Source organism: Ammospiza caudacuta, chromosome 3 (genome assembly GCF_027887145.1).
Source record: "Ammospiza caudacuta isolate bAmmCau1 chromosome 3, bAmmCau1.pri, whole genome shotgun sequence".
Lineage (NCBI taxonomy): Eukaryota > Metazoa > Chordata > Aves > Passeriformes > Passerellidae > Ammospiza > Ammospiza caudacuta.
In genome coordinates, this window is record NC_080595.1 from 34,306,891 (window position 1) to 34,549,430 (window position 242,540).

Consider the following 242,540-nt stretch of genomic DNA (forward strand, 5'->3'; position numbering starts at 1 on the left):
TCTTAGAGAAGGCTGGATACTGGGAATTCAGCATTTCCCCTTTGATTGATCGCCTCTGCGTCTTGGGAGATTAGAATTTGGCATTTTGAGTCACTCATGACAAGTCTAAAAGTAACAAAAATGCACCCGTGACATAAAATCAGACCTAAGATAACTTATCCTTTCCTTCCCTGGCTTCATAAATGTGCCTTTTTCATTTGCATTGCTGTTTACTTATGTAAGGCAGACAGGGATTGTGGCATTTCTCATCACAGAGCATTTGATAAAGTACTTTACAAGAGGTAATGCAGCGGTTGCCCAGGATGGACAGTGTGCCCAGGACTACAAAACTTCCATTAACAGACACTGCCTTCCAATGACTCCACTGACAATGATTTTGTATTCTTTCTGCCACACAAAATATTTTTAGATTGGTATTAACCTCTCTGTGCTTGTGTGGGTGGATGCATATGTGTGTGTATATTATTACCCTTGGTATTAACAACTGCAAAATGTACCTGCTCATTTTGCTTTATAAACAAGCAGAATGCACTGAACATCAGTGAGCTCTGTGCTGAACGCAGGACAGGCTCTGTACCTATGAGGAAAGAGGAATCCCAGCTATGAGAGATGTGTAGTCATGCATTCATGTTACTGCTTTTAAAATGTAAGAATGGGGTTACAATCTGTTTCTCTTTTAAAGGCCATTTCAGTTCCTCTACAATTTTGTCTTGTGAAATGTGTTTGGCTTGAAAAAGACCAGGCTGGCTCTGAAAGCAAGCGAGAATATTTGTGCAAAATCTGAAGGAGAGCTTATCAAACAATATTGGAAGAGTAGTTTATTAAAGATTTAACCCCTTTGACATTTTCATTTTTGTTTACTGTTTATTCACATCCTGCTAGCTCAAGGATATACTGTTTATTGTCCTTCAGATTTTCCGTATCATTAATTCTGGCTGGAGGCTCCAGCAACCGCTGTATTTGAAGAAACTAGATTATAATTGAGAGAAATTATTAATGATTGTGTTGATGCCCTCTTACTTTCTTATTGATTTCACTGGAAATCATCATCTTGATAGTATTCCCATGGAGCTCAAATGGAAAGGGGTCGTGTGTGTGACTGTCATGGTCTCCTGGAGTTTGGCTGTGTGTGCCAAGGGCACACAAGTCCTCTCCTGCTCGGGGTGAGCAAGCCACCCCCAATTCCCAAGACTCCCCTTTCCACCCTGGCACAGTGAGATCCCATCATGTGTGCTGACTGCTGTTTATAGGGCAGCAGAACTTGTTTTCTACTGGATAGCCCAATTATCTGCATCCTTGCATTGAAGTGGGAGGCTCCATTTGAGCTACAAGATAATGATTCCAGACTCAGCTCTGCAGATACGAGTTTCTCTACCTTATTACAGACAAGGCTGGTTTACAAGCATGGGCAGAGCTCTTGGCTGCCACAGGCAGGAGCCTGCCAGGGGCTACCAGCAGCCGCCTTTGCTTGGCTGGAAGAGCTGGGGATGGCTGTGGCTGCAGCAGGCGTGACCACACTGTCCAGCCCTTCCCCTCCAAGCTGCGTGCTATAAAGAGGATAGAGAAGAAGAAGCATGTCTAGGGAGGGACCAACTCTGCTGCTGCCACAGAGCTGACTTGCTTGCCCAAGGGTGAAGTGAAAATCTTTGGGCTGCAAAATTAAATTTTACCTACCCTGCTGATAAGCCTTGAGCCAACTCTGACTAGAGGTGTCTTCACCTTCTTCTATTTTGACTACAATGAGAGGCTTATTGAAAGCTTGATTTTGATCCCTGTTAAGGAAAAAAAGTAAAGGAGAAAGACAACAAAATTCTTGCCCCAAGACTTTAGAGTTAAGTCTAACTGATAATACAATACATTTTGAAAGTGTTACTGGAGGAGAAATATTTTGAATCTAAAATAATTTATATAACCTCCACTGCAATATGTTCAGCACTTTTTTGTGAGCCTCTCTGAGTCCAACATAAACACATTATCCTGCAAAATCTTAAATAAAGGTAGGTTAGACATTGTTTCTGCAAGAGGCAATTTGCTAAATCAGGGATGATAAATGTAGAACTGCGGTTTGAAAATGAAATGTGATCCTCTAGCCAAACAAACAAGGGGGGGGAAAGTGCTCATATGAGAAATTTTTATTGGTAATTCCTTGATTAACCAATGCTTATTTTCCAGAGAGAAAGGCATCTATTGGTTCCTGTAAAATATTTTTTCTCAGGCATCTTTTATCAATATGTCTGCTATTTTCAGGGACTCAGAGGTACATGAGGAATGCAGAAGAGTATTTAAGGTGAGACATCTCACACAGGATGTTTGGAGCAGGGATGAGCTCATCCCCTGTCAGCTGCAATGACCCAACTCCATGTTACTCCCAAGACTAGGTGTGCCCAGGACACCTGGATTGGATCTTAAGGCACAAGGAAACACTTCTTACCTTATTCTTTCCTGATTCCCCCTTCATATCAGCCCTTCCTACCCCACTAGCTTCATTGCAAAGGCAGGACTGTAAGGGAATTAAGGCAGGGTGTGAGGGAAGTGAGGGGGTGCACAAAGATGGAAGGGAGAGAAATAAGGGCTAGCTGGGCAGAAAGGAGGGGCAGAGCTGCCAGGTCCTGGGGACCCTGCCCAGCCTCCCCCCAACAAGCCTCTCCTTGCCAAACCTGTGGCCCAGGACCACATTTCAGCCCAACCAGTCCCTGCCCCAGGAAGCAGTGCCTTCTTCATTCCAGCTTTCCCCAAGCTTCAGTTGTGTACTTGCTCCCAGAATCTTTCCAGCAGTCCTTGTTTCCCCTTCCATGCTTCAAGCTGCACCAGTGCCCCTCTTTCACCTCTCCCCCAGGCCATGTTCCAGCCCCTCCTTTGTCTTTCCACACCATTAACTCCCGAGTCAGTGCTGCCTGACTTCCCACCAGCTCCTCCCTCTCACCTGGATTTTGCTGGTTCCTCCAGTCCTCCCTGAAGCTGGGTGGAGTGCGGCACCTGTCTCACTCATTCTTCACACCAAAGACCAGGAAAAATCAGAGTGGGAAAGTCAGAGACATCAATTCCTCAGTGCCAGCTTCACATGCCATGAAACCTTCCAGCAAGTCAGATACTGTGGTCTTCCTGCAAATCTGAGGGCTGCTGAAGAGCTGTAAATCTGATTCCAAATGGGTTTTGTTCCTTCAGAATACTGGTTTGTGCACCCTGATGGAATATGGCATTGCTCTGTGTGAAATAGAAATGAATGGTTTATTATTGGCTTATCAGAAATCAGTACTGGAGGTTGTTCCTCACAATGCACTTTGATTAGAACAGGAGATCAGACCAGCAGTGTTTCCTTCTGTCTGTAATCGAAATGATTTGGTCCATCTGAAAAATATGCAATTTCCCACTAATTTTACTGATTGACACAGCTAATAGGGAAGTTGGTTGCTGCTGCTCAAAGCCCTCGACTGCTCTGCCTGGGGAAGTTGGGATGCAGGGCTTGGTTCAGCACGGAGGAGCTCCTCACCCTTCAGTGGAGGGCAGCCACCTGGGGAGCTGCATGGACAGACCACTTTGGGAACCCACAGGGTGAGGGTGCAACACTTCAGACATGAACTGATATGCCTTAAAACACTGCAGTGACTGGTTGGCCCCTAGAGGGAGGTTGCAACAGAGGGGATTAAGTTTTTAAGCTTTAGGGAAAGGTCACCTAAACAATAGGTAAATCAAGCCCTGTCTTGGTTCCAGTGGCCCTGTATTTGCCATTACCTCAGGCTGACACTCCATACCATAGTCCTCCCCATCTGTGAGGTTCCAAGCAGTGGTGTGTGGTAAGGTTGGTTGCTCCCAACATCTTTGAGGCTTGGTACAAGATCACCCGTGGGCCCAGCACATCACTCTGGAAGCAGCAGTAGCAACAGCCATCAAAGTCCCTGACTTTAGTGTCAGGCTAGCATGATTAGCTCTTTTTCTCTTTCTTCTGAGGACTAGATGTAACCGAGAAATCAATTAAACTTCAACCTCTGACAGCCTATGAAGGGTGGAGAAGGTGGAGGTTCCCAGCAGGTTGTATGATCTGGCATTTCTCTGGTCTGAAAGGCAGGAAGAGGAGAAATGTCTTTGTTCCACATCCCCAATAACTTTCTTGACATAATGAGCCAGCCAGCTAATAGGCAAGTAATTATACATTGGAATACACAGTTCAGTGGCAATGCTGTCTGTCTGCAGCCATGCTGAGAAATGAGGCAAGCAAGCACTCTGCTCCAGCTCTGCTCATCTCTCTGCCTGGCTGTCTGAGCTTGGTGAGTCACACCTCAGCTCTGTGTCTCAGCCCCCTCCTCACACAGGCCAGTGCTCCTTCATGCTCGCCTTTGATCAGAGTTGCAGCTCCTGGCAGAGACAGCCATGCCAGCAGAAGCCCTCTGTGGGAGTGCAAGTCGTGCTGATTGGAAGCAGGGAGGAGATGGAGATGGGTGACCCTGGCAAGAGCAGCTCTGCTGGTAAGCTGCCTCCCCAGGAGCAGCGTTTCAGTGCTGCACACAACTCACACACCTGTCTGGTGTCCCCAGGTAGCTCCAGCCCCAGCTCCTCTAAAATTATCAGAGCAACTCCAATGAAAAATATGTTGGTAAATGGGGTTGGTTTTTTCTGTAATTTGCTCTCAGTAGGGTTTTTCTCTTAATTTCTTGCATGTAGCATCTAGTGTTACTTAGTTTTACAGTAATGGTTCTTCTAACTCTGAATCGCTGTACAATTGTATCATAAACATGTGAAGTTTAAAGAGGGTATTTCACCATGGATCTACTAAAATGAATCCATTTACATGGGGAAAACAAGGATGCTGCTGTGCCTTAAGGATTTGAGAATATTTAAGCATAGAGGCAACATGGAATTTTGTTTCAGACTCATCCCAAAGATAAAGAGGGAGCAGCAATCCTTGGTGCATGTGTATGTGAGTGTGTGTGTATTTGTGTGTGTGTTGTGTTTTACATCCTTTCAACAGTTCTGAATATTTTCTCTTCTTTCAACATTTCTTTTGCAACTTCTGGATTTGTGCAATGAATTTTAAAGATATTTTCACTTCAACAGGCAGTTTGTTAAAAATGTAGCTGTAACATATCACTGGACAGAAGGGGAAAGGGCGTGTGTGTGTGTGTGGGCGTGTGTGTGTGTGTGTGTGTGTGTGTGTGTGTGTGTGTGTACATAGAAGCTAACACAAAAGAAAAGAAAAAAAAGTCACTGGGTCCTTGAGTCAAGTACTGCAGCAGTGGCAAACAACACCTGAAAATGAAGAGGCAATAGCAACATTTAAGGGTAGCTCATGGACTGTATGTAATATCCAACAAGGAAGCTACTTCTGCACAAGGTAACTGTAGGGACTTTATTCTCAAACTCACTCAAAGCAGCTGAGCCTTGTGTGCTGCTTTTGCACCATGAGCTAAATTTGGGTCATGAGAAGGGAATGGCTTTTAGATTAAGTCAGAAGGGCCAACTAGCCATGACTTTCTTTGTGTTCTCAAAGCACTTGGACTTCAGGCATCCAAGTTTTCCTAATTCCTTCAGGATCAAAACACTGAGATGAAATAATGTTTTTATACAAGTGGTGTATGCACAGAGACTGCTGAGGAGCACAAATGAGAGCTGGGAGACCCTGTCCTCACAGATGAGCTCAGAGCATCCTCCCCGATGGAAGTAAGATTTGCAGCCCTCTGTCCCTCCAGACGTCATCAGCTCACAGAGCCAGAGCAAAGAAGTTCAGTGGCACTGGGACATGCATTGCCCAGTAAGGCAGCTCTTTGCATTCTCTCCTTAAGCCTGGAAACCCTCTGATGCATTCACCTGCCACCCTGAGCTACGGGTACGAGCAGAGCAAGGAATGACAGAGAAACTGGCCATATAAGTCATTTTGAATTAAAACACAAGTGTCCACATCCATCTTTGGGTGCCTCTGGAAGAGATAGGTACACAGAGACCATTATATTTCCTACAAGAACTCTGGCCTCAGGATTTCCAAAACTCAGGTCAAAGCCATGTTTATTGATAGCACTCCTGGAAGGAGTTTGGGCAGTGGGAAGATGGGTCAGCCTTGGCAAGTGGATTTGTGATAGTGAAGGAAAATAGCAATGGGCTGGAGAGCTGCCAAGAAAAGAGTAGGAGGAAGCCTCCACCAGGCACTGGGCTGACTCAGGTGTCTCCAGTCAAAACAGCCAGGTGAGCTGGGGACTGCACAGCCATTCTCCTGGGTGGAACAAAGCCCATCCCAGCCTAGGTCTGACTGCCCAGGCTGTTCAGACTCTGGCAGTGCACATTGCCTTTGGCAGCTACAGATTTCCATTTTATTTCATTGTTGTGCAGTGAGAGGCTGGTGGAGAGCTGCACCTCTGAACAGCCGGGTATAGTCTCCCAGGAAGCAGTGGGGCTCCTTCAGGCATTGAATGGGATGTTCTTCTCTGCAGCCAGCCTGGCACGCTGTTGGATCTTTCTGCAACCAGCTCTGCTAGCTCTTGTGGTCTGGGATGGATAATGAAAAGGGATTGTGGCAGAAAAATCGTTTACTCTGCAGTTACTTTTTAATATCCAAAAGACAAATGCTCAATTCTTGAAGTGAGGGTGGCTCTGTCTAAGGACAAAAAGGGACTGAGGAACTTCTTGTGTGTTATTTTAAATCACTGTGTGCTGATAGTACCATCTTCCCAAAAATGAGTGTGGCCACTGGGCAACTGAAGTGAGAACACCAGCTGGAGTGTTTTCTCACCAACTGGAGGTGTCAGGACACGCGAGCCACAGCCTCACCTGAGTGCTTCCACAGAAATGACTCTGCAGGATGGCTTCCTCCTCTCACCAGGGAGACATGATGTGCCAAAGGCTGCCTCCACCAAAGCCTGAACAGGAAGGTCCCATGAGTTTATTGGTTCATATTGTATGACCAATAAACCCTCCCCGTGCTGTGAGTGGTGTTTAAAACCCCTCAAGGGAAGTTCAAGCAGCACATTCTCCTGGGAATGCTGACAACTGGCTCAAACAGAGCCCTCTGAATGGAGGCATCTACTTCAGGAGTAGCTCCTTTGCTGTCACCTGCCCCACCACCTCCACCTCAGGGCAGGGATCGCACGTTTTGGATCAGCTGCCTGGCCCTGACAAAAGCTGCAATCGATGCACCTTTTGCCTGTAGTGGCAGAGGGCAGAAACAGGGGAGAATCATGCTTGAACACTTTGTCTCTGCTCTTTGTGGAAAAGTATCCCTCTCCAGCACAGTCTGGGAGATGTGGACTAGGAGAGGGCACCGCGGCAATAAAAGGAAGTGGAAGAAAGGAAGAACAGGTTCCTTTGACCAGCACCAGCTTGACATTTTCTCAACTTCCTTTTTACACATGAAAGGGAGGGTGGAAAAGAAGAAGAAAGCATGAATGTAGAAGGAGAAGCAGGCAGAAGAGAAAAAAGATCAAAGAAAAGGTGAAACAAAAAAAGATGTTCCCAGTGATGCTGAGACACTTGTCTGCGCCCCTATACCAGCCCAAATCTGTCCTAAAGCATAAGAGAAAAAAACCCCAACCCAGCAGGATCTCTGTCAAACTAGATACATAGGCTAAAAAGCATAGAGATTGGTAGGAAATGATGTGTTAAAAGCCTCTGGGTTTAGTGCACAAGCAGGGAAGGGGGAAGCGGGGAGGGCGCGGGGTGAGCACTTGAGCTAGGGAGAGTGGCCACACATTGAGATCACAGGGGCAAGGGATTGCAATGGCTTTCAAATAAGCTTTAACCAGGAAACAGAAGTGTGTCAAAGTATAGCTGGGTGAAGGAGGAGGCAGGAATCTCATACAATAGCACCCAGCTGTCAGAAATCCCAGCACAGCCCCATGACTAACAGTGTCTGGGAAGTGCAGGGAGGAAGGGTCGTAACGCTCAGGTAGGATGAATACCTTGGGTGAAGAACAGAGATGGACTCCCCTCTCCATCACTCCTTTCAGTACCAAGCACTATCTGTGATGACAAGAGATAATCAAAAATGCAGAGAATACACAAGAGGCTCAGAGGCACCACTAGTGGTGTAAAATGCATCTGGGAAGAAAGTGAGCACAGCATAGGTCTGTTCCCTGGAGTGCAGATGAGGAGAACTGAGCACAGCAAAGCAGAACCCTTGGGATTTATAGCCCTATCTTGGCATGCTTCATGCTGAAAGCAGGAGATACCCAGGAGAATCTAGGACTGCAACAGCACCAGCTTGGTGTTATGAATAATGGGAAACACTGCTCTAGGCCAGGGAAATTTTTTTGCACAGAGATTCTGATTCCAGCACTTCAGAATGGCAAACTAGGATTTTTTAATGTATTTTTTTACAGTTTTCCTGGGAAGACCAATTAAACAGAAAGAAAAGGGACAGCAGACTGTTCAGCTGCATCCTGTCATTGTAGCTTTGCCCAGCTTCTCATCTTCCAGGAGTTTGTGTGTTGCAGAGTTCCTGATGCTGTTGTGGCTGGTTTGTTTGCAGCAGTTTGAGAGGGCTCCCCTTCCTCACACACACTGGCTTTCCCTTGTCTTTCCCAGTTCCCGCTCTTTGGCTCCTTTGCTGCCCAATTTCTCTGCCTCATGTCAGCTGGTGCCCTGTTCCACCCTGCTGCAGAACCTGCTCCAGCTCAGAAGCAGCACAGGAACAACTCTGTGTGCTCAGCTCCTTGATGCAGACGTATGATGCAGTTAGAATTCCCTTGTTTTCCCCTCTCCCTGCCAACATCTCTGCTGCAGTGCTACAGAGTCCTCCAGCTTTCCCCTTCCCAACTCTCATCTCTCCTGCAGCATTTGGAGTCACCCTGGCTTTGCCCATTGCCTCTAAGGTGCTCCATTATGTTCCTTTTCTATTCCTGCTTTCTATTTCTACTCCCTTTCAGTAGGCACAGCGAGAGTGATGTTGCAGTAAAGCTTCCATATATGTGTGGAAGAAGGGAGGGGAGGAAGAGATCAAACTTCATAGATCCTGGAGGCATTCTTGGATGGGTTGCTGAGAAGAAAATGAACAGGAAAGAGGTGATAGAAATGTCAGGCCACAAGCTGAAGAGATCACCGGGGCCCAGAGACAGTTGCATCATTCCAGGAAAGAATGAAATGACAGACTGCACCAGAGTACAGCATGAAAACATTGACACAGAGATAATTAATGTTCGTGCAACTGGACCTTGGCCTCACACAGCTCCTCAATCGCTTCCTGCCTGGTGTCATGCTTTGGATGATTTGCTCTCTTTGAACACAGCAGCTGTCCCAGACTGTCTACCTCTTAACAGAGCTGTGAAATATAGGTGATGGAGTATGTATAAATATTTCAGAGACAGGACTCATTTGACAAGTGGGGTCTTGAGAAGTGACCGGAGACACTGACTCCCAGATGGAAAGATGGGACAAATATGTTCTGTGGAAGCAGTCAGGGGGAGGAAAGGCATCCTTCATCTTTGCTTTTTGACAAGTAGAATCACTACAGGGTATGGTTTCCCTACAATAAGTAGCTTGCTTAGCAAGTGTGCATGGGAGTGCTGCCTTGCTGTCACCCACTGGAAACTCCATAATTATGAATGCTATGATTTATTAGGCCTCAAGCAATAATTATTAATTACCTTACTTAGCAAATGCAGTTATGTTCTTGTGTTTTGGCAGTATCTTTTCCTACTCGGAATATACTTTGGCAGTTTATTTTGAAATTCATCTTTCATAAGCATTTGTGCCAGTGAAACATGAGTGTGTGCATTGAATACTAACACAAAAAGGGGTGTGAAGCATACATTTTTTGAAAATTTTTTTACTCATTAGCCAGATACGTAATTCATACTCATTCAAACACCGAGGCACTAGTCCATAATTTAATGAGAATCCCTGGAAGAAAATAATGGAAGGGCTACAAAATCCCACATAAATATCCTTATTTCAAAATTATGCATAGAAAAGAACAAGACTCATGTCTCCACGGTTTTTTTTCATCACCATGAAGCTTCCTGGATCTGCAAACATCTCTTCATCTTGTTTTCCTTGGGTTGCCTTCAGCCTGCTTTGTGGAGATGTAGACAATTTTATTCTGTCTCATTATCATCAGCTCCTGCTTCTCCTCACGCTGTGGCAAAGAAGTTGATCCACCTGTCCTCCTGGTGCTGGCTGCCTCCTTCTACCTCTGCACCCTTTATTAACATTGCAACCACCCAGTGCAGGAAGGATTAAATACTTCTCAGATAAGGGTTTATTGTATTAAAGAATAAATTTGCTCATATCAGGTGCTTTCACAGGTGCCCTGCTCTATGCTATCAGCTTTGGAAAAGGCATCTTAAGAGTGTGAAAAACACAGTTTGTCGGCAATTTTTCCCTTAGTTATAGCAAAAAAAAAAAAAAAAAAAAAAGAATAGCAAAAAAAAAAAATAAATACAAAGGAAAAAAACCCCTAAATTACCACAAAAACAAACAAAGCAGTTTTGTACTGGTGGTATCCTGATAAGTGATAGAATAGAGTCCAGTGGAAAATTGCTTCCCACGTGCATGGATGCCGGGCGCTGCGGGGACCCAGGGCTCTGGGTGATGCTGTCCTGTCTGTGTCGCTGCTCTCTTCCTGGGGCAAGCTTCTGCTTCTCTTTCTGACTGAGCGCCGTTTACAACAGGAATAACTACTTGCTAATTAGGGGCTATATCTATTAATTGCCTGTTTGTTAGAGCACGACTGAGCAGCCAGCCGCTCTTTGGGCCATAGTTTTTGATTATTTTTTTAAAATTACATTTTTATCCAGGGAGTGACCTGTTCACACGACAGCTCAGTGCCTGCCGGGTCCCGCACCCCTCCCTGGCCAGCTGTGGATGGGAGCCCGCGGGGCAGCGCGCCGAGCCCACGCGTGGCCGCGGCGGGGGCGCGCAGGGGCCAGCCCCGAGGAAAGCCGGAGAGGAGTCGCTGCCGCTAAGGGACACCCGCACCAGCCCGGCCCGGGAGCCCCAGCTGAGCCAGCGCTGGGCTGGAGGCGAGCCGGAGCCCGGCTCCCGGGAGCAGAACGCGCCGCTAAGAGGGATTTCCACGGCGCTGGCTCATCGCTACGGACCCGGGACAGGCACGGGTGGGCTCGCCAGCTGGGGGGCGAGCAGGTCTGGGCTTCCCAGAAGCAGCGTTTTATCTCCCTAGCAAAGCAGACGGAGATAGAGATGCTAAAGCAGGGCCCCGCGTAGCCCGCGCTGCCGGTGGTGATGCTCGGGGTCGCTCAGCATCCTCCTCCTCCTCCTTCCTCTCTCCCGGGCCCTACGCGGGGGCACAGGAGCGGGGCATGCACAGATTCCCCGCGGCCCGGGCCGGCAGCCACGCACCGGGCTGGCCCCACACAGCCCCCGCGCCCCCCAGCAGCATGCACCAGGCAGCCCCGCCAGCTGCAACCTACCTGGGGGACCCCAAAAACTCTGCTGGCACCAGCGAGCACCAGCACGGGAGGCACCACGGAAACCTGCGCTGTCCCCCAGCCCTTGCCACCTCACTCAGGCGCCAGCCGGGAGAAGCCGACCTTGCCGCGAGGGTCCTGAGGATGAGAGAGAGCACCCCGGACTGACAATCGGGCTCCCGCCCGAAGCAAGTCCCTCTTTCTCCCATCCCTGCGGGCTTGTCCATAATTGGGCCGGGGCGAGGCGCGGGGAAGCTCGCGGAATTGGGCAGGAGGCAGGGCTCTCCCAGTACGCCCGCTTTTTTTTTTTTTTTTTTTTTTTTTTAAGTAAAGGGTAATGAAATGGTGAAGAGGGTGGGGGGAAAACCTGGAAAGCCAACAGAGTAGAAAATCAGGCGCGGCTGGCAGAGCCACAGGCAGGAGGGAGGGAGGGAGGCGGCCTCGGGCCAGCCCCGCCGGCGGGCGCGGGAAGCCCGGGACGCCCCGTCGGGGCCGCCTGGGGAGCGGCGGCGATCCCGGCAACTTCTGCGGGAGATTTTGGCGCTTCAGGAAACAGCGGTGGGGCAGAGACCTCCCAGGCGGTTTCCAGCTGGCAGGAGTAGCTCAACTTTGTCCGTCTTCTTGTCCCTCATTGCCGGCTACCTTCCAGTTGCAGCCCGTTAGTTCCCACTAGGAGCTCCGGCAGCCGTCGAAGGAGCCCCTGTGCAGCTGCAAATCCTCTGCGAGGCGGGCGGAGCAGGCAAGCACGGAGGCGACGCACCCACACGAGGCTGGCACAAAACATCAGGGAAAGTTTTGAAGGGCGAAGGACCTGGCAGGCTGGGGAGGAGGCGAGGAGTGCCGGGCTGAGCTGCAGGCGCTGCGAGGGTGCGTGGTCTGTCTGCTCCTCGGCTGCTTCTCCCTTCAGGCTGGTTGGGGCGGTGCAGTGCAGCTGGGCGAGCTCTTGGGAGCCGCTTTAAAAAAAAAAAAAAAAAAAAAAGAAATCCTTCCTGGATTTGATTAATTACAACAATCCCCTCCTCAGAAGATCTGGAAAAGAGGAGCGAGAATCACCTATCCCTTCCTCCGCCTTTCAGCAGCTGGCTCCTACCCCCCACCCTCGCTTCCCCCCTTTTTCTCCACCTCCTTCTCCTTCTCCCCGTCCGCTCCGGGGGCTGCGGCCAGAGCCTCGTCAGGAGGAGGGAGGGTGAGGACTCACTCAAGTTGGCCCCAGTTGGCAGCACTTGGGGCAGCGCGGGACCGGGGCAGCGCTCGGCAGCTCCCTCAGAACAAAGGAGCCCGGGCTGGCCCGGGTCCCGCTCCCGCCCTGCCCGGTGCCGGCCCGGTGCCCCCGGGCTGGCCTTTCCCCGTACCCCGAGTGCGGGTGCGGCCGCCTGTTCGCCTGGAGATCCTCGAGCAACCTGGAGAGGGGAAGCGGGAAGTGGTACTCCGCGTTTCTGCCCTCCTGCCTCCTTCTCTCGCTCTCTCCCTCCCTTCTTTCTTTAATTCTTTCTTTTTTTTTTTTTTTTTTTTTTTCCCTATCTCCTAAATTTTAAATTTTACCCCCAGGTGGCCCCTGTGTGGGGGGTCCCTTGCTCCGCCCGAGGGGCGCCGGTGCCCGGCGCGGAGCGGGGCGCATGGGGCGGCGTTTCGGGAGGCTTTCGGCTGCTCCTCGCTCCCCCGCCGGATGCTGCCTGAGCTGTTTTGGCTGTTTTTCTTCGCCGGCGATGAAGGCTCTGCCTTGAAGATGGACATGATCTGTTTTTTATTCCTGTCTCTGGTGCCGGTGTACAGCAGGGGACAAGGGGTGTACGGTAAGAGACGCTGTCGCTGTTTGCGAGGGAGGGGTGGGGGGCGAGGGCGCAGACGGCGGCGGTGGGATCAAAGTTAAAAAGCACCTGCAGGAGAAAGTAAATGATGCCGCCGAACCTCGCCTCAGCCTGAGCGGAGAGACTGACGCAGCAATAGGGCTTCCAGCGCCTGCAGCTACTTCATAATTTCTCGCCGTAACCTCTGGCCGCCTCCCATGTACGAGTGGCCGCGATGGCACGGAGGGAGCGCCGGTGGGACCGCCGCGGGGAGCGGCTGCCGGAGCCCCGGCCCTGCCTCCCCGTCCCTCCCGCCGCGCCGGGGGACGCCGCGCTGCTCCGGCGGGGGCGGCCCTGGGAGCGCCTCGAGTTGCCTTGTCTTTGGGGCAGGGGGAGCACGGAGGGTCCCTTCTCGGCGATGCGCTCGCAGGTTCCTTTCTCTCAGGAGCACGGGAAGCAGGGAGAAGGGCGTGCGGGCTGCCCGCTCTCGTTCCCGGCCTGCCGGGGGCTGCCCTCTCCCGCCGCCGGCACGGCTCCGCCCGGCTCGGCTCGCCACGGCCGGGCTGCCCGGGGGGGCGAGGCGAGGCCGGTTTTGCACCCTGTGGAACTTCGCGGCTGATTTTCTTCTGAAGGTGATGGAGATGGGTGGGTGGTGGTCTGTGGCAGGGATGATGCCGAGCTGCTTGATTTTTTTTTCCCCCTTTTTTACTATTATTATTTTTGCATTTACGGAGCTTACTTCCTCTCCGTGTTTGCAGGCAGGGTGGCGAATGGCGAGCTCGGGTGGTCTCCTCGGGAGAGGTTTGGCTCCCGCAGCCCCTCAGTGCGAGGGCAGAGGCGGGGGATGACGCCCGTGCCGCCGAGCACAAGCCCCGGGCTGAGGGAACAGCCCGGGTTTACTTTAGCCAGACGCGCAGCCCCCCTTTCCCTCTCCCAGCCCCCTCTGAATTCTTGCTTTACAAGATCTGCATTTCCAATACACTGGGAAAAAATAAATAAAAGCAACCCACAAGACTTGTCTCTCATAACAAGCCGGCTTTATCTTGGCTTACAACTCAGTTGTGCGTTGCTGTTAAGTCCTCCTGGAAGGCATGCCACTGCCTCTAACAAGCCAAGCTCTCTGAGCTCTGAAGAGAGACCCCAGTGAGAGAGTCCAGCCCCCCCGCTCCCTCTTTTTTAACAGCACGCAGCCAGTCTCTTGTGTGAGCTCTGGCAAAGATCAGTTCAGTCTCACTGACTATGGGTAAGTCTTTGTAGGTCACTTTTTAATGATGTATTTCTTTAATGGAAACAATTCCTCCTTTCTCCTTGAAGACTGGGATGTTAATTTGAGTTTGGGTCTGTTTTGTAAAATAACCATTTTAAATAGAGAGTGTTCAGCTTCCTTTATTTTTTTTCTTTCTTCTTCTCAGTATTTGTGTTTTGTTCTCCCAGTCTGTATATCCAGACAAAAATTCTATGACCCTTGAAACGCTGGAAAGATGAGGAATAGAATGAGTTTGTGGTACAGAAACCTGGTCAGGGCATATAATTTTATCTTTTAAAACAGGTAATCTGCTTCTAGCTGAACTTTTATTATTTCACATCAGTGTTTTTGCTGTCAGCTGCTGTAGAATGGACTCACTGCCTAGGATTGTAGCAAAAGGGACAGAGCTTAAAACCAGGTTTGCTTGAATGTGCTTTAGAGGGTTGCCTGTTGTATTTTTTCATACACTTCAGTGAACTTGCATTTGACAGAGTTGCTACTATTAGATCTCCAGAATAACTTACTGATGTTTTTGTTTTTTTTTTTTTTTTCTCTCAGAGAGAGATTGAAGAAGCTGTGTACAAAAGAAAGCACAGATGCACACATACACTGAGATGAAGGCATCCTTTTAAGCCAAAATGGTCCACTATTTCTAGCTGTTCTCTTACTTAACTCCACAAAGGGGAAATCTAGTGTCTCCCTTCCTCTTCCCACCCCTGCCTCTTCAAACTGTGGAACAACAGGAGCGTTAATGTGCAGTTGTTGCGGAGTGCAGCCCAGAGCAGTGTCTTGTGGAATCAGCACGCTGCAAACTTGGACGGTGACTAATAGTTCTCATATTGTCCTCACCAATTCTGCCTTCAGTCCACTACCCTGGGCCGATTCCATGCCTTCTGCAGCCAGCACTGTTTCTTTGGATGTGAGGTTGCTGTTGCTGATGGCTCAAGCAGAGCTGCATTAATATTGTTATATGTGCAAGGATAAATAAAAAGCAGGATTAGAAATTAGTCCCACTGCCCCCCCTCTACTTGGATTTTTCCTCTGTATTGGTCTCTTGCCATAGCTTTAAGCTGTACTTCAGCATTCTGTGTTGTGAATGTCAATCTCATGTGGCACCTAATGTAAAAATTATGGGAACTCGTGTGTCACGGTTCAGATCTCTTTTCCTGCCTTTGCCTATTGGCAGTGGAGAATGGGGGAGGCATCTATATGGGTCTATAAATATATTTTACTTTAGCAAATCTCCTGAGATTAAATCAGATTAAACAAGATAAAGTATCCATGTGATGTACCCTTTAAATAATACACCCACATGGATGCACACAAAAGACCTCTGTCTGGGAAAGCAGAGTCGTTGGAGAGGTTTATTGAGATGAATGGTATAAATAAAATGTGGATAAGGGGGGTTCTGGGAAAGAAGCATTTGCAATTGAGGTGCAATTTAATTAGGAGTCAAGGTGCTTTTTGCCTGCTACCTGAAGAGGCTTGTTATATAAATTGGCATTTGTTGTAATGACTGAAGTGTGTCTGAAACCCTCTTCTCATTAGCTGATCCCATTCTTTCAGCCTTGTTTGTTGCAGTGAGACAAGGCTGGCCTGATGGGGAAGGCAATTCAGCAGGCTGCCAAGAGGCAACTTTTATCAGCCTTTTGTGGTAGCCTATTTCCCAGACTGCATGTGCTTTTCAGTCCTGGTGTGTTAATGCTGCTGGTCAGGATGAGAAGCCAACTGTAATAGATCCCTAGAAAATGTCAAAATTGAGGAGGAGGAGGAGGAGGAGGAAGAGGTAAAGAGACCGGGGACTTGGCTTTCAAGGCTTGTAGTTATCAACACTTAAAGACTGTAAGTTAGACTGAGAGGGGAGGATTGGGGCGTGGTGGTGGCATTCAGAGGGAAAAGCCTGCCTCTTGCCTCCCACTCTGCTTTCTAGGTTCCAGGACTTGGGTAGCTCTGGTTTGGTGTGCAGTGCTGCTGCTGTGCTTGCTCCATGTGCTGTGTATAATTAGCGTTTCTGGATTGTCTTGCAATTGGCACAGTCCCACTGATCAGCAGCAGCCTTTCAGGCAGAATTAGAAAGTGGGATGTTTTGCCCCCTGCCTCTCCTAATTCACCTGCAGAAAAGACATTGCAGGAATGGGCATCGCTGTGTGTGGTGAGGGGCTACATACAGCAAGGTGATGGAAAGGGAATGAAAGGAAATGTTTAGGTTGGGCAGCAAGGAAAGCTGCCTGGCACCATGATCACAGGGACTGGATGGGCTGCACTTGAAACTGGTGGGATAGTCCTGCCCTTGCCTTTGGAGATGGGGAATAAATGACCTGTTAAGGCTCTTTGTTTTAAGAGACACCATCACATTGAATAATCCCTGAGATGCCACTTCAGACAGCAAAAAACCCCAAAGTAGTGGAAGACTGTTTTCTTGTGTCTGTGATGGAGGAGTGTCATAGTAAAACATATCTGGTGTTTAGGCTATAAACATCCACACTTTTTCATTTCATGTACACATGACATGATTTGTTTCCTGCTCCTTTTACCTGTTTTTTTTTTTTTTTTTTTTGTTTGTTTGTTTGTTTTTTTTTTTTGTTTTTTTTTTTGTTTTTTTTTTTTAAGTAAAAACATTTTTCCTAGAGCTTTTTTTTTAACATAGACTGCCTCACACCCTCTTGCAACCTATATGCACCCATATCTTCTGCTGACAGGGACACAGGCACTCTAATGTCACCGGGAGCCTGCTGATCTGAATCCATCCCTCTCAGGTTCCTATGCCTAGAGCTATTTTGCCAGCAGTAACAGGGGGCCAAGAAATGGAGCTCCTCAAGTACCTTGCTATCATCTCAGTGCACCCTGTGTCTTCAGAAATGGCTGAAGAGATTGCTGGCTAAAGGGATGATGGAGCTGGCTACTGTGAGCCACTTCCTGGCTGTTGGGAAAATGCAATGCTTGAGCACAGTGGCCCTCCAAACTAAATGTGTGTGTGTGTGTTTGTGTGTACACACACACATATATATATATATGGATGTACACACATCCTTTTTGCTCAATCATTTCTCTTTGCTGTCCGGCTCTTAAATCTGTGTTGGCCTAGGCTGTACAGTCTTTTGAGGAATGAGTTCTCTAACTGCAGTGCCATAGGAGTAGTTTCACCAATGGACTGGGTTGGTCCAAGGTTTGCATAGTTCTTGATCAGCTCTTATAGGTCAAGGCATTAAATCTGTCCAGCCTCAGAATACCTTGCTGTTCTTTAGTTGTAATGTGTCAGATTTACTATTCTGTGACACTAGAGCCTCTGGTTTTAGGTCAGGTCAGTAGCTTCGCACACCAGATAAGCCCTCAATTGACTTTAATATGCAGTTCTAGAAAACTGACATTATCCTCTTGACAGGTTGTTTGCAACTTGCTGGATGAAGTCAAAATATTTCACTATAGGTGTCATCAGAAACCACCATCCTATGCTAATTTTTGTGGGAACATGAAGACAGATGTTGAATAATTTGACATGAGCAGCACAGCTTTTAAAATTATCACCCTGTCAGGTTCACACTGGAGTTTCTGATATATATATATATATATATATATATATATATATATATATATATATATATATATATATGATTTCAGATGAGTTTGAAAGAGGGGGGGAGGTGGGTGTAGTAAGTGACTCCCAGTAAGTGGAAGATGCAGCAGAAGATGGCCCTGGAGGTTCAAGACAGTAATTCAGCAGTGGCAGTAAGGGGTGCTGTGCTGCTGAGGCTGCTGTTCTTATTTTGAAGTAAATATAAAAATGATTTCCATCCTGGTTACTCAGGGATCTTGTGACACTTCCCATCAACCAGAAGCCTTACAGTTTTGCCTGTGTTTTGATGAGTTACTGCCATTCTGCTTGCTTGAATAGTGTGGTTTCAGGCTTCCAGTCCCTCCCTCCATACACACTGTGCTCTCTTGGTTCATTAAGCATAGTCTATTAGCATTAAGCTAAGAACCATGCCTGCATGGCTATGGCTTCTTATCAGGAGGGCAGAGGGGGGTGGGGGAAAATTGCCTTCTGCCCAGTGCCAGTGTGCTGATAAAAGCAATAGAGAGAGATGCATTTCTACTTGTGGAAGACAGCTTGGGGTGGAAGGTGTTTCTCACTCTGTTCATGGAAATGTCCCAAACCCTAACTGCAGAAGGCTTCTTTAGGTATAAGGTAAGCCCACAGGCAACTGGATTGTGTGTGAGCTCTGCAGAGACAGTTCATAGGTAAAATTCTCATCAGGTGAGATGTTGGTGGTTTTTGTGCAGAGGAGTTACTGTGTTGTGTTGTCAGAAGGGGCTGTGCTTTGCTGTGGGGAAGATGAGCCCTCTAGACAAGAGACAGTGGATAATGATGGTTTGTTCTTGGAAAGGCTGTGGGTGCCCACATCTGGTGATACAGTATGTGTTTCTTTAGGCCATCCCTGGTAGCCCAGAACTTAGGTATGCTGAAACTGTTAAGAGAACTTTGAGACCATTTCTGCTTTCAAGCAGTCAAGGTGAACACACCACGTGCCTGTGTTCCTGACACTTTCTGCTGATCATCATCCCCTGGTGTGGGACAGGTTTAAATTCAAAAGGGTAAAATGTGCCAGTGTCCCCTGGGCTTGTGGAGGAAAGGGGAGAGCCATGGCATTGACACCACCCAGCAGAATGCTGATCTGGGGAGGCCTTCAGGATCTACCAGAGAGAGTGATGTGTTGAGAAGTGGAAAAGGAGAATTTGTGCATTTTATGTCTCTGTGCCCATGTTACACTGCTGAGATCTCTACTCTGGTAGGATCCATAGTACTTCAATTTGAAAAGAAAAAGGGCTCTCATCTGTCCCTAATTTGGGGAAGATGACTGAAGAAACAACAAAAGTTTGTTTCTTATAGCTAAGCACTTTGTCTACTGTTTAAAAGAAGAAATTAAATGTGTGACAATCCATGCAGCTGAGACTCAGAAGTGCTGCATTAAAGAGCTAGGAAAGAGCTCGAGAAGTGGAGGAGAAACGGAGATCCGGGGCTACAGCTGATCTGGTCCCAACGAAATTCAAGCGTGAGAAGGCTGTTACCACCAGGTTAGCTGGCAGAGCACATGATGGGAGGCCGGGAGCCTTTGTGCCCGGTGTCAGGCGTTTCTCGGAACGAAGGTTTAGACTCCCGCTTATTTTCTGTGACTTCTGCCCACGCAGAAAGCGCCGCCGCAGGCGGTTCCCGCTTCCCCTCCCACCCGAGGAAGAGGCTGCCCGTCCTTCCCCGCGCTGCCGGCGCTCCCCTCCAGCTGTGGCTGCGGAGCACATCTGGCGGCGGGACGCGCCTCCAGCGCTGCCCGGCAGAGGGAGGCGGAGCGCGGCCCCGCCGGGCTGCCCGCCCAGCGCCCTTTTCCCGGGAGAGCGGCCGGGATTGCCCGGGACACGCTCCCCGTGGGGCGGCACCGGTGCCGAGGGGCGCCCGCAGGCGGCTCTGCTTCCCGGCGCCCTTCCCTCCGGGCGGGACCCCGCTGTCCTTCCGTCCTTCTGTCCTTCTATCCTGCTTCCCGGGGCCACCTCCGGGCGGGACCCCGCTGTCCTTCTGCCCTTCTGCCCTTTTGTCCTTCTGTCCTTCTGTCCTTCTTTCTGTCCTGCTTCCCGGGGCCACCTCCGGGCGGGACCCCGCTATCCTTCCGTCCTTCCGTCCTTCTGTCCTGCTTCCCGGCGCCTTCCCGGAGCCTGTGGGAGCGAGCGCCCGGGACGGAGCTGCCGCGTCCGGGTTTGGCGCTGGCTGCCTGCGTGTGGCCTTGCGTCTGTCCCGGGTTTATTTGGGATCTGGAGCCCTGTCAAACTGTACCCAAGCGCTACATAACCACCCCACCCCCCGGGTATCTTTTTACCATTTCCTCTTTTTTGTTTATTTTCCTCTCTCTCGTTCCATTTTCTCCTGGATTATGAATGTGCTATTCTTCCACTCCTTCTTGCCCATTTCCAAAGAAAGATGTTTCAAAAAAGTGCGTGCAGGCCTCTTAAATCCTTCATTAGGTTTTCCCTCATTTTTTTCTTTTCTTTCTTTTCTTATTTTTATTTTTTTTTTCCTTAACATATCTGTGGAGTTGTGGTTTGGGGACTTACGTTTTGTTGTTGTTTTTTTTTTTTTTTTTTTTTTTTTTTAGGCTTTTATTTGGTTGGTTTTTGTTCTCAAAAAGGTAGGATTAAAGCAATCTGAATGGATATGAGGGAAGAGGGGTACTCATGCATGGCCTTGCTCTGGGAGAGGAAGAAAAGACAGCAAGGTGATGTCTGACTGTTGGGCTTTATAAACCTCTGTTGAGATCATTAGTGCTGTGAAATATCTATAGCCCTGATTCTGTGATGCAGCAGAGCTGAGTGGCCCACACAGAGGAATTGATGATGGTTCTTTGGCCCTTGGAAAACATGGTTTACAGGGGCCCTAGCCTAGAGCAATGGCATCTTCTGAGCATTGTGGCTGCCTGCAGGGAGTTCTTTGCACCACTGTATTTGCCACACTCTATCCAAGGTCAGCTTCTGACTACTAAAGTTTTCATTTTAATGCCCAAATACTATGGCCCATGGCTGGCAAAAGGAGACACTCAAAGTTAACCAGGGAAGTAGAGAGGCAGCTGAATATAAATAATCAGTTCTTTTAATTTTCCATTTGTTCTTCTAGACTAGGCAGTGTGGTTACTCCAGTGTGTGCTTGTGACTGTATTTCCAAAGTGAAGAGAGAGCTTTATGGTTCTAGTAATGCTTGAACTCCTCTGAGAAGGATGCTCCTTCTGCAGAGCGCTCAGTGTCCTCAGCATTGTGCTAGCAAGGAACAGCTGTGTAGACACAGTTCTGCATTTCAGTGGTTGTGAACAGAGCAGGACAGCCCACTGGGGACAGCTGTGGTGCTGGAGTGGCCTGGTGATGAGAAGTCACCAGTGCTGCTGTGTGAGCAGGTCACGGCTCTGTGCTGGGCTGCAGGCCTCCAGGGAGAGGGTGCATCGAGGCGGCAAGCAGGACCTCGAGCAGCTTTCATTGCTTTCATTGCTCCAGCCAGCCTCCTGCTTCCTTGTGGCTCCTCTTTCACTCCTGCTGCAAATCACTCATGGCTGTTACCCTTTGCTTTAGCTTGCATAAGGGAGACACCACCAGTGTAACTGAAAATCCTCCTGGCTGTCATCTGCTGGCTTGTGGTTTGTCTCCACTGTGAGCTGTAACATAGGACAAATGGCATCCACATACTTTTGCTGGGTTCCTGTAAATGGAAATGGCAGGGTGAGGATAGCAATTGACAGAGGTGCAGTAAGGACGGCAGTTTCTGAAGACAAATAAGCAAATGTTGCCTAAAGAAGAACTGACAAAACATTGAAAGCTGAAGTCAAGCTGTGAGAAAAGCTTTAGGATGTCTGCAGGTGGACATTTAATACAAGAGTAACTGCTTGCTATTGCTGCTCCTGTTTCAGAAGGAAATGGTCCTTCCCTAATTAGCGTAAATTGTTTTAAAATAAATGTGGATGGGAATCTTGTGCCTCTCTTGTGTGCCTTTGTGATGATATAAAAAGGAAAAACAAAGATGTGATTCAGACAGATGTTTGAGAAACGTGTCAAAATGGGTTTTGCTTACAAATACTGTTTCACCTTCTGGTGCTTGTTGCATGCCTTGCATAGCAGAAAAAGACATCTGTAGATTTAGAGTGAAGAATGAGTGTCTTTTCCTAAGTTTAATAAATGGATTATTCTGACTTGGAGCATTCCTCAAAATAGCAGAGCAGTGAGAACTTGAGGCTCATAAAAGTAACCTGAGCAGCAAGAGCCAGCTGGTGATGGGATGCTGAATTCCCCTGCCAGTCATGTGAATACAGCTGGGGTGTTAAGAATATTTAACTGGTAGGGGCATCTGCAGTTGATAGACCTGAAAATCCCTCTCACAGTGTACATGTAGGATTCCTTGTGGGCTTATGTGTCTCCCATCCCTTTAATATCTATGAGTTCCACCTTTACAATGCTTCTGCTGCCTGGTTATTCCACCCTGCGTGTGGGGAAATGAGATGGAGATAAAGTGATTTGCCAATGGCAGAATGGAGAATCGAACGTCAGCCAAGTTTTAACCATCCTTTTCTCTCTGGTGAAGTGCAGTTGGTATTAAGTGCAATCCCTGTGCCTGATAGATCCAATGTAAATACATCCTAAAAAAGAGGGCATTGAAAATAGGCTCTTATCCAGTTATCACTAAATCAAGTTTTTTTAGTAAGAAAACAAAACCATGTTTTGTCATTCGCTACCAATTCAGCTCATCTTTGGCATGGCTTAGAATTTATTTTAGGACACCCTTTGGAGGTCTTCTAGAAGTTGAGCACCAGAGAGACAGAAATGTTTCATTTGTGGGTACACACATGGCTTTGCTGTGCTTGGATCTGCAGAAGGATCAGTTTTGGAAACTGTTGACTCACTGCAACAATTTAAATTATTTTGCACTTGATCAAAGAAGCACTGTTTCTTGCTATGGAAAACTTCTGTCATGGATGGAGGAGGTTAAACAACTATTGATGGTATCTAGTGGAAAGACAGAAAGGCTGTGTTTGTCATGAAGGAGCCAAGATTTGGGATGGGAAGAAAAGCAGGTACATGATTAGGGACAGTGCCTAGAAAAAAGGAGGAGTTGTGATATCAAGTGTTATGACTCTAAAATATGGTTGGGTGCCAGAGCAGAGCTCAGCTTTTGAAGAAGCAAAAGGGATATATGAATATTCCAACACATTTTGTCATTTTAGGTATGTACTAAACCATATTGTTAGTTTTCTTACAAGTATGAAGACTGAGACAAATTTCTAGTGTTTGTTTCCCAAATGGTAATGAAGACCAAAAGGACTTGGTGTCAGTGGTATTTGTTTGACAATTTGACTTACAGTGCACACACACTAACGCCTACGGAGAAGTAGGGCTGCGACTTGTGGGTGCACTCCTGAGCTAGCTTTAAATTCACAGTTTTGGTTGCTGATGGCAGTGCAGCAGCAGCAGCTTGGAGCTCAGCCTGGCCTGTGCTCCAGCCCCTCCTGCAGCACCCTGAGTGAGCCCCAAGGTGTGTGCTGAGCCCCTGTGCCTGAGGGCAGCGACGTGCTGTCCTTGACCCTTGATAAATAAATCTGGGGCACCTGCACCAGGTCCATGCTTCCTCTGGGTTGCAGTGAGAACAAGCAGAGTCGACTCAACTCCTGCTTGTTCCACTGCATGAGAATCCTGTAAATCCAACTAGCTGGCGTGTTGTGGGGTGCAGTTGGAAGTTTGATGGCTGCAGCGGTTTAGCTGCTGCAATCCCACAGCTGCAAACTCCAGCAAGACAAATGCCAGGGTTCTTCTTGATCTGGGGTGTCTTTCAAGCAAGCAGAGATGCAGGAGTGTAAACTGGCTTAATGCAGTTTGCCGCATTAAGTGGTGAAAGAGAACCTCTGAACAGCAGGTCTGGAATTAATCTTTAATTTTGAAAAGCTATTTCTGAGTAACTCCTTGCATAGACAAGCCCTGCATTTAGCTGTGATTAAGTTTCTAAATTGTTTTTTCAAAATAGGATAGTCAAGCTCCTGTACTGTGTCGCTGCATATGAAGATGTTACCCATAGAAACTAAGCCCCAGCTTTGGTTAAAATAGCACAATAATAGTTTGTGTTCTGGCTGGTCAAACGATAAGCAGCTCAGCACTTTCATCCTTATTTCAGCAGAAAAATGCAATTGACAGTAGAGAATGACTGTTTACTATGATGTGCATGATTAATACCATAAATCTTTCATGTTGGGATGTTGGGTGAGAGGCATGAATATCACCACAACAAATTGAAAGAAGCAATTTGTTATGTATTTGTGGTTGGTAATCAGGCTTGGAACTCCATGTAGAAATTAGCCAGAGTGGATGTTAGTTACTGAAACCAGAAACCACTCTGGCATTTGCTAAGCCTTGGCAAAGATGCCATGCTGATTTTTGCAGATCACAATGAGCATATGTACCTACTTGTGGCTGATGGTTATTCCAAGTGGCCAGCAGTAGTGTGTGTGCTACTTGACAAACAGTTCTGCTTCTTGAATTATCATGGAGACATTTCAGAGTATGTTTGCAGCATATGGCTTGCTGAAGGAGATGGTTTTAGATAGGAGACGTTGGGTAAAAGACGGTAGATCAGCTGCTTCTCACTCAGCTTCACTTGGGTCAGCAGGGCATTTTGTGCAGACACTTAAAAAGCAGCAGAGAAATATGAGGAAGCAGCCCCACGTCACAGCATTGCAAACTTTGTTTCCTTGCACAGAACAGTGTGCTGTAAAGCTCCAGCAGAACTGGTACTAAGAGACAGAGGTTAATTCAAAAATTACATTTGATTGTCTCAAAGCAAGTCTAGAGGAAGCAGAGAGTGAGGATGTTGGGGGAAGGAAACCATGCTTATGAGATTTCTGTCTGCTCTAAATCAAAACTTTGCAGAAGGAGGAAACGGTAAAATGCCAAAAAGTACAAGATCTGTGATGTCCTTGGTGAGGTGGACAGGGAAATGAGAAGGAAATGTTTCTAGCTATTGCTGGATTTAAAAAAAAAGGAAAGGAAAGGAAAGGAAAGGAAAGGAAAGGAAAGGAAAGGAAAGGAAAGGAAAGGAAAGGAAAGGAAAGGAAAGGAAAGGAAAGGAAAGGAAAGGAAAGGAAAGGAAAGGAAAGGAAAGGAAAGGAAAGGAAAGGAAAGGAAAGGAAAGGAAAGGAAAGGAAAGGAAAGGAAGAGGAAAGAAGAGAAGAAAGAAAGAAAGAAAGAAAGAAAGAAAGAAAGAAAGAAAGAAAGAAAGAAAGAAAGAAAGAAAGAAAGAAAGAAAGAAAGAAAGAAAGAAAGAAAGAAAGAAAGAAAGAAAGAAAGAAAGAAAGAAAGAAAGAAAGAAAGAAAGAAAGAGAAAGAAAGAGAAAAAGAAATAAATGGATGCTGTTGATGGTGTGTAAGTTTGAGGAATGAGAATATTTCTTTCTTTCATTGATCTCACGATAATACCCATGGCATTGTTGCTGTTGAAAATGAAGGATTAGAAGAGCAAGTGGGAACTGCCATCCCCATCAGGCAGAAGCCTTCCCTGAACAGGATTGCATATCTGGCAGAAAGCAACAGCTGTAAGTTCAGGGTCACGTAAAAGGGGTTTTATCTTAGCACATCCATTGCAAGAAAAAGGGGGATAAATGCAGCATTTGTGTATGTAATTCTAGACACGGTTTTTAGGGTCCCAGGTGCTCTGGGAGCAGTGCTGCTGTCTGTGGGTAAGCACACATAGGTGACACCAAGGCTGGAGCCCAAATCCCAGGGTGGTGTCAAATGGGTGATAGTTTGTAATTAAGGGGATCAATGGCTGAACTAACTGATTTTTCCTGCAGTGTTTTTCTCCCTCTTTGTCTGATCCAGTGAGTCATTGTAGTTAGTTTTGGAGGCATGTTTGGCTGATTGGATTTTTGCGGATATCTTAGCTCTCATATGTGCTTTGTCACACCTGCTCACCTTGATGACACGGATGACTTTTTGTTTGTTAGCCCAGGAGTGATGCTGCTGTGGGGGTGTGAGCAGGCAGCCCTTGTGCCTGTGGTCTGCCAGCAAAAGCTGCTGGCCAAACTCTGACTCAGGCTTCTGCTACTGCCTGACCAGGAGAAATGCTTGAGTTTCCTCAGATCCTCAGGGAAAAAAGAAGTTAGAAAAAAGAAGCAGGGTGGAGGAAATCTTAGAGGATTCACTTTCCTGGATATAGTTTTTGGCTTTGCTGTGCTACTCTTGTAGATAGCATTTTAACTCTAAGACAAGGGAGTTAAATCCAACTGAGCTGTTGCTCTCATAAAAATGCTGGCCTGAAATGCTGCACATAATGACTTAGATCCTGTTGCTGTCAGTCTTTCTTTATGACATTTTTATTTTAAATACTTCAGTGTAAGCCAAGTAGAAGAAAACCCCAAAACATAACAACAAGCAGAAACAAATAAAGTCACTTTAAATCACCAAAAAAAAGTTTAAATCTGTTTGTTTCTTCAGCCCTTCTGCTTCTGTGAATGGAAGGTGGTGTGCCATTTGTCTGCCTCAGAGGTTTTGGAGATGAAGTTGGTGATTTCAGTGAGGTGATTTCATCAGGATGTGACGGGAGGAGGCATAGACAGGGCAACCACAAATTTTTTATGGTGTCCTGCCTTAGTAGTTTACAGTTTTCATGACATCTGATTTTTTTCCCCCCACCCAATCATCATTAAATTTTTGCTGAAGACATTTTTAAACTTCAGTACAGTTTCCACTTGGCTGGTGTTTCCATTGGTGAGCATTGCTTCATCACTGTCTGGTTGCTGTGGTCGCTGCTGTGCTGTCACTCAGGCACTCCCTGAGCTGCTGCTGGAGAACCTGACCACAGATGTGGCATCAGAGCTCAGCACATCCTGCAGTGTGATCCCCCTTCAGAGAGTGTGCTGCCTTTGGCTCACCAGAGCACAGTGCCTCGAGGCTTGGCTTGCCAGGAACGTGCTGCCAGAGAGCCCAAGCACTGGCATCACCCATTTTTGGATCTGCTTTCTGAGATGGTCATTTCTGCAGGGGGATTTCTTGTTTCTCTTGGCTTGAAAAGTGTCTGGGCACTTGGATTTCAAACACCACTGCTCTGGAGGACTTGGATTGTGCTTGTGATTATTCCAGAATGGGATATATCTTATAATTGAAATACAGAGGTTAACTCTCTGCAGGTCATGCCCCCACTGCCATTGGCCAGTCGGGAATAATGGGAAAAGCAATCTTTCCTACCCCAAGAGTTTTTTGGCTCTTTTATCTGATATGTGATGCCACTCAAATATCCTTTTCTAGTTATTGCAAGCCTGTCTCTCCTTGATGTTTTGAAGTGAATTGGAAGTCGCTGGCGAGAGTTATTTTGGATTTCCTTTTTGTTTTCTCCATCCTTTGCTTTCCCACAGGATTTTTATGCCAGAATAAGAGGAAATTTTCCTTTCTATTGATTGATTGCACCACAGTTGTTGAAGTTTTTTTCTCCTTGTCTTTGTCACCTGTGTTTGTTCCCTAACTTTTCTGGTGTCCTTAAACAGTGTAGCTAGAAGGAAGGGACATAAATAGAGCTGGTGTTCAGGATCTCACTTTGTTTTTGAGATAAGGGCCTGCTGGGGGGGAATCTTTGTCCCATTGTCAGTGCTGTCTTCCCATCTGCCTTCTCTCTTTCCTCAGTTCCTGTTGTTTCACCTTTGGAATTCTTCCTGAATTCACTGTGCTTAAAATAATACTTGTTTGAACAATAAAAACTGTAATAAAGGGGTACATTATTTTAAATACACATATTGGATTTGTGAGAGAGGGGTTTGCAAAGGAGGGGACTGTATGCTTTTGCACATAAAATGAGTATGTCAACAAAATCCTGTAAGAGGTCTGCAACAGAAGAAAACCCTTTTCCCCTGCTTCCTGCATGCTAATTCCAGATACAATGGAAATTCCTACAGCTGAAGCAGCAGCAAAGAAAACCCAAGTGATACCTTTATATTGAGTTGCAACACTGAAGGCAAACAGCAGCTGGAAGCTTGGTTTGATCTTTCTGTATGAATAAGATTAAATAGCAGGCACAGTGCTCATGAAGGGTATTTCCCTGACCCTCTTCCACAAAGCTTTTGAACACTTGTGGAGAAGCACAGAGTGTCTTCAGCACCTACTAAAGGAATGGTGACTGGAAAGCTCAGCACAGCAGAGGAACAGCTGAGAAAGACCCAGGAATAATGAGTTTAGATTGCCCTGCTGACCAGAGTGGATGGACTTCTCTGCTGTGTCCATGCCTCTCCTTTCCTTTCTGTTAATGTTTTTGTATTTATTTGAACACTTTTGACATTAAATGTCTCATCTCACTGGGGTGAGAACCTGACCCTGCGGTCATGAGGGAGCTGGGGGTCTGGGCTTGAGGGCTCTGGGTCTCTTGGGGACTGTGTGTGAGATCAGATGTGATCTGAGGCCGGGCTGAATTCTTCCAAGGCTGCTTCTGTAGCCACAGCAGCAATCTCTGCTGTAGTGTTTGCTGGTGTGAGCTTTTGTCACTGCTTCCATTTTAGAGCAAGAATGAGGGAGCAAACTTACTGTCAGCTGCTTTGGTTTGGTTTTTTTTTTCTGTCAAATAGCTTTTCAGATTCCCAGTGCTCTCTTATTCTGCCTTCCTTCCCAGAGACTTCTTCTCAGCTTCAGCTCCTTCCTTGTCCAACTAAATGTGTTGATTTACATGCACAAATTCATGTGAAGTTCATGATATTCCTAACACAGGCATTATTGCTGCTGTTGCCTTTATTTTATTTTTAAAAATGTTTTTGTTACCTCTTTCTTGGGCAGATACATTCCCAGGTCACTTGTCCATCATCTCATCACCCTCCAAGAGGAAGTGTGGGCTCTAGGTCGGTGAGTGCTCCTGGAGCTGGTGTGTCTCCTGTAGCCCTGCCCTGCCTGGAGGGGCTCAGCTGGGCCAGGATACCCCTCAGCCCAGTGCTGATGCTGGAACAAAGCCAAAACTCAACTTCCACATGTTCCAGGACAGCTAATGTTCACTGCAGCTAGATCAGTGTGCAGTTGTTTCTTGGGTAACCAGTGAGCAGTCCATCCAGATCTGCAGTTCTGCTGCAGCAGCTGGGGCTGCTTGGGTTGGGTAGCAATAAGCGCAGTCCTTTTCGCTGGAGAAAAGAGTTGCATGAGGCTCTCACCTACTTAAATCACAGAATGACCTTCTTTTTTTATCTTCCAGGAGCCTCAGGAATGTGACTTTTCCCCTTTTCTAGCTGCTCTGCTCTTCCTCCCCAGTGTTTGGAGGCTCTCCCCCAGGGATTGTGCAGCCCCTTGGATAGGAGCAGCCAGGTGCCTTGGATGAGCAGTGCAGCTGCAGGGACTGCAGCAAAGGCATCACTCATCCATTTGGGAATAACTGCTTTTGTCTCTGATAATCTGCTAGATTTCTCTAGAATCCCTGCCTGGGGAAAGCTGTGACATTTTGTGTTGTGTTGGGAGCTCTGTGGCCACCTTCCCAGAAGCTCTTTCTGCGTTTTATGGTCCTCAAGGAGGGATATGGTAGAGTAACTTCCTACTGGGGAAAATCAACACTGTAAACAGAGCAGGGAGGGAAATATATGTTTGTTTTTAAAAGAAAAAAAAAGTTCTGTTTCTTTGTGACTCAGCTTGCAGCTAGTTAATGGTAATTTTCCATTCCTCTTCAGTTTTTCTGGGAGATAGCAAGGTCCAGAGATTTAAATTTGTGGAGATTTAAATCTCCACCAAAGTAATGGTAATTGAGGCCTCAGTCTGGATCTCAGTGTAAAGGACTGACAAAAATTCCTACTGCCTGGATTGCAGCTTGGTTTAGAGGCCCTAAACCATAAAAAACCTTGTTAATTTCTGATAACATCTGCAATAATGGAACAAATCTTAAAAATCAACCAAACCAAACCAAGTAAGTCAGAAGAAAAATATATGCTAACAAGTCTAATGTCCATGGTAATCCTCTTCTGTGGTTTTGGTGTTTACCTTTTTTGATACATGACCGAGTTTACAGCTATTTTGTGTGTGGTTACTTCATGGAACGATTAGGTTGGAAGGGACCTCTGAAAGTCACGTGGTCCAGCCCTCTGCTCAAAGCTGCGCTATTTTGATGTTTGAAGCTAAGACAGGATGTTAAATACCTCATCCAGCTGAACTGATCTTCCCCGAGGAGGGAGGGTCCACACACTTTCTGGGCCCCCTGCTGGTGTTTGACCAACTGCATGGTGAAATAGATTCTCTTTAGAAATGCAAATTTCCTGTGTTGTGTCTGGTGGGTTTTGCCCTTCTTTTACCATGCACCAATGAGGAGAGTCTGTCTCTGTGTCCATCTTACCTCCACCCACCCCTTCCCAGTTAAGCAATACCTGTAAGTTTTGCCTTGTCTTTTTTAAGACTTAGGAAAAAAACCAAACCAGCCAACCACAGAAACCCACCTACATTTTTCTCAGCTTTTCTTCATGCACTACATGCTCCACCTGCCTGGCCATTTTGGTGGTCCTTCACTGGACTTGATCCAGTATCACATACTGTAAGTGCTGCTTTCTGAAAAAATGTCTTTTCTATTTTCTTTCATTGAGATTGTCTTTGCTACTTGGTATTTATGGCCTATCCTCCTCTTTAGAGTTCCTTGATTAACATGCTGTAATTAGCAAACTCCTGCTGTAGTCTGCTACAGACAAAGAGGGAAACTGAAGATGTAGACATTTGTACATATTCCATTATGTGCAGCATAATGTGTGGTGACGGTTACACTTAGTAGTCTTTTGTGAGCATAACATAAAGATTAAACAAAATATGGGGTTAGAGACAGTGGGGAGGGGTATTAAACCCCTTGACCACATATCATAGGGAGTAAAATAGCTCTGTGTGTATGTATCAATGTCCTTACATGTGTATTTGCCTGTATATATAATATATATATATTTACTTATTTGACACACCAGTGATTTTGCAGTTTTGCCCTTGGGATACCCAGTCTGTTTCCTTGAACAGAAAGCAGGGAGTGTTCAGCAGGTGCTCTGTGCTGTGTGCCAAGTGAAAAGGAGAGGGTCCAGTCCCCAGTGGGTAGGAGTAAGTGCCTGGGTAGGAAGAAAGACATGCAGTTTCTCAGGGAAGCATTATAAAGAGGATGGTGTGAGGTTCTGCTCAAACTGTTTAGTTGGAAGCCCCTTGTGGTGTGTTAATGTAACAGGGGGACCTCAGCTCACGTTGAATGCTCTGGGGTTTCTTTGCACTTGGAGTTCTCCATGGGTGCCCGGCTGGTGGCTTTGCTTCACAGCGTGGTGTGCAGGAGCAGGAAGCTGAAGATTGAGTCGTGCTTTCTCTCGTCATTTGACACAATTGTAGGTGGCATGGAGAGTGGGATGCTGGGGTAGGAAGTAGAAGGAATTATTTTACTCCCACTGAATTTTATCTGGGCAGCATGCCCCATCTGAACAGTTGGTTTGGCTGCTTTTTTTCTTTAATGTGCTTAGTATCTGTGATCTATTTCTCTGTCTCTCCCTTTCTTGTAGGGCCATTCCCAGATTAAAATGAAATAGGCTCTAAACCAGCAAGAAAGGATTAGGAAGTTGGGGTGGTTCGTGTGTTCAGCTGTCAGAAGCACAGCACTGAGTCTCTGTGAAAGGCAGCATTTTACTTGTCCCTTTGCTGGTGAAGTCTTTCAAAGAACAGGATGACTTCTGGTGTCTGTGTAGCTCTCTCTGCATCTGAAATATTGCCCAGGTGTGGTTACACATCCCTGTTGCTACCAACACCGAATGAAAGGACTGAGCTGTTGTTGTTGTTGTTGTTGTTACTATTATTATGTTAAATTCCTGGCACTGAAACCTGGCTACTGACCTCTTGAATTTGCTGAGAGGGAGTGTGCAGCTGAGTCTCCATCCTACTTTGAAGATTTTTTTTTTTAATTGTTTGCATATGGCTTTTTTGAGGGGGATGTATAGAAATCTCGCTGTTGCTCCTGAACTGTTCTCCTCTGAGGGAACGGTAGCGCTGCAGTGTCACTAGAAAATATTAATGCATGTAAACATTCTTCAAAAGGCATTACATCTTCCTGCACGTACTTTATTATATTCCCACAAATCTGACTAGATTTGATAGATAGGTAACCAGGGAGCAAGGATGGGGGAAGCATGCTAGAGAGGGAAGGAGGGAAGAGGGAGTGAAATAAACACAAACCTGCTGTAATTCAAAACAAGGTAAAATCAGATTGTGTGCTTTGGCTAATTTTCTTATTCAGGTATTGATCCAGTGGCTGCTCCAGAGTCTATTAGCAGTCAGCCAGTGAAAATATTTCCCATCGGGGGCTCTGACCTGAGACGGGGGTGAATCTATAGCAATTTGTTCAAACAGAGGAAAGCTTTTTCCTCTGATTTGTATTCCAATTTGCACAGCCTACAGAGGGGGGCCCCGTTGTGGGGGTGTGCTAGGTGGTGTTTCTCAAGTGGGAATCAAGCTTGAGCCAGGTAACTGGCTGAAAAAAAAGCCTGGATAAATTCTGGGCTGGGCACCCCCCGTGTGCCTCCCTGGCTGTGTGGGTGCTGTGCAGGCTTGGCTGGGAGGGCAGGGGGGCAGCTTGCTGCATCCCCTCTGCATGGGGAACACAGGCCTGGGAGGGCAGGGGGGCAGCTTGCTGCATCCCCTCTGCATGGGGGACACAGGCCTGGCACGTCCACGCTGCCCTGGAAAGCAGAAGGCTGCCCTCCCTGCAGCCTTTTAAAGAGTGGGGACAGAGGGCAAAAGTGGTTTCTGCCTCGTGCCCATCCTTCCCTCCACGTGTGGCCAGGAACAGGTTTCCTGTGAGGGGGCTGGATGGCTCTCTCCACAGCTGGGTGTCAGCCTGGTTCAGCTCTGCTCTGTAACTGGTTTGACCCCAATTTGCTCCTGCGGGAGAGGGCCAGTGTGAATGGTGCTTCTCAAGTTAAGAGCCTGCTGCAGGCGTTGCTGGATCCCCAATGCTTTCTTGGAGTCTGACAGAAGCCGCCAGATAACAAGAAGCTTGAGGTCCCAGCATTCACCCAAAGCTGTGCTGAAGGTGCCATAGAGTCATGGAACTCCCCTTCTGACTCTTCCCTGTTGGCTGCCTGTTCCATGGTTGCTTTGGGAGTAATCCAGAAAAGGAAACGCAGTCTCAGTGTCCCTTAAATTCCAGAAATCTCGGTGGTGAAAAAGCTGACGAGGTTAGCAAGACTCACGGCTTCCCCTGCCTTTTGGGTCTGATGCCACCTGCTTCCTGCCAGCTCATGCCAGCTTGGATATCTCCAGGCTTGGTTTAGCCTATCTGTTGTGGCATCAAGGCAGTTGTAGAGCTGTGGTTGGAGGGATGTGCAAATGTTTTGGAAAGACCTTTATGTGCGTACAAGCATCCACTCTGCCTCTGAGAAGGCCTGAAGCAACAGGGTTGTGTCTTGAAATACATAAGAAGTGTTTTTCACTTCTAAACTTAGCTTCCTGACCAAGCTCCTGGTCCTTAAGTCTGTATTGGGCTTCCACATTAATGTGTGACACCATGCTGCCTGTTTTCCATTAATTGCCCAAATGTGGGAGCATGAGCTGGAAAATCTGTTTAGTAAAGGTGGGAAGAGGGGGAAACCATCCTTTGTACAAAACACAAGGATTAGAGTAGGAGGGAGTAATGGGGTAGGAGAGATATTGCTTTTAGCTTTCCAAATTAGCTGGAATTCTCCTCAGCCTTGTTTATACTTGCTTTAATTTAGTGTTGGTCACAGAAACACTTAGAGGGAGGAAGGAGGCAGGAAGGCAGAAATAAATAATGACTTTAAATCTTAAATCTGTGCGATTTTTAACCCGCAAATTTATTTTTGACTTGGCCATAACTTTCAGGGAACAAGCCTGAGTACCAGGGAGAGCAGTAACTCCAGCTTTGAGAAAGAGTGGGAAAGTTTATGAGATTTTAAAGCAGTCAGGAAGAGATCCCTGCAGTTGATGGCATGAGGGGAATGTGCATGGGGACAATGACAGCAGCATTTTGTAATATTTAGGAGAGTATTTAACAGTGCTGGGGCTGTGGAATGAGCTGATGCTGCTTAGCAGAAGGCTTGTTATGGTGCTGGAGGGGAGGGTTGGCAGAGAACAGGCTCCTCTGCCCAGCTGGCAGGGGTGCTGGCTGCTGCAGGAGGGCTGCCAGTCACATTCCCAGGGGAAGGAGAGCCCCATTCCTCCAGCTTGTATCATGGCTTTCTGGACAACAGGCAGAGCAACTGCTGTGCCAGGCTTTCTGAGCAGGCTACAGGGAGACAATTAAAATCCAAGGTACCACTTGCTTGACATGCACCAGTGATTGGCTCCCATTAGGTGCTGGATTTTAAGCCTTTCATGCCAGCTAATTGGTCCAGTGCCTGCCCTAAGCATGACCAGTGCCCGGGGCTTCAGCAGAAAGGGGAATGACTCATGAAACAGAGCTGTCAAGCTGCAGGTCCTTGGCCTTGCTTTCAATGTGCTGCCCTTTCATTCCAGTGTCTCCTTCCTCCTGGGCTGTGGCACAGGCTGTAGGAGGGAACTGAACTGTCTCTATTAATTTTGCAGTTTTGGTTCCTGTAGCAAAGCAAGCAAGCAAGCTGTGCTTTGGTAGTGTGCTGAGGAGATGGAACTCAGCTGGTATCAGGTTATCTGTTGCTTCCATGGGGGAATGTGGCAGCATCCCAAGCACCCAGCAGCAGCCTGGCAGGAGAGGACTGCTGGGACAGCACCAGGCAGGAAGGTACTTGGGGACTGCTTTGGTTGTAGGGACAAAATGCTGGGAGTGATCCTTGCTGAAGAAAGGGGGGTAGGGAGGGATAGTGCTCACAAGTTATCAAAACGACTTAGGGAAACTGTTTTCTCCAATTAACATTTGAAATTTTGTTGCATATATTGTGGAGTATGGCTTGGAATGACTACTGGGAAAGTAATATGGGGTGTGTACAGGAGCCAAGTGTGTCCCTGGGATTCACAGCACAGTTTGTGACAGGCCCCCAGAGGAACACCCTCTTGGTGTTCCTCCTGCTGTGCAAGACAGATTCATCATATTTCTCCTAGAAAGGGCATCAGGCTCTGTCTGGTTCAGGACTACAGCAAACAGCACCTGCTTCCTCCACCACCCCTGCAGATGTCTATTCATGTGTCCCTTTTAATGTCTTGCACGGTGTATTTCTTTTTTATGAGGTGACACCACTGGCAGGGTTATTTCCCCAGGAATATGAGAGGAAGTCTTCCTTACAGGCTCCACTCACATCTGCCTATTTATGTGCTTGCCTGCCCACATTGCTGGGCGTGTGGTGTGACTCAGGGGGAGGGCACTGCTCCACTCAAAGTCTCTTCCAGCTCTGAGTCTCATGCTGCCCAATATGTGTATGCACATGTGGGGCTGCCTCTCCTCCTTGCCTGGGTCTGATGCCATGGCACCAGAGTGATCAACTCCCTTCAGTGCCCTTGCTCCTGACCCTGTGCCATGGTTTAACCCAGCCAGCAACTAAGCACCACAAAGCCACTCACTCACTCTCACTGTGTAGGGAGGCGGGGAGACCTGGAAGAACAAAGAGGAGGAAACTTATGGATTGAGTTAAAGGCAGTTTAATAGGGACAGTAAAAACTGTGCATGCAAGCAAAGGAAAACAAGGAATTCATTCACTCCTTCCCACGGGCAGGCAGGTGCTCAGCCATCCCCAGGAAAGCAGGCTCCACCGTGCATAATGGTGCCTTGGGAAGGTAAAACACAGCAACTCTAAATGTCCCCAATTCCTCCTTCTTCCCCCAGCTTTACATACTGAGCACGATGCTGGATGGTGTGGAATGTTCCTTTGGTCACTTGGGATCAGCTGTCCTGGTTATGTCCCTGTCCAACTCCATTGCTGGTGATGAACAGGAAGAACCTTGATGTTGTGCACTGATAAGCAATGAAGAAAACATCCCTGTGTTATCAACATGTTTCCAGCACAAACCCGAACCAGGTCATACCAGCTATTATGAAGATAATGAACTCTATCCCAGCCAAACCCAGCACATTCTTCATCCCTTAAAGATACTGTTTGTCATGCTCAGGTCCCATACCATCTATTGCACCCCCCTTCCTACCCTTTGGTATAATTCACAGTTACCATTCCCATAGCTGATGGACCAGTCCCATGAAAGGTCTGCAGAACGCCCATAAATGTCTACACATTGTCCATTGAGTTCATTCAGTCCATGACTCCTGGCTCCAGCTGTTACAGTGGTCGCTTGGGACAGGAGATGTGCTGTGTTCCATGGACTTACTGGGCACCAAAGCCAGCTCAGGTCATGGCACTGCTTCATTTGCCCTGTTCCTTGAAAGGCTTGTCTTCCATTGGTTCAGGTAGTAATTCCTGCTGTAGTGATTCCTCTGACATGCAGCTAGAATCATGTTACCTTTAAATCGTTGTAGCCCATTGTATTTCCATTAGAATCTCAATCAGAGCTTTTTGCTCCCGGCTTGGATGCTTGCTGCTTCTTCACCAGCCTTGTATCTGCAGAAGAGACATGATTTAGTTGTGGAAGGGATTGTGGGCATGGAGGGAAGAAAAAGGTTTGAGAAATGTAATCCAAAGAAACTTAAGGCAATTCTCATGCTACAGGATGAAACTTGCTCTTTATACTACATTTATTCTTGTCTTAGATACAGAGCACAGAACTGAGTTTTAACTATTCTCTTGTCTTTCAACAAAATATCATCCCCCTAGTGAGCAGAGACCTGCTTTTCCCCAGGCGGGTCTGATGCTGCTCCCTGTTGTTCTCTCTCTGAAAGTAACCTTAATTCTCTCCAAACAACTGAAGCAGGCTATTCCTTTTTTTTTTTTTTTCACTACTCTTTGCTGAAACTACCCACTCAATTTCCAGCCTCATTTGGGCTTGGCAGCCAGCAGCATTAGGCAGGAAGGTATTGGAAGGAAAGCAGCATGTTTGCCTTCAGCCAGATGAACCTGGAATTTCTACTTATCATGGTGCCCTGAGAGATCTATTTACAGACCTGGCTGCTTCAGTGGCCTCCTGAGGTGAGTCCTTCCCAGAGCACTCACACACCCCAGGAGAATGAACAGCTTAGGATGGGGCTGTGTCTGGGCTGAAATTCCCCATTGCTTCCCACCCTCCTCAACCCCTGGCACCAGCCATCCCTTAAAGCTACTGAAAATGTGCCTTCCCTGGGTCTGTAACTCAGGCCTTTTATAAAGGAACTGGTGTCAGGTACCTGCCCAGCAGCAGCACTGCCGTGGCTGCATAGGTGAGGGCACTCCAAGCCTTGAGCCATTAGCTACCAGGTTGGTTTTTCCACCCTTTCTTTTTTCAGCTGTAAGAAACCCATAGCTGAAAAAATTGTGTGGGACACCTCGTGTTTTCCCTGGTGAAGGATCCAGCCTACTGTAATGAGTGTTATAAGGTTACTGGGAGGGCAGTGCTCATGTTTGCTGTGGGCATGGCAGTCCCAGCAAGTTCTCATCGCTGGGCTGACCATGTGTCTAGGTAGGGTAGGGTAGGTAGCTCCTGCATCTCCAGCTGCCCTTTCCCCTTGAGTCCTTCCTCCCTGCCCCTGGGTGTTTCAGGCAGTGCAGCCCTTCCTGGCAGGCAGCATGGCCTGCAGAGCTGTGGGGATGTGAGACAGGGCTCAAGGAGACTGAGATGCTCCATGAGTTTGGGCAATTTGGAAGTGAAAGACCTGCAGCCACGTGGGCTCCCACCTGGCATTCCTGTGGGAATCAGGTGTTTGCACCAAGAGTGCTGGTTTCTGCCTCAAGGCAGTGCTTTGCTGCTTAAATGCCACCACTGCTGAGGAGGTGACTAGCAGACACTATTTTAATAAACACCAAGAAGGCTTTCTGTCTCAGTCTCCTACTGCCTGCTCATCACTTCTCTCCCTTGTGTTATTCCTCAGGGGCTGGATTTCTCCAGCAGCAAATCAGGTTGCTTATGAGTGGAGTAACCCCCCCCCCCCAATCTCGTAGCACCTCTTTTTCTAGGCCCTTGGGGTGCTGTGGGGTGTGAACTGTTACCATAGGAATGCACCAGGCAGCCTTTGCTAACCTGTGCTGGATAGCAAACAGAAAACAGACCCTGGGGGCCCTGTTGTTTCCTATACTGTGATTCCCTTTGTGGAAGGCTGGTAAACGTGTGACTGGGCTGTTGGACTGGAAATTGCAAGGATGAGCACCAAAGTGTCTGTTCCACGCTGTTTGCTGCTGAAGACTGCCGTAGCCATGGGAGCAAATTAATACAGTGAGCTCCTGGACTGAACAGCTGACTCCCTGAATATCCCATCACAATCCTTAATCTCTCTGTGCCCAGTTCCTTTACTCATGCAGCTGCTGACCAGCCTGCCAGGAGGGCATGAGCATCTGTCCCTTTCCAAAGGACAAGGGACATCTGTCCCTTTCCAAAGCCTGTAAAAGGCTGAGAGGAAAGGCAGTGATCTGAATCCCTCCAGTCTAAGCACTTGCCCTCCAGAGAGGAGAGGTGATGTGTTTGTTTCCCTTTTCTCCCACCTCCCTTTCTCCAAGTGTGATGCAGGCTCCCCCCAGGTGCCACAGTACCTCTTTCAGCTGTCTGCTTTTGGAGAGAAGCAGTAGGTTGGGAGCAGGATTTTCTCCCTGGAAGCTGCATCCTCTCTTGTCCCAGTGGGCCACCATCACTGTGGCCCAGAGCCAACAAAATAATGCACAATGGTGCAGTTTGTGGCCAGTGTGCTGCTAAACAGTGTCATTTCTGTACAGCAGGAACAATGTCACACATGGTCCATAGGGTCCCCTGGGGAGGAGTTACTGCAAATGGACATGGGATGCTGAACTGAACAGAGTTAACACTCCCTGAATGCTCTGAAGGGAGGAGGAGACAGAGGCTGTGTTCTTTGAGGGAACAGGGATTGCCAGCCAAAGTCTTGCTTGAACACTCTTAATTCATCTTTAGGACTCTAGGACAGCCTTTGGGTCTGGAACAGGCATTGCCATGGGATTGCACTGCTAAGTGAGCCCCACTGAGCTCCCAGGCTGTTGGCCAGTGTGGCTCCAGTTTCAGCTCCCCACTGGTGCTGTGGGGATGCCTCGTGCTCTTCCAGCATGTTGAGTCTTTCCATGACACAGAAAAGAGTAAGTATTTCAGGAGAAAATGTGTACATGCTTCTCCTCATGCCTCAGTTTTTTTCTGCTCTCTCTGTTGAACTCCCTCAGCTGCCAGGCACCCGCTGGCTCCAGGAGCAGCAGCCTCTTGCCTTTGACTCGTGCTCAGAGGCTCAGCAAGTGGACTGTGAATAGAACACAAACGGGAGCAAAGCTGAGGAGTCTTCCTGTTTCCCAAGAGTACTTTGATCAAGGTGCCAGGATCAAGTAGTGAAGTGTATCTCTATGACCTTTTGCAGTCCCTGTCAGGCACTTCACAGCCCTCAGTGTGGCACTGGCTAAGCTGCCGAGCCGTGTCTCAGCAGGTGACAGCTGCTCCTGCTGCTGTCTCACTCCTTCTGTCTGTCTGTAACGGGATCTCCTGCTACACATCGGTGCCTTTTCACTGTGACGAGCAGAGCTTGCAGCATAAAGTCAAGCAGCTTGATGTGAAGCTTGGGCTCAGCTCTTAGGTGGAAATTGTAGCTCTGTGTGCACATAATGCCTTTTGCATTTTGCCCAGGAGCAATACAGTAGCGATAAAAACATCCCTTAGGTGGCAATTCTCATGACGTTAGTCCCTAACCTGCCTGGAAACATCCTGATCTGCAATGCTTCTGGCCCAAGGTAATTTAGCAGAAGCTTGTGATTGCACTGAGCTCCAAGCACATCCGAGCTTTGCTCAGTGAAGCAGTGTTTGTGGAATCTCAAACTTCATTATCTTGGGGTTTGCTGGATTTTTATCTGAAGTTATGTGGGCTGGAAATCTTGCAGGTCCGGGCATGTGGGATCACAAAATCAATTTGTCTGTCTATTAAATAGGTGTAATTCCCATCAACTGCAGTGACAGTTGCCATTCTCCAGCAGAAGGTGGAATTGTATCCATGCATATTTGACACAGAAAACCCATCCTGGGCTTCCACTGGGCTTTTTTCCAAGGTCAGTGCACTTTCCAAGTGTCTGTGACTCAGTCTGCAGTGGACAGTGTCTCCCACCACCCTGCTTTACCATTAAGTGTGGCAAGGTGGAAAGCAAAGGCTACATCCAATAAATTTTTTTCCTTTGTTTGTACATGGGTTTTTAGTGTTAAGTATTTTAGTTTCTGACAGTTTCCATTCTGTGAAGGCTTTTTTGAGGTTTTATGGATTTTTTTATATTATATTAAGCATTAAAACTGTTGAAATTATTTCCTCCTGGCAGACCTCTCTATGCCCCGCAAGCTAGCTCCAATCCCACCAGAGATGTCATCAAAGCTTTGTGACTGCTACTGAATAGCAGAGATGGTGGTGGTGTGCTGCCTGTCCCCTTGTAATCCTCCTAGTAGAGGACTAATCTTCAAGCCCACATTGGCATGGCCCTTGCAGTGCCTGTAGCTTGTGACATCCACTTATTTCCATGGGCTTAAACACTTGGTGCTGGTTTGTCTGTGTGTGCACACCTTGCTGTAGTAAAGCATGGGCATGAATTTCTTTGCAGATTAATCAGCCTAAATGCTCAATCAGCCCAGCATTAGCTCTGTCCTTGCTCTTTAAGAGTGGGACAAGGCTGACATTAAGGAGTGGATGGAACAGGCACTTGGCCAGGACAGGTAGGGATGATGAGGGCTGTGGCCTTGGTGCTCTCTTTGTGCCTGTCAAAGCTCTCAAAGTTAGGGCTGGCAGTGGGAAGACCTTCTTCAGGGGAACAGGAGAAGTGGGCTTTGCTCTCCATGGTCTTCTGTGCTCTCCAGCTTGTTCCTGCCATGTCTGCAAGGGAAGCAGCGAAGGCTTCATCAGAGCTGCATTTCTGGGTAGGCTGAAGCAGAAGGGGACCAGCCTTGTCTTTACTTGTTCACAGATACTTGTAATGCTCGAGGTGGAAAAGGAGCAGTCTGGCACTGCTGACAGCTTTTCCCAAGCACTGTTTTAACTATGACCTGTCCCATATGTGGACTTCATGTGAGCTGCAGGCAGCTGTGCAATGTTTCAGACCTGTGTGGGAGTCTGCTCTTTAAAACAGACCGGGTTTGGCTTGGATCCTTCTCACAATCTGTAACATACCAGGAAAGCTTCAAAGTAGCCATGTGCCAGAGCTAATGAGAGTGAAATCTTTCCTGCCTTGGTAATGCACACTTCTCTGGTCTCCTCTCACTGTGCCTCAGGACTGCTGGGACCTGTACCAACATTGCTTTGGGGATTTGGGCTTTGAGCAAGCCTTTTGCCACCAAGACCTCAGCCAGGGCACAAGCCCAGGCCAGTGCCACTGTCCTGTGCCATGGATCCAGAGCTGTGCAGCTGGCACCTGGCCTTAGGAAACCTGCTGTTCTTGCATGGGTGCTTTGTGAAAAGTCTTGTGGTGGCAGATACAGAATATTCTGAAAAGCATTTGGCTGCAGTTGGTTGTTAATGTGTATTTGATTTATTGAAGATTTGGTGGAGGATTTCAGAAATAGTGAAGTTCAAGGACTGAAAATCTGCCCATTCCCAAAGCTGAGGTCAGCTGTGCAATGTGTGACATGGTGTCCTCTGTAGCATAGTGTCACAACGTAATCAACAGCTACTTTTGGTGTAAAGCCAGTGCATTTTTCCTAACCTCAAAGCTGCTTCTTAAAGAGCATTGCTAGTGTGAACAAAATTAAATGTATGCCTGCACCACTCTGGAAAGGAATGGAACACCAAGTTGCAATTTGTTTGTGTTCATGAAAAACCAGAATCACTTTTTTTTTCCTATTTCCCATGAGTCATGGCCAAATTCCAACTTAGGTTATTATATTCTGTTCCCTAATTCCCTCTGAAGCTTCAAATCAGTTTAGATTGCTTTTCCCTTTCTAGCCTGAGCAATTAGATAATGTTCCTGAGCCCTGTTAACCAGCTGTGCTCCACCTCAGAGGAAGCTGTGCTCTGTTTCTCATGAGAGCAGCCCCTCTTCCCCAATCTGTGTACATATGAAGTCTTTTTGATATGACAAATTATAGGAAAATATGAGGCAAAGTGACCACTTCTCACAGCTGGGGTGTCAGGCATCTCCACAAGCTGCAGAGGGTGCTGAATTCTCTCATGGCTCTGCAGCCTGCACCAGCTGCCCTGGATGGTTTTGATCACAGTAACTGGGAAAGTGGGGGATGTTTCTGGGGTGGAAATGGTAATTTGGGGTGACAGAGGAGGTGCAGAGGAGACAAGAGTTAAAAGCAGCATTGAAGGGGAGTGCAGTGCTCATGACATGGGGAATGATGAGCTGCAATATGGGGAGGGGGAGGTGCTTGAGGCAGTTCTTCCTAATGGCTCCACACTGCATATATGCATCTCATTTTCCTTGTTGCACGTTCCAGCAGAGCAGCTGGTGATGCTAATCCTTTGCCCTTATTGCTCATGTGTAGCAAGGATTAGGAGAGCTTCCTGCAATGAAGCATGCCCCCTCCAACTTCTCCCCTGTAAAACCAAAGATGGTGAAGGGACATTTGGCTGGATCCTTTGCATGGGGCAGGGAGAGGAGGTGTGTTACACTGCTCTGAAGCACCACATGGTTTGGATTCCTTTTGAGCCTCAAGTGAGTCAGTGTAAGTGGCTTCTCAGGATTTAAAAGGGAGTAATGAGGGAAGTCCCACAGGTGAAGAGAGGTGTTTGTTTAGTTTCTCATGCTCCCATCCCATCCCAGGGACTCCTGTGTGGCTGTTGTCATTCTTGCTGTGGTGCAGTTTGCTTCCCATCACCGCTTGGTGGGAAGAAAAGGGATGTGTGTCTTGCTTGCTGTGGTGGTGTATCAGGCACCACCGCGGTTATTGGTAATCATACCTATTACTCTAATACCTGATGTGAGCTCAGATCCCTTGCTGTGTGCCTTCAGGTGGCAATCAGAAAAGATGTCAAGTCTCCTATAGACAGGGCTTTGGGTGCTGTTGTTCCAGCCTCCCTTGGTAGGGACAACTGGGGCTGAATGCAAGAACAAGGTCCTGATGCAAACGTGAAAGCAGCTGTGGAGATGTTTCTCTGGGGATATTTTAGAGCTTGGTTGGGCTGATCACTGTGGAGCAGCCTGTAGGGAAGGCTTGCAGATGACCTGGCAGTATGCTGGGGCTCTGTCTGAGATGTGTGTGGTTCCTTGAACTCTTTCTGTAGCTTCTCTGAGTTTTACTGTTGGCTTGGAAAGTGTTGACATATCTCTATACACATATTCAGGGGAAAACCAGTATTGCTTTCATCCCTTTGGCATTAACCAAAGAGAATTGGCACCAGAAGCCCGTGGCATGTGGGCAAATGCAGTAAATAAGACTGAAGCCTGATGAACAGTTGCACAAAAAATGTCTGCAGTGCTTGGACATCCTGTTGATTTTGGAGTCTGCCAGGGAGCTACTGTTGCAAGCTGTGTGTGTAAAGGCAGGATAGCCCATATCATTTTATACAGTATACAAATAGGTACTATTTATATCCTGTACATGTACTATCTCCTCCCAAATACAGGGATGTGTGATGTGAACTCAGTCACATGAAACATCTGGAGGGCTGTTTGCATGTATGGACACACTGGAGGGAGGTGCCCTGGCTGCATCTGCTGTGCTGGGGGAGAAAGCTGGTACTTAAGGAGTTAAAGCAATTGCCAGCAATTTTCCTTCTCTGGTGGTAATTGTTCTTCAAGAGACTTTCCAGACGCTTCTCCATCTATGTGCACTTGGGAGTAGCTGTACTGCAGAGCACTTCAGCAGACACCTTTCCCATGCTGAAGAAATTTGAAGCTGGTATGTATTTTTGCAGAGCCACTGAGCTGGTGGCACTTGATGCATAGGACTGTTAGCTGCTGGTGCTGCAGGGGCTTGAATCCTGCACAGCCTCAGGAGGGAAATTTCTCTACACCTCCAAGCTAGTGACTGGAGATCAGAAATTTGGGTGTATGGGAGTGGGACCCTGTGGCTTTACAGCTTTCTTTCAGCTCTCTCCTAGGTCTCTGAGCATATCTCTGAGCATATCTCATCTCTGGTTGCTGTCTACCCCAGCAACAGTTCCTCTGTAAAAGTTGTGGGGTCAGAGCTGTGCTGCTTTAGATGTGTTTGGTATTTCTCACTGCATTGAAAGTGTTTCTGCGGTGCTCAAGAGTTCTGGTTACCCAAAATCAGCCTGAAATTGAATGATTATCACCAGACGCAAGAAAATACTTGGCAGTGTTTTGGAGACAGATGATTTTGGGCTTAATTAATGGAGAGCATTCTGTCCCCACATGCATCTGTCTCTGCTTCCTCATCCTTTCTATTGGTATCAGCTTAGGTTTGTTTTTAATTATTTTTTAAAGTGTTGCACAGAGCAGTAAAACCCACATCAGATTACTGAGGATATTAATCCTTCACACTTCTCTAGCACATTACATTTCATCCGATAACAGAGATTTGCTTTACAAACATTAATTACAAAGCTTCATAACCCCCTTGTGAGGAAGGTAATAACCACAATAAGACTTAGCATTTATATGATTTTTGCATCTTCAAAAAGTTGCATAAACACAAAGCCTTAAAGTACCCTGCATTACACGGTAGTGCAATCATTCAAATAATGCGTGGTGAGACAAAGATGCGCCAAAAAGGGGAGAAGCTGCTTGCCCAGGGTCACACACCAAGGCAATTACTAAGTACTCATTGTAGATTATTCTTGGTTTTGGGGTTGTTTTCTCTCTGTCTTCCCTGGTGTCATGTCTGAGCAGGGGTATATGAAGGTGGTAGAGGGTAAAGACCATAATCTGAAGACCATTAGGTCTGTGGCAATGAACAAAAATAGTGGATGCCATGTCTCCTGGATGGAGTTGGGGTAGTTTGAGATTAATAGGGTCCTGAAGAGTTCACATCAGTGCTTGATGGTGACTGCTGGTTTGGAACATTGCTGCTGCAAATGAAATCTTTGAAGGGCATTGAGCAGCTCCCCAGCTTCCTCGGATGACTTTTTGCCTCCTCTGTGGCAGGCATCAACACAGAAAGCACGTAGCTGATAACAGCCTGTTGTTCCCCACGTGTTCTAGGATATGATCAAACAGGGAGTGAAGTCTGGAGGCATGGTGGTTGTAAGATACGACAACAAGCCACGAGAGTGGCTCATTTTTGGGTGTTCAGCAGCATGCGTGCTTGTTGGCCTGTGGAAGGAGCAGAAGTCCTTGTTGTACCCTCTGCAGGAGCAAGACATGACCTCTTTTTTTCTGCCCTAGTCAGTTTCCTGAATTTGTCCAGGCTAACTTCTGTCCCTCCAGATGAGGATTAGCAAAAGTGGTTTGCAAGACTCAAAATGGTTCTTGGTCATTTCCCCAAAATTTGTACCAAGCAAACTTTCATCACGTTGAGTTTCGAAGGGCCCCAAGATAGGTGTGCAGCCCATCTCAGTGATACCATCTGGTGGTGCCTTGCTGGTTGGTGACATGTCCTGTGGGACAAACTCTGGGATTAGCTTCATAGTCCCTGTCAGCCATGTGGGCTGCTGGAGAGCTGTGCTCCTCTGGGGCATAACCAGATCCAGAGTCTTTACCCTCAGTGTAAAATTGGAGTAGACTGATACTGGGGCCAAAACTAGAGTTTAGAAAGTAAACCAATTCTTTGCCTGATGGGCAGCACCCAAAAAAGGATTTGCTCATCTAGAGGATGGAAATTCCAGTAAATTCACATTGTCAGAAGCTGTGCATCCTTCCCTCTGCAGACATTTAGTCTTTTAAATGGGAAGCCCACTCCCTAGTTTTGTGTTCATTTGTCCCAGGGTGTTCTGCAGTAGGCTGGGTTGGTTGAGGTCTTCTAAGAAAGGAGGCTGGTTGCAAGACTTTGTTCTCTGTGTGGGTTTGCTTTTCCCCTTCAGAGACCAAGGGGTCCATTTCATTCTCCAAGGGATGGACTGCTCTCTGTCCACATGCAGCTGAAGGGCCAGAAGTGTTTTAAATAAGGTGAAATTTCTTACTAATATCAAGAGAACATCAAATGGAGCTGAAGATAAGTGATTTCAAAATATACTGAGGTCTTAGCCTGCCCTTGGCCTCGCCTAAGTAGGCCAAAGCTTTTTCCCTTGCAGAAGAGAGCTTGAGAACAAAAGTCTGTAAAGAGCTTTCCTCTTCAGGGATGCTTCAGCTTTGAGGCTGGTGCCTGTCAGCATTTTAGTCTCTCATAGCTTTATTTCCTTCGTGTCAAAGATCATCTTACTTCCCTTGCAGAGCTGTCAGCCAGACCCTGCCTGCTTTGATATGGCTGCATTAGTCCCCGAGTCCCCTGTTGAACAAGCTGCTCGACAATGTTTGCACAAATGCATGATCTTGGGTAGAGAATTAATCCCTGTTCTTACCCCCTGTGCAGTCAGCCAGCTGAGAAATTATTTTAAACATTATCCCATGTGGATTAGTGCTTTCCCAATTTCCTCTGCAAGTCGCTGGTGTTTCAGACGATCTTTTGACTCTGCACAGATGCCGAGTAATAAATTCATAACCTTGCTTTGTGGAACTTTTGCTCCTAAGTTCATTGCTGTTGGTCTCTCACTGGGGAACAGCCAAGCCTTCATCAGCCTGCCTGTATTTCAGCTGTAATCAGATTTTTTTTTCTTTTGCAAAACTCTTTGCTAATCTGTTTTCATTTTTCCTTTTTTCCCCCTCTTCTTCCCCCAGTGTGATTGTCTGAGCTGCTGCAGCTGTTTGTCAGAATGAATTCCATCAATATAGCCAGGATGTGGCATTGCCAGAGTTACCCTTATTTTGCAGGGTTTGGGGGATGTTCCAGAGGCCAACATCTGGCATTTGTGGTTGAGGAGAGCTCTTTATAGTCACAACCCAAAGTTCATCCCATTTGAGATGAACTTCCAGTAGTGTGTTAGTTAATCACAGTAGTTCCAGTTAATTAGTCACCTGTACATCCAGAGTGTGGCCCCATCTCACTGGGAATAGCTGCAGGTGGAAGGGAGACTACTGTTATGATCCCACTTCTCACATGAAAATAGTGCTATGATACACCAAAATAATGTTAACTTCTGATTATTAAAAGATGCCTCTGCCCAAATTAAGTTGCAAATGAGACTATATGCCAAAGTCAATAGTACAAATTTTATTTAACAGTAAATGTGAGGTAGAGAGAGATATAGGAAGGGGCAGAGGGAGGGAGGGTGTTAGAGTGATATAGACACAGTGTAGTCACCACCACAGGAGTTCCTGCTGGTCTCTTCTGTGGTGGGAGTCCCCAGGTTCTGGATGTACCACTTCTGTGCAGTCCAGGTCACAGATATCCAAGAGCTGTATGTGCCACTCCCACAACTGGGGAGTAAGTCTGTAAGCAGCTGCTTCCTTTTCTCACAGTTTGCCATGAAGGGAATTTTTGTCTGGACAGGCTACCCAGATCCACCTTACCAGGCCTGGCATCTTCCTGTGTTGCCATCTGCACTTTCACCCCAGTGTGCATGGTGGAATTTCATTCATTGTGCCAATTCCAAACCTTTCACATCCATGGGGGCCTGAAATTAGCACCCTCCTGTTTCCTGTTAGCCAGTTGTGGTGGTTTATCCTAAGGAAACTTCCTTCTTTGACAGTGCTCTGAGTCAAGTTAACTGCGTTCTTTGAGTCCTGACAAGTACACAGGGCCAGAAGTGGCAGCTCAGAAGTGAAGAGGCTGCAAGTGAACTTGGGTTTTATCGCCTCTGAAAACGCCTGGAAATGCCACTTGTCCACTGGGCATTTGCTCCCTTATCACCTCCTAAGCCTCCTGAGCAACAATAAATGGAAAATTGGAGCAAGGAGTGCCTGCCCTGGAGAGGCAGTGAGCCAGATGTGCTGCACAGCTGGAGAGGAGTAGATGGATATTCTGTTAAAGGGAAACAATGCAAACTGTTGTTACGGTGTCAAGAGTATTTCAGTGCACGAGCTGCATGTGGCGGATGTGGGGTGACGGAAAATGCTCCCTGTGCAGAGCCTTACAGAGCCAAGGGGTGGCTCCCCATGTTCTGCCAAAGCGATGGGCAGGGGGTAACCAGAGCCCAAGAGGGCTGTAAAAGATCTTCTTCTAGATTTGTGTGTGCAAGGGGAGATAAAGTAGCAGTTCCTGCAGCTGAATTTCACCACCTTGAAGTCAGTGCTAAAAGCATGATGGGCTGGGTCTCAGATGTGCAGCGCTGCCCTCTCCTGTGTGCAGGGGGATGCTGGGTGTGAGCAAGGCTCTGTGTGTCTTGCACACCCCTGTCACTTCTGGACAGAAGGACCAGTGCTCTGCCCTTTCCCGTGGTCCTGAAGTCCTTGGGTGCCTTGGCATGTGAGGACACCCTTTGACATGATGTCCTGCCTGGCAGCTTCAGAACAGTGGCTCAGTGTTTTGTGGAAATGCCCCTAGCAGATCTGGTAGTAAGGATAAACTCAATTTTGCACATAAACTGTGAATTTGATATTTTTGTTATGTGTGAAAAATGCAGCTTTCCCTCTACAGATTTACAATGCATAGTCCTCTGTCAAAGAATGAGTTTGCACAGAATTTGCAAGTCAATATATTAATTGACTTGAATTAAGATTAATTTTTTTAAGTATCCTCAGTAAGGAATTTAGTGTTTGTCAGTCTGTTTCTTTGGCTGGAATTAATAATGTAATAACACAGGCTCTTCAAACATGGCATATAATTAGAATTCATTGAAATCTTATGTCTAGGCTAAATTTGAAGAAAATAGGTTGTAATTAAACTAAGTTATTAACAGTTTCTATATCTAATTATTGTGACTATGTGGTTCTCCTCTGGGTTAGGTGGGAAATCATTATCCCAAACTCAAACCAATTCAGGACTTCAAGTGAGCGCTAATTCAGAGAGGAGGTATGCACAGTTAAAACATTCCAAATAATAACAAGTCTTTTCAGTGATGGTGATTCACACCAGCAACATTATGACTAAGATGTATTACTGCCATCGGCTCCAGCTGAGATGGAACTGAGGTTTAAAGATACCATGTATTTTCCCTCTTATTCTGAACCTTTGGCATAATGAGCAGAAGAGAAATGAGTGCTCCCTTGCCCTGCTATATATGGGAATTTTTTTTTTACCAGAGTAATATTCAATTAATTTTCTGAATAAGCTATTCCTGCCCCAGGGAATAATTGCAAGATTTCTGTGCTGTTTGTAACTCTTCAAATAGCTTTGTGCACTGCTACCTTTTAGCTCTGTTTTCACCTGGATACAGGTCTTGCAATAATGTATCAGAAGGCTTCTGCATCCGCATCTGCAACATTTCACATGGGTCCTGGCACTTCTTATGGGGAAGGATTTTCATTCTACCCTCTGCCCCTCCTTCCACTCCCCTCTGTCTTTACTGGGAGAAGAGGAGAAGGCAGAGAAAACAAAGAGTTGACAGAGATGAATATGCCCTATGAATCAAAGCTTCTGGAAATGGTTCTGTGGGTTATTTACCTTCCTGGTGAGAGTAGGAGACTTGTACAAAATTTCTGTTGAACTATTCTTTTCCATCCCTAGAAAAATGCCAAGGAACTTGGACAAGAGTATTTTAAATGGTGTCTATCTAGCACTCCTTTGTTGCCTATTTTGTTACAGCTAATTAAAAGAGAAAAGCCTTTTAATATTTAAGCACCATTAACTCGGCTGAATTATTAAATGTCAATTTGCATTATGTGCATAAAAGGATCAATAAACAAAGAGAATAAAGGAATGGAGGTGGCTGGGGCTAGAGAGATGTCAGCTCCTCTTATCGGAACCAGAGGGAATCGCTCGCCTGTCTGCCAGTTTTTGGTTGTTAATTATTGGTTCTCCAGAGGGGAAGTACCAGGGACTTTCTAGGGCTCTGCTCACGAAAAGCACTGCAGGGATGTAGAAGATGCTGTCAAGATAAAAAATTACTTGGCTTGATTTCCAGGGGTGTCACTCAGACTCTGTTGCCTCGGTTCTGTTGACAATTTGCTGGCATTTGCTTTTGATGCTCTCTCCCTTCCTTTCGGGTGGAGCTTGGCCTTTGCATTGTAGACTGGAATTAGGTATGGATTGATCCCTGGCTGTGCTTTAGGCTCCTGTCCAAGGATGGCAGAGGGCAATAGCAGCCCTTCCCCACTTAACAGCACTGCCTGGGGGATAAAAGCTTGGGTGTTTTGTGAGAGCCTGCACTGGAACTCCTTCAAGCACACAGGCTTCTCCCCACGGAGGGGCTGTGTCACAAGCAGCCTCCATGCATCATCAGCAGCCTCTCCAATCCTTGATCTTGCTGGGAGCAGATGGGTACCCAGCAGAGGGGTGCCAAGTCTCTGTGGTGCCCGTGGTGCTGGGCATCTCTGCCAGGTTTGCCAGTGAGTGGCTGTGCTGGGGTCGGTGCCATGGCTGCCTGTCCTGTCCCACCAAGTGGCTTGGAGCTGAGAGCTGATCTTGTGATTTGATCCCCTGGGAGGTGACTTTGCTGCAGGGAACCTGGGGTGTATGTGGGATGGGCACCACTGTTCCTAGAGCTTTGGAGAGAGACAAGTCCCTGCTTCCCACCATTTTTCAGTAGTAAAATTGGGCTTTAGGCAGTGGATTTAAGGGGGTAGCGTTTGTACTTCCATCTCTTTCTATGTTTTGTTTTAAAATGGCTTTCAGTGGAATTTTCTTCCAGTGGCTTTTTCTTGTGCCTCTTGCCACTCTCTCCTGCTCTCATTCCTCTCTCCCCCCCTCCTACCCTCTGTTTCACAGTTAAAATAGCCTTTTGCTTTCCATGGAAGATGGGGGTAGCAGAAGGTAAACAAGGACATCTGTTGAATCTTTCCTCTCCTGTGTGAAGGGAATGTTTGCACTGCCATCATGGTGTGATTGCCCTCACATCCCCAGCTCTCTCTGAGACGTATGGATGGGGCTATGGCAGCAGTGGAGCTGTGACAGGTGAGGATTTAGCATTGATTCAGTGCTTGAGTATTTACCCAGCTTCACAAAGCCGGGCTTTGTGGTCTGCACAGAGCTCTGTGCCTCTGCAGAAACTCTCCTGGCAGTGGTGGGTCTGCTTTGGTCACGTACAAAGGGAGGTCTTTGGGAGAGTTGGGGCACCAGGTAGTCAGTGCCTTGCTTTGCTGCCCCGTGTCCGCCCCTCTCTGGGGTGAGCAGCCCTGAGCGTACATCATCCCCTTTGCTCTCCACATAGAGAGAAGTTCTCTCCTCTGAGACCTCTTCTCTGCCAGTCCTCCTCCTGCCCACCAGCCTCCAGTTTCCACCTCAGCACTGAGGAATTTGCACCTCAGGGTTTAGCATTTTGAACAGCATCAGCTGGTGTTGCGTGGAAATGATCCTATTCTTACACAATTTCTGATAGTGTACTTTGATTCCATACTGGTTTGGTTTTTCTTCTATTTCTTCTGTTATGTTTGGGGTCTTTTTAGTATACCTGGAGCTTGAATTTGTTTCTCTTCCTGTGTTTCCAGAGTGGGTTTTAGGATGAGGGTGTGACTCTGGCAGAGTCATCGCCAGCAGAGTCTGGAGCATTCTCCCTGTGTCCAACTAGCTGGGGAATGCAGTTTGAAGCCACTACCTCTGCTTTGCCTTATTTTTCATGATTCAGGAACAACAGCTGTCATCTGATTTTTTTTCTGGTTTTGATATGAAAAGGATCCTGTAGTTATTCATTGATTTGAGTTCATGCACCTTTGCTTCTAATCTAGTTGACAGATGATTAGCAAATTGACTTTTTTTCCCTGTTTTGAAGGACTGTCTGTGTTGTGCTCTCCTTTTATGTCCTATGTCAAATGGTCCAGCCATGAAACAACAGATGAGTTTCAAAGTACTCTGGTTTAAAGATCTGTGCACATGGACCTCTTTGTTGAAGAGTTTTGTTGTACCAAAGGGGTTCAAAGTATAAAAAGGGAGAAAAAGCAGAAGAAGCAGCACCATTGGTGCTTCAGAAATGAGCTGATCTTGAATTCAGGGAAGAGAGGGTAAAGCCCTTGGGACCATTCAAACAAAGCCCATTTGCCTGCACGAGTTATTAGCAGCAGATGGTGGGGACATCATCTGCTGGACTTTGCTACCAGTGCTGGCAAGCTGCAGCCTGGCTCTGAAAGGAGTTTTTCCTGTCTGAGTGGGGATATGCACTCTCAGTGGCTCCTGTGTGCTGTGACAGAGAGGCAGAAAAGGGGGAACAGAAGAGAGAGTTGCATCTCCATCTGAGCTAACCTTGGCTCTCTGGTGAGCCAGCTACTTGGAAGCCCCTGGGGATGGGTGCAGTGAAAGCTAAAACCAAAGGCCAGAGGGTCTGCATTCCTTCTGGATGCCTGTAGTATTCATTGCCCTTCAGAGGGTGATGGGTACATGGAGCAGCTGGAGATTGGCTCAGGGGACTGGAGATCTAGTGTGAGCTCACATAAAGGAGACAAATGATCGACCTACCAAGGAGTCTGGTGCTCAGCTGTCCTGCAGTACTCACCTGTTCCTGCAGCACAGGGGTCAGATAAACAAGTGTCTGTGCTACCCATGTCCAGTTGAGTTCCTCGCTTTGTAGCCCTTTTTTCTCTGACTGGACTGTTTCATTTTTGGGTATTTTACCAGCTGACAAACAAGTGATTCTGTTAGTGGTCTACATCTCCTAGATTAGAGGATTTCTCCCCCAGGCTGCTTGCCTGAGTTGTATTTTCCCCTAAAATGAATGCTCAGGAGATTTAAGTGGCAACCAGAAGAGAAATGCACAATATTTTGAGCAATTAGCTTGGCAGCATCGCCTCACCCAGTGTGGCTTTATGGCTCATTGGGTTTTGCACCAGGATTGAGAGATACACGTCAGGCTCTGTAGCTGGCACAGCAGGAAGTGGGTTGGGAGAGATGATAAACTCTCTTTTAGGGCCATTATGAGACAGGCATGCTTTTTTCATTTCCCAACCAAAGCTGGAATCTTCCAGGACAGTGTTGCTGAGGTGCAGGCTCTGACTGTCACTATTTGGAGCCCCTAAATATTTGAAGACAAGCTACTTCATATTGCTGGCATTGAATTGTCTTCAGAAATTCCACTCAGGCATAAGAGTTGGGCAGCAATGTAGAGTTTATGCCACCATAATGCTCTGTGTGTGTAATCTCTGTCACTTGGTTCTTATCAAACAAAGCTGCTGATCAGTTTTGCTCTTCTACTTAGCACTCTTGCAGTTAGGTGGACCTATATTTTAGAATACAAGGAAAATAAGAATATTTTGGGAACATGTAGGAAAGCTAGTGAGCTGCTGCAGGCAGTGGAGTTGGGGGTTGAGGTGATCAGTGATGATCTGGTAACCGATACTTTAGTAAAGCCCATAATCCAGTTTAAAGTTGAACAATGGTCTCAGGAACAGGTGTTGCAGTCGCTGGGGGGTGTACCTGCTATTCATGACATCTCACATGATTTTGTTGCTGGCATTTTTCTAAAATAAAATTATAGAGATGCTTCAAGGAAGTGACATTCATTAAGCAAAAAGTTATTTTAAGGCTGTGGAAATCATCTAGCTGAGCTTTACAAAAAGAAACTTGGTTTCTGGAGATGCAATCAGACAGAGATGTGAAGACGTAGTCTTGGCCTCTTCCAAGTGAAAAAAATCCCATGCTATTTCAAGTAGCCAAGTTTCGTGTTCTGTGATTACTTTCCACACTTCTGTCATTTCTCTGTGCACTTCTCATTGAATTTTTTTTTTTCTTCTTGCTCAAGAGTAGCTGTGAAGTGTTGTGTGGGGTTAGACATGGTTCTTTGCATATCTTGTGAGTGGATGTGGGTTTTTTGTGGATGAATTTATGTTTTTTGTCATGATCAGTGTACAAACACCAAAGGAGTCAGTCGCATTTTGCTACTGAAATATGATGTGTTTCCTGTGGCAAGTTTAGGCTGGGTGTACAGTAAGCAGATTTTTCTTCTTTTTTTGAGCATATTGTGGTTTGGGCTGCGGTGAAAACACTGGGGTGTGAGAGGCAAGGAGCTTCAGTGGAGATCTGCCTTGTCTGGGGTTGTACCCCTTAGTGTCAGTAGGCAGGGAGGGCTTCCTGATGTCTTTTGGTTTAGGACAGTGCTGTGGTAGCACAGAGCTGCCCAGGCAGCACATGATGTTGGAAGAGTCAACAGGAGGGGCTTGGACAAGACAGAAGTCCAGGGAGTGTGAGGAGACCCAAGACTGTGGATATGCTTTGATCCTCTGCTGTCCCTGGGCCTTCTGCATTGCCTCTCTCTGTGCTCAGGACCAGCCTGCCCTTGTGTTAAAAACTGGGGTTTAATCAGACTGAACTGCACAAAGCTTCCCGTGGAGAAAGTTCCCTCAGGGACTGGGCTCCCTTTGCACTTCACTGGGCAAAGAGGCTGTGAGGAGCTGGGGTGAGGAGAAGGAGGCCCCTGAGGAAGTGCCAGGGAATGTGTTTGGAAGATGGTGGTGGCCCTTGGTTTGGAAAGTGGGCTCCCCTGGGCAGGCTGCACAAAGACATCCAACGCTGAGCTCGATTACACCCACCCACTGCTGCCTCCTCTCCCTCTGCTCTTGTGCTGGTCCTAACTGCTGACTGATGGCTATGGCTGGTTTTTCTTCAGCCATTAATACAATATTGATCCACAGCCCTGCTGACAGTGTTAATGGACACTGATTGTGTATTATTATTTCCATAATTGTCCTCAAGCAGGAGTGAATTCTCCTTTTCAAATGGCCCATCGATATCATGCCCTGCATTGTGGGCTGGATCTGGCCTGGTTAATTTGTTTTGTCTAAAGTTTCAGCAAAGCCTGTGGTCTTCATCCCTAGTGGAGCAATCAATGAGACCAGCAAAGCAGTGCTGGGGCACACCTCAAGGCAGTTTCCATCCCCTCCTGGAGCAGGGTGTTTGGTTTGGCTGTCAGGATGCTGCCCCTGCAGACCCTTCCCATTGTATGAGACCTTCCTTGCTGCCGCCAAGTGTTGCCAGCTCATCTCTTCCCTTTAGGCATGTGCTGGCTTTCCTTTGTGCTCTGCTGAGGGGACACGACCCCTTCCTCGTAGCTCTCCATGTCTGTGTGCCCCTGCTCTCCAGGCAGATCCGGGCATTGCTGAGCAGAAGGGATCAAACACTGCCTCCAGCAGCGACTTCCAGGCCTGAGCTGCCCCCATGGTGCTGTGCCGTGGTCTGTAACTGACAGTGCTGCAGGGCAGTTCCTGGAGAGGCAGTCACTGACAGTGTCTCTTCAGCAAGAACTTCCACATGTGGATTTCCTTAGAGAAATGCTTATTCAACCCCACCGTGGTCTATAAACACCGTGTGTTTTCCCATTTCTGGGAACTCCCTTCATGCATCTGTTACATGCCACTTGCTCAGGATGGGAAAGGTGAGGAAAGGAGACAGACAGGCTCTTGAGAGGTTTAAGGTGCAGATTAGCAGCTGATGCCCCCCTCTTTTCAGTCTAACCAAGCAGTGTGATTCTGGGCAGCTTGTGAACAGGAAAGGGAAGGACCTTGGCTTCTTTGCCTAGGCTCTGTGCAGGAGAGGCTGAATGATGTCTGCACCAGATGCATGGAAGATCATTTCTTGCCTTGCAAAGCAGGGTGGTAGGTTCAGGCTGAGGAAGAGGAAAGCTCTGGGTGCAGCTTCCCTCTGTCCCCAGCCTGGAGGAGGATGGCAGCAGAGGTGGGTGGATTCAGTGCCCCTGTGTTTGGTACTGGCCCAGCAGCTTTGGAGATAAATGCTCTCCATCCTTGAGGCGGTCACAGGACGTGCAGGTGGCAGGGGTAGTGGTGGGACAGAGTCAAGCATGGTGGCTGCTGTTGGAGTGCTGGGAAGGCAGCAGGGAAGTGCAGTAGGTGCTGTGCTGGAAAACAGGGGAGCAGCTGCCCCTGTGGGTGCTGACAGTGACTGAGGGAGTGTCAGTGCAGTATCTGTCACTCACCATCCTTTCTGTGAAGGAGCCCTCATCATTGTCATTTTACTGATGAGATCTGAGGTTCAATAAGATGGATGGATAGATCTGTAAACCAAATACAGATGACTCAGTCCTCTCCAAAAGACCATTTCTCTCTCCTTTTCTACATTTTCATGGTATTAGCAACCTCTAAGCACCAAGAGTCTCATAAAATTTCGAGGTTATGGTAATAATAACATTGTACAGTACACTGCACTGGGAATAAAGTTATTTTATCCACTTCAATTTCCTTTTGTTTTAATGTGTAAATATATCAAGTGAAAGCATAGTAGGAAATCTAGATGCAGAGGGCAAATGCATTACAGGTCAGCCATTCTCTGAGCAAGGCCCTAATGCTGCATGTTCACAGTCTGATTTTTTTCTCCCTTCTAAAGCATCTGACACTCAATATGTGGCTGGCCTGGTTTCTCTAGAGGACTTTGTATTGAAAACCTTCTCTAAGTTGATCTCTTACCTGGAAGTTGAATAAAAGTGATGATACCTCTGTCCCACAAAATTTCTGGGAACAATCTGTCCCTTCTTCCCCCATAGAGGCCATCAGAGGTCTTCCTTGGACCTCTTCTTTGGGGTTGGCTGGCCTGAGGTGAAGGATTCTCTCCCAGAAGGACTCCACAGGGGAGGTTGTCTCTGTTGAAGAGAATGGCTGTGGTTACTCCTTCATCTCCAGCCTTTCTTTGCCTTCCTAAGGGCCTCCTGTGGAACTGTTCCTCTGACAGGCATGGTCCTGCCATCCTGTTGTGCTGGCAGTGGGCAAGCTGTCTGCATGCTGGAATCCTCCAGGAGACATGGGAAGATGTCACACAATAATGTATTCTTTCTGTTCAAGCACATTGAAAGTGCAATTAATCCTTGCAGTGTCTCTGCCCATCTGTAAGACAGCATGAGGTGACTTTCCCTGCCTTTGTATGCTGTGGCAGGCCGAGCTTGGAACAGAGACCTTCCCAAGTCCCATCTTAATGCAGTCCCCAAAGAGCTGGGTTCATTAATTGCTCAGCCCCTACCTACTACTGTCAGGTTATGACCAAACCAGAGGCAGTGTCTCAGGCTCCTGTGCCATCTACCTGAGTGCTTTTCTTTCCAAGACAGCCCCAAGCTTTCTGAGTTCCCTTTTGAGAGATGTGGGTTCACATGGGGTTTAAGACATTACAAAATGGTGATTGTTCTGCTGAGGACCTGGTGCTGTTATTGCCAGAGAAATGTTACAGCTGAAGCAGTGGAGGTTCCCTTGATGACCCTTTCCAATGATTTAGCTGAAAGGTGTTAGGAATGGTGACACAAGGAAGTTCAGACACCTGCAAACAAAGCCAGGTGTGTATAGCCTTGCTTGTCAGCTTCATTACAGCTCAGTGTGTCCAGGGAGAATTTGGGAGCAGAGGACCAAATGACGACCCATGGCTTATCCCCAGGGCTGTTGTTTTGTTGTAGTCTAGTGCCTTACAAGGATTAGTTTAAATAATGTTCCTCTCAAACTCAGGGATATGCCAGCAAATCACACCAAGGTATATTGGCACCAGAATAGTTGCACAAAAGCCTTCTAATCCTGTTCCACTCTACCTAATGATTTTGTTGTGGAAGTTCCCCATGTGGAAGTGCCTCTGGACAAGTGGTAGAAAAGGGTTACACAACACAGTGAAATAATGGAAGTGGAATAGACAAAGGGAAGAGTGAAAGTTGCAATGGAATCCCGTGTGGGATACAGCAGAGCAACTTAAGAGCAACATTTAAATGGGAGATAGAACTGCAGATAAATATTCTGATTGTCCATGGGGTGTCTGGAAATTAGTTTTTATAGCAAAGTCCTGTTTGCAAAGGGAGAATAGAGCCATCAGCTGGCAAATGCAGCCCAGAGACTGGCAAGAGAGGCTACCAGAGTTTTGCTGCTTCAGGGTGCCAGGACCCTGCTGAAATGCAGGCAGCACAGTTTGGGGACTGGGGGGAATGCGGCACAGGATGGGAAGGGACAGAGTCTCTCTTTTAATCAGCAGAGATCAGTCAGCATCACAGCCTGTGTCTCAGCCCTGTAAGGAGTCCTCTGCAGTAAACTGGGGCTAAAGATGTTATGGCAGATCTGCAGAAAACTGATCTGAGGGCTCAAACAGCTCAAGAGGCTGTCGTTTGGATTAAGGTGTATTAGCAAAGGTTATGTAGGCTTCTGAATTTCTCCCCTGTGACTGTTGTCTTGAGAAGTATTCATGATGTCTTTTCCTGATAAACCCCTATTTTAATTAATGTATTTACATATCTGCATGCATATCCACACATATTTGAGTGTGAGCACATATACAGGTTTGTGCTTTCCTCTGGATTCAACAGGACTCTCTGCCATCCAGGCAGGGGAAGGTCACTCACCTGCTCAGTTGTATCAGTGAAGTTTTATCAGTCAGTTTTGGCATTCCATGATGCCTGAGTGATGGCAGGCATCTTGGGAGGCCTGCAGAAGGAGAAGACAGTAGAGGCTGAGGGATTTTTCCATGTTTGTGCCATTGTATTCTTCAAATGGACATGTTGCTTCTGTTTGTCAGCAATTTGGAGAGTAATAATAATTTTTAAAAAGTGCCACCATGCTGGAAAGATGGAAGAGATGGAAAATGAGAGATGAGCTTGCTGTATGTGCAGTGCTGCAGCCTGGATGTTGGGTGGCCATGGCAGGCAGTAAAGCCCCAGCAGCAAGGGCAGTTTCCCACTAGCCCTGTGTCCACTCTTGTGTCCCTGCAGCTTGGTCAGTGCATTGTGGTGACACCAGTTTATAAAGGCTGATCTCAAAGGCAGATCTTTTCCACTGCCTGAACCCAGCCTGTCCTGCTGCCTGTACTGCTGGTGGATTAAACCAGTAAAAACCTGAGTGCTTCTCCTGCCCAGGTGATTTGGCCTAGAGCATTTTGGTCATGCCAAGGGAGTGAAAAAAACGGCAGTCTTTGAAGCTCAACTAATCTTCAGGAAAAAGTGGGTGCTTGGTTTGGCTTTAACAGGTTGTGCAAAATTCATTCTTGCTTAGGAAGGCTCTCTAAGGCTCATTGCTTTAAGCACGTTGATCATCTCCTCTGTGGTTTGTTCGTTTTTGTTGTATTTCACTAATGGGTGCTAGAGCTGTGACTCCAGAGTCACCTGAAAGCATTCTTGCGAGCTGGGTAAGTATCCCAGGGGACTGTCAGGGAGACACCAGCTCTTAGACATGTTTGTGGGTTTCTCTGTACCTTGAAATGCAACTGGAGTTTCCCCTACAAACAAGTGCAGGTGTGCAGCTGGGCTGTGCAGTCACCTTCAGTGCAGCTCAGCCACTTCTCTGATCACACAAACGCTTGTGAGTAGGGAGCCAAAGGCTGTTTGCACAGAGTTTCAGAGCTGAGGCTTTTTTCTTTATAAAATCCTGTTCTACTAGAGCTCATTTCTTTCTGCTTCTCATGAGGGTTGTTGGGGGATGTAGGTGCTGTTTGGAGTCGTTGGGCATTTTATAACTTTGTTTTGGGAACTTTCTGTCTGTGTACTTTTCCACTGCACTGGTCTTCACCCATTTTCCTGGCTGGACTGGCAGTAATTGGTCTCCATTAGCAGCCGTAGGTGGAGAAATCTCTACAGATTATGGGGTCCTCTGGCCCTGCAGAGGCTGTTTCCTCTGGCTCAGGGCTGAGACAGGCTGCTATTTAATATGGGAAAGACTTGTTTTTCCTGCAGTGTTTGCTATGCCTGTTCTAGGGATATGTGCTAATAGCTGTACAGAGCTTCAGGGCCCTTTCTTACTCTGCTCAGTAGTTATCCCAGCCCCCTGCAAGGTAAATCATAGTAATCAGCCTTATTTTAGACAGGTGTGGAGCAGTTGTGATTTGACCAGGTCCCTGCTATAGCTGCTTGCACATACTCCTTTCCAGGAGAGATGACAGCAGGAAATTTTTAGTCCTCAACCTATGCAGGAGGGTCCGCCCCAAAAAAGTGCCATATTCTGCTTTTCAGTGTCTAGAAAAGCTCATCCCTACAGAACCAATGGTTTTTAAGTAGTAGTTGATATCAGTCACTCAGGAAATGGGGAAAATTGCTTAATAGTATATCTCCTAAGAGCTCCATGATTCATTCCCAGAACTTCCTAGCTCTTCCCCTCTGTGGCTTATGAGGTGGGGGAAGCCACCCTGGGCAGTGGGCATCAGGAAATGGGCTCTGTTCATTTCCATCTTTACCTCTTCTTTCCTTTCTACAGCTCCTGCTCAGGCCCAAATCATCCATGCTGGGCAAGCATGCGTGGTGAAGGAAGACAACATCAGTGAACGTGTTTACACAATTCGGGAGGGGGACACGCTGGTCCTGCAGTGCCTGGTCACAGGACACCCCCGGCCACAGGTAAGCCTTCAGTCTTACCTTCAGCCATGCCACCCCATGGTACTTGTTTGTAGTCTCCACAGAGAGGAGAACTGTGGGCAGTGAGGTGTCCAGCTTCCTCCGACACATTGGACTTGGGAAGGGATGCTCCATTTTGCAAGCACTTAGCTTGTTTAGCTGTGAAGCATTTAAGCTTGCTTTCATGAAAACAGTCCACAAAGCTTGGCAGAAGCTTACAAAAACCTTCTACTTGTCTTCAGTATGTGAAGTCTCTCCAAAAACCTAAAGCCCAAACTGAAATCTCAAATCTTTAACCCTCTTACTACAAAGTAGGAACATCCTGGAAGACGCTTCCCATATGTGCTTACCTTAGGAGTTGGTCCTTCATGGTCTGTCCATTTCTCAGCTTCCCTGGATGTACAGCCAAGGGGATGCTGCTTCAGGAAGCTGTTGGTAGTGCACCTCACTGAGCCCCACACAGAACCTGCTGTTCATTGCTTTGAGACCACCAAGCAGAGGCAGAGCCAGACCTGCAGCACAGGACTCATCCATGCTGTGGTCAGAGACACAGCCCAGTGGGGAGGCACAAAGCTGAGCTTGGCTGATGATTGCAGTCCTTACTTGGGTGCCCAGAGGTTTGCACAGCCTCGGGCCCGTGCAGCCACCTCAGCACCCTTCAGATACTCCAGCTGGGCAGTTCAGAGTTGTTGTGGAGGTGTCTGTAGAGGTGCTGGCCTAGAGCATGGGTCTGCCAGCTCTGGGACAGAGTGCTAGGAGTGGCAGCTGGTGCACACTGCGAGGCTGGATGTGCCAGAATACCCTCAGGGGAGCCACGTGTGATAGCTGCCTTGGCCCCATTCCTCAGTCCTGCCAAAGACACTTGTGGCAAGAAGCCATGCATCTTCTCATGCCAGTTAATGCCTCCGTAGGCCTGCTTGTGAGGACCTACTTGGCAATGAGGTGATGACAAAGGCAAGGATTTGAAATGGTTTTTCCATGAAAATATCCTGGAAACAATAAAAAGAAAATTACCTGAGCCAAATCAGCAAAAACAACCAGCCTAGGCTTGTGACAGTGATGGATAAATGATACCTGTGTGCATTAGAAATGGGGAATTTGGTAGCAGTGTCCCTGCCTAAGGTTGTTGAATGCATGGAAAAGTCTTGGCACGTTGCAGGGATTTGAGCCTGAGTATCTAGAGAGATTTCTGGAGAAGAGCCTGTTGCAGAGAGCATGATGGTGATCAACACTCTGGCTTGTCATTGCCAGACCTGCACAGGGAGCACCAGAGCCTAGAACCAGGCATGACCAGGGAGACTAGACCCTGCACATATAAAATGTGTCATGTGTCCCATTTCTGCCTTCCCTCCTAATGGATTGATTTTTTCCCTAGCTAAGCTCTTATCCTAACCTGTGTTTAATCTTCTCTTTCCCTTTCTATCAACCAGTCATTAAAGCATGAAAATGTGGCCAAAATACTAAAATGAGATGGTGATTGAGAAGATTAAAGAGCTGGCTGAAGTGTCTTTCAAAGCAGGAGACTCCAAGAGTCTTGGAGCCCTCAGACAATTTCATAAGCCTACAAAGGCTGAATAAATCCATGGTCAATAGCTCCAAAAATCTGCTCAGCCTGGTGCTCTGGGATGGGATGTAGACACTCCTGTTCGTTCTAGAGCATCAGCACCAATCAGGTGATGGCAGTGAGCTTTAGTCAAAATCTGAAGAGTGGTGAAGGTATTTGGTCTGTGGTCATTGCTGAATGAAAGTCTCTCTTCTTTCCGCTGGCTGATCTTGCTGGATCTCAGTTCCAGAGTCCAAATTATCCCAGAGTAGGAGGCCAGCAGTCCCCAGCCTTTAGAAGGGAGGTTGCTGATATGGAAAACCAATGGACTGAGAAAAGCTGTCTCTCTCTTTCATTGTGTGGAGTGCACAAAACAAGGGGGAAGGTTGTATTGTTACTGCAAGGGCTGTACCTCATTCCAGACAAAAGAGAAACCCTTCAGTCTTTGGGATTGCTGTCTTCTTGCCACCACTCACCATGAACTATCATGCAGCTCTCTTGCCCCTTCCAGCCAGGATTTTGAGACATGTAACATAAGGAAAAACAAATAAAAAGATGGCTTGAAATCTGAAGGGATTTTTTTTTTCTGTATCTTTAAAAATGGAGGAAAATCATGTGTGCTGTGAAAGGATGACTTAGAAAAATAAAATACACAGGGGTTCCCAGTGGGAAAGGGGAAAGAGTCAGATAGCAACTGCCTTTTCTCACTCATGGAAAAGCAAAAAGTAGAAATAGCCGTGCTGTCCAGAAAAAGATGAGTGTGGACTGCAGCAAAAGCTCTGTAGCTGTGAGCTGATGTCTGCTGTAGTGTCCTGGCCTACCAGCCACGTGGGGTCTCAAGGCTGAACACTGAAAGTCCTGTGCTGTGCAAATGGTGGCATAAAACTGAGCAAGCTGCTGGGTTTGCAGGATCAGAGCAGGAGTGGCAAACATGCAGTGTGTGTCTGGGTGAACTGAGGGGTTCCCCTGGACACTTGGATATGGGGATTGGCAGTGAACCAGAATCAGTGGCTGGGCTACTGAGGCATAGTGAGATCAGTAGTGAGCTTTGGCAAGTCTGGCGGTGCTGTAGGACCTCTTTATGGGAGTAGCTAGGGAAGAGCAACAAAGGGAGCTCTGCTGAATCTTGGGATCTCTGTTTTCTGTCCCTGATTTCATTTCTCTTGTTCTTCCCACGCAGGTGAGATGGACCAAAACTGCTGGCAGCGCGTCGGACAAATTCCAAGAGACGTCAGTGCTTAACGAGACCCTTCGGATTGAGAAGATCCAAAGGCTGCAGGGGGGCCGCTATTACTGTAAAGCAGAAAATGGGGTTGGGGTCCCTGCCATCAAGTCCATTCGAGTAGATGTGCAGTGTAAGTCGTTTAGCGGCAACCCAGACCTTCCCACAGTTCTACTGCGTGTCTCTGCCTCACTGCGGGGCCAGCAGGGAGCTGCATTGCCCTAGGACCACCTGCACGTGACTCAGGAGCAGAGGGACTGCCATCCGTGCTCTCCCAAGGGTCTTTCTTGCCTAGGAGGTTAGATCCATCCCTGCAGCATACAGCTCTGCTGTTCCTGTGATTCATTCTTACCTGGGTGTTGTGATGTCCGTCACTGACAGGGTTCCCTAGCACGTGTCCAGGATGTAGCATTGGGCGTGGCTTCTGCTTTCTTTGTCTTCCTTTTGAAGCTGGCAGAGCTTGAAGCAAGCAATGTTTCTTGAAGTTGGTAGTACCCCGCATACTGGGGACATTTCTGAAACCAATGTCCTGTGCCCAACATTGCTTCTTCTGTAGCATGCTGGAAACAGAGCTGAAAACTCTGGAATGCAGCTGAGGAGGCTGAGCTGTTATAGGGTGAATATGAAGGTGACTCAACATTGCCCTGGTTTGTCATAGTGCCCATAATGTGAAGGTGATTCAACATTTCTCTGGCTGGTACCCATCCTTCTTGAGTCCTGGAGATGCTGCTAGTGGTTTTCCAGCTTGGGCTTCAAGTTTTGAGGGCTTCTCTTAATGTTTGCTTCTTGGACTTTAGTATTTATTCTTGGGTTGCTGTGATCAAAAGGGAGGGAAACTAAACTTACTCTGTAAGGCCCAAATGGGAGAAATTCAAGATTTAATATATAGGCAACTTGTTTTGCTCTCTTGGAGAAGGCATTACATTGTCCTTGACTATCCACTATTCCAATTTTCTCCAGCCCAGTTAACACCAAATCCCTCTCCTCACTCATATTATTTGAGAAGGCAAGAGGTTGATGCTAAAAAGTTGTAAAGTATGATAAAGCAGCTGAACCTGTCATGAGCTGTTCTACACTCCTTCTGGTTTTTCTCCTTCCTTCTGAGCTTAAGGGCACTGTGGTCATCTGTCAGTGGTACAACCTCCAAGATTCAAAACCTCAGTACACACCTGGAGTCTGGGCAGACCTTTTTGCTGCCAGCAGCTGCTGCCTGACTGCTTCCTTTTAGTCCTGCTGTCCAGCCCAGGTGTGATGTGACTTTCACAAAATGTGCCACAGACTTGGGCATCCTTAGCTTTTGGTAGGTTCATGATCCACTGTCCTACTATATGGCTGGAGTAGCTCCCATCTGTTCCTGCCTTGCCCTACCCTTTACTGGAGTAGTGTAGTGTGGGCACTATCCTGTCTAGGCTGTGGAAGTGGATTGCTTCAACAGCAGTCACTGTGGATAGCATGAGTGTGTCCTCATTGGCATTGCATCACTTTGTTTAGAGAAGTTCTGGCACCCTCCCTAGATCTGCTTGGCTTCTCTGCCTGTTTCTTCTCTTCCATTTAGTGGAGGCATGTGATAAATCTCCATTGCAAAGGATACTTGGTTTTCCCAAGGCTTAGTGTGATACCTTGCCAGGACCTGGGTCTCTAGGAACAGGACTGTGCCATGAATCTCTTCATGCCATGAGGGTGCTCCCACGGTGCAGGCTGGAGCTAGAGTGATGTAGCATCCCGTGGTCCCTCATGCAGCTCTGACCTGTAGAACTGTGGGGCTAATGGGGTGGCCAAGGGCTTTCTCATACTAACATCTACTCTGCAGATGGACTTGGTACTGCACCTCTGTTCTGCTCACTTGGTTTTTGGGGAGGAGAGACTATTTTCTGCCAGTATTTGCAGTAGGTACAAGGGAACACATGGGAAAAGCCACGGTTTTTTTGAACACTCACCCAGGCAACCCTCAGCTGAATGAACCAGAATTTGAAAACAAACCCCTTCTTTTCCTGCATCCCATTTTGTAGTTAGAGGTAAGTAATCACTCTCATGTGTACCTTGGTGTCCTTGACAGATGCTGCTAGTCCTCAGTCATACTTTTACTGCTTGGCAGTGAGGTTGCGCAGAGAGCACCGTTGGTGCCAAGAGGATATTAAACTGAGAACACTAACCCATGTAGCATAATATTCCTCTGCCCCAAGTGGGCATCAGTGAGGCTTAAAAGTGTTGGTTGGATACTGGCAGAGAGGCGGCTGCTCTTCTGAGTATTTCCATGTGGGAGAGAGAGAAGGTAAGGAAAAGAAAAGAATGAATGTTTACAAGCTTTTATTGTGCATGAAACGTCCCATGTGATCATCTCCATGAACTGCCTTGGGCCAAATTTATCATTGGAGCAGCTCACTGACATCAGTGGCATTACATGTACATCAAGGACATACATATTGTTGTAGGACTTATTTTAGCTTTTCTCAGAAGGGCTAGACCTAGAGCTGACTTCTGCAGAAGAGCGCTGAAGAATTCAAAGGAGGAAAGTTTTAGAAACCAAAAAGAAGATGTTGTTTTCTGTGTGGGGAGTAGCTGGGAGCTAGGAGACTGGAATGGTGAGCTGCTTCTTCAGTTAGTAAGGCAAGTGTTTACCGAGAAACAATCTCAGAAGGATGGTAGCTACAGAGTCACTCATGTGAAGTTTGAACAAATAAAGTAAGGTTAAAGACAAGGAAGGAGGAAAAGAGGAGAGATTGTGCTCAAGGTCCTGGTCCAAAAGAATTTGATGTTCAGTCATCCTGTGGCCACATGAAGACAGCACTGTATGGAGAGGAGCCTTTTTTTTCCCCATCTGCATATGTTTTTCTTCAGCCGTGGGTGTTTTTTGGTGGGTGGAGTTTTTTTATGGGATATATTTTGTGTCTTGTCATTATTCATTAATGGCTCTACTCATATCTCTGCACTATGGTCAAGCAGACAAATTTCAGGTCACATAACAATTGCTGTTTGCCGAGCATACTGCTCATTAAAAGAAGCAAACCCACAAGTTGACACTTGTGATTCAGCAGAGAGCATACGTTGTTTGGATGGCATGTTAGCAGAAACTCATCCCTGCTTCCCTCTTCCTTTCTGAAAGTCAGATCTCCAAACTTACAAATCTGTAAAATAAAATATTGTGAAAATTAGGTGGCATGGCAGGGCAGGAGGCGATGAGCCTGTGAAGCATGTGCAGAGAGGATTGTGCTGGCAGCACAGGAGGACACAGGGTACAAGTGCCTCAGTTTCCTTGCAGCTGAAGATGGTGTCATAATGCTCCTGAAAATATAGAATTGCTTCAACTTGAGCTCAAAAGGTGCCTTGTAGACATACTTAAAGACACAGGGACTGATTCCCATTTTAGAGAGCCAATTCTTGTTGAAAGGGATATTTACATTTAACCTCAGTCTCAAAGTGCTTTCGTGAGGAGAAAGATCCACTGCCTCTGAAGTGTCCCTCATGCTACCTTGATGTTCAAATATTGATATCTGCTGCAACTTCTGAGAAAATCATCCCTTTTTAGCAGGTGAGCAACTGTAGTGGGGCAGTATGCTCTGTGTGGATGGAGAAAATCCTCTTTCTGTAGGATTATTGCTTCTGTCCTTGAAAATATAGCCACTGATAACCATTGATGCAGTCATGGTGGCTGTGTGTCTGGTGCAAGTACAATAAGGGAATTGAAAGGAACATCTTCTGTAAAGAAAGAGAACAAAGAAATCTGATCAGTTTAGGGAGAGGTAATAGTGTTGCAGTAACTAGAAGTTGCCAAAGACAGTTGACACAGACTTTGAAGAAAATACACAGAGGATATTTAATAGGAAGAGAGAAAAATTATGCATACCTATTACAGTGTTTTGCATCGCACATTACCGTGATTCCTCACAAGATTTGCTCTGTCTAGATGACTTTCCAACTCAGCTCCTTCATTTTGTCCTGATTTTTTACTTTCATTCCTTGTCTTGAAGGTTTGTCATGTCATTTGTATGGACATCTTACAGTCCTGGGCTTAGCCCCATGATTTCAGGAGAGATTTGGGAGCTAGAAGATGGAGAAATGATGGAACAGAGTTTCCTGGGATCCTCTCAATGAAGTAGAAAGTAGTGATTTTCTGTAGGGGGGTGCCATTGAGGAATATGAAGCAGCCCACTGCTCTGAGACACATGTGGCAGGCAGGTGGGTTTTTTTGAGGATTGCATGGGGCTCTGCAAACCAGAGACTGCTTTCTATTCCCTGAAGGTTTGTGTGGTGAGTGGGAGAATTCTGGCTTCTCCTGTGTGTTCCCTTTATATATTGGTTGTACTACCTGCCCTCAGGTAGTAAAACTGCTCTTAAATCAGCAGCTGTCATCAGCCAGGTGTGTGGGACCTTCCCCTCTCCTCGGTGGTACCTGGAGCACCATCTGCCCTGCAGGCTGTGCACGCAGACCAGGCTTTGCTAACAGCGGCTGCGACCCTCCTTGCCTCCCTTGCAGATCTGGATGAGCCTGTTCTCACCGTTCACCAGACCATCAGTGATGTGCGGGGCAGCTTCTACCAGGAGAAGACCGTCTTCCTGCGCTGCACGGTCAACTCCAACCCGCCCGCTCGCTTCATCTGGAAACGGGGAGCTGAGACACTTTCTCACAGTCAGGACAATGGGGTGGACATCTACGAGCCCCTTTACACACAGGTGAAAATAAGCAAACCTCTGCCAGCTTGTCTTGAGTGTCTTGCTGATGCAGGGCACTGTGGTGGGTGGTGTTTCCTTCCCTGCATGGATTGTGATGCCGGGGAGAAGGTGCAGGCTGTCTCCAGAAGGGCAGGTAGACCTTCCTTCTGCATGCAAATTCCGAGGGTGCAAGAGGAGCAGAGAAGTAGGAGGGAGTGTGGCCTAGGAGGACCTTTCCCTTTTTATCACTGTCCCTGAGAGCAGTGACACAGTTCCTCTACTAAGGCTATGCAGCTGTTGGATGACTGAGACTAATATCCAAAAAATCCCAAGACTGGATTTCCTCTATCTCCTATCGCTAATTTTTTTTTTTTTCTTAATTGAGTGCCCAGGCTCCATATATCAGGGAAAGGCTTCCTGTTCAGCAGTGTGAGCAAATGGCAGGCATCGCTGTGGGATCCATGAGTTTTTCTAATGGCCACAATAATGGGGAGCCCAACGCCTGGGCACTTGCTGATTTGTCCTAGGACAAGGTGTCCATGTCTTTTCTCCTTCTCCTCCCTGCCTGTGTTGGACTTGCCCTGCACATCCAGGTTTCCCCTGTAAACACCACTTTCTTCACAGTAATTAGTCAGCCTATGCAATGGGAGATGGAAGGGAACTTTTCTTTTGCCAGGGCACTCTGAGCATGTTACCCTGAGCTGAGCTCAGGAGCTGAATGTACTTTAGACACTAATCAGCCCCAGTACTGCCAGCAAGGCTGCTGGGGAGCACATGGCAGGGATGAGTGGGAAGGGCTGAAAGGGCAGCTCTCCAGGGCTCCTGTTTCATCCCAAGCACCTTCCTGCATTCCCAAAGCTGGGCCCAGAGCACATTCTGGCTGAGTTTGATTTCTGAGCAATGCTCCAGGCAACCTTTAAGTTAATGTAGTCATGTTCATATTTTATTGAAACACGCCATCTCTGTAGGCCGTGAAAATGGGCATCCAAATGGAAATATTCAGGGGGATGAGGAGGGAGGAGAGAGCTGCAGGTTAGTGGCAGATTTGCAGAAACACTGTAGGTCAGAGCTGCTGTTTGGCCCTGAAGACAGCTTTGTCTGTGTGCTGTGTGCCTCCCAACTAGGACATCCCTGGCCTTGGAGGAAGCCACTATGGGCTCTTCCAGTTTTCACTAGGGTCAGTGTCATTAACAGGAGATGTTGCCTAATGAGAGGATATCTTAGGACTTGGGATATTTTCTCTAGCTAAATAAGGCATCTGGCAAAAATTCACCATGTTGCAGCATTAATGTTTAAATGGCCCAGCGTGCTGCAGCTCCTGTCAGGCAATGCTGCTGACATGATGGGTCATTCCCAGCTCTGACAGAGGGTGTTGGGACTGCTGTGCTCAGACAGGCGTGCCCTTGCGGTCCTCTCCTTAACACCAGCATAAGCCTGTAAGTTTGGGTTGGTAAGAGTTGAAGTTAACAAAAACACACCTCTGCAGCACTGTTGGAAGGGGAAATCTGGCCGGAATGTTTAACAAAGTACCCTTCACTGGAGTTTGCAGTGTTGTCTTAAAGATGATCCTCTATCAGTGTCATGTTTGAATAGGCTTTTACATTAAAAATGAGGTGGAGATTTCACTGCTTAAGCTTTTTAAAACTTACTTACACTGAGGGCTTATACCCATGCACCTAAATTCACTAATCAATAAACAGGAAATACATATGACCCTGTCAGTATGTAGATGACACACATATTGTAAATGCCATCATTTGTGTGGCATAGCAACAATTATCAGGGGACAGGACTCTCTTGGGTTACTGGTGCCCTGGGTTTTCTCATTCTTATTTACTCACCCCACGTCCTTGTTCTCTGCATATTAGCATTCCTGAGCTCATTGTCCAGTCCCTTGAGGTTGTTCTCTGGAGGATTTGTCATGCTGACACCTCCTCACACTTGCGGGTGGTTATGGAATGGTTTCTCCAAAAGAGATTTAGACAAACTCAAGGAGAACAACAGCAACAAGCTGTCAGCAGAAGACATACGAGTTGCAGGGTGTGCAGACCATAGGATGATTCTCAGAGCTTTCTTCATTCCATAAATAAAAGTCTACAGAACACGTCTGTCGTTAATGTAACAACTTGGTTCTGTTTCTATAACAAGCCAGTAACTAATGGAGTGCAGGCAGTGATTTTATTTGTTACCTTAGAATGAGAAAAGGCTATCAAACTCTCTGCAGTCACTCTGGATTTACATCAGCATAAATGAGATTAGAATCTGGAGAAGAGGCATCAGAAAGTTTTGGAAGTTCTCTGAGTATTTCTCTGAATTTTTTTTTCCTCCTGTACTGCAGATTTCTAGAGCACAACTGTTGAATTTGTCATATTTAGGCCAGTATTAGTGCCTCAATCTTCTCTGATATACTTTGGTATGGCAATGTTGAGTCCTCAGTGACTTCCTTTGGGTTCCTACTGACATATCGGAGTTAGATCTCAGGGTCTGTTCTGGGTGGTTAAGGTTTGTCATGTTCTACAAGATGTTTCTGGCAGTAGTTAATGAGAAATTATGCCCAGACCTGTTTGGCAGTGCTCTCAGGTCATGTCAGTCAGTTGCTGAGTGTTTTGTGAAACCCTGGAGGTGAAATGACCACTGCAAACATTTTGTGTCTCCTTTACATAGAGCTATGGGGGGCTTGAAATCTGCACAGTTCCCTAAGGTTTTCATGGGAGCTGCTGGTAATCTGTAAACTTTGGGACAGGATATAGGCTTGGACTGATGATCTGTGCTTTGGACACCTGTGTCTTTTCTTGCCCCTATTTTTCCCAAATCCCAGGGTGAAACCAAAGTCCTGAAGCTGAAGAACCTTCGACCTCAGGATTATGCCAGCTACACGTGCCAGGTGTCTGTCCGCAATGTCTGCAGTATTCCTGACAAATCCATCACCTTCCAGCTCACAAACACCACAGGTAAGAGGGGACAGGAAGGGGCCCTGCAGCCCTCTGACCCTTCACCTCCTCAACAGCCATTACTCCTCCAGGAGGATAACCCAGCACTCTGTCCAGGGCCTGCAGCACCCCGACCTCATTGACATGGTTTATGGGATTACAGATCCTTCCCATGGAAGTCTTGTGGCCAGTGCTGCTCTAGTTTCTTGTAGCACTGCATGTGGCCAGGCCTGCCATGAGATCATTAAAACAGACTACGTGTAGGTGTTGAGGCACTATGTAGCTTCTAATTCATACACTGTTTTATTTATTTATAATTCTAAGTGACTTTAAAAATAGATTTGATACAGCCTAGAGTGGGGCAGTGCTGCAGGAGTTCTTACAAATAATTCATCCATGTGTGACTCCAGCCTGGTTTGCCAGGCTGTGCTCTAGGCACCTCCCAGGTAACGAACTCCGCTGGTGCCAGTGTTTGTGAAAAGAATACCTATCCAGTGCCTTCCTAATAAATACGTTTTACACTTATATTTGTACTGGCAGTGCTTGAGGGTATCTCCAGTTGTGAGCAGATTCACTTTGGTGCCTCTTGCTTGACGTGCAATAAGTGAACAGTAACTGAGTGTCATGTAGCAAATACTGGCAAGGACTGGATTGGAACCTGTCCATTAAAAAAACCCAAACCAAAACTACACACAATAAAAAAATCCCCACCCATAAAGCCCTCATGTGTGTTGAATATTTGCAAATAATAAGTAAATGTCAGGAAATTGCTTCCAGCCCTGGAGTATTCCATGATCAGAGAGAAAGGCATTGTAACTGTTTGAATTATTCACCTCTTTAATGTAACACAAAGCATTTTCATCCCTTGTGTCATCTTTGTGCAGTGGAAACAAGAACTTTTTTTGATGTTGTTAACTGTTGACAGGATACTGTGGATATTTTTTAAATTATGTTTATTGATCTGAGTTGAGTTCCAAGGTGCTGAACAATAGTTTCCTCATTTTATGTAGGAAGAAGAAAAATAATGAGCTTAAGAAAGCAAATTATAGCTAATGTCAGAAAAAAAGTATTCTCTTTGTAGCAAGATTTCTAAACATGTCTTGAACAACTCACCCTATTATCTGAATTTCTCTCAGGATGAGAGTGTAGCAAATGTTGAAATATTCCCTCTAAAAACTTATCTTCTGTTCATGATGAAAAAAGGGATCTTATACAGCTCTTCTTCTCTGTGTACCTTTACCTTTGAAGAGTTAGAAAATCAAATTTCTCTTTATGTCCACTCCCCCTGCCAGCCCAAGCACAGGGAAACTACTCCTTATTTCAATCCATCCCCTGTCATGGGGAAAATTTCTTTTCAGGTTGTACTTGATGACAAGTCAGCGATATGGCTCAATTTACACCAGTTTCTTAAGCACATCTATCTAGAATTTTTTTCTCCTGTTTTTAATTATAAATGCATATTTATACATAGTTACAGTGGAGCTCTACAAGCTCAAAGGGGCCATGGAAAATGTGTTCTTAGCAAATTGTATTAAAAGTTGGCAGTGAAAATGAAGCTGGCATTGCGGTGGGAGCAGGGTTTATGTTAAATAGCATGGCTATATTTAACATGAAATATTATATGGGTTACTTGCCCTGTAGGTAGTATTGTGCATAGGTGAGGAAATATTTAAATGGAATTCTTTAATTCTCTCCTATTTTGCCTAGGTCTTTCCTCTTCCCCTTGCGCTTGTGCTTTCACAGTTTCTCTAGACCTGGCTGTGCCCAGAATCCTGAACAGCTTCACTCAGGATGCCTTTGCCTTTATAACTGAGAAGGGCCCAAAGGATGCTGAAATGCTTGGAAATTTCTCTCTCTTAAATATTTATAGTCCAGGCACTACAGGCCTTGAGGTGAATTGGTGGGTCAGGTCAGGCCAGGCCAGGGGAATCTCCTCAGCTCATTTGCTGTTCCTCAGCTGGCTCCTCAGTGTCCTTTGGGAAGATCATAGTCTGTGGTAAGGAGATGGACTTCTCCTAAGCTCTGCTCAGCAACTTGAGCCTTGCAGCAGGGAATGGGTTGTTTGTCTGCAACCTTAGTGGGAAGGAGATGTCCCTGCTCCCTCTCTGTTCAGCTGCTGTTGCCTGGCTCCAGAGCAGCAGGTTGGGTCCACAGAGCCACAGGACCAGCTCAGCAACAGGCTGCCATCACCCGCTACAGCAGGGGCAGCCTGACTTTTCCCCCTTCCTCAATTTCTGCAATATTAACCAGCCCAGCTGGTTAATTCTTCTGGAGTTTTACTGCAGCAAATTGGACTTCAAAGGGAATTGAAAGCGATTCTTTGTTTTTAATGGTCCCTCGCTGCTCGGCAGACTCCGCCAGCAGGTTTTCTGAGCCAAGAACAAAAGGAATTGCCACAGGTTACAAATAAATGAGAATCATCTCCTGCATAACAATGTCTGCAGTCTGTTAACCTCTGTCTGCTGTCGGGAGTGGGAGTGGGGAGTGGCAGCCCACGCAGGCTGCCACAGCCAAGGCTCCATTCTGGGGCACGTTGTGGGAGCTTGCTTCCTGCAGATTTGCAGTGTCCCTGCCTTGTTCATGCATGCACACACAGCCTGCCTTCATGCAGTGCTTGCATGTCACCTTTTTAACATGTTGCCTTGCCCAGAGCTGGGCAAGATGAGTGTGGGTCAGATATTTGCATATCCAATCTCAAACCTGCAAGAGCCCTAAATCTTAACCAGAGCCTGCAGGACCTCTGCTTTGTGCTCCCCAACTCTGACACCTTCTCTCTGGACATGGGCTGGTCTCAGGCTTTCTCTGTCTCTGACAGGGATGGATGGAGATTCCCAGGCAAGATGCTGCATCTGCCAGTTTGTCTGTGCACTGTGAACCTGAGACCAGTTCAATGTCCAGGGGCAAAAACAGCTATTTGGTGTCAGCTACACTGAGTTAGTGACAGGAATGTGTCCTGCCCAACCATGGTGAGTTGAGCTATTGTGTTTATGGGCTTCATACTATCTCATGAAACCATCTGGAGCTTGGTGAGGATGTACAAATCCTTCCTTTGCCATTTAATAAGCATTAACCCTTGCACACTATTTACAAGACTCCTGCAAAGAGACCTGACAAAGTCTGTTTGAGTGCAGGCTGTGGCCTCCTGAAATTCAAAGGCTCCAAACACTGGCCTCAAAATGGCCAGTGGAGGTAGCAGAAGAGCCACCTTGTTCCTTAGGCATGGCTGGCCATCTCTGACACAAATAGTATGTGCAGTGGCCAGGGAGGACTTCATATTCAGTACACCAAAGCATATCCCAGCATGGCAGTAGTTGTGCCACTAAATTATGGCACCGGTGCTGAGGAGAGGAGAGTCCTCCTTGCCTTGTTTGTATGGGCTGTAATTCAGAGATCCAACACAAATCCAGCACAGCTCATTAACACAGGGTCCAGGGAGAGAAGAGGCAGAAATAATGATGCTGTTAAATCAGGCTTCATGAATATGGAACAATGTCTTATTTTGCATTATTATGGCCGTTACTTAAAACATACTCCCAGCTTTTTTGCTGGGGACTGCTACTTTCTCAGCTCTGTCTGGATGGAGCCAGTGATAGTGCTCATAGAGGCTTTGAAAGACTTTTCATGGAATGAAATGGAGAATACAAAGGGAAGGATTTTGGATCAGTTCCTAGAGGAGGCTGTAGTGAGAAATAAAATAAAACCAAAAAAACAGGCGCGAAGGCATTCAAAGGAGAGGTTGTGTAGACACTTTGAATCAGTCTCAACTCATCTGAATGTGAAGGAGAATTGCTCTGGTTGTGATGGCCCCCAGGTGTACAGAAAAGCATATTAAACACCTGAGGAGGTAAAGGAGATTAAGAACTGGGTAGAGCTGCTGTTAATCGTCTGTTAGGGTGCAGACAGGTCCTGGTCCTCCATATCGGTCTCCGAGCTGCAAAGACTATCTGCTTGGCAAAGCCTTTGCCTCTCAAAGATGTCCAGTTGGGTGTGAGAGATAGAGAGTTGTGTCATGGGATAGCTGAGAAAGCTTTTTTTAATGATAGACCTTCCCTAAAGCTCACTCCTTGGGATGGAAATTCTGAATCAGAGGAGTGGTTTAATGCCAGCTGTCCTTGAGCACAAGCAGTGGTTGGGTTCAAGCAGGCTCCTTTGAGGCTATCCTTTCTCCTTCTCCTCTCCATCAAGGCTACAAAGGTTTCCATTGCCCTTAGGCCTAGCTGCAGTTGTTCAGTGGCCTGAAACTTCAGGCCTTGGGTTTTTCACTGCCAAATGTTGACTCTTTGCCACCCCTTTATGTGTAGAATGGGTTTATTTGGCTTCTCTTCTGACCTGCATCCTAAAGCCATAGAGAACCTGAACTGAGCACTGATAAAATGTCATAGCTGCTTTGTGCTCCAGTCCTAAGCACTACTGGTAGAGTGTTTTCTGGGGCAGTGTGAGGTCCTGCCTGCTCTGTTTCCTAGCCATAAAAGAGCAGAGTGTTCTTATTCAAAGATGTGATAATGATCATACATTAGATTCACAAACACTTCATATTTGTAATCAATTCATAGATCTTTCCAGCTGTCCCTACTCAAACCAGCCATCAACAAGAACAAATCATTAAAAGTATGAAGCTGTGCACACACAGGTGGGTGGGTCTTTCTCAAGCCCTGAAGTGTCCCTCTTTGTGCTTTTCCAGCCCCACCTGCTCTGAAGCTGTCTGTCAATGAGACGCTGGTGGTCAACCCTGGTGACAACATCACCATGCAGTGCTCTCTGACGGGCGGTGACCCACAGCCAGAAGTGCTTTGGTCCCACTCTCCTGGCCCCATGCCTCCCAACAGCCTCGTGCAAGGAGGAAACCTCACCATCTGGAGGATCCGTGTGGAGGACTCGGGCTACTACAACTGCACGGCCATCAACAACGTGGGCAACCCGGCAAAGAAGATTGTGAACCTGCTGGTGCGGTGTAAGCTGCTGCTTCTCTCTGAGCGTGTGTTTTCAGGGATGGGGGGATTGCATTCCTCCTGGCTGTTCTTGTTCAGCTGAGGGCGAATCTGATATTAGTAGTAATTAATATTCTGGAGAAGTGCCTGTGCAAGTTTCTCTGCTCCCAGACCAACTGTGGCTGTGCAAGCGCTGCTTGCAGCTTCATCCTGGGCTGTAGCATTATCCTGAATTGGATGAGCCCAGAGGGCCAGTGGGAGGCCCTTGGGACATTTTGTGGGAACATAAGTGGGAGAGGTCTTTGGGCAGATTTTGCATGGAAATATTGCCTTCCTGAGGAGCAAAGAACTGTTTTCCTGTCCCATGCAGGATACTTTGATGTCCCTAACCAGTTTTGCACTTCTGTTCATCTCAGCCATGAAGAATGCCACATTCCAAATCACGCCTGATGTGATCAAAGAGAGCGAGACCATCCAGTTAGGCCAGGACTTGAAGCTCTCATGCCATGTAGATGCTGTGCCCCAGGAGAAGGTTGTCTATTCGTGGTACAAGAATGGAAAACCAGCCAGGTTCTCAGACCGGCTGCTCATCACCCGCAATGACCCCGAGCTCCCACCCGTGACATGCAGCTTGGAGATTATTGACCTGAGATTCAGTGACTATGGCACCTACCTGTGCGTGGCTACCTTCCAGGGAGCACCCATTCCTGACCTCAGTGTGGAGGTGAACATCTCCTCAGAGACAGGTGAGCCTCTCTCCGGCAGGGGGGGACCCCAGAGGAGTGTTTGGCATCACTGGCTGCCCCACAGCCCCTGCCTCTGGCTTTTTTGAAGAACTTCACATGCATGTCTTGAATGCTAGTGGAGAAAGGTCTTACATCCTCAGGAAAGCACTTGGCTCAGATTGGAGATGGGTAATAGTTACAACTTCTCTGTCAGATGTATTATGTACCGAGTAGATCTTCCTTTATGTTTTCTCCCTATGAAAAGTCCAAAGTGCACTCCAGCTACAGAGGCAGCTTTACAGTGTGATTGTTCAAACAAACCTCCACACTGTGAAGGAAGGAAGAAGTGGTGGTATTTCAGCAATTTTCGAGTGTCCCTTTGCTTAGAAGTGAGTAAAAGAGAAAAAAAGCTGCTCTTTCTTTTCTTTGGCATTGTTTCCAGGATACAGTTTCTGTGAAGACTTTTAATGTTTGCTGGATGGCAAATGCAGTCTGCCTTGGGCCCTCTCTGGAGGAGTGTCAGTGTCATAAATGCCTCCCCCCTAAAATCAGGGTCAGAGCTTCACCCCGTGGCCCAGTGAGGACTGGACAAATATGTCAGTGTTTGTCAGTCATGCTGGGGACTAAAATATAGAGTCTCAGGGCTGTCTTTCTTTTTCTGTAGAAGTGGTGGGTCCAGCTGTGCTCTCCATTTCATCCATGTCATTGTGCTGCCTTTCCAGGACCATGAGGGCACAGCACAAAGAAGCACTGTGTTAGTAATCTGATGGAAGACTCCTCAGGGGAGTCAGCTGCCCACAGATTTTGACCTGCACCTTCACAGAATGTTACTTCTCACTCCCTGGTTGTGCTGGATCCACAGGCCAGGCTGATCTCACTCTTTATTCTGGATGCTGCTCACTTCAGCTCCCCAGAAAAAAGTGCTGCAACTACTCTTGGTGCTTTGGGAAGCCCTTGTCTCCCATTAGAAATTTTGGGGGCAGCCTGCTCCTGGTAGGATTGCATCCAGCCCTTGTTGGCAGCCTGGAGACTGAGCCCTGGCTGTGCCATAGATCGACTCAAGACTGAAGAATGATCCTTCCTTTCTGAGGACAGCCATGGAAGGCAGGACCTCTCCATGCCAGCCAACACCAACCCTGTTACACCAACAGGGAACAAAACTGGGGCAACTCACCAATCCTGGTGCAAAATTGGCTTTCCCAAACTTGTATGGCTGATACCACCTGGAACAGTTCTTTTTGCCCAAGATCACTAGATGGCAGAGTGCAGTTGTGTTTAACGCTGCAAGGGTGGGAGGCTGTGAAGAGCTGGGACACCCGGGATGATTCCACCAAGAGGCTTGGCAGTGTCTGACAGTGCAGGTGTTGGTCCAAGCACCAGCCAGTTGCTGTCTTAAAGAAGTGTCTGAGGTGATGGGTTGCCCTGTGCGTGTCTGGAGGAGAGTGAGTCCCATATGCCCATGTGGATGCTGCCAATGAGGAAGGGAAGGAGGGTGGCCTGGGGCATTTTGAAGCCTCTCTTTGGCAGTCTGGGCCAGCAGGACTGCTTTGTGTCCCAGGGAATGAAAACAGCCATCCCTGCTGGAGCAGCCCTCCATGCAGCAGCCAGGGCTGTCCAACATGCAACATCCCCATAATCAGCAACAAGCCACCTCCAGCATGTGATTCCCAATATGTGATTCCCACATAAAACACCTTGCTCCACAAGATGAGCAAGAGGACAGCAGCAGTGGCTCCATGTTTCCCCACTGAGCAAAGCCTGAGCTCATCAAAGTGGCTGCCTCCACCGAGCAGCTCCAAGGTGATAGTTTTAATTAAAAAAAAATCTTCAAATGCAATTTACAACTTTACCTGTGGAGAAAATTGCTGCTCACCAGGTGAGCAGCTGCTGGCAGCGTTAGCTCTGAGAGTGCTGCTGTCCTTTCACACCGTACAGGACAGGGTGTGATGAGATTCCCCAGCCCACGGGAGACCTGCAAATTGAAAATGTGCCCTCCGTGTTGCATAGGGAGGTCATTGCAGAGGGAGATTAGGCTGGATCCATCCTAAATTTGTTCATAAAGAGCTGCAGGCTGCAACATGTACAATTACCATAGCACACTCTCCTTTGCTGGAGCTGAATTGAGCTAATGTTGGTCAGACCAGCTTGTTACAGCTTCTGTAGTCCTGTACTTTGATTTAAATGGAAACGAAGTACATGGCCCTTGCAGTTATGGAAGTGTCAATCCAAATGTTGCCACTGTCAGCAGGAAGGGCTGAAAAAGGAGCTTTCAGAAAAGATTGTGACCATATTTACCTCAGCTGAACTGTTGACTCTGAAGTCTAGCTCAAATAAATTGTCAATATTACGTGTGGTTTAGCACAAAAAACCCCTTCCTGGGTTCTTGGTGGAATTGGGGATGTGAACAGCCAACCTCCTCCCACTGACATCTCTGTACCCTGTATTCAATGGATTTCTTTTAAGCTTTGTTTATCAGCAAAGTTTTGGTTGTCAGTTGATGGCTGGATATTTCTTTTGAGTGTTACTGTGCCTCCAACTCTAGCCTCAGCTCGGCAGCAATTCTGCTGGGTGAGCTCTTCCCAACCTCGAAAGGATGCCAGGAGTGATTGTTGCTGGGACACATCTCTCCCTCAGATGAACCAGAGGTCTATTGGTGTGAGAATTTCACAGTGCATTCACCAATAAAAACAAAATAAATAATAAAAGTAAAATATGCAATAAAAGTAAAATAAGCAAAGACGCTTGAAAAGAGCTGATTCCTTGCTATGGTTTAGGAACAAACAGGGATCTTGGACCTCTGAGAAGGCTGGAGATGGGATCTACAAGTACTTATCCCTAAAGTCTTGGTTTTGGTCTGACCTGGATAAGGTGTCTAGATACCTTGGCAGATATGACTTCTATTTTTGGCCAAAAGACTGCAGTTCCACTTGAGAAATTCACTGACCAGAAATTGAGAAATGGATCAAAGAGGCTTTTGCCTTTGTGTTCCTTGATGCTATCCCTGCAGCTGGATAGCATTTTGCAAATGGAGGGATGGGAGCCTGGAGTCTGCCCCAATACAACTGGCCCTTGGCAGTGATATTGGGGGACACTGCTGGAAAGGCTGAATCCTCCTTGGTGCCCTGAAGCTCCAGACCCTGCAGGATAACTTGCATGGACAGTGTGTTCATAGAAGGGCTGCAGTGTGTCGAGCGGAAACCTTTGGGATTCAAGGCTGTTGCTGTGATTTCATCAGAAGCATCTCAAGACTATTCCTTCCTTGCTGAAGATGCAGTGTAAAATGATTCCCTTCTTGTCTCTCTTAGTGCCACCAACAATAAGTGTCCCCAAGGGTCAGTCTGCCGTCACTGTGCGGGAAGGCTCCAGGGCCGAGCTGCAGTGCGAGGTTCGAGGAAAGCCCAAGCCACCCATCCTCTGGTCCCGGGTGGACAAGGAAACCCCCATGCCTTCAGGGACAATGACAATGGAGACCTACGATGGGAAGCTGCACCTGGAGAGCGTGAGCCGAGAAATGAGCGGGACCTATAAGTGTCAGACAGCCAGGTACAATGGATTTAACATCAGACCCCGGGAAGCCCTGGTGCAGCTCAACGTGCAGTGTGAGTACAGCCATGCAGCGCCGGAGTGCCTGCCTGAATGCCTGTGTACACAAAAGCCTGGGGGCTAGACAGGGTTGACCTTTCTTACTGGGCTGAGCAGACACATCTCTTTTGTCTGGGGACCTTTGAACAGTTTATATTTAATTGGTCAGGCTACGTGAGGCTAAGGGCAGGGTGCCATATGGCAAGCATGTTGCAAGTGGAAGGGAGAGGTGTTGTGTGTATTTGTGTACAAGGGTTTCTATTTCCATGTCAGGGGATGAGTGCATCTTTACCAGGTGTGTTTATGTGCATTAAATGTGTGTAAAATACCTTCAGGATATGTTAGTAAGTTTGTAAAGTCAAGAACTCAAAAGGTGGAAAATGAATGTTATTTAGATCATTTCCACACCACAACGCTTTCTTCAACTTAGTTACCCCTGGATATGCCTGAATCATTTTGCCTGAAAAGCAGGGATAGGTGACAGGGAATCTGTACTCCCAAATGGTTTTCATACAGCCAGGCTGTGAGTAACAGGAAGCTGATACTTAGCAGGTGTGGGGGGTGATTTTGGCTATGGGTGGTTCTCCCAGTCCCACTTAAATGCAGTATCTGTACACAGAGGTGAACATGGAGGGCGGCACACTGCATTGGGTGACATCTCCATCCTTTCCCTGCAGTGGATTCTCCCTCCAGAGAAGTGAGAGCCTGCTCAGCTCCCTCAGCTGTTGAGGTGTGTTTTGACATGCAGCAGTCTGTGCTCTCTCTCTTACAAGACTTGAAATTAGACTGGGGGAAGGCAGCCAGATAAAATGCCTTGGCTCTCCCTGCAGATCTTGTCCCATTAGTGCAGTGTGATTGCTGAGCACTGGCAGAGTGCTGTGAGCAGCACAGATCTGGCAGGTGTGGGGCGGGCGGGGAACAGGTTAATTTACACCTGGGCATGCTGCCTGTGAGCTGTGAGTGACAAGCCTCCAGACACAGCACAGCAGCACTCATTAGACATGCTGCCACACTTCTCCCAGCTTCGCTCCCCAGGAATAAGAGAAGTGAGACCGGAGCAGACAACCTGGCTGAAGCCAACCAGACAAACTGCTCACAGATATGAGCTGCTGGGAGCACAGCAATATCAGAGGTGTGTGAAATCCTGCAAGCACTTTGGGTATTTGAAGAGCCCCTTTCAAAATTATCTCTGTCTATTCAGGAGCCTTGCAGGTTTAGATTACAGGATGAGATAGGGAAATGCGTGAATGCTGGTAAGTACATGTGGAGAAGCTTCCCTTGAGCAGGGTGAAAATGGGAGTCTTGGTTTGAGCTGCTGAGGAAGACAGCCTGGTTCAATCATACGGGACTTGGAAGGACATGGCAGGGAAGGTGACTCTTGGTCACACCAAGAGACAGTGACAGATACAGCAAAATTTCACTTGGGAGCCAAGAACCATCAGACTGGCTGGTGTCCCTGATTTGGTGTTGCTGTTTGAAAGCTGTGTGGACCTCGCTTGACCCTCCCTGCCCCTGCAGAGGGAGCAGCAGTGCTGAGCTTGGGATGAATTCACTCATACTGGGTGGTCTGGAGGGGGATCACAGACCTGAATCTTGGGCTGAAGGGACAGGACATGATTCCCCAGATGAGAAAGATGGTAGGTGCAAGCCAGAAGCTATCTGGGGTGGGGACTATGATGTGACCCTCAAGAAAGCAAAGATGCAATGAACTTCTGTGTAAAAGGTAGCTGAACACGCTTTTCCTATACCTCATCCCATGGCCAAGCAACACTTTATTGTGATTTTGTCCCAGTAATGGTCATATAGTCCACATGCCAGCCCACTCAAACAGCCCCCTTCCCTTGTCAATCTGTTATGTGTACCTTAGTGGAAGCTGGGTGCATACTGAGTGTTTGTACACCTGAGCTATCTCCTCCTGCCTGGAAAACATGGAAAGACTTCATGTTGGCACCACTTGTTCTGTGCCTCAGCAGGCAGCTTTGGTTTCAGTGCTGTCGATTGCTCCTTGCATTAGTATGAAAATGGAAGAAACCAAGAAAATAGGGCAAGAATTGCCCTCATCCCTTTTACACCTCCTCCCTTTCCCTTCACGCATAAAGCAGACCCAGAAAAAACACAGTCCCTGTTTATCCCTGTCCTCCTTGTCCATGCTGCTGGAGGATGTGGGTGCAGCAGGGGCTGCTGTGCTTAATTGAAACACAGCTTTCCAGCGTGGGCAGCTCATTAGTTCGGCGGCTGGCTCTGGAATTCTCATCTTGCTGGAAATGGGGATCGTGTGGCTCCGGCCGCCTCGGTGATGAGCGCTTCTCCCGCCCGGCGCCGGCGGCGCATCCCTGCGGAGGGGCGCGCCCCGCGGGGCCGCGCGTGTGCGCGCATCAGCCCGCGCGTGTGCGCGCATCAGCCCGCGCGTGTGCGCGCATCAGCCCGCCCGTGTGCGCGCATCAGCCCGCGCGTGTGCGCGCATCAGCCCGCCCGTGTGCGCGGCCGCGGGAGCGCGCGGGGAGCCGCGCGGGAGTCGGGCTGCTCCTCTGATCTGCTCCAGAGCCAAAGTTGCAAAATCAATACAGCAGATCTGATTAGATGTCAGAACCGGTTTCTGTGTTTCCCTTCTCCCTTGGTTTTCTCCCTTCATCCTCATGCATATGGTGCTCTGTTGTAACAAGCTAGTGCAGAAATAGGTTCTCCCGACTGCACTGCAATTGTGGAAGGAGAATAAGAAGACAAAAAGAAAAAGTCAGCTGTCAAAAAAAGGTGTTTGGACTTTTTAGTATTTTGTTTTGTATTTAGAAAGCAGAAAAAGTTGCTTTTCTTTTTGTACTTAGAAAGCAGAAGAAATTGCTTTTCTGTTAGCTTATGAGCTGAAATTGTCTATCATCAGCTCTCTGACAGGATGGATGATCTGTTCCCTGGAATTCTTGGTCCGTAGTGTAGAGCTTTGAAAGATTAATAAGTTTATGAAAGTCTGTGCAGCTGTATATGTCTGTGTTTAAGATGAAGAAATGTTGTATAATGGTTATAGTGAGAGACTGAGCTTGTCAGAACTCCTGGGAATCTACACTTGGATTGGCAATGTCTTGTCATTTTTTCCTGTACCTTCAAAACAGGAATAAAATTGACCCATCTAATCAAAGATTTGTGGAACAAATAATAAACATAGCACTTCAAAGTCTTGAAATAAAAATATTAATGGAGTGGGGGAGTGCTGTTAATAATATCAATGCTATCATTGATACTGTTATCAAGGGGTTTTTTCAGGACCAGGTACTTGCAGAGAATCCCATCAGAAAAATTAATCCTCTGCAGAGGTGTGTTTAAAATCTGGGCTGGGCCACCCTGTGTGGGGGAACTAGTCCAAGGCTGTGAAACACACACTGGGCTTGAAAATGTGCAGCAGTCTGGGTTTTGGAACTCAGTAGTGTCATTTGAGCTGCTGTGTATGAGAAGAGGAAAGAAAGCAGGCATGTGTGGATCAGTGTAAAGGATGCTACTTAGATATTAATTTAGCAAGTATGTAACGAAAAACTGGAAGATGTGTATTAGCCGTGTAACCTAAAAGGCTGCTCAAAGCAGTATTTGCAGGAATTACAAAGGTTGGCAGTGACTTTAAGCTCTGACTGTTGCTAGAGGCAGCCCTTGAGATGACTGTCTTACAAATGGTGAATATGACATTTGCTCTGTTAAGAGTCTCATAAAACAGTATGGTGAAAATTGCAATCTTACTACATTTTCCTGCTCGAGTAATATCATGTCATCTCTGATGCTTTGCCAGTCCTGGACAACATCTCATAAACCACTGCACAGCTCCATCCAAGTCCAGCTCAGCCCTGCACTCCTCATCCCACCTGATCCTCAATACATCTATTCCCATATTTTCCTGCAGATGAGTTTATTCTCCTTCACAGCACTCACTACGTGCTGTCTCAGGGCCACACTTGACATCTGAATGGCTTCTCCCTCTTTAGATAACCATCAAAGCCTGGCAGAGGAGCACCTGTGTCCTCTGTTGAGTTGTTAATTACTTCACCAAGTTCTGAAGATGAGATGAGCAGATTTTTGCTGCTGCCATTTTTGTCTTTTGCAGAGATCTTGGTGTCTCTGAGTGTCCAATGAAAGAATAGTAGGAGGAAAGGGCAATAGTTATATGGGACTGACTTTGTTTTTAGTAGTCAAGCCTGAAAGTTGGCCCTGTTTCCCATGTTGGGATCACACAGCAGGTGAAATCTTCGCAGGAAGAAAGACTAGAAAAGGAATTCACCTGAGTAGTTCCTTCTCTGCAATAACATGGCCTGTGAATTTACCTCTTCTGGATCTAAAGTAATAGCCCACAGTCATCTGTGACTGATCTCCAAAGGATTACACTTACTGCCATTTAGATAAAGTTCTGCCACATTAGGCAGCAGGTGGGTTATTGTGCTTTATCTTCAAAGCATAGTGAATGTTAGGTGTAATCAGGAGAGCGGATTGGCATTCCCTTTGGAGGGACGGGTATGAGGACTTCAGGATCCATTTACAGTCCTAGACACAGGCACTGCTATAGGGCTGGTGGCTGGCAGGTCTGGCTCTGCCCTGACCTGGAGGACTGCCAGAACACGTCCTGCTGGGGCATCTGTTGCCACTGTCACTTTAACTAATGTTCGGGTGGGCACAGATATGTTTTCCTATTCAAGCTCACACACTGGCAAATGTTATTCCTGGTCACACACTGTTGACTCATTTCTCTTTAAAATCCTGCTGAAGCCATCGGCTGTACATCAGGCAGGCGATAGTCAGCATCAATTCCCCGTGTTATCTGTGTAGCAAACACAGGAGTGGGGAGCAGGGGAGGGGGGATACTGTAAATAAGTAAGAAACATTGCTGGCTCCATGCAACTGGAAATGGAAATGCATTAAACTGTTTCGATCAGCTGTTGGAGCCATAGCTCAATGTCAGTGCTTCTTGCTGGGCCCCTGCCCCCTCCTGAAATATAAGCTTGGATATTAACTGCTCTCTTAAAAGTGCTCTTGAGACGTGTTTTGAGCATGGAGATGTTTTTGCAGAGTGGCTAAGACAGAGCTTTTGGCTGCTAAGAGCTCCCTGCAGCTCTCCCTGCTATGAAGGGAGTCTAAGAGAAATGAGGCTGTCAGGGGCCAGAGCTGACCCCTCCATCTGTGGCTGAGCTGGCTTATCTGTCCTGCTGCTTGGCCATGTGAGCTGCACTGTGGAGCCATCTGCTAAGAATTTTAGACCTGGTTGGTTTAATTTCTGAGTGTATTTATTTATAGTGATGGCTTTGTTTTTCTTTATTGTTTTCATTAGTGAAATTCATCCTGATACCCTGCCCCAAGACAAGGAGCACAGTTCAGGAGCTAACTTGGGGGGCAGAAGATGCTTTTTCTGCTCTTATAGAGAGTGGAGCTTTCCTGCTCTTTCATTCATGTTTCATTATTGCCGTTCTCCATGGTACACGTGTTGCTGGCAAGAGAGGGGAACCTCAGGCTCTCCTGCCAGCTACACCTCTGGTGTGTTCTGGATCATTTTACACCATCAAAGGCTTAAGAATGAACTGATGCTCTGGGGCAAGTGTGTCTGTATTCAATGGCAAAGGAAAGCTGTGCCTTCTGCAAGTTCAGTGTTTGCAACCTTAGAGACTTTAATTGGTAGAAAGAATAAAATAACTCATAGCAATGGGCATGATATTGAACCACCAGTCTGAACAAAGCCTGACCTGGTAGTTAGGTTTCACTTTGATGGAAATCTTCCCCACTTTTCCCCAAATAAGAGGTTTATGTGACTGAACTGAAAGTACACATGTAATTTCTGCATTTCTCTCAATACACAGCACCCCTCTGCTCCCCTTTTTAAGAGCAGAGGATTTCATTCCTGATTGTCAACACACTTTTTTCCTGCAGTGTCTTGTTTGGGATTAAGCTCCTTAGAGCTCGTGTTGGTGCACGCAGCCCTGTCCTGGGTGATATGGCATTAGGATTGCTCTCTCTGCTTCCCAGTGCCCAGGCTGCTAACAACTAGAGTTGTCAGTCTCAGGACAGGCTGAAGTTTTACTCTGTCATGACTGTAAACCCAAATGGCCACAGTTCAGAACAAAGTAATAATCACAGACACTTACAGCTGGCCTCAGATTTGTCATAACAATTACCATGTATTGGTCCTGGGGCCTGATAGATGGAGTCTGTGACAGTCCTCACATCAGTTTAGGACTGGGTCCTCACATGGGGTTGTACCAAAAGTTACTGTGAGGGACTTATTGGTCCTGCCCTCCTGCCAGCCTTGTGGCTTTAAGTCTGGCAGGCTAAGGATGCTTAGCTAAAGCCTTCTTCTTTGCAACACCTTTATGTTCATACAGCAAAGCCCCAGGACTCCCAGTGCTGGGGTTTTTTTTGTAGCATTTGTTATATCCAGCTTAAAAAAAACCTAACAACAAACAACCCATATTTCACAGGGTAAAGCAGTTGTATGAGTTTTGGCTGGTCTGAATTTTTGTCATCAGTGTTTAACAGTTGGGTCTTACCCTGCAAGAGCTGTGGTCTCTTCTCTGCTTGCTGCCTTGTGGGGATGGTTCCCATGTGCTGCCACTCACTCGGATTTCTTGGGAAGGGAAACCTCTCTTGTGCCCTGAGAGCTTTCCTGATTTACCTCTTTGATTGAAATTGGTCTGACAGGGCATGTCTGCACCCTGTGGTGGCCAGGAGATACAAGAGACTTGAGACATAAAGCAAACAGCCCAGATGGCAGGGGGATTTCGGAGGCCGTGGAGCAGATTTTGCAAAGCTGGCATGTCCAGTCTGTGGCACCACACATCAGATGCAATGTGCAGTGAGGCCTCCTCGCTGTGCCCTGCGTAAAACACCATGAAAGGAGAGAGGAAAATCCCCAGATATGCACGTCAGGAAGGTGAGAGCCTGCCTTAAAGCTGGAACCTGGGTCTGCTGTGTGAGACTGCAGCCCACCTGCGCTGCCATTCAGCTTCTGTGCAGCTCATTGCTCATTTCTCAGCACCTCTGTGGTTGCAATAATAGGCTGAATAAAAGCTTGTGTGAGAGCTCGTTGCCTAGAGAGATGAATTTGTTTGTTCAGAAGAGAACTGGTTTAAATCGGTTAATCCATTTCTCAGATATTGTTGGGAGAAACAAATACAGTTCCATAATCTGCCATTATCCTGGGTTTTGGCCAGACTCTGCAGGAAGAGCAACTTTATTGAGAGAGACACATTCACACTGTACAGTTTTGTCAGGAAGGGAGAGACAAGAGCTGTATAGACGCAGTGGATGGCAGACAGTCTTGGTCATCTCTCTGTAAATGTTTGCTCACCTGTGGCCCTCTCAGGGCTGGATACCAAATCTCATACTGTTCTAATGCAGACATTCCTTCTAAGGTTTTCCTGCCATGGCAGCTATTTTCCCTGTAGGACCTAGGTATATATCAACTTGTTGGGATAAGAAACAGCTCCAGAATCCTCTCAAATGCTTTGTGCTGAGCATCCTGCATGTTTGGGCTGTGCATGTGATTCTCTTTAAGTCACAGGAGCATACTGCTGCCAGAGGACTGTCAGACACTTTCCCAGTGCCTCCCATCTTGCCATTCTGAGGAAACTGCTTTGCTTTTGAGTCCTGTTGCTGTCTAGGCTTAGACCATGGGTAAAACCACCTGTATCAAAGTTCTCCAAAGTGCAATACAGCTGATGATTCCCAGATTGCATCAAGATAGCCTAGCTGGAGGGAGAGGTTGTCCTGGCTCTGCTTCTGTTTGCACAGAGATGTAACAAACACTGTGAGTATTTTTGCCATATGCTTATCTCCAGTCACTAGGTCAGACACAGTGAGTCTGACACTGCAGCTCTGTTGTTTTCTCTTTGGGCCCATGCAGCACCACTAAAGGTCCAGGAGACATGGGAACTTGTCCAAGGCAGAGAAAGCTTTGTGGATCCTGGAATGTGGGGTTATGGGATGTTCTCTGCTAAGGATGATAAATAGGACTGGTATCTGAGTTCGTGGGGAATCTCTTATGGATGGAAGGAAGATCCAAAACCAAAAAAGGTAAAACATGTGGATTGAGGTAGGAAAAATTTAGTGATTGAAATAAAGTATTATATTAGTAGTAATGATAGTAATGTAAAGGGGAGAGAGATGGAAAAAAAAAAGTAGTAAAGCTCAAGAAAAATAAGTGAAACACAGTACAGTTACTTACAGCTCACTGACCAATGCCCAGCCCATCCCCAAGCAACAATTGGTGCCTCTCAGCCATCTCCCCCCAGCTTATATACTGGCCATGACATTCCTTTGGAACATTCCTTTGGTTTGTTCAGGTCAGCTGTCCTGGCCATACTCCCTCCCAGCTCCTGATGCACCTGCTCACTGGCAGAGCATGAGACAATGAAAAGTACACGAGTTAAAGTGCTGCTTACCAACAACCAAGACATCAGTGCATAATCAAAATTATTCTCGTCCTAAGTACATCACTGTACCTAAATCAAAACCAGAGCACCATACCAGCTACTATGAAGAAAATTAACTCTGTGCCAGCTGAAACAAGGATGCACTGGCTTTCAGCAGTCATGGGGCAAGGGAAGTGGAAGATGGAGCAAATTAGAAACCTGCTGTCAGCTCTCATGTTTTGAGCCAGGGGTCACAGGACAGGAAAAGAGGAAATGGCTTGTCCCTATCAAATTCTGCCTCTTGGTGGTGGAAAGAGAAAGAAGTCATGGACCAGAACTCATTAGGAGAACCAGGAAGTCACCAAGCAAACAAAAATTGTGATTCATTTTCTCATGAAATGAAGCTCTCAGCCTCTGCACAAGGGCCTGAGGCACAGAGAAGTGAAAACAGCTGTCCACACCTGCATAGCAGCATGGGCCATCAGACCTGACACAGGAGCTGTGCCAGGGGAGCAGAGGTCCTTTTCCTCCAGCCTCTTTTCCAGAGAGAGCTATGTGGTGCTATGGCATTGTGCCTGTGCCTTTCCTTGCCTATCAGGATTTTTGGGCTGTAAATGTAGCATGTAGCACCCATGACCGTGCAGGAGCACAATCCCAAGCTACTTTTCACCTGCTCTCTGGGTTCTGGCATTGGAACAGAGCTATTTCCTCAAGCCCAGGAGGACTAGAGGATTGTGGCAGGCATGTGGAAGTAATGAACAGAATAATGGTGCCACTTTTGAGAGGATTTATGCAGGGAAGCCCCTGAGACATTCCTGATATAAACAAAAGCCCCAGTAGAAAGCTGTACATCCTGGATGTGTTCTGAATTAGCTGTGACCATCCTGACCCCAAGCTCTGAAACAGCACTAATTACATTCACCCCATAGGGAAACTGTTTAAATGAGAATTAAATTTCAGAGATGCTCAGGCATCTCTACATCCCAGTGAGTCTCCCTGTTTCCAGTTCTGTGCTAGGTTGCTTTACAGGGAGGCTGAGGGCTCTGTTTCTAGCAAGGTCAGAGAATTTTTTGGAGCTTTCTGTGGAGCTGCTCAGTGACCAGTTTTGGGCTTTTCTATTTGGGCCAGTTTCTGAGCAAGAAACTGTTTTTCTTTGAAGCCAGGAAATAGTGTTTTCTCAATGAGCAGAAATCATATTTCCAACATTCACCCCTTTCACCCTATTTCACTTCATATAGTTCCTGATTTCCATTCTCCCCTGCATCTCTATTGCAAACACAAATAAGCACAAGTGTGCACACACTCCTTCCCTTTGTCAGCTATTACTTCTGATTCAAATATAATTGGCCTCCATTACTGGGGGTAGAACAGTTGGTTTTCTTTCATGACCCCAGTTGGTTTTCTTTCATGAACAGTTGGTTTTCTTTCATGAACCTGCAAATCCATCATTGGTCCCAGGAATTGACAGACATGCCTACATTTCCTATTTGAATGCCTACCTGTTGCATTTTGTTTCATTTTGTAGTCCTTGTTTCTAGGGTCACATGTGGTCACAGGACACCGTGGAAATTTTTGTTGCTGTTTGATTGGGAGGAAGCTGACTTCTGAGACTGCTCACTTAGAATCATAAGATTGGAAAAGACCTTCAAGATCACCTCTGGGCTAATACCACCATGGCCACTAAACCATATCACAAAGTGCCACATCCACTTATTTCTGGACTACTTTTAGGGATGGTGAATCCACCACTTCTTTGGGTAGCCTATTCCAATCTTGACCACCCTTTAGGTGAAAAATTTTTTCCTAATACACAACCCAAACCTCCCCTGACACAACTTGAGGCTGTTTCATCTTCTTGCTGTTTCTGTCACTTCATGCCTGGAAGAAAAGACTGGCCCTCATCTTGCCACAGCCTCCTTTCAGATAATTGTAGGGCAATAGGATCTCCCCTGAGCCTTCTTTTATTCAGATGGGACAACCACAGCTCCCTCAGTCACTCCTTGTGGGATTTATGTTCTGGACCTTTCACTAGCTCTGTTGCCCTTTTTGGGCACACTCAATGTCTTTCCTGTAGTGAGGGGCCCAGACCTGAGACTGGATTCAAGGTGAGGCCTCACCAGTGCCGAGTTCAGGGGGACAATCCCTGCCCTGGTCCTGCTGGCCACACCACTGCTGGTACAGGCCAGGATGCCACCGGCCTCCTTGGCCCCCTGGGCACACTCTGGCCCATGTTCAGCTGCTGTAAACCAGCACTCCCAGGTCCTTTTCTGCTGGGCAGCTTCGCAGCCACTCTGCCCCAGCCTGCAGTGCTGCAAGGGGCTGCTGTGACCCAAGGGCAGGACCCGGAATTCACTTTGTTGACCCTCCTACAGTTGGTCTCAGCCCATTGATCCAGGCTGTCCAGATCCCTCTGCAGGGCTTTCCTATGCTCCAGCAGATTGATACCCCAACCCAAACTGGTGTGTCTGCAAACTGACTGCAATCTGACAATTTCAGATAATTGATAAAGATTAAACAGAGCTGTCTTTGATGCTGAGCACTGGGGAGCACCACTTGTGACTGGGATTTTTTGATTCCTGGAAATGCAGGGTTTCCAGCCCCAGTATCCCTGGACCTGTAGGCATTTTTTTTCCCTGAACCCTACCACTAATTGCAGCTTTGGACAGAGCCTGAGGCCCCCAGTACCATGGGTGGCACAGATTAAGAAAGATGTGGAGAGATCAATGTTGGTGCAGTGTTGTGGTGTACTTGGCATGCCTTTTCCAGTCCCAGTACCCCTGCAGCTGTAGCCTTCACAGCTCCCTGTACTCTAAACCTACTGCTAGACTGAAATGGCAATTTGGGATTGAGATTGAGATTGAGATCTCAAATTCTACAGGTAGTCCAGATTGAAAGGAGGTGGAAAGAAAAATAAGATCCTTGATCTATTGTGACCTGCTCTCACAGGCGATGAAACCAGTGCTGCAAATCTCATGCAAATATGCTACAACTTTGGGGCAAATTCAGCCAAGCATTTCTCAGGAGGAATTGTTGGGAGTGCCAGAACCAATAGAGGTTCCCAGCAGTGGCTGTGCTTGAGGTCAAGAGAACAATGAGTGACAGTAGCATTTGCACTGAACAGGGATTTTCCTTAGGAAGTGCTGATTGCAAGGAGATACTCTGCTGTCCTAATCACAAGCTAGAACACAGTATCTAATAACTGAATGCAATATAGATGAGCTTAATAGCACTGAGTCTGCTGGGATTTTCTGAGCAGTTCATTATTTATGCATAATACAGGCCCTTCAGCCAACATTCTGGCATGCTGTAAAACAGAGAAATGGGGCTTGAGGGAAAGTGAGCAGCCCTCCATCTAAGGTGGTTGCTGGAGAGACTGTAGTAGATCTAAAGGGACAAGAAAATGGCAGCAGTTGGCTCAACCAGAGGAAAACAGAGCAACTCAAAATAGGGTTTTGTGATTTGGAAATCTTTCTTTTCCCCTTTGGCTGCTAGTAATGAGGCTCTGCAAAAGTCCAAACTTATGCATGGAAGTAGGTAAGTTTTCATACTGATTCACTTTCTAGGAACCATCTTACACATATAAATGAAAAAATGCAAATGAAACTATTTTAAAGAAAGGAAGAAAAAGTTGGGTTTTGTGTTGGGATTTTTTTTGTTTATTTTTTTTTAAAACCCTTTAGGGAAACTTATGTTCTCCAATCTGCTTATCCAAAAAGCCGTGACTCCAGCTTCCCAATCACTATGAGAAAACAAGAGCTCTTTGAATCTCTTTCTTACCATTTTGTGCTGTTTGTCTGGACAGGAGACTTATTTATATGCCAAGCAAAGTCCCTATCACTGATGGAGCTGAGGAACAAGGAGAGTTTACCTTTGTGCATCTAAACTTGGATTATTTGTACATTTTCAGTGCAACATCTCCTCACACCCTGAAGTGACAGAGAATTCAGTGTGTTGCTCAGTAAGTTGTTACAGTGTTTTTTTACTCTTGTGGCTCTGTTGTCATCGCTTAATCTAAGCTTGTCTCATTTCAGTTTCCAGCTACAAGCTCTTTTTATGCCTTTGTCTTCTCACATAACAAGCTATTTGTTATCAGCAGTCTCTTCCTCATGTAGTCTCAGACACCAGAACAAGTAATCTCTTAGTCTTTTCAGTATGCAATCCAGAAAGAATCTCTTTAGCTATTCACCACAAGGCATGTTTTCCAGCCTTATATTTATTTTTATAGCCCTCTTCTCATTTTTTCTCAACATCATTCCGTCAGCATGGCCACATGTATTAAACAGGCTTTCAGAAATTATCTCACCAGTGCAGATGTGATGCCCATCTCACAATATATTTAGTGAGCTTTGGCTTAATCATCCAAGGATTTGGACATCTTTGGACCACAGAATTAAGCTGAAAGCTGATGTTAATGGGTTACGTTAACTCAGGCTCCTCTGAGTTCTTTCCTTGCAAGAGTGACACATTCTTTCCTCAACAGTTTTCTTTCAAGAACCTTTACATTATGACCTTTAAAGGTCCCTACCACCCCAAATATTCTATGGTTCTGCCAATATCCAGGACAAATCGAATGAAGTTCCCAAAAGACTACTCCATCAGGCAAGCCAAGTTGTCCTGTAAGAGGTACTTCTTTATCTTTTACTGCTACGTGTTTTGTATCTTGTAGAAATGTTGGTTCTTGTATTGACACAGGAGCTTAGGGATGGTGATTGTCACTTATCGCTGCCTTTGTGTGGGAGGGAAGGAAGCACAGCCCAAGCCACATGCCACAAATGTGCCAAAGTGTGCACCCAGCCACACCAGCTGCTAACAGATGTGAGGTCATTCAAAAACTAAAGGTGGTCATGTCTGATGTTGGCTACACAACCTGAACAGGGTTCTTTATAATTGATAATACTTTAGCTTTGCCAAGCTGCTCTCTGGATCTCTGACCTTGATGGAGATGTGAAACAGCATCAGTTTAAGAGGTTTGTGTGGGTTCTTTCTAGACATGTCTTCCTAGAATAGGCGTTCCCTCTCACTAGAGAGATCCCAGTGGTGCATGTAGCCATTTAAAATTTCTTTTTGAACTCTTCCAGTTAATGTGTTTTTAATCTGCTTAATGTGGGCTGCATTTGAGTAGTATTACATCTTCAATTAGTCTGTCATGTGGAAGCAAGCCAGGTTCTTTCCAAAGCCTGAGGATGTTATGACAAGATAGTTACTTTTCTTGTTGCTTTCTCAAACACTACCCGGTTTGTCTGCCAAGGACCCATAAAACCATATTAATCATCATTCATTTTTAGCTCGGAAGGTTGCATCCCACATTCATCTTCCATGAGTTTTTTTATGGAATCAGTGAGGAATAAAAAGGTTTATTGCTGTTTGTTCTGAGGTTTCGTCTGCTTAGGTTGACCCAATGATTTGGTCCACTCCATAGACAGTGCTTGCATGGAGGGTACAGAATAATTTTATCTCCTCTGGTGTTCACAAGGTGCTGTCACAAACTTCCCCTCAATGGTCCAGCTGGACAAAATTTTCCCTTTTCTGCAGAAAAGATCCCTTTTCTACCGAAAGTACATCTTTTACTACTTTCTGTGTCATTTTTAAGATTTTTATGATCCTTTGTTAGTCTACCATTTTTGTACTGATGAATTCAGATCAGGGTACATAGACCTAGCCAGAGTCTTAAAAACAGACTTAGGCTGTCTTTCCTACTTCTCTGGCTTGTATCACAGATTTAGCCACAAGTATTTCCAGATTTAAGTCCACGCATGTTCTTTCCAAAACTGTATGCAGAATTATATTTAAGTCCTGCCTACTACAGTGGGATGTCTCAGCAAATGTTGCTGAAGCTGGTTTAAAATGTCCTTTTTACCTGGGATAGCTGATTCTGGGAGGCATTATTATTTATTACAGAGAGGGTAGAAGGAGCAGGATGCTGTGCTGCAGTGTGTGCTGGTGCAACCCCTCAGAATGATGATTGCTGGTGGATTGACTCAGGCCAGGATCCACTTTCAGATCTTGATGCAGTGAGTCAGAATGAGGAAGGTAACAGCCTTAACTTTTGTGTCTCAAGAGTCTTGAGAATGAGAATAATGAAAACTAATGGAACCTATTTCAGATCTTTATGTGTTGGACCAAAATCCAAGAATTGGAAGAAGAAATAGGTTGTCCTTCCCACTCGTCCTGTATTTCACCTTGGCTGGAGCTGAAGCTCTCCTTGGCCAACACAAAGAAGTGAATGTAGGAGATAGGCCTACATTCCAGGGATGCTGCTCATCCAAAGAGTTCTGCTGTACTGGCCCAGTTTGAGGTCAGCCATAGAAAATCAAATGTCAGATCAGATTTATCCTGTGAATGAGACTGTTAATAAACTTTGCTCTCCTGATCCAAGTCCAGAGGAGATGGGACAGAGCCGATAGCCAGATGGGGAGGTTGAGGAGCAGGCTGCTGTCCTTGAATGGTTGCCAGCTCTCTCACTGGCCTCCTTTCTGTGCCTTCTGCTGCAGAAGAGACCCCAAGCCCTGAAAAGGGATTCCTGGGAGCCCACAGCACCTGTGAGTTCAGAAGTGAAAGTGGTCTCCCTCATGCAGGGACAGACAGGGGCTACAGGGCTGCACCTGCTTCAGCAGCAGGGCTGGTGTGCCTTGGGAAACATGGAGCCAGCATCAAGAGCAAACAGAGAGTTCCCAATGCAGGAGTAAGTCCTTTACAGCTTGAGTCCATATAGTTCTCTGAGGTGGGTGATATTACCCATTCCTGAAGAAATGGGACTGCCAGATCCTCTGCTGCCTCCAAAGGCAGGTAGCATCTTTTGGAATAAAGTACAGGGAGATGACTCTCTGTAACCAACAATCTGTTGAAGGTATATTCATGAAAAACTATGATAGTACTAATAGGACAGATAAAGTATTTTTTTAGTAATTAATTAATAGAGGAGGAGTTGGGCAAAGGTCCTTATGGATGTCACACCTTTTAAATGTGTGCAGGTGATGGTGTGAAGGATGGAGGGGAAAAACAGGATGTACAGATGGCAGAGATTGTGTCGGTTTGGCAGCTGGCTTTTTGAAGTCAGTCACCATTCTGAAAGACCTCAGCCATTTCATCTGAAGACCTCCTGAACCCATCCTCATTTTTCCATCCTTTGCCCGTGATTGATTTTATCTACCTTGATTCATCCGAAAATGATGATGACAATGATGAAGCGGTAACCATCCAGAGAATGACAGTAAAAATGCTTACAGTAAAAAACGTTCTTGCCTCTCCTTTCTCTTTGCTATATATACTGATCCCCTGTTTTTAAATTGCATGCATTTCTTGAGTTCCTGTATGCACTGCCCCCCTTGTTACATTAATTCTTATGGGAAAAATTGCTTTGATATCTGTTGACCTCAGCTGTTTCATCTATGAGCCTGAGTGTTTGCCATAAATCTTTTAGTTTGAGCATCCTTTCAGCCTCTTTCTGAACAGTTACGTTTTAATTGTCGTCATCTTCCTCAGATGAATCAAGACCAATCAAGGGTGAAGGATGGAAAGGTGGGGTAATGATGGCAGTTTGTAGAGCAGGATATTAAACAACTGGCAGCAGAACTCTGAGGTAGCAGATAGAGAAGTGATGGAGAACTGAGCATTGCTCTACACAGAATTCTTCATCCTTGGTCCAAATTCCCCACTAGGCCTGAAGGAGAAGCTGAGGAACAGCCTGTTTTGTGTGGGGAAGCTTGTCTTCTTTCCACTCTGTAGATAAATGGTGAACCCCTGTATTAAGTCTTCCTGGTCCTTTTTGTTTATTACTGTGAACAAAGATTTCAAAGTAAACATATTAAGGAGTGCTGGTTAGTATTTGATTATGTTAATTGCTTTGGATGGCCTTCCTTCCCCTACTAGGCTCTTTCTGACTTGGATCTCTTCCCTTTCTAGCTCTGGTCCCACCTCACCAACATTAAAGTAGGTCTGATTTCTTAATGAATGTTTCTGATTCTGACTGTGCTGCCTCTCACTTTGCCTGCCTGTTTGGAAAGCAGCTGTGGAGGGATTGTCTTGTGGTCTCAATTTAAGTTTTCAAACTGAAAACAGAAGGTGAGGTAATGCTGTGGTCCAGCTGTGAGCAGAAGACTCTCATGCCCTGCAGCCCTGACAATAACTGCATTTCTAAGGCAGGGGCTCTTCTCTATTTTGACAGGATTGCAGTCCTCAGAGGTACTTTTCTCCTGCAGCCTCCCTGCTTTTAAATTTCAGTTCTTTTATTAAAGGGGTATAAATATATGGAAGTAATTGAATTGTTATGGCAGCTGGCAATGGAACAGGAGCTATTGGATTGATGCTTGGAGTCAGCAGTCACCTCTGCCCAGTTGCTGCTCTGGTTGGGGGTGCTCTCGCCTCCAGGAGACAAGGGGGAATTCGGACAATTCCTTGTAGGAGGCAGCTGCATTCTCTGGACAGGAGCCCCAGTGGTGGCACTAATTGGACGTTTCCTGGAGTCCAGAGATTTCTCAGTGTGTTTGCTATGGGGAATGTGCAGGCTGGTGCCTGTTTTCCTGCCCAGGTGAGCTCTGCTGTGACACGCAGCACTTGGAGCACAGGAGGTGTCTCCTGTCAAAGAGCAGGATACACTGCCTGGGTTTCAGGTATGTGTTAGACTCAGCTTACTGATCAGCTTGTCAAACAAGGGGCACTGGGAGTTTGTGAGAGGTTCATGGGGAAGGGGGGCACTGGCCACATCAATGCATTTCCTTCACTCTGCATTCATCGCACCTAGCAGAGCTGGGAGGGCTGGCATCACCTTAAGCTCCCTGTGCATGTGCAGGACAGAGGCTCGTATGCCAGCTAGGAATTCCTGCCATCTGAGTCATCCTCTGGAGATGTCACTCTCACTTAACAGCCTTGGAAGAAGGTAGCATTCCTAAGATGAGTGTTTCAATGAATTAAAATGTGATAAATTTGGGCTTTAAAGTCCTGCTTCAGCTAGCACCAGCTTTGCTGTCAAACTTGGGGAGGGGAGGTTATCAGTCCTTTCCCAGTTGTTCCAAATCTTTCTCAGGAATGTGGAGGGCCTGTACTAGGATGATGAACTTCATAGATTAGCTGTTTTCCCTCTGTTTTCCCTTCTTTACACCCTGGGGATAGTACAGAGTTGATTACTAGGACATGAAAACATCTATGGGGAGGACTTGCAGTAGGCTTAAACTGCAGCAAGGGAATTAGGTTACATGGTAAGAAAAATTACTGATAAACTCTGAAGTAAGAGGAAAGATGTGGATTCTTTGCTTTGGAAAAATCTCATTTATTCTTTTTTGTGGGGTTGGTTTTGGGTTTTTATTCTTTTCCTTAGTTTGCACTGGCAATGAGTTGCTTTATTCCCAGAACTGCCCAGCTGAGTAGCTCACCTATGAATTATTGAATAGTAAGATAACTGTTTCTCTGCCAAAAGTTAATGCATATAGGATGCTTTTGGGCAAAGAATATCATTGGTTGGCTGTTAGTGAATGTTTGCATCTAAACTATTTATACACTGTTGGGAGTGGCGTGTCACTGCCAGCCCGATTTGTTAAACAGAGGCATTTAATAACAGATGCATGGGTATGAGGTGACACCTTGTTATCTTGTGGAAGACTTGCAGAACCTGAGTGAAGCATTGGTGGTCTGGCACTGCTACACATGGGAGGGCTCTCCTCTTGTGGGTATGTGTGCGGGCAGGAGAATGAAGGCTGGGCAGATCCACACTGGCTGTCATGTTGCTTCACCATGTTATAATTATCAAACTTGGTTGTGAGCTAGAGAAAATATTTTCATGGTAATCTGTGGAAAAAAAAAAAAATCTAAGTTTGGGGTTATGCCATTGGTCTAGCAGTACTTTGGGGTATTAGTTTTGAAATGTTCACTCTCATCCTCTGTATTTCTCCAGTGAACAGCTTGGCTGGTTGGGTGGTGTATGGGTGGGGGAAGGCTTAGCAGCATGCAGTTCTCATATAAATGTGCATGTGTTTTCTGTCCATGCAGCATCTTTTTCTACTTATCTTTTTCAGTTAGGGAAGTGCACTGTTTTACAATGAGACACTGGAAGGTAAGTGAGGCATGGGAATGGGGTGGCTTTACACTGCAGAAGAATACTTGTCTTTGTAGCATCTTGTTAGTGTGAATTAATTGGGCAGTGAGTCTGCGTGGCATTCCAGCATGTCTGGGACAGATCTTTTTTTGAGGAGGCCTATCTGTGAGGCTAAAGGTCTGGAAATTCCCACCCAGGATGGACTTTCTTCAAAGCACTCTGTAAAGCAAGCAAGGGGTCTCATGTATTAACCAGCATAGTTCATCAAGCAGAAGAGGAAATCCTTTAGTAAATCCCTCTTTATTAATAGGTGAAGACTATTTGAGCTAATTGGATTGGAAAGTTCAGGGAAGAGGAAAGCAGAAAAGCTGGTAGTGAATACATTTCATTTGCTCTTTTAAGAGCAGTCAACTAGCACAGAACTAAGCATTCTCTGAGCCCTGCCTCTTCAGACCCTGCACTCACTTGTCTAGCAGAAAATTCACTCAAACAAATTTGTTTTCTTTGAAATAACAATATTTGCAACTTGGCTTTCAAGCACTATGCAAAATCCACATGTTTTATCTCTTCATGCATGGAGAGACTGAAGTGCAAAGGCAAAAGCCATATAAGATAAAAGAATGAGATTTGGCTTTTAGCTGAAACAGGTTGAGCAAGCCTTCCTGTATCTCCCTTCTTCTAACTACTCAATTATATATTAAACAAGCATATGAGACTGGGCTTGTAAATATGGGTTGGATATTTGTCTCCACATGGAAAACTGTTGGTGCCTAATGTGTGTTCCTAGGGTATGGGGTGTAGGTGCAGTTGCAAGGAACAGAATTGCTCAGTTGTGATTTCCCAGCCCTGTGACAATAAAAGAGCTTCCCTTTTGTTCAAGTAGAGAGTTCTGGTCTCTCCTAGAGTTGAAACCATGGAATTTTCTTCCTGCTGGGAGAAAAGGGTTGCAGCATCTTTGCTGTCTGTGATATCTTTCTTGCCCCAGGTTATGGATTGGGGGTTGGAAAAGGGAAGCATCCTTTGCTGAGGTTGCTTTGGTTGCCTAGAGAAGATTAAGGAAGACTGCATCCAGCAGTCTGCAAAAGGATACGTATAAGAAATTAAATGGATGCTGGATAGACTCATATAGGTCTCAAAAGGTCCAAATAGCTGCCTGTGCTGATTTGCTGTCCAGAGAAAAACGACTCCCTGTTGTCATTAGCTTCTTCAGATAACGAGACACAGCTAAGAACTGTAACTAACCACTCTGTGCAGTCTTTCATGCCAGGTTATCTGTGTGTTGTTTGCAATGTTAGTCCTACAAATGGGTGGTCAGTTGGGTCTCACCAAGGGACATGGTGCAGACCAAAGTGAGGAGTCCCACTGGTGCTGTGATGCACGGCTAAGCTTTGAGGTAGTCAGTGGGTAGGGTGGGATGAGAGCTGCTGAAATTAAGCAGCTTTCTAATCCAGCATAGCCTGCTATTTTCATCACTCATGTCACATACTGCACTGTCTAGATTTAAATAAAAAATTAAAGACTGGTTCTGGAGGATAGAGGAGAGGGTGTTTCTCACAGACAGGGAAGACTGGGCTAAGAGTGGAAGGACCAGGATATGGGTCCCAATATACAAGGTATAATGAAAGTAAGGATGAAGGACTCCTGCGCTGCTTTTGTCTGATCTGTGTGTGTGTGACCTTGATTAGGACATCTTTCTCTTTATGCCTCTCCTTTTCCCCATGACATTGCTGTGCTGTGGTGGTCTCTGCAGCAGAGGAGGTGTTGTGGGAAGTAAATTCCTGTCCCAAAATAAGAATGTAGCAGCCCAAGGCAGCTGCAGACACTGGTGGTACAATGCTGGCAGCTCACCACCCACAGAGATGGCTGTTGTCAGCTGTACATGGCTACATGGGGGACAGGGCTGCTTGTGAGTCAGAAAGCAGATTATGAGAGAGCTGCCTAGCTCTGACAACCTTTCCAAAACAAACCAGCATTTGAGATTTGGTCAGGTTATGCTCTTCACTGTCACCAAAATGCAGTGGGGAAGCAGAATTTGCATGTGTCTTGCATAGTAGTGTTGTCCTGTGATGTCTGGGATGTTCAACCTTCTCAACTATTGCCTGAACAGTTTGTGTGATGTTCGTTCACTCAGTGCTCCCCTGTTCTGCAGATCCTGGTTTGTCTTTAAGCTTGTCACTGATTTCTATGCATAAGTCCTTTTCAACAGGAGCCTTTCTTTGCTTTTCATCCATACTGGATTGAGCAGCCTCATGACAACATTGCCAGTTTCTAATTTAAGGGAATTTTTTTTCTCTCTATTTACCCCACGAGTAAAAAACTTCAAAGTGCATCTCTGCTATCCTGGGATGCTCTGACTTCATCACTGGGGAAAGAAACATCCCTGCCTTCTGGGGGCATCTGAATTTGATGGGAACCTGCAGCAATCTGAAAGCATTGCAAAGGCCAAGTATCCCTTGCTGAGCTATGCCCAAGCAGGACAGCACAGTGACAGTGAAAGGAGACACTGAGGTCTCTCCATTGAGCTCTTGTAAGAAAAATCCCCAGTTCAGTTTTACCTTTTCTCAAGGCTAAAACTAAAACAGACTTAAACCAAGCAGCTATAACTATAAACTGTGAGAAGACACTTCTGACTCACCTAGCAGGATCAGCATTTCTGTTTTGGTTATTTGCAGTAAAGCTAAGAAAATAAGAGGCTATTGGGACACAAAACAGCACTCCTTGGTGCTTGACATCTCGCTGTTGTACTTCCCTCTCCGCTGCCCTTCCTCACTGTGAGCCACGTTAGCTCACCAGCCCTTCGGTGCAGAGCATCTGCTCTGGCTCACAGGAGGAGCTGCCTGCAGCCAGCTTTGCTTTAGGGTGCCTGGAGTAGGTTGCCTGTGTTTGGCTCACTGGAATTGCTCCTAACCAGCTAATTCTGCTGCAAAGACAAAGCACCCTGCCTTGTGTTCTGCAGCAGCAGCATCTCAACAAGGCTGGTGAAGGACCCTCACTTCAACACTGCCTCTTTACCCCTTTCATCACTGCTGTTGCCAGCAAGCTCTTCTAGAGTTAAGCTGTGTGCTGAGAGAGAACAGTAATTGTCTATAATTGTTTGCTGTGTTTCTTGCCAAGCTATCCTGAAGTTCTCTATGTGCACAGAGGGTTTTTTTACCTTCTGGAAGCCTAGCAACTTGCTGCCTGCCATGTGGAAGCTACTTAAAAGTGCACTTCTGATACCGGTGCTGGATTTCAAGGGAGATACAGGAAGGAATTTGAGAAGTCTCTGGATGAGGACTCACCTTTGGAACTGGGCTAAAAACTTAAAGAGCATCATAGCAGCTTAGCAAGCCAGAATAGCCAAATACAACTTCCTTATAGCCAGCAGAAATCTGCTTCCCTGTGAGTGTAAGAAGCACCTTGAAAATCGCTATCCTTTTTGCAGCTCCCTAAAGGTGTCTGTGCAGGGCTGATGTCACAGGTCTCTCCTCCAAGACAGCCCCCCATGTCAGGGGTACTGCAGCTGTTCAGTTCCCAGTTCTGGGGAGTAGCAGCACCAGCTCATTTAAACAAGCTTTCCTTTGCCTTTAAGCTAGAGAAAAAGAGCAGAAACAGAAAAGGCTGTGTTGTTAGCAGTCAGGTTTTATGGACTGAATCCCTGCCTTTGTGGTGAGTCTGCCTTTTGTGTTTAACCTCCTTGAACAAGTGTGAGCTCCCCAGTAGGCATTGGAGGCCAGAGCTGATGTCTGGCTCTGTAATTGCTGTTGACCTTCCTTTGTTTTCATATCCATTGGGAACCTTGGGGAATAACTGACCCCTGGTGTAGTTCTCCATACTTTGTAGTGATGGGATAACCTGCTTCAGCTCTCTCTCCAGAAAACCCAGGAGCTCCAGGACTACCTGGAAAGTTAATATTCATTGCGTGTTTTCTAGTGCAAGAGACAAGAGGAGAAAATATAATCAATTTTTAATTGATAGACACTCTTTGCAAGATGGTAACAAAGTCCTGGAGCCTGTCCCAGTGCAAATCAAGTAAATCCCATTTTCCAGCTGAAGAAAACTAAATATCTTCTGCATCCTTGGCTGCCCTGGTGTTCCAGTGACCTAAGGAAGCCTCTGGAGCATCCCAGCCCTGTTTCTCTGTGACCCTTTACCAGCCCAGACACTCCCACAGTGAGGCCCAGGAAGGCACTTTCCTTGCAGCATGTCCTTGCAGGTGGCACATTGTCCAGTTTCAGACCTTTTCCTCTGTCCCAGCCCCATACCTGGCACAGTTAGATTCAGTGAGGGAAGCTGCTTTCCAACCCCTCTTTCTCCTCCTCAGGAGACAGACTGCTCTGAGTACATCTGAAGTGGCTGTGCCATTTTTTTGAGTCTTCTTTTTCCTCTTCTCTCCCCTTTTTCTCTTTCTTTTCCCTATATCACCAGCTGGCCTAGATTATAATGTGAGACCCCACTGGCTTCAATTAAGGATCAGATGTGACTGAAGAAATGGGATAGCAGCTAGGGATGGAGATGATACATGCACGGCACTAGGTCTAATCAAACAACTTCTCACATAATTCTCACTGTGAGGTGGGAGACGTGCGAGCCAAAGGCAAGTCAGCACTCGCAGCACTGGCAGAGACACATCCCCAGGAAAGCCATCCCTAATGAGCTGACCGTGCCGCTCAGCACGGCAGCCCCAGCTCAGGCAGGGCTGCTTTTAATCCACCTAAGCACAGCAAAGGGCCCAAAGACAGAGCTGAGAACAGGGTACCTGGAAGGCAATCAGCACATCAAACAAAGGCTGCCAGGTGGAGGGGATGATGGGGATGGTTGTACACGGGATACCCACAGATGCATTTGTGCCCCCTGGAGATGGGACACTGCGTGCCCACGTGTGGGACAGTGCATGCAGCACCTTCATCTGTGGTGAAGATAGAGATGTCACTGGTGTTACAGAGCTGTTGGGTCTTGCTGGGGTCAGGCTATGGGAGGAGACTCTTTTGAGGGCAGCAGGGATGCAGAGGGACCCATGGTTGTTGGTGCACCCGTGTCTGGGGCACTGCAGATGCTGGGTGTTGCATGTTTTTGGGCCGGGCTGTGCTTGGCAACTCTGTGGGCCTTTAGAGGAGGCAGGTGCTCTGTGGATCTCTAGGGCGTAGAAACTGTGGAAGAGCACTTGCTTTGAACCTGGAGAAGGTCAGCAGTGATTGTGCTGAAACTGCTATAAATCAGTTCTCCCTCTTACATTCAGGCTAACAGCTGTTTTGTGTTCAGGACACTTTTCTCATTTTAGATGGAGAGCTTCTGTTTATCCCCACACTTTAATGTTTTAACGAAGAGTTTATTGCAAGTGAAACATGTCTATCAGAGACAGTGGGGATTTAAGTCCTCTCTCATTGCATTAAATAAGGAATAACCCAAACAGTACCAATCCGACTTTCTCCTTGCTGTGCCTCAACCATGCCCAAATCATGAGATTCCCATAAATTTTTACAAGTGCTAAAAAACTGCAAAAGACATAGTAGTCTCCCTTTGCTGAGGAGGTGAGCACACATCACCATTCCCATTCTCACACTACTGGCAGAGAAGCTGACATGGATAGATGTGACTCACCTCCCAACATCAGGGAATTGTTGCTAGAGATAAAAATAGGACCCAGAGTCCCTGTAGCCAGTCTGTGATGTGTTGTATCGATGTGTTTGGGAGGGGCCCTCCAAAACCTTTTCAGGTCTGTGGGGAGAGCCGGTGCAGATCCCTCCATCTAAACACAGTGTCCTTGATAACCCTGCCAAATATTGACAAGAAGAAATGACTGCTTGGGAACTTACCTGCCTGCTCAGGGAGTGCATTTTGTGCTGTATTACAGGACCAGTCGTTCTGGTTAGATCTGAGGATTCAATCCAAGCTGTGATGCAGCTGCTGGTGCTGCAGTTCTCACCTGAGAGAGCAGAGCTTGGAAACTCCTCCAAGCAGTGCTCAATGTGGGATGAGTGCTTGCTGCTAAAGGTTACCCCTGCCTTATAAGTGGGAGAGAGGTAGAATGTGGCCCCAGCCCAGTCAGAAGGGAATGTCAGACAACTTTTGCTTTTGGTGTGATGGATCCTGGCTCCAGCCCCTTGGAAATCATGGGTACCTGTCTTGTCAGAGGTGCTCAGGGTGGCCATGCTGGGTGAGGCAGCTGCTCCCTGATGCATCCCTGTTGCTCTGTTGGGTCTCCAGTCCCGCCCGTGGTGGAGCCAGCCTTCCAGGACGTGCGGCAGGGCATGGGGCACGGCGTCACCCTGCGCTGCACCATGCTCAAGGGCAGCCCCATGAAGGTGGCCACCTCCGTCTGGCGCTTCAACGGGAGCCTCCTGGCGCAGCCCCTGGCAGAGCAGCAGGACTACTCGGAGCTCAGGGTGGACAGCGTCAGCCGGGAGACCAGTGGGAACTACGAGTGCAGCATCTCCAACGACGTGGGGGTCTCCACCTGCCTCTTCCAGGTGTCTGGTAAGTCACAGGATGCACATCAGAGCAAGCTGTTGGATGGGGTCATGTATTGATGCAGGGGACACCCAGCCAGGGAATAATGTGCTCTGGCTCCATGATTCAGGAGGCCGAACAATTGCTTTATTAAGCTATATTATATTACACTAATACTATACTATAACTATGCTAAAGAGATTCTCAACAAAACCCCGTGACTGTCTAGAGATACCCACAACACAGCTTTGACCTAATTGGCCAATCAATCCAAACCATCACCTTCAGGAAACAATCTCCATAACACATTCCACATGTGCCAAACAACAGGAGCAGCAAGTAGGATAAGAATTGTTTTCTCTTATTCTCTGAGCTTCTCACTGCCTTTCCCATGAAAAATCCTGGGAGACAGAATTATGTCTCTTTCTGTTCAGAGAATGTGAATACCACAGTCATGGGAAGCTTGCTCTTCATAAACTGGTGCCACTACAATGCCTTTATTGCTTCCTGTGTGCCCCGCATTCTGTTCAAGAGGAATAATTTTCCATAAGCCAGCAGGGAGATCTGTCTCCATCATTCAGGCAGATGGACCTGGAGCAACTAAGTGCTCACCCCTGTTAGATTTTAGCAGCGTTTGATCACTTACAGGACTTAAACTCAAGGCCACAATCAACTTTGAAGCTTGGACAACCTCTATCATCGATAAGTATTGACCAAGGGGAAGTGAAAAGCTCTGTACATCCCTCCAAGAGGCTTCAAACCATCTGATTTCCTCTTTAAAAGCAAGGAAAGAAACAAAAAGAAAGAAACAAAACCTGTATTATGTATTCCCGTGCCTTCCCTATGACTCCTGTCTGTTTGTATCATACAGTGCTTTCTAGAAAAACGTGAGCTGGGAATGGTCAGTAGTACACAGTAGATTTGCTGCTCACAGTTTTCTTTGAATCAATCATCCCCTGTAACAGAGCTCTTCTGCAGCACCTGCATCTGCACCGAGGGATGGCAGACTTATAGCATCTAAAACTGCACATCTGACCTGGCCTCTCCAGCCGATCATTAAATCTGCTTTTCCCATGACCCCACAACTGACTTGGGCACAATTTTCTAGAAGAACTCTCCCATGAAGTTGCCTTAATAAGCAATAAATTCAGTCCAAATACTCAGGTTTGAGTCCAGGGCCAATTTATAATACTTTTCAAGCCTGGGTTGAAAAAAAATGAGAATGAGTGACATCCAAAGAGGCCTGATTTTGAAGCAGGCCTTTCCTAGGGTTTGGGAAAACTCAGGTATGCTGTAACTCTGGGATGCTTACAGAAACGAGGGAACCCAAACTACTTCTACTATTTGGGTCCCTTTTCAGGATCTTGCTCTCACTCCTTAAGATTTCCTGGCATTTGTATTGCAGTGAGTTTTGCTTGAAAGCTTTGGCCCCTTCCCTCTCTACCCTTTTCATATGCTTGTAACTCTCACATCACTAAGTGACAGCAAACCAAATCCCTCTATGAGCCATCACAGAAAACCGCATCCCTGTCAAGCCTGAGAATGCTCCCAGGAATTTCTTGCTGGTGGCAGCAACACATACTCATTGGCACCCCGTGTGCCATGCTGTGCCTCAGATAAGATCCCCTCAGCAGAAAGCAGGATTCACGCCTAGAGACACTGATCAGGAAAGCAGCAAGCCTTTATTTTTCCTGCATCCCTTCTCCTTTTCCAAGACGTTGATATCTGATTGTAGCTGTTCAACTCCAGACATCTCTGCCTGTGTCCTGGACAGTTACAAATTAATTAGGCCTTCTGAGCCTGTAGGGCAACCTGAAAAATATTCCAGTGACTAGACTGCTCTACTTGGACTCAGGATTGCTGGAGTTTTAATTCCCATCAGCCACAGCCTTCCTATTTGAGCAGAGAAAGTGGCATGGTCTCTTTTTGGTTTTGTTTCTTCTCTGTGGAAAAAAATACTAAAACCTTCCTATGTGACATAAAGTGACTAATTTTTACTGTGGGGTGTTCAGGTGCACTGAAAATACAGTACATGTATGACCAGGATAGGATTATTTTATTCTATGGATGAGTTATTAGCTTTCCAAAATGTTTTGGAAGGATAGTGAAACATCCAACCCATTCCTCTTGAGGAAGTTATCAGGGTAGCCCCTGCTGTTCATGATCTGCTCCCTCACTGGCCACAAGCACAGAAGAGCCTCAAAGAGAGACATGGATAATCTTCAGCTTTTCCCATCAGCTGTAAGCAAAAGACAAAAGTTTCCAGCAGTAGTAAAAGCTTCCAGAAGGAAGTTCTGTAAGTATTTTGATATGCGCAATTCTATCAAAAAGCACCTGTTTTTTCTAACTTCTATTTCTATCTTGTAATCAATTAATAATGAATTAATATCATGCAAGATGATGATTATCATCAGTTCTGATTTTATTCTGAAATCCATTATAAAGCTTGACTTCCATAGTCAATACAAGTTGAATAAGCAGCAATTAGTCTCTGAGGTGGTTCTGAACTTGTTGCTTGCGCAAAAATTCAAGTCAATAAAAATAATAAGAGAAAAAGGACTTGGAAATAAATATCAATATTATACATCTGAGTTCATAAAAAATAAACATCGAATCCTGTCGAGCCTAATTATAACCACACAGAATGGCAGGGCCGGTGATTCAAGTGGAAGGGTGCAGCAGACCTCCTGAGGAGGTGGTGTTTATTCCTGTTCTGCTCTCCAGCATCCCTTGCTAACCAGACATCTTTCTGGTCTCTGCTGGTTCAGAGCTGAACCCAGAAACTTGTCTTTCATTCAGGTCCAACTCCTTCCTGGCTCAGGACGGGACCTGGCAAAAATTGAAGTTCACTGGGTGAAATGATTGTGATTTCAAATAGGGCAAAACCAGTTGTGGGTAAGACCTGTGCTCCCTGTGCATTAGTCCTCCAGCTGCTGGGCAAATGACAGGTACTCCCTTCTTCTCTGAACTGCTCGTTTTCTCTCTGGTACTTCTTTCCTTCTGTGTTTCCCTTCTCCAGCTGCACTTTTTTTTTAAGGAGAGACGTGGGTTTGAAAAAGACATCTCCGCCCCTGCCAAAGCTCCCACTGCTTTTACCCAGGCTGAGGTCAGTGTCCTCTTTGCTGCCAAGTTGACTGTTGTGTTACAAAGAGGCTGGAGCACTGTGTTGCCAAGGCAGGGGAGATGCAAAAGGAGCAAGGTCTCCTTTTTAATGCCATGGTCTCTGTGTGATAAATAACACTTTTCCTATGACCTACTGGCCAAATGATCTTTCCTCGGGGTTTGTTAGCAGGAGTCTCTGTAAAGCAGCAGATGAAACGGGAGAAATGCCAGTTTAAAGCTGTTACTTCAATCTAAACTACAAAGCAAGACAGAAAAGATTAGAGCTGGAGAACTGGAGTTGTTCCCACCTTCTCAGGTGCTGGTCATGTCCCACTGGTGTGGCAGGGCTGCTAATCCTCCCAGCAGTTTAGGCTCTGAAAGCAGTAGTGATTCACAGAAAACAGTGGCACATTTGTGCAAAGTAAAGGTGTCCATTGTGTTAGAGGCAGGTCGATAAGCTGGGTGAGTGGAGCTCTTCCACTCTCACCACGTCTCTTTGTAATTTCTGTTCCCCTTGATCCCACTCTTTTACTTTCCTCCCTCTTTTTTCTTTTTTTCCCCTCCAGCAAAAGCTTATAGCCCAGAGTTTTACTATGACACTCCCAACCCCACCTTGAGCCAGAGGCAATCCAAGAATTACTCTTACGTCTTGCAGTGGACCCAGAAGGAGCCTGATGCTGTGGATCCCATCCTCAAGTACCGCCTGGAAGTCCGTCAGGTAAGGTCTGCTCTCCTGCAGCCCCAGCATATGGCCTTTCAGGAGGCAATTAAACCAATGTTTTCTTGCTGATTAAGAGCTGAAAGTGATGAAATTGGCAGATCCTGATGGTCTTGCACCATCCCCACTGAAAGGAAGAGACAGGCCAAGTGCACAGCTCAGTGTTCACTTTTACCTCTGGGGCTAGGTACAGTTGAGGTCTTTCAAAGCCCTGTGGCCCCAGCTGGGCTGTTAATGCTCAATGTTTTGAATGAGATTTTAGTGGGAACAATGCCTTATAGTCATTAGTTGGTGGTGTAGATTTTGTAGGCCAAAGATTCAAACGAGTGGAATTCCATCCTCCTCACTCATATGGAAAAAAGGGAATAAGCTGAAGAGCTCTCCAGGCAGGAACTGCAGGAAAAAGTCAATGGCTGTTTGTGTTGTAGAAGGGCTTTCATCCTGTCACACTAACTAAGCTATTTGGACTGTATGAACTCTGCAGGGGAAGAGAAGTGGGTTTCAAGGTTTCTGAGTTTGAAGGAAAATCATACTGGGGGTTGGGGGCTGGGGTAGAGAACTGAGTGAAATATGAAGACATCACTGGTTGGAGAAGGTTAGGGGAAAGAGTTTGATGTTTTTAAGGAGCACATTATCTTAGCAGGATTGCCAGGTGCTTTCATCCACGTCCAGCAAAGCGCCCACATTCAACATTTTTGAGAAATGGGGACACGTGAAATTGGTAGTTCGTACCATTCACTGGTAGCTGAGAAGCAAATGCATTTTGCAAGGAAAATTTTGTTTACTGTAGATAGAAAACAAAATAATTAAAAAGATTCAAGTGTCTCTTTCCTCCAGTTCTGCACAGTAGGCTCCAGTTTTATGTCTCCATTTGATTGTGAGCTCTCTGGGGTGGGACAGCCTTTGTTTGTTACTCACACCGTACGGAGCACGTTGTCAGTACTTAATAATAATACAGGACCCGGGGGAGCCTCTAATAATGAAGGCAGTTTGTCATAGTAGATCTTCCCTCTGAGCCAAGTTTTGCTATTATCAGCACTGCAACTCAATGAACAAATTTGTGGGTTTTATCCTTCTCCAGTAAGTTGAGGTTTTTTTCCTTTTTGCACAGTGTCTAAAAGTAATCTTGGTTCTATCCTTCTTTGAGCTCCTACTAAAAGGGATCAAGAGAAGGGAAAATCACTCTTCTGCTTTAAGTTACAACATGGAGGGAGCTGAGCGCCATGCAAATATAAACACACACATCCAGTTTGGTTCATATCCCACTGGTTACTGCTGTTACTGTTTTGCAGCATCACGATGTAGCCGTGACCGCTGAGTGTTGTGTTTTAGAGGAGCATGATACTGAGGCCCTGCTGTAGCCCAGTCGTGTATGGGAAAGCTCTTGGAAATGGCTACAGGTGTCATCCTGGTGTTCTGGGACTGAATAAGGAAAGGCAGAGAGAGGAGGAGAGAGGGAAGCTTTGATCCCACTTCCACCAGGCACAAGAAGGAAACACTTTGTTGTGAGACTGCTGTAAAAAATGAACCCTTCCCTGGCTGAAACTAAGACACATTGGAAAAGGTTTTCCTGGTAATGCCTCCTCCTGGCTTTTCTCCAATGAAAACACTTGCATTTCATGGTGAGGTGTCCACCTCCATGAGCCATACTGAGGTCTTATGGAGTCCTTTTCATTTCCTTGTCCCAGAGGATCACATCCCCTCTCACATCCAGCCTGCTGCTTCCCTCTGTTCATGTGCTGCCTTCCTGGTGTTTTCACTGTGGCATCTCACTTGGGCTCCAAGCAGCCTTGTGCCACCTTCTGACCTTTCACTCCTTCCCTTGCTCCATCACCCTCTCCCATGTCCTGCAGATTCTGCTGCTTTATCACATCTTCCTCTCTGTGCTGGGGCCCCTGGACTAAGTAATCCACCCTTCTGTTTCATTGTTGGACTGCAAAACGTAGTGGCCTTAGTGAATATAACTGAAAAGCCCAAAAGCCTAAAAGTGTTACTGACTGGAGAGCTCTTAAGAAAGGGGATTTGTCTGCCTGAGTGGGGAGCTGCTGTTTGCCCGTGCACACTCCTCACTGGACAGGCTGACTTTCCAGGCACCAGCTGTGGTGGCACAAAAATCCTCCTAGAGAGCTCGGATTGGAGTGGAATATTCTCCTTAGGTGAAACAGGACTTACACGTGGCCAGACACAAATTATTTATTGCCAGCATCAAGCTGGGGAAAGCTCACCCAGCCAGCCCAGCCCACTTTCTCCCCCAGTCCCTGGAGTTCTGCAGCCCCAGTGGTCATGGCAAGGGCTCTTCAGGATGAATGAACGTGGCAGCCTGCAGTCTTGGGTTAGTAAGGGGCTGTCAGGGGGAAGAGGGGATGAAAAGATGAGAATTAACTCTTGCTGAGCTAGAATCCAAAAGGCAACCTGCTGGGATGCCCACTGGTTGCAATTTAGTTTGCTGGTTTTCATTTCACACTCCCTGGCTTGCTCAATGAGCTCTTGGCATATGTAATGTGAAGATGCCCAAGTAGCAGGATGCTTTGCAAGGCACCTGGGAATGCTTGAATTAAATTTGCTTGCTGCAGCTGCTGAAATTGGGGCTGGGTGAGAGTCAGAGTGCTGCTTATTAATTGGCTGGCACCATGCCTCCTCCAATTCTTCCTCTTCAGAAGCTTCCTAGGGCATTACTGGGGGGATTGCAAGCAGTCTAGGGGAATTTGGTTTCCTAAGCAATGTGTGGGGGCTCCCAGCAAGATGGGCAGATGCCCTTCCACCAGAGCTGATTGTTCCCAGTGCTGCAGAGCAGGCTGAGTGGCACAACAGACGCCCCAGTGCCAGCAGAATAAGAATTAACTTTTGATTAAAACCATATAAGCAGCTTGACAGCTTGGCACCACTCACCCAGGAAAGTGCATATGATAGCAACTTGGAGCAAGCTTCTTGTGAAGCCTCTACTCTATGTCCCAGCAAAGAGGCTGTAATTTCCTGGAGGGTACAGTTCAGGTGGGCTTAGGCAGTGGCATTGCTGACGACAATTCAGAGGGGAAAACGTGCCCAGTGAAGAACAGCAGGGCCCTCACAGCCGTCTGTCCTGACAGCTTGGGTGGCTTTTCCTTCTTGCTGCAAGGCAACTGATCCAAATGCCAACCAACTTGCTCCACCTTACCCAGTGACCTCGATGAGGTCACAGCCTTGGGTGCTTTGGTTGTGGGCAGATGCCACAAGGCTTTAGGGCTATTTATTTGGTCAACTTTTTTTTCTTCCATGTATTCTCGCAGTGTAGAAAAGGCTCTGAAGTACTGCCTTCCAACTGAAAATTATTTTCATTTCTTGGGGATTCAAAGCAGCCTCCCGAAACCAGATCTTTGCTTAAAAAATAAAAAGCCTTTTAAGTTGCTTGTTTCTCTCTATGTATTTTATACCCGTCCCAGGGCTCTGCTCTAACATTAAAGAGAAATGAAAAGCCATCTAATACTGCAAGCAGGTTGCGTCATGGAGGAAAGATCTTAGTTGGGCTGGTGGTTATGGTTTTGGGGGATTTTTGTGGCAGAATAACTGTGCACTTAATGAGCTGGAACCCATCTGTGACCTGAGGCTGCAAGAGAAAGAGAAAGGAGAAGCTCTTGGTGCAGCAGGAAAGTTTAATCTTCATTGTTCCCCTCAAGGCGACCTGAGGCTGCTGTCTCCTCTGTACCTTCTCATGCACAGGCTCAGGCCAGAACTGGGCCAGCTTTATATATTCCTGGCTTTCCCCTCCTCAGAGCAGGCTGAGTCTACATGCCAGACAAATTTCAGGGGTGTCCCTGAAATTTGCACTGGGCCAGGCCCCGGACCTATTTGCTAAATTGCTCCCTGGGTTGTCACTTCAGATTAATTCCTGTCAGGGAGACCATCTAATGAGACTGGCCCTGTGCAATGCCTGAGTAATTGTATGGTCCCTCTTTGTTTGTACTTACATCCCCTCCATGTTGGATAAACATTCCCTGCTGTCTACAAAACTCATCTAGGCTTGGGAGCCGGCTGCCACTTGCCTCATCAGCCAGCCAGAGCAGCATTAATGAGAGCTGCAGCCGTGGGGAGCCTGCATACCATGTGGGGAGGTGACAGATAACAGAGCTGTTGGGACAGACACGGGACAGGGGCGTTAGCAGGAATTTAATGACTGTGATTAGAGTGGAAGGTTAAGTCTGCTGACCGCCATCCCAACACAGCGGGAGAGGTTTTATGCCGAGGTCCAAGGACTGTGGATCTGTATCACTTCATTTCTGCCTCTGAGTTGCTCTTTTTCTCTCCCCTGAGCCCATTTGGGCAGTGTCTGTCTGCTGCAGCCTGTCTTTGGCTTCATGGGCTCCCGGAGGCGGCCAGCCCTCGGAGGGCAGGGGGGTCTCTCCCTCTGAGCACTGAGCAGGGGTGGTACTGCACCACAGGGAGGGTGAACAGCAGTGCACCTGCCCACACTTTCCCATGAACGTCTGCTTAGAATGCCTTTGGGTCCCAGGTTAGAAATGCTGTGGCTGCAGAAAGGTGATGTACTTGAGCAGTGGTGGCTCTTGCAGCAGCCCAGCCGCGTATCCTGGGAGGTGAACAAAATTCCTTTTCTTGAACAAGATTCCTTTTCTCCTGCACATGCAGCCATGGCTTCAGGCAAGGATGGGAAAACGAGCAGCTGGTGCCTTAGGGGGTGCCCGGGGGCTGCACCTCAGAGCAAGGGAGGGGAGGACGGGACACCAAAGGCTCGGTGAGGAGGCAGCTCTGCACAAGGCAGAGCCCAGTGTGGCAGAACTCGCTTTACAGAGGCTCTGACATTTTGCTGGCTCCACAGCACAGTGCTGCCATTGCCAAGGCAACCACTGCAGACCAGGTTGGGTCCACAGCCCTCATCCCAAGGCTCTCTGGTGCATTGTGACCCCACGGGCCCCATCCTGTGCATTCCCACAGTACTATTGCAGGGAGGTTTTCAGCTGGGGGATGCTGCAAGAGCTAAGGAGGTGATATCTGCTTTAGGACTTAACTAAAAAGCAGTCAGGGCTATCCTAGTTTTCATACTAGAAGATGAAAAGCTTAAAGAAGAGTTGCAGCTTGTGAGCTAGGGAGGTATCCATCCTGCTCTGGATAAAATATGCTGTGTGGTGCACTGGCCTGGTGTTACCTGGAAAAAGGGAATGTGGTGCCACATCCACCAAAAAATCCTCCAGCTGACAGGCTGCTTAATTGGACAGGCCAGTTTGATGTCCAGGGTAGGACACAGACTGGGCACATGGAACAGGGATGTGTGAGTCCCTTTACCCAGAGCACCACAGTCACACCTGGCTGCAACCAGGAAGGGAGTGTGGCTTTTCCTGAAGCTGCACATGGTGCTCATCATTGCACTTGATACAGGCTCTGCTGGTCCTCTCTCACTGGTGTTAGGACTGGGGGCTCCAGTGACTTGGCTTCACAGTGTTTGCCCAGCACTGAATCTCAAAGCAGACCTTCTGTTACAGGATGGTTCATAAGTCATATCTGTCAGAAAGCTTCTCTGGTCCTCTCTTCTTCTTTTGCCTCCCTTGTCTGCCAGTTTGATGTTTGATCACAGGCTGCTGTCATATTGGATATCAAATCAACACAATTCCATCTACCTGCAGAATCATCCTCTGTAGTGGAAAAGGTATTTTATCGTATCTCCCTACTGATGCTCTTTTTTTTATTTCGACTTTTGTTCAGGCAGTGAGAATAGGCAGATTATATCTGTGCTCTCAAGACAATTGCATTCAGTTGTGCTAGTGGCCTACGTGATGCTGGGCAGGATTCATCCCTTAGGAAGAGGTGGAAAAGGATGGAGAAATAAGCCAGTGCCAGTGGGAGGTATGCTTGGTGGATGGTTTGAACAGTTACCATGATGCAAAGCCAGGGAAAGCAAGAGGGGGGAGAGGAGGCTCTGCCTTTCTAGGCTGCAGAGGAGGAGGGGTTTGGGACCGAGTGTCCGCTGCATGCCCCTGGAAGGAGAGCTGGCTGGTCAATAACAAATGGTGGACAAGCAGTCCTTGAAGCTTAATAAGATTGCTGTGCAGGACCTGGAAGTGAAGCAGTGACTTTGCCACGGGCATGTGGGAGTGAAGACAGCAGGATCTTACCTCAGCTGTGCTCTCTCTGCCTGGAAATGGGACACACCATCAGTCACTGCAGCTGATAGCACATTGAGCCATCTCGCTTTTCATCCCTAGCAATCTGTCACAGAAGGTGCTGCTAGAACAAGGTCTTCTCCACCTCTGTTATAAGGGAAGATCCCAGGATAGCTGAATGTTTGGTGGGGGTGGAAACAAGGAGCTTTTTCCATGTTTCATGTTTGTACTCTATGTTGGCTAAGTCGACAGCAGCAGAGCTTCCACCAGCACAAAGGAAGGGAGTTTTCCCCGAGCCATTCCCACTCACTGCAGGTGGAGATGTCTGCCTGGCCGTGGCTGCTGTTGGCCCTGTCAGCCAGAGGATCAGAGTGTTTTCTACAGGGATGGCCAGGAAAGCTTGGCACAGGCCTGACCACCACTGATGGGTCAGGTATGATCTCAGTGGAAATGATTGGTAGCCATGGAATAAGGTTTCCCCCTTTGGTAGCCTGACAGTTTCCAGTGCCACAACTGGGACTTCTTCCCTTTGCCCGTGAGAGCTTAGCAAATGATGCTTAACTACTGAATTAGTTTGATTAATTCTGTCTTTTTGCATTCACAAATTGCTCTTCAGTATGATATGTGGTTTTTCTGAGCTGGTTTTCCCTAGTCCACAGGTCATTTGTAATCAGTTAGTTGGAAAAATTAGTAATATGAGCAGGGGCAGATCAATTATGCTTCAGTCTTAAGGTATCATTTCCCTTCTGTGATTATCCACAGTAAGTGAAGTGTAGTTGGTTGACCTTGGCTGGATGCCAGTTGCCCACCAAACTACTCTATCCTCAGCAGTACAGGGGGAGAGAAAATAAGATTGAAAAAGCCATGTGAGTCAAGATAAAGTCAGTTTAATAACCAACTTCTAAGGCCATGCGCAGAATCAAAGGAAAACAATTGATTCTCTACTTCCCAGCAGCAAGCAATCCCTTCGTGGGAAGCAGGTCCTCAGTACAGGCAGCAGTTGCTCTGGAAGACAAACATCACAGTCATACTTTCATATCCCTTTGGCCAATTTGAGTCCTGGATATGACCCCTCTCAAGATCTTGCCCACCCCCAGCCTGCTGGGGAGGGGAGAGTGTGGAGAGGCAGCACTGGTGCTGTGGGAGCTCTGCTTAGCAGGAGCCAAACCACTGGTGTGTTACCAAGTTCTTTCTAGCCACCCACACAAAGCACAGCATTGTGAGGGCTCCTGTTGGGAAAATTACCTCTGTCCCAGCCAGATCCAAAGCCCAAGGTAACCTGCCCAAAACAGGGTAGGTGACAGTGTTCAAGGTGTCTGGCCATTCATCAGGTGCCTGGCAGAGAGATTTTGTCTTTGCATTAATTTTTTTAAGGACTGCTCCTAATGCCATTCAAGAACTTAACTGGGCAAGAGGGAAAGCAGGATATTGTTTAGCTTTCCTAGTACGAGGGAATATTTCAAGCAAATGTCCCAGTTTTAGCTGTGTTCAGAACAGTTACAGCGACTGAGAAGAGCAATTCAAATAATCTTGCTGGAAAGGCTCATATGACCTTAAAACACATCTAGAAGGGAAATCTCATGTCTTTCTAGCTCCTAACACCACTGTTCTGTGTTCATTTTGGGTAAGAAAAATGTGAGAGAGGAGGTAATCAGATTCCCCAAACCAATAGACTCCTCATAGCAGCTTTGCAGGATACAGAAGTTGTTTCCACATCACTGTGCTTGTTTGTGTCCAGCAGGCTCTTGGCTTGTATTTTACAGAGCTGAGTACAGAATGAAAGATGCTTGCCCAGTATCAAAGTCAGTCCTTTTTGTGCATTTCTTATCCACACTCCTTCGGTGGCTTCAAGGGGTACATGCTTGAGTATTGAGTCTTTCTGAAAGTCCCTGTTGATAGGCTGTGATGTGGCTTCCTCCTGTTTGCTCATCTGTTCTTTTCTACAGTCAGTCTGTGTTCCTCCTGCTGCTTCACCATCTTTTCTTTATGGACCTTTGTGCTTTCTTCTGCTCCCCTTCCTATATTCTACCTCTTCTTTCTTTTGTTTCTGTTTCCTTTTTCTGGGTTTGTTCTGGTTTTTGTTTCTTTTTTCCCTTGGCTCTCACTTCCTAGAACACATTGGAGATAAGAGATAAGAGTGTGTGAAGGGGAAGGGTTTGGAAGAGAGATGTAGTCTCTCTCATAGCTAGTCACTAATGGAAGGAGTAGGCACTAGATGGATGTTTTGGCTGTGTATCATAAAGAAATGAAGTGGCCAGCATGGAGCAATGTGAAGGGCTTTATGGGTCTCCCTGCATGTCTTGTGCTGCCTCTGCCTCTTCTTTATAGACAGCCTAGAGGCTCTGGAGTGATACTTACCTACAAACCTTCATTACAGGTACCAGACTGGAAAGTTCAGAGTCACACAAAAAGGTTGTTTCTGCTCCAGGAAGCATCAGCCCCATCCTTTATTAGTTGTTTGCAAGGGTGAAGGGGCCCTAACAGAGGGCTCTGCCAGGGTCTGTGGGGAAGAAATGAAGCTTTTGTTGGTGGAGTATGTCCTGCTTGCAAGTTACACCCATATTATAGGCAAAGTGGCTCAGAGCTCAGCCTAACTGCAGCTGGGCAGACTTGGGCTGTGCAGAGCCAAATTGCTTTTTTTTTTTCTTGGAGTCAGAAGTGCTGACAGAACAGTGCACAGACACATGCACGGGTATGGCTGTAAGCAGCCAGTGTGTCCAGTGCAAGGAAATTGGTGGAAGAGGAGACTGTGCTTACTGACGTAGGGATGGGTATAAAGTTGGATCAGTAAGGCACCAAGCAGTGCTGATTTTCAGCTGTGAGGCTCAAAAGAGTCTGGAACCATTGCTCTCTGCAAGAGGGGCATGTGGAGGAGCATGAGAGATGGTGTCTCTTACCCAGCTCGTGCCCATACAACACAGAAGTGATCACAGGCTCTGCTGTGCAGTCAAGAGTCAGTACAGGCAGGAACTTGCAGCTAGAGAAGCTTCCGGTCTGAAACAGAAGGACTGCACATATCCTCAGGGTTGAAAATAAGGCTGTGAGACAGTAGGAGAGAGGCTCAGCTAAGGCTTGTGCTTGACTGCCTCTCTGACAGAGTGAAGGCTAGGTCTGCTCTTCCTTAGACCAGGGAACATACGCTAATAAAATACATATTGCTTTCTGATCAGATCCTAATGAAAGACATTATTGAAGAGTGTGGAACAAGCACTTACAGTAATTCATGACAGCACCAATTTGGCTTCTCTAGGAAGCCATAAACTGCTGCTCTTGGCACCTAATGAGGATGGGCAGCTGATTGCCTGTGCAAGAGGAAGAGAGAGAGAGACTGCCTCCCAGCCTTGATGGCTCCAGCTGTCCTCAGAAGCCACTGAAGGTTGCAGTTGCTTCTCTCTCTGGAGCTGGGAATGTTTCAGCCAAGAAACTGGGCCTCCTGATAAAGGACAATTCAGTACAAAAAGCTTTCAGGACTCCTCATTTAGACTGAATAATGGGTTTGGGTTGGGCATCCATCCTTGCTTAATCCCAGGATCTGAACCTGTGTGCTTGGCTGATGAAAAACATAGGCATGAATTTCAGTTCACTGATGTGCTTGTCTGGGAAATGCCAGCTTTGTGCTTGCAATGTGGTTATTTGTTCTGGAAACCCCTTAGGAGTTATGGCTATCAAGCAAAGAAAATGCAATAAATCCAGCTTTAAACTTACCTTAACCCTTTAATTGATGAGGTTAATGCTTGACATCATTTCTATCCAAGATAGTGATTAAGTACTAACCAAAGAAAATATTTTAATTCAATGTGACAGGCAGAGAAAGTTTGATGAGAGATTATAAAGAAGCATCACAATGACTATCTTCATATCCAAACCAAATGTCTTCCCAAAACTTACCCAAATAGTTTTTCCAGAGTAGGTAGGCATCCTCCCTGCAGCTGATACCAGCCAGAGTTCAGAATCCCCTATTAGGATTGTGCTCTTGAAATTTTGTGCAGCTGACAGCAGGCTGGGAGACAATGCCACCTTGGTGAAGGGTTAGGAAAGATTGGAAGAAAGATCTGAAAGATGGAAAACCATTTGAGTGGTTCTGGTGTGTGGGATCTCAGCACCTCAGGACGGAGGTGCAGAGTGGCCGAGACCACCCTTGGGGGGCTCGGGAGTCCTGGAATGTTGCCAGAAGTGTCTGGTGGCTGGACTTTGATCCTACACAGGAGACGACACCTGTATGAGGATGGGAGGATTTCACTGGGGTAAAAGGTGAAGGGATAAGTTAATTAGAGTGTAAGACACAGGGTTTAGGATTTCTGTACAGGGGGGTCTAAAGAAGTAAGATGGAGGAATTGGGGCATGTCCTGTCCTTCTTCTTCTTCTTCTTGGCCTCCATCTTCTGTGGTGATGTTGGCACTTTGGGATTGGTTATTACTAGAAGTGCACCGGTTAATAAGGGTAAAAGGTATTGGGGAAAAATAATAAATATTGTGTATGTAACTTGGAGTATAAAGATAGGTGACCGCCCCGGGGGCTCTCAGTGTGCTCATGGCTGGCTTGCTGTGCAGACCTCTGTTGGGCCGAAAGAAAATCTTTTAGATAAACAATTAATAAACACCGAGACCGAGAAAAGATCTGAAGTCTCTTCTCGTCCTTTGAAGCGTCGGCTCTTCAAGGCCATCCCTGGGCCTTTCCAGGCCACCTAAACAGCCGAGAAAGCGACACTGGTGGGATGAAATGCAGTGATACAAAGGCAGGGTCATTGATGCAGAAGGTGCTGCAGGCTGGAAGCTCATCTTTGGAAAATGAGTGCAGTGCTCAACTGAGTTGACTTCAAGGAGCTGCTGATGAGATGCAGGTGTGAGAAAGGGCAAATGTACTCCTAGATGAAACTAGAGGTACTTCTGGGCAAGGTGGAGAAGTGCCACTACATCCTGTATGCAGGCCAGACACTGATCCAGCAAATGGGATGGTGCAGAAAAACACTGTAGAGTCAATCCTGGAAAGTGAGAGTCTGTGTTACAAGAGCAGTCACAGAATCTTAGCCCAGCAAAGCAGAGGCTGAGAGGTGGTGAGATTTCTGTCTGTAAAACATCAGGGGGTCAAGCAGCAGCGAGGGAAAAGAGCCACTGAAGCTAAAGGACACTGCTGGCACAGGATAAGTGGGTGCAAGCTGCATGTGAATAAATTCAGTCTGGAAATGAGAACATTAGGGCAGTCAGGCTCTGGAACAGATGTCCAAGGGGAGGAGCAGGCCCAAAAGGAACAAACCACTTTTAAGATAAGATGTGATACATACATAAAATTAATAAGCAGAGGCAGCCCCTCGGGTGACAGGGGACTAGCCCCTGTCAGGCAGCAGCGTGCATCCCTTGCTGTGTCCCAGATTGTAGCCATGTTTTGCTCTTCTCTGAACTCTGGGATTTTATCCCTCTGCCAAAATACAGAGATCAAGCATCCAATTCATAGTGTTCAAAAGGAATGTCAAAGACATCTTCCTCTGCTCTGCCCTGTGGTGCCAAGGTGACATCAAGGATCACAATCTCAATCCACTGCTGTGTGTCAGAGTGAATAGGAAGAAGGGGAAAGGAAGGCCAGATTTATGGCACATTTTTCCAGCTGTGTGGAACATATTGGAGCCTCACGTTCAAGAGAGTTCCCTAAAATTTCCTATCCCCACCTCCCTCCTGACCCTGTTTCTGAGCATTTTCATTCCACTTTCCCAAAAAACTCCTTCTACCCATGGAACTTACATGCTGAGCTCTCATTCTACAGCAATGGAGAACTGAATAATTTTCTTTCAATCTTTGGTACTATAAACTCCAAGACGCATAAATTCTGTTATCATATTTCCTTTTTTTTTTAAACTTTAAGAAGTCCATGGCTTCTAAACTCTTTGAGGTTGCCTCTCTGCCGCATATCCTGTGCCTTTGGAGGCACAGTTGGGGCAGGAATTGAGGACAGGGAATGTCTGATGAGGTAGCAGGAGGTTTGGCATTGCAGAGCCCCTGTTCATCCCAGGAGCTGTTACCAGTGCCATAAACAAGCTTCAGTACCTTGGGAGATCTGTCCTGGCTGTCCCATCACAGTGAGGGCAGTGGTGTGATTGTTTCTGGTGCTTGTGAGCAACACTCCCTCAGGAAGGGAGCAGCTGTATCTTAGCTGGGCTTTGTTGGGATGAGGTCATTGCAGCCGAAGCCACTGGGGAAATCTGATAAGAGATGATGCCTGCAGCACTCTGGGACAAAGCTGTGTAAGGAAGCCAAGATTCTGTGCAAACAGGCTGAAATGGTACAAGTGGGAGGCTCTGTCACACCCTGGTTGGTATTGCCTGTCAGGAGAGAAGTGCCGTTCTGCTACTCTCACTTCTCCTGACCCCCTGCTAAACAGGGATATCCATGTGTGCTGAGAAACTGGGCAGCTTGGCACTGAGCTTTGAAGACCACCTTGATTGCTGGTTGCTTGAAGAGTACAGCCCACCAGCTGCACAGGCAGTTGAAGATTACTTTGTCCAGATTATTGCCCCATGCTTCTTTTCAGACCTTTGTGAGATACCTGTGCTTCCTGCACCACCAGGCTCTCCACAGCACCTAGTCTGGTGGATGTCTGCTGTCCAGAGTGTCCTCACACTCACAGACTGGGGGGGAGAGACTGGGGGAGGTTACGACACCCTGCCTTGCACACAAGCCAGAGGCAGCATTTGTCTGGTGTGCAGAGCTGCACAGGGAGCAAGGAAGAGCCTGTCAGAGGGATGGAGCCTGAGTGCGAGGCTGCTGTGCCACACCAGCCTGCCTTTATCTGCTGCCTCCTCTGCCTGCAGAGGCTGGAGAGGCTGCAGAAAGAGCTGGGAGCTGTCTCCCTGCAGCCCATATCTGCAGTTAGGGAGGTTGGAGAGGGAATGCAGACAGCCATCCCTGTCTCTTTTGTGCTGCAGGAAGGAGCAGCCAGGGGAATTTGAATGAGGCTGAGAAAAAAGAGTGAAAGAGCGAGCGTGTGTGGAAAGGATTTGAATGGAGATATTGGAAAGCAGAGCTGGTGCTTGTGCCCTGAGCTGAGAAGTTGCTGAAGAAGCGGGACAAGTAAAGAGAGAGCATCAGGAGTGAATTGCAATGCTGGGAAGCTGGATGCCTGCAAAACAGTCACAGTGTCTTTGCTCCATTCAGTTTGTTGGGGGGTCTAACTGATTTTAATGTTCTTTTTTCTAGCTGTTGTTTGTTAAAAATACCTGGGGACTTGGTGATGAAACAGATTTTCTGTCTAATTTCTTCTTTCAAACAAGCATTAATATGCAGTTGTGAGACCACATGCATGGTCTCAGCACAGGTAGATTGTTGTGGTGGTGTAGAGCAGAACCACAACAGTAACTCTTGACAGATGTGTTTATTAATATCCTTCAGCTTTATCAAGGCTTCTAGCTGGTACATATCTGCAATAAACATCATTCAGTCTAAAAACATCATCTTGGATTTTTCCTTTAATAGCCTGTATAAACAGAAAATGAGGATGTGGCAGTGTCATACCTTGGGCCCTCTGCTATGACAATGCCCCAGCTGGGAATGGAAGCAGGGACAGGGGTACTGTGGCATCCTGCTTTTGTCTCTGAGACTCTTGGTGTGTGTTCCTGGTCCGTGGGCCATCTTGGCTGGCTACAGTGGGACAAGCACCTGCAAGCATCACAAGCTGGCTCAAATGACATGACAGAGGAAAGGACAGACAGTGCCCACCAACAGGGCAGGTGAGGGTGAGGAATGAGGAAGGGCAGCCCCAGTTTGCAACTCCCAGAGGTTTGGTGGCTGAGTGCATGTGAGTTCTCCCCTGGTGGCTAATACTGTTTACAGTGACAGGGAAAGGGACAGGGACAGGGACAGGGACAGGGAAAGGGATAGGTTGCTTACACTGCACGTGAATACACACAAACCACACGGGGCTGACTTTGTCCTTTGTAAGGTGTTTCTAGAGAGCCGATTCTACAAGAACATTCTCACCTCTGCCTCCTGTGTAATATTCACAGCCAGCTGGTAGGAACTGTGGATTTGTTTGTGGTTTTCCCTTTCCCATCCCCTTGCTCAGATTATTGGGAATGGAAGGAGGGGAAGGCAGAGGCGAGTGTGTGCTTTGCGCAGTGCTCTTGTTCTGGCCCCTGGGCCAGCCTGCTGAGCCTGGTGATGAATGAGCTTGTAGCATGAGCTCCTCCACTGAGGCTTCAGCGTCTCTAATAAGGTGGCCAGTGTTTCCCTGTCCTCTGAGCCAGCCTCTGCTTTATTAACTGCACTGCAGCAATATTAAACTGGAGCACGGGGTCAGCGTGATCCGAGGAGAGATGCTGAGAAGGGGGTGGAAGGGAGAAGATACCAGGATAGCACAGAACACATGGAGCAGGAGACAGGGAAACAGCTGGCAATTGAAGTGGATTGAAAAATGGGTTCCTGTTGGACTGATGCACACAGCTCTGTACGGACTTGCTGCTGGCAGCCAGGGACAGAGAGCATGTTCAAGGAGGGGGATGCAGAGGCAGACTTTGGCCTTTGTGTCTCTGTCTGCTGGACCTGTGCTAGTGACTGTAAGCCAGCACCTGCTCCACATGCACACAGCAAGCAGCTGGCTGCAGCTGCCCCCTTCTCTCCCTGGCACTAATTTCATGCCCTTTAAGCTGTGCTGGCAGCACACCTGGCTCTTTCTACTGACAGCTGCAGCTAGCTCAGGGCCCATGCTGCTTTTCACAGAGAAGCCAATCTTTCAAAGACATCCAGGGCCAGTTCTGTTGTGATGCCAGGACTGTAGAGAGTGTAGTAAAGATGTGCAGAGGGCAGTCTTGCTGGCAGCCAGTTTCTGTGTCAGTCCAAGCTGCATATTGGATAGAGACAGGACATACGCTGGGAGAAGATACAGCTACAAAATATTTGGTGGAGGGAAAAGACCTCTTAAAACTTTACCTCTGAGCACCAGGAGGAGATACATGCTGAGCCTTGGCTGTGCCTTTCCCATTACCTAGGGATTCAGGTCTCTTCTAGAAAGCAGGGAGGTTGCAACCCATAGGAAGCATATGTGCCTTTAATTATTTCTGTTTTGCAGCCAAACCTGGGTGGCAGCCTGTTATTTATTTGGTTACACAAGTCCCTGAGGATAGACTCGACTAGGAGATACAGAGCTTTGCAGTGCAGACTGGAGGCTGATCTCTCATTTTGTCCTGGATTAGATGATGTGGGAGAGTATGTGATTTGACCTTGCTCCCAGAAGCTTTAGATACCCAAATTCCACCTAACTCCCAGCTGAGGTGGAATTTGCACTGGCTGAGTCTCACCCTCAAGCTTCTCTCTGACTCTCCATTTTCTTTTCTCTTCTAAAGGTTATGTCTAGACAAGGGAAATGGCTCCTGACCTCCTCCTATTTGCTGGCTGCCTTCCCAACACCCCAGCAAATGGCAGCCTGTGGGGAGGAGCTGCTGCCAGCCCTCCCAGTCACACTCTGCTCCCCAAAAAGTCCCAGGCTAGGAACTGTACCACTCCAGCCTTCTGCTTCTGCCTTCTGACTGCTCCTCTTCTCCCAGATAATTGGGTGTCTGGTGCTAATGAGCCCAGCTTAAGTCCCTGTCCCAGGGAGCCAGCTCTGCCACTGCTTGGCCAGAGCAATGGTGTGCAGGGCTGGCAGATGGAGCAATAGGAACACCAGCTGGGTCAGAACCCAGCTGGCATGTGTGCAGGTAGGGCCTTGTTGATATGAACAGATCCTGGCAGCATCCTGGTGCCTCTGGGAGCCTCTGCCCTGGTCCTGCCCGCTAGGACTGCTCCCTAGGGCAGCACCAAGCTGGGGGAAGGCACCAGGACAGCTCCCAGCTCTCTGCTCCAGCTTGCCTGGGGAGGAGGAGGAGAGTGCAGCAAGCAGTTCCTCAAGCAACTTACACCCTGATGTGTGCAGGTACAAAAGTCTGGTTTCCTTTAGGTGCAATCTGTAAGGCAGGTGCAGAATTGTTTTTCACTGTGAGAACCACATGCAGCCACAGATTCCCAGGGACCAGTGCCTGCCCCTTCACTTGGGACCAGCATCCAAACTGTGGGCAGATCAAAGAGGTGAGTCAGAGAATCCTGACTGTGTTGGAAATGAATGGGGCTTTGGCACAGAAAGCTCTACAGTGGCGGCCATTTCTTCTGGGTTTGAACTTAGAGTTACATATGTGAGAGCTGGAGGCAGGCAGAGCAGGGATCGCATACACTTGTTTTTGAAAGCACCACATCAGCATTGCCCCCTGCCCTGCTTTGATAGTGGCCTTCACTTCTGCTGTGCCCTCATTCCATCTTCTTGGCCCACTGACACATTTGTTGTAAACCTTCCTCCATGCATCCCAATTCCAGTAATCCTGCAACTTCAGAGTTAATGATGAACACTGAGACTGCTGGGCAGAAGAACTGCTTTTGCTGTGGAAACTTCAGCCTAGAGGACATATCAGAGGCAAGGGAGAGCTTAGTTAACACTGGACTATGGAAAGTGCTGCCAATGGTCTTTTTCCCATCACCAGCATCCCCAGTAATGTGTCTTGCCACAAGGATCCAGGCACTGCACAGCGACAGGCAGGAAATTGTATCTTCACAATGCAATCCTCGTTCTTGTTCTTTCCCAGCCAAGCAAGCATGACCATGGCAGGGAAGCCTCACTGACATGTAATTCATCATTTTTAGTGGTGGTGATTTTGATAACGATATTTTCCCTGTTGTTTTCTTGAAACTTCCCTGCTGCCTTAGCAAACTGAATAGTGTTTAGCTGGTATGGTTCAGCTAACATCATTCAGCCCCTTCCCATGGGAAACAGAGAAGGAGGGAGCCTGTGAGTGACCCCAGAGAGCCATCAACTTGAAATAGACCCCTTGCTCTGGTCTGTGGAGTTTCTCCAAGGATGGACCCTGTGGAAGGTTTCTGAGGCAGTGTGGTAGTAGATTGCTTGGCAGCAGTGAGACACCAAATGAAGTGCCACATGGCCCAGGCAGCAAATGAATGAATTCTGCAGCAGTGATTGTGAACTGAAGGGTGTCTTGGTGCAATGCCATACTGTGTTTGCACAGAACCTGAGTGCACTAACAGGGGTGAATTGGGTTCATTTTCTCCCTCCTGAAACCATTGCTTCTGACACAAAGTTGGTTCAGGACCCGTAGTTCAAATTGTCCCTACAGTCCCTCCCTTGGAGGACACCAAGGCTTCCCTTCAGGGAGAACTCAGGCTCCTGATCTCTGTTCTGTACCAGGGATGGCAATTTTCAAACCAATACTGCATGATGATCTCATGGGACAACTGGGTGTGTATCTGTGTAGAAAGAGGAGGAATAGGGTGTTAGATGATGGATACAATTGCTCAGGTTTTCAGTTTCAGGTTTTTCATAACACTATGGGTTCGTTTTCTGTGCAGCTGTCTCAGAGAAACACCATCCAGACCTTCATTCCTGTGAAGAAAATGGAGAAAGGCCTGCTGCTGGAGCACATCTTGCCCAACCTGAAAGTGCCTCAGAGCTATGAAGTTCGCCTGACGCCCATCACCAGCTTTGGGGCTGGAGACATGGCCGCCCGCATCATCCGGTACATGGAACGTAGGTGTCTCCTCCTCTGTCCTGCCTACAAGGGCAGGCCCAGCCTCAGGGGATGTGGGCATGCAGAGAGGTGCTCTTCTGTCACCCTTGGGTGGGGCTTTGTGCTCTGAGGAGTTCTGATGGCACAGAGCGATCGCATTCCACTGTATTGTGGATGCTGCCATCAATGCAGAGCACTAGAGATCTCTGAAGGTCAGTCTCCACTCATCCTTCACTCAGCAGCTCTGACTCGCACTCTGCACCCTGTGGGCAGGAAATGCCCAAAACCCCAGTCAGGCCATGCTGCAGCTCCCTGTGGTACAGTGGCTTATAATACAAGATAGCCACTGGATGCTGTGTGTTAGCCACACTCCCATAAAAGTAAGAGAATTTCAGAAGAGTTGTTATTTCCATAGCTGAATGTATGATTCTTGTCCTAACTAGTCACTCATAAAGCTGTAGCTCTGTCCAGTACCTTGAATCCCAGATTATCTCATTGGTATGCATTGACCATACTTCTCTTCCCATCATCCCAACTGCTCACAACTCTCTCTATTCCCACAACTCTATGACTCCTTTACTCTCCAACAGGAGTTTGGACCCTCTATTTCAGCAGAAAGTACAGATCCTTCTCCTGTTATGTTTGCTTGATTTCACACATCCCTCCTGTCCCATGGACTGACAGCATGTCTGGTGTCCCCAGCATACCTGTCCTGTCACTCTTCCACAGTGCATCAAACAGCTTTGATGTCCCCCTTAGATACCAAGCTTTGGTATCTAAGTAGGTGCTATCCCACTGGGTGCTTCAGAAGGAAACTGTTTGGGTTGCAGAAGGGTTTTCCTATGATCCCAAGATCACCCCTTTGGTGGGATTGTCTCAAGGTCTCTTGCTGCTTGAATCAGAGCATCCACATCTTTTTCCATCACCAAAACAGGCACCAGGCATTGCTTTCTCACAGGGATGCTGCCACGAGACTTGTGTATTTGTGACCTTTCTTGATGTGTTTATTTTATTTTCAGACTTTGATTATGATCTGTGCTTTTGTTTTGACTTGTTTTTCTATTTCTTTTTCCAGCAATCAACTATCCCAATCCAACAGGTAAGCAACAAGACCTTTGTGTTGATGCTTTGAATGTAATGTACTTTAGTCAAGTGCTCCAGCAGATCAGGCAAGACAAGCAGCTGGAATACATAGCTGACTCTGTCAAATCTTTTTTCCCCAAAAGAGCAAAAATTGTAACACTGAAGCTTCCAGTAAATATTGCCATTTGTTGTACCTTGAGTTATTGCCAGGAGATTTATGCCAGGGATATGCCTCTCACTCACACCTGATGTCTTTGTGATGGGGCAGACTGTGATCTTGAACACCCACTCCCATGCCCCAGCACAAGCAATCTACTTCCATAAGCAGGTTACTAAATGTTCCCCAAAATATGTGTGTTTAGGAGTATTCCCTATCCTCTTCTGACCAGGAATGATACCACTTGGTATCTCTGCAGGCTTGTATGGAGCAGTTTCCAGCTCAGATATCTGTTCTTGCAAACTCTTTGAAAACAGTCCCTTTCTTCCTCCCCGTCATTGTCATCACTGGTAACTTGCTTTTTTACCTTCTGGTTATTCCTGGCAAGATGCAGGTCCCTCTCTATTGAGCATCCAGGGTTCCCATTGATTTTAAAAGCTGAATACACAATGTCTAAGAACGATGTTCTTTAACACCAAGATGACAGTGCCCATTGAGCATAAAAGAGGAATTCTACCTTGCTCTGAGACCCCCAAAGTCTTCACTTTGATTATAGAATGCAAGCCCAGGCAAAGCTCTTGGGCAGAGATGGGCAGACTACTTGCTAGTGCTCCATGGAGAGCATGGGGCTGTTCCTCCATTTCCAGCTGCTGAGTCAGTATTCAGTGGTTTTATGTATTACTCTGGGTGTAGGTAAGTGCTGTTGCTGCACTGCAGGGTACCAGTAGAGAGGAGAAGCCAGGATTAGTGATGGCAGAATAGGGAGTTCTCTTGTTAAGGCAGCCACAAAGAGTTAATTCTTGCACGTTCACACTCTGAGGATGGTTTGATGAACCATACTCTGCCTGAGAGCTGGAGTTTCTTACAGAGTCAGAGGGATTTTGTGCCTCTAATTCCTGATTCCATTTGTTTTCTTATCCTCACTTCCTGATTTACTTTAAATATTCTCCATAGAAGACTCACTGGGATACACAGAGCATATTGCCAGGGACCTACTCTAGAATGTTTCTCTCAGTACTTGCAGGAGGAGGTAAGTATCCCAGCCCACAGGTGGAAGTGACAAAGTCTGGCCTTTTGCCACTTGCTTTTACACTGCATAAATCACTGGGAAACCCAGAGCAACTTCAGTCCTAATTGTGTCAGTCTCTTGGGGTCTTTGTAAATTGAGCCTTCAGATTGCCTGCCTGGGGTACCTTTGGCAGCCTTATTGAGTCCAGAACAGCTGCAGGAGATTTGCCTGTGGTGGAACACAACTCAGCCACTCATGTTTTTCATGCAGTAAACCCAACAGTTAGGATTTGTTCTTGATATAGATTGCCCAGCCTCTGGTGGCTCTTGGGACCTCTGGGCCACCTCTTGCCTGTGTGTTCACACCTCGAGACTGACTGCCTAAAATCAGACCTACCACACTTGCTCTCAGATATGCCCTTTCCTTTCAGACCTGCTGCCAGTGAAATATGAGCTCAAAAGCTTTTTGCTCTTTCTTTGGACCACAGCTGAGTTCCCCAACTCTTCATCCCAAAAACATGGAAATCCCTCCTGCTACCTCTTCTTTTCATACTTCCCCTGCTACGGTCACCCCCAGGGAAAAGTTCACAGTAGGCTGCTGAGCCAAATTCTGGGAGCAAACATTGAAAGCTCTGGAGTGAAAGGCAAAGATTAGATGATTAATGCCTCTGGCAGCCTGATCCAAGGGCATGCACAATGGTGATTAATTTACAAACTCTGAGAGTCACTTAATACAATTACTTCTTCATGCATTTTCTCTCTCAGCCTAATAAGATGTTAATAACATTGGGGCAGGCATGCATATGGCATGGCTACAGAGCCAGGTATTGGGTTAGAAAGGAAAAGCAAAGGAAGAACAGAGGAAGTGAACAAAAGACATTGGGAATTTCAAATATTTAGAGATTACCAGTAAGACTGGCTCTTAAAAATCAGCAAATCTGGTTCTAAAAAGCAGAATTTGTATTTTAAAAACTGCCTAAGAATTATCTGAATTCTAAGATATTACCTTAAGTTTCTCTTAGAATAAATGATTGGTTTAATTCCAGTGCTGGGGAATCTGCTCTGCCCTTACCTCCTCTGTAATTTTTTTGGATATAGCGTTTGCTTTCTTTGGAGTGTTGCCCCACAAGCCATTCCAGCTCCTCCTCCCTGGAGTGTTTTGGTTTCCCTTGTTTTGTCAGATGCAACCTTATAACCTTGGTGATGATGTCATTAAGAAATATATGGGATTGCTGGTTTAATATTTGGTTGGCCAGCCTGTCTTGCCCTTTCAGAGCAGCAACACTGTTTCTCACATACCTGCAATCTGGTTTAGCTGTGTGTGGTGCTAAACCCATGATTTTGGGACCATGGACAGGTACAGTGGGTGGTGATCCATGGCAGATATTGGCTGTTGCAGATTAGCCTGGCTTGTTGCTTGCCATCTATTGCTGGTGTCTGGTCTCTGATAATGCTCAGAGTCCAGAGGAATCCAAGTTTGTTCAGGTGAGAACATGTGGGAATGAGATGTCAGCCTGTGTTTAGAGTTGGATTACTCGAGTTTGTGCCCATTCTTCAAGAATGTTTTGTAATGCAAAGGTTTAAAGAGGTGACAGTTTGTTGTGTCTTGGTGGTGGCAAATAGGATGACTTAACCAGTTACAGCATTGTGAAGCTTTCTCCCATTATTGGTTATAGAATCCCTAGAAAATTGCAATGGGAGAGACTGTTAAATATTCTTTCTTAGATCATGACATACTTTGAGGTCTCAATATAGTTCTCATTGTCTTCAATTTCTAGATGGGGAAACTGATGTCCAAAAAATGATAGCCTGTGGGTCACACAGCAGGTCTGCAACAGAGCTGGGGCTCAGACCATGGTCCTTTATGCCCCAAGCCAGTGCCAGTTGTCACACCACAGCTAAATGATGAAGGCAATTTTATTCAAGTGCACTCCAACTGCTATTCACCCATAGTCTGCTGCTAGAATAGGAGTATTATTTTTTGCATTCATCTGGCAGCCAGAATTTCAGAACCAGGGATGGCTTTCCCTTAAGGACTTGAAAGGAAAACCTCCAATATGTTTCTCAAGAAGGCAAAGCAACAAGAAATGCTAATAGCCACAGCAGAGGGTCTCTCCCCTGGGAATGCATGAAGGTATCTGTAACTGAGAGCAAACATCTCTGCACTCTGAGCTGCCATCACTGCAAAGCCTGCCAAGGAAATCTGTGTGGTGAAGACAGCACTAAATCCAGATTTTGAGGAGCCAGCTCCCCTGCCACCTCCACCTTAGTTGTTACAATCCAGATAGCAACTTTTGTGTTCAGTATTTAAATCCACTGCTTAAATTTTAAACAGGAAGCTTCATTTACTCCTTGAGGATGAATCAGGATCCCTGGCAAATGGCAAAAGTCTTCAAGAAGGCTTGCATCACACAGTCAAGGTCAAAAGTCAGATCACCTCTGTGGTCTCTGAGGTACAGCAAGTGATATAAAGATTTTTTTCTTGGCTGGATCTGCCAGGTTTGTCCTTGTGAACCTTGTTGATAACCACCAAGAGGTGACATGCTGACAGTGTCCCAAACCACACTGAACACTTCCTAGTTATTCATGGCACCTCCATTGTAGCTCAGAGAAACCACAGAGCTTTGCTTTCCTGTGGCTTGTTTTATACCAAAGGACCAGGAGTCAGAGCACTTGGATTCTGTTTCCAGCTTAGGCACTGCCTGCTGTGACCTTAAATGTGTCTCCCTATACTTTGTGCATCTATTTCCCCCATGTAATGCAGAAGTTACATAGAAAGAGGTATTACTATGCCACAGAGAAATTAAGAAGCGTTGTTCATTGGTTGTTCAAAGTGCCTTAGCTCCCAAGCTAAGCAGAGGCGATGTGCTGGAGGTTCAAACTCCTGCACAGCAAGTGGTGTTGCACATTAGATGGATCATGTTGTTGATTAAGCATTGCTTGATCTGTGGGGCTCGGGTCTCTTCTCTATTTTATGTGCTCTGCTAGGAGCATTGCCTTCTGGAAGGACCTGCATTGGAGTGAGAAGATAAAATGCACTCAGGGCCCTATTTGGATGTTAGAAGAGCTGTCTATAGACTTTTGAGTCAACTTCTCTGAGCAGTCTCATCCCACGTGTGTGGCTTCTTAAAAATGAAGGCACAGGAGTCCACCACAGTCCACAGGCTGGCACAACCAGGCCTTGGGGCTAAAATTGGAATGCTGTCCTCAGGTCCTCTTGTCTTGCAGAGCTCTCTCTGATACCCACCTGAGCTTGTGCTTTCTCCTTAATCTGCCTTTCCTTTGATTTCTGTGCCTCCTCATTTGTGGTTTGTTCCCTCTCAATCTGTTGCCTGGCTGACCTCTGTGTTACAGCTTCCAACTCTGCTTTCCACCTGATATTCCCTGTTAAGGTAATTCTGTGTTGGAGAACGATGTCATCTTTCTTTGGAAGTCTGTGTTCTCAGCAGGGTCAGAGGTGCAAACCGCCCTGGAGCTTTTGCAAAAGGACAGTCATTGTGGATCCTGCTGTGTGAGATAATGCCATTCTGAGAGAAAATGTGTCTCTTGTAACTGCAACTGGCAACCCAGGAACTGGAGTCATGCAGATGTTTTTGGTGCAGTGGAGAGAACCCGAGGGTATTACACCACCCAGCAACATCAGCAAGCTTGTGGGCTCCAGCATCTCAGCCAAAACAGCTGAGGAAGACCCCTAGGAGCTGCCTTCTGACTCTTTTCTCCTTCCATCTCTTTGTTCTGGGAATAAAGGAGGCCCCCACATGGTTAGCCTGTCTCAGACCCAGCAAGCATCTGCCCTGTCCTCTGCTCCCTCTCCTCCAGCTCCAGATGCCATTCGGCCCCCTGTCTTAGGCACTGCAGAGCAGTGGCTAATTTGGATTTGGATGCTAATTAGAAATGAGCAGATTGAGTGGAAAGCATTTAGCCAGGGTTAATCAGCAGTTAAGTGGCCAGCCCAGACAAGCTCCCGATGGCTGTGCTCAGCCCAGAGGAATGGGCATGCAGCGTTTCCTGCTGAGTTTACTGAAAACCCAGCTGCCCTGGTCTGTGAAACAGCCCCTTGGCTTGCCTCACATTGTCCAGCCTGTGCTGGCAAAGACATTTCTGCAGGTTAACTCAGGGGGCTGCATCCTCTTTTCTCACTGCTTGGATGGGATGCTGGAAAGAGACGGGCAGGAAGGGGAACCCAGTTCCCTACCACAGGGGTGTGCAGACCTTTGATGTCCATTTGGATTACAGTCATTTTCATTTCCAAATGGGAGGGGATGGGGAGGGTGCTAGCCACCAGAAGGTGCAGCATCTCATAGTCAAGATTCTGTTCATTTCATGAGTAGTCTCTTCTCTGGTACAAGAGAACAGATTTTGTTGTGTATGGTAGATGTGTGAAGCTCCTGCCATCACATTGTGCTGCTTCTGGAGTTTTTGGCCCTGGTATTGCAGAAAACTTCCCTGTGTGTCCCATCCTTGGCACTCAGCCCATAGGTTAAGGACCCTGCTCTGTCCTACATGTCCTGCCAGAGCCATGCATGCTAGGAGAAAAAGCCTCCTGCCCAGGAACCAGAGCAAGGCACCACTGAAGATATAAGAATGAAGGAGCCCCCAGAGGCATTTGGGCTTCTCTTCATCTAGGCATGATAAATGATAGCAGGAGGTAAACCCCCAGAAGTTGAGTCTTGCACCAGCATGCCATGGATGTGGTTCCTAGCACATTCCAAGCCCTCATGGAGAGCCTTGTTTTCCTTTGTGTATGTGTTCTTTCATGGCTTTATCTTTCAGTTTCATAGCACACCTTCTTGCTCTTACTTAAAAGCAGCAATTAAAAATATCTGTGATTGCTGTATCTACATCACTCACAAGGTCCAAGATCCCACTTCCAGTTCATTCTCCAGCTTTGGTTTCTGCCCTTTCAAAACACACAGCAGTTTTCACATTGGTTCTTGGACCTGTTTTCTCTTTTTTTTTTTTGCCTGTTTTATCCATCCCTCTCCTATTGTGTCAGCAGTGTAAGCAGGTTCTTGACCTTTGCATTTGTGACACAAAACTACCTTTTTAACACAAAGGTTACAATCTTCAGCCTGGTCATGTCCAATTCATTCCAATCTCTGCAAGTCCATATTGGGTTATGTCTATGCACGAGATTTTTCATCTGTCTTACAATATTGCTGTAGGGTGTAAAAGTCTTGTGGCAGCAATAAAAGTGAGCCCTATTGCACATATGGTTGATCCTACATAAAAATCTTTTACCTACGTGTTTTATTTTGTTAGGGGAACCAGCATAAGCTGCAAAATCAAATGTGCTTTTTAGCTGGTATAAATTAGATGTACTCTGGCTAAATGACACGTTTGTCATGCTGAGCTGACCTCTTCTCAACAGCTGATTTTTTTTCATGTGTGTCATAGTTTAGTTAAATATATAGCCTGAAGGGAGGTCATCTGCTGCTACTTTTTCTTCTCTCCTGGGGAAATTATTCTACCATCAAGTTGTTCTGATATAAAAGCCCTTGTAGCCAGTTTGCCTTTCGTGATCTTTTTACCTTCCTCTACATTTGCCCCTTCGGATCTCTCAGAGAATCTCTTTAGCCATAATAGCTTTTTTCCATTTTGTCAGACCATCACATTTATCAGGCTGGATTAACACTTCTGTAGTAACACTGATCACTGGTGTATTATGGGCAGTAATAGGAAAAGGGGGAACATTTTTAAATAAAAGAGGGGACATTTAGATTAGATTTTAAAAGTAAATTCCTTACTTAGAGAATGATGAGGCACTGGAACAGGCTGCCCAGAGATGTTATGGGTGCCTCATCTGTAGAAGTGTTCTAGGTCAGGTTGAATGGGGCCCTGGGAAACCTGATCTAGTGAACGGCATCCCTGCCCATGGCAATGGGTTGGGAACTGAATGGACTTTGAGGCTGCTTCCAACTCAACCCATTCTGTGATTTCTGTGATTTCTATGATGCCTTCCTTTTCAGCCTCCTCCTGAGGCCAGGGGCTGCCCATCTGCCCTGGCTTGACACAGAGCCTCAGTGGCGGCACAGCGCTGCTGTGAGCACCCAGGCAGCCTGGGGAGGGTGTTGGAAAAGCAGCAGCTGAGCAGCCCTTCCCTTCCCATCCCTGCAGATAACACCTGCCGCTTTGAGGACGAGAAGATCTGCGGCTTCGTGCAGGACAAGATGGACAACTTTGACTGGACACGGCAGAACGCGCTGACGCAGAACCCCAAGCGCACCGTCAACACGGGGCCCCCCACGGACATCAGCGGCACGCCCGAGGGTCGGCACACGGCTGGGCTTCCTTTGGCTTGGCAGGGAGGGGAGGTGCACACCATCTCCTGTCAGGAGCCTCCCAGCTCTGGGAGAAAGCTGATCTGCTTTCTGCTTCACATGGGGTGCAGGGAGCAGGCAGTTAATTTGCATGTTGCTGATTGGAATTAAACACCCAATTAAAACACCCACAACTTTGTTGAAGGGAATAGTGTGAGCATTAGTTCTTGTTGTCAGCTAATTGCCTGATGCCTAATGCTCTTGCACTGTTTGATGCTTGTTTTGAAGAAAAACATCGATAAACAACTAGGAGAATATCTCTAACACCTAGAAATGGCCCTGTAGGTTTTAGCGAGCTGTTTCCTTGAAGAAATTTTCAGGGATGCAAACAGATCTCCTTAGTACCAAGTACAGAAGCATTGAGAGCCCAGACAGGAGCTGCCTATGGGGCAGGAGGAAGCTTCACCTATAGCTGGAGGAGACTGGTGTTATGTATTGCTCACCTTAGCTGTGTGTGGAGCATATGCTCCCCATTTAAGTGGATACCACGTCCCTCTTTCTGTAATAAGAAAAGTAAATTTGTATGCAAACACCTGTCTTTGAACCCAGAAAAAAAATGGGAAACATCCAATGGCCTGCTAAGGAAATGGTTTCTCCCATTAGTGTTCAGTACACCCAACCTGACTGAGCATTGAAAATGCTGTTAACAAATTAAATGGCTAATCTCTTCCTCCCTGGGCTGTTAACAATTGCTTTGGTATTGTTCTCTTTAGACAACAATATTGTTCAGGCTAGACGTACCAAACCCTCTCTCCCTCTACTTGAGGCAGAGAAATTAGTCTGGAATGGTTTCTCTTTCTGGTGTTCTCCTTGCACAGTGCAGCCAGCTCTGGGGCTCTTTGTCCACCCAGACAGATGTGCAGGGGTTCACCTGCTACGTGTGCCCACAGCAGGTCTGCAGATGCCTGTCTCTCCCATGCTTCCCTAAATACTGTCAGGGCAGGGAGGCACTGGGGGTATCCTGCAAGTGTCCCTGGCTGGGACCACAGTGGGTGCAGAGCAGGTGGGCACAGCAAGGCCGTGTCTCCCAGAGGAGGGGTGGTCTCCCAGCCACATTGGCATCCCATCATTTGGAGGAAGGGACACCCAGTGCCTGCTGCCTTTGCCCACCTTTCCCTCTCATTCTGCAGGTTATTACATGTTCATCGAGGCGTCCCGGCCCCGGGTGACAGGAGACAAAGCCCGGCTCATCAGCCCCCTGTACAACATCACTGCCAAGTATTACTGCGTCTCCTTCTACTACCACATGTACGGGAAGCACATTGGTGAGTCCCCTCTGGGCAAGGGTCAGCTGAGCCTCATGTGGGCTCTTGGGGAACATCTCCAGCCTCTTGCTCCAGCAGCTGTGCCTGTGACTAGCAATTCCAGAGGGTGGGAGTCCTACTCCAGTGCTCCAAGCAGCAGGGTGGGCTGCTGCGCTCAAATATTGTCCCATAGCCCAGCAGTGTCAGGGCTGTGAGGCTGTCACAGCCTGTCCTTGGGGCAGCACCTTACAGTCAGTCTGTCCATTGGACAGGAGAAGAAGGTGAAGGGGCTTTGTGAACCAGAGAGCTCTGGGGTGGCCACAGCTACCCCGGGTTGTGCAGGATGTGTGTTCCCCTAGCCGGGTCAGGGGCTGCCTGCTCTGCCTGGCTCCTGCAGGCCTCAAGTGCAGCGAGCACCACAGAAACGCCTGGCACACTAATGAGTTTCCATATCCAGTCAAGGAGCAACTGCTAATTCGTCACCTCTTGATTATAATTTCATTAATTTGAATAATAGATGCACTCTTCGCACAGCACACAGGGTTATTAATCACCTGCTGGACTAGAGCCTGACTGCAAAATCAGGGCCCATGCAGGAATGTGTCCACCCTTCAATAAGCGGGGTTAATTAACCTCTCTCTGCTCAGCACTGCAGATGTCTTTGGGAGGGAACATGCTGCTGAGTCTGGCCACATCTCTGTGCACATGTGGCACAGCTGAGAGGTTAAACTGCAAAATCTGGGCAAGGCTGGAACCTTGACACCATGAGTGTCGGGGCTAGGAGCTGGGCTGCAGTTCACTAAGCAGGTCTCCATCTGTGTCTGTGTTTTGAGGGCTCATATCTGCTCTCTGCACTTGGAATTGGGCTAGGTCAGAGGTGTTTTCACACACCTGGATTCCCCCTGGAGACAGGCTGCTCCATGTTGTAGTCATGCCATCAGTGGCAGCTTGCTCAGGCAGAGCACTGTCAGTGTTGGCTCACACCAGATTTTCCTGGAGCTGCTGGTCCTGCTTGGCTGACAGAGTCCAGCTGCTAATGCTGGCTGGCAAACTCAAGTGTTCCCTGCAGCTGGACCTTATGGCAAGTCAGCTCTGCTGCCTAATTCCTGCTTGTCTTCTCCTGGAGCCTGGGAAAGGGGTCTCATTCTTTGATGAAGAGTGGCCCAGACTGGTGGGAGATTGGCAAAAAAAAAAGATGTGGGGAGAGGAGGCCTCTCTTGCTTTTTTTCTTGTGTCAGATTTCCACATTCATTTCACAGGTGAAGTAAAAGGTCATCAACATTTTCTTGATTTTGGAAAAGAGCTTGATTTAACAGTTCTTTTGTGGTGGTCTGTCTGGAGATGGGGTGGACTGGACTTACTAATTTGCTCTACCCACAAATTACCCAAAAGTGATGGTGACTCCTGAGACCTAAGAAAGCCTCTAAGTGCCATTTTCTGTTCCTCAGCTTCAGACACCTTTTATATCTTTTGGTTTTTCCCTTCATACCCAATGATATAGGCCCTGTTTGATCCCTGTTTTTCCTCTTGTTGTACAAAGGCTGATAAATTTCTGTGAGGTGGATAGACTCCTTAATGCCATATGATTTCCATGGTGGGTGCTGCTGAGCTGAGAGCAAATTTTAAAATCAGACTGACTGATTAGACAGAGATTGAAAGAGAATGAAATGAGAAAAAAAGTTCTTTTTCTCTGTGAAATATATGACTTGGTCCAGCAAACCCACCATCTATCTGCCTGCCAATTGAAGCTCAGTGCCTTGATACCAGGCTTGATGCCCTTATTGGCTGATGCCTTATTGGCTGAGAGAACTCTTAGGGCAAAACAAGTTTATTCAGCTCTTCTTCTTCAGCCCTGGGTTAGAGGGGGGTATAGGACTCAGTAGGACCTCCCCTGTCCTAGGAGGGGGAGAGGAGACAGACCCTGCCCTCCCATCCATCTCACATGTGCAACAATGTGAAGGCACAGGTGGGGTTGCTACAGTCCTGAGCCATGTCTTGCTTCCCATAGACCCGGCTGTCCCTTGTGCAGTCACAGCCACAGCCCCTGGCTCACTAGTGCCAGCACAGTCCTGCCAAGCCAGGTGCCAGCAAGAGTGTATCAGATTGCTCCTGTCAGCAGAGAATGCCAGGAAGAGGGTGTCTCCCATCCCAAGCCTCTTCCAGCAGCTCCGGCTCCATCGTGGAGCAAACTGAAGCTCTGTCGCTACAAAAAGTAGCCGTATAAAATCTCGACATTTATTTATTTTTTTTAATAACTCTTTTATTACCTTTTTTTCCCCCCACTACAGAACTTGAAAGCTGCTTTACTCTCACAATTTGACTATAAAATATCCGTAGCCATCTAGGCAAATGTTCCCTGGGAGAGTTCCCAGACACTACTCGTTTATAATAGATATGACGAAAGAGAGAAACAGAATACAAATGCACCGGTTGTAGCCATGATATAAAATATTCAGTGACTCGCAGAGTAGGATGCTGTAGAATATCTCTCAGCTGATGAGAGAGCAGGATGAAGGGGAGCTCCCTGGAGGCAGTCCCCGTTCTTCTGAAGTTATTTGGTCATCTGTTTTTCTTCCTCTGGCCTCCTCTGTAGCAAGCATTCACATTGCCCTATGATCCTGCCAGCACCAACACAAAAATCAGGGAGAGGAGAAGAAAAGAAATCCCATTTCCACCAGGCATTCAAGAGCAAGAGTGTCTTACTTGCAGCTGGTGTGGAAATGTCAAATGAGGCTCAGTTGGTTGGAGCCTGGTGCTAATGATGCCATAGTCGTGGCATCAATCCCTGTGTGGGCAATTCATTTAGGAGTTGGGCTTAATGATCTTTGTGGGTCTCTTCCCACTCAGAATGTTCTGTGTTCTGTGTTTCTGAGGAATTGCTTGCTTTCTTCAGGAGAGGAAACTAGCCATGGCAGCTAGCAAGTATTTGCCAAGTTCAAAAATCCTCTTTGTCAGGTTGGCTGGAAGCAAATCCTCAAGTCCTTGCTTCAGCCATCAGACTCCTCTTCCTCCCTTCCCGGGGGCTGCCTCAGAGGGGGATGCTTTAATAGGACAGTTTTCCTGACAGACTAGTTCCACCACAGTCCCCTGCCACCTTTCTTTCATGCCTCCTAACTCAGTGATAGCCAGGTTATGATCTGTGCAGCCTCCTGCTCACTGATGGATGCTGCTGCAAGCAAGAGGTGTCTTCATGGTCAGCTCACAGTGTGAAGGTTGCTGAGAAAGACATGGAAATTTCAGCCACTGAATGGAGAGTTAAGGGTGTGATTGTTCCAGTGCTGACACAGACCTTACCTAACCACCCCAGCTAAGTCTGGTCTGTGTATAATCTGGATGGGAACCTTCCAATAAAATTATAAAGTTCTCATTGCTTTCTACAGCTTCTTGAGGAAGGAAAGGAGGTGAAAAGTGCCAGTCTGTGAATGCCATGACAGGATGCATGGGAATGGTTCAAAGCTGCATCAGGGGAAGATCAAATTTATTTTTTGAAAGGGTCGTGAGACACTGTAATGGGCTTCCTAGAGAGGTGATCCAAGTGGTCAGGTGGTTGTAGGTCCTTTTCAATTTTTCTTTCTTTTCATTTCCCTTTTCTTTTTTTTCTCTTCTACTCTATTCTAAGATCCCATGAGGAACAGTGCTGGGGACTGATTGAGAAGGATTTTGATTCTGAATCACTGGAAACAATGAGACCTGATCAGATTGCTTGCTGCAGCATCTGAGCTCAAGAAAGCCGTGGCTGTTTCACAGAGGGAATTGTGTTGTGGGCGGGCCACTTACACAGGCAGTGCCACCACTGAAGCCCTCCTGCTGAGGAGGAATCACAGGTCTGGAAGGCCTGCCAAACTGAATTGCTTCTTTACTTCTTCAGCTCAGATCAGACAATCAGTGCAAAGTGTGTCTAATAGGCCGTGGTGGATGATCACACGTAGGAGCCAGTGGGTGCCATGTGGCTTGTTTCTGACAAGTCATGTTAGCCAGAGCTGTCAGGTCACACAGATTGAGAGGTACCAGTTCTGTCATTGAAAAAGCAGCTTGAACCACAAAGGCATCATTTTTGTGAGATTCACCACCATAGGTCCCACGTTCCTACCCAAACTTTGTTTATAAACACAGCACCCTGTCACTGCACAGTAATGCAGGTGGCACTCTGGAGGCAGCTGTGTTCTTTTGGATACATGAAGTTTGCCTTACATAGAAATATAGAAATATAGAAGTTTGCCTTATATAGAAATGTGTCATTCATTAAATCCATGCCATTATCTCAATACAATTACTCTACACAATAGGGATTATATCACTGGATTGATTGAGGAGAGGCTGATTTTCCTCACGAGTATGATTCACTTCCCTCTAGGCTCTTGAAAACAAGTTGCAGTTAGAGTTAAGTGAAGAGTTTGTAATGAAAAAGTGCATTCAGTTTTTTTAATGCTCATCCTTTTTCCACTTACTCAGATGTGGTTTTGGCCATTGATAAATTCCTATTTGACTAATGATCTATAAGAGATCCAGCACCTTCCTGTGGGCTGTGGTATGGACACTTTGGAAGGATTGTGGTCTCTTTTAGTAGTATTTGCATGGGTTTTTTGGGAGGTTACTCAAATACCATGATCATGAGCAAGGATTGTAAATACCCAGCAAGAAGACCATGTATTTGTAAAGTGTCATTCAGCCTCTGTAAGTTCAATGCAGTGACTCTGAAGCGAAGACAGATGAAGTCATTGTTTCTCTAAAGAATTCTGTGAATTTTGGATTAAAGGCATGGATTTAAAGATTATTGAGACCCAATAGCACTGATACATCATCTAATCAAACTTCCTGCATAACCAAGGCCAGAGAATTCTCTTCACTTACTTTTGCTGGAGCCCAGTAAATACTATGTGTCTATACCTTCAGTAGATGTTTACTTACAAAGAGCACCAATATTTGATATGTAGGATTGGATCATCCCTAAGCCAAAGAGTTTAACATCTAAAGAAGAAGACATGGAGGTGAAGGAAAGGTGTTCAGATGTGGATTGGCTACATGTAATTTTCATTCCACAAACATTGTGTCTTCATGTTGATGCAGGCATTCTGTTTAGTACCTTGAATGTGGGTTCACTGATCCCTGCCTTTCCTTGTCCCTCACTAAAAGGGTATCACTGAATCAAGTTCCCAGCGCAGAGAGGCACTGAAATGTTACTTTCTTCAAAAACCCTCCTCTGTCTTACCAGTTGAATGTCTGACTACTTTCCTGCTGCAGACTTTGTTGGGAAGGTTGCTGGAGCACAGATTGCTGGCACCCATTCATTTGCAGCTGCCCTGAATCCCCACAGATTTTCTTTGCCCCTGATCACCTGATTGGAGACAGTTATTCCTCTGATGCACATTTGCTGTGATCCCCCTTCTCTTCATTCAGCAGAACATCTTTCCATTCAGACTTCAATCACAGCAGCAGCCTTGTGCAAAGCTGAGGAGCTGTAAGGATACACTGCAACCTGATCATCTCCTGAGACATCAGGTGTTGCATCAATTATTCAGACTCTGAAATTGATATATACAAAACTTAACACACCCTGAAGAGGAAACAGGAGCTCTCAGAGCATATCCAGCTACTTCTTCAGCACTCCCTTGTCACTCTTCTATTCTCTCCACAGACCATTATTATTTCACTGTTGGTCATTGCAGGTGCACATCTGGACACTCCCCTGGGTGTTCTGACAGGAGAAAGGCTATGGGGACAGAGTGCAAACCATGATACCCTACTTGTGCATCCATCCCTATCTGTACTTGAACTTCAGCCAGATGTGATTTTGTAATGTATGGAAATGCAGCCCAGAAAATCAAAGAAATGCTCAACAAGTGTCAGTCATCACCATCACTTCTAGGAGTGACTTTGTCTCCCAAAGAGAGCTCTGCAAGGATGACAGGCACCCCAACACTTGAAGGAGTTTGCAGTTGCAGGTTTGGAGTCTCACTGTCTCAGCTAGTTGCCTTGGAGTTTTGTGGTGCAAAACCACAGGGCATGAAGTGGGGAAAGTCTCTTGCTACAATGCATCCTATAATGCATCCCAGCTCAAAGCTGGGAGCTCAAAGCTGGGAGCGCAGCCTGTTCTAACAAACAGCCTTCCTGCAGCAAATCACTTTCAAGGCCTGAACCATTCATCCTCTCACATCTCCCTGGGTCAGGCAGAGGATGAGACCAGAGAACAGCTTTTGAGTGGTGTCCTCAGTTCAGCAGGAAGAAATGTGATCTCAGCTGCTCCTTCCTGCTGTCTCACTGGCTTCAGCATTGCAGTAAAACAGCCCGTCTGCTCCAAGCCCTGCAGCCCTGCAGCTGCTGTGCTTGGCTCCCAAGACTGAGACAGCACAGACAGGGTGATGATGGGGAAATAGGGAAATTGTTAATAGGGATAGAGAGGAGACAGGCAAAATTTTCCTCAGCATAAGTACATCAGTGTCTGCAGGGGTTTTGTCAGCAGCCCTTTCACACACATCTTTTGTATTTTGGGCGTTTGGGAGGCTCCCTCCTTTCTTGCTGAGGTCTTTGCAAAGCCTGTCCTCAGAAGGGAGACAGGCAGAGTCCCCTGTCTGGCTGTTGTGCTCTTTTAAACCTGGCAGTGTCTATGAAGCAGACTTTGTTTCAGCTCGTTGGAGAGTGTTGAGCACAGTGCGTGCTCTCAGCCTGAGAGCTGAGCGCATGAATTCCGCAAAGGACCCAGCTGTCTCTGGTCCCAAAGATCAAAGGGCCCCTTATCAAAGCTGGGAGGAGAGAGAGCATTGCCTGAAGGCATCTGGGCATGTAATGAAACAGAGGGTGAACAAGGAGCAAACAGACCTCACAAATGCACTATGGTTCACTCTGTTTTTTGAGTCTACAAAATTGGTGGGAAAAGTTGCCTATACATGAACTCCTTCTTGCTAGGTTTATCTGTCTTGGTTTGAAAAGGCAGATGTCTGCCAAGGAAGGCAGGAGCTCTCTTGAATTGGAAAATGTAAACCCCCTCCCTCCTAATTATTACAATTTTGAACTTAAGGAGCTGTCAGGCAAAGATATGGGAGTAGGAATAACAGTTCTTTGTTAGGAAAAATAATAAAGGAGAAAACAAATGAAAATGCAGTAATGCCGAACAACAATGACAGAGCCAGAATATGACCTGACACTGTTGGTCAGGATGTTGGTAGCAGTCCGATTACATGGTGGCTGCAGTCCTCCTGGAGTGGCAGATGTGGTTCTGTTGGAGCAATGATCCTGTGGAAGGGTGGAGTTTTCCTCTGAAGGGCCAATGGTGGTGCAGAGAGGCCTGGTCTTCCTCTGGGAATCCAGGGGGAAAAGGCTGCTCTCATGTTCCAAATCTCAGATTATATCTGGGTAGTAATGCTTGGCTCCTCCCCTGGGTGGAGCATCTCACAAGGGGATGATATAATTTTATCAGTCATGCAGTGAGACTCAGTGGCCCATTAACAGAAAATATCTCCCCAGAGGGAGGATTGGTCTGGAAGAGATAAAGAAAACTGCCCTACCTGTTTTTAACAGCTGGCCCAATTAACAGAAGATGACTGCCCCACCTCCAACAGATGGCAATAGAATACACCCCCCCCCCCCCCCCCCCCGGCCACATCATGCATTTGTAACCTAAGACATTATCAAACTCTTATTTTTAATGGTTGGACTTGATATTGAGGGTCTTTTCCAATGTAAACAATTCTATGATTTTCTCCCAGGCTGGCCTCTCCTCTGTAAGGCAGCACTTCTGGGAACCAGCAGCCACAGCAGGAAAGAGGGAAGGAGCTGCTCCCATCAGCGTCTTCCCATCCTGCTTGCCAGCAGCTGCACAGAGAAATGAATGAGAGCATCCATTTCCCTGCCCAGCACCTGGGTCAGCAGCAGCACTGGGCTCCTACACAGCCCCAACAAGTGACCAGCTCTGAACTTACCACTGAGTCACCCTCCCTGTGTCCTCCCTCTGCTTTGTTCTAGCTGCATATCAGATGGGCCTTTGTTCTTCTGAGATAGCATAAATTTAACATGATGGAGTGGATGGAGTGTGGAGATCTTTTTTCTCCCTCTTTTGAATTTCTTAAACCACATCCTGTTGCCCACACATAGAAAGTCTGTTACTGGTCACAGTTTCTCAGGGAATTTTCCATGAAAAGGGGTGCCAGGATTTTGTTCTATAAACACAGTATCAAAGATGGAAGCCTTGTATCATTCATCTCACTATGCTAACAGTTTCTCTAATTAGACTGGTAGATCAAATGAGCAAAGGAGCTCAAGCATAGCTCCATTGTGAGTCTGCTCCTGCCATATCACCATCTGCTCTCTATGTACACAGACAGGTGGGGATATGCTGGAGAGAAGGAGCTATAGCTGTAGCTTCCCTGCCTTCCTCCCATTATTCCCTATCATGAGACAGCCACGACAATACCACTGCACTTACCCCACTGTCTGCAGGGCCCAGGTCTCCCCTGCCCAGTGTGTCTCCCCAGGAGCCCAGCCATATGTCTGCTTTGCCTTTTTAGAGTGTTGTTGCTTCTCTGCTGGCACATTCCCTCTGTCCCGAAGTTCCCGTACATGCCAGACTGGTCAGATAGATAGTGATGGATCATAGATCAATCTGTGCAATTGGCTTTGCCATGTCAGGGAATATTGCTTCAAGCCCAGCCTCATTTGATGATGGTTTAGGAGGTCAGAGGTGGAAATGTGTTTGTTTCTATGGGTTTTTGAAATCCACAGTTAACTCCAAAGAAAATTCCCTGTAGCCATATATAAGTAATTTTCGCAGGTTTGCTGTAGGGGAAACATTGCCAATCAAAACTTACTTTATTGCTGTTTATATCCCCAGAAAGTCCTAGATACAACAGGAAACAGGAGGCTTTGATTCCCCTGATTCCTTTCTCCACAGCCTCCCTGCTGTACCAGAGCACTGAGTGTCCCACAGCAATCAGCTGGCAGCACAGGCTGAATGTTCTCCATGCCCCAATGCAGATGCCTTGGGAGTAGAGGTGGGATCATGGAGCTTTCCAAACTCTGACCAGGATGAGCTCTCTGAACCCTCCTGCTCTGAAGTTAGCTAAGCAGTGGCTGCAGAAACAGGTCTGTGTAGTGAGCCTAGGACTGGACAGAGGGGGCCCTGCACACCAAGCTGAGAACAGTGACATACATGTAGAAATAAAAGTTCTCTGCAGTCAGAAGTGGAAAGCAGCCCAGAGGCTTTAATTGTCTTACTCCTCATATGGTAATTTGTGAAGCATCCTGAGAGACTGTGAATGAGTAAATACATCCTACCATGGCGAAAAGACAACTTACATTCCTAGAAATTATGAGTCAGTACCACTTGGTATTATTTCTGCATCTCTATCTGTGCTACAATTGTTTTTCTACCCTCTGCTCTCTAGCTCTCAGAGCAATAACTTTCCCCCCAGCTCCTAACCAGCCTGATGCTGACTGCTATTCATTAGCATCCATTTAAATGAGAGGGAGAGAGACCTGTGTTTGTTGTGGAGATTATAAACAGTAATAGGTTCTTTCTGGAGACTGTCACTGACTCCTGGTATTTGCCTGCACTGAGCTTTGGGCTTTTAGTTTCTGATCAGTGGCATTAACATTAAACACTCAAAGAAGTTCTCAGAGCCCCTGTTAGAAAATGTAAGAGCTCTTTTCTCCCTGGATTGGTTTTAACCCTCATTTTGGGTCTACAGATGACTCTGCTAAGCTATGCAAGGTCTAAGTCCTCTCCACACTGTGAATCTCTTTCTAGCTACTGGATGTCTCTTGCAATCAGTCAGCTTCTTGCCTCAATCTGTCTGGCCTGGACTGGAAATGCCATGGGAATTTCCATGGGGGCTTTCAGCCCTGAGTTCCCAGTTGGGTGCCAAATCTAAACTGGAGCTGCAGCTGGGAATTCTCATCCATAGCTGATCTCCTGAGACTGCCCCATACTGGAGCAAGGATCTTACAGGAGTGCAGCAGGCAGATGCAGTGAGACCAGGCTGTGTGCCAGCTCCAGGCTGTGACTCCAACAGCCTTCCCTACCCATCCCATAGAGCTCTGCTGCACTTGGCATGGCACCCCATCTCTCAGTGCGTGGTGGCATGCTCCCTTTGCTTCCTGACTGCTCCAGCTGCCTGCCTTCCATCTGAGCCATGTAAACTGAGCTGTTCCTTAGCCTTTTCCCCACCTTTCCCCCTGCATTAACTCCCCAAGAGAGCTCCTGAGGAACCCTCTACCTTCTCTGCCATCCCACACCGACTGCGCTGATGGCCCTGCCCCTGCAGGCCCTGCATCCCTCCCAGAGCTCCCGGACCAGCTCTTCTGGAGCTACTCTGCAATTCAGCATGACAGTCAAGTCCCCCTCCTGTGGAAACTGAGTGAATACTTTTTTTTGTTGTGAGAAGGTAACATTTAAAGGCATCCCTTGGGTTATTCTATCTGGCAGCACAGCTGGTCTTTTGTGTGAGTGCCAGTTTTTTGAAATGCCAGCTCTGGTCTTCAAGGCAGCCAGCAGAAGGTACAGCTGGCTCTGCCTGTAATTAATTCCTCATCACTCATCACTTGCCTTTATTCTCCCTTTTGACTGGGAAGAAAGAATAATACAGATTACAAGACAAATGCAAAGATTGCCGTGTATGGGAAGAGGTAACAACAGTATTCTTGGTGTCCTGGGATTTCCCTTTTGTTTGTCTTTCTCTGGTTGGCTGGAGAAATATAGCAGCAGATAGATGGTCTAACTTGGTCTAACTTTTTGTGTGCCTCACCAGCAGGTGCCCTTAGAAAGTGCCAGGCAGGGGAGATGGAGATGGGGCAGCAAGGAGAGAAATAGGGAACAAAACTGTCCAGCTGGCTTTGGACTCTGATAGAGGAAACCAGGCATGGCTGCAGTGTGAAACCAGGCAAAAAAGGTGACTGCACCAACTGGCACTGATGGGTCTTTCTCACCTCCACTGATGAGGAGTTGGAGAGCAGGTCACAGTTCTGTTTGTAGGCACTGGAAAGGAAGATGACTTGGAGATTCCCATAGTCCAAGTCTGCAATGTTTCATGGCTCTGCCTAGAGTGCAGATCTGGAGGTTCATTTATAGGTACCTCCATCACAGGCTATGTGCCCTTAAATTTACTGGCAACTGGTGGCAGACTGACAGGTGGTAGAAGGGTGTAAAGTAGAAGAGCTGCACAAATTTAACAACTACAACACTGTGGACTCAGTTCAGATGGGATAGAGGTTTCATCACTGTTTCACATCCAGAAGCCTCTTCCATGCCTCCCAGAGTTACTGGAAAATGGAGGTATTGTAGTTCCTTCCCAGTCTCAGGAAACCTCTGTAACTTAGCAGGGATTGCAGGTAGGGCTGTGAGAGCTGGCTGCCCTTCACAACTCTGACTGACTTCTAAGACAGCCATGGGATTGCTGCTCCTCTGTTTTGACCTTCAGTTTTCCATGTGTAGATAGTAGTGAAACGCTGCATGTTGTGAGTAGATAAGGGAGATTCCTTTCCAATTGTAAACCATTTGAAGAATGCCTGCTCATATTCAGTATTGTTGTATTAGGGAATTCGGGGGCCAAAAGGTTGTTTTTCCTGATGCTGCAAGGACACAGAGCTGTCAGCCAGGATGTGCTCAGGCTTGGTTTGGGTTTAGGCCAGGCATTCACAGCCAGTGCTTTGGAGGCACTAATTTGCATTCCAGATGCTTCTCTGGGTTTCTTTCTATCTCGCCTTTGCTTTTTTCCTAGGGCATCAAAGTTCGTTTGCTGCGTGATTTGTCCCAGTGCTGACTACTCAGCCAGGCTATTGTGCAGCAAATACTAGCTACAAGTCCCCAAATGAGGATAGAATAGACAATGGTTGTTTTTAATCCTTGCTTGCTAGCAGCTCCATATTAATTCTTCATTTGCTCTCAATCCCTCACCTCACGGGCCCTGGTGCCTGTAATTAGCTGCTCTGAACACACTCCTGTTGACATTGATCTATGGGGTTATGCAGTTCCTGCCTGAGCTGTCAGTTTGGACAAGGGGCTCCATGAGGGCTGGGTATCCTTAGAGAGACTTTCCTTCATAGGAAGCTGCTGAGGGCATGGAAGATGCCAAGAAATCAGCAGCTCAAAGCTGGTTTTGCCAGAGATTCCTATAGTGACTTCTCTTATCTGTGGCAATGGGTTTCCAGGAGGGAGGTCTCACTGGCTTGGATTCTCCGAGGTTGTGCAGTGCCAGCTGGTCAAGAGAGAGAGAGAAAGAAGCTATTTTTATCCTTGCCCTAGGGTATGGTGTGCATCCCAAACTGAGTACCACCAGGGAGGGGGATTGGGTATGCTGTCTATGTCCTGTCAGGACTTCATCTAGTCTTCTCACCTTGCCTTTCAGTTAGTGCTTTTGAATATTTCCAGAAAATAATGTGTTTTCTATACTCATTTCACTAAATTATATACATATTTCATTTTTTTAACCTTTCCTTGCAAGTCATTCACTAAGAATCTAAACATTTCATCATCTTTATCATGACCTGAACTCCCTGCAATGTATCTCTCAGTTTTTGACAGCCAGGTGCTTGATGGGAGTGTTTCCAGGTGCCTGTCCTTCACACAGTGCCCCTAGGGTGGATGTGCCAAGAATGAAGGATTTGGGGGAATCGTATAGGAGGGAGGTTATACAGGAAAGTCTGTTTCCCTGTCTCTTCCTCTGACCTCATTCTGCTGCTTTTCCAAAGGGGAGAGCCATGTGGGAAGGCAGCATCCCAAGTGCAGATAGACTACAGATGGATAAGTAAGGGTTACTATTTCCTACATACTCTCAGGTGTAATATAGCTGTGTATGGAGACTAGAAACCCTGATGAGCAACAGCATGACTAGACTTGTGATTGATTGATTTCTTGAGAAAAAAAAAAAGTGTTTCAGGTCAACCCTGACTGAATGTTTAACTCTGAATGTTTTTCACTGAAGCAAAAAAGGAAAATAAGTAATCTGAGGGCATGCTAACAAAATGTTTCAGTAAGACAAACTGAGATGGTTTTGTGAGTGGGTGTAGGGTAGGAAGCTGTGACACTGTTTTCAAAGTGAGAACTGGAAATGCTTTGAGATTTGTTGGCTTTGATTTTGGTTTAATGATAGACAAAACCTTTTGGGAATTGTTGTTTTTTTTGAAAGAACTTGAAATCGGCATTGATTTGCAGGATCTTTGTGAACCTCTGAAAACATTGGGCTGGGATGGTACCAGGTGGTGTGGAACAGGCAACACTGTCTGGTGCTTCAAGGAACAGCTGCTCACTTCAAGGCTGCTCCCAGGGCAAGTGGTGAATGGGGACGCTGGTTATATTTCCATAGCTGATGGCCAGGGAAAGAGCAGGGAGAGCCCTGTTAGCTGCACTGCATATTTCAGGTGTCAGTGGTGAACAGGGGGAGGCAAATACATGTTCTGGGCTCCCCATTTCAAGTGGAATGTGGAGAAATTGGTGAGGCCCAGCACAAGGGCAGCAGGATGGTCAAGGGCCAGGAGCAGAAGTCCTTAGGAAGAGAAGTTAAGGGACATGCTCAGTCTGGCAAAGAGGAGGTTGCTGTCGGCCATTGGCCCCCAGCTGTTTCAAGGGAAAATTCAAAGATAATGGAACCAAAATCTTTTCATAGTATTAGATTATATGATAAGGAACATCATATAGTTGCTCCATAGTGCTGGAGGTTCATACTGGACAGTAGAAGAACTTGCTTTCCTCAGGGAAGTTCAAGATTGGCCAGGCAAAACCATGCTGCCTTCATGGAGAGCAGGAGACAGCTTCCAGCAGGAGGTCCCTGGCAGCTAGCATTTCTGCCAGCCCCTTCTCATGCCACCCCAGCCATGCTGCACACTGCTTCTTCCTCATCCTGACCCTCTTTGTCTGAATCTGTGCTTCCCTAGGAAAGGCCAGGTGGATGAAACATTGCCAGTGGCACTTACCCATGGACACAGGAGAAAGCTGGCTCCCCTCAGAGATGGCCACTGCGGCTCTGCAGGCTGTCCCTGGGCCAGCTGGGGCTTACAGCCATGGATTGGGGCTGAGCCCAGAGCTGTGCCAGGAGCCAGCCCAGCAGGCAGGCTTGGCTGCCTGCCCCAGCATGCCAAGAGGGCTGTTTCTCTCCTACAGGCTCCCTGAACCTGCTGGTTCGCGTGCGGAACAAGCGAGCCATCGACACCCAGGTCTGGTCCCTCAGTGGCAATCGGGGAAACGTGTGGCAGCAAGCACATGTGCCCATCAACCCCCCTGGGCCCTTCCAGGTAAGCCAAGCCCACAGTCAAGGAGCCACCTGCCCTGTCTGTGGGCCATTCATGTAGATTTCCTGGCAGACGTCTTCCTCTGAAGCACAGGGGCTGGTGGGGCACAAGGGAGGGCACTGGGAGCTCTTATGAAAATGAGCTGGGCACTCTGCATGTGCTCATTAAATTGTTTATATGTACCCAGACAGTGGGCTGCTTTTATGGCTGAGGTTTTTACCCAACAGGCTACTTTGCTGTTGTAGAGTTGTTTGTGAGAGCTGCCCTGCACAGGCTGGTTAAGTTGTGGCACTGTGGCAAAATGCCCAGTGTGCTTTTGGACACTTCAAAATAGTAAATAAGAATGTAGTTACTCTTGAAAGTTCTGTTCAGTATTGGTTGGCTTGTTAGAGCAGGACATGTAATAAATCAGAGCTCTAATGCTCATTTATTACTGCACAGACGCTCAGTACAAAGAGGTTGGTCCCATAAACAGTGGGATCTGGCTTTCCAGAGCCTATGAATGTTGGAGAAACGAGAAGGAAATAATTCTCTTAGGGGCCTGATAAGATCTGCTCTGTGTCCTGCTGACTTCTGCGAAGCCCTGCAGTGCATGAGGGGCCCTCCACACCTGCAGCCTCACGCTGGGCTCTCTCCCATGCTCTGCTTGTAGATCATCTTTGAAGGTGTCCGGGGCACCAGCTACGAGGGGGACATTGCCATCGATGACGTCACTCTGAAAAAGGGAGACTGCCCAAGGAAGGCAATTGGACCGAATAAGGGTGAGACTGTGCCTGCCTCAGAGGCAAACAAGCTGGTAGGAGTGCATTCACACACTGCACAGCTGATTTCAGAGCACGCTGATGTGTTGGTGGGACTCAATGGGGTGGTTGACCCCACCAGCAGGAGTCACCAGAGGGGCTATCAGACTCTTGGGCTTGTTCTATGCAGTCGAGAGTTAGCAAGAGTCAAAGGAACAACCACAACCAGGAGGTGTCATCCCCAATAAGAGAAGGACTTCTCCAATACCTCAGTTCCTGGAAACTTTAGTTGGGGAAGCTTTGAAAGGAGAGGGACCTTCTGCAGTCTTTAATGGCCTTTGTAGTGTTAAGTCAGTCCTACTCTAAGAAAAAAAACAATCTGCTCTTTGGAACAAGGGATGACTCTGCTGCTTTCTATTGCTATCTGAGCAGAGCGGCACAGCCAGGCTAAATTCCACCAGCCCCTTTCCAGTCCACCACATAAAGTGATGCCAGTGCTGCAGTGATGGAGATAACTCCACTGTTGGGTGCACCATGCATTGCAGCCACGGCGAGGTGTGTGTAAGCAGTACGTAGGCATGGGGTGGGAATTCCTGGTGTGCCTTCTGCCCTAGTCCTGCCTGTGCCCTTGATAGTATGCCCCAGTTGGGCCAGAGAGCAGATGTTCAGGGTATGCAAACCAGAGCCAGACTGGCACCTGAGAACAAGCTTCAGTTTGGTTTATTTATTTTTGAAGCAAGAAAAACTTCAAAGAGTCACTTCTAGCAATTTTCTTAACTCCAGAGGTGAAGAGGGAAACAAAAGTCAGAACACTGTAAAATTTTCAAAATTTTAGGTGCAATTAAAGTTTTATTTTAGCCTAGGATATAACCATAACACAATGAGAGTCTTTTGTTTGACTCAGATTGAAAGCTCTGGGGAAGAAAGGATTGGACTGCAAAAGAGTCTAAGACTCAACCTTTTTTCCAAAGTTAGTTTTGGGGAACGTTGAAAATGTCCAGGAAAGTCTCAAAGCATCTTCCAAAAGATCAGGGAACTCTCTGTCCTTCAGGCTTGTAGAAGACCTAGATGTGTGCTGACTTGTGTGATGAGGTCTGTATCTGTCCCATCACTAATTCTCTTTCTCCCTTCTCGGCTGGCAGCTGTTGCTCTTCCAGGAAGCGGTGTCCCAGCCCTGCACAGCCCTTGGCTTTGTGGCCCATTGACTTTCTTCCTTTACGTGCTGCTCAGATGATGGCAAGCGAGCGCTCCTGTCTTCGGACCAAGACATTCCTGCTCCTTTCCTACTCAGCCACCTCTGCTCCTTCCTCCCCTCCTCACTGGCACACCAAAGTGTCCATATGTTACCAAAGACTGACAGGCATGACCATGCAAAGGGATCTGGTTCAGAACTGGAGCACTCCTTGAGAAAGTCATAATGTCTAGAACAAAATTTAAAAATAAAGACAAAACTTTTTTTAAAAAGCACGTGCACGAGAGAGAGTGAGAGAGAGAGAGAGAGGAAGGAAAGAAACACACACGGAGAAAAGAAGGAACGAAACACAAAAAATTGGGAATGAAGAAATGTGAAGAGCAAATGAAAGAAGAAAAAAAACACACCCATGTTTCCTTGGGAATGTCGGACAGGGCTTCCTCAGGGAAGTGAGAACTTGTTTTAAACAAACAAACAAAAATATATTAAAGCACAAATTTCTACCAGAACAGTTACCTTCTTTGCTGCAGAGCCCACAGCTTAGTGGATGATATCCTGCAGTACTCCCCTTGTCTCCTCATGCTTTCCCACTGGCTGGGGCTGCCCCGCTCCGGCTGCAGCACCGGCCCCGTCTGTGGGGCAGCAGCTGCCCCGCGTGCCGGCGGCCGGAGCGCCTTTCTTCGCACCGCATGTGCTTCAGTGTCTCCATCCATCCACATCTCCCAGGCTCTCATGTACTTAGTTGCCCCCAGTGTGGTTTGCTTTGGCCTTTCCCCACCGCTCTGTGCTTCTCCTCATCCCCCAGCCTGAAGAAGATGGAGCAAGGAAGGGACCGATGGCATGGACCACGCTGAGTGGGGAAGTCCTGTCTGGATCCAGCTGCAACAGGGGCCTCCAAGAGCCTCTGTCTGTCTCTCAGCACTCTTGCTGGATAGGGATCAGGTCTGAGCTGCAGACAGAAAATCTGGTCTCTCTGGGGCTGAGGGATGGGATGTGACAGGATGGGACTGGAAGGGTGGAGCAGTTGCACATTGGCTTCCCCCTGTGAATATTGGGATGGCAAATGCCTCAGCCCCAAACCCACAATTGCTTCTCTGCCTGTATTTTGTTACCTATTTATTTTGGTTTTTATTCCATTATTTCCTCCACCTCAAGTTTTCTGGATTATGGGAAGATTCAGGCATTTAAATGTTCTTTAGCCAGGCAGCAAGTCCTGTGCTCATGACCCAACCCCTGGGCTGGCAGTTCAGGCAGCTCCAATGCTGCCCTCTCATCTCCCAAGGCCTTTTACATGCACAGTGCATTCACTGCAGGGTGGGCAAAAGGTGGCAACAGCATCACTGCTCAGGGCTGAGGTTGCTGAATTTTGTCAGCGCAAGAAACGGCTCCAAGAAGGATTCAGGCAGGAAGTTGGCCCAAAAGAGAGGCTTGTGCTGAGCTGTGGTGCTGTTTGCCACTGAGGAACAAGGGAGCAGGGATGGGGGAAATTCACCTTTTTCTTGATGGCATCATGAGTGGGTAAAGGTGGTATTTCTCCTTGCTGCAGACCTGCAGCAGATTTGGCCCAGCATCCTCAAGGTGGAGGCAAATGAACCTCCAGGAGAAGGATTTGCCCTGCACCAGCCAAACAGGAGCTGTGATAGCCTTGTTGCATCTGGTGGCAGCTCTGGGCATGACTTACCTCCCTGCACAGGGCAGAGTTAGCCCCACAAGGCTGTGAACTAGCCCACACTCGCAATTAATTAAGTGTGACTCTTCCTCCTAAGGGATACCCCATCCAAAATCCCTATCTGGAGCACCACAGATAAGATAGCTGTTTCACTGCAGTACTCATGGCACCTTAGCCATTTCTGATTAAATATCAGCTTCTCTAAGACAGCCACGTTTGTCTGAAATCACCTGAATGTATTAACTGCCTCCTGCATTGCTCAGTGTCCAGCCATGGCTGGGGCCTCATTGCCTTCACTGATGGAGGGGGAAAGCTCTTCCTTAACTCCCAGGAAATCCAGCCACCATCAGAGAGAGAAAGACATCAGCTCTGAGGGACAAGGGGACCTTCTTCGCAGGAGGCCTTGCAAGACAGGGGGAGGGCATGATACAGGTCTCCCCAGCTCATTCTGCTTTTCTCCATTTCCAAGAATTGGGACTGTGTCTTTTCTGTCTCCACTCCTCCCTCCCGAGCCCAGGCCTCAATCACAGTGCACATTTGACCAGGAAAGCCATGGCTGTTGCCCAGGGCCAGGCAGTGTCATGGGGTGCGGAGGGTGCCAACAGCAATTCTGTGTCTTGCTGCCTGTTGCCATTTTCATGGGCAGCCAGGGCTGCCTTTTTAGGCTGAGCTCTTTCAGCCCTGTGCTCTTCTTTTCCTCTGTGCTTGTTGGAGGTCAGAAGTCATCACCCCACTCCTGGCAGGAGTCCACTTTCACTCCTAGGAGAGAGACGTGCTTTCCAGTGGCGCTTGGGTGCTTCACAATGGCTCCTGATCTGCCAGCAGCAAAACATTTGTGTTGCATTGCTGGTTGCAGGAGGCTTCTGCTGGGCAGAAGGTGGAGACAGGAGTGCTTCCCCATCAGTAAGAGATAGCCCAGGGCAACCATCTCACCTTCTGAGCTCTGAGGCAGAGGCCTTGTGAGTTTGCTTCTACAGACTGCTCAGCCCAGCTTGCACAAGCACCCAGGTTTTGCTGGTGTTTAGTGGGCATCAGAGGTGCTGTGGGGCTGGGGAGGTGCAGCCTGAAGGTTCAGGATGATGGAAAAAGCATTACCTGTGAGGCAAGTGTCAGCAAAAGGGCACCACACAGGGGTGCCTGCAGGGAGGGAGTCCATGCCCTGTTGCCAGCCCCTGTGAGGAAAGCTGTAAGAGCCTCACCACACCAAGCCGTGGCACAGGGGGCAAGAAGCCCTTTGGTGGCTGTAGGTGCCGGGCAGAGCAAGGAGGTTGTCCCAGCCAGAGATGAAGCCTTCTCCTGCTGTCAGGTGTCCTTCAGCTTCAGTAAAAGTCTCAGGAAGCCCCTTTCCACTTTGACCTCTGCTCTTTTATCTCTGGCTAGAAAGCAGCTGGCAGTGAGTTTGGGTTAAAGTCATTAACAGAAGTGCCCCTACTTTTCAGAAGTACTGAGGACAACAGGAGAGACTTCATTTCCCTGGCAGATGTGCTGAGAGATGGCATGAGGGGAAAGAGGCACTTCAGCAGCAGGGATGGGAAGATGTGCAGTGATAGGGTGGAGGGGAGGCAGGGTCCCTCTTCTTTGTGGTTTTCTACCCCATGCTTGAGAGGCAAGTCTCCTTGTGGAGGTAATGCGTCCCAGGTGAGATGTAAAGCCATGCTCCTTACCCCTTCCAATTAAAGATCCCTTCACATTTTTCACACTGTTCTGGCTAAATTACAGTCCTTAAACTTAATTACTGTCTGTCTTCTTAAATATCTGCTGCAGTCCCAATGTTATGTTTCTCTTCCTGATGTTTTATGTTGCTCTGTGCCTATGAAGTAGCTGCTTTATTCCACTCCAGAAGTGGCTGCATTTCAGCAACGGTGGATATTATTCCTGTATATAGTATGAAAGTCCCTGCAGAAGAAAAGTGCAATATAAATTTAAGAGACTGCTTTTATTTACAAGGAGACCTCTGCTTGGTAGTTGTAGAAATACATTAGGAAGAATGCTGTGTGGGTGTTAGCCGATATATACTCAATTTCATTTTTTTTCAGGGTGTAGAACAGGAAATATGTGAGTGTACAGGCTCCTGGGTATAAGTTGTAGATATTAGAAGTAGTGAATGCTACTGTGTAGTTACAAGTGGGGCTTACAAAGAAACTTTACATTTGAAATCTCTTTTTGTAGTTGTTCATCGTATTCTGAAAAATATACTTTTTAATTTTCATTTTCTACAGTTCCGTGCAAGTCCAAATAGCAGGTCATCAACAGAACTTTAATCCATGGCTTTTAACAATCTGAACATCAATTCCTGCTGCTTGCCCCAAAATGCAGTTCCTGGCTGGTAATAATAATAGACTATTTTTCTTCCACAAAGATCAGCCACTGGAAAGTGATGGACATAATATGTTCCATTTGATCTGGAGTTAAGTGATTAGGAGCACATGAGTGCAACTCTTCCCAGCTGTATGAGAGTGAAAAATTGTTTCATGTATATGAAAAACTTTGCATAGTGCACAAATGGTTTGGGAACTGCTCATGGGTCCCTTTCAGCTCAGCAAATTCTGGGATTCTGTGATTGACAGGCACACAGAGCTGCTCCAGCAGAGCTGCACAGTGTGCTGCCTGGAGAACGGCTGTAGCAACAGTGATAGGGAGCCCTTCTTCTGGGAACTGGTTTTTTTCTGGAAAGAAATATGGGAGCAATCAGGGAAAAATTGCTGGGTGGGGGGGGCTTCAGATATTTAGGCTGGTAATTTTTTTGCAAAAATAATTTAGAGATATGAGAATGAGCTTAGTAAACATGATACAAATCGTATCTTATTCCCTATTGCTATCCAAAGTATTGAAGTTTAATTTCTATCTATACAAAATCCTGTGGGTGCACTACTCCAGAATTACAAAAACATTGCTTTACTCCCAAAGGGAGAGCAGAGTCTGGATTCCTCCTCCTCAGCCTGTCCCTATCACTCTGTGCCAGGGAGGGCCCAGCTTTTGGGTTGGTGCTGGGTGCTGCTCAGCCTGGGGGGACAGTCAGTGGTGCTGGTGGAGAAGCATCTCTACACCACTGCCCTGAGCCCTGTCTCCAGCATGAAGGGGTCCCCTCAGGGCACTGTCAGGAGCAAGGCCTGCTCCCCATTAGCTCTCAGCAAGGCTGAGGCAGGGAATTTTATCCATGGGAATTGCCAGGGGGTCCTCATGCTGCCCCAGGCAGGGACAGGCAAAGGAGCCACGACATTTTCCCTCCTCCATAGAGTAAATGGTGTCACCTCACCCCACTTTGAGACAAACCTTTTTGTTAAAGCAGAGAGCTCAGGAAGCTGCTGCTTCAGGATGTTGCGGTTTTAGTCACCTTTGTCTGTCAGCACCACGCAGATATCCATTTTTCCCTGGAAATGCTGCAACATCCCTTTGCCTTCTGGGTGCCTTTGGATGTCCTAGCAATGGCACAGAGGAGCATATCTGTGGCATGTCACTGGAGCACGTCACATGGGCTCTGTGCCTCGAGCTGAGCATGGTGCCACTGCCCCTACTGATGCCCAGCTCTTGCACCCAGGGAGAAGGACCCCACTTTTCAATGATGACAAGAAATTGCACTGTGAGTATTTCCTGTGCAAAGGATAGGCTTCCTGGCATTCCTGGCTTTGGGAAAGACCACTCTTGATCCTTTAAACTGCCCCAATATGTTGTCTTTTCCAGACTGCCCTCAATGGGGGTGCATCCCTGTTCATAATGACAAGTGTGCAGCAGCAGGACCCTCTGCAGGCTGTTACCATAATCTGTATTTGCTTTGGCCCAACTGATAGCTGCTCATCCTGAGACAACAGGCTTTTACAGAAGAAAAGTGCTGTAGAGCTCTGGATATTGCATTTTAACCTGATCAGATGTATACTCCATGGTAATACCTGGCAGCTGTTCGTTTCCAGCGGTGAGCTTAATGGCCTTGGTACCTCCAGCATCCCAAATGATGGCTGTGGTCCATGGATGTTTTCAGTTCTTCCCTTGGGATTAAGGCACATATCAGTTTGGTGACCATCTGCCACCACCCAGCACACCACAGGTGGTTTTGGGGTCTTCTGATGGCTATTTATAGTTTGGTATGGTCATATCAGACCACTTGTGCCCTGGAGGGTTTAAACACCCCAAGGAGCACTGTGGGACAGCCCAGGGCCCCTTTTGACCAACCCACCATCCCAGAAAGGAGGAGGATGCAGCTTGCAGGCAGCTGTAGTCTGCAGGACAACCTCCTGGCCATGGAAAAGCAGTGCCATCCCACTCCACTTTGTCTGAGATGTGTGCTTCACACCCTGACCCTGGGCTGTGATTCAGGTGCATGCTCAGTGGCTTTGCCATCAAGGATCCTTTCTCAAAAAGAGAGAGACCTCCAGAGACAGACAGCAAGTCAGCAGGATATACTGTGTCCCTGTGCTGTGTGGCTGCAGGGAATGGGGGCTGGGTCCAGATCACCTAGATCTGCTCTGGCACCCTCTGTTCGTGTCTGTATATAAACTGCCAGCGTAACATCCTGAGACCAGATTTCCCAGTAAAATGCACTAGTCCAGCCCCAGATCCTCAGCACATCTGTACATGAAGAAGTCAGGCAAGCCACTGTCCTCCCATGGGTGATCCCTGAGGAAAGCTGCAAAGGGCTGGTCCCAGCTCGTGAGCACTGTCCTTCAGTGAGGGGTTTCCAGCATGGGACAGAGAACAAAGGAAAGGGAAAGATGCTGACTTTACTGTTGCAAAGGTAGAGCTGGGTGATTAGAGATTTTTGTAGAGAGCTGTGCAAGTCTGTGGTAAATCCAGGTCTTGCTGGCATTTGCTACAGCCTATAAACAATTTGCTCCTGTGGAATGAGACAATATTTTGTGCTTCCATTAACTGTTTTTCTAAAAGCAAACTGGGCTATGAATATTTGACTTAGAGTAGGATTTTTTTACCCCCAGGATGGCCTAAACTCAGTATAAGACAGGGCCAGCTGGACAGCTGTTATACAGTGCCAATCCCCAGGCAGTGCCAGTGCCCAAAGCCCATAGTGATGGATGTGCCTTATGCTGTAATGGCTGGGCCCTTGCCTGAAGCTTGGAGCCAAGTGAAGGGTACCTGTCTGCTCTGCCAGCCATGTGCATCTGTCCTGTCTGCCAGCCAAGTCTGTGGGAAGATGAAAGCCCCATTGGTGGTGCTGCTGCTGTGAGTCAGTGGGGATCAGCTTTGCCTGGGGGAGATGGGCTCTGGTCCTGCTGTTCAGGCAGTGAAGTGGCTTCCAGTTGTGTAAAGCCCAGCTGTTACAATTGAGAGATGCTCCAGGATCTTCAGAAGTTGCATAACTACAGCAAGCCTCAATTCATCAGCAAAGGCAGGCCCTGGGTATGGCTAGAACGTCCCAGATGTCAGCAGTGCTGTGCTGCCACTGAGTGAGCTGCACCTCCTTTGTTCTCAGCATTCCAGCAGCTCAAGGCTGAGCCCAAACCAGCCAAGAGCAAGTGCAACCCCCCTTCCTTCTCTGCATTGCAGCCTCTGCAGGCAGGCACCCACAGGTTTTCTTTTGGTGGCCCTGACAAGCAATGTGGTGCTGGGATGAAGCTGTTTCCAGGTGCTGCTTGCACTTAGGTCTGGCACTGGTAAGGTGTTTATCTTAGCAACTTGTAGAGGGATCAAAGCCAAAAGCTGAGCTGTGGGTATGTTGCAGCTGCCAGAAATGCAGCAGGGAGGGGATAGGACCCCTTTTACTGGTGGAGCACCTTTCCCTTCCCCACAGTCCATGCTCCAGCTCAGAGTAACTTCAGAGCTGGGGCATTTGGTAAATTCTGTCTCACTAGGCCTTGTTCTCAAGAACCAGCTGTGGGTATCAGTGAACAGAGTGACAGCCAAGCTGTAGCAGCATGGTCAGCTCAGGCAGCACCTAGACTGTGCTGAGAGGAGAATATAGATACCATTCTGTCTATAAAATGCCACAGGCATTGACTGGACTAGTGTTTGGGTCTTTTGTGTGGGTGGCAGCACGAACCACACAGAGACTGAGCAAGGGACTGGTGAACACTAGACATTTCCCTGGGAAAATTCAGATGCTGATGAGGAAAGGTATTTACAGACTTGGAGCAAAGCTTCCCTATGCATGTAGCATCCTGAGACAAGAAGACTCAGAGTTTGCTGGAGGTGACCTTTTCCTCTCGTCAAACTTTGTTCTTCTCTGCTGCCCATCCCCAGCTTCTCAGCACATTAATGTAATTGTTGGTGTTAAAGCTGGGTAAAGTGTCAGTGCTTTCAAAGTTTGGCCTGCTTTCCACTTTTTGGGATCTTCTAGTTGTATCATCTCATTCCACAGCAGGGAGTTCCACAGCATGCATTCATCTCAAGACATTCCCTAAAAGCTGAGAATGCTGCAGATATGTGGTTCTTCTTCGTGGTTTTAGTTGCAGCTCTTGCCTGACAGCGTGGAGACAATTTCTCATCTCTGGATGGACTGGAAACTTTGGTTTGGTCAGCATGGGGTCTTTTCCCCAGTCAGAACCATCCTGCCTGTATCACAATACACGCAGCAGAGGAAAGGGACCATCATCCAAGATACAACTGGCTCATGGGGAAACAACTGTGGCATCTGCCTTTGGCCAGAAGTGAGCATCAGACAGTGATTTCCACACTCCTTCTCACTCCATCCCCCTGCTCCTTATTTACCCTCACTGAGTGTTTCATTTCCAGCCTGGAGAGACAGCAGCAGACTTCATCCCTGGATCCCATAGAAGGGGATCACACCAAAATCCCATCCTCAGTTTCTGGGGTGCAGGGAGAACCAGCTCAGGCCCAACAGTGAGCCACTTCAGTGGGATCTAGTTCCAGTGGGATTGCATCACCTCACACGTCCTACCAAGGCCAGTAAGAAAGTGTTGGTTGACCTGACAGAAGTGTGGAAACATCCCCCACAAAGTCTGTGTGTGTGGGGATACTGTGGAAGAGGGAGGGGGGTCCTCTGGTGTCTCTTGGGTTTTTTGCTATCAGTGTCCTAGGTGGGGATCCTGGGACAGAGCCTCATCTGCACCCACCCCCTCATTGCCACCATTGTCGTGTCCCATCCCCACCCCACATCTCATAGCGTGCCATCGCCACACTGAGTGGAGCTGGGGCCCTCTTGCCACCATGATGCCAAGCTGTCCACAACGTTAAAAGCACAAAACACAAAGGGACTGAACTGAACCTTTCAAACAGGGTGAGATGTTTTATAAGCATTGCGTCATCCACCACCTCCCCCAGCCCCAGTGCACCCACCGTGTAACCTACAGACTCTCAGCGTGGATTGTTTCATTCAAATAAAGCTGCAGTACTCCAGTGGGTGAGCCTGTGTGTCCCTCTCTCTGAGGTTGGGGTGACAAGGTGCAGCCTGCAAGTGGTGCTCACAGTGGCTGGGGCAGGGAGGAACTTGTATTGCTGCCCAGCACTGAGGCATGTGCCAGTGTTTGACCCTGAGCCTTTCCCAAAATATCTGATTAGAGGTCCCTGGGGAAGGCTTCTCAGATTTGCTCAAACCCCAGCACAGGGGCTGGGCCTAGGATATGGCACAGGCAGGTTTGGCGCAGTGAGTGCTGGGGAACCCTTGTGAAGGGAGTGCCTCAGAGCCCTGCCCTGATGTTCCCTTACCCAGCACTCCTGTCTTTTCTAAACCTCTCCTTCCCATCCCAGACCTGCAGCTCTTGAGGCTGCTGGCTTCTGATGACACCACTCAAAACTGGTTCTTTTGCCCTTTGCTCTTGACTTCTCCCTCAAGAAAATGGGCCAAGGCAGCAGTTCCAAAACTAGTAGGTGTGAAAAAAGCCAACAGCCCTGGGCTGTCAGTGGGGTGCCAGGGCCCCTTTTCCTGGCACTCCTCTCCACCTCAGGGTCTCCAGCATGGGTCCAGCTGCTCCATGGACCCATCAGAGAATGGGCAATGCCAGCCATGTGATGCCTAAGATGTTCTTGGGTGAACGTGTCTCTCTACCATGAGATCTGCAGGGCTACTCAGCTCAGACCCTAAGTTAGCTTTGCCTCATCTGAGCCCTTAAGAGCAACACTTAAAGAGAACTGTGTGTGAAAGCCAAATATAATTTTGTTTTACGTGGCACAAGCTGCTGTTGGCTGAACCTCACCAGACTCTAAAACAAAAGCCTACCCTGAGTGTAGGGCAGTGGATCACATCAGCTACTGCCATACCCCTGCCATTAACACCACTTCATCTGGTGTAAATGGTGATGACTCCATGGCATTTGAGCTGCCAGGAGAAAGTTTGGGGTAGGGCTCAAAGCAATGCAGAAGGGTCTTCCAAACTAACCCAACATTTCTGCCTCCTCTGCTTCCCTCACAGCAAGCAGTTGTGAAACCCACTGGCAAAGAGGATGTTTGGTTTTATCATTCTATGAAAGTAATCACGCCTAGCAAATGCTTCCTTTTTCCCTCTCATAATGAAAAATAACTGTTCCAAATGGGAGTCTGAAGGGAGCTGGATACTGGAGTTGCTGTGGTGATTCAGGTCAAAGTACTGGAAAGCACTATTAAACAAATACATGTGTGTGTGTGTGTGTGTGTATATATATGTAACATACATATATATTCTATATTTGCATATATATGCATGGACATAGCACTCATCTCTGTCATTCCTGCCCAAGTTCAGCCCACCCTTGTCATGCACATGTTGAGACACAGAGTCCCACTCTGCCATGACTCCTCCTCAGAGTTCCTCTCCCTTCCCACACCGGCCAGAGCAGCTCTGAGGCTGCACAGGGACTGGGCATGAAAGCAGGCTGTATTTTGAAGGAACAGGCACAGGCTGGGAAGGAAATGAGGTAGAGGGGAGCAGCCAAAGAAGGAAAATCTTGTTTAAAATCACCCAGAGAGCTGGAGTCTACTCCAGCTGCTTACCTTTTGTCCTGGAACATTGCATTTTGGTCATTAATTGTTAATTCATGCTGTTCTAGTTGTCCCCACACTAGGTCTGCATTACAGAAGCACTCAAATTTTTTAGTGTGTTGCCAGCTGTAAAATTACACATACTGTAAAAGCCTGGGCTCTGGCTCTCTCAGACAAGGCACCACCATCGGGGATTACCTCTGACAACCCAGAACTTACTGTTTAGTTTGTGTTTGCCTGACACCCCATCTGTGGTCACTCTGGCTACCTACACACTAATACATTCCCAAGCTTTCTGTTGCAATTCTTCCCTAAGGGAGATGAGGATGTGCTGGCAGATTAGGAGCCAGGCTGAGGTTCAGGCTGTTCCTGCAAGGTCTGTACTATTGATTATACAGCTGCTACAGCTCAGTCCCTCCTGTGTGCACTGCAGACAGCAAAATCACCTCCAAAGGTAGAAGCAATGCTAATTTTGTTAAAGGTGGATCACTGGGAATGCCCACCAAAAGAGCCACAAGGGAGCGAGCCACTTTTGTCTTTGGCTTGGTGATTTGATGCTGTGCAATAAATAAAGCCTGCAGCCAGACAGTGAGTGATGAAGATGGAAAGGAGTATTGACTGCATGCTCAAGTGAGTGGAGTCCTTTGTGTGAAACCTGCAGAAACGCGAGCTGTACAGTCATTAAGAAGAGAACTGTAATGCAGACACAAGGATGCTTCACTGCATGTCTGTGGGCTCCAGGCTAGTTGAGCATGGAGTGCTGGCCTTGCACCATCACACACGACTTTTTGGCAGGCTCCTGATCCCATGCAGGGCTGTCCTGGTGCTTGGCAGAGGCCATTTACTGCTGTGCCAACACAGGAACCCAACTCTCACAGAGTCTCTCCCCTCCCTGGGCAGGCAGCAGAGGAGAAGTGCTGCTTCTGCCAGGGGAACACCCACCAGCACCTTGCAGGAAGGGGTGAGGAGCACAGCTGGGTATGGAGGTTGCTGAGAAGTAGCTCCTGACACTGGGGAGGTTGTCAAGGCTCAGAGCACCAAGCTGGGATGGCAGAGACCGGATTTGTGTGAATGGCCGAGCTTGGCTAGGGAGAGGATGGGAACCACTTGTTCCCTGCCAGATGCCTGGGATTGGATGAGGGTTAGAGGTGGAGGGACAAGGTGTAGCTCTGATCTGTGCGAGGCTGTGCCTCAGCAAAGAGAGGTGGCAAGTGCCAGCAAGGGGGTGTGTGTGTGAAAGCAGGGAAGATAAGAATGCCTGCACATGGGTGCATCGGCTGTGCCAAGCACATACATGGAATCGTACATGCATGCAAGGGCTGTGTGAGTGGCAGATTATTTCAGCATGTCCTTTGGAACCCCTTTTCCCTATTCCTCTCTTCCTACAAATTCCTAAGCAAGGCTGTCTGGCCACAGGTCTGTGGCATTTTCCCAGAATAAAAGAGAATACTTGTTATGAGCAAAACCCACAGAAAATGCAACAATCTGGATTTTAAATATTCTGACCCTGTTATTTAAGACCAGAGGAAAAAATAAATGGTGCTGACTGTAGAGGAAGATTTATGGTTTGTAAGACAAGACCAGGATTTATAAGCAGAACAAAGTGACCGAAAAAGCAGAGAAGATTTAGAGATACAGGCTGCAGCTGCAGCCCACCACATTAGCATCCTGCCAGCCCATGTGAGCCCCAGAGCAGAGCTGGGTCCAGAGTCTGGCTGGGAAAGCCTGGTCCAGCAGCTCAGTGGGGACAGCAAGGAGGAGACCTGTTGGATTAGCATATGCTTGGATATCGGGTGATGGAAGGGGCACCTCCCTCCATCTGCATTTCTCCCCATTGTCACACTCTTCCATCAATGTGTGGCCCCATGTACATGCCACACATTCATCCCCATGAGGGCTCAGACTGAACCTGACTTCCCACCCCAGCCCTTTTCTGTCAGCAATAGCCCTGTGCTGATGCCAGCTACAGATTGTTCCTGAATTTTTGCTACCGCTGGATCTCTGATCTCTGGGGCACTCTCCTCCCTCTATGGGAGCACTGTCCCACCTTGTGTGAGGACAGCCACTTTGTCTCCCTTCAGCCTCCCCTGGCTGCATCCTGATCCTCCTTGCTGCACTCAGGATTTTTAGTGGAGGGAGGTGGATGGTGCAGTCTGGTCCCTGGGCTCGCTGCCCTGTGACTGCTGCACCCAGGGCTGGGGATGCTGTGCCCTCCTCCTGCATGGCTCCACTCATGCAGCATAAGGCAGAGCACTGTCTGCTCCTGTTTGCCTGCTCCTGTAGCTCTGCTTTGGCACTGAGCCAGTGCTGCTCCCTGCCATGGAGAGGGAATGGGGATTAATTAGCTAATTATTTCACATTGCCTTGAGAAGAGACAGGCTAGCTCAGAGTCTGGTAGCTTGCTGCTGGTGGCTATGATGGGGAATGCCAGGGCAGGCCAAAGGGTTTGGCAGCTGGAGCTCAGAGATGACCTATCCATCCCTGCAGGGCTTTTCCACATCCCATGTGAGGCCCTGGGCATGAGAGAAGGCAGATGCATCACAGATTGCTCCACGCAAAAGCCAGACTGACATGCCCCTGAAGGCCTTTCTTGAAAGCAGACAAAGAGGAAGGGCCAGGGCTGCTCCTGCAAGTTGTTGGGCTGCAAGTGAAGCCTGTCAGCAGACCACAAAGCAGGTCAAAGGTACCACCTCCTGCCTGTGCCAGCATCAGAAAATGCTCCACACCACTGAGAAGGAAGGGGGCCCCATCCCATGCCTGAACACTGAGCTGCAGCCTCTGGACAGGCTCCTGCCCTGTTTCAGCCTGGTTGGCATCTCACCTGTTCAAAACACCAGGACCAGTTTTCATGTTCTCATGGGCTGCTCTGGATGATTTTAACTTCATCTGCCTCTGAAAAGAGCTACACTGCAGAGTAAAACCTCTGAGGTGTCCTTCATCCAGTAGATTTACACTCACAAGACTCAGCCTCTTCTAACCCAGTGTCCTGAATGGGCTTTGCAGCAAGCCAGAGCTCTGCTGTCAGTACATGAGTAGTGCCTAAAGCTCACTGTACGTCCCTTTGCAGCTCCAGCTGTGCCTGATGTTCTGGGTGAGAGCCAAAACCAAAGTCAGAGCTAAGCCAGAGCCAGGCAGTTTCCTTCAACCCCACAGCAAAGTGCAGTCACCAGGCACATTGCGGGGAACTGCCTCTCCTTGCCCCAGATATTGCTGAGAGACCTCAGCATTTAACCAGAAAGAACTAAAGGTTCCTGAGGAGATATGGGAGGCTTGGACAGCTGCAAGTGGACAAGGATCTGCCTGCTGTACCCTTCAGGTAGTTGTGCATCACACCTACAGCACAGCACAGAGATACCAGAGCTGAGCACAAGCAGCAGAGCAGCAGAGAAGCCATCGGTGCCACACGGGCTGCCCAAGGGGAAGGGCTGCAGCACACCTGGCTGTGCAGAGCCTCCCTCCCAGCTTCCTCAAACAGCCCCACCTTCCCCTGCAGACAGTGCTGTGCATTGACCTCCCCACCTCACCTAAACCTGCCTTCTGCTTTTGACAGGGAAAATACTGCAGTCCCAAGTCCTGGCTGGCCCCTGCCTCAAACATGGGTGACTCCTGGTATTTTGGTGCCTCACTCCAGCCCTGTCCTTGCCTTTCACTTTTGCCCTGCAGCTCTTGCCCATGCTGTTTCAGCCCCAACTCCACAGCCTTTGCTCTTATCAGGAGCAACCTGGAATTCATGCCTGGGTCTTCAGGAAATAGGAACTTAAAATCATTTGGTCCCTTCTTCTGATAAAAATGACAGCACTGCCATAAAAAAGAAAAATTCTTAAAATAACAGAATGTGTAGAAGCTCTGTACCTCTGATGCCCACCGTCTCCCTCCTGGCATTCCTGGCTGCACATACTCTTCTCATCAGCCCTTCCCATGACTGTCTCCATGATTTATGGTCTTAATAACTGAGCCTGAATCCTGCTGCCCTCCCCACTGGGGCTCATAACCAGCCGCCATTCACACTCATTGCATGGCGGATTCTGTTGCAGTCCAGAGCATCTTTTCAGAGAGGCTCTGGACTCATCCCTTTCTGCTCTCCCCAGGAGGAAACACCTTTCCTGCAGGAGACCTCTGGGCAGTTATTTCCCTTTCCTTTTCCCAGGATGCTTCTGTTACTGTTTCATGTAAGCCACCATGAGCCTGCAGCAGGAGGGAGAAGGGGGGGCCTCTCCACGTGGATGTACATGTTCCTGCTCTGCAGCACATTGGCAAAACAGCAGCTTCCCCCACATGCATAAAGGTCTCTCCACACGTTTCCATGGAGGAGAAGTGTCGGGTTCAGCTGTTTGTCTCTGCCCGGACACACGTAGGATGGCTCTGGGACAGCCCGCGCTGCAAAGGACGAGTCTGGACTCTTCAGGTTTTCAGTCTTCAAATTGTTTATTATTTCTTATCTATAGAATTTTCTTTCTGCCCGACAGAGGTCTGACCAGCAAAGCAGCCAAGGGCACTCTGACCTCCCACTGGGCGGTCGTCTCTTTTTATACTAAAAACTACGTACATCATATTTACCTTTATTTCCCAATACCTTTCACCCATATTAGCAAGTGCTCCTTCACCAAGACCCAGTCCCAAAGTGCCAACATCACCACAGAAAATGGAAGACAAGAAGAAGAAAGAAGGACAAGACACGCCCTGATCCCTCCATCTTTTCTCCATAACCCCCCTGTACCAAAATCCTAAAATCTATATTTCACCCTGTAAATATATCATTCTTACACCATTCATTCTCAAGTGACTCTCATGTCCTCAAACAGGTGGCACATCCCTCGAAGGGTCAAAGTCAAGCCACCAGGTACTTCTGGCAACATTCCAGGATCTCCGAGCCCCCCAAGGGTTGTCTTGGTAACTCTGGACATCCGGAGTGATGTGCGAGTTCCCACAGAGAAGGTACAGAGGAAGGCAGGTGGTCCCTTACACGTTGGATGAGCACCAGCCCAAGGACCTGGGCACAGAGATGGACATGAGCAGGGAGCAGGGAGTCTCATGTAGGGTCGGAAAGCTGGGGATGGGGAGCCTCCCTGCTGGCTGCCACTGCAGGTACCACCTGCCATGCAAGGTCTGTCCTGCCACAAAGCACTTTATTGAAACATAGAATCATTTAGGCTGGAAAAGACCTTTATGATCCCTGTGTCAGACTATTAACCCAACTTTGCCAAGTCCAGCATTAAACCCTGTCCTTCAGTGCCACATCTACACGTCTTTTAAGCACCTCCACAAATGGTGACCTCACCACTTCTCTGGACAGCCTGTTCTTCCAATGCTTGACCACTCATTCAGTAAATTTTTTCCCATTACCCAATCTAAAGCTCCACCGGCAGAACTCATCACCATTTCCTCTTTTTCTGTCACTTGTTGTTTGGGAGCAGGGGCCAGCCCCTACCTCCCTACAACCTTCTCTCAGGCAGTTGTAGAGAGCAGTAAAGTGCCCCCTGAGTCTCCTTTTCTCCAGACTAAACACCATAGGTCCTTTTCTCCAAGGCAGCTTTCCAGATTCTCTTTCCCCAACCTGTAGTACTGCATGGGTTGTTGTCAGCCTTGGTCTTGTTGAACCTCATACAATTGGCCTTGGCCCATCGATCAGCCTGTCCAGATCCCTCTGCAGGGCTTTCCTATGCTCCAGCAGATCAACACTTCCATCCATCTTGGTGTCACCTGCAGACTGACTGAGGGTGCACTCAATGCCCTCATCCAGGTCATCAATAAAGATTAAACAGAACTGGCTCTGACACTGAGCCCTGGGGAGCAGCACTTGTGACCAGCCACCAGCTGGTGTGGCTCCATTCACCACTCCCTGGGCTTGGCCATCCAGACATTTTTTTGCCCAAAAGAGTGCACCTGCCCAAACCATGAGCAGCCAGTTTCTCCTGGAGGAAATATTGCCAGAGACTTTTGAGCAGCCAAGGCAGATACATCCACAGCCTTTCCATTGTCCACCAAGCAGTCACCTTGTCACAGAAGGAGATCAGGTTTGTTAAGCAGCACCTACCTTTAATAAACCTGTGGTTGCTCTGAGTGTCCCATACACGCTGCATGGTGGCATTCAGGATGACATGCTCCATGACCTTCCCTGGTACTCCCATCAGGATTACAGGCATGTATTTTCCTGGATCTTGCCTCTAGCTTTTATAGATGGGTGCCATCTGGGACCTCCCCCGTTTGCCAGGACTACTGGTAAATGATTGAAAGTGGTTTGCTGATTTCAGGGCTGTGTCTCCCAGGTCTCTTTCTATCATCCCTCAGGCTCCAGGGAATTGGTAAAGCCCTGCTGACTCCCTGGCAAAATAAGCATCTGTTCTCCTGTTTGCACTCCAGACAGCATTGCTGGAAGCAGCTAAAAGGAGGTGAAAGACCCCAATTAGTCTCCAAAGAGTCTGCTTGCAGCTTTGAGAGCTGCTCCTGAGGTCTCTGGCTACTTGGAGGTAAGGCCAACCTCTTGTACTAATTGACAGCAAGGGAGAGGCACAAGACAGTTCTCCCATCTATGATCCAAGCTGCACTCCCACCTGCCCCTGGGAAACCACACTTCAGCTGTGCAACAGCAGTTCAGCAGCTGCTGCTCCTCCTGCCCTCCCTTCTTGCAGATTAATGACTGTCTAATTGTTCTTTATTTTGCCCTGGCAAAGGTGGAGTCCTTTGCTCCTCACAGGGGAGAGAGAGCAGAGGAAAGGCACAGGGGCGTCCCTAGAGAAGCAGGAGCTAATGAGCCATCTGACTACAAGAATTTGCTTTGCTTGTAATACCTGGTAATAGGTATTGCCTTGGAGGCTGGCTCAGGAGAATGAGGCATGAAGAGGGTTGAGGATATTATAATCTTCTGATTTTGAACAAGTGCTGTTTTTACAAAAGCCAAGTCACCACCCAGATGAGCGTGATGCTTTGCTGAGCAAAAGAAACAAAAAAGCCCCAGCCACAACATGGAGGGTGATGGGTTCAGCCAGAAATCCACCCCTGAGATAAGAGGCTGCATGTCTGTGATACAAACCATGAGCTCCTGCACAGGCAGGAAACATGCTGGGGGGGAGTCTCCCTGTCCTCTGCAAGGAGAACCGTGGGTGCAAAGGGGAAAGAAATCTCCTCAGAGCTAGGGGTGAAACAGAAGCAGTTCCCTTACAAATGGATTCTCTCTGTTCCCCAAACACTGAGTCATGGTGGGGCTCTCCTGTCCTCCTCACTGTCCTCCTGCTCAGGAGGGGTTCTCCGGACCCATACACTGCTTCCCCAGGGATGCTGCAGGTCCTGGGCTCGCTGTGGGAGCAGCCTCAGCTGCAGCAGCACAGGAGGCAGGCAGCCAGCTCGAAACAGTTAACAGCTCTCCTCAGTCACCACATCATGATGGATGAGCCCAGCCCCACGGAAATGTCAGTGTCTGAGCAGAGCGTGAGCTCACTGCTGTCCGCCTCCCATCTCAGCATGGAGCCAGCTGGACAAACAGCCCCCTGTCCTCCAGAGAGGGCAGCCTGGCCTGGCCTCCCACCTTCTGATGACAGTGTTCCAGCGTAAGAGACAAAAGGAGTTTTCAGGGTGTAGTCCCATTCACCCCAAGGTCTGCTGATTAATAGGAGAGGGGCTCCCCTCCACTGCAAAGGAAAGCAGGAAATGCAAATGGATGAAGAATGATCTGGTCAAGCATTGAACCTTGTTATCTAATTTGAAAAACGGGCAAATGAGGTAATTATGGTGAGATATCGATTCATAGCAACATGCTCCATAAATGCCACAGCAATAACTCTCAGTGCTGCCACACTTCTCCCCCAGCCCCTCCTTGGCTGCAGAAAGCAAGTTCAGGCTTTTCACTTTAGCCTGTATTGATTTGAGAGACAGAGCCAGCCAGTGTAAGCAAGGTTAGGGCACCTTCCACCCCAGGGTGAGCTGGTCTGCTGGCCCCCACTGGAAAAGTCTCTTCAGGAGCTTGGCTGTGATGGTCTGCTTTCCTTGTGTGTGCTTTCAGCCAGATCCAGTAGAGGCAGTAAGTGAAGGAAGGAGTCATGTTGATGGAAAGGGTCAGGAGGTAAGACAGAAGCAAGACAGAGGTTTCACCAACACAGAGATTTTCACTAGCCTCCTACTAGGCCAGTAGGTTGTGGCCAAGCAACTTAACTGTATCCTGGGCAGTTAGGGTCTGAGCTTTTTCCCACTGCAACAGGAATGTTTTAAACTTCTGCTCTGCATCTGGAGACAACCATCTGCACAACTGTGGAAAGCTGCCTTTTGGGAAATTGTCTATTGCATTGAAGCTCCCAGATAAGTTCCTAGTAGGCTTCTAAAGATATACACAGAGATGGGAAATTCCCTATCAAATTTACATTTAAATCTGTATGTATTGCACACACTACAGCATATAGAGCACACACACTGTGTCACTCATAGCTGTATGGACCTGTGCCCCTTTTCTTTGGTGTGGTAGCTTAAAAGCCAGCCTGAACCTCAATTATATCCAGAGAGACATAGCAGACCCCAGATATTCTCCACACTATCAGATCACACCAAACACCCTTGTTGACTTGTGAGTTGTCCTCCTCTGTGAGTGGGTGAGAAACCAGCCTGGTATCTGGGAATGAGGGGAGAGAGAGCTGAGGTTCACCCAAGTAAATCAATTTTTCAAAAACAGGTCTTCAGCTTGAGCACTTCCAAATGGTGGTGGGATCCAGGCCACAGGAGCCAGGGCACCAGAGAACCTGCCTGGCACAACACTGAGCCTGCTTGGCTCTGCCCTCATGGTGTCCAAATATCTGTCTTCACATCACAGTCATATCAGGAAGGTTCAACAGGTGCCTCTCAGCATGCTCCTTGGGATGCCAGGGGCTTTTCCTGGCACTTGCTGTAACTTTTTCCTTCCCGACCACTGGCTTGGGAACTTGATGCTGAGAGATAACAGTCATGGCTCTATTCACAGCTCAGCTACTTGCCCTCTGTTTCACCACCTGCAAAGTGGGTGAATATGATAATCCCCTCCTTCCCTGAGGACACAAAGAGTCAATGAATAAATCACAAAAAGGAGTGCTTTGAGATCTTTGGATAGAAAATATTCCAGGGCTGTTATTGTTATTGGTAATGGCACATATTTATTCCACTTATCGGTACTTCAAGCTAAATCAAAGTAATTCCCTACACACAGGAGACTTAGAAAATAAAATGTATGACCTTCTGTTCCACAAGTACAGGCACGTGTCAGTTGTGCTGAAGCAAGTATTACCTTCACAGGCACTGTCTGGTGTGCCCATTTTTCAGTAGCTCCTGGGCTCCATCCTGCCCCTCCAAAGCGTCCTAACCCCATTTTAATGACCAAATCTGAAAGTCTTTACCCCTTTCACATCTTGCCAGTTTTCTTCACTGTAACAAATCCTCCATAGCACTCTCTTTCTAAAGAGAATACCCCCTGTCTTTACCCTGTGCATGTGCCTGCTCACTTCTCTGTTTGTTTCCTCAGTTGGTCCTTTAATATATATTCCTATACTCTGCTCCCCTGCCTGTTCTTCCTCTGCAGAGAATGTGGAAATTTCTGAGCTATTTCATCATGGGAAGATAGCATGCCTGGTTCCTGGAGGCAGTTTAGGATGCTGCAGAGACACAATATGCTGATTATGCTTTGGAGCTCTAGCATCATGCCCCACCTTCCAGAGGAAAACATAAAGGATTTGTGTTTTATGATTCAAAGCAGTTGTCCTGCTGCACAGGAAACTTCCTCAGAGGGCAAGTCCTAAAGGATCTACACTTGTCTGGTCCCACTGAAACAGCTACGGAAAAGCAGATGGATGCGCTCCTCCATTGCAGACCCTACTCCTCTGCCAGGGAAGTCTGTCCTAATGATCTCAGGTGACCTCTTTCCCTGGGCTCAGACCTGTCAGCCACAGACAGCTCTGTGCACTTGTGCTGTCCATCTGTGTACTTGCCTGGCCACTGCAATGTCTTTTCTCTCTTACTGTCATGTGAACCTCAACACAGCCATGGCAAACTGCCTAGGATGGACTGCCAGCCCTTCTACTCAACACAGCCATGGCAAACTGCCTAGGATGGACTGCCAGCCCTTCTACTCAACACAGCCATGGCAAACTGCCTAGGATGGACTGCCAGCCCTTCTACTCAACACAGCCATGGCAAACTGCCTAGGATGGACTGCCAGCCCTTCTACTCACGGCCTCTGGTCACCAAGAGACGTGTCCATTTCCCTATCCCATACAGGCACAGCACATGGATACAGCTCTGCCCCCAGTCTCTCTGTCCTCATCATTCAGGTCCCAGTTCCCCAGCCTTGTCCCTCCCTCCTGAGGAAAGGGACACAGTTCTTTACATGGCTAGAACAAGCTGTCCCCACTGAACTCCTGTAACCCTATTGCCACCAGGAAATGTCTTTTCCTTCCCAGTAGCTCTCCTGTGGGCCGTGCTCTGATTTCTGTGCAGGGACATGTCTGCAAACTCACAGCTCCATCTCATACTAGCAGGGCTTTCCTGGGGAACAGGACAGGGACAGGCCTCTTACTTCTCTTCAGATGTGTAAAATTCAGACATTTAATCTGGAATGGCCACTAAGGTGCTCTGTCTTGATGGAGAAAGAGAGGAATCTTCGGCAGGGGGCTGGCCTCACCTCTCTTAAACAATGTTTGGGTGGGAATGAGCCTACTTTTCCTCCACTGACTACAGCAGGAGTGCTGGTCTGGCCTCTGGACAGTTGCTGTAAGGGGGAAGGAACCAACACTTGCCACCCAGCAGGTACTCACATCCACTCCATAGCCTAGAAAACCTTGTGCAAATACAACTTCTAGAGTAATTCTCCCCACAAAAATTAAACCACCAAAGGGAAAAAGCTAGGAACTGGTTCCCTCAACATTACAGGGGTGAGCACAGCAGTTACTCAAATGGTTATGCTCAAATGCCTCTTCAAGTCTTTAGACACTGTCTGATGTCTGTTATCTGAAATTTTAAACCTCTAAACACTGATTAAAAACTACCCACTGGCAGAGAAAATATTTGTTAGTTTACTCCAAGTTTATTAGATGTTAGACCTAATTAAAAGTTCCAATGCATGGTAAATGCTTCTTTAATTACAGCGAGACAGGAACATTAGAATTGTGGTTTTGTGGAGAAAGTACATCTAATTAGCCCAGTTATTTAGGGCATTATTTCTATCTATTTGAAATACATTGCACTACAAGCTGCTTATTCCAGCCAGAGCTTTACGGAAATGTGTTCCAATAAAAAAAACACTTTTAAAAATTTTTGTTCTGTAATTTTTTTTGTTGTTATTAATACTTCATTTATTCTTAATGAAAGAAACTAGACTCGGAGTCCCTGGAGGATGAATTCTTTTGTTTATGCACAGAATAAATAACAGGCACTGCATGGATCACTACTGGGATCTTTGTTATGAGCAATTTGGGAGCTACAAATCCATCATTCAGTCCTCCACCACGGCGTGTGCATCAGCAGCATTGGAGGCAAGTTTTTTGGACACAGGCACATATTCTGTAACACTGAGATGATCTTATTCTATTCAGCTAAACACATTTCTACATGGTTGTATTGCCAGAGGCACAATTATGCCCTTCTCCCATCTCTACCTTTTCTGACTTCCTGAGTATCCAAGCTCAAAATCCAAGGTTTTGTTCCCAGCTCATTTCATAGAAACAACCTTCGCTCCCCTGGCACCCCTGCCCTGCTGCAAACCTTGGAGAGCAGCAGTGCAGAGCTGGCTGGGGCAGTCCCTGAGCTGTGGAACTGCATTGTGTGGGTAGTGGGGTTACCCTAGCTCCAAACTGGGCTTTTACTTTGGAGGAGGAAAGGGAGGGAGGGGTAGTTATAATCTATATGAAGGGGAGGATATTTTGTGGAGATTCTTTTAACTGTATAAGGAATACCTCATGAATCTGTGCTCTGTATTAATAGCAGACATTGCACTTGTAAGGAGGGATGGTGAAGTCCAGGGTGCTTCAGTAACCTCTGTCAGCACATAGCTGCCTTTGCATCATTTGTGGGTTTTCCCAGCCTGATTAAAGGTGCTTTTTTGTTTGTTTGTTTGTTTGTTTGGGAAGCAGCTTAGAAATAAGCATTGCTACCTCTAAAAAACAAAAGAAACCAACACAAAAACTAAAAAACAAACAAACAAACCCTAAACCAACCAACCAACAATGAGTATTGAAGAACAAATTACATCAAAGTGGGGATAAAGCCCCTGAATCTCTGTGGACTGGAAAGCTCCATGTTGACACTGTGAAATTTAAAGGGAAAGAAAGTGCAAGCATTCATGTGGTCTCTGAGCAAGCTTTGCTCCCTGCTCTTTGTTAGGCATTATAAGCCACACTACAAACCAAGTACCAGAAACCACAAAGCTCACATGAACCGAACCAGGAGCCATTAGCAGCTCAAGAAGTGTTACCTATTGCTGTCACCTTGAACTTCAAAGGGCAGTGTGCAGAGCTGCCACTGCTCCCAAGGAAGGGCAGTGTTAACCCCTGGAGAGCAGTGCTTTGTCTGATGAACACTGTTGCGCTAAAGAAACTGTGAAAATACAAGTGTGGTGTCCCAGTAACAAATAAAAAAGAACCTTAAAAAATCAGGCAGCATAGGCCTACAAGTATGAATCATAGATTTCAAGTGTCCTTATTTACCTCTCTGTGATGCTGAGAGTTCACCACAAAGGCCAGGAGAAAAAAGAGGGAAGGGGCCAGTACATGGAGAGATCCTCCCTGGAGAGCCATTGATTTATCTGCCCATGGACTTTAGGGCAGCTGGAGGAGCCAGCCAAGTCCCACGTGCTGGCACTCCTGTGAATGACCTGCTGTGCCCAGCTGGTCCCACATAGCATGCAGTGACAGGGCACAGCCAGCACGGCCGTGACCCCGCGATGCAGCCAGTCAGGGAGGGAGAGCTGCCTCCTCTGGGGGCTGCAGCAGGACAGGGAGGGCAGAGGGGACATGGGGACAGGTGTCCAGAGAGCTGGCAGCAGTGAGCAGCCAAGCACTCACCTCACCTCCCTGGGGCTCCTCCAGGAGCGGGCACAGCAAGGACAGTGAGATACAGCCCCTGCCCCTTGACCGTGATCCATGGTCAAGGATGTCACAGTAGAGACATCAATGAGTAGCAATGAATTGGTGCAGTGTGTTCCCCAAAATCAGTTATTTGAGGGGGAACATGGGGAATAGAACAAAACCACTTCTGCTGGCAGGGTGTGTAATCCTGCAGCTGGGGGAAATCACAGTTTCAAGCACCTGGAAACCACTGGCACTTGTGCATATGTATGCACGTGTGTGCATGCAAGGGACAGGAGGGCTGAAAACAAAGCCCCACACCTCCCAGTGTCACCAGCAGTCTGTCAGAGGAACTGAACTAGCTGAGAGCCAGGAGGTCCCCTGTGGTTTATGCTCCAACTTCCCAGGCAGTGCTGAGGAGAGGGAAGGTCTTTCTGAAGGCAGTCCCAGGCTCACATCTAATCACATCCATGGGGAAGACTTAGTCCAGAAAATCTATTAGATCAGTGTTTCATCATCTGTGATTTTGTGACCACCCAAGCTGATGAGAAATTCTCCAGAAGAGCATCATGTGCAGAGAGCCAGGAGCAACTCTCATTTACAGCCAAACAAAACTTTTAAAGCTCTTTTATTCCATTTTTATTTCTCTCTCGTTGTTTGTTCTCCTTGTACTTTGAGTATGAACAGATAGTGTGGGTTTTCCATTAGGAGATCTGTGTACAATAGGTCTGTAGATTATACTCCGATATCTTATGGAATGTCATCTTAGGGCCTGTCAAAGATCTTTTGTGACAATGCTGCACTCCATCAACTTGCTCAGCAATTGCCAATAAATCCCAGAGAGCAATTGTCAGTAAATCCCAGATGCTTGTCCTGTGTTCCTGGGATCCTTCCTCAAATTTATTTCCTCTATTCATCAGTCCTGCCAAGTGCAGAATGAAGGCAGCAGACTTAACGCCTCAAGCACCTGGAATGTTGGCATACACCCTCCAGTTGGGCCATGGAGCATTGTTGGACCTTCCATTACTTCCATGGCAGTGGTATTTGGATCACCTGGTTTGTCCTTCACACTCCTGCAAACCCATCCTTCAGGAATGGCCCTCCACAGCAGGAAAAAGTGGTGGCATGCTGCTGCAAGGTGTTTAAAACAGCAGGATGCAGAATGGGTGAGCCCCCAGCCCATGGCAATTAGACGCAGCTAGAGAGGGTGTAGTCCACCTTGGGCTGTGCTTGTCTGCAGGCACGTGGGGATAGGGACACAGCTCATGGGTCTGTGCTTGCCAAAAGGGCTGAGGGACCCAGACCACACGCAGAATAGAGCAAGTGGGCAAGGAAACCAGCTGGGCTAGCAGGCTATGTTAGTGAAAGTCCTTCTGGCTGCAACATCATCAGCCAGAGCAAAACTGACAAGAGCTCTCAGTCTTCTGATTTCCATGTGTAGGCCGATCAGCAAATGGGGTCTGGCAGGAAGAGCCCCTCTGGGGATGCTATCACACAGATGCCCAGATGTGTTGTGAAGATAGTTTTTGCAGCTTTCGCTGGAGCATCTGATATCAGCCATAGTCAGGGTTGAGATAAGGGCCTAAAGGGACATTCATCTTGTCCAGTGTGGCATCTCCTGTGCTCACAGTGGCCCCCTGTTCCCCCTTCCCTCACCCCTTTTGTTTACTGCTTGGATTCATGGCTCGTGTTTTTCTCTGCAGCAGTTGTCAGTTTGTGTGTCTGAGCAGGACTGGGCACACAGAGAGCTTTGCTGCTGTGTGGGTGATGTCCCCTGCCCCACACACCTCCTGCAGGAGGAAGCTCTGCCCTCTCCCACTGCTGTCCCCCTCCCTCCCAGGGCTCATGAGTCCCACTGCTCCCTGCAGATCTCTGCAAATCTTCCCATACCCCATTACCTGTCCCCCACACCTACAGCTCCATTTTACCCACAACATCTTCACCCAGTGTAAATTCCCTAAGAGCACAGCTCCTTCCTCACATTCCTCAGGCCCATGTTGCCTTCCCTTGCATGCCAGTGCCTATGGCATCGCATTCCCAATTCAGCACAGTCCTTTTGATTTCCTCTTTCTTTCCCAAGCCATCTGTCCTATGCTAACCCTCTCTTCTGGGGAGTATTGGTTTCAAAATTCTCCAATTTAACACAAAAATATTGTTTGCTGGGAAATTTGCTTTGGATGATGCCATGATCTGAGGGATGCCTACACTCTGTGAGCTCGTTTTCCATCTCTTCTGCCCTTCAGGTGAGAATGCTCAGCCTTCTTGGTATAGTTTCTCTTCCCATATCAGACATACAGCCTCTCTTCTTCACTTGTCAGGAGCTCATCCTGAGAGGGTTATAATTTATTTTGAAGACAAGGCTCTAAATGGATAATGTCCAGCTTTGAGAGGTCTCAGTACTTTAATGCACTATAAAAAATTCAGCAGACTCAATAGCTGCCTTTCTGCTCAGCTGCATCAGGGCCTGTGGGCTTCCCACATCTCAGGCGTGCTCTGCTTTAATCCCTCTCTCCCAGGACTCCAGGGGCCTGAATGGTTCAGCAGAGACAGCTTCAGCCCAGAGCAGAGAGCTCTCTGGAGGAGCACTGGGACTGGGATGGTCAGTGGAACCTCAGCACCACTGTCTGAAGAGACATCAGTAAAGCCCTCTCCTCCTGCTTCAGTTGCTTCTGCCTGAGAGATCACTTGGCCATCCCAGCTTCCATCCTACATTACAGGAGTGAAGGGATTTTGTGTCCAGCTTCTTGATGCTGGACAGTATCATAACTCCTAGGTCCCACCCTCTGCAGAAGACACTGAGGATATGGATCTCACAATCACAGACTGCTCTGTCCATCCAGCTCCTGCTCCTGTCCCACTCCTGTCCCAAAGCCTCCATCCACTGAACCGACTGCAAGCTGCAGAGAGCAGAAAGAGGAGAAGAGCTGACCAGGAGAAAAATCCAGGTGTCAGAAGTGTCATGTGGAAACAATGGGATCAGAAGACAGAGAGTTAGTAAGAGGATTTGGAAGCTCTCCTGGAGCTGTGCTAATTAGCTCAGCTAATTGGCTGAGCATCCTCAGATCCTCATCAGCCAGCCTATACAATTGAAAGAGGCAGGAAGCTCTGTCCTGGCTAGAGATGTCCAGGCTCACAGAGCATCCACATGAGCCAGCCAGCACCCAGCCTTCAGGAAGAAACCTGGGCCTGGGGAAGGAGGTATAGGTAATGCCTCACCTGCTCAGTTTGCAGTCATCCTCTGCTTCAAACACAGTCCAGCTAAGGCAAAGCCTGCACAGAGCCCAACAGGCTGTCCTTCTTCCAACACGGAAGTGTCAGCAGCCTGATAGCAACCTTTCTGCAGATTGGCAGTGTTTGAGCCATGGCAGCTGGGGTGCCAGCCAAGCTGAGGGTGCTGGCCCATGCTGGCGTCAGCTACAGTAGAGTTCATTTTTTTCCCAGTAGCTGGTATGGGGCTCTGTTTTGGATTTGTGCTGAACACAGGGCTGATAACATAGAGATGTTTTTGTTATTGTTGAGCAGGGCTTGCACAGAGCTGAGGCCTTTTCTGCTTTCCATGCTGCCGTGCCTGGCAAGGAATTTGGGTGTGCATGGGATGTTGAGAGGAGACACAGCTGGGACAGGAGACTCAGCTGGGACTGGTGCCCCAGCTGACCAAAGGGATATTCCAGCCCATAGGAGATCCTCCTCAGGATATAAACTGGGGGAAGGAGGAGGACAGTGGGGGGACATTTGCAGTGAAGGCATTTGTGTCCCCAAGTCCCTGGCACCTGTGATGGGCCCTGCTCTCCTGGGGATGACTGAACACCTGCCTGCCCATGGGAAATGGTGAATGAATTCCCTGTCTTGCTTTGCCTGTGTGTTTGTCTTTTGCTTTCCCTGTTAAACTCTCTCTATCTCAATCCACGAGTTCTCCAGCTTTTACCCTTCCCATTCTCTCCCTGGCCCTGCTGGTGGGGCAGTGAGTGAGCAGCCTGGGGGGCCTGGCTCCTGGCTGGGGTTAACTCATAACATGGTCCATGCAAACCCATTGCAGGATTTGCCAGAGATTCTGCTGTAACTTTGCAAGACAGAAAAGATAGAGGGAGACGTGGGTAGCAGCACAAAAGGTGAAGGCACAGTTCTTCCCCCCATATGGGTGCACAGAATCATCTCTTTGCAAAGCTGCGGATACAAACCAGCCCTCAGGACTTACAGCCATTTTCTCCCCACTCATTTTTGCATCTCAGCTCAATCCTGTTTCTAGGCTACTGGTGAATGAGGAGAGCCACAAAACCCCCTCATTCAGCACAGGGCAGGAGCTGCACGGGGCAGGTACAGCAATGTGAGGAATTCACCCATGCAGAGGGCAAAGCAGAAAGGATTAAGTATGTTCAGCTGTGGGCAAAACAAGCTTTTCCAGTGTCTTGGGAGAAAACTGCTCACCCTATGCTATGAGAGGAAACAATGCATAACATCTAAAAAAATTCTGGCAGTTTACTCACTATAATCGTGGCTAAAATTTATAATCTACTGCATAGTTTAACAGTGTCTATTAAATCTGCAGACAAAGCATTTGCTGAGATTGTGGAAAATTCATAAAATCACCTATCCTCAGAGTCATTGGAGATGACAGAGGAGCTCTGTTTTTATAAAGAGAATCTGAAAGAAAATGAACATTTCTGAAAACGTGGCTGGAATAGAGAAATGGCCAGAGCTTTGCCAGGGTGCAGGGAATATAAATGATACATGAAGGAACTGGGTACTCTGTGTTCAGGGAAATAAAACAACCCCCAACCAGTGATTATAGAGTGAGGCTGATTTGACCCCAAACCTGCTCAAGAAATTGGAATATCCCCAGAAACAAGCACTAAAGATGCCAGGGATTTGTGATAGTATCATATGATCTGTGCAGTGCATTAAGCAAGAGTCTTGCAAAAAGCTTAGAGTGGACAACTGTCAAAAGCAAAGTGCTGTCAGTGCAAGAAATGATGCTGGTAGCAATGGCTGGGAACTGTGTCCAGGTGAGTGCTGAAAGCATCCAGTGATGGAAGCAATTGGCTCTGATTGCAGATCCCTGAACTCCACTCTTAAGTTTCAACCAGTCAAATGAAGGCTCTCAATGGCAACAGCCTCAGTGTATAGAAGGGAAATATCCCTGGCTTCTTGCTGCTTTAATCCCAAACCTGAAAGTATTGTGAGGAGAAAACAGGTTTTTTTGTGGTGCTGGCTGCAGGGAGAAAAGCAGTTAAATGCAATGAAGAGGAATCAGACAGATGAGCCATCCTCTTGTCATGGTGGAAAGGCTGTCATGAGGAACACCGAGGAAGCCAGAGTGGGTTCAGCTAGGATGGATGAGATAATGTCTGTGCACTAATGACTGCCTTTGTCTTTGTTTGGAAACAACAGTTAAGTGTATGTCAAGGTTGCCTAATGCACAGTGCCCGAGCACATCGCTCTGTAATGCTCCAGCACTGGGTGTCTGCGGGAAGAGCACAGCCAGGAGTTTTGTGTGGTGGCCACAGACTGACATGGGAGTGAAGAAAATGCCCTGCTGGAGTCTGGTTACCCCTCAAAGTCTCCATACAGGGGTTCCAGCCCATAAGGCCACCCTCAGGACACGTCCCTTGCAGCTGCCTGTGCTTCAGCTGGTTCAGCACACTGTGTGTACTGTGGGGATCAGGACTCCAGGAGGAGAGATTCCCTAGTGGGCTGCAGCAAAGTGTAGCGAGGGGACAGGCACCCTCTCACAGCAGCTGACACTGAAGGGTTGAAGGAGAGGACATGTTACAGGGCTTGCAAGGGTCTTCAGGGTGAAGAGAGAGACGAGAATGTTGACCTCATGTTCAGAAGGCTTGATTTATTATTTTATGATATATATTCCATTATAACTATACTAAAAGGAATAGAGAGAAAGTTCTCAGAAGCTAGCTAAGCTAAGAATAGAAAAAGAAAGAATAACAAAGGAGCTCTCTCTGATTCTGTCCCAGAGAGAGCTTGGTCCTGGATTGGCTACTAACTATACACATCCAACATGGGCTAATCACAGGTGCACCTGTTACATTCCACAGCAGCAGATAACCATTGTTTACATTCTTTTTCTGGGGCCTCAGCTTCCTAGAAGGGAAAATCCTAAAGAAAGGATTTTTATGAAAAAATGTCAGTGACAAGGACAGGTTCAGCAGGATGTTTTGTAGCAAGGTCACTATGGAAAGGAAGCTGAAAGGAACACAAGGCATGCACAAGACTCATGATGTTCCTGCAAGTGATCATCACAATACAGAGTGGAAAATTGCTTCTGAAGCAACAGTTGGAGAAGGGGAATCTCTTCCACACGCTGGTGCCATGCCTTTAAGATGCTGTTGATGGTGATACTGTACATCTCCTCTCTGAGTGCTTTCATCTTCTTGAACAATTGCTCTATCCATCCTTTTCCTTTGGAGATGAAGTATCTCCCACCATAGCCAGCCCAGTTTCAATGCTCTGAAGCAGTGGCAGGGAGCACCAGGAGGCCAGAAGTGCTAGGACAAAACACCCTTTCTCCTGCTCTCAGAGACCAAGGCCTGTTCTCTGGTGAGGAGAGCACACAGCATGGTGTGGTGCTACATCCATGCAGCTAAACCAACACCTCCTAAAGCAGGATGGCCTCATGCATGCATCCTGCTGGCAGCAGTCCTGAGGCCATGGTGTTCCTTGAACTGAGCACAGAAATACTTTAAACCTGTGAGCCCTGCCAATTGAAAATGCAGAAGAGGTAATATCTGAGAGATGTTTGGACTTCAGAGGGTAAAAGTCAAAGAGAAAAGGAAAGCAGTGCCTGGAGCTGACATTGCTTTTGGAGTCCTACCAGCTTTGGAAGTTTCATTGAATTAAAGGTGTTTTTATTTAATAAAATGTATTTGCACTTGGGCTGCAAACAGAAACAGACATATGGCAGAGAGGGAGAGCAGCTGGTCCCCAGCAACAGCCCTTCTTGTGCCACCATCAACACACTGCTGTGGCATCTCCCCTCTTCAGGGACTCCCAGAAGTAACAGGGTCCCTTTGTGTTGCAGCGCAGCTGCCCCTGGGGTGGGCTGTGAGGCAGCACTTGCAGAAACCAGGCAAGCAGCAATGAAAGCCCCAACGGGAACTATGGTGCACAAAGCAGTTTCACAAACTTTGTGGTATGGTCATAAAATCAGGGCTGGAAATTGTCAAGGCATCACTGCAGCTGGCATTTCAGGATTTAACTACAAGATTGGCCATCCTGCATCTTGTCATGATGCCTCCTTTCATATCACACCATGTCAGTGATGCTGAAAGCCACTGCTGTTTGGTTTAACTCCTTGCACATGCCCTGCAGGCTCCCCATAGGGACACTGACCAGGCAAAATCCTGGTCATTTTATGAAATCTGGTGAAATCCAGGATTTGGTAACACCTTCTGGTGAATTCAGAAGGCTAGAAAGACCTAGTCAGCCACCCAAAAACAGAGAAGGGAGAATAAGTAGATTCCACATCTATTGCCTTAGCCTGAGATATGCAGTCTCTGCAAAGTCGGGAGGAAAACAAGCACTCAGCACACAGAGGAGATGCCTTGATGGGTGAGGCAGGACTGGCAACAGGCACCCACAGGAATTCAGAGCTGGGATTCAGCTGGCTGCCTCTGAGGCAAGGGGGCAGGAATGGGAGAGCCTGTGCTCCACACCCTCTGCACCCATGGCAGGGAAATGGGCTGTGGGTCAGCTGCAGGCACACACAAACCACGGCAGAGTGGGATCCCTCAAATGAACTGAGCCACTGAGAAGCTCTTGGAAGACACTTTGAAACCACCTTTGCTTCCAGGAGAAGCTGGAAGCTCCCAGTTCTAAACAGGGACTCACTGGTTGGGTCTGCTCAGGTAAACACCACTTTGGTTCCTGCTTTATAAGGCAGCAAGTAGAAGAGCTGAGTGACAGTTCTCATCTTTGTGATCTGCTTCTGTAACCAGGGGCCAAATCTGCCCCCTCCTGCTCTCCCTCTGCATGTCTGCTGTACAAGTGCTTCCATGTGAAATATTCACCCCAGCATCCTTTTATTGGAGAAGAGCAATTTTAAAGACAAGAAAAATCTTATCTATTCCAGATGAAGAGAACAGATGAAGCACCCACTGAAAATTCTCTTTAGTTCAATGAATAGCACATTGTGCTATTGAGACCTTGTTTGGTTGTAACCTATTTCTTTGTTCTAACTTATTTCTTTTTTTCCTTTTTCTTGATGCTATGTGGGGTCTCAGACAATCCTGCTAAACCCAAGAAACAGTGCTCCTTCAGATTGGAGGAACCCAAACAGGACCTATATGGAGGAAAACAAAAAGAAGTTTTGGAACCAGATGCAAGTTTTGAAGGAGGCTGCAGGAGTCTGAGGTTCCCAGCAGGGAATACCCTGATGTTCCTTCTGGACCCCAAACTTTTGTTCTAAGTGGCTTTTGTTCAACTGGGAGCTCAGCTGAGGAAAAGGTCTGCAGGAAACTAACACCATTGGGACACATGGCACAGGTGGCTCTGTAATTGTGGAATAATACAATGAATAATGAAGTTTTCTTTTTGTTTTAATTGCTGCTTGGGTTTTGTGATGAAGATTCATAGTTAGCAAATATAACTCAGGTGATTAATAAGCCAGCACACAGGTATCCAGAGGGACACACAGCTAACAGTCAGTGCATGTGAATAAAGAAGCACAGTCTGAGAGTTTTCAACTCATTTGACCCATAGAAAGAAGGGAAGCAGACAAAAAGATATCTGTGGTCTCCAGTGACCCAAAGATAGCTCTGCTGCCTGGCAAGGGGGTATGCTAATAGGTACAGGAATCATTTGGAAAACTGTAGTTGAAAATCCAAATCCTACATGAAGCTGCTAGTTAAATATCTGAATTTCCAGGTCCTGAGCTGGTGTCTTCAATCCATGCAGCAGTCAGCAGCTGAGCTGTGAGGTAAGTCTCACACTCTCTGGTGAGAGGCAGGTACTTGGGATTGTCATAGATCCACTCCAGCAGGAGAAACGGCCTCCAATTCCAGCCATGGAACACAAAGAGGTCTGTGCACACCAGGCATTTATTAACTTGTTCTAACATCAGGCTCTGGTTTCTGAGCTCCACCAACACTATTTTCTGTGCTTTTTCAACATGATGTAAAATTTTCTGGTGTTGCTTATGCACCCTTCATTCCCTAGGCTATCTCAAGGCAATCTCTCCCCCTTGCTCCTGGTCTTAAGGCTTTTAAAACCTTAATGTAAAATCAGAAGAAGATTTCTCTCCTGTCTGCTGTGGTATTCACTCCCTGTTGTTCCCTGTTGACCTTGAAAAATTATTCAGGCCCACTGTGGACTCCCAATCCCTGAGCAGACTTTGTGAGCTCTCTTTCAGCATACCTATTTAAAACTAAAAGCAAAACAACCACACAAGAGTCCACAGAAGCTCCATGTGTACCTTGTTACCTAGAAAGCAATTAAATCCATTATATTTTCTGCATTAGTTTTAACATGCTGTGTCTCTGGGGTTAGTGCAATGAGCATTAGTCATAAGCTAATCAGAAACAGAGGTGCTTAAATAATTCATGGGCTGCCTTTCTTCACGAAGAACCTCAATACACAGCCCTGTCATACCATGAGTGCAGTGTTTCCAAAAGGCAGCTCACTTCACAGAGGGTGTCAGTCAGCCCAGAGACAGAGGCAGTTCCTGTGAAAAGCCATACTCACAGAGATGTACAATGACCCGGGAATGCCTGCTTAGGAAAGCACATCTTTCTCCCAGAGGAGCCAGGGGAGACCTCTGCTGCACTCTGCTCTCCCCAGGACTTAAATGATTCTCTGAAACACAAAAACAGAATAAAAACCTTTGGGCAAGGACCCAGGCGAGTCTGCAGGGATCACCTACACCTTGGGAACTGGGAAGAAAAAGAGGGAGCTGCTCCCAGGGGCAGCACTTAGATGGCATTAGTCCAGGTCTGTGTGGAATTTCTTGGGAGGCACAGTCATAGAGCAGTGCCAGGCAGGAAAGGGAGACCCTTCTGCTGCCCAGGGCAGGGCTGGGGAGGGACCCCCAGCTGTTGTGTGAGAGCTTTTCCATGCCAGCCCAGCCTAATGACCCTACATCCCTAATGCCTAAGAAAGGCTGCTTGTTTCTGAGAGGCCTGGCTTTCATGATGGCAAAATATCTGCTTGCTGCCAAGAGAATAATGTCTCTGACAGGGCAGGGACACTTCTGACCTTGTGGGAAGAGTTGCTGTAAGGAAAAGTAATGCTAAAATTAGACCCTAAGCCCAAAAGGAGTGGGTCTGCCTGCGACTTGCAAGGAGGGGAAGTCTCATGCTAATGGGTGTTCCTTGGACTGTGTCAAGGGAAGGGATGGCTGGAAGTGGCATCTAATGAGGAGAGGCCAGGGAGAAGGCATCATGGCATCAGAGAGGTGACAAGGACACAAATGATGTGCAGTGGAGGGGAAGGAGAAGACGAGAGTCCAGCTCCCACCAAGGAACACTGCCTTGAGTCTGGTGTGCAACCACAGTGACAGGGCTAGGAAGGAGGCAGCCAAGCAGGCAGCTTCTGTTTGTTCCGAGTTGATGGGCAATGTCTGACAAGTTCAAAGGTTGGGATGAGGGAGCTGGGGTGTAGACAAAAAAGGACAAGGAAATTCTCCCAGCAGAAGGGTCAGAACTGAAGAAGGTCACAAATTCTCCCAAACAACAGCCAGGCTGGTAAAGGGGCTTGACCTGTAGGATGGTGTTGTTGGATTTACTGACAGCTCTGGGAAGGAAAGAAATCACATAGAGTCCTGTGAGCTGCATTTCTGATTCAGGGTACATCAGCCAAGCAGTATCCTGCAGATTAAAAACATTTGTTACCTCTCTAATCCCCTGCTAAAAAATTAGTGCAAATAGAAGCATGCATATAGCATGCATATAGCAAAGATGTATGTGTTCAGCAGGCTGAAAAAACAGCTGGGAAAACCCCCTAGACCTAACAGCTAGAACAGAAACTCCATCTTATGCTGTAGACCAAAATATTGTATTACTAGACATGCTGGTTTGCCTATCTATGTGTGTCATCAAGCTTGGTGAAGTTATTCTCACCATTAATTTCTTGTGTCAAGGAGTTCCACAGCTTAGCATGTGCTGAGTGCATCAGCACAGCTTGATTTGGGGTAGTGCTTTGCCTAAAGGAGCTGAACTCGCTCTTATTTACACAGTGCATTCTCCTTATTCTACACATGCCAAGAATAAAGGTTAATGTGAGACATCCATTAGCCCATGAACCCTGTTGGACATCACAGTGTAATGCCCTCGACCTGCTTGCTTCCCAGCACTTGCAGAGCAGGGCCAGCAAGGAGTTTCTGCAGGCCTGCTCTCATTACATGAGGATGCTACGTGCAGCTGGATAAAAGCCTCCATATGGCATTCCCACTAATCATAGCAGACAGCCAGTGCTTTCCGCAAGAAGCACCTTTCAGGCTGGAGGTTCCAGTGGTCTCCTCCATAAATACTGCTATTCTATCAAGCACCAGAGCCATCCAGCACTCAGAGACAGGCTGAGTGCAGTCATCAAGCTTCTCTCGTGAAGGAGCCGTGTTAGTGTCATTCTCAGTGCTGGCACATGGGCAGTGAGTGCCTGAGGAGCCAGGGCATCCCATTCCTGTGTGCTCGTGGTGGGGTCTGAGGCTTCACACACCCCATGACTACACCATCCATGGCTCTCTAGCTGGAAGAGGATGGGTTGGGAGGTTGCTTGTGAACACATCATGACTACCTGCAGCATCTGAGGACAGCCTGTTTTGGCACCTGGGGACACTGTTCGTCCTCCTCTTGCTGAGCCCACCAAAAAACCCAAAGCTGTGCCTTCTCATTGCAGCATCCTCTCTGGAGTCCAGCTTCCTCTCTGCCTAATGTCAGAGTCAGATTGATATTTCAATCCACACAACCTATAATGGACCTTGGTAAAATCAATCAATACACATTGCCTCATTTCCCCATGTCCACTTGCTTAATGGAGGAAATAGCTGCTGCCCAAGACCTTGAAATTCAATGGGTCTTTTGTCCCCTACAAATGTACTTGACTGTGAATTTAGAAAAAAGTAAAAGCAGATCCTCATCATGATGGTTTTTTTCTTTATGTTTTTCAAAGGGAGAATGGAATAGGCAAAGTAATTGGTAGAGCATGACTACAGATCTTCATTGGGGCAAACCCAGCAGGACTGCTCAAGGATTTTCCCTGCAGCCATCAACCTGAAATCCCTCAGAATTAAGGAACTGGAAAAGCACCAGAAGTCCAGCAGTTCAGAGGGGTTTGCAGTTTGCCTTATCAGCTGTCACCTGTTTCAGAAGGGCGAGTGGCAAGAAGTTCTTCACTTTCTTTTTCTGTAGTGTGGAAGAACTGTGCTTATAGGGACAGAGGCAAAGATAGATTTGCAGCCCTGTCACTTTGGTGTTTCTTATCCTCTGCAACTTAATTGCTAGGACTGTGATAGAAATACCTTTCCTCCTTTGCAGAAACAAAGCTTGATGACAAATCAATGGCAGGAGTGAATATACAAGAACAAACCACAAGCCATGGACATGTGCTTTGCTGGGAAAGTCTTACCCTGAACAGTGGGATGTGCAGAAGGATGGGATAGGATAGGATAGGATAGGATAGGATAGGATAGGATAGGATAGGATAGGATAGGATAGGATAGGATAGGATAGGATAGGATAGGATAGGATAGGAGCAAAGCTCTCACATCATGTCAAGCAATAGAGTTAACTCCTGAAATGTTTGGAAAATTCAAAGGAAATCTATAGAAGGCAAATGCTCAGCCAAAATGCTGGCTCACGCTGGACCTCACAGCAAGCAATACAGCAGACAATACAAAATCAGCATCTATGAATTAATAAAACAGCAGAAGAAAAATAAAAGAAATGTAGTAAAAAGACTTGGTGAGCAGCTGGGACTAACAGAGGGGAGCCACATCAGAAGAATGTGTAGTGGCCCTGCAGGGCTAAGAGGATGATGGGACCACCAATGTCAGCTCAGGCAGTTACCTGCTGAGCCTACTGTGTGCAGCCATGGCAGCAGCATTGTGCAGGTGCTGTACACTGAAGGCAGTGGCCCCAGAGTTTTCTATTTGCACAGCTCCCACTTTTCCCGTGCCTTTTCATCTCCACCCACAGGGTGACCTCTCTTACCATCCCTTTTCTAGGCCAAGAAATGCTTTATTTATCCAGGGCCATTTGATGCCTCTATCCACATAAATTCAGCTTCCCTTTATTCTCTTGCACTTCTTCATATTCCCATTAGCACAGGTTTGAAGCAGAACATCAGCTCTTATAGCTCTTTACCAGGTTGTTTACTGCAGAATCTCTCTGAAGTCAGAGAAACGGCAGCCCTGGTGCCAAATTCCATTTTAACTACACAATCAGTTATCAGCCCATTACCATAATAAGGAGATTAAAAGCGCTGAGAAATGCACAGTTTACTCATGGCTGGGGACTTTGCTGCTGTCTTCCCGAGTCCCACAGGTTTCATTTTGTTCTGCTTGTCACTTTCCTCTAGGATCCCTGGGGAGGGAAGCCGGGGCTGCAGGTAATGAGCAACACCATGTCCCAACCAAGGCTGGGGCAGGGGATTCCTTACACCCAGAGCCACTCAGGTGCACTAATCCAGGCCAGGACACCTATCTTGGGCCCTTGAACATTTCATTTCTTCCTTGAGTGTCTAACTGGAAACATTTCTCCACTGGCAAGGTTTCAGACATCTGTTCCCCCTGCATTCATTTTTCTGCCCATCATTCTTCTGGGACCAGACTGGGGATGGTTTCAGCCGTCCAGAGTAATCCTGTCTGGATCCAACCCCATTTGTGCCTTCTATCTGCAGAGGGCAGAAGATAGGGTTTCAACAGCACACACTAATTCCCAAGTATTTCTATTTCTAAGAGGCTCAAAGGATATTTCTGAAGTAACAGATGTGCTCCATCACAACAGCAGGAAGGCAGGCAGAGACCACGATGCTGATGGATGCCTCCTGTGAGCACTTCCCAGGAGTCTGCAAGTCAGACCTGCCTCCAGACTGCAGCTGCTGAGTGCAAGCACAGAACAGAGCATTAGTTGTAATTTTGAGTCACCTGCCACCAAAAGCAAACATCTCATCAAGACGAAAGCAGTACCTGCAACGACTCCAAATTTATTCATGTGGCATCACCAGGAAACCTTCAACCATTACATTCAAATCCAAGCATTTTACAAAAGTAATTATCTAACTACAAGGTTGCTGCTATTTTGTATAAGTTCAGTAAAAGCCAGATTTAGTTCCTCTCCCCAGAGTCTCTGGTTTTATTTTCTGATCAGCTGCTGTCTTTCATTCCCACTGCCCAGACCAATTGCTAATGACTTCAGCTTCTCGCTCCAGGAGGCAGGGAGGCCTCTCTTCAGGGATGGGAGGCTGAATCAGGGCAGGAAGGATGGACACTTTTCCCTGCCTGGGGGCTAGTAAAGCTGCTCAGCTCCCTGCCCAGGTTACTGACACAAGCAAGCCAGGTGTGCTGGCAGCAAAGGCTCTGTGAGTTTCTGCCCCTGAGGTGTCTGAGCTTGGGAGTAGAGGCTGGGGGTAGCAGGGATTAGGGGAGGCAAGGGCATTTATGAAGCAAGCAAACACACAGATGCTGTAACTATAGCAATGGGAAGAGAATTGGGAGCATAGGAAGACACAGCCTCTCAATATTCACCTTGTGTGTTGAATTTTTTGTGGCCTGCAGACCCAGAACACATTTGTTGCTACAGCATGAGAAAGAACAGCATCACCTCAGGATCCAGATCCTGAGCCAGGATGGGAATTCACATTATACTGCATGGACAAAAGGAAGCATTGTAATGTTGCTGTACTACAGAGAAGGCACAAACCTTAGTTATTGGTGATCACTAAGTATCCCTCCCCAGTTTTACAGTATTCTTCTTCACTCCTGCCCTGCTACCTCCTGTCCTGTCCTTCCAAATCAGCTGCTGTGCTCCAGGCTGCAGTCAGCTGCATTTCAAGAGTCAGAATAGCAACCCATAAACACACTCACACACACGATTGTTGTGCTGACCCAGAAACCTGGCTTTTCCTGCTGGCAGAGTTTGAACCTGCCAGCACTAGTCACACAGTGCATTTCTATCACTCCCAGAGGTGGTGGGTGTAGGAGACTCCCACACTAATGAGAGATCCAGGAGAGGTTATGCTGGAAAGTGAAGCTGCAAGCAGCAAGGCAGTTAAGCTGCAAGCAGGTGCCCCGAGCCAGGGGCTTCACCAGCCTCTGCTACACTACCCTTACACACACACCCCCAAGTTTTGACTCTAAACTCACCCCCAGCAGGGTTTGCTGCGAATGCAGTTTCATTCCCCAAATGTCCTGCAATGGCTTGGGGCTTGGAGCATTCCTATGAGACTGCAGATACCCTCTGAAAGCACTGTGATAGGGTATCACCCCAGTGAGAAGAGTCTCTGGGTAAGAGACACTTGGAATAAGCACTGGGTATGGATGAGCTATTTATGGCTGTCCATGTAATTGATATGAGACAGCAACAAGTCAGAGGGAGGGGAATATATTTCCAGGATCCCTAAAGAACATGGCATCTGCTGCATGTCTCCCTCTGCCTGGATTAACCTCTGCCTGGTCCCAGTAAGGGCTCAGAGCTGGGGGTGGGGTGTTGGTGTTCCCTGGAGAGATTTCCTCCTGCACCTCTCTAGTTAAGATATCAGAAGTGAGATTTGTCACTTAACCATCTGGAATAGGAGATCACAGGAGGCTGCTGCTCCTCAGTCTGTCACACTCCTTAACTGTGCTAATGTCATTCAGATGTTTCACAGAGCAGCCCTGACAAGCAGGCATGAAATTAAGATGTTTGTGGAGCCGGCCAACTGGGAAATGACAATGGCAGACTGGGGAAAGGCAGAGGAGGGGGGCACATCCAGAAGGAAGAAACTGTGCTGGAAACTATTTGCTTCCTCTTTCTCCCATGCATCTGCAGCAGCTTGGACAAGCTCAGACAGGAGGGCTGATGCAGTGGCATCTCCATGCCAGGGAAAGCCTGGGAGCAACTCCCCTGCTTGCCCCTTGATGCTCTCCTGTTGTCCAGCCTCAAGACTGAGCCCAAGACAATCACTCATGTCCTCACTGACCTGGGGTTTCTAGTAGGAGAATTTCTATGCCAGGGAAGGACACATATCCTGTGGGACAGCTCTGTTTGGAAAAGGGCTGAGGGAAGATAAGTTAGCCAGAAGCAGAGGCCACCCTTGAACCCCACAACACCACAGCCCTGGGGGCAGCCTGGGCTCCTGCCTCTGTCCTAGCAATGCTGCAAGGTGCTGGAGCGGCTGGATCTCATTTCACACTGCAAAGCAGTTTTATCAGCAGGGAGTTGACATGGGGCTTTAAAACACTTTCTAATTAAGGAGCAGGCCAGCCTGGAGAGCAATTAGGTTTGACGCATCCCGTATTTGAAGAAGTCTGTGTTGCAAGCTCTGGAAAATATACTGAGTTTCAGCAATTAAATCTTCTTCCCATTCCTCCCTAGCCTCCTCATTTGCAGAAATATCCTTGCTGGACAGCTCTCAACCAGTGTGCCCACTGCCCTGAGGGCAAGGCTGCAGCTGAACTGGGGGGGATGCAGCTGGAGCAGGTGAGGTCAAATATACTGAGGGTGGTGGGGAGACAGCATGGTGCAATTCAGCCTGAGAGGAGGTAACTGTTTGTATGGCAAGTAGGCACAGCTGCCTAGTTTAATCCAGCCCCTCTCCCATTCCCCCATCCTCAGGGCAAGCAAAACTGTGGTTCCCTCTACCTCCTGGGCTTCACAGAGATGTTGAGCTGCTGGGCTGAACGGGATTCATGGCCAGCAGGGAAGTCATTTCAAGTGTGGCACTGCCTCCGAGCCAGGAATGATGTTTCACTTTCCTACAGACTCACAGCTTGCCTTTGAGTCAGCCCATGAAGCTGGGCATGTCTCAGTTTCCCCTGCTAAAAGACAGCAGTGAAACAGCTACAGTGAGGTTATTTTGCTTTGTCTATTCAGAATGCCAGCAGAATTTGTTAAAACTATCTTTTTTTATCTTTTGCTCTACAACCACAAAAAAAGATTACTTTCTTCAAAAGAATCCATGAAAATACTTCACTTTTTCAGGCATGTAATTTTTCCCTGTGTAGAAATAGAGGAAGAGAGTAGATATTTGTTATACAAATTTGTGATTTTCCTCCATCTACAAAGCATGATATCTAATAGAAAAAACAATCTGCCCCCCCCCTCAAAAAATGTGCATAGGAAAGAGGTTGCTTTTATTTTTTTTCATAAGAAAGTATTTCCAAAGAAAACAAGTGAATTATTTCCAATTAGAACTTCATGAGAGTACAGACTGTGATGCTAAGCTCACTCCACTGCTGGTCAGCTCCTCCTTTCCTTGCTCTGCAAGCAGCTGCCTGCTTCCCACCTTTGAGGGTAGGGAAGCAGGGGATGGAAAAGAGACTCTAGGATTTCAAAAGCAGGGAGAGACATAGAGAGGGGGAAAGAAGGAAAGAAAAATGGAAGGAAGAAAAACTAAAAGAAAAAAAAAAAGGAAAAGAGGATGAAAGGAAGTAACAAGAAAATAAAGAAAGAAGGGAAATAGAGAGCGAGTGAAAGAGACCATGCTGCTCTCACTGCTGTAAGAAACTAAAATAAAAACCTCCAAGATTAAAAATCTGCCAATTCAGGGGAGGGAGATGGCTGCAGAGTGCTAACTGAGGAGATAAACACTGAGAAGGTGACACAAAGAGCAGGGTAAAAGAGAGGGAAGAGGGGTGGAAGAAGCAGGTGGCCACAGGACCTGAGCACACACCAGGGGAAAAACCTGCAGTGCTCCTGTGCCTTACTTTGGTAAGTACCAGGGTTTTTCCCTCATCCTCAGACATGGTGGTGTTCTTCCTCCATCACATCCCCCCACCTCCCTTGCCCATTCTTGTCTCTCTGATCTTTCTTCTTCTTTTTCTACTTTCCAGATACTTCACCATATTTCCATCATGTTTTGCCCACACCTTCCTTCGTTCATTCCTTTTCTCCTCTTCTGCTGCCTCTCCCTGTCTCTCCCCCACCACACTTCTCACATTGTCTTCCCTCCAGCTCCCTGGGGAATTCTCTAATGACTTAAATGAAACACCAGCCTTCACTATCTCAAATAACCCTCCTTGATCCCCAAGAGGACCCTGCCGTGCACAGCAATTAGGAAACCCATGCCTGGGGCTGCTGCATTTGCAGTGTCAGCATGGAGATCCTCTCTGCCCTCTTCAGGAACAGAAGGAGGTCTCCATAAAGTTGGGAGCACTGTCAGCACAGGAACAGACGCTACTGCAGAGTCTCAGGAAGGCTTTCCTGAGCCATCCAGGTCCCTTTCCCTCTGTTCCTGCCCTCCCTGAGCATGTCTCAGCCCAGCAGCAGTGCAGCATTTTTTGTGTTCCTCACACCCAAAGAGCCCCAGCAGCCATTAACCCATGAGGGCATCCAAAGTCTCTGGTCCACTTGGGATGGAAGCAGGGAGTAAGACAATGCTTCCATTCCAGACTGTTCTTCTTCCTTTAGAGATATGGGTGGCTTGAACAGAAGTCTCTAGGGCCTTTCCAGACATGCACAAATTTTCTCCCTAAAGCCTCTGGTTCCATTAAAACTCATCCTTTCAACCAAGCTATCAAAACCACCACCAATGAATGTTCTGAATTTCCAGAGAACTCGGCTACAGTGTGACCCTTTCAGCTGTGGTTCTCTCCAAAATCTCATCTCTTTGTGGCCTCATTCCTCTTAGTAAAGTATCCCAGACAAAGGCAGACAAAGGCAATGCCTCTCTTGTGTGCTGATGAAAAGCATCTTTCAAAAAGCCTCTTGGGAAACGCTTCCCATCAGAGTTAATTCTGCTGCTCTTTGAGCCTATCTGCCCCTCTCCTCTGCTTTGTCTTGGTTAGCCTCTGTTTGTGGGAAAAAAACATCTCAGAACAGGATTCATTTCACTGCTGTTTTTCTTATCAGCAAGTAACCCTGTGGTCTCTGCTTGGTCAGGTGAGGAAAACAGACTCTTCCATGACATCATTTGTCTCATACTAAGGTCAGTGTTTAAACTTAGTCAGACAAAGCAGGTCCTAAAAGCACCTCTGCCCTAGGGAGAAGGGGAGCAGGGGGCTCAGAGACAAGCAGGCTGAGGCAGGCAGTGCCATGAGGACCAGCCTCAGGGACTGTCCGCCATCCACCCTGCCCCTGGGAGCCTGAGGGTGCCTGTGGGGGGAGAATGGATCTGCAAGGAAGGGGCCAGAGTGAGAGAGGGGTGCACATGAGCACAAGATGCAGGGATCACTGGGAGTAAAAAACCTCAGGAGGAGAAAATGAACTACACACGTTCCCAAACCTCTGGTCCCCAGCAGCCAGCAGCCCCCCTCCACAGGCTCAACCTGTGCAGGGCTGCAGAAGGCAGCCTTGGTTTCACTGTAGCAACAAGACTGTCTTTCACAACACACCATCTGGTGGGGATATTTTGGGGGGCTTTTTGTTTGTTTGTTTGTTTGGGTTTTTGTTTGTTTTTTGGTTTGGGTGTTTGTTGTTGTTGTTGTACTGTTTTAGTTTTTTGTTGTTGTTGTGCTGTTTTGTTTTGTTTTTTCCCTGCCACTAATGGGTCATTTCTGGGGGATTTAAGACTTTAAAACTGGTTTTTATCTCTCCAGCATGCCTTGGTGAACTGAGGCAGCAGGCTCACTGCACGCAGGCACTCCCCGAGCAGCCCCAGGATAAGCAATTAAGCAGCCACACGCCAGATTGGGATTAACTGCTTCCCTCTTTGTCTTGAGACCTTTCTAATTGCTCTTCCCCTTGCCTCTCTTCAGTCTCCCTTCATCCAAGCCATCCCATCCCACCACCCTTCTCACCTCAGGCAAGCCCCCGGTGCCTGGACAAGGAGTTGAGGAGCACAGGTGACACCCCAGTGCCTGCCTTGCCAAAACTGCCCCATGTCACAGGGGTGGCTCTGCTGGCAGGTGTCACTCACTTGTCCCCAGCTCAGCAAAGTGAGGGATTTCAAGGATGGCTCTGGCGTGTAACACTGGGGTATTCACCAAGAGAAAGGTGCTGGTTTCGTCTGGAGGAGAGCAGAAAGGAGGAATGAAATCCCTATTTCAGAAGCTCATTGTAGGGTAATTATCAAACAGCAGCAGTAGGCTGGGATGCTTGCTAATTAGGCCACATTCTTTATGACTAGTTATTCTAAGCTGTAATTTGACAGACTTGGGGAGGGGGGGAGGGAACGTGCACATAAATTTGTTTTTAATTACATTTGGTATGCTAATTTCTGATATAAAATAAATATTTACCAGAAGCAATATTTCTTCATTTCACGCTGGCTGCACTCTGGCATTTATTGAGGGTTACAAACAGACTGCTATCACCCAGCCCTCCTTGCTGCCAGATCTTCCCCTTGCCTCCCCTCAGCCTGAGAGGGAGAGGGATGGGTCCAGCTGTGGCTTGGGAGGGGAAAGCAGCAGGGAGAGGGAGTCACAGTGTCTTTCCTTTTGTCCAGTGGAAACGTGTCCTTTTTCTGCCAAGTGCCCCTTTGGACTGGGAGCTCTCAGCCAGCTGCTGGCCACCGCTCCAGGGCTGAGAGCCTGCCCAGGCACTCCCCTGAGGAGATGGGAGATATTGTTCTCCTGACAGGCAGGGAGATATTGTTCTCCTGCCTGGCTCTTGTGTGGCAAAAGTGCCTCTCCAGCAGCTCCAAGGCTACAGACCTCTATTCATGCAGCCTCTTCAACCTTTACTGTTTTCAAGGCTTTTTTTTTTCTTCTTCTATGTATGAATTAAATAACATTTCAAGAATGGAAAGCTGCTGCAAACTGAAAGCCACAAATATTTCACTGTGGTTTTGACAGTCTAGGAACTTTTCCTTTCCTACAAATGTATGCTCTTGCACATATTTTTTTTTTTCCCATCACTGAAGTCAGCTCTTATTGCTGCACACTCTAGATTTCAATAAACTGGATCTTTCCAGTGGAAAACACCATTGCTGTGGCACTTCTTGATCAAATATTAGCTCAAACTGCTCAGGTTATTGCAAAGTATACTTCTATCCCAATCAGGTAACTTCTGACCTGGTGCAAAGTACGATCTCACCACTTGACCTGACCTAGGCTGTCCACCTGGAGCCAAGACAGTCAAGAGACACTCACAGACCCATGTCCTGATGTTCTGGTGATACACCATGGAAGAAGTTGGAGTGACCAGGCTTTGAGACACTTGGATCACCTGGGGATGTGTATTACCTCCACCAATCCTCCAGATGGATTTTCCCAACCCTTAGGTCACTTTGATTTTTTTTTATAAGGTATGGACTTCTGTGACATAAAGGAAGTTCATACTACCACTGTGCCATGTCAGATGCTTTGAATTACGCAGCAACTGAAGAACCACCCCGTTATAGCCAAAGAACCCAATTCCCAATTTTTTTTTTTTTTTTTTTGTATATGTGAGCCACCTCTCAGAAAACTCATGTCCTTTTGTAGTGCAGATATTTGAAATTAAACCCTTCAATACTTTAGCACCTCGAGGCACTAAGGGAAAAGACACAGAGTTTGGGGGTTGAGAAAATTGTGTATGTGAGGTCAGAAACAGCAGGAGGAAGCCCATCAGAGGAGCAGAGCTCTGGGCATGGTTTTGCCTTGCACAAGCATTAAATCCGCTCTGTTGACACAAAGTACCACTGGGGAGATCATCCACTGATTTGCAGTTATGTGAGTTTGCACACCCGAGCTGGAATTTTTCAGAAGTGCTTAATGGCCATGCAGTATTTAATATTTAACACATGTTCTTCCTTCCCTTGCAGGTTAGTTGCATTTGGGCTGATGGCACAAGCTGCCTGCTCCCAGCCCAATGCCAGGTTGCATGGTGGCCAGGAGCAGGAGCCATGACAGCCAGCAGCATGGAGAAGGGTAAGCCAGCTGACACTGTCCTGCCTTGTAGCTTGGCACACAGAGTACAGCCAGGGCTTGGTGGAGTTCCTCTTTTAGTACCACATTCCCGCAAGAACAGCCATTTGTCCTTTCAGCTTGGTGCTTCTTTATAGGTGGGAATTGCATGATGGAATGCTGTAACAGAGATGATCCACTTATCCCATCTGGGAATCCCATTCCCGAGTATCAGTATGGTTGTTCCTCAACACTTCTAGTCTTATCACCAAGCACCCCCAGACAAGTATTCCCCTGTCTTCTCCCCTCAGAGGAACCAGGGAGAAGGTTTCCAGGCTGAAGGAATGACAGACAGTCATTTTTCTTTGCTCACGGTGACTCCCACTGCTCCAACTGCTCCCCCAGTTTCCCCTCTGCCTTTCTGGCTCCAGCTCATTCACAGCCTTCAGCAGAGTCAAGATCTTCCTCAAAGCCTTTCCCAAGTTCTGCTCATGACAGCATTTGAGTGCCACAGGTACTAATGAATTATTCATCAGTGCTTCCCCTGTTGAATCTGGTGGCTTTATTATCTTCACACCTGATGAACTGACGGACACAAAAAAAGCCAAATTCATTCAAAATTATCATTAATTTGGGATGCTAGATTTGCAAAGATCTTGAAGTCTCATTTTTCATGGTTTACATGGGATTTTATGTGTTTGAAGCATGAATCCATCTGGTTATAATAAGGAACAGCACAAATCAGGCTCATTATTCAGGAAAGGAGAAATGAGTTGCTCTCCATGAATGTCTTACCTTATGCCACCTTTCCCTGACAGCAAGGAGCAGAGTGACAGAGGAAGAAAAAAAGCCACTCTCTTGGGGTGGGCAGCATGAGATCATTCTTCTGCATCTTGCATTTCCTTCCTTTAGTACTGCCTAATATTCACCATGAGCTGTAGCTAAGGCAGCACTTGTAGGGGGAGCCTCCTCCAGCCTTACCCTCACCTGCATCCCAGGGAATACTCCTCTAGAAAATGGGGAAGTGGGGAAACAGCTTTCAGCAGTAGTGCTGTAGGATGCTTTGTGGGCTGAAAACTTTACCATGATACAGCAAAGTAACAGCTGCACCAGAAAAATCACCCTCTGGAAGTGCTGTCAAATTGGGCTGCAGGAGCTACAGGAAGGCAGAGCAAGCTCAGCAAACACAAGTGCTTCTGAGGACAGAGCAGCCCAGATACAGCCAGCCTCTACAGAAAATAGATGGGCCATGGAGTTTGCAAAGATGCATGGCTTTTCACTGGGGCAGTTCTAGATAGGTTGAGTGTAATTTTACAAACATTGATTCCTGTCTCCAACATGTAGGCTTGCACTTCCCAACCACCCATCTGTCAGAATTTTGCTCAGAGTGGTCAGAGCAGTGGTGTTTGTTTTTTCCCTAATCTTCAGAAATGAATGACCCAATTTAGATGAAACATTAAAACAGCCCAAGGCATATTTTCAGCTTTGAAAACCCCAGCTTGCACAGTTAACATATGGATCAACTTTGGAGCAGGCACAGAGGAATCAAGGTTTTGAAACTAGTGGTTCTAGTGTAGCAATGAGTCTGGATGTAAGGAAAAGATACCAGATCCAAGCTAGTGATCAAGCCACAGGATTTCTAGCTTCTTCTTTTGTTTTGAGTGCCATCATGCTGCTTTTGGAAGTCACACCAATGACACAAGACCTGTATTGCACCTGAAATCTTCACTGGTAGACTTTGGAGATCTCTAAACCCTCTTCCCTTCTTCCCTTCCTCTCCCAAGGCCAAAGAAAGCTCCAGCCCTCTCGTGCGCCAAACATGGACTAATTTTCATCTCTTTTCTCATTTTTCAATATGTAGGAGAGACCTTACCATACAGATTCTCACACTCATCCCTATCTTCAAATTTCATCCCTTACTCATTTTAGAACCCCTTTAATCAGAGTCAGAAAGCAAGCCTTTATCAGAAAGCACCCATTTTCTCCAGACAGGAATCTTTCACAGCAGAACTGTGAGGCCCCAGAAAGCCTCTAACACATCAGCCCTGGCTCTACCAATGTTAACACTTTAAGCACATTCTGAGGGTCCACACCAAGCTGTTTGTGATTGTAGGGTAGCAAATGTGTGACCAAACCTGTGACTCAGTGATGAACTGGACAACTGTGTGTCAGCTTCAGGGAGGGAAATCTGAGTCTTCCTTCATTGTTTGGGAGGAGGAAAGAGATCTAATCCTGCTGACAAGCTTTCTCCATGCTCCTGGAATACTTTCCCTTGGTTTGGAGATTCTCCATCCCCCACATTTTTCTTCCACTTCAAACTCTGCCAAGTCTCACTCCATTTGAATTAATTTTAAAGGCACTTTTTAAAGCCTCTCACAAAGGATTTCATAATGTGTTCCAACAGGAGCCATTGGAAAAAAAGAATCCCCTCCTTTATTATCCCAGCTGGAAAATGCTGTTTCAGTGCTCTATAAAACGGTTGTGTATCATGCCCAGAGGGTCTTTGCTGCAATTTAAAGCCCAGGGTGGGTGAAATGTCAGCTACAGTTCAGCCAAGATGGGATCCCTTAGGCTTGGAAATGTGGTCTGCGGCTCCCTTAATGTCACCCTGTCCTCCTAATGGGTATGAAAAGGACACAGGGGGCACCAAAGGATGAGAAATTAACATCAGAAACTGTGCTCACTCTTCCTCAGTCTGGAACGTCATCACTCCTAAAACATTACAAACTGGCAGACAAGAGAGGGATGGGGGCCAGCTCTGTTGGTAGAAGCATGAAAGGACATGGAGAGGACACATATCATTGCCCCATGTATGCTGGAGGCTAATTTTTTAGCAAATCTCATAGAATTTTACAGGTACTGGCTGGTGAAACCAAAAGGATGACGACTGGGATCAATCCCACTCCAACTCTTCTATCCACAGACCTCAGCCACTCTTCTCCCCAAGCAGGATTGTTCCAGACAAACAATGTGGAAAGCACAAAGCACTTTGAGGAGAGGTAAGTTGCCTGTAACAGCCAAGAGGCAGGCAAGAGAAGCCAGGAGTTATGACAGCTGAGCTCCTGTCCTCAGCACAAGACTGTGGCCAAATGAGAGCCCAGGTACTCACTCCCTTGAGTCCGGCTGTGATGTTTTCCTGTCTGACACCTTGCCCAATGCATTGCCTTGGATGTGTGCCTGGCTAATGAGATGACAGGAGACAGACATGAGGAATGAACCTCACATGGCTAATCCTCTACCTTTCAAGTGAACAAAAAGCTCTGTCAACTGCCCTCAAACAAAAAAGAAAAAATAAAAGGATGGTTTATATTTAGCTGATGCTGTGGAACCTGCAGGCTGCATGCTAATTAGCTGGGGAGAGTAATGAGCTCAACCTGAGGCATGGGGAAGAAGAGAAGGTCTAAATACAAACATTTTATCCTAACTGTTGAGATGGCAGAAAATTATTTCTTCTAGGTTGTTTGTTTCCTTGTTTTTATGAGAAAAAAAATCATAGAAGGGACTTCAATGGATAGTGACAGCCTGGTAAATACCTGGTCTCCAAAGAGCTGTTCCATTTGACAATTACTGTTCCTGATTGGGATTGCTGCTGGATGCCTGTTGAGTGGACAGCAGCAAGGCCATGAGTTGGTGTTGCTGACTGCGATCATGTAGCACAGGCACAAGGAAAGGCACAAAGCTTCCTAACCCCTTCATTCCAATCACAGCTGTGTGTCACCTCCAGGCAGGAGGAAATCCAGGTTAGCTCTGGTGTCAACCACAGCAGAAAAGTGATAGTAGGTGCTGTGACAACAAGAGAGCATTTCCTATGTTCTTTCCAGAGATTCCTAAGGAAGTATATACTGGGTAAGGACAATTCCCTGCTTTTATTTGGCTTTTTCTATGGATAGAAAAAACATCCCTGCTGAAATACTGTGGCATTGTGGCAAGTTCTCTAAGGAACTCTCTCACCTTAGGGAGCTCTGCACCTGAGCAGAAGGCCCATTTATCTGGGAAAAGTAGAGCAGTTTTTCCTGGAGTCAGTAGGTGCAGCAAAGAAAATGCCTTTCTGCCCAAGAACCTTTCTATTCCCCCTAACTCAAATACTAATTCAATTAGGTTTGGTCAAGTTAAAGTAGGTCTCTGGTTTGCTCTGGTTGAGGCTGATCTGATGGGTCTTTTTGAATCTGGTCTGGTTTGGTCTTAGCTTAGAGTTTTTGGATTTCACATGGCTTGGTTTAGTTTGATTTGCTTCAGCAGCTCTCAGCAACTCATTATCAAAGGTTTTTTGCCAGGTTGGCAGGTTCTGCCACATGAAATCCCAAAGAACATAAAATGAAAAAGAAGTTTTTGTTCCAAGCAGACTCAAAATTGTAAGAAGGAAAAACCAAAAACCCTTAGGATAAGTTCAGATCATTGCAAGCAGCCAAACTAACAGTGGGCTCAGCGGCAGCCTGGGAAAACTCGGGCTGATCTCCTAGGAATGACAATAAGATCGGCTATGCTTTAATCAACAGACTGAACACAGTAGGGGGGCTCTTCCAACTTGCTTTAGGCTGACAGCTTCCAGAGATTTTTCCTCAGGGCACAGTGAAGCCTAACCCCTCTGTTGCCTGTCAGAGGATGATGGACACACCATGAGGGTGCCAGTGTGGGATTGTGCCCAGCTCAGGGGGAGAAACCCCTTGTCACAAAGGCTGTGGTGAGACCATGGAGAGCAACACAAAGGGCTGAAAAACCCAGCCTGGTTTGGCGTGCAATGGGCCACATCAGAGTGCAGCAGGGAAGAAGATCACCGTGTATCTGTGATCTACCACACATCAAGTGTTATATCACCAGTCAACCTTATCAGGTCCCTGCCTTATCCCAGCTCTCAACCATTTGGGGATTTCTCCTGCCCCTTTTTCTCAGCTGCCATGGAAGCAGGAAGGAGTCTCTTCTCTGGGCATTAGAGAGGAAATAAATGATACAATAATAATGACAATAAAACCAAATCTGCTAAAGAAATGATGCATTGTTTTAATGCACCCATTTCAGGACTCAGACAGCTCTAAAGTTTGCAGAGCTGCCTTTTGTACTGTGTGAATGTGGGCCACATCAAATACACACAGGCTTAGGAACTCCTTGGGTTGCAGTGACCTTGCTGTCTGTGAGGCAACAGTCCCAGCTCAATTTGAGATGTTCTGGCACTTTGTACACCGGACCAAGGGAAAGGGAATTGCAGTCTAATGAGATGCTGGTCCCAACTGGCATGCTGCTCAAGGAGGGAGCGGGCAAAGGAAACTCTGACAGTAAAAGGCAGAGAAATTAATAGGAGGAACAGAAAGGCAAAGTGACAGACCTGTTGCCTCCCCAGATAACAAGGGGGCAAGGAATGGAAATGAGGAATGGAAGGGATGATGTGATCAAGGTTAATGTAGCCGGTATGCTGCACTGAACAGATAGCACAGTTAAAACCAGGTGAGCAGCTGGTGCTCTCTAGAAAACTCCATGACTGCTGAAACAAGAGACATTGTAGTGCTGGAGAGGCCACCAGGAACCTCAGGTCATGGGCTAGAAAACAAGAGCCACTGTGGGTGGGAAACTGCAGCCCTGTCACTGGGCACTCTGGGTTACACCCCTGTGGGGCTGATCATCTGCCCAGACACAAAATCTCAGCTGGGTGCTCTGCCACAGCTCAGGAGATCTCCACAGGACACAGTGCTGGGTAAAGGGGCCAGGGGAGAGTGGTCAGTGAGTCCAGGATGCAAGTTCCCTGATTCCATCCAGACAGGCGCTGAGAGCAGGGGCATTGCTCAGGGCCTGGAGTGACTGTCAGGACAGAGTGTGGCCAGTGCAGAGATCAGACCCCCTGCATAAAGAACTGAGGTTTGGACAGACAGACCTGGGTGAAGCAAGGGAAAACCTTGACTGGGATGAGGGTCACACTCACTGAGCCCAGGATCCACCCCCTGTTGCCATTTCTGGCTCCTAGACCCCAAAGCCTCCTTCCCCAGGATCCTGGGCCAGCAGGGTCCAGAGGAGCATTTTACACCTTGCAGACCTTGTCTGCATCAGTGACTGTGCAGAGCCATATCCAAGCCATGACTCCCCCTGCAACCTTTCTCCTTCCCTCCACACCGTCCCTTCCACTTCACATTTGCTGCCTGGCTCCTTTCCTGCACAAATAATTTTCTTGAGCAAACACAATTTAGAGGGATGGCAAGCAGGGGCTACAGAAAGGAAGGCTATTATTGTTCTCTCTGGGTAAAGTTGGCTCATTATGAGCTCTCTCCACAGCTGGTCAATATTGCTTCCCTAGAGGCTGAGGGACATTTCATTAATCTTCACATTACTTTGTTCATCTCCTCCACTTTTCAGGGGTATTTATTGAACACTTTATATAAGCAGCTTTGGAGCAGAGCAGTACACGTGAAGCACGGATGGAAAATATTCTTGACTCACCTGGATTAAGCGAGTGGGGTCTCCCAGCATTGCCCCCCAGGCCAGCAGCTGCCAGAGTATGCTGTGGGTGGTATCACCATCCTTTTCCCACACTGCTGGGGAAACCAGGTTCTTCCTCCTGCTCTGCCTCAACGCTGAATGTGGAGACAGAGGCAGCAGTGAGGATGAGGGAGCAGAGTCTCTTTCTGGCTTCAGTTCCAAGCCACAGGAAAAGTATTTTGTCTACATCACAGACACACCACGAGCCCCAAGATGGAGCTGAACACAAACTCTTAAAGCACCTTCTGTTCAGATTACAATAAAATGTGTTCAACTGCTGCTCACCATGATTATTTTCCAATTACATTTCAGTTTAGCTCAATTACTTTCCCATTACTGCTCAGTGAATCTTTTTCATTTTTTCTTTTAACTGGCTGCTCCATGTTTTTTCCTCCCTTGAGGCCAGCTCTGCTGTCTGACCCTCTGACAGAGGAGCAGAGACCAGGTCTCCAGCATCCCATGCATCTTCAGTTTAGCACTTGATCCCAGGGGACCGTGCTGCCACATGGGCTGGCTCTCTAGGGCAGGAGCTTCCTTTATTCACCCCTACTTAGGTCTGGGTGCTTCCTCTTTCCCCCACTCCTGACCCCACATCTCTCCTTTCTCTGGCACTGGATCCAAGGCCCTTGTTGCAGAACTGCTACGTGTCTGGGAGGCTCACAAGACCTGAGGGCTCAGAGCAGCCCTTCCCTTTGCAAGGCAACAACAGAACTCAGTGGGCATTTTAATCCCTCTTTCTTTTTGTTCTGTAATCCTCATCTCCTCCTCTCCCTGCCTTTGCTCAGGCTTGGGAGACATAGGGATCTCTCTCTGTTTTGGATACATCCCTATTTAGGAGGTTAATTACAAAAACTGTAATTCTATCGGCCTCCTAATGTTCAATGGAACAAAGGTTAATTGATGTGATTACAGCTCATAAGCTGAATTGCAGTCCTTAGTGGGATGGATGATTTCAGCATATGGGCTGCAATTATTTCTCCCTCTTGGCTCATCGGGGTTCTGCTAAACCCATAGTAGGGACCTAATGATACTTAATGGCATGAAGATAAAGCAGTTAATAGTCACATAACTTTCTGAAGTTGAGTGGTCTGAGAGCTGAACTGACTACCACAGGGTGTTTTTTGAGCAATGGACATAGAAATGCAATAATGATCATATTGGGTAGTACCAGAGACCCATCTCACATGACAGCCTGCCTCAGAACGGCAGCAGGTGAGGGCAGGGCAAGCATGCCACAGGATTTACCCAGATTACTCTCCCAGCCACCTTTGGCTTCCAGACATACATGTGTCATTCCTGTCTTTAATACTTCCTGGATTTTTCACCACAGAGTTGTCTACTCACATTTGGGATGCTCCAGATTCCTGCTGCCAGGCATTTCAGAGCTCATCCATGCCCCCGTCATGGAGTCACATCCTCTGGTCTCTTCTGAAACACCACATGCCTGTTCCTTCCTACCCCCAGCCCAGTCCTGCTGCTGGGACAATTGCTCTTTGTTCTCCTTCTCCGTGGTACTCACAATTCCACATCTCCTCACCAGCCTCTCCCACACAGAGTCCTAGCCCAGTTAATAATTTTCCACACCCAGGTCACTTCCCACCTGTGGTCATCTTTGCTGCTCTGGGCTGTTTTTAGCTCTACTATATAAAAGGCATTTGAGCTGGAGAAGCCAGAGCTGTATACCCTACTCAGCACGTGGGCAGTGCCACAATGACATTTTATGCTTTGCTTTATTTCCCTTCCTGTGGCTGGGCTAGCAGGAGATTCCTCCAACTCTGAACCATCTTATTGAACTGCCACACAACAGGCTGAAAAGTGTGATACTGAGTTTGTAGCAGTTACATGACCTTCTGCAGTGCAAGATTTGGATGAAGAGCTTAAAGAAATGTAAAGGACCCTCTTAGCACTCAGATTCAAAAAGAAACTCCTACACTGAGGTCTTCCAAATCAATTGTGTCCTCACAAACTGCTCTTTCATTGCAGTCAGTTCTCCATTAGAGCTACAGAGCAGGAGAATTAGAGCAAAAGATACCTTACTGATGCTGAGTCACACCCAGGTATAATTCTTACAATGTGTGGAAAGCACACAAACTGGTAGCTTTTCCTTGTCCCTTTCCTCTCTGCTTTAAAATCCTCTCTGGGCAAAGACCGAGCGCAGGAGGGACTCTAAGCCTAAAAGGAATCAATATGCAAGGAGTAAGAAAAGCTGATAAACTGTACTTCCCCTCACAGTGAGCACATTTCAGCATTACAATTGCCATCATTCTGGATATACAAATATTGAAATCCCACACAGTAATTCCATGGGTTGCTGGAAAGACCATTTCTTCCAACCATGCAGTAGGATTTCAAATGTGTTCTCTGAATTTCAATGATGACCATGCAGATGAACAAATAATGCACATTTTTGATTGCACATTTGGCAAGAATGACATATTAAATTTACAAGAATAAATTCAATTAGTAGAACCATTCATTCTCCAGCATTTAACTTATTTACACTGAATAAACACATCAGACAAGCCACTCTCTAGAGATTGTGTGCAAACGCCTGGCAATGGCAATGTACTTCTTGGTGCATTTGAGTATAATGGAAAGAAATTAATAATTTTTAAAATAATAATTATTTTGCATTTATATCAAACGTTGCACCCAATGATCTCAAAGCACTTAACAGATGGAGAGTGATACAGTGATGCCTTTTTGGAATCTTAGCATTTGCTTACATGAAATTGTATCTATAGCATCCCAATATTTCACTGGCTGCAGTGCACAACCCCAGAACAAGAACTCAGCCATCCTGCAGGCACCCTCTCTGTGCCCAAGCAAGGACACTCCATGACCACAGATGCCACGGAAAGAGCAAGGAGTCCTGCAGGCACACACTGGCTCTTTGCTGGGGCAGAGCTTTGTGCAGGGAAAGTGCTCAGATGGTGCTGGGGACACAGCCAGGCTTGCTTCACTGTTACATAAAGAACAGTAGCACCCAGAAGATCCTGCCAAGCAGTTCCAACACAAGTTGTCCCTAAATCCAGACATCATTTTAACCTCAAAGGGCATTAGCACAGAGAGGCAGAACTCCAATCCAATCTCATTTTCCATTCCTATACACAGACCTTCTTTTGTCACTGCCAACAGTGACGAAGAGGCAAGAGAGCTTCACAGCCAGCCCCTGAGAGTCAACAAGGCAATGTGTTGTTGTTGGGACAATACAGTCATTGTCACCTGTTTCTAACAGCCTAAAAGAGTCAGGAGCTTGCCAGCCTCTGCTGTCGCCTCTAGATTTCTCTTGGGTCCCTTCTCATGTTACACACCTTCCTCTCACCTCCTGGTGAGAGCCAGCCTCCTCCAGAGGAGCAGAAACTCCAGCAGGTACCCATGCTTCCCATAATGGAGCTGAAGGGAGTGGGCTGTGATGCAGCTGGGGCTCTGTGAGTCTCTGTCTTCATTAGGGAATGCAGATGGGAATGCTCGAACTCCTCACAAAGGGCTGTCACAGCGTGGCTGAGTGATGCCTGGCGAGGGGGGTCACTCTGGCTTGGCAGTGAGAAGAGCTGGATTGTACAGACCAGCTCTTCCCTCCCCTCCCTCCACCGCAGGCCTCCGCTTTTCCTGCAGCTAATGGCTCCTTCAGCGAGTCCCTTCAATAGGCTGCTTGAAAGGCACAGCTCCACTGCAGAGGGAGGATGAGATCAAACACAAGGGAGAGGCAGGAAGGATGATAAGGAAGGCAGGTAGAGATCAGGGGGGAAAGATGGAAGTATGAGAAAGCAGGGTGCAGAAGGCAGTGAGGGGGAGACAGAAGGAGCAATGGAAGGTTTATTTTCAAGTTTTTAATAGCAAGGCCCTGAGCCTACCTTCCTAAGTGTGCCCAGAGACACTGGACTCTTCAGCCATAAGCAGAGAGGAAAGCAGAGAAGTGGGGCAGATGAGCAAGCTGCAGTCCCAGCAGCTGGACAGAGCATACCTCCCAAAGAAATTCTGTTCTTGACCTTGTAAGTGAGTTGCTGATCACTCCGTGCTCTGGTTTCCCAAATGAGGACTCCCTTCATCCTCCCCACCTGGAAAGCTTTTCCTGTTCTCCTAGGCCCCAGCAGGAAAGGTGCCCAGGAGGCTCCACTCCTTTGGCTGCCAGCAGTGCTTGGTGGGGAGGACAGCCAAGGCAGAGCAAATTCATGCCATACTCTGTTCTCTCTCTGAAGGTTCATTTGCTCAACCGAGCCTTGGCCATGGTTTAGCAGAGATGCCCAGGGTCACTTTATATTCCCTGGTTTTTTTGGGAGGCCAATCAAGCAGCTAGCAGCAGAAACAACAGGAATTTCTCTTTTGTGCGTGTGGGCAAAATTAAATGAGGTTTGAACTCGCTGCTGGACCTGCACCAAATGAGCCCCCCGGGGCACAAGCTTCAGGCAGCGAGGCGGGGCCGCCAGCGCAGCGAGAGCTTTCCCTGCCGGAGCAGCGCAGCCAGGAGATCGCCCCCGCTCCTTCAGAGCAGCAGCTGCCAGAACGCACTGCTTGCCACACAACAGGCTGATGAACCCTGTCCTGCTGCCACCTCCACAAGTGCTGAGAACGAGAGGCACCACTGCATGCCTGGGGATACGTCTCCAGGCCACCCTCCCCACCCAGACTTGCAAGGGAACTTGGCTGTCCTCCAAAAAACTCACTGGATTCAGGGCTCACTCATGACTTCTGCTTTGAGTAAGCTTCAGGACTATGAGGGTCTCCTTGGTCAGCTCCAGGAGGAATGCTCAGCATTGTTAAGCCACAGTTTGTCTTGCAAATATGCTGGGAAATCCAGCTCCTGGCTGTCTCAGCAAACAACTGATCCCTTTCTCTGCTGTGCCTTGAAATCTGTAGTGAATGAGAGATACTAAAAATGGATCTGCTCTGCAGATATGACTGACGTTCCAGCAGGGTCATCCTGCTCTCTGTGTGTGCTCAGGACTTGCTTTCTTAGCCCACTGTTTTCCCCTGCTACTGCACTTCCAATCCACCCACCCTTCTGCCAGGCCTCCCTTATATGAGCATGAAGGTAATGAAAGCTGTTCCAATTCTTAAAAGCAGGACTTGCACACAGATTTCCCGTTTGAACCATCTCCAGCAGGTGCCACAACTTGCAGCTCCTGCCCTTTCCCAGCTACTCTTGGTCCAGCAGGCAATTGAGCCTTACCTTTCCTCCTGCCCACTCTTCTGGCTCCAGCTGAGGTGCAGAACGACAAGTGTAACACCCACAGTGCTGGACTACCCATGTGCAGGAGAGGAGGAAAGGCAGGAGAAGTCCTCTACAAGTAGGGCTGCTACCCTAATGTAGTAGCTGGAGCACTTATGGACATGGGTTTAGCAATGGACTTGGTAGTGCAGCATTAATGGTTGGACTTGATGATCTTAAAGGTCTTTTCTGAGCTAAATGGTTCTCTGATTCTAGCAGTCTGGACAGGCTGCATCAGCTTCTGCTGAAGATGCTTGCTCCTTAATCTCAGCCTCGTCACAGTCGCACAGCCGTGAGGTTGCTGTGTGGAGCAGCTGGCTGGGAGCAGCCTCCTCCTCCAGCCTCCTGTGCTGGCTGCTGGCAGAGGGGCCTGAGATCTCGATCTCTAGGAGTGCTCACACAGGAATCAAGGACTGACCAAGCTGCCAGGCTTGGCTGGAAAAGGAGCACGGCTTGCCAGCATCACTGCCCGGAGAAGCAGTGCCTCGTTCCCCAGGGCTGGAGGAGGAAGGGGTGAGCAACACCTGGCTGAGCCCTCTCTTGCCCCCTGCCCACCTCACAGCACAGTGCCTCACACGACAGTGAGACCAGGGCTTTTCTAGGGCACATGCCCATGCCACATTTCCAGGGCAGGAAGGCTGCAAGCCTCTTAGAAAGGGCTACAGATACATCCTAAGGCAAAGCCGCCTGGGTCAACGTCCGTGGGCTCCGAGGATCCTACCCTATTTCCAGGAGCATCTGGGGAAGAAGTTTTGTTGGAGAGAGCAGCACTTCGGAGAAGGAGAGAGGCAGCGAGAGAACTCGTTAGGGGGAGAAAATCAAAGCGGTGTGTATGCTAATGGAAGGATGAGGTGAGGAAAGACAGCATTCCAGAGTGGCAGGAAGGTCCCCTCCCTCCTCCTCCCTCGGGGGTTCATTACAGGCTGGTATTTCCGAAAAGGCACAGCCATCCGATCCGATGTCACCCCGCATATCAACAAATCCCTTCCCACGGGATCTTAGTTAATTTGCTTCCCATCTATTGATCCCTGTGGCAAGTTACCATTAGCGGCAGCTCCGCCTGCCTCTTCCTCCTCGCTCCGCTCCGCGCTGGGGAGGGAAGGGAGCGCCGGGCTCATTACTGAGAGAGACATTTAGAGGCGACTGGAGATGAAAGGCGCCAAACTGCTCCCTGGGCCCATTCCCCATCAGAGACACCCTCCTTATTTATAAGGCCGACAGCAACCCCCTGATTAGCCAATGCTTTCAGGCTCCCTCTCCCCTGCACTCAGCATATTGATTAGCCTTTGTTCGCTGCTTTATGAACCCCTTCGGTAATGGGCTGGGAGCTTGTAAACGGCATTGGATTTCCTTTTACATCTGCCTGAATGAAGGAACCGCTGAGTGTTTGCATGGCAGAGAGTTACAGCCCTGCTGCTACTGGCAGCACCCTGCACTGGTGGTTGGGAGTGGAGTCATCCCTTCCCCACATCACATCCCTGTCCCGCTCCACCTTAGTGTCTCTTGGACAGGGAATGCTCTGCTGAGGTAAAGAGGTGATGGACCAAGGAGATTTGGGTGGCTCCTGCCCTTGGTACCTTACCCCACAGCATGGTGTCTCCCAAGCTGCATCAGCCAGGGCTGTGGAGGGGACCAGGGAACACCACAACAGGTAGCACCTTTGTGCTCTCCCTGTCTGGTCTTGCTCTGATAACTCTGCCCATCAGTGCCAGCTCTGTGGTGCCTCCTGTGGGATGTTCTTCCACGTCTTACTGACTCATCCCCGTGGCTCTGTGTAGTATCAGCAGCATCCCCCCACTGTGCTCTACCCCTGATACTGGAAGGAAGAAGAAGGCACCAGTCCCCAGTGGAGGGCAGATGGAAAGGTTATATAAGGCAGGCAATTTTCTAAGTAGCCAACAGAAGCAGACACCACATGTGTCTAAATGATGGCAGGAAAAGTTTACAGAGCCTTGCCATAAGCCATGGCAGATCAGACCCTCGCAGCTGGTCTTTTTGCTGTCACTTACAAAAAATGTGATCATTTCCCCACTCTGCAAGTCACTCCCATTATTTTGTATGCTAACAGGATCTAGTGAAATGGCAGATGGCTGGCATTTCCCCCCAGGAGGAAAAGAGACTGAGTTGCCTGATATGTATTGCATGTTCAGTTCTATTTGCTCAGCTGTAGATTTGCCTGTCCTGGACTGTACCAGGCCATCCATTCTCTAACTATCAGACACAGCCAGGACACTATTGCTTGCCCCTAAATATTTGATAAAACTGACCCTGAGCATTCTGGCTCAAGGTACTCCTTCCATTGTTTATACCCTCCAGACTCAGACTGCAGAACCTCCACTTCTTTCCTCACCACAGTTTGATTTATGAAGCTGTAAGGTTTCTCTTCAATGTCACTGAAGTGGGTATTTTAGGGTCATTTTGATAGCAGATTTTCTGGTTTGGAAGTGTTGGAGTGTCCCTCGCAGAGCTCCCAGCAGGTGCTGGTACAAGGGAACCTCCCTTGGCCACAGATACATCTCTGCTGTTCGAGCCAGGAGTCATTCTTCCAGCAGAAAGTCAGTGCAAAGCTGTTAGAGCTGCCTGAGCTGGCTATTGCAGCCAAACAGTCGCTTGTACAGAGCTGATGTGTTGCTTTTCTTGCAATGCTCTGATGCACTGCTATTGCTTGCAGTTCCCTAGGACTTCCCAGGGAGCCACAAGCCTAAACTAACATTGCAGATGTGTTTTCCAGATACTCTGCTGCTACCTGCATCCCTTTTTCAGAAGGCAGGAATGTAAAAGGAATAGGTTTGATGCAGAGTACTTGGCACAGTGAAGCAATAATACAACCAGGATTCTCCAGCCTCCATGTTGCTAGGGAAGAGGAAATCTGAATTGTACCATTTGAAGTGAAAAAGGTTCAGGATTTATAGCACTTTGGAATATGTATTGGAACTCTTGTCTGTGAGACCAGGGAAATATTCCAGGGTATGAAAGACATGGGAGCAGAATCCCTGCTAGCCAGCACAGTCCCACCTCATAATCTGGAGTCTTTTATAGTGCAACGGGCCCCAGTTTGACTGAATTCTGTTTGGTCCAAGTATTCACTAGAAACCTTCTGCCTTCCAGGCATCAGAGACCTTCACCCTCATACATTTTTCTCAAACGCTGCAGGACACAGCATGTGGCAAAGAGCAGAAATCCCACCTGAAGGGACAGGAATATCCACAGTTGTGTCATTCTTTTCTCCACCAGTTGCCGTATACCCGGCACACACCAAAAGCAGAGCCATTCTACCCAAGCACTTCTTCCCAGCTTGCACCCACCTTCATTACTGTGGCAAGACAAAATTCCAAAGGAGTTTCACAGAGCAGAACCCATCCTCTGGCTCTTCTGTCTTAAAAATCCTGCTGGGGAAGTAAAGGAGTTGATCTTTTCTCCAAGGTTGCATCTACTTGCTGTTCTCACTGAAGAAGGAAGCTTGCACTATCCTCTGGAGCATGTGTACACACTGAGGCAATGCTCACACCCTCAGCTAAGTCCTTGGCTGGCTCTGGGGCAGGAAACCTTCCAGGAGAATCCAGAAGCCACAGGTATCTGTATTTCTGGGGATCCACTAACAGGTATTTCTAGTCTGCCATGATTTATGCATCCCAGATCAGCTTTAGAGAGAAACATTCTCCTGAAGTTACAGCACTGATAGCTGACAATCATCCAGGTTCCCCTGCTGTTTTCTGGACAAAGGGCCTCAGTGTCTTCATCAAGGTACAACTGAGGTGTTGACCTCCTAGAATCCTGAGGATTGTCACAAAAGCTGCAGTGTTTGCTGGAACCCCCCTCAAATCAATGTCTGATTATTCATGCATGGAAAACAGGGTAGAACCCACATCATCACTAGGACAAACACAAGCCAATGCAGAAATCATTCTGTGGCTGACAGAAGACTAACAAGAAGTATTTTATCAGATGACATAGCTGTTCTGGGATTACAGATGGCACTCAAATGCTCAAATTAAGATTCTCAACTCACCCTGAAACCCAAAGAGAAAATCTGATGAAGAAGAAGCTTTGATGATCAGCAGAAAACAAAATCTTGTGGGGGGCTTTCTACTAGATCAGCAATGTCCAAGGGGATGCCATGAAGACTGATTCTCCAGAGACAAAAATACAGAGCTGGAGACCTCACCTGGGGATTTTTCATTTCCCATCTGTAAACATAATGGAGACCCACAATGCCAATTAATTTAAGGTTGGTATAGAAATTTCCATTCATGTGTAGCAGAACTAGTGAAAACTCATCCAAGGACTTGTACCAGGAAGTCAGAGAATGGACTTGTAGCTCTCTTCAATGAAGTTGCCTGTGTTTTTCTGTCTTTCAGAATTTTCAAAAGTCATAAAAACAGCTGACGCCTAAATTTTCCTTTTCTGGGTATATGACACAAGGAAGGGGTATGTTTGTGCATACAATCCATGGATAACCCAAAGCCCAAAAGGTACTGAGACACTCCTTAGAGGGGTTTTGGCTGGAAGCCAATATAGCATTTTTATGGAAGGTTTTATCTCCTGAGACTTTAGAAAACTTGCTGCATTCCCTCAAGAGTAACTCCTTCCCTAGAAGATGCAACAAGGTCTCTGGAATAAACCACACCAAAGAATCACTGTAATTTGTCAGTGCCTTCATTTCTGTCTGTAGCCTGTTCTGCTGCTGCAGCACCTCAATCCATCTATTCACATATCTAGTCACATTCAGGCAGCAAAATGATTACACAAGTTCAGGGGACCTTCATAGCTGACTTTCTGAGGAAACAAGTTTGTTCTTTATATCCATTTATTTTTCTTTGCAAACATGAGGCACAGAGGCCCTTCTGGCCACTGCCCTTTCTGAGCAGCAGCTGACAGCAGCACGTTTTGCCTGAAGCCTTTGTCCTTCCTAAGGGTGCTTCAGAGTTGCCACCATGGGCAAAGCAAAGGACAAAAACATGCAGGGTGGGGAGGGAGTAAGTAGCTCAGCTGCTGTAAACAGTGAAAAGGGGAGAGAAATACCTTTTCTTCACTGGATGTGACCCCATTCCTGGCAGTCCCATCTCAGAGGACTCTGGCAGCCTGCTAAGGTGCTCTGAGCATGGCTGGCACTCTGTCCGCATCATCACCTTCAAGGGGAAGAGGCTCAGCTCAGGACTCTGCTGTGGTGTCTGGGGACACAAATCACATGTCCCTGGTCAGCCTCGAGCCAAAATTAGGAGTTGCTGGTCCTGAAGTGAAAAGAAGACAGTACAGAGCCTGCCCTTGCATTGCCTTGGAAATGTCACACAAATGCTGCCAGTCTCTCGAGGGACTGCTTCCCACCTGTGAGTGATGGAAACACAGCAGGACATGGATCCTGGAAGATCTGAGGAGATGAGGGATAGCAAAGGAATAGATGAATAGCATAAAATTAGGGCATAAATTGGACTGAGGTAACACAGAGGTATCCTGAGTGCTATAAAATTCCACAAAAGGGGGAGGCAGCCACATAAAATGTAGTGGCAGTGTAAAAATCAAAGTCTGCCACTAACAGTTGTGATCTTTTTTAATCTATTGATTAAACCAGTGATCCTTTGTAGCTCTCAATGCTACTAATCTGTTGTCCTGGGAATAAACTGGGAGATGGGAAGGAGAAAGTTGTACTCTTAGAAGCATTTTTCAAGGTTTTAGTGGTTTTATCATGTTGAAATAAGCTTTTGAGCTTTTTCACAAAGGAAAAAAAAAAAGAAAATATCACAGGAAAGGTGACACTCCTCTAATAGCTGGAGGATCAGATCATGAAGGGGAACAGAGCACCCCAAGTTTAGTTAGTACCCAGCTTCCAGGTTCGGGCACACTGACTGAGCCCTCAGTGTCTCTCCCTGTGGAGCTGTCCCACGTGGTAACAAGGAGAGACCCAAGTGACACAGCACATAGATAGAGACAGAGACACAGATAGCCTGGTGAGACCTTTGCTGCACCTTTGAGGTGTCACGCCCTATTGTAGGTAGAGCTGCCATTTGCAGGTGGCAGCTGGGAGGATTTGTTATTTCCCATATTACAGGAGAACCTCAGAGGCACACAGAGCCTGGATTGGAGAGGTGCCACCCCTTGCTGTGGCACCTTGTTCTTTCTACAGGCTTGCTCACACGGACAGAGGCTCAGGCAGCAGAGCATCAGAGTGAGGCTGAATTGCTAATCTCACCCAGACAGGAAAGATGTAACATCTGCAACAGCAGAGATATCCTGGGAATCATGAGAAGGAAGGAGACTGGAGTCAGCCAGGAGTGGAACTGAAAGTCCTTTCCTCAGAACTGAGTCTCCATCCGACATTGGGATCATCCCTGTGGATGTCAATGTTGCTCAATCCGTCCCAACAGCAAACACACGTGTGCATATGTTGTCCAGCATGAGCAGTCCATATTTATCTCCTCCTTATTCCCTCTGAATCATCCCCCATACAAAGAAAAGATTTCTCTCTCTCCCTCCACTTGTTGTAATCTAGAATTGCCCCAGCTGTCTCCCTCCCTCATGTTTGGGCCAATTTAGAGAGTTAATTAGTGATTAATTAGCAGCACAAATCCCATTTGAAGCCCCAGACCCACTATGATGAATTCCTATGAGGGACCTGACAAATCCTATGTTAATATCGTCCTTTTCTCCATGAAGCAATTACTTCTCACTTCATTTGTCTGCAAAGATTGAGCCCACACCCTCAGCTTGGCTGCTGGCATGTGCAGTTCAAAGTTATCAATTAATTATTGAATGGCTTAGTTCATGCTGTCAGACTATTAAAAAAAAAGAAAAAGAAAAATTGAAAGTAACTCCTTAATTATTAAATTTCAACATGTTGGGCATGAAAGCTCTTAGAGGGAATGCTGACACCAACCTTTCCCCTTCTAACACTTCCTACCATCACTCCTACAGCTGGGTGTTTTAATCACAGTGGCCATGCGGAGACCACAATGACTCCAATCCTGATCCAAAGACTGATGAAGCCAAGGAAAATATTTACATCATTTTCAGAAGGACTTGAGTCCTTCTAATGTGCTTTTGCACATCAGTGATTTGGGGATCTACAACCTTTCTGGTAAGAAATATTAGGAGACTAACCAGGGTAACTGAGACCAAAATCTTCCTCCATTCAGGGTGTTACACAGAGGTTCAGGGCACAAGAAACTTCTTATTATCTTTGCCTTTCTTAATAGCATGGTTTGTTGAACTGCAGACATGCTGTCTAGGCTTTTTTTTTTGTTGATCAAAGTGGCAGTCTTAGTCTTAATTGTCCATACCCAAAGGGAAACCAAGTCTTTATTCCCTACCAAGTTGCAAAAGTGAAGGATTCAGTGCCAAGCAGACCCCTGTTGCCAAACCAGAGACCCCAGGTCCTGGTACCTCTCCCTTGAGCACTTCTGTTCCACGAGGTGAGCTCTTGGTTTGAGAATTTCTGAGCTTAAAAAGAACAAGGGCTGGAAGCAGATGTTTTGCTTTTGCCTGTCAGCTCTGCTCAGCATCCCACTGGGGAGCTGTGGGCAGAGGACTGACTCAGTGTGCATGAGCATCAAACAGCTGACCCATCTCTGGTGCTCTCCAGCTGACTGCCAGCATGACTGGAGCTTCAAGTGACGGGATGCCCCAGGAGACTCAGCAATAGTACCCTACCCTATAATCTCTTTTCCTGGCTTTCTCCCAGGTCAGCAAAGGAGAAAGCTCCCTGACAAGAAGAGCAGTCTATGTGCCTACTACTGAGCTCACTCTCTGTTTTCACCCCTTCTCTCTGGAGCTCTCAGCAGGAGGAGACACCTCAGGATTCATGATCACCATGGTCTTGCATGCCCACCTCCCTTTAGCAACAGTGATGCCCACACCACAGCCTCAAGAGTGGGGCAGAAGCTCACACCTCCTGCTGGCATTTGCTCAGTCTCAGCCCAACTGGTGGGATTACCAAGCTGCATCCATTTTTATGGGGATTCAGACCATACAAGCTGTTAGGAAGCCTGCTTGGTCCAGCTAAACTCCAGTGAAGGCAGCACTTAAGTTCAGAAGAAGAGACTAATATCAGGAAAGGCTTGTGGGGATACCTCCAGCCTGGTCCTGGTTGGAGGTATCTCCACAGCCATGCAAGCCCCTGCAGCGCAGCCAGCAGCAGAGCCCAGGGCATCCAGCCCCACAGAACTGCAGCCAGCCCTGCACTGCACTTCAGGGTGCCAAAAACAGCTACATAATTTGAGAGCAGAGAGTGAGAAAAGCAGCAGGGCTCTGTCTGGGAGGAAAGGGGAAAAAAGGAGCAAAGGCAGCCTAAGCTTCAGCAAAGCCTCCTTGCCTCTCCCCGGTAATGGATTAAAGGCTCCAGAGCTGTCTGCCTGCCTGCCTGGAAGCAAGGAGCATCTGGTGCATAGGCGCCAGAGACTACAGGGTCTGTAGCAGCTTCGGCTGCTGTAGCCGAGGCTTGCCGAGCCTTTCCTTTCACTGACATCCAGTCTGCAGCAATAAAAATGCCCCTCTGTTCCCTCCAGCTGACTTGCAAACCACAGCCCAGCACATCAGAGAGAAGTGAGCAATTAAAGAGACAAAGTGCTGAAAAATACATAACAAAAGCCCTACAAATGGGTACCAGGAGCCTGGAGAACAAAGGCAGCGCATGCTAATGACGAACAGGATTCGCTTAATTTTTAATAGTCCATAACAGAAGCGATGGATTGGAGAAACCAGCGGGTGTCAGAAGGAAACTCTTCCTTTCTTCGCAATGCCCTGCCCATCCAAGATGACAGCTTGCCCCCTCTGTTCCCTCCATGGACTGACTTCACATCTCTGACACAAGAGGCTTTCAAGAGATGCACTGCAGGTGAGTTTTTGGGTTTTACATATGAGCTTCCTGCACCCAGAAATGCAGCCCAAGAGCTCTAGGAAAATCTCAGAGAGAAATCTCATGATGCTTTCAGGAGGTTTAAATTCCAGGACCGCTTACCAAGGATGAAGGTGCGTGTGCCACAAAGCTTGCATGGGCCCCTTGCCCCGCTGTGCCACTGCGGGAGAGGTACCATGGCTGTGCACATGCTGAGATGCAGGAACTGGGGATGAGCATGTTGGCTCCTGGCTGGCCAAGTACATGCCTACCCCTGAGTTTGCATTGGCATATCCCTGAATTCGCATCAGCTCCTCCTTGGTATCCACCAGCACATTACCTGGCATGCATATGCTAAAGCAGCACAGCCCCTTGCTCACAACTCCTACTTTTCACAGACATCAACAGAATGCCTGCAGCATGCTGGGCTGGGAAAGGAGGGACAGAGTGACCCTGAAGACAATCCAGTGTTTTACACATGTCCACAGCTTCTCTCTGAACTACTCTTCATTCCCCTACCCTCCCCCACTCTGTCACTGCTGTCTTCTCTGTAACAGCTAATGAGGCTCCTGACCCTGATTCCTTCCTGCAAAGCCCTTTTTTTGCAATCTAAATTCCCTACATGAAAATTCCAGACAAGCTGAAGCAAACTGAGCTCAGGAGTTTTGGGCTGAATCCCTCACCCCTCTGCTGAGGAGAGGGTGGTAGGGGGGGTGTTCTCTTGTACTGAGTGACATGAGCAAGCCTGCCTCTCCACACACAGAGTTCAATCTGCTTGAGTCCAACACACCTATATTCTCCCTAGCAGTACCCTACCCATCATCCCAAGCCCTGCTGCCATACAGGAGAGCAGGGACATGGCAAAATGTGCTTGGGGCAAGGGATGGGCAGCTGGGCATGGGCTGGGCTGGTATGGACCAAGAGCTGCTTTTGGCGGTGAGAGTCTCATACTGAGGAGCCATGAAACTTGGGATCATCACTGAGTCACTCAGGTCAAGCAGGAGTCTGGCATGGTCATCACAGCCAGCTCCTGGGAGACAGGGCCCCAGAGAGAGCCCATCACCCTGGCATGAGATCCATGATGGCATGAAGCACTCACAGGTCACTCACACAGCTGCCTGTGCATCCACATGAGCTGAGGAGGCCCAGAGAAGCTCCAGCATGTGTTGAAGCACCCACCACACTTGTCCTAGCTCTCACCAGGCACCCAAGACTCCAGGAGCACAGGTCCATAAGGCAGTGGGGTCATCTCACCTTCACAAAAGGAGAAACTGGTACTGCAGGTCCCAATCAAGGAATGGGATTGAGATGCAGCTCCGTGCTTTGGGAACAGGAGAGGGACTGGACACATCTTCCCAGAAGCTGCAGCCTGGTGAGATGCTGGGGAAAAGACTGTCAAAAACTAATTTAAAAATGTAGCGCTCTGCTTGATTTGGTGTCTGAACATGTCACTTAACAGCAATTTAGTCATTCCCTCCTTCCTTTCACTGAGGCACTGACACTTTTTTTAATAAAAATACGTAGAGGAACTTCAGGCACTTTATTAAGAGCACAGTAAGGGGGCTGGTACCCATGTCTTTGCCCACGATGCTCCCTGTTAGTGTAATGAGAGCTTGCAGGAGCACAGAAGCCAGCAGAGCCCCTTTCCAGGCACCAGCTGAACACTCACAACCTGATTTCCCAGAGCACATGCTTGGCTTCCTCTAGAAATCACTCCTTCAGCTGGTGCCCAGGGGTGGGCCCTGCCTAGGAAGGCATTCAACAAACCTGATCTGCCACCAAGCTTACATAATTATTAGATTTTCTAATTGTTTTTCTGTTTATTTTTTTGTCCTTTGTCCTTTTTCTTTTTTCTTTTTTTTTTTTTTTTTGGTCCCCAAGCCATGTTGCGATGCAGAAGCTGCTGCTGCCATGGTTACAGTCCCAACCAGCCAATATCCAGCTCCCAGCTACATCCTCCAGAGTGAGCTGAGCCTTGGGAGCCTGTGTGCCATGCTGACCTCTTCCCAGGGGACAGGGCAGCCTGACACCACCTTCCACTGGCAACCTCTCTTGCCATCTCTGCATCAGCTCCCTGTATCTGCAGACTTCTGGCTTTGAGACACATCTCTGCTGCACCGAAGCACTGAGCACATCGTGCCCCACAGGGATACCTGCACCCGAGGGAAGCAGCAGAGGGACTGCTGGCAGCCAGAATAAGCAGGTCTGGCTGATGCTGGGGCTGTCCATCTGCAGGCAAGCCCCAGCTGACATGCTGTGGATGACCACTGGTAGGCTGGAGCTGAGCAGGCACCTTCCAGGGCCCTGTGGTTCATTTTGTAGGCTGCTTATCTCTTGCATGGGCATCTCTCTCTTTACTCTTTCTAAGAGGAAAAGCCAGCTAGTGGCTAATGAGGTGTCACTGTGCATCAGCTGATGTGATTAAAATGCTTTTTCTTGATGGGGAAAAATGACTGCTCTTTTCTCTGTAGTCACCAAGTAGCATGACTCAAGCTTCTGGCTGGCTTTTCTGGGGTTCAGGCTCATACTGAATACAAGTAAAGCATGCTATCCATGCCATGTCATTCCATTGACAGCTCAAAGCACAGCTTGAGTTGGGGCTGCATAATCATCTCTGTGCATCTCAACCATCAATTTGCTTAATCATCCTGCATGCACCTCTTCCAATGGCCCTAAGGAGATCTAAACTCAATCCCACAACCAGACTGGGAGATGTCAATTATCCTGCCCTGCCCTGACCTGATTCCAGTCAGGAATCTCAAGGAAATCCCTCTTTCCCCTTCAGTTTCCCAGGCCCATATCTACACAAGCATCCCAACTAAGCCTGCAACCAACCTCTGGATGCTCTTTGCACTGTTGCAGCTTTGCCCATCCTTTAGCAAACCCCTGCCCTGCTCCTGCCTGCCCAGCTGTGCTCCACCACCCCCAAGGCTGCTAGCTGTCAGGACATTTCCCTTGCTCAGGACAGCACAGGTAAGGGTTAAGCTCAGGACAGCAGACTGATGCTCCCCTCAGCTGACTCCCACTGCCAGCAGCACCCCTGGGCTCTGGGAGCCCCCTCTGCTCTGTGTGCCAAAGCAGTGGGCAGCTGCCTGAGCCTCCCTCCTCACAGGGATGGGGAGTAACTATGGTAACTGTCTCCGGCTGCATCCCAGCTCCATGTTTGCCTCTCCTCAATAGTGCTTGTGTTTCTCTTCCATGGTCTGTTTGCAGCTTACTTCTTCTTTATCATGACCAAAGGCAAAAAGGGAGGTCTTGTAACAGCTCCCAGCCTCCTTTCCCGGAGACTGTTATCCACAGGCAAACAGATCCCCACAGGTAAAGCACTACCTCACTCAACACCTTCCCTGCTCATCACCTGGGAGTCCCTATGGGTCCTCAGCAGAGATGGTGAATCACCAATGCATGGTTAATCACCAAAGCACAACATTGGTGTTGGAGGCCTGGCAGGAGCCTGGAAGTGCCAGCAGGCATCAGCAAGTGCCACACGAGAGGCGTGCTGTGAGAGCGGGTGGGGTGGCACTGCTGGCTTGTGCACACACACCAGCCTGGGTGGTTTCCAGGACTACCCAGGAAAGCAATATAGATCCCACCCTTAATTCCTGCATATCTTAACCCCTCAGATGTAGAACAGGGTGCCTGAGTTTCCTCCTGGATGTTGATCAAAACCTTTGGGGCACGGCCACTGATTCGTGCTGCAGTGCATGGCACCAGAATTTATGCTCCAGTGTCAGCTGTGACTGCTAAGGTAAAAATTTTCAAAAGCATTTTAATGACTCAGATGTGGAAATCAGATTTGGGTGACACTTCTGAGACTGGATCTTAGGTTCTTGACACTTTTGAAATGTTCCCCACAATAATTTTAGAATGTCTAAACTACCAATTAGTGCTTGATTAACAATGGTAAATAGAAGCCTTGTGTTCTGCTATCTCCCTTGCTGCTTCAACTGTTAATGACAACTACACCGGGAGCTGCCAGGGGAAACATTTAATATGTGAAGCCATGATTTATTTTCCTTCTGTGTTTTAAAAAAATATGATGACATTTCTTTTCCCTTCTTTCTCTCTGCTTTTTTCCCCCCTTTGCTTTGTCATGCCGAGCAGCACATCTGACACCAGCTGAAAACATCTGGAATGGTTCTGATAGGAGCAGAGCCAGCTGCCTTTTCATATTTCTCTAGGACTGGGAGATATATATCAGATGTGAGTGTCTCTCCTCACTAATAATATGTTATCTGAATAAATAACTGGTGGTGGCTTAGACCTGGCTGAAGTGTTTGCTCTCTGTCTCCTTTTGCAGAATTTGATTTACAATGTCTTCTCTCGCTTCACACTGATTCTTATTTTACTTTAGGGTTTTTTTATTCAATCATTTCTTTTCTTGTCCTCCTCTCCTTCCCTGCCCTCCCCTACTCTCCTTAGGCATTGAATCCTTAGGCATCCAATCACAGCTGCCTGCAAGGGTGGGGGGGGGGGGGGTTGCAACCCAGCTTTTCACCTGCTTGCACTGTAAATGGAGGAAATTTGAGAAGCAACTGTATAAATATTTTCTACCTAGTCCCTGCCCAGATCCATCCTGAGGATCAGGCTTGTCTGGGAGGCATGCTGTGGACCTGAGCCTGCCAGCACAGGGGATATAGGCCAAGGTCTTGCCGGGCCCAGGCACTGAGAGATGGCATGGGAATGCAGTGTGATTATCCATGGGCATCAGGGCATTAGCACTGCAGTCCTCCTGGGACTTGCTTTCCTCTGCTCCCCACATCAAGGGTGTTCCTGCCTGTGACAGGAACCCTCTTTGGTGCCACAGGGGACCCCAGACACCTAGTGCTGATCCCCAAAGGAGTCACTGTCGTGCCCACTGCACCTGGAGCACACCGCTCTGTGTGCACAGCAGAGCTGCCCAGCACACAACTAGCAGGAGGCTGGGCTGCACAAGCACACAGAGTCCCAAAGGCATTCCTATGTGTCCCTGGACCACCAAGGTTTCCCATGCCAGCTTCCTTCCCTCATCAGAGCTATTCAGTCACCTCTGCCAGGCCAATCCTGCCAACCTCAAATCTTCCCTTCTTCCCACGATCAAAGTAATGCTGTCAGGAGCAGAGGGCTGTGATGAATCCTTCCTCTCAAGGCATCCAGGGCCTCTGCAAAACTACAGAGACACCTGACTCCAGCAGGCCATCCCTGGCTGGGCACCAGCAAGGGAAAACACCTTGGGATGCCAAGGGCATTCCTGGCAGCAGGAGTGATTTCAGGCAAAGAGGAAAGCAAGTTATGTGACAGTGATGAAAAGTGAAACCAGCTGCTTTTAAGGCCTTTCATCCATCATCCTTGTGAGCCTCTGACAGTGACAAGAGGAAAGGTGGGATGAGAGGAGAGCTGAGAAAGAAGCATAGAGAAGGAAGTTGGCTCTGAAAACTTGGCATCGATTAAAAATAAACAGCTCTTCCCACACGTCACTGCACCTCCAACCCCTCCTGTCTGTACCAACAACCCCCTGAGAGTGACACTTCCAGTGTCACTGCATGGGTCAGTGACAGCAGCGAATGGAGTCTAACACACTATCCCATCCACCCCACAGGTCTCCTCCCCTCCCAAGTCACTGCCTTTCCTCACACAAATGTTCCAAGATCTCCATACAGAGAGTGTCTTCCACTGCAGATACCTCTCCAGACCTTAGCCCTTGGGAGTGACCCACACCACAGCAAAACAAATCCCACCACGATATATGGTAGAGAGTAGAGCCCCTTGAGATCATTGGTTGGGAGCTCTGAGGAGCATGGCAGCTCGGGCTGCTCCTCATTGCCACCAGAATCTCAGGAGAGGGTAACTAGATGTGGCTAGTGACCCACACCACAGCAAAACAAATCCCACCACAACATATGTTATGGAGCAGAGCCCCTTAAGAGCATTGCTGGGAGCTCTGAGGACCATGGCAGCTCTGGCTGCTCCTCATTGCCACCAGAATCTCTGGAAAGTGTGGCTAGATGTACCAGCAGGGCCATATTGGAAGAGGAGCCTGTTCTTTTTGCAATGTATGTCCTCACAGAGGTAGGGCCTTTACCTGCAGGACCACCATGCTTTCTGTTTGTTAATGGGAAATGTGGGTAAAATCAGGTTCTGCTTTTTACTGCAGAGGAGAAAGTGTCTCCCAGCCTGGAAATGCAGCTACTCCCAGCTTCTCCCAGTTCAGATCGGCAGTCCACTAGGTACAAAAACATCTTCTCCTGAGGATCAGAGCACAAAGGACACCCCAGCTGCCTAGAGAAAACCACCCTGGGAAGCAGCCTGCAGCAGGCAAGGGTGGTGGGGCAGACAGCAGTGGGCACGGCTCACTGGCTGAGATTCTATTTGTTGCCCCTTAAAGAGCTTTTGCTGGATTAACTGGAGATTCGAGTGTGGAAGTGTATTGCATCCCCTGCCAGAGGACAGTGAAAAGCAAAGCAAGAGGCATGCTCCAACTCAGGGAAAGGCTTCAGATGAAAAGCAACCATGGAGTTGTCATGAGACTGCTTGTTTGTGTTATTTTGGGCTCAGATATTTGCAAACACAACCTGTTCTAAACCGATCACTCTCTGTTTTTTCAGACGGTGTGTGATAAATGTGTTCATTTTGCATTCATCTCTGGGAAGTGAGAGGGGGCTGAGAAGGAAAAGCAGCTGAGAGAAGGGACTCTGCTTGCCTGGAATGGGGTTTAGCAAGTGCCTGTATCCCTGTGACCATGGAGGCATTCACAAGTGACTGATCACCACCATGCCCTCCCCAGAGCCTTCCCCACAGCCACCTCTGGGCTCCCCGTGGACACTGCTGAATTCAGCCTCACTCACACCCCCTGGAAATGGGTTACCCTCCCTGTGCCACTCGAGGGGATGGAGGCAAGGGAGGAAATCACTTTCCTGAGGACATGCAACCCATCTGCAGCAGAGCATGCAAAATCTCACGCTGCCCCAACTCACCTCCCCCACCTTCATCACCTCATGGGCTCCAGCTGGCTGTGTCCTGGCCAACCAGGCTTCAAGGATAAGGTACAACCAGGGAGTTTGCGCTGGCATGCAGAGTAAAGCCCCGAGCTGCCATGATGGCATGGACATACCCAGAAGTCCTGCCTGTGCTTGAAATGTTCCTCTGTTGAGTGAACTTCCAAACCCACAGCTCCATGCACCCCACTGCTCCATATCCACCTGACACCGCAAGACTAAAAACAAATGCTTACCATCCACTTTGTCCTCCCTTAAAGCAGCTGAACCCAGCTATGGGGATGTACACTACATAAGCATTGTAGCATCCTAGGACCTTCAGCCAGATGATGTACCCACTATCACCCCTTCTAAACAACACAGGTCTCCAAAAAAGTTTTGCAACCTTTGCTGCTTTTGCCTTTTTTGCACTCCATGTCAAGCAGGAAAGCAGGGACCACAATAAATGCTGTGTGCTGTCCAGCTGAAAGCACACCTAAAGCCACCCAGTCACCTCAGGAAAAAAATGATGAAGACCCTTGAGGAGGAGAAGGCTGAAATGAGGCAGACAGCACTGTAACAGCTTATTTTTTAGAGGACCTTCACCAGGCAAGCTGTCTCAGGGATGTGCCAGAGAGCTGATCAGTGGCAAGGACAGCAGTGAAGCTGCAACAATTGAAAATCAGTGTGGCAGGAGCAGGAGGACATTTTAGGGGTGATCCTGAGGAGGAGAAGGAGACAACTTTCAGGGTCACTGTTTCTCACTGAAAAATTCTGCTTTGCATTGATCAAACCAAGTCATGCATGGCTGCAAAAATCAGTGAATTATTTCAACTTAGGGGAATAAAACTGAGAAGTTCAAAGGCTCCAATTCAACATTTTCTGAATTAGCTGGTTTAGCTTCTTGAAATAGCCATTTATTTTTACAGACTTCTAATAGTCCATTAGACCTTTCTTTATATATCCCTAAGCAGAACATTTGCTTTCAAACTGAGTAATTTACTCAATACAAGATGATTTTTCTGCTTTTCATTTCAGCAGGAAACCGAAAAATAATGAATTTCCCAATGACCCCCAGTTGTGGGCTTGTTTTGTTGGGGTTTTTTAATGCTGCTGTTCCTGTAGCAAGCAAAAGCAGTGCTTATTTGCACAGCTATGGTCAGATGTTACACCCCTGAAAAATCTCAATAGAGCAGGTTAAGAGCCAGAGACTGCACAGTTGCTGGTGGAAGCAGCACACTCTCCCAAGAAACACGGAAGCCCAGGCTGCTCGTTGTCTTAGCTAATTGTGTGACAAAAGACAGAAGGCTTTTATTTGCCATTGCGCAATAAAGTGAGTTTTGCAGTGAGGAAAATGCTATATCCCCCCTACAAGAACATCTGCATGGTATCCCACAGGATTCCAGGATCAAGTCAGGGACCAGGGGCCAGGGCAGAGCAGGACAGTCACATACTAAAACTTGCTCCTAATCCCTTTATTTTCCATGCAGTTTCAACACAGAGACTTGCTGAAACAGAGGTCGTTTTGTCATGCTTAGTAATCAGCTGTGGGCTCTCTTCTTTTGGATTTAGTGGAAACTTTATCATAACCTCCTTCAGCAGAGTCAGGGAAAGTAATTATCTCTTTTGGGAAGAGATGCTTCTTTTTGCTTCTTTCAAGCCCAGCTCCGGCTAGCTTTATTTGATGATACTTGCTCTTGAATTAGAGGATAGAGGGAACAAGCCAAAATCTGGTGGCACTGCTCTTCCTCCAGAGACTTTAGGGAACATTGTGACCTGATTCCCAGACCTGCAAAGCTCCTTCTGGGACATTTGGATGAGGTGAGGGTGGTCTTGCCTGCAAGAGAGCAAGGCAGAGTCTGGGAGACCAACACTTGGGAAGAGAAATCTGCCAGCAGCCTGGGCATTGGGAAGGAAGAAACATCTTCCTTGACTGTGTTTTGTGTAAGGGTGACAGGAGGCAAAAAAAGTATTGCTTAAAAACAGGCCCTGTCGGGAGATAAGAGAAAACTGTTACAAGAGCAGCTGGTTATAAAATGTTGCCACCAATAAATGAAAAAGGTAATAATTCATGGAGGAGAGCTCTGAAGTCTTCTAGTCCAGCCTTCTGTGAGTTTCTCTCCAGGTACCTCTTTCAGTGCTGAGACCACTCTCACAGGGAAGATTTTTTTCCCTTTATATCTGATCAGAATTTTTCTGGGAGCTATTTTTGTCCCTCATCCTTTGCTATGTGTCTCTGAGAACAACTCGGCATCCTATTTGCAATGGCTCTTTACATAGCAGAGGACAGCAAAGAGCCCTGAATCTCCAGACTCTCCTCACATGCCAGGTGCCCCAGCCCCCAACATGTCCCCCCTCTTGGCTCATTCCACTTTGTTGGTTTCTCTTCCTAGGGAGCCCCAAACTGGACCTGGTGCTCCAGATGCTCTCTCCAAGTGCCAGACAGAGGATGACTGAAGGCAGCACGCTTTCCCTGGGCTTGCAAATACCATCTTCACACTTGCAGGAGCTTTCCATCATGATTACTGCAGGTAGCAGGGCAGCCTGCCAGCCAGCTTTGTCTGCCTGTGCTGTGAGCTTGGCACCAGCCAGCTCACACCCAGAAGCAGTGTAGATGGTTTACCAAGGTGTGACACCGAAATTCCTGAGCCATGCTGCAGAGCCAGGCATGGCAGGTGCAGCCCAGCATCCTGCTAGCAGGGGCTAGCAAGAGGGGAGGGCTGGCTCTCTGTAACCTAGAGGGGAGAGCTGAACATCTGTGCTCACCTCCATCTGCAAGAAACTGCACAGACACCTCTGTCCTTTGGATGTGCAGTCAGATAAAGATTTTATTCCATCTGACACGAGCCTTTCACTCACTCAGTGGTGGAGATCAAAACATAATGCAAGAGTGGAGTTTCTGACAGGGAAAGTGGGTATTTTAATGAATCATTTGAGATGCAGAGCCATGAATGTCCAGACATTCTTGAAGATGTTTTAATAAATAACAATGAGATAACCATTTAAACATTGTGAGCAGGAAATGCATTATTGAACATGCATAACACAGTACAAAGTTAGAGCCCTTTCAGGGCCTTCCAAAAACAGCCAGACAAAATTCAAATGAATGGAAGCAGACAGGCACAGTTTTGCTTTAATGTCTGTCCGTGGCTTCCAGAAAGCAAGTGCTGTAACTTTGACATGCTCCTACTTTATACATTCATGCACCTGCCTGCTCATCTCACCCTTCTGCAGAAACATACGTGCCCTCAGATGGGCCGAGACACAGGAGATGGGTACATGCAGCAGTTTTGTGTCTGCAAGGTGGGCATCAGCCCAGCCCACCCATCAGCCAGAAGGAAGGGGTGTCAGGACCAGGCAGGAGCACGGGTCCTCCTTGGGAGCTGCCTCTGGGTCCGGTCTCTTTCAGACCCATATAAACTTTGGAAGCTTAACATCCTCTGGTGAGAAATTCCTCATCTTCAAAGCCCCACAGATCTTCACTGCATTGGGTCCACTCAGGAATAAACAGACCATTTTCACATTTCTTTGGACTCTACCATTCTCTGGGCCTCATGTGTGTGATAAAGATCACAGGGACTCATTCTTGAGGTGTTTTCAGAGGGAAGGAAGGGTTGATACAAAAAATGCAGGGAGGTTACTAATTGCATGCATACAAATGCTGGGCAGGCTGACTTTCAAGAATGTCACTTTGATTGCATGGTCTCCTAGGGCAGGGTGGGTGCAGTGAATGATGCTCAAAAGAGCCAAGGCCAAAGCAGAGAGCTCTGCTGTACCAACAGCCAGTGCAGCTTTTAGAAGAAAATTTCAACATTTGCTAGAAGTGCCAAGGGAGCTGTAATACTATGCAAGAGTGATGCCAAATTAGAGCACGATCCTTAGCTTAGGATCTCACTCTTGACATCCAAAGATCAGTGCAAAGTGCAGAGAGAGAGAATTAAAGTTTTGCAGTAACACCAAGGAAGGGGAAATCCTGAAAATGGCTCATGGTCTCTCACTTTTTATCTTTGGGGTGTTTTTTAATGACTATAAAACATGACCAAAGTGATTTAACTCAACACCTGTCGTCTGCCAAAAGTTCAAAACCTTAAAGAAACTGAGCCAGCCACACCATCTCTGTAGGTTTTCTTCCTTGTATCTGCTATTACAGAAAAGCCACACTTCCATACATACTTCTGCTTTTAATCACTTCATGCTGCTCCCTCTCTAGAGTAGGTGGAGGTAGGAGGGGACTGTGTTGCCAAGAAGAAGGAAGAGCAATGGACACCAAAGCTTGGAAGTAAGACAAGTGAGCTTGGGCACCAGCTGTTTGCAGGGCCAGGGGAAAGAGCTGAGGTGGGAAGCCTGTACACAGCTGGGAGGACCACAGAGGTGCTGTTAAACCCCCTCACTGCTGAAATCAGTGTGACAATTTCCTGATGGACAAATGCCTCCGATGTCACAGTTTGTATCAGCGCAGCTCTGGTCTGACTACATCTGCCAGTGCTGGGTCTCCAAGAGGGGATCACTACGTGGACAAGAATTTAGGATCAGTCTCTAAATGTTCACTGCCTGTTTAATGACGGCTGAGGCGCTGGGGGTTGTAGCTCAGGGAAGCTGGTGACCATTAGGCTTCTCCAGCAAAAGGCACAGTGTGCACAAGGTATAGTGATCTTCCCTCACAAGTCCTATCTGAGGTCTCAGTGTAACCATTCCAGCTTTCATAACACCTCCACAGGGCTTGTGGAACACTTCCTGTGGCCCAGCTGGATGCCTTCTCCTTCCTTTGCTACAGACAAAGCCTAGTACTTCAGTGGCTGGAGCTAGATAGCTTCCAATCACTTCTCTCCCCAGCAGGCAATGAGGCCAGACTTCCAAAAATAGAGGTACAAGGTGAAATACCAGGAGCGTATCATCCCCCTGAGTTGGAATTCTAGCAGGTAATGAGAGAACCACAAACTGATTTTGCTCTGAACAAACTTTTCCCAGTTCTCTGGATCCCAGCTTCCAGGCAAGGCTCTACTGCATTTCTCTGTACTTCTGAGGGCTCACAGCTAAAGGCTCTGCTGTGGACACATCAAGCATGAAACAGCTCAACTCCCAACAGATTTCGGGTGCTGAGATGCCACAGGATGCTCCGATTCAAAGCACCGTGTCTGAGTCACTCATGACACTGATTCTTTTGAAATAATTTCTCCTTTGCTGGAAGGTTCAGAGCTGCCTGTTTTCAAATTCCACTTGCTGCTCAAACCAGCCTCAGGATCCTTGGTTTCTCATCAGAGTTGATTGGTCGCACCGAGTCCCCCCCTCAGAGGTAAGAGATTCCCACAGAGGCTGCCCTTGTATTTCAAGCCTAGCCCTGCCCTAGCCTTGCTGTTCTCTGAATAGTGAGGAAGTTTTTATTTAAACTTGGCTTCTACTGTCAGAGGCCCTGCTGCCTGGGTTGACAGAGAATATTCCTCAAGTACCTACTGAAGCGGCAATCTCCAACATACTTCCAAAGATTTTAACTTTGCCAATTCTTTTTAGAAGGGGCATGATTTTCCTCTCACTTACACCTGCTTCACAGCAGGGTAACTCCATTAAAAAGACTCCTCTTTTACACCTGCGGAAGGAAGAGAAGAATCAAGGCTATCCCCCGCAGGAAGAATGCACATAAAATACTTGCTGCATGGTGTGCAGGAAAAAAACCAATCCCCCAGCTGTTTCCACCATCTCAGCACAGAAACTCTACTCTCCAATGTTGTTTTTAATAAAAACCTTATGAAAAGGAAACTGCCTTCCCGAGCCATGCTGCACTGACTCAGGAGAACCGTTGGGCTGGATCATGACAGTGTAAACTGGTTTATTGCCAGAACAAGCAACAGATGCCAGCAGTGAGACACAGAGTGAGGATTTGGCAGTTTGTTCAAACACTCTGACAGCAGCAGGCATTTTAGACTCTGAAAGATAAGAAATTGGCCAGCAAAATGCATTGATGGAGTATGTGGACTGTGCAATCTGCTCTGCCACATCCCTGAAATAATGCAGGACTCAGTCCCATGGGAGCGTGCATCTTTTCAGGCTAGCAGGACTGCTGTGTCCCCTACAGCAAATAACTTTGTTTTTGCAAGGAACCTTTGCTTAAAAATACAACATCTGTTGCATATTTGTCTGGAGTTTTTCTGAGCTAGAAAATGGTTCATCACCATATTTCACAGGTGCAGAGCCTTTCCAAGACTTGTTTTTTGTAGTTAGGTGATGGCATGGTACTGTAATGATTGTCCCTACAGAAACACTGCTCAAAGAGGGACATGCTACCATCAAACAGTGTAATGTGGAATTTCTCTGTTAGAGAGAGATGGATGGATGGATGGATGGATGGATGGATGGATGGATGGATGGATGGATGGATGGATGGATGGATGGATGGGTGTGCCTGTAGAAGAAGGAAGGTTGGAATGAAAAATAGGTAGGTCAGTAAGTCAGGGGGGGAAGAGAGAGAGGCATTCATTCCACAATTTTTCTTCTCCTATTTGCCATGCTGGCTGGCCAGCAATACCTTGGCAGGATCTGTCATTTTCTCACAGCCAGGAATCTACTGACGGGGAAAGGAGACAAAGTGGAATCATTAGGTCAGGAGACACAGTGGTTCATTAGGTCTTTCTGGTTTGAACCCATTCTTCCTTGCAAGTAGAGACCCTGGCAGGGTTCATAGTTCATGCTTCAGATTCTCCTTGAGAAGCTGAATCCTGTCTGCTTGGGCTATCCTACATCTCCTGCCATGGATCACTAGAGGGGAGCAAAGACAGCAGGATCTTCAACTACTGCTCAAATGGACAATGAAGCTGGGTGGAAAAACGTAATGTTCAATTGAACAAAACTGTACAGCATGTCCAGGTGCTTTGTCTCTTAACAAAAAAAAAAAAAAAAAAAAAGGAATTGTAGTTCAAAAGCTTCTCTGCTCCCCTCTCAAACCTCCCCAGTTTGTACACTCACCTCCACCTAGTGATATAAGCAACCACTGAAATGTAAAAGTCCCTGCAGCCATTGGATCCAGGTTTTGCTCAGTGCTATGTTCTGCAACTGTTGGCGGAGGCTGTTCAGCCCTGTAGCACATCTGCACAATGTTTCCAAGAGAAACCAGCCTCTTCCTGTGGCTGAGAGCAGAACCTAAAGCTGGACTAGTCTGAATCCAAACCCACACCCCTCTCCTTGGTACCAGGCTATCACTTTCCAAGTCTTTCTGCCCTTCCTAAAAAAATCTTCGAGCAGCTCTCTGCAGCAAGCCTCTCACAAGGCCCCTTTCACATTGCCTCAAACAGCTCCTCTTCATAGCAGGGACTGTATTTTTCCCCAGTGCTGCAAGATGCAGAGCAGCAGCAGCCCAGGGCAACCTGATCCAGCATATGCAGGTGCTGCCCCATCCCTACCATGGCCACCCTTGGCACACATGAGAAACATTCATCCTCTTTCTAGCAGGATCCTCATCTGTTCCCCAGGCTCTGCTGCAGGGGCAATGGCACAGCCTGGCACAGCAGCAATGACAGGCAATTACTGGCTTAAATAATTACCCCCCCCCTCCCCCCCTCCCAGGTGAGTGGGTTGCCCAGCTGCTGTCAGACTGATTTCAGGTTAGGCTGGAAATTGTCAGCCAGCTGACAGAGCTCCTGGTTAGTCTCTGCTGCCTGGGAAAGATGTTCCAGTGCTCCCCACGCTGTGCTCCACTCAACTTTTATTGCCAAACCTGGCATTTGGAGAAGGTTTTGGCGGGGAGATGCATGACACCTTGTCAGCTACACTGGGGAGAGTTTTTGGGCAGGGAGAAAAACCTCCCTTCTGCCAGCAGCCAGGGCCAGATGGTGACAGGAGAATGCTGGGGAGCCTGAAAGCACAATAGCCAAGGGTTGGAAGAAGGGAGCTACTGCTGGAAGGGGGCAGGGGTAGAAATGGCACAGTGAGCTGGGACAGGGAAGGAGAGTCAAGCAGCATGGGCAAGGCTGCAGCAGGCACACAGCCAGAGCCCCCTAGCAGCCAGACATAAGGAAATGAGAACAGAGACATTTTGGCACAGAGCCCCAGAGCAGCTCTAAAATGCAGGTGGCCGTGGGGTTGTCAAACACCATGTGAAAGAGAGCACCAGAAGTGCTTTATGAGGCACAAGAGACATTGTGGGAAGGGACTGAAACCACAGACGTGGACAAATGACCCTTGCAGAGCAGAGCTTCCCAGGAGGGAAGTTTGGGGTGCCATGGTGGATTCTGGGGCATCAAGGAATTTTGGGATGGAGATGCTGAGGGCTAGAGCCACCTGAGGGATACACATGCCATGACATGGAGAGAAGCACCAAGCCTGTTTATCCCCAGTGTTCAGGATGCCACAGCAGCTGTGGAGGGAGCCCACCCAAGGGCAGAACCATTGTGGCAGCATCACCCACTGAGTCTGGCTGCTGCCCCAGCCCCTGGAGCAGACACTTGCTGCACTTGCTGTGCAGGGCTTTCCATTTCAGACACTGTGATTCAACTTTTCTCTCCAGATAAAGTTATTAAGGTAAATTTGATCAAAATGACACATGAATTAGAGTGTGTGTTGCAGACTCTAATTCTGTTTACTGTTCTGGGGGAATGGGCAATTATTACAAAAGCTGGGACAGAGTGTTTTTAATAACATTTCTTGTTAAGATTTAATTACAGGAAATTGTATTTTCTTAATCACTGAAAACTCAACTGCCTGGGAAATCTTTTCATATAATTTTGTTTGCAGTTTATTAAATCCTTAGGTTATTCCTTTTCGGAGGCTTTTAGTCACTTACTAAGTGCTTCTTAACATGTAGGAGCAGATTGCACAGGAGCACAAAGAAACTGAAGGCAGCAGACTCTGGGAGGCAGGGCTGGCCTTTGACAAAACAGATTTCCATTTAGGATTTAGAGGTTCTATGGTACTCTTTAATTTTATTAAAAAAAAAAAAATACCCTTTTGGCTGCCAAGACCTGCCCTCCCTGCAGCCTGACTGATGCTGGCACCAGCTGCTCCCCACATCCCTCACTCCCTGGTACACCTCTCTGAAGCAAGGGTACTCTAGGGGAGCATCTAAACTGAGGGCAAACTTCTAAAACATGTCAAAGCAGGGAAATGAATGATGGAAGAGAGTGAATGGAGAACCTGAGACACAGGGAAGAGTAAAGAAGGGGTTGTCCTGAGCAGCAGTGCTTTATGAGCCAGGCTGTCACATAACAGACTGGCCAGGGAGAGGGGTTGGATCACTATTCACTATCCCTGAAGAGTGAAATGGCACACCAGAGCACTTTTCCCAAACAGCGGGTGCCACATCTTGGTAGCCAGGTCAAAGCATTGGGCTTAGCAGGGCTGCTGAGCACCTGTTGCCCTTCTGGGTGCCAGCACAGGGAGGTGCAGGTGACAACAGGCAATGACCCCAGCTGCTGTGTCACTGTTTCTGTGCTGCAGCTCTTGGTAGAAAGAGCTGCCTATCTGAAGGGAGCCAAGCAGCTGCTTCAAATAACCAGGGCGGCAGTTCTCCAGGCCAAGGGGTCCCCATCCCCAGGCTCCCAGTGCCCCAGGGTCTGCTTCCAGCCCTTCATGGAGTGCAGAGAGGAGCAAGGCAGCTGAAATCAGTGGAAGAGCCAATTGTGCTGATCAAAGGTTAGGCTCACTCCTGCTGGCATGCAAAGCAGCCTCCCTTTGTGTGCAGGGAAAGGACAGGAGACCCCGGGAGAGATGAGCTGCTAGTGCTGCTGCTACTCTGTGATCAGGACAAGGATGCTTTCCCCCCAGCCACAGCCCTTCAGACTGGCTCAGTCCCATCAGCTCACTGCCTTATCTCTCCCTGATGCACATGCCAATGAGAACAGGCTTATCTCTGCATCACACCTTATCTGGGGCAAGGAATGCAAGCCCCATGAATGGCATAGCCAGACTGGGATCCTATCTGCTCACCAGGTGTCAGTCAGACAGAGAGCCTGCAGGAGCAAGGGGGCTGCAACACCAGGAGCTCACAAAGCTTTGGTCTCAGCCTGTCCTCCTGCAAGTTCTGTCTGCAGAGCAAGGACCTCTTGAGCAGCCTGTGCCTTAACCCTGGCATTTCATGGCAGCAGATATGTCTGATGAGGTCTCCCTTTCCTTGCTAAAGATCAAGCTGTAGGGTGACATCTGAGTCCAGAAAACTGAAAATTCTAAAAGTGATAGGCAATCTACAGCTTGCAAGCTGAATGTAGTCTAAGCCAGCCCTTAGACTTGCCAGAATCTAGGGAAAGCCAAGCAGATCTCAGTGCACCTGCCAAAGACAGAGATGTTCACTGTCCCTTCTGCTACCAGAACTAGGGGGACCCTCAGAGGGAAGGGGCTGGTCTGAAGCCAGAAAGAAATGGTGGTTCTTCATGCAATGCTCTCTTAGGCTTGGGACTCCTTGCCACAGGGTGTTGGGGATGCTCAACGAGGCTACAAATGACACTGGACCAAAGTCAAGGAAGAGAAACCTATTAGTGGCTTAACCAAGGAGCTCTGATCAGAGAATCCTGAATTCAGGTCTCTGGGATATGAGGGAGTATTTTGGAGAGGCTGCACTACACACTTGTCTCTTTTCACACTTATCCCAAGCACACATGACCAGCTGGTGAGATGCAAAGCTGGACTGCCATTTATCTGGGTCCTGCACATTGCATGGCATGTGAACCCATACTTATGTAGGGCATGAACACCCCATTGTGCCTCCTTCAGAGCAGCCATCAGTTCTGCTCTGCTGGTTGCTCCTGCATTCAGTCTCCACAGGAACCACACATCCTTGCAAGCCTGGGGCAGGCAGGACCAAACAAATGCTCCAGGATTTGAGTTGAGCCAGAAATGTGTTCTGGTTTTGGCTGGGATAGAGAGAGTTTTCTTCCTAGTAGCTGGTACAATGCTGTGCTTTGGATTTGGGATCAGAATAATGATGATAACACACTGATGTTTCAGATGTTGCTAAGCAGTGTTTACATGGAGTTAAGAACTTTTCAGCTTCTCACCTCACCTCACCAGTCAGGAGATTAGGGGGCACAAGAAGCTGGGAGAGGACACAGCCAGGACAGCTGACCCCCACTGTCCAAAAGGACGTTCCATACCATATGACATCATGTTCAGGATATAAACTGGGAGGAAAGCTGGCCAGGGGCCACTGCTCAGGTACTGGCTGGATATCAGTCAAGGGATGGTAAGCAATTGCATTGTGCATCACTTGTTTTGTATATTCTAATTATTTTTCCCTTCTTTTTCCATCCTATTAAACAGCCTGTGCTTCAGTGCATGAACTTGTCCAATTCTCTCCCCATCCCACTGAGGGTCTGAGAGTGAGCCAGCAACTGTGTGGTGCTTTGTTGCCAGCTAAGGTCAAACCACAAAAAGTGGCACGTTTATCAAACCAGCCAAGCTTTGCTCTGGGCAGCCTGACAGCCCCATGGTCACTGCTGTACCCTTCACAACATCCATGAGTTCTGCCATGGGCAGGGAGCAGAGAACGGGAGGCAGAGGGGTCCATTTCTTCCTTGCCCTGATTGCTGCAGGTGGCACTGCCCACTCCTTGGGCCTTGTAACTATTTGCACTCCCTTCAACATATTGATGCTTCCTCTCCAGATACTTCCTCTCATTTACTGCTAAAACCTTTGGCTACCACCATTTTAGGACAGAGCCATAACTTTATAGCAGCATCCCCACTGCAACTGACTGATTATTCTGAGTACCATTGGCCTCTGTTCTGGGCTCACAGCTCTGCCCCTACTCCAGGACAGTGACAAGTGACAAGTGACTTGTCAGCTTCCCCAAAACACTGCACCTTTCATTTCAGGACATAAACATTGAAAAGAAACAATACCTAAAAACAAACATGCCAAAATCTCATGCCAAGCCTAGCATGCACTGCAGATCAGCCCCAGCAGATCCTGACAGGAATATCTCAGTTCTCTGTTCCAGCTCTATGGGTTTTTCAGTCAGGTCTGTTTCCCTAAACCCATTACCATATTTCTGTGTCTGCTTTTTTAAACCAAAGTAATTTCTCCCATGAGAAATTTCTCCCGTATTTGCAAATTACAGACTTGCATTAATAAAACAAGGTGGACTTACTTGAGAGTGTCATAGAAAAAGGAGGCAGAGCTCCACTGCTTCCATTACCCTGCACATTGCTTGTTGCAGGTGGTAGCAGGGGAGGAGAGTTGTGCAGCAGCCCATCTGCTTCCCTGGCTGCAAGCCTGCTGTCCCACTCCTTCCCCTCTTCCCCCAACACACTGTGTCCATCCCACGGAGCTGAGGAGCCCCATGACATGTGGCACTGAGGGTAGTGAGTATTTCCAGTCACTCTGTGTGTGCCTGGCACAGATCACATCTCAGGGTAATCATCTTTGAAGGCTCCTTGCTTCTGAGGTCTTGCATCTGTCACAAAGGAGTATCTCCCATCTGCTGGGATTTACTCCAGGTTCCTGGGACCCAGCTGATTCCTGCCTACCCATCCTCAATCAAGAGTAGTCACATTAATCTCTAGTGTGGCTTCAGCTAATATCCCCAGGGCAGCAGGGAGCACATGGGCTTGCACATCAAGAGTTTCAGCTGGTAACTCTGCACATGACTTTGCTGAGGCCATGGCAGGCTAAAGTCACACCAGGGATTCCCCTGCTCCAAGACCTGGTGTTTGGAGCTGGGTGGCTCCTGTAACCCAAGAGGGTGGGTACATACAATGCAGAGAAAGGCCAGGCTCAGAATTGTGGGATGCTCTGGGACATGTACTGGGAAATTTGAGACCTGCAAACCTTTTGACTCCCCAGGATGGAAGAATGGCATTAGGAACAGCCATGTTTCCACACCAGGCCCTACCCACCATTGTACGGCCAGTGCTGAGGAACCCAGTGGCACAGGCGATGCCACACAGATCAGCAATGATTTTCAGTGAACCTTTAACTCCACCAGGTTTAACCACAGTGACCTTTCAGCACTCATCCCACTCCATCCTAGCTAGCTGGCTCCTCAAGGCCCACTGCCAGCCATCCAAGAACAGCCTCCACACCCTTATCTTCACTTTCTGGAGCCCAGGGAAGAAATAGAAGGCCCCTCTGAAAGTGCAGCTCCCTCCAGACACTGGACTTGTGGGCTTCCCTCTGTGGAAAGCTTTGCTGGGAGACTGCAGGCATGCAGCAACATCTACAGAAATTCAGGGTGTACTGCAGGCTCTCAGAGAAGCAGAGCCAGCAGCAACAGGGAGCCAAACCAGAGCTCTTTAAATATACATCAGCTTTCCACATCACCACCTTCCCATGACAGACAGAAATGTGAGAGACACATCTCAGGCACTGAGCAGTAATTAGAAAAGGCGAAGCTTGGATTTGTTTCTATATTTTGCGTATCAAAGCTCTGAAGCAAGGGAGGCTTTGGTGCAATGAGTCTTGAAATATTCTCTACAGTCTCCTGAATCCTAAGAAGCAGCAGCTCAGCCTGCTTCTAAGAAAGAGAAGCTGATGGGCTCAGCGTGACCAGTTCTTGGCACTGGTTGGTGCTGTACTCTTCCAAGAGAAACAGAAGAAACCTGAAGCTATAATGTATCCCTGAGGAGGTTTTTCCCACTCCAATCAGCCTATATTACATGCTGTGAGAAAAGCAGTTAAGAGATTTGTGAGGATCACAAGTCCTTAAGGCTCTGTAATCCACATGCCTTTGCTCATGGTGCTGCTGGTAGTTCAGGCTTGAAACACCTGCAGTGCCTGTGGAAGGTACCAAGCTTGGTACATCCCTTGTACCAACACGGGCTCCATTTATCCAGCATGTAACAGCAGCCTGCTGCCTGTGCTGAGGCATTCTCCCAGCCCAGGCTGGAGCTTACAGTGCAGGTAGAGGACAAGCCAGGAGTGCCTTTGGGCTGCAGCTCAGTGAGGCACAGACAAATTTCAGACTCCGTCCATAGAAACATGATTTGAGTGCAAATGAGAAGCTCAGGCACTGCTCCTGTGCTGCTCTAGTGAGCACCAGTGAGCCTCAGGGTACATGGGTGAACTTTGTTCCTCAGTTAAACCCCTTCTGAGCTAAGCTAGGAGATGCAGCAGCATCATAGGCTGTTTGCACAGTCTTTCTGACCTGGAAATCTTTTGTGTGCTCCTATGCAGCAGCCAAGGATTCAAACAGCTTGCAGAGAAATGCTGAGTTCATGGCCCTGGTGTGCACCCATCTTCTGAGGAGCACCCGAGAGAGTGATAGCCCCTCACGCCCATGCTGGGTGCCCTGCTGCCTCCACAGGCTTCCTGGGCCAGGCCTGCTCCAGTCACAGCCCACTGAAGAGGAATCTTCAGATTGCTGGGTGGCTGTGCTGGGTGACCTTCTGCCTGTCACCATCACTTGCTTGCATTAGGGCAGCACTTTGAACAAGTCAGTCAGCAACACAGGCAGGAGTGAGCTCTGCAACTTGGAACCAGTGCGGGGTAAACAAGGGGTAAATAGAGTATTTGCTAGTGGACTCATTATCCCATTTTTTCTGACTGGGGGTCTGGCACAACAAATGTGTCTGTCAGGCCTGGCTCAGGGAACAAAAATTAGCCCAGGAACACAAGATCTCAAAAGGTCCAGCTTCTTCCAGAAAGCAAACACTGCCAGGTTCTTGGATTGCTTCCTCTACATTCTTGTGGTGCACAGGAAAGAATGGTAACTCTCAGCCCCCTCTGCTTGAATCCCAGCTTTGACAGGGTTTCCAGAGTAAGGCAAGGCTGGGAAAAACTCTTAGCATTGGCTAAAAAGAGGGTACATCTTGCAGCATCTCTCACCAATGTGAGCTTGGCCAGGTGGGATTTTGACCACAGTAAAAAAATGTCATTAGTGTCAGGAGCAATGCAAGCCAGATCCTTTCTCATTTTTCAGTTTCTGTGTGTTCCCAGCAGCACTAGGAAGCTGAACCAAAAGCCAGTTTCTCAGCCTCTCTAAGCCTGCCTCAGCAGCTGACCAGAACATGAACCACCTGGGAAAGCCTGAATGCACACAGCATATTCACAGAAAGGAGAATATCTCTGAGTAATAGTTATGAGTGCAATGGCATCATTACTCTGGGCTGCAGCAGCTTTTGTGGTGTTGTTTCTGTTGGGCTGTGGAGATGCACTGTGACATTGCTGTTATCTATGATGCAGGAAGCAGACAGGCACAGATCCCCAGCATGTCACAGATTATGGACTTGTAGCACAAACATCTTTCTGCTGCTCTTTTACAGCTGAAGCTGTCAGTAAAATACACACATACATTCCAACAGAAAAAAAAAAAACCTTTATCCTTCTCCACTGACAGATCCATCAGTGTTCCCTATGGCTTGCAGCTAAGTCTCTGCCACAGCTCCTCCATCAGCCCAAAATAAGATGTTCTCTCTGACCAGCACCTGAGTGCAGGGCTGGGCACTAGGGCACAACCATCACATGCCTGCCTGAATGAAGGCACCTGAATTTCACCTCTCTTCCTCCTGTGTTTAGAAATTTCTAGCAATACACAGTGGGCTGGCCTAGAGTTCATGGCAGAGGCAGGGGTGGGTATGTGCAGACCTGTCTGGAATCAGCTTTTCTCCAGGAAACCTTGTCTCCCTAATGCTCTGAGCAGGCTGGCTGGTGCTCAGGAGGCCCTGCATTGCAAGGCAAACACCAAGGCTTATGTCAGGCACATACAGAGGCACAGCAAACAGAGAGAGGAACATCAGAGACCACAGCTGGGAGTCAGCCCACAGAGATGTCCCTGACCCTCCTCTCCCCCAGCTTCTGTCACCTCTAAGTGGCACAGACCTACATCCTTCACCTCTCTTCCTCTCATCCTAGCCTCCCAGCAGGCCAGTGACAACTTCAGGAGAGCAGAGGTGGGTGCAGAGCAATCCATGAAGGGTGTGAGCCACCATGCCTGAGCAGGAAAATTCAAAGTGGGAACGCAAACATTTCCTGATCCAATGTGCAGAATGAGGGCCTTGAGCTCACTGTTCATATCCCTAAAGTACTACATTTCTTAGCAGGTGTCCCAGAAATGTGAAACTGATGAATGGAGTAATTTTCCCAGAGTGCACTGTTAAATATATTTGGAATATTATTATAAAAGATGACCCTCCGATAACAGGAAATACTGCACAAATCTCTTGTGGAGAGCAGGGAGCATCAGGGAGGCAGCCCAGGCCAATTATAGTGACATATTTGACTTCCCAAAACCTAGGCTTACAACAACCTAGAAAAGCACAGAAGATTGTATTTTAAGTCTGTGATGCCTGTACCTTTTCCCAATTTAGGAAGTGTCACCATGATATTTTCTGAAAAATCCCTTCACCAGGATTTCTCCTCCTGGGAAGATGAGAAGCCTCAGCTTCTCCATGTTTTGCTGCTCTGGAATGTGGTCTGGAGACTGTTTATCCAAAAATGTGAATTGTTATTAATTAATGGCCAATCATGGCCAGCTGTGTTGAACTCTGAGTTAGTCACAAGCTTTTATTATCATTCTTGCTAAGCCTTCTGAGGTATCCTTTCTCTTTCTTTAGTATAGTTTTAGTATAGCATGATATGATATGATATATGATTAATATAATATAATATAATATAATATAATATAATATAATATAATATAATATAATGTAATGTAATATAATGTAATGTAATGTAATACAATACAATACAGTATTATATACCATATTATATTATATTATATTATATTATATTATATTATATGCTCTCTTTCAGTAAGAGCTTAAAAACTATAATCCAGAAAGTGAAAGAATATATCACACTGCCTGCTGATACCAAGGGACCCTCTCTGAAGCTTCAGGTTTAGCAAAATACTCTAAAAGGTAGATTTTCCCTTCTGGGCAGCCTTACTCTGCTTTCATTGCACCTTCCTTTCAGATACATGTGAGAAACCAGTCTTCATTTTTGACACCAATATGATGCAGCAGCACCCCAAGGATCTCTGTCTTCATGACTCTTTCAAGGACACAGACCCCAGTCAATAGCTGAGCTTTTCATATGCATTTTCTCAGACTTTCTGACACTGCAATTAGTAGCAGTAGACTGTAAACTTCTCTAGACTTGAAAGTAACCTAATTTCTTCTGCATGATATTCTGATCTTTTTCTGCCCTGTTGATTCTCCTACCCTTCCATAAGTATCAATTTCTACCAGAGGACACCACTGTTTCTGCTCATGAAAACATTAGACCAGTCCTTAGATTCATCCCTAAGGAACATCTCTACACCCTTAAGCCTGGTCAGTACACTCTTGTGAAATACTCTCTGCTGTCATCTCCTGTTCAGCTAGTTTTTTACCTTGTCAGCTCTACTGATTTCCAAATACTTCAGTTCCACTGGTTTCTCAGTGTCATCCTATCAAAATTGTATTTGAAGAATAAATAGATCTTCCACATCTCTTTTGTCTTCTCAAAGAAAGATATCAGATTGATCTGTCATGATCTGCCAAGAGCAAAACTCACGTTTCATTGTATGACCTTTTCCCTTTACCTCTGCTAATTTGTCCATCCTTCACAAGTGGCCCAAAAGTTTTAAATATTGCTGAGGTAAGAGGTGGCCAAGTCCATGCCCAGAGAACACTTATCACCCTTATTCACTAGAGATCCTACCTTTGCTAATCTCTAATCAGGTGTTATTCACAGTTTGAAGGACGCATCAAAGCTCCATGCCAGATGCTTTTCATTTGCATGCAAGTCTTTCAGAGCTTGGAAATGCAAATTACCCACGCTGACCACATCCAGCCTTTGAAGTCTGCTTCCACTCTGATGT

The 242,540-nt window shown here is 47.5% G+C and overlaps 1 protein-coding gene across 1 annotated transcript; it reads left to right on the top strand.

Annotated features, from left to right (window-relative positions):
• Nucleotides 1-12,189: 12,189 nt before the first annotated feature.
• MDGA1 (MAM domain containing glycosylphosphatidylinositol anchor 1) lies at nucleotides 12,190-151,961 on the top strand. Its single transcript, XM_058802526.1, has 18 exons — nucleotides 12,190-12,215; nucleotides 12,897-13,141; nucleotides 59,978-60,117; nucleotides 62,838-63,012; nucleotides 67,354-67,550; nucleotides 70,348-70,480; nucleotides 75,141-75,410; nucleotides 75,804-76,133; nucleotides 79,418-79,711; nucleotides 104,277-104,546; nucleotides 108,188-108,339; nucleotides 125,804-125,981; nucleotides 127,037-127,060; nucleotides 134,327-134,479; nucleotides 135,660-135,794; nucleotides 149,860-149,990; nucleotides 150,640-150,748; nucleotides 151,870-151,961. The coding sequence occupies exons 2-18, from the start codon at nucleotides 13,015-13,017 to the stop codon at nucleotides 151,959-151,961; spliced, it is 2,910 nt and encodes a 969-aa protein (XP_058658509.1). The 5' UTR covers nucleotides 12,190-12,215; nucleotides 12,897-13,014.
• The last annotated feature ends 90,579 nt before the right edge of the window (nucleotides 151,962-242,540 follow it).

Excerpts from the sequence above, each read along its gene's own strand:
- MDGA1 (XM_058802526.1), top strand. The coding sequence starts at position 13,015 with ATGCTGCCTGAGCTGTTTTGGCTGTTTTTCTTCGCCGGCGATGAAGGC. Across the intron at positions 108,340-125,803 it reads ACCGCCTGGAAGTCCGTCAG|CTGTCTCAGAGAAACACCAT; the intron begins GTAAGGTCTGCT and ends TTTTCTGTGCAG. Across the intron at positions 150,749-151,869 it reads GGCAATTGGACCGAATAAGG|CTGTTGCTCTTCCAGGAAGC; the intron begins GTGAGACTGTGC and ends CTCGGCTGGCAG.